This window comes from Dama dama, chromosome 11 (genome assembly GCF_033118175.1).
Source record: "Dama dama isolate Ldn47 chromosome 11, ASM3311817v1, whole genome shotgun sequence".
In the NCBI taxonomy this organism is placed as follows: domain Eukaryota; kingdom Metazoa; phylum Chordata; class Mammalia; order Artiodactyla; family Cervidae; genus Dama; species Dama dama.
The window spans coordinates 2,879,502-3,121,231 of record NC_083691.1 but is presented as its reverse complement, the minus strand read 5'-3'; the positions used below and the strand labels follow the sequence as shown (position 1 = coordinate 3,121,231).

Sequence of the window (241,730 nt, the reverse complement as noted above, 5' to 3'; positions counted from 1 at the left end):
CTGTGGAGAACACTTACCTGGGGCCAAGCATGGGTACAGACGCAAACATGGGACGGGGCCAGGTGAGGCTGAGCTGCCCCTGAGCTCACAGTGACAGCCTGTGCTCGCAAGAGCCTTGCAAGAACAGGTGTGCAAGACTGGTCTTTCTAGGACCCAATCTTTGGCCAGAAAGAGCTTAAGATTCAATATATGCATTTATTTAAAAATATAAATATGGAAAAATAAATAATTTAAAAGACTAGATTGAATGCCCCTAGATTTTCCCACATTCAAAGCCTACGCTTTTTTTTTTGTTTGTTTTTATGAGATGGGGTGTAAGCCACAAGGCAGTAACGGGCTCTAAATCATTTAAGAAAAAAAGACGGGGCGGCCTCGGCCAGCAAAGTGGCAACACCCCACACTACCAGCGGCTGCTCTGGGCCAGAAGTGGTCCCTCACGCTCCTGCTGCTCTGGGCTGCCGTGACCTCAGCAGATGGACCCAACGGCTAGGGGGGAAAGCGAGGCAGTTCATGGGCCTGAGCAGCGCCCCCTGCCCACCACTGGGCATCAGAAGGGCAGCTCTGGGTCTGGGTTGGCGGGCGGGGAGGCTGCTTCCAATGATGAACCTGGATGTGCACACGTGATGACCTAACGGGAGGTTAGGGCGCCTGCCCGCAGGGCGCGTGACCTGCGCTTGGCTAGCCTGATGCGGTCCTTCTGCCGCTGGCGACCCCCACGGTGCAGGGAGGTCAGGGTCGGCCCCGCGCAGCCCAGCCTGAGCGGGGGCTCTGCGGGACTTGCTGGTTCCATCCTGGGCATGGCTTGTACCTGGGCCTTCCTCAGATGCCCTCAGGAGACGGTGCAGATGGCGCTGGCGTGCTGGCTCTTGAGTGCCTGCTGCCTCTGGATCTCTCTGGAGATGCGTCTCTTGATTCCCAGCAGGTACAGCTCCCGGTCGAACTTCCCAGCAGCTAGCGGGATACTGGGGAGCAAGGGCCATCAGGAGGGCAGTGTCCTCCCGGCCCCGACTCCTGGGTGTCGGCCACGGGCGGGCGGCACGTGGAGGGGCTGGGCACAGCTGAGGCCTGGGTCCCCGGGGCTGCGCCCGGCCCTACCAGCCGCGCGCCAACCCGCTGCCGTGTGCCGGGAGCCGGGGGACGCTGCCTCCCACCTGTGCCAGGCCGGCCCCATGGTAGGTAGCCCCCGCCGCCCACCAGCTGTTTTGGGGGCTGTGTATCTGGGAGGCCTGGCTGGCTCGGGGTGTGGGCGAGGTCCCCACCCTCTGGTGCATTGCTCGCCTGACGCTGGCTTCTGACCCCCTAGGCAGCCATGTCCCCTTGGGGCGCCCAGAACCCCACTCCCCTCAGGGCATCGGGACATGCCGAGGCCAGGCTGTGTGCTCAGGCTGCCCCCCGCCCGGGGCCCGGGAGCGGGGGCATCCGGGGGGTACTGACTTGTCTCTCCCCGGCCTCACTTTGACCCGGAACAGGCCGTACACGGGGCGGTGGTCAGATGTCCTGATGCCGGGGCAGGAGGAGTACTTGACGGGGCAGATGTCGTCCTTGTGGCGGCTCCTGAACAGGACGCGGTCCTGCAGGTGGGCCCCGGGGCCGGTTGGTGGCGGGCGGAGCCGGCCCGTGCTTCCCTCGGCTGCCCTCCAGCAGAGTCCCCTCGCACGGAAGCCCCCGGGGGCTCGGCCCCCGCTCCCCAGCCCCGCAGGCAGGCGGCTCACCGTGTAGGACGGGGTCCTCTGCTTGGAGGTGGTGTCATACGAGTCCTTCCCGACGTCGAACTTGTACGACGGCAGGAAGTGGATGTCCGGCTCCTGGAAGCCCTTGAAGATGGACCCTGGGAAGGGGCGTGGCCCCGACTCGGTGGCGGCTCAGGGCCAGCGCCACCGCGCCCCTTGAGCCCACCCAGCCGCAGCAGCGCCCAGCCTGCTCACCTCTCTGCATCTCACGGGTGAGCTGGTCATGCTGCAGCAGGGCCTGCACGCTGGAGCCAAGGTCCTGCCTCAGGATGGCCTCCACGGTCGCCCGCCCCCCGCTCAGGCGGAAGTTGAAGTCTCCGAACCAGAAGACCTCGTCGAAGCGGGTAGTGACGTCCGCTGGGGCATGAGAGGCAGGAAAGTGTGTGAGACCCGCCCCCCTCTCCCCGTGTGTCTGCACCCCGACTCCGGGTCAGGATACTCCCGCACACCCCCGGAAGCAGGCGGCAGCCCAGGACCCCCTTGGGGCTCAGGGCCAGGGAGGCGCAGGGGTGGGGGGGGTGCCCGCATCTTTCTGGGTTCATGGGGTCACAACTCGGGGAGCCTGGCGCCAGACCTTGCTTCAGGTTGGTGAGCAACTGCAGACGTTTCTGGCCTTGGTTCTCAAAGCTCTAACCATTCCTCTCCATTGAACCACCCAGAGAATGAGGGAAGTCGCCGTGTCTGGGGGAGGGTACAGCTGCTCACCAGCGTCGGAGCGGTAGGGGCTGGTGTCCGGCACGTTCTTGGGCAGGGCCAGGCCCTGGACGGTCTTGCTGTAGTCCACCAGCCGCTCACCTACCTTCCCGTCTCCAGCTGCAAGGACAGCAGGGTGGGGCCTCTCCACAGGCAGATTTCCGAGCCCAAGGTTGGTGCCTGGGGGTCGGTCCGAGACAGACCCCCCACCCAGCAAGGTCTATCACCCAGCATCTGCACCGTGACCCTCCCCTCTAGAGGTCTGGGGCCTACAGTTGAAGGGGGGCCTCCACGTGAAGGACAGGTGAAGGGGGGCCACAGGTGAAGGACTTACAGGTGAAGTGGGACGTGATGAAGAGCAGGGAGGTGCCGAAGAAGGTGAAGCTGACGCCCAGGGCCCCCTTGGTCTTGATCTGGGACACGATGCGGGTGGTCACCGTGGAGCTCTCCACCTCTGCGCGGGAGAAGCAGGGCTGACCCAGGCTGTCCCCGGGGGCCGGCCAGGCTGCCCGCCCCCAGCCTGCACATCCGCCCGGGGCACCCACCTGAGCAGAACCAGATGAGGTCCCTGCGGATGAGCACGGACATATAGAGCGCGCCGTGGGCTGCCGAGTACAGCATGACGTAGTGCGGGCCCAGCGTCTCCTGCAGCCGCGTCTCCCACTCCCGCCTGCGGGGCAGCGGGGGCGGTCAGAGCCGCACAGCTCGAGGGCAAGCCTGGACCGCCTCCTGCGTCTCTGTCACGGCCATGGGTCCTCCGCTGCCTCCCAGAGGCCAAGAGCAGGAGCCCAGGGAGGCGGGAGGGGGGCCACCCTCCCTGGAGCCCAGACCCCGCCCCCCAGGGTCCGGAGCAGGCCGGGCACCTCCACTCCGGCCAGGCTGGTGCTGCCGCTGGTCTCTGCCGTGACCCTGCCCATCACCAGGTGAGCTGAGCACACGGCCGGGATGGGTGAGCGCTGATGCTCAGGGGCCGCGCGCGTGGGGCCCGGAGCAGCTGTCTATTTACAAGACACTCAGTCACGTTTCTTTTAAACTCTGTGCGTCCCCACTCAAGAAGAAAGCGATCCCGGTTGAGTCCGGGCTTGACCACAGCCCATGTCACCCCTCACATGGGGGTCTCGGCCGAAGGACCAAAACCGGTTCACAGGACCGCGCGGGAGCGGCCGGTCGGGGACGCGGAGCTGGTGGGGAAGCAGCAGGGGAGGCCCCGGCCCTACCTGTCGGAGCAGCCCTCCTGGACGCCCACGACATACAGGTCCTGGGCCAGGTCAGCCTCGGCCGGCAGCAGGAGCTCGTCCAGGTTCGGGGGCAGCTCCTGCGGAAAGGCAGCTGCTGGCAGGGCCTGCAGGGGCCCCACAGCGGGGGCTCCGCTCCCGGGCATCCTTGACCACACACGGTGAGCCGCTGGCCCGGGCAGGCGGCCCACCCCTCCCTCAGCCTGTCCTCCATCCCTTGCTGGGGCCCACACACAGCAACTGTGCTGCCTCTGGCCCCCAGGCCTGGCTGCCCACAAGGGGACCCCCCCCCATACACACTGCCCTCACAGCAGCCCCGGGGAGGGAAGTGGGCACCTGGCCGGCGGTCTCCACGCCCCCACCAGTGGCGGCCCAGGCGCCCCGGGCCCCAGGTGCAGGCCAGGCCATGGACGGCCCGGGGCTCCCCGTGGACAGCAGAGCCAGAAGCCCGGGCCTGCACTTCTGCTCGGGGGGTGGTTTTGTGGGGGGCCTGTCCTGAAGCAGCCCCACCCGCCACCCTGACCGATGGCAGCCCGGGAAGCGGCCACGTCCGTTCTTCGGATGAGACATGCTGAGACACGCTTCAGCGCGCACAGGTAACAGGAGGCACTCCAGATGGGGCTAGGGGTCCCGCTGAGCGTTAGGTCGCCCGCCGTCTAGAGGAAGCCCGTGGCCAGCCCCAGAGTTGGAGCCTCCTGCACGCAGGGGCAGACACCCCTAGCTGTGGGAAGGGACCCCCCCAGGAGACATGGGGTGGCTGGAGAGAAAGCCCCCGCTAGGCTCCCCCAGAAATCAGCGTGTGAACCACACGCCCCCTGGCTGCAGTCTCTCAGGACCGCCAGCTCACAGGCGGGATGGAGGACATGAGCCCCAACCACGGCGACACACGGCGGGAGACAGACCTGGACCACGGCGTGGACGCCCGCCCGCAGTGTGCATCGGGGCACCGTGTCCCCACACGCTTGTTTGCACTCGCACGAGTGGCCCAGGGCAACTAGAACAGCAGGGCCGCGTGGTGGGGGAAGGGTACGGCCACCTGGAGGCCAGGTGGCTGTCAGGAAATGTCTGCTCCTTCCTTCCAAATCTGCTGTTAGCCTACAACAGCTCTAGAACGTACAGCGTCCCTGCAAACCGAAGCACTCGTGCCGCGTGAAGCAGTGGAGAGGTGGGCGAGAGACACTGCCGGCCAGGAGGCTCCTCTGCGCGCCCCGGGGAAGAATCCGGAAGGAGCCCCGCCCCGTCCCACGTGGGGCCGGCGCCTGCTCACCTTCTGGCCCTGCATGTTCCATGTGGCCACGAACAGAGCCACGGTCCGGTCCGGGAAGTAACGGGCCAGCTCGTCCGCCCCCATCAGGGCCCCGCTCGCCAGGAGGCTCCCCTCCAGGTAGCTCCTGCGGAGACGGGCCAGATTGAGCTGGGGGTCGCAGCAGACGGACCCAGAGAGGGGCTAGGAGCAGGACACATCTCTGGGCCGGGAGCCCCTCCCAGAGCTGGAGTGGCCTCAGGACCCTGGCGAGGGTTGGGGGGAGCACAGTGCGGAGAGCCCCTGCAGTCCAGGGAAACCTGCCATGTCCATGGCTCTACAGACACCCGCAGGCTCCTGGCCTCCAGAGAGGAAGGGACAGGCAGGTGACGTTTGGGGCTTTTGGGGGGACCCTCTAAGGGCAAGGCCCTGGAAGGGCTGAGGAGGTCAAGGTGGGCTTCTGGACTGTAAGCAGACTTGGGGGGCACGCCCTTCTCCGGGGCTCGGGCCTCTGCCTCGCCATCCGGCCCTGGGAGCTTGTAAAGGCTGCCCGGGATGCCTCTGTCTTCGCAGGTTCAATCCACCGTAGGCTCTCACAGAGTAACTCATGCAAACGGTGCAAAGAGTCAAACACCGCCGCAGAGTCCTTGCAGGGCCTCTGTCCTCACAGGGCTGTCTGCCTGTCTCCACTTAACCCAAAAGCAGCCTCACACGGGCCCAGGTGCCAGGGAGACTTCATTTAGGGACAAACCTGAGACTCATGTAATTTCCACACATCCACGAAAGCCTGTTAGTACTGCCTCGGGTTTTTTTTTTTCCTTCCCAACTGTGTGAAAACTGTTTCCCTTGGACCCGTGACAAGGACTGTGCCTGCCTGATCAGGCTCCCAAAGACAGAGAGGAACGCACAGGCTCAAACGTCCAGGCTCAACCAGTCCATCCCAAAGGAGATCAGTCCCGAATATTCATTGGAAGGACTGATGTTGAAGCTGAAACTCCAATACTTTGGCCACCTGATGTGAAGAGCTGACAAGTTGAAACGTCTCACTTGCTCTTGTCATTCCCACTTGCTTAGAAGACCCTAGACCCTGGCTTGCAGAGATAGGCACCAATCCTTTGGAAGGAGATGAAGTTAGAGTCCAGTCCTTACAAGCTCTGCAGGACAAGAGCTCGAGGATGTCAGGAGGCAGGCGCCTCCCTGAGGCTGCCCCGTATTGAGGACCCCGTCGGGCTGCCTGCAGGGGCTGCCTTCTCCAAACCAGCCCCGTCCGCAGCGGGGAGCAGAAGGCAGCCCCTCAAGGGCACAGTCCACGGCCCTTTCCTCAGTCCCTGGCCTCGACCGTGGCCAGGCCCGGGCTGTGTGCCGCCCACAGGCTGAGACTTGAGCCTGCACTTTGAGTGTTACTATCACTCCCTTTTAATCAACGACATGGTTTGTTTATTTGGCTGTCATGGGCCTGGTGAAGCACGGAGATCCAACCCGTCCATCCCAAAGGAGATCAGTCCTGGGTGTTCATTGGAAGGACTGATGCTGAAGCTGAAACTCCAATACTTTGGCCACCTGATGTGAAGAGCTGACTCATTGGAACAGACCCTGATGCTGGGAGGGATTGGGGGCAGGAGGAGAAGGGGACGACAGAGGATGAGATGGTTGGATGGCATCACCGCCTCAATGGACATGAGTCTGGGTAAACTCCGGGAGTTGGTGATGGACAGGGAGGCCTGGCGTGCTGCAGTCCATGGGGTCGCAGAGGACATGACTGAGCGACTGAACTGAACTGGGTCTTAGTTGTGGCACGCAGGAGCTTCCATCTTCGCTATGCGGGATCTTTAGTTGCAGCACACCAATTCTTCACTGTGGCACGTGGGAGTTGGTTCCCTGACCGGGGATTGAACCCAGTCCCCCGGGACTCGGAGTGCAGTCTTAGCCACTGGACCACCAGGGAAATCACCTACACTTTTCAGTGGCTGGGGAAAACAAGTATTTTTGTGCCAAGGGAAAATGACCTGAAACTCACATTTCAGCCTCCTCGAACAAAGTGTTCCTTTGTCCACAACACTACACGGTTGGTGTATGTGGCCTGGAGCTGCTTTTTCATCCCCACAGCAGAGGTTAACACTTGCCAGAGACCGCGTGGCTCACAGACTCGAAACAGTCACTGGGCTGGATTGGAGGGGCGCGCCGGGGGGGCAGCCGAGGCAGAGCTCCCCCGACACGCCCCCCGGGGGGCCTTGGCATCACATCAGGGGGTGGGTGGCGTGGGGCCCCCGGAGTCAGGGCAGTGGCCAGAGGCGCACCTCAAACAACCCGCCCAGCCCTCGCCGACAAGTCAGGAGGCCCGAGAGGCAGGTTCAGCAGCCGGGCCCAGCGTGGACGGGGCAGTGGGGGCAGGCAGGGAGGGCACAGCATGACTTCTGAGTCACAGCCTGGGCAGCACAGCATGGCCCCGAGCCCAAGCTCCTGGAAAAAACAGGCCAGCAGACAGCCGGTGGCTGTGGGCGGATTGGGCTAGAAGGCCCTGGGGACCGGGTCTGGTGTGCCCTGAGGCTCTGGGTCAGGGCCAGGGGTTCAGAGGTGGAGATGGGGGCAGCACCTGCCTCCCCTTCAAGATATAAATTAGGCGATAATTAGGACTAACCACTCAAGCCCAGTGAAGCTGGACACCCAGCATCCTCCTTGCCCACAGGGTCGGGGGCGAGCCCTGCACATTAGGAAACCCTGGGGCGCTTCTGAGCATCAAGGACAGAGGTCGGGCTTCTGCCTGCGCCCCTCCCTGCTGGAGGTGGGCCACAGGGACCCTCCCCTGGGGGCAGCCTGGCCACGCCCCTGGGGCCCCCCAGCCCCATCCAGCTCTCCATTCTGGAAGAGTGCCAGCAGGTGCTTGGGGCACGGCTGCCTCACAGTGGTCCTCAGCAAAAGGACTGTGTGGACACGGGTCCCGGGACACACCTGAGTCCTGGGCCCACCTCCACACGCACACGAAGGGCAGCTCCTGACAAGAGCAAGAAGCAGGAAGGAAAACAGGCCAGCCCCGCATGCAGAGGGGTCTACTCGCTTGACCAGCTACGTTTCACAGGAGCCCAGGGGCTGAGACACAGGAGGAGAAGCTGGGGGGTGCGGCTGGGAGAAGGGGGGTGGGAGGAGACGGCCCACACACGCTCTCAGGAGAGCCTGCCCACGGCTCTCACGGGGCCTCTGAGGGCTCCCTGAGGCTCGAGGCTGCTTCTCCCGGGGCCCTACCTGCTCCGGACGTCCTTGGCACGGATGGGCGCCAGGAGGCTGAAGGTGGACCTGGACGAGTGGAGGGAGCAGTCGTCGCAGGCCAGGGGACTCGGGGGCCGGCCGGGGCCCAGGCTGCTGTGCGCGCGGAACAGCCTGGCCTGCAGCCGGAGCTTGTAGTCGGCGTGATCCGGGTCCACCTTGTTCGCTGTCCGCAGGCCTTCGGAGGCCACATTGCGGCCCATGGCGGGCAGCGGGCGCGGGGAAAGCAGGCTGGCCAGCCGGGGGGCACTCCCGGCCGAGGCCCCTTCCCGGTGCAGCAGGTCCAGGGACGTGCTGATCATCCCGGAAAGACAGTTTCCCCATGAGGAGGGCCCCCCGCTGCCCGGGGCCCTGCGAGCCGTGGGGATCTCCTGCAGGGAGGCGCTCAGGCAAGGTGGGGAGCCGCTGCGGGCGGGGATCCTGGGGGTCTCGTCCTGCAGGGAACCCCCCAAGGGGCTGGCCCCATTCCGCACAGTCAGGTCCTCACGGCTGGTTCGAAAACGCCTCTTTCTCCAGCCCTTCTCATCCAGGGATAGCGCCCGCTCCAGCCTGGGCCTCGGGGGTGGCGGCTTCGGGGTGAAGGGTCTCGCTTGGGCCTGTGGGTCCTCGTTGCTGACTTGCTCTGGGGTGTCCAGGGGGAGCTCTGGGCTCCTCTCGGGTCCCCGACGGTCGCCAGCAGCCGGGGACCCCAGGCAGGGGACAGGCTCTTCATCACTGTTCGGAAGCAGTCCCTTGAGCATGCTGCCTTCAGGACGCAGACACCCCTGGGGAGTGGGCTGCTGGGAGGCGGCCTCTGAGTGCCCCAAGCTCGCCAACTTGGATGGCATAGTCCGGGGGGCCAGCCCTCAGGGCTGGGGGCAGCCTGGCTGACCCGGGAAACGGCTCCTCTGGGTGCTGCTGCCTACGCCCAGGGTCAGGGCCGTGTGCTCAGCCATGGCTGGCGGGGTCGCGGAGCAGAGGCATGGCAGCAGCTCCCCCTCAGGCCTGGGGTGGTCCGGCTCGCACAGGACCTGCTGCTGCATAGCTGGGAGCCCCGAAGGTCCAGAGTCCCAAGAAAGTACCTAAGGGAACACCCTGCAATTAGCCTTCATCACTGGGGTGGTGATGCCATTTAATGATCCTGAAGGACAGCACGGGTCAGCATGACAGAGCGGACAGGTCATTAGTGGCGGAGCAAGAACAAGCATTTAGGCATCCTGGTCTGCTGGCTCCTCCCAGGAGACGGGTGAAAAGTCCAGCATCTTAGGATGGAGGGAAGCCCCCCTTGCCGGGGGTGGGGGGATGGGCGGGGGCACGGCTCCTCACTTGGGGAGCCAGGGGCCCAAGGAGCGAGAATTCCCGCCCCAAAGGAGTAGGCGCAGCCTAGGAGCGAGACCCGGATCAAGCCCAATCCTCACCCCCCACCCCCACCCCGCGGGGTCAGACGGCCCTAACTCGCTCACCTGCGCGCCCACCACCATCGCTCGGCCCGCAGATCCCGCCCCGAGAGCAGGCGACCCTGAGCGGGTCTGCAGCCCGGCGGCGAAGGCCCCTGACTCAGGATTAGCGAGTCTGGCCCGGCCGGTTGCACGCTCCCCAAGGTAACAACCGCCCGGAGCCGCGGGGCTGGAGACTGGGGGGGCGGGACCCCCGCCCTCCGCTCCGCGCCGCGGAGTCCGGCGACCCGATCCCGCGCCAAGGACCCGTGCGCCCGGACTCCAACCCCGGGGTCGCCCCGCCCCGTCCTCGAGCCCAGCTTAGGGGTCGTCCGGCCTAAGGCCTCCGCGCTCCCGCCCAGGGGTCACTCGGCGCCTAGGTCTGCTGGACTTTCTCCAGGACTGCCGCCCCCGCCCGGGGTCATCGCGCCCCGTGCCCCCACCTCTTGATGCCGCCAGCTCCCCAGCTCCGCGGGCTTCGGCGGCCGCTCCCCGGCAACCGGCGGGCAGGGCGGCCTGGATCCCGGTGCCCGCAGCGGCCACTGGCGGCCGGAGGACCTAGGCGCGTGGAGCGAGGGCCGAGGGCGGAGGGCGCCCTCGGGTGGGCGCCGGGAGCGCCGGCGGCTTCCTCCCAACTAGCGTAGCTCGCGCCCCGCCCCCACCCCGCCCCCCGGGCCCGCCCCCAGCCCCCAGCCCTGCCCCGCCCCTCGTCTCCGCATTTGACCAGTGAGGGCCCTGGGGCGGACTGGAGCCTAGAAAGCAGAGCGCTACCCCGGTCCCTCTTCACTGCCCTCAGGATGGGTTTTCCCATCAGGCCCGCCCACCGCCCATCGGAGAGGAACCCCTTTCTCCGGGGGGCCCCTAGCGGACGGGTCTGGCAGAGGGACAGAAAGTAGTGGCCCAGGGAGCCAATCAAATTGCAGACGAGGCCCAGATCCCCAAAGGCTTCAATAAACAAAAGGAGGCAGGGTGAAAGGGCTTGAGAGCGCAAAATATTTTATTTAACAATTTGCATTTAGGAAAAATAGCAGCTCCCGCCTCAGAGGAAGCTTCTTGAATCAAAACTCGCTGGCGGTGGACACAGACAACAGGCAGGGCGGCGCCCAGCAGGTCTCAGCCTGGGGGTCGCACTAGCGCTGCCCCTGGACATGAGACCGCCCGCCGGTGAGGCCGGCCCCTCCCAAAGGGACACATCTGTGACGCGTCCTGGAAACTGTTCTGCGGGTCCCTCTGAGACGACCCAGTGGACCCGAGGGCCCTGTGCTCACCCCACCCGACCCGAGCCCGGACACTTGGATTAAAACCCAACAAACCACGTCCCCCAGCGTTCTACAGCAATTATTTCCTAATGATTTTTATAAATATTTAAATCTTTTCTTTAGTCCCTTTAGACTGAACAAGAATGAACAGTTTTGAGAACAGTCGATGAAGCCTTAAAGCTGAGGCTGCCAGGAGGTCATCGTCCTGTGCCAGTTCACAGGCTGAGTCAGCAGCTGAGCCACTGACAAGTCCGGGGCCAGAAAGGTCGGCCTCTGCAGCCTCAGACAAGAAACAGCTGCAAGCCACTTTCTTCAGGATGTTACCAGCTCCCCAAGCGACGCAGCGGTGGGAGGCAGCAGTCAGCTGGCACCACCGCCGGGACCGGCCGCAGGAAGCAGGGCCCGGAGGGTCCACAGAAAAACCCAAACCAACCACAGGAGTCCCAGCTGCGACGCTGGACCCGTCACTCAGAACAGCTCCGTCCCAGCTGGTCCCTCTGACTGCTGGAAGCCTGGTCCTGGTGAGGTCACAGGACACCACGCAGAGCAGGGCACGTCTTGGCTCCAGGAGATAAAACACATGTCAGGAGCGAGGGCTGCTCTCAAAACCTAATGAAACTGCTGCTAAAGGAAGCCCAGTTTCCTCTGAGATGAAGCACCCTTCCAGGCTCAACAACATGGAGCGGGGGCTGACCTGGCCGCCTCCGGGTACAGGGCAGGCAGGCGAGCTCCTCTCTGAGTCAAAGGTGCACGATCTCCTCCTGGCGTCTGAAAGGACCTCTGGGCTTTATTTGGCAATGATTCACCATGAGGTTTTGAGAGATGCCTTAGCAAAATCCTCCTGCAGCCAAGATTGCTCCAGCTTCACTAAGTGTCACGTCCTCAAGTGACTGCAAACGGTGGATCCTTAAATCATTCCTTTGGGTCAAAGAGTCACTGTTCATCCAGCATCTTGAAGGTGTCGAATTAATGTTGGAACGCTCCGTAAGTCACTTCTGAGTCGCTGCGTTCACATCCATCTGGGGACAGACTGGAGTCGCAGGCCATCGGCCTCAGCCCTTGGCAAACAGCTACCTCCCGTCCTGGTGCCGCTCCAGGACACGGCCTTTCTAGCTTAATGACGGGTACTTCCTCTGGCCAATCCTCCCCGTCCTTGAGCTTCCTGAGGTGGCAGGGGCCTGAAACAACAGGGACAGGACTGAGGTCCGCACGCTGGCCCCAGGGGTGCTGCGGAACAAGCAGAACAGACAACTGGTCTCAACGAACAGGTGTGTGCCATCTCATGCGCAGCCCAGGTCCCTGACTGAGGCCGGGTGGTGGGGTGAGGCCGCGCCCACAGCCGGGTCTGAGGAGCCCCAACCGGTGAAGGGGGAGGCAGGGAGTGCCCGGGGAGGCGGCACGGGGCACAGGCGTTTACTCTGGATCCCAGGAAAACCCTAACCCAAGTGCAAGTCAAGGAAGTTTTGTGAAGGCATCCGCAAGGTGAAGACCCAGCAGAGAAGACCCCCTCAGCTGTGGACTGCAGACGCGGATGGTGGCTGGGAGCAGGGAGGGCGCAGTCACGGGGGCCCACTCCGAGGGAGCCAGAGGTTGGGAACCCCAGGTGACGAGGGCAGGGTCTGCCTTGGGTCAGGGGAGGTAAAGCCAAGACCTCCCGGCAGACCCCCTCCTCTACTGCGTCCCGAGACTGCCCCCACCTCCTGTCCACTCTCTCCAGGCCAGAGCCTGGGAAGGAGACAAATGAAAGGAAGCATTTCCCGCCTGAAGGCTACCAGCCACCAGGTGAAGAGGAGCCAAGGTCAGCACGGGAAGGGCCAGCCCCACCCCAGGGCGGCGGCAGCAGGAAACTGCTGGGGCGCCCAGCCCCCTCCCCCGGGCAGCACCGCCACCCCAGGGCAGCGGCCGGGCCGGGCAGACAGCGAGGGCACTTACTTGTGCAAGCTGAGCCGGGTTGTAGAAGGGCACCGCGGCCCCAGGAGGGGCCCCCGCGGGCGCCGGAGCGCCGGGAGCCTGGGGAGCACAGAGGGAGGGCGTCTCACCCCCAGACCGAGCACAGCCGCTCGGCACGCTTGCAAATACAGACACGGTTTCTGAGGAAGGGTTTGTCACGCTTTCGAAGACGCCACAGAAGCAGGTCAAAGGCGCTTATTGCAGAACTACATTTAATTACTTAACGGGGCTCAGAGAAACAGTCACACCAGGGCATGCACACGCAGCAGTGGGGGAGGGGAGCAGGTACTAGGGACCGCCCCAGACCGCAGGCGTCCAGCTACAACACCCAGCGCTCTAGTCACAAACCAACAAGTCCCAGGGAGTCTTTCTGCTGAGCCACGGGAAAAGCCTAGTTCCACAACGCGTGGAAAAGCTGAAGTATTTATTCCTTTATTTCCCATACAGCCTGACCACAGGACAGCAGTCACCACCTCACCCTGCCTGGCCTGAAACACTTTCCCCTGCTGATCAGAAAACAGAACCTCTGCTTTTGAAATAAGGGTGTCCTGATCCCAGCTGGCTTCTGATGTGCACGCACACACACACCCCGTGAGGCTACGCCTGTGACTAGTCCTTTAAAAAACTCAATTCAGAAAGAGCACAACCACAGAGCTAGTCCCTTCACTGTGGGCATCCTGGAGCCAGCCTGACCGTGGATGTGCCTGGATATCCGACACCACCCTCCGAGAACCCCGAAAGAAAGGGACGCCGCGCGCTCAGGCGTGTGAGGGCCGAGCGGCGACAGGTGACGTCAGCAGCCGGGGCACAGTGGGCAGCAGAGCGACCTTGGGGGAAAGACCAGCCCCGTGCACACGGCCAGCCACAGGTACCTGGTCAAAATGCTGGCTCACTTCCCGTGATAACGAGCTCAGCGAGCTACAGCGCGAAAGCTACAAAACAGCAAGAACACAGACACAAACACCGAAGTCAGCGTGCGCGCCGCTGCTCCGCGTCGGCAGCTCAATCCCGAGGAATACGCTGCTGCTGGAATCAGCACGGCTCCATGGGGAGAAAGCCTGAAACTCCTGTTTCATGGGCAGTTTTTACAGGAAAGGACCCGTGCGAGACGGAGGTTTGCCTAGCCCTGGGCCTCGGGCGGCCTGACCTCACGCTGCCCGAGGGACAGAGGGGACCCCCGCGGACGAGCGCTCGCAGCCCTCACTCTGGCCCAAGCTCCCAAAGGACTCTGCGGACACACGTGTGACTTTTTTAAGAAACACGACACTACTCCGATTCCTTAGTTTCTAAACTGCCCTTTCGCCGTCCGTTAACACCGTCTCAGAGAATCCATTCGGACAACGTGGCCCCCGAGGCCCAGATTCTCCGCAGATGCGCCCCCCGGTGCTCTTTACCTCTCCTCCCTGGGGGCCATCCAATCCAGACGCTGGGAGTTCAGGTCCAGGGAGCGACGCCACTGCAGGCCCGAACACCTGCCAGGACAGGGGGAGGCTGCTACCAGCAAAGCCGGGTGAGCCCGGGGCTCCCACACGAGGCAGGGCCACCCGCGACGAGCGCATGAGCTCCCGGGGGCGCCTTCTGAGAAGCCCTGCAGGTTCCGCACGGACCTGCTCCTCCAACCCGCATCGCACCCTTACTTACCGGGCACCTGCTGTGCGCCCCATGGTGGCCCTGCAACCGGCACTGGGACCCCGTCCACGGGGCGGCACCCCGAGGCTCAGAGGACCTGAATGGCCCCATTCCCTGCCCCCACCTTTTCCTTTCAGCCTCGCCACACCACTTGGGGGATCTCAGCTCCCCAACCAGGGACTGAACCCTTGCCCTACAGGGGGACGTACAGGGTCCTAACCGCTGGATCACCAGCCCCCCACCCCCAAACTTTAAATAGCTAAGTAATGGAGAACCCGGGCTGAAATCAAGCTCCATCCAACCTTAGATATCAAACTCTAAATGACTGTATTTTACACACACGAAGAAACCCTTTACGCTATTAAAACGTCAGTAGGACAGTGTTCCCAGAGAACACGTGCGTGGCCACCTCTCGGGGGAGCAGGAGGCTGACTTCCACCGCCCCCCACGCCCCCGCCCTGTGCAGGGCTCACCTTGGGATCCGAGGCGGGCTCCGGCCTGGCTGGCCCCTCCCTGCCGGCCCCCTTGGCGGATGGCACCTCCTCTGCATCTACGGGGAGACGGGGGGTGGGGGGGAGGCCCTCACTCATCCACACGGCCCTGGGGCCGGGGCACTCAGCCCCAGGGGATGCGCTCCACCTGCCCCCCGCCCCCGCCCCCCTCGCACACACACGCCTGCAGACAGCATGGCGGGCCTCGCGTTCTGCGTCCGCAGCGCTCTTCTTGAAAGTGGACCAAGACCAGGGGCCCAGAAGGAGACCCAAGGTCAGCAGGCGGGGGCGAACACCCCTGCTGAGTGGGCTATGTACCTGCGTTTGGGCCCAACAGGTGAGCTGGAATCGGAAGCGGGGCCAGGGGTGCAAAGAGGTCAGTGGGAGCCAGGGCTGACTCGCTCCGCTGGGGTCCCCCCGGGTTCAAGATGTCCACGTAACGTGCCCTGGTCCCAGCTATGACGCAGAGAGGGGGCAAGGTCACCCCATGCCGTGGTCCCTGCTCCACCCTCCATGTGTCCAGGGAGCATGGGGACCCCACTTCCAGCCCCAGGGAGGCCGGGCTCTGATAGGGAGCCTCTCCCGGGGCCTGCTGCTCAGGTGAGGGTCTCACTTCATGCCATGATGCCGCCAGGATGCCTTTCCAATTGATCGGATCCACCCTTCCAGGACCACTCACTGCTCAGGAACACGCGCACCCCCACCCCAGACTCATCCTCAGAGAACCAGCCCTCTTCTCGCGGGAGACAAACCACGCCTGACAGACACGTGGTCCCTGCTGGGCTCTGGAGTGCGTAGAGGACAAAGAGACGACCCAGACGACCTAGCTTTGGGCTGGGCTTTGTTACCTGCTTTTCTAGAATACATGTTCACAGTGGGCCTGGGGGGCCCTCCGGGACCAGGGTGGGCAGCGTGTGGAGCCTTGAGAAGGGCAGCTGGAGGCGGGGGCGGAGCCTTCTTCTGCAGAAGGAAAGCCCACTTGGAGATCCACCGCCCCACAGCTCCTGCCCTGGGGAGGGCCTCTCCGCCCGGGGTCCCAGCGAATGCCTGGGTCCCAGCTCACCTCCTCCTCCGGCTCGTTGACATCCACCCATCGGTTCTTCTTCTCATCCCAGACGATCTGCCGGGGTCGTGAAAAGTGAAAAGAGAACTCAGCACCACGAGGCGAGCAGAGTCAGACCCTGAGCACGCAAGAGGCACTGGCTCGGGTTCGCCGAGGGCTGGGACGCTTCATGCAGACAGCTGGACGCCCTGCTGCTGCAGACCCCCCGGCTCTTCAGGCCCACCTGGCAGGACTCACCGATTTGTTCTTGTCGTCTGGCAGATAAGCTTCTGTCCTTTTCTTCACAGGCAGCCAGCGGGAGAACCAGGATTCGCTGCTCTGAACAGAGAAACCACCAGAACGAGCCTGAGGACGTGGCGCTGAGAGAACGAGCCCATCACAGCAGGGCCGGCCCGCGTGAGCCCCCGAGTCAGGGCCCGCGTGAGCCCCCGAGTCAGGGCCCGCAGGCACCACGGCCACAGAGAAAGGAGGCAGATGCCCGGCTGGAGGCGGGAGCGGCCTCCAGGGCTCAGGGCTTCGGTGTGGAAGACAACAGAGTCCTGGGGACGGTGGTGGTGGCCACACGACAGAACCGCGCACTTAAAAACAGCAAAGTGGCCAGTGTGATGTGTATTTTACTACAATTATAAAAATCGGAACAGTAATTTGCCTCCTGGAGTGTCTCACATCCAAACGCCAATGACGAGCAGCCTCAGACCGTCTCCCCCAGCAGCAGTGATGGCCAGCAAGTCCCTGCGGGCTCCTCACAACAGGCCCTTGCGCCCCCAGGCTGAGACAGGGCAGGTGTCAGGGAGGTTGGCCTTGTCCCACACACACTGCCTGTCATGTCCACTGCAAAGCGCAGCAGCTCCACAGCCCCAACCCGCTCTGAACCTGTGGCCGACTGTGCACTGGGGGCAGGGGCGGGAATCCAGTCACCCGCACGACTCACGAACATTTTGAATTAAACTTGTGTTTACTTGTGATACCAGCCATGGGGGATTCCCTGGTGGCACAGTGGATAGGAATCTGCCTGCCAACGTGGGGGACGTGGGTTCCATCTCTCATCCAAGAAGATGCCCTGTGCTGCAGAGCAACTAAACCCGGAGCCCCGACTGTGGAGCCTGCTTCCCGGAGCCCAGGAGCCCCAACTGCGGAGCCCGAGCACCCTGGAGCCCATACGCCACAAGGGAAGCTGCTGCAGCGAGAAGCCTACACATTGCCACAAAGCAGCCTCCGCTGCTGCAACTAGAGAAAGCCTGTGTGCAGCAACCCAGACCCACAGCGACCAAAAACAAATAATTAAAAAAAAGATACCAGCCATTAAGGCAGTCTGCTGAGTGCTAGACTAAGAACCATGTTGTTCCCAAGCCACCATCAAAGGATAAGAGGCCACCAAAGGCTGGAAAAAACGTTCACAACACACATCTGACAGAACCTGCATCCAGGTGAGAAGGACCACTGCCAGCCTGCTGACCCCGGAAAGGACGGGAGAAGACCTGAGCGGCTCCCCGCAGACAAGGCGGGGTGGGGACAAGCGCCTGTAAAGGCGCCGTGTAGTGACTCATCAGCAGAAGCACCAACCCCCGCACAACGGCCACCGTCAGGAGGGCGGACAGCGCAGCCCCGGGGATGACGGGGCTGGGGTCTGACCTGCGGGTGCCGGAAGGACCACCTAGTGAATGTGCGAGGAGGCCTGTCCAGAGGACGTTCTAAAGCTGGACACGTGGCCGTCCCGTGACGCTGGGATACACTCTCGGGAAAGAAGTGCATTTACCACCACAAAAGAGACGAGAAGACTCACGTGGCTATACCCCTAATAAACGCAAACTAAAATGAAGCAATTAACGTCCGTTACTGGGAGCAAGGACGACAGAAGCGTGGTGCGCGCCACGATGACGTGAGGCTCAGCAAGGGCCCAACCTGACCAGTGGTCAGTGCGGACACCACCCTCCGGGCGGGTGGACAGGCCCTGGACCTGCAGGCCTCAGGGCGGGCAGCGGCCCCCGCTCTGAGCTGGTGGTTCACACGTGGACACAGACACAGACACACACACCGCACCGCACACAGGCGGCCCTTCCAAAACACGCTGGGCTCCATCGTCACACACACGCTGTGTCGTCGCCTCGGCACGACGAGGGTCTGTGCGACCCCACCCCTGCCCGGCTGGGGCTGAGAGTCACCTTCTTCGGCTCCTTGCTCTCCTTCTTGGCGGCCTGGACAGGTCTCTGCACTTCGGGTGCGGGCATCAGCGGCGCGGGTGGCTGCAAGGCCTGCGGCGGCGCCTCGGGGCCCGGTGAGGTCCTGAAGGAGCCCTGGGGGGGCAGGGCGCAGCTCAGCGGGGGCGCCTCTCGGCCCGCGCGAGGGGCTGGAGAGGCCCCGCTTCCAGGGTCCCCGGCCTTGAGAACAAGGTCTTCCAGGGGCCCGAGGCGCTCCCAGTGTGGGTCCTGGAATCCACTGGGCCAGCGGGAAGGAGGAAGCGGGACACACACGAGCACGGAGGACAGGGGTGGTTTAAGAGACAGAATTGTTTAGAAAGACGTTCATCCCCGAGCTGAGACAATTTTTTCAATACAGTTAAACGGTCACTTTTACTTTCTCAGGGACACAATATTTTAATGGTAAAATACACAAGGAGAGTGTCCCAGGACACCAAAGAGAACTGGCAATCTATAAGGAGCTTCCAGACCACGTATATAAAAGCGTTTATCCACCTGCCCTCCCATCCCTGCCACTGGGATCACAGCACACAGAAGGGGTGTTTGTTTATGTCAAACACGTCTGATACAATGAATCTCAACTTCAAGGAAAGCACTAAAAGTCTTATGGATCCTGAAAAAGATGCAGAAATCAGAGTTCTCCATCTTAGAAAGCTTAAAACTGACAAGACAATGTCATCACAGACACAGGTTTCTCTTCCTTAGAAGCCTTCTTTCACACTACTACTATTCCCCCTAGTAACGCTTTCATTAGCTCTTCATATTTTAAGGACTCAAGGTTTCTCTTTATGAAGTAATTCAAAAGACCACCTCATAAATTCAAGTGCTATTGATCTACTTACAATTTAAGAAAGAAGAACTGGAGTACTTATTCGGTGGAGTTTACATGAAACAAATAGCTTAGAAACAAAAATGAAGTGAGCAAGTACCATATTAGCAAAGTTCCCACCAAACTCCTCCTCTCCCGGCTCTGAGTGCGAGCTTCTGCCCGGCATCTCCTGCGGCGCCGCCCCTGCCAAGGGAAGCGCGGCTCCGGTGAGCTCGGCACCGGCGCCCGGGGCGGGGAGCACCGCAGCCACGCCCGCCGCCGGGGATGCACGGCTCCCCCACCCGCCAGGCCTCCCGGAACCTTCAGAAACCCAGACTGCAGTGTTCTAAACATGTAAAGATGAAGCTTCAGTTTAAGAGCCAGGTTGTCCAGGTGGACAGACGGCCAGGGACAGCCCTGTAGGAGGGTCAGCGCGTCCCCTGGGTCACAGGGTTGCCCCCCTCTGCCCCGGGACACCCACTCCACCTCCTCCCAGTCGGGATGACTTAGGTTCCTCCTACAGGCACCTCCATGAAGAGCAAACCCACTCTGCTCTGCCCTCAGGACGGCCCCTTGGCAGACCCACCTGCGTCCTGGCTCCTGGCCTCTGGAAGCAGGCGGTCCGTGTCCTGGAGGGTTGGCACCCCAGGTCCGGGGTACAGGGCCACAGGGTCAGGCCCAGAGGGCTCTGCAAAGCCAGGTACAGGCCCCGGGGGCCCATGTACAGGCCCCAGCTCAGCAGGGCCCGGCAGTGGCACAGGTAACATGGGCACGCGGGTGGGGGTGGCTGGTGGGCCATCGGGGAGCGTCAGAGGAGCTGCGGGAGGTGGTGGAGAAGGACCGTCTGAGGCCACGTGCTCGCCCCAGTGCCTCTGCAAGCACACCTCGTTCACTGGGAGACGGAACCCCCTGTCTGAGCACAAAGGCTGAGGCTGCCGGGGCGTCACGGGGCCTTACTCTGCACAGCGCAGGGCGTGGGCTCGAGGCCGCGGGACGCCCCGACAGCCCGGCAGGCAGCCGTCTGGCCCCGCGCAGGCCCTCTGCCTTCACGGCCCTCCCACCCCGCTACCTCTGGGCACACAGGCGGCCCGCCCACTCCACCAGACCGTCAGAGCCATGGGACCCGGCGGGCTCGTCGAGGGAGGCGGCCACGGGCGGAGGAGCCGCGGGACCACGCACACGGGCTCACCTGAGGGCAGCAGCCGCACGTCCTGGCTGAAGAGCTCGGCGCTGGGCGCCGGCGGGGCCAGCAGCGGGTTGTCAGCGCCCAGGCTCAACAGCTGGGTGGGTCCCGGGCCGTCACGGGGCCCCACCTCAGGGCTTGGCGAGCTGGAGCAGCGCGGGGGGCAGGCTCCATCCTGACTCCAGGCCACGGCGCCCTCCTGAGGGAGAAGGGCCTCAGATGTCTCCCCGCCAGACGCCGCCCCCCGCCCGACAGAGGTGCCCGGAGCACAGACGCCGACGTGCGCGGTGCACACACAAGGGCCCCGTCACCCCCAGCGCACCTCGATCTGTCTCTCCACGAGCTGCAGCTGGGCCAGCCAGGCGGGCTCCGCAGACGCCTCCTCCTCCGGCTTCTCCTTCAGCTGAGGGTCAGAGAGGCGCAACTGGGAGGCGACCTGGAAGCACATGGAGATGCAGGCTCTGCTCCCACAAGAGACGCCTGCCACACCCGCCACGGCCTGGGGACAAGCCAGACGGGGCACGCAGTTCCTCCCCCATGGGAGCCCTGAGCTGCACTCGCGGGACCGTCCATGACCGTGTACACGGGAAGAGAGGGGTCTGGGAACATCCACGACCATGTACACGTGAAGAGAGGGCCTGGAAACACCTGTGACCGTGTACACGTGAGGAGAGGGCCTGGGAACACCCATGACTGTGTACACGTGAGCAGAGGGCCTGGGAACACCCATGACTGTGTACACGTGAGCAGAGGGCCTGGGAACATCCGTGACTGTGTAGGCGTGAGCAGAGGGCCTGGGACGTCAGCACCCCCTGCACTGGCCGCGGAGGCCACAGCACTGGACAGACCCTGGGGAGCTGAGCCCGCCTCCACTGGATTCTACTCGCCGAGGTGTCCCCCGACCTAGAGGCGCTCACACTCTGGGGGCCGCGGGGGGCACAGACACACCAAGTCTGGCCTCACGGTAACGGCTGGAGCTGTGGCACAGAAACGTGGGCTCAGCAGCCTGTCTGTGCGGCTCCGGTGACTCTGAGAGCGTCCGTGGCAAAGCTCTTCAGTGTCACGAGAGCGCGGGGTCACTGCCACCTCCAGGGAGAGGGACACACGGATGCTGGGCGCTGGCAGGAGGTCGTCACGTGCTTTCTGTCTCACGGAGCGAGAAGCTGGGGCCGTGGGGCCACAGCCAGGACCCACCCCAGCAAGGCTGGGGTGCCCGGGTACGTGGGCCTCCTGAGAGCAGGCCCTTCTCATGCCAAAGCTCCCAAGGGCCCTCTGCTGCGGTGCGAACACCTGCCCCCACCCAGGAACGTGCAGGACCCACCCCAGTCGGGAGGTCTGAGCGCCGCGTTGCCGTGGCCCCGGGGCCCCTGGGCTGCAGGAGGCATCACCTGCGCCAGCTGGCGGAGCAGCACCGGCGAGTGTCTGTGGGGCTCTGCCAGGACGCTCTTGGCGATCGCCTCGCAGTAGTGGAAGGCCTGCGTGGCCAGCCCCATCTCGGCCAGGCGGCAGCAGTAGATGAACTTGAACACCTGGGACAGACAGACGAACTCAGTGGGCTTGAGCCGCCCGGGGCCAGCCCCCCGCACCCGGCCGGCCCTGCCCTGGTCCTTCTGTCCTTCCTCTGTGTTCTCCACGCCCCCTGCCCCGCCTGTCCACAGCAGAGCCAGTCTCCTTCCCTCAGCAGGTTTAGATCAGAGTACACAACTAAGCTTCTGAGAAACGCAGTCGCCCTGAACACAGCCCTCAGCATTCTCAACCACGGAGCGAGCATGAGGCGCCACCGCACGTGTGCCTGACGGCGGCCCTCGGGAGCCACCCGTGCGCCCACCCTGCTCGGCTGGCAGCCACACACACAGGCCCGTCAGGCACACCCTCCCCGAAACACTGTCCACAGCTGACAGGAGAGAAACTGGCCACCAAACAGTGTAAGTTCTTAGTACTTAGAGTGCTGAGAACCAAACCACAGCCAGAACTCTCAATTCGACGGGCTTTCGTTCTCGAGCATCACAGATTAAGACCTCCTCAAGTTTCCAAACAGATTTCATCGCTTTTGTTTCTTTGAATAGAACCCCTAAGAGCTGCAACCCTGTGAGCACTGACCATGCCCAAAGCCAGGTCAGAGCTGGAACCTAGGCCCCACCTGGAAGCTGGGTAAGGAGCAGGTCTGTGCCCCCAAGGACTGCGCGAACTCGTAGGCTTCTGTCCTCTGGATCGCTTCGTTGGTCGCGAACTTTAAAAACGGCAAACTGTGGAGGACAGGCGTCGTGTCACGCTGGAGTGGGCCCCGGAAGCAGAAGTGCCGGCACACCAGGCCCCACGTGTGCGGCCCCGGTCGGCCACGTGGGGCCCTGTCCCTTCTAAGGGGCGCGGGCGCCACGATGCGGATGTGTCCCTTACCTGTGGTTTGACCCGATTAAGACAAGCTTTGTGGTCTTCTTGGTATACACCCCAAATCCGACCTGGGCCATGAGGTAGCAGAAGTGCGCGGCATCGAGGAGCCCTTTGGAGGCTGAGGGGATGGAAAGCAGGGGGGCTCGGGCTCCGGGACGGCACCGCACTCCCAGGGACACACGGACACCCCGGACAGAGGGACAGTCTCGGGCTGGAGCACCGAGGCCCAGCCCCCCTTCCGCATCCAGCCTGACCTACCCAGGGTGTCGCCCATCGTGGCCATGGCCCGAGACTCCACGTCCACGTTGCTGCTCAGGTTGGACAAGATCATGGCCAAGTGCGGCCGCCAGTCTCCCCACTTCTCATCCCCACAGCACTGAAACCAGAAGCAAGCACAAAGCACTCAGCCTCAGAACACACTCAGCTCCGCAGGGCCCCAGTGCGCGGGTGTGGGGAGGAAGCAGGCGCGGGACGTCCGCGTGGGAGCAGGCTCCACGCAGACGCTGAACTGAGGCGCCGTCAGGACCCACTGACCGTGGACGCGGCCGGCATCCGCCCTGACATCAGCTGGTAGACGGTCTGCAGGGGGTCGTTGATTGGAAGGCTGTTGGCAAACCTAAGCAGATGTAAAAAGAGGACGTTCAGCCAGAAAACGAGACACAAAACAAGCCTGGCCTCACCTCCGCCCGTCTGGTGACTGGCCTGATGCTTAACCTGGGCCAAACGCACACACCAGTGTTTTTATAAGGCTGGAGTAGAGGGAGAGTACAGAATTCATTGAAATTTTACAGAAGTAAATGCTGCAGTCGACAAAAAAAGTTAAATCCCTTACCCACACCACCCGAGGCAGAGGGCCCAGCCAGCCCACAGCCAGGCGTGGCAGACGGGCCTCCCCAGCCTCCTCCGCCAACAGCTCAGGGGCCCGTGGGCTCCCCACTCCACAGGAGGCCGGGCCCCGCCCACGGGCACGCCCACAGCCCGCGCCATGGAAGGACTCCTCACCTGGTCATGACTCTGGCGTGAGTCCGGCTGTCCATTTTACTGGCAAGTAACAGGGCGTGACCCCACAAGCCGTTCTTCATCGCAGACTCTAAGGCGTCCTGCAAAGGCAGCGAGAGTGTGTTGGGGCCCTGAGAACAACAGGGGCCCTGGAGCGTGTGCTGCCGGGAAGGGGCAGAGGGTGCAACTGCAGGTGAAAAGTCAAACGGACTGAAGGCCCTGAGGCGCGTGCCCCACGCAGAGACGCAGAGGAGGTGGGCTCCAAGCTTCCCCCTGGTCGGAGCCCCTGCGGGACGCTGTGGAAGCACCCTGCCTTCGGCACCGTCGGCCCAGGGGACACATGCTGTCGGGACCAGGGCCAGCGGGGCAGCAGCACCGCCATCCCCTCCACGACAACCACGGGCTCCAGGACGCTGACTCCCCAGGCCCAGAACGACCCCTGGGCCCCCCTGGGCATCTGCTCGGCACCAACAGGGCCTTTGGCACCGCAGCCCCTCTTACCCAAATAACCTGGGCCGCAATTCAGAAAACTTCTGACCAAGAGGCAAAAATGTTGTAATAGAGACAAACGCTAATTAAACTGAAGAGATTGTGGGATTTCCCTCAGCTGTAAAAGGTCCTTGTTAAGACCACCCACTCATCACACTGAGTTTGGCTGGCCCCGTCCCACAGGGCCAGGTGCCCGCACGGAGCCCGTGCAGGGCGTGTCACCACGGCGCTGCCCGCCTGGGCCCCAGCTGGGTCCCGGGCCGGTCCTCTCTAGCACAGGCCCCGCCCGCTCACGGCAGCAACGGCGCGCTCCCCCCGGCTGCGTGAGAACACACGGAGCTGTCCTGAGCACGCGCTCACCCCGAGACACACCACACACAGCAGGGCCCAGCCCCGAGCCCGCTGACCTGCCGAGGGATGCAGCACGGAGCCAGCAGCCCCGACACCAGCGATGCTCAGGCCGGGCCACCGTTCGCGCCTTCAGAGCCGACACGTGCGCACCGGTCTCGGCAGAACGGGACCCCCGGCAGGGCACTCTGCCCCAAGCGTGGGGCCCGCACCCGTGTCCCGCCAGCGCGGGTCACTCACCTTCTTGCGGCCATAGAGCAGCAGCTCCCGGAACCGCTCCGTGTCTTTCTCGAGGGTGCTGGCGGCCTGACTGTCTGTAAGGAACGAGAGCTGGGCCTCGCCGGACTCCTCCTCCTCCACCTGCTCCACAGCCTCATTGGTGAAATCGATCAGGTTGGCCTCATTTGGCGACTTCCCAGGAAGCCACACGGTTCGGTGGTCTCGTAACAAGAGCTCCGCAATGTCTGTGCCCACCACGGTCTGCAAGGGCCAGGAGGGAAAGCAGGCTCAACCACAAACCTTCCTGCAGGGGGCAAGACCATCCTAGCTTTGGTCGGGGAGGGCCCGTCAGACCCCCTCAGGTGCAGAGCTGCTCCCCCCTTGCTGGGAGCGACACGGGCAAACCGCACATGCCCGGCAGGCCAACGATGGGGAGGCCCCCGGACAGGAATGCCTGGCCCAGAAATCCTGCCTGATCCTCCTGGGGGCCGAGGACCCTGGGACTAGAGCTGACGAGAAGGGACGCTCTAGGAGGGGAGATACGTACCCCGTTCTGCCTGCACAGCAGGACAATAAAGCTCCAAAGGAGACTCGCAGACTCTTTGTCTATTAGGTTTTCATTCTGCAAACACTTTGTAGCCTTGTTCTGTGCAAAATTAATAACATCCACTTTATGGGTGTCATCTCTGCAAAAAGAACACACGCTCGGTGAACAGCGGCTACTGCACCTGCCAGGCCATGCTCGGCACGGCCAGTGGACGGGCACCGAGGATGCTTCTGTGGGCACGTACTTGCCGAGAGGTCCTGGGAAGGCCCGCATCTCCTCCTGCTCCGGCGTGTGCTGCAGCAAGGTCTAGGCAGGGACAGGGAGAGTGGTTCAGGGGGACGGTGCAGTACCGCCCAGCCCAGCCCACATCTGCTGGCCACACTAGCAGACAGAGCTGTGGACAGTGTCCTGGGGACAGCCTGTCCCCCCGCGGGGGGCAGCGAAGCCTCCATCATGGAGCGTGGGCAAGCCAGCTCTACAACAGTGACTTACTTCCAAACTTTACTTAAGCAGTGAGACCCCTTCCTCCTGCCCAAACTCTGACACAAGGCCTGGATATACGTGATGGCAGAGGCCTGCCAGGCACAGGCCTGGGGCGCCCCACACCAGCCCCCCATGGTCATGAGGCACCTCTGCCCATTCTCCAGATCACCGGTAAAATGAGCATCCATGGAGCCCTCCCTCCAAAACCAGAAAATCAAACAACAAACAATAAACACAGGATAAAAGCAAAATCCAGAAAAAATTCTTACTAAAAAAATACTGACTTCTGGGAGGAAAAATAGATGGTAGAACAGAACTAAAACAACCTACATATCAAAGACTCACAGAAGTTAACTTTTCTTAAGATTGCGCTTTCATGCAAGGACACGTAAGTTGAAGATGACAGGCTGTAGAGCACGTTTTCGGGGTGGGGGGGCTGAACGACGACACGGAACTGCTCCCCACGGAATTACCTCCATGCTGTGAATTTCAACCAGTGCAGGCTGTCCTTCTGAAGGCAGGTTTGGAATCACTTTGATGAGCTGGCCCCCAGGACCAAACCTGGCACAGACATGGGGCACCGAGAACTTCTCGGGAGAAGAGGGTCTCGATGGAGCTACACATGAATCAAGTGAAAAAGAAACCACCAGCTTGTCAGTTTTTAATGCTTCTGAACTAGATCAATACCTCAGATTTTCAAGACACCCAAACAGCCAGAATCACAGATTATCCAGATCAACTGAGTTTCAACTATTAAACATCCTATTGAAAAATACAATTCACACGTGTCACACAAACAAATCATTAAAAACGAGGAAAGTCTCCTCTAAAATGGAAAGGTTCCTTTAAAAGCCATCAGGCCGCACTGTTTCTACAGAAACCTGCTCAGGGGCCCCTGCGCGCTCCTCAGGCTGCGACCGCAGAGCAGCCCCGGCGCGGCGAGGCAGTGACCGAGAGAGACAGCGCAGGTAAGCAGGGAGGGAGGCCTCCAACCACAGACCCTCAGGGAAGCCGCCAGAGCTGCCTGTTCCCCAGCTTCACACACTGGCACAGTTTTCCCAGAAACAGCATGCGATCAAGCATCTCCAAAGTGTGCTGAGATGCAGCACGTGCGGTAAGTAAATGACCAGAGCTTCTCAAGGAGAACCAGGCTTCCTCTAAGAGCCCCGCACCGGTGCAGTCAGCCTGGTGGCGGGGGGCTGTCCCTCCACGTGGGGAGCTGAACTGGGCAGGAAGCCTGAAGGCAGTGCTGCGCTGAAGTGGGTATGATGGACGGGCTGGGGAACCAAACTGCAGCCCCAGGACACAAGCGGCCCAGCGTGGTAAGCACCGCCCCTCAGGACGGGCACGCTGGGCATGGCACCCTTGCATGGCAGGGAAGCCCAGGCCCTGCCATCACCAGTTCCCACCCGGGTTGTAACTCAGGCCCTAACTCCAACCCCAGGAGCTCCTGGGCCCCCCTCTGTGCCGTGCACACCCAGGGCCTTGCTGCACACACCTTGCTCCACGGAGGGCCAGCTGGCCTCGGTGGGGTAGCCGTACTCTGGGAAGCCTGGCACGCCGTGGAAGTCACTCCCGTAGGGGCCGTAGGCATAATCGCCGTGGAAGGAGCCCGGTGCAGGGGGCACCTCGTAGGACCCAGCAGGCGTGTTGTGACTCCGGTACACCTGACTCTTCAGGAGCACAAAGCCAAAAGGTGACGCCCCTTGGCTGCCCGCCGTGGGCCCGGGTGGCCCCGGAGCCCGCCCCGCCTACCTGGTGGGAGTGGGCGCTGAAGCTGCTGCGGCGGCTCTGCAGGCTGGGCGCACTGCGCAGGCTACGCGCCGAGTGCTGGCTGTGCTCGCTGTGCCGGTCCGCCTCCTCCCCGTACGGGTCCCGAGGCGGCTCGGGCTCGTCGTCAAAGCTCCCGGTAAAGCGCGGGTCGTACCTGTAGCGGTCATCGTATTTCTCGGGCCTGGAGGAGGCGGCAGGCAGAAGCAAGGCTCCTAAGTTGCACAGGGCTGAGCCCCCCAGGGTCCTGACCCCAGGAATGACACTCGCCAGGGCCCACACTGTGGCGGGGTCACCGCACCCACGGCCAAGTTCAGGCGCTGCCTGAGACCAAGAGACACAGGCCGGGGGTCCATTCCGAGGCAGTCGCACCTCTCAAGGACCCGCGAAGAGGAGGCTGAACTGACTCCCGGCACTTGTTCTAAGGTCAGTTCCCCTCCAAAAGCCCAAAGAAAGGACCTCTGGTTCACCCCCCTCCACTGACAGTGGCGGGTCCCCGGGAGCCAGACGTGACCGCAGCTCTCGAGCAGACATGAGGACCCGAGGGCGAAGGCCTGGCTGACTCGCGACCTGCCCTCCGTATCGGAGCTGGTTCTACCCACCTGTCCCCATAGGCATAGTTCTCCTTCCTGCAGGAGTCGTACTCAGCATCATACCAGTACCTCCGGTCGTAGGCGCGGGGGTCTCTGAACCGAGAACCATAGTAGAACCGATCCCAGCGACCTGGGTCTACAGCAAGAGGTCAACAGGTCGGTACAACGTGAAAAAGACACTCCTCTGGCTGGCACTGGAGAAACTAGGCCATCCCAGGACTGAAGGATGCTCCGAGCCTCTGAGAGGAACGAAACTCTCCCCCCGAAAAGCAGCACGACCCTGGGGAACGTTAACTGTGAGGCACGAGAGCACCCAGAGCGTCTTCCTCCACTGTGACCCTAAAGGCCACTGGCTACCCTTCTCTCAACACGTGATTAAAAAATAATTTCATTCATCTCTCTTCTCTAATGTAGTCCAGAGAGCTTTAGGAAATACTCTCAATGGACCCACAAGGTGCTACTGCATAGTACATGAAGCTATATCCGATCCCCTGGAGCAAACAATAACGGAAGAGGATATTTAACAAGGACCAACACGTGTGTGACCGGAGCTGCTTTGTGTACAGGAGACATCAGGCGCAACACTAAAGCAACCACGCCTCAGGGAAAAGTAAGCAAAACCTAAGAAGTGCTCTCAAACTGAAAGACTGCTTTTCCAAAGCATGTTAACTAACACGATAAACAATCCGGACGTATCGCTCTGGGCAAACACGTACAGAACTATGTGTAAAGCAGCACAAACACAAAGTGGAGGAGGAACCCCCGAAGACGGGGAAGCAGGTGGCTGTCGCGGACAAACAGCTGCAGGTCGGGACCCTGCTTCTGACCACGCCCGGGCAGGGGGCCCCGGGGGGCTGCTCAGGGCACACGCGCCAAGACGCACAGCCCGCCTGACAGCGGCAGCGCCTGAGGGGAGGGGCACGGCCACCGCAGTCTGCTCTGTCCAACCCGAGGGCCCCTGTCGCATCACACGTGACTGGTGCAGGGGGCCGCCGGCCCCTCGCTTCATTTTAATCAATTGTAACAACTGATTGTTTATCAATTGTACCTACCAAGAATTATGCTTTGCTAGAAAGTCAAAGAAAACAAAGACACACTACTAAGACTAAGCTAATACTTACCAGTGAATGGTAGCAATATAATTATTTCTAGATGCAAATTACTTTCAGCTACTTTGGCCACTGGATAAAATCATATGACTAATAAAAGGGAAAACTTTCCTAAGAAAAATCATCGTGCCGCCGCCTTGCACCTGGCTGCACCAAGGTCTGAATGCGTGTCTGCTGCGGTTAGCCTGGGACAGTTTCTGAACTCACCTCCGTAATCGTACTGGCTGGAATAGTAACTTGCATAGTAATCACTCTGACTGCTCCATCCACTTTTGGAATTATAGTAACCTTCCGGATACGCTTGCCTGAAAAACACACACAGTGCTGTTAAAAAACAAGATGAGATGCTTCTTAACATGCGACAAGATTCCAGCCAACACACCCAGAGCCACAGGCGTTTGTGACAACGCCTCGGTTGGGGGAAAATTCCATCAGGAGATACGAACCAGTGACGACAGTAAGGTTACGGGACTCCCTACTATAAAGCAAAAAGTCTAGCTGTTGAGGCAACTCTGGAAGTGCCGTTCAGCAGAAGAGGACTGGCCCTTCTCGGGGTGCTCAGGAGTAGAAGCAAAAGGCACTGAGCTACGGAAAGCAAGCTAGCCCCGACTGTAACACCCTCCCCCCAACCATGACCGTGTGCCCCCCGAGAGGGGAGGAGGCCCCGAGTCCGTTCCAGCTGACTGCCCAGCACCACTGGCTCTTACTGCAAGACGGGCGGGACCAGGCCCGCTGGGTCAGGAAGATCCTGGGAAGGACTTAATAGCACTTCTGATTTTTAAACTGTGACTGCAAACCCCTGGGAATGGCTCACTCCGGGATGCAGCTGCCCTTAAAGAGTGGCCTCCCCACCACTGCCGGAACAGCACCCGCTGACTGGGGACCCTGGGTTAGCACTTGGGAGCCGCCAGCCCCACCACGGGGGTCCAGAGACACGCCCTGAGCGGAAGCAGGGTGGGGCACAGCCACCTTGCTGCTCGCCCAGCTGGTCACCCGCAGCAAGGACTCCACTTGGACACCCAGGGCACTTTCTTCCCTCCCGCAGCTCCCCTAGACCGTGACCACCTGAGCACAGCACACAGATGCTCCACACACGCACACAGGCCTGCATGCGTGTGTGCGCGCACACACACAGGCCTGAACGCGCGCGCGTGCACACACACACACACAGAGGCCTGCATGCGTGTGTGCGCACACACACAGGCCTGGACGCGTGTGCGCGCGCGCACACACACAAAGGAGACAGCAGACTGTTCCTCTCCGCAAGGGCGTAGTGAGGACGCAGAGGGGCCTGGACACTACAGGCTGGGCGACAGACCCCTGCCAGGTAACCAGGCCCGCCTCCGCTCGGTCACCTACAACAGCCACAGCTCTTCTGGGCCCCTCGGGTTAGCCTGCAGGCTGGAAGAGGAGACAGGAACGGCGAGGTGTGCCCTGGCCCCGCCCTCCCTCGCCTCTCAGGGCTTCCAGGATACACCTGCCTGCTGCTCTCCCAGATCAGAGTGCCCAGTGTGACGCCAGCCTCGCCTCCCAGGGGACAGATGGGCACGGCCTCCCACCGAGCACCCAGAGCGCAGGGGTCTGAAGCGCAGCGCATCCCTCCGCAAGGACAGGGGTCCGGCCGGACAGACCCGGCTCGTTCTCCAGATGAGCTTGGGACCAAGGACTTAAAATAGCAGGAGCAGCCGTAAATCTGCAATGCAGTGGGGACACGGTCTTCCCCTGCACCATTCTCTTGTCTATCACGAGCTGAAGGAGCCTCACAGTCTTGTAGAAACCCGGCCCTGCAAGACGAGGTGCCTGGGTACACGAGGCCACTATGGCAGGTGGCGAGGCTGGACCCTAACCCACTGACACCTCTGAGTGGGAGGACTGCGATCGGCTTAAATTTTTACTCAGCTGAAGGCGTGATGCCAAGGATCTTTCGAAATGCCTTGCCTGTAACTGCAAAGCCAAGATGCGCTCAGTTGGGTAGAGAGGCGAGACCGCGCTCGCTGGGAGCCTCCTGACCGAGGCGGTGCCAGGCGGACAGCCCAGGCTCGCGGCTGCTGCTGCCAACAGGCCACTCCAAGCTGCAGCCTGAGCCTGCCTGGCCTGGGCACCCCTGGAACCAGCGTGGGAAAGAACCTCCGCAGGTCAGAAGCTGCCATGTGGGCCCTCGGCAACAGGACCACTGCCCAGGCCGGGAGGAGCCCTGCTTGAGGGCAGGGGGCCTTCCCGTGGCCCCGCCCAGGGTCTGGCCTGCCCAAGACCACCTGACGACATGTCTGTGACCATGCTGCGGCAGCAGGCTCCGTTCGACTCAAAGATGCAGCCTACAGTCTGTCTACATCCATGAAACACACACACACATTCAAGAGGTTTCTATGATGCTTCGCAAACACAATCTCTTCCAAATCACTAAGCTACCGCCACAGCCAGGAACACAGATGTCCATCACCTGGCGGCTGGCCGGTCGGAGCAGTGGCTGGCCCGGGAGCTGGGCCGCTCGGGCTCGGGGTAGCGGTAGGGGTCCACGTAGGCAGCGCTGTCGCAGGGCCTGTACCTGGGGTCGTAGAGGCTATACATGTCCTGCCGAAAGAAGGACACCGTCATTAGACGCCAAGCACCTCGCACGGCTCTCACAGCACAGGTGAGGCTCTGCAGATGGCCCTGTTTCGAAGACAGACAGCCTGGCCTGGCTCAGGAGACGGCCGTATGGCAGCGGGCCATGCCAAGGTGACCCTCAAGGGCTCTCTTCTGCTTCCTGAGGTCTCACCTGTGGAGGCGCTGAGACCCCACAATCTGGGGGTCCCACTTCAGGTACAAATTCAAGTAAGCAAAAGAATCTGGGTCCCCTGGGAATGGGTCCTGCGGGCACAGGCAGCCCCAGAAAGAGGATCGAGCTCTAGCCTGATGAGGCTTTCAGCCCCTTCCAGATGCAGCAGCCCCATGGCCCTACGGCAGTACTGGAACCTAAGGCAGAGATGGGTGATCCAGGCATGAGCCAGACCTGTCTTTCCTGTCTCAAGGCCTGATTTTCTATCAAGAGCTGGCAGAAGACGAGACAGCATGGAACGTGGACTTACTCCTGGCCCCCGCTGGAGGCTGGGCTCCCACACAGCAGCGCCGGGTGCCGGCTGGGACTCGGGCCTCCACACTCCGCCCGCCCACCCTGGGCTCCTACAGAGCGTCACTTCCTTCCATGGAAATAAGTCTCTGGGGCTCCTCCTGGCTCTCAGACTCCCAGGTCTCGGGGTTAGGCATGTAACTCGTTCCCATGCACACACAGACGCCCGAAGCCCCTCAGGCTGCCCCACCCCCAGGCGGCCCCCAGCCCACCACAGCTCTGCTCCCTCAGCTGCTTCTGACTGTGGGGCCCCCAGTGTGGGCTCCAAACTCCAGGGTCCACAAGCCTTCTACCTCCGCGGACTGTGGCAATGCTGGGCCAGGACATGAGATGCTGACAAGCAATCAAAGGTGTGTCCACGTGGATCGCCCTAAAGCAGGATTAAACAGAACCTAACCAGCACTCGTGGGCCTGGATCCTGGTGGAGAGAGGTGAGAAGCACAGCGGCACCCCTGCCGTGGCCAGGTGCCTGAATGTGTATACAATGCCACTGCTCTTCACTGTCTCATCTGCACTACACCCCAAATTTCTTACCCTAAATGATTTTATCCTAAAGAAGGGCTTTAAAAGACTAGAGCTTTCCTGTTTCTTCTCAAATACGTTTTTTATGTTAAAACCAGAAAGAACCTTCAAGAGGCTATTGCAGTTTCCCAAAATGTGCCACCCAGAACCCTGGCTCTGCGGCGAGCCGGTGGGCGGGACAGGAAGCGAGGGTCCTTTCTCACATGAGCTGGGGCACGCTGTGCTACGCAAGAATGAGGCAGTCATCCTCCCCACTAAGGCGTGCTCACGTGCAGCGTGGCCGCCAGAAGGGCTATGCTCCCCAGAGCGAGCTGTGTCGGGGAGCACTCTGCTCACGAAGCTCATGAAGAGGCGTGTGCCAGCAGGAGGACCACGGGTCCCCTCAGGACTGAACGCAGAACCCTGCCACAGAGCAGGACACGAGAAAGAGACCACTGGTCAGAGCGCTCAACCGTGCGCGAGCGTGCCCCTACCTGGTAATAGTGGGGGGCTGGGCCAGGATCCGGCGGGTACGGGGAGGGGTACGGAGGCTGCCAGCCGTCATACAGGGACCTGTAGTAGTAGTAGGATGCCAAGTCAGGAGGCGGGGGCTGCAGCCACTGCTGGTCGGGCCGCGGGGCTGCCTGGCTTGAGCTGGTGGACACGACAGAGGCGCTGGAGGACTGAGGCGGCCGGGACAGCAGCTGCTGACCCACGTCAGCAAGAGCTGGGCTCGAGGGCCGGGCTGGGTCTGGAGGCTGTGCCTGCACTGGGGGACTCCCTGGGTTTGAAGGCTCCGGAAGCGCTGCTCTGGGCCCCTGCGGAGCAGGCAGTGGCGGTGCCAGCTCCTGCTGGGCTCTCTCTGCATGGGGCTGATCCTGAGCCTCTTTCATCACCTGCTGATAGAAACGGTCTGGGGTGTTCGCCCCAGGCCCAGGTGGTCGATGACTGGCAGTGGTCTGCTGACCAGAGGCCAGGCCATCCGCATGGGCCGGGCTGTACATTCCTGCAGGATTTTCCAAAGTCCTACCGAACGTGAAGTCCAGAGCTCCTGAAGCTACATCCCGACCGCCACAGACACCTGGCTTGCTGCTGTCAGGCACGGAGGTGCTGCTTGCAGGTGGCACCAACATCAGGCCTGCACCCCCCGCAGGACTGGGCAGCCCCTCAGGAGGCACACTGTCCGCGCTGTAGACCTTCTGACCTTCCGGAAGCGAGGCCTTTGGATGAGAGTGCGGCTGAACCAGCAAATTAGCAGCTTGATTGGAAACCATGTCATAGATACCAGAAACTTGTGGAAAAGGACTCTGGGCCAGATGGTTAGGCAGAGGCGAGCAGAGGAGAGAGCCTGCTGGCATCCCAGACAAAGGTACATTCTCTCCAGGATCACCCCCGGCAGCCCAGCTGCTGACTGCGGGCTTATCTCCCACCGAAGAGTCTCTCCAGGACGGAGTCTTCTCGTTAGGATTTGGTAAGGACACAGAAACGTTAACAGGCTGAGCCAGATTATAGCTTTGATCGGGCTGGGCGATCAAGACGGGCTGATTCTGCAAAGACTCAGTGGGCGGGGAGGACAGCAGGCTGGCATAGCCGGGGCCAGCCTGCGGTGGGAGGGCCTCCTCTTCACCCAGCTGGGGAGGATTCTCCAGGTTCTCAGAAGCACCAAGGCCATCCCCACTCTGAACGCCCAGGCCCACCTGCCTTGCCATCCCCTCGTCTGGGGGCTGGATCACTTCAGACAGCTGAGGTTTTGCTGGCACGTGAAGCGCGGGAGCCGCCGGGGCCAGAAGGACGTTGCCCCCAAAATCCGGGAGCTCGTTCTGCGCCCACAAGGTTGTTGCAGGGCTCTCACACTTCACAGGCCCCTGCAGCCTGGTCGAGGACCTCTTCTCGGGTGTTGGCAGCGCCGTTTCCAAGGGCGGCCCTGCGGCCTGCAGAAGCCCCTGCCCGGCCTCCGTGGGTGTGGCGAGAGGCAGCGCGCAGAGCTGCGGTGGGGAGAGGGTCTCCATGTTGTCGGGGGGCTGCTCCAGGTTGCCGGGGGCGGCATCAGGCATGGCAGCGGCCACTCTGTGCTGCTTCTGGGGGGCACTAGGCCCCCTCACCTCTCCTACCACGTTGGCACGATCTGCCTCAACGGGTTTTACTCCAACCAAGTGCGACTTCACAGGTTCAAAAGAACTGTTTGCACTCGTCTGAAATATCCCCGTAGGTTTTGGGGGGCTTGGGGTCGAGGGCTGGGACAAGCTGCCGTGGTAGTTCTGGCTGGTGATCTCGTCCGTTTCGCCGCCGACAGGAGAAGAATCGATCTGCTTAAAAAACCTTCCTGGAGACTCCTCCTCGGGTTTCCCCACTTCCTGCTGAATAAAGGTGCCCGAGTCGTGGGGCCTGGCTGCACCTGGAAGGCCCCGCTGGCTCTTGCTGCTGTAACTGGAGGACGCGCTGTCAGACCGTGCAGAGTGCGCCGTCACATCCAGGGCCTCGAGATTCGGGCCCCCGCCAGCCGCAGGGCCCACCGCACCAAGCCTGGGGCCAGCCGGGCCGGGAAGGGGCCCACACTTGAGCGGATCGCCTGGGGAGGAAGGATCCATGCTGAGGGGCTCGCTCGGCAGAACTTCCTGGTTCTGAACGAACTCCAGGTTCTCAACGTTCTCATACTGAGACCCTGCACGGGCCGTGTCTGCCCACAGGTGCATGGCGGCCGCCTTAGAGGCTGCTTTCTCGTGGGGGCTGCCTGCAGACCGAGGAAAGCAACGCTGCGGCTCTCCCCCCAGCTGCGCGGACTCGCTGCTGGAGCCTCTGGGAAAGGCCTGGTAAGCGCCTCCCACGCCCACGTGTGCGGGAAGCTGGCCGAGGCAGAAACCATCCACGACGGCCTGCCCGGCAGAGCCTGCTGTTTCCGACGAGAGGTTCTCTTCGTTCTCTGTCTCTCCTCCTTTGAAAAACATGGCGAGTGCGCCCGAGCCCACCTCCGGCGGGGCCCAGCCACCCCCGGCCCCCAGCGGGTGGCGCGAGTGGCTTTCCGGGCTGTTTTCCTGAGTGAGCGGGTTAACAGGAGCCAGGCCTGACAGCTGCTCTCTGTTCACTCCAGGACTCGACCTGAGCTCCTGGTTTGCCCGACGGTTCCCAGCTCTGGAATTCTGCCTGAATGCGCTCTCTGGATCAAAGCTGTTTACTGAGTGGTCTTCACTGGGCAGGTAGACAGCCTCGTTTCTTCCGTCACTGGCCGAGGGTCCTGGTAAGGATGCCGGGGGGCCGAGCTGCTCGTGGCCAGGACGCTGATGCAGGCTGGATGGAGGGGGAAAGTGGGTGACGCTGGAGGCGTGGGGCCCTGGGATCTGCGGGGCTCCCTCTGGGCCGGGCCAGTAATGCTGGCCTGGGGGCCGCGGGCCTCCCTGCCCTGGCCCCCACTGCCCAGGCACTTGCTGATGGGGCTGAGGGGGGAGAGGGATCGCTGCTGGGGGCACGGTGCTGTCGGGGGGGCTCGGCCGGCTCAGGGGTATGTCAGGCCGAGGCACATGCCCCTGCAGAAGGCCCCCGCGAGAGCCGCTGGACCCCACTCCTGGAATGTACTGTGGAGGGAACGGCGCGTTCAGGAGCTCAGGCTCTGGGCCAGGAGTCTCGGCACTCCTGTTCATCTCGGGCCCGTGTGGGGCCGAGGGGGCCGGCACCCCGGGAAACGGGCTGGTGTCTGCCCTGGGCTGCAATGGAGGCCCCGGCAGAGGTTCGCAGGGCCCTTGGGAGCTATCCCCAGCGCTTGTGTGAGGCACGGGCAGACCCGCACGTGGCAGGGACGGCGGCGGGGCTGGGCCTTGCAAAATGGGTGGGCTGCTTTTAGAGGAGCCGCCCAGCGATGTATTCTGGAGAGCCTGTCGGCTGAAAGCAAAAGGATCTGTCACTGGCTGCAGTGGGCAGGTAATCGGGGCCATCGGAGTGTGACTGCCGGCCTGCCTCCTGTACGGGCTGTTAGACCAGAACATGGTCTGAGGACTCCCGGATGGAGGCGGCCCGACCACGCCAGACGGGACGGCCTGGGGCGGCGGCTGCATGACTGAACTCTTGCACAATGAGACGCTGCTTGCAGAAAGAAGCAGGAGGGAGGTTTTCCTTAATTTGAACTGAAAAAGAAAAAAAGGAAAAAAAAGTTAGCATAAAATTCATTTATTCAAAGTCCTGGCTACAATCAGGAAAATTGAGAAAGAAGAAAAAAAAACAGGAAAACAGTTTGCATCTTGTAAGTCCTGAGGGATACACCCACCCCTCACCCATCCCTGGGAGGACTGCTATCCGGGGAGCGACAACACCGGCCTGGACGCCAAGGCTGGCCGCGCTGGAGCCGGCCGAGCGACTTCAGACAAGTCACTGCCCTTCTGTGAAACTGAGTTATGTAACCGAGCTCCATACCCACATGGAATGCCCACCACCTCCACGATGCCCTCAGCAAGCTGGCAGGGACCAAGCAGAATCCAACACCAAGCACCAGGGACACAGTACCTCCACATTTTCCAATAAATTATCACTAGGTCCGGAAAGAGCCACCTCCTCAATTAAGACCACATACCGTACTTTTCACACAAGTTAATCTTACATTTGGAAAGGGAAACAAAAGTTAAAAACCTGCTCCTCCATTTTAACTAAAGAGCGTTATAAAGCAAAGAGTAATGCAAGCTGCAAAATAACAACTATCTGAATTATATGCACCTAAAACTCCTTTTGGAGAAGGCAGTGGCACCCCACTCCAGTGTTCTTGCCTGGAAAATCCCATGGACGGAGGAGCCTGGTGGGCTGCAGTCCATGGGGTCGCTAAGAGTCAGACACGACTGAGCGACTTCACTTTCACTTTTCTGCATTGGAGAAGGAAATGGCAACCCACTCCAGTGTTCTTGCCTGGAGAATCCCAGGGACGGGGGAGCCTGGTGGGCTGCCGTCTATGGGGTCACACAGAGTCGGACACCACTGAAGGACTCAGCAGCAGCAAAACCCCTTTTCTCCCCGCCTGTAAAGTGTCCGCTTTTCCACTCCGTGACTGGCTGCACACCACCAGCAAAACAAGCTGCGCCTGATGACTGGAGCTGTAACAGCTACGCCTGGAATGAAAATCCCAAGTAACCATAAAGCAGTGCTAAAACTGACCAACTATGTTCATTCGAAACTTGTCAGTGACAAGCAGAGGGCCCACAAACCCTTTGTGGAAAACAAAGGAGCAGAAATCCTCTTTACGGCGTTTTTTGTGGTTGTCTGTTTTTTTAGTAAAACATACTAAGTATAATCTTGGACAGTTAACCTGCACTTTTGAGAGAAAAATCCAAGTACCGTCTCTTTACAAATTCCTCTTCTGTGTAATCTACATGTTTCTGCAAGTGTACAATGTTTCTGTCCTTGGACAAAAGAAATTCAGACAAAAGAAAAAGTGAATGAGTGCACATTAAATAAAGTCATTTCCTAACGAAAGTTACCCTATGAATCCGCTACAATTACTGCTCGCACATGGTCTTATCCCCGGCCAACAGGGAATCCTTTCCAACAGACAAGCACTCTGACACTTAGATTTCATGGAATTAAATGTATGAAGAATTGCATCAGGGACTTCCTTTGGTTCTAAGCTGTCATTTTAAAACTAAGAACACTTACAGCTCAGCTTTACAAGGACCCAGGGGAGGAGAGCAGAGCCTCTCCCTCTTAGATGTAAAAGGAAGGCACCCAGGACCTCTTACAAAGACATGGCATCCTCCTTGGAAGGCTTCAGCAGGAAACCCTCAATCACACTAAACAGCATATATTAAAAAACAAAATACCTAGGATGGGCCCACAGGATTAATTCCTCAAGTGTCCCCGTGAGGGAGAGACCGGGTGCCAGCTGAATGGCTCGGCCGCACCACTGCTCCGTGGGCGACCAGACTTCTCATCTATAAAGTGGGAGAGCTGAAATGATGGTTTCAAAGTCCCTTCTGGGTTTAATCTTATGAAATTCTATTCACAGTGGATTCTGGGAGGCCCTAATCCCTACAGCTGTTTACAAGTGAAATCTCATCTGAGTCTAAATTTCACAAAACATTTATACTCAATTATTTTCCTTGCAGAAACTTTCTTAGCATTATCTTCTCAATTCCTAAGGATCGCTTCATAAGCAGACGTTATCACTTCCCTACAAAGTAGCTTCCCCTTCTCTCCCCCTGACAACTAAGAGCTTTTCAACAATAAATTGTTTCATTTGGAACCATCTTCTGCCCGTGAACATTCTTCTTTTGATCTTTTATTCATCAGCAGAAAAACAATGCAAGCCATATCATTTATCTCAACTATAGGGAGTTTCATTCTGTCCAGTAAGTCATTCTGTAGCCTCAGGTCATCTAACTTTAAAAATGGCAGACTGCTTCAAAGAAACCAGCTGATCTTCCTAAAGATACATTATTCATAACTGTAGCACTTCAATTAAGCTGCCTTGGATCTACCTGAAATAAGCACAACCTGTTTCAATACAAATTTCCTGGCTACTGAACTGAGATAATGAAAGCACACGTCTCTCCCACGAGGGCAGCCGCCTCAAGCACGAGCGTGTAAACCATCCGGAGCTCCAAGAAGCACCTGGGAGTCCAGGCTCTGCCCTTGAGGCAACTGCTACGCGACATAGCTATCAAGACTATGGGACACCGGGCACATAGACAGCACAGACCCCGACTCTTCTGAGTACAGAATCAAACATCCAGATGTTAGGGAAAAGGAAGGGGGTTTCTAAGCACTGCCGAAAGCAACGAAGAGCCAAAAGGACACCCTGATGTTAAGTTAAGATGCTTACAGAGGCAGGAGGGAACCATATTAAAATTTACACGCTACCCTAAATAAAACTTTTGAGACTTAAACTGCAGTAATTTGCTGTTAAGGTATATGAGTCACAAAAAACAAGAAAGGACTTTTTGCCTCTTGCCGGATCTCTGTAAGACAAGAGCACCTGGAACACTAAGAAAGAGCATTGCTGGGGGCAGGGGGGGGGGGGGGGGGCGGTGTGCAGTGCAGACACATGAACAGGTATCACCCTAGGAACAACTGTCTGTGACTCAAGTTTGCTTCTTAACCATTTCCGGGGATGGGTAGCACTTTTCCAGTTAACCTCTACATCGAATGTATTTAAAACAAAATCTTAATAAGCAACCCAACCTCCAAGCCATTTTAAACTTTACAGGTAAAACAGCAAAACTGATTTTAGGTGGCTGTCTCAAGTCCAAGACGCTCTACAATAATACTTTCATCACAGAAAGCGCAGGTTAGTGGACACACTCCTCTGCCCCTTGATATAAAACACAGAGCCTGACCTCGGTTGCAACATCTAGGTGACCTCCCCACGAGATTACCAATAGACGCAACAAGGCTGTAGTTCCTCGGTTCAAATATCAATGTACCTCATCGCCGGCAGGGCTCAGCAGAAACCAAACTGCGAACCCTTCGAAGCAAAGGGCACGCTAAACTGTGAAAAGATTTCCCGAGATGTTTCTACTCTCTAAAGAGTTGCAGGTCTGGCTTTTCCTCCAGCCTTTCCAGCATAACCCCACACCGAGATCACAACGGCCAGGATCCACACAACTGATCCGACAGCCTGTGCAGATGTGGGGCCACGTCAGCACTCATGGTGGTCTCCTGGCCTGCTCGGCCCGCAGGCCCCCGCCCGAGCCCCCCGGCGGCTCCCCGGAGACGCTCCCGTTCGCTTCGGGCTGGGCCCGGTCCGGTCGCCTCCCTCCGCCCCAACCCCGAGCCTCACCGGCGCGTTGCAGGGAGGCCGAGGCCCCGCCGGCTCCTGCCCGGCCCCTCCGCGACCCCCGACACCGGCTCCTCAAGAGCCGCGCGCAGAAGACAGCTCGGCGGTTGCTACAAGAGCCGACTCGACAGCCGCGGCAGCCATCTTGGCACATCCGGCTCCGGGGGCCGCAGCCTCCGCGCCGCCGACGTGTCCGACAGCGACGTCAGTCCGCGCCACGCCCCTCGCAGGGGCCCTCGGGACGCCCCGCCCCTGCCCCATTCAGTCTCGCCCCATTCTCATGGCCCCGCCCCTGAACCCCGCCCCGTCTCACCGTCCACCCCTGAGGCCCCGCCCCTTCCCCTGCCGCATCCAGTCCCGCCCCATTCTCATGACCCCGCCCTCAGCCCCGCCCCCGTTCTCCACCGCCCATCCCTGGAGCCCCGCCCATTCGTGGGCCCCGCCCCTTCCCCCTGCCGCATCCAGCCCCGCCCCATTCTCATGCCCCCGCCCCTCAGCCCCGCCCCCGTTTTCCACCGCCCATCCCTGGGGCCCCGCCCCTCGCCCACCTGCCCGGTCCGGCGCGCGAGGACCGCTTTGGGACGTCGCACAGGTTATGCTGGCTCTTTCTCCCGGCCTCTCTGGCCTGAGGATGTGAGAAGAGTCGGGAGCCTTCCAGCAAACCCAAGGAAAGGCTCAGTCTTGAACGACCGACGCCAGCAGGTACCCCGGTCGAGAGCGGCTACCGGGCTGCTCCGAGAACCCGAGGGGCGCCTCGGCGCAGGCGCGTTCCTCGCGTCCTGCCGTTGGACTTCCGAAGCCTGGGAGACGGGCGGAAGGCCACCGCGCATGTGCCGGCCGCCCCCGTGGGCTGCGCGTGCGCGGCTCGCGGCGGCGCGCTGGTTGCGTAGTTACCGACCCGGGCTGCGGGGGGCTTCCAGATCTCACCCGCAACCTCGTCCGGGTGCACCGGTAGCTCTCTGGAAGCCCTCCCGCTGCGTACCGATGGAGCAGGAAGAGACACGCCCTGGCCCCCAGTCCACAGCCACCCAGGCTCCGGCTTGGGGGGGGGGGGGTCGTCCTGTGCACCTGCGGCCCCCAGCCGCCCCACCCCGGCTCGGCCGTCGCCTTCCCCGGACACGTGCTCTGTCCGGTCGTTTCCTTCCCCTGCGCTCCCCGGCGCTGGCCGCGCAGCCTCCGAACCCCCTTTTGTCTGCCCTAAGCCCCATCAAGGCCCCTAACTCTCCCAGTGAGCGGCATTAGCCCAGTGATGCCCTGTGGATGGAAGCTAGGGTCTCTGTGTGGTTTCCCCTAACCGTTGTCGAGTGGATATTTGTGTTGAATGAGGGCGACCCCGAGGTACCAAGTGGCAGAATGGGCCGCTGCGCCTCGCTCTCCTGTGCCTCATGTGGTCGCTCCCCCTTCCCGGTGCCCACCCGGAGACACCATCCGATCGCACTCATAGAGGATCTTAGGGAGGAGAGGTTTCTGTCATTGGTACCATCATTCTCCCAGTGAGAAAAGGCAGGTGAAGAAGCCGCCAGCTTGACCCAGGGCACTCACCTGCAGCCTGCCTGGCACAGGGAAGGGCAGCAGCCTGTCCAGCTGGCCCCAAGGCCTTACGGAGGGCAGAAGGGGTGGCACGTGGGGCTTGTCCACTTGTTCCCCACCCAGCCACTGAGCTCCCAGCAGCTCTGCCTGCTGTGCTGTGGCCTGGCTGAGGTGGGAGGGCACCCTGGGTGCTGGTGGGACCCAAAAGCTTGGGAAGAAGGAAGGAGTGTGGTTCTATTTGTTGGCAAGGGAGCAGCCACGCTGTCAGCACCCTGGGCGGGTGCGGGGAGACTTTCAGCCCCTCTGACGTGGCCACTGTGCTAAGCTAACATTTGCCTTGCAGAAATCAAGCTCCCAGCCTGTTCAAACACAGCTAGGAAACACGTGGTAGAACCCAGCCCTGGGCCTCGCCACTCAGTCCCCTTCTTCCTGGTGGTCACTGAGTTCTGCAGTCACTGAAAGTGAAAGTTTAGTCGCTCCATGGTGTCTGACTCTTTGTGACCCCATGGACTGTAACCTACCAGGCTCCTCTGTCCACAGGATTTTCCAGGCGAGAGTACAGGAGTGGGTTGCCATTTCCTTCTTCAGAGGATCTTCCCAACCCAGGGATCGAGCCCCGGTCTCCCACATTGTAGGCAGATGCTTTACCGTCTGAGCCACCAGTCTGCAGTCATTAGTCCCAACAAATCACCTTGCAGGGAGATGTTACTGTTACCACCCACCCCCACCCTCTCCCAGAAGGGAGAGCAGTGACTCTCCTAGGGTCAGCACTCCTCAAGTTGAGTTCAAAGCGCTCAACGGCTCGAGCCCAGACTTCCGCTTTGGTGACCCGGAGCCCTGTGGTCAGCCCCACTGAGCTCTAACCTGAAGACATCGGAAGCAGCAGAAAGCAACCTGCCCAGGGCAAACTGGAGACCTCAGGGCCCTGGGCAGGATGTTAAAGAGACCTTATGGTATAGACTCCTACCAGATGACTCTAAGGAAAGCCGTGATCAGGGCTTAGGGCTTTTTTCCCTCGCTTCCTCTCTCCCTCTTAAGCCTCTCTGGAATCCCTCTCAGGTTCTGTCTGTAGCCTGGTGTGCAGGAGAGGGTTTCTGGGCCCACTGCTGAGCCATCAAACCTCTGGGCCATGGAGGCAGGGCTCTGAGTCAAAGACCATCTGCTTTAAGACCCACGCTACTGCCTAGATGCTGTGTGCTGTTTGTCGCCTTCCTTGACCTCCTCAAACTGGGGTTTAAGCAAGGTGAGCACCTGGGCAGTTCGGGGACTGAAAGAGGGTACTGTTGACACGTGTGAACGGGTTGGGGTGGGGGGTACGCCACCGTGACAGCCATCACTGTTGGTGATTCTGCAGGCGCCCTTCCTTTCGCCTGCATTGTCCACTCCTCTCTCCTTTCTCCCAGCCCCGCCCGTTGCTCATACTTGGAGGCTGGATACAAATGTCACCACCTCCAGAAGTAGGCTAGAATCAGCCAGTCTTCCCTGGGGGCACAGTAGGGATCCGAGCTGTAGTCACCTTGCCCAGAGCACGGGGGGCACAGAACTGCTGTGGACAGAGGCGGAGCCAGAGAACCGGGGTGTCTTGTCACATTGTATACAGTATTGCGACGGTGGCCTCTGCCACCAGCCTGCGCCCTCCAGGGTGGCTGGTACAAACCAAGGTGGGCTCCAAGTGCACAGTCCACACCTCGGTGCCAAGAATGTGACCTAGCCCAGCGACAGCCTTACCTGTTGAAAATATGTTGGACATATTGGGTTAAATAAAATACACTATTCAAATTTATTTCATGTTTCCTTTTAATGTAGCTGCCAGGAAATTTAAAATCCCACCTATGGCTAGCATTACATTTCCATTGGACAGTGCTGATCTAGCTGTGAGCACATTGTCGGGGGGTCAGGGGCCCCCCTCAGCATCCCCTGATGACCAACCTACTGGGCAGACCTCACAGGGGCCCTGGGGCAGCTGTCTCAGGTGGTCCGTGGCCAGGAGCCTGTGCTCCTCTCTCTGCTTGGGGCATCAGGTGTGACCTGTGGGTGTTTGTAGGGCAGGTCAGTTGCTCTGCCCACCCCTGACCACACCCTCCGTCCTGGATGCTGAGGCTGAGGGCATGGGAGGGGGCCTGCCCGGGTCGGCCTGGGAGAAGGGGCAGCCTCTGTGAGATGGGGCTGGCTGGGTGGTTCAGGCAGAAAGCGTGTCAGGGCCTCAGAAGGTGGGAAGAGCTGCAGGGAGGACTTCCAGAGAGAGATGGGGCTGAGGCGGACTGAACGATGGGAGAGGAAAGGGTGACAGTCAGCTCCTTTGGGAGAAGGCGGGTCCAGAGGCGCGGATGGCTGGGCCTCAGTTTGTTCTGTGGCACCTGGGTGTCGGGCTGCTGTGTGTAGGGGCACCTGTCGGGGTGCGTGCAGGTTGGTTACTGGTGTGTGGCCAGGCTGAAGGTGAGACATGGGAGCCACCATGAGGCATAAGGCCAGCTCCGTTAGAACCCTGCCAGACCCCTGGGGGGCCTCGCAGGAGAACGTTCCACACCCAGGCCGAGCCCTGGCCCGGCCAGACTTGGTAAATGTCAACATGAGTATCACTGTGTGGCTGTCTCTCACCTCCAGCATCTGGTCTCAGAGAACTTCTCTCATAATTGCCAAGTACTAAGCTATAATGTTGTTTTCCAGTTGCTCAGTCCTGTCTGAGATTTTGAGACTCCGTGGACTGTAGCCCATCAGACTCCTCTGTCCATGGGATTTTCTGGCAAGAATCCTGGAGTGGACTGCCATTTCCTCCTCCAGGGGATCTTCCTGACCCAGGGATCGAACCCGAGTCTCCCGTATCTGCATTGGAGGCGGATTCTTTCCTGCTGAACCACCAGGGAAGCAGTAAGGGTGAAGTAGAGAACACAGGAAAATGCTGATTCCATGGGAGCCATGAGGAAAGTCTGTGTTGTGCTCTTAGCTGCAGTGGGGCCCCGGAAACCCTGGGAGCCCTCTGTCTCAGAGCTGAACACAGATGTTTGCTGGGCTCCGACCGAGCCCCCGGCACCTGGAGGGGCGGGGCTGAGGCTGTGTCCGTGCGGCAGACCAGCATGGCTTCTGCCCCTGGGGAGCTGGACATGGGGCAGCTGTGAATGTGCCCAGTGCAGGCGGGGGCACCTGGCGAGGCCTGGGTCCCACCTGCTGGGGAGTGGGGAGAGGCAGGGGTGGGAAAGGAGAAGTATTTGTGGCAGAGGCAAAGAGAAGCTTCTGGAGGGGCAAGGGGCAGACCCAGAAGGTGGACAACAGCTTGGGAACCGGTGGGTGTGCATCGCATGGGGCTTTGCAGGCCCCATGAGGGGATTCACGTTTGTTTTCTGAAAGCAAGGGAAGCCTTCAGGGACTTTCCAGCCAGGAGTGACATCATCTCTTTAACCTCCCTTGGGCTGTCTAGCAGAGCCAGGAGCCCAGGGTCCCCTAGGGGCATGGCAAGGCTGCGGGGACCAGACTGGTGGGGAGAGTCGAACCTCAGATGACCTCCCAGGGCGGGATGTGGCTCTCTGGCTCCCAGCTGCATCCACACCCCCTCGGCACAGCACACGCTTTACACACATCAGCCAAGGGATCAGATAGGATGGGAGGACAAGACCCCTGAGCATCAGTATCGCGGTGACCTAAGTCACAGGTGTGGCCCTGGAGGCCGGGGGGGCTGGGGATCTGGATTGGAGTGGGCCTGGGGTGGAGCCTGGAGGAAATCCTCCACCTGCAGGTTGCCAAGTGCCAGGCTGGCTGTGGCCTCAACTCTGGCAAGATGAGCTTGGCACGCCCCTGCCTAAGCACGGGCTTCTCTGTTCGGACAGTGGTGAATGAGCAAGGGAGGCTCTCCAGGCCTCCAAAGGGAGGTGGCCCCTTGAGGAGCTGAGAGGACACCGCCTGGGGAGTCACACGGCTCTAGCCTGAGTGGGCGAACTCAGGGAAGTGATCTTCCTCTTCGAACCTCAACTTCCTCATCTGTAAAATGGGACAACAACACCATCGCAGGCGATGGCCCTGAGCATCAGATGAGGTGCAGATGTTCACAGTAAACAGCCAAGACTCACCCGGCCTCAACGGGCCCTCCGGAGGTGCACCTGGGGATCATCCGCTCTGGAAAGGGGACCCTGGCGGAGCATTGCCAGCAGGGGGAGGCAGAGCACCGCCTCTGAGTGGGCCGGCTGGGCCCCGCAAAGCCACCGCCCTGCTGGATTTGGGCTCTGGGTGCTGGCATCAGGGACGGCCCAGGCTCATTCAGGATCGCACTTCAGGGCAGCCAGAGGAAAGAGTTTGCGGCGGGCCCAGACTGCAGCTGTCTCCAGAGGGTATTCATCGCTGGACACCGCGAGAGTGGTGGGGTCTGCAGAGCCCAGTACCTGCCCCATCAAGCCTCCCGGGGTTGAGCTAAATGGACAGCAGAGAACGTGGCTTTTTCGAGCTCAGTGCTCAGTGATTGAATCCTCACAGCCACGGCGGCTGGATCTAGGTTCGGCACCCCCGGGCACCCACTAGGTCACTGGTTGCTTGGCAGGTCCTGAGCCCAGTGTGACGGGAAGGACGTCGCTTGGGGCAGTGAGCTTCTCTTTCTTTCCTTTTGGTGGGGAACCTACTTAAGGTCACACACTCTTCTCAGGCTTGTTTTGTTGTTGTTTGGTTTTGGCACGACTTGTGGGACCTTTTCAGACTGTTCGTGGGGTTCTCAAGGCAAGAATACTGAAGTGGTTTGCCATTCCCTTCTCCGGAGGACCACATTTGGTCAGAACTCTCCACCATGACCCGTCCATGTTGGGTGGCCTACACAGCATGGGTCATAGTTTCATTCATCTCACATGTGAGCAAAGTAATGCTCAAAATTCTCCGAGCCAGGCTTCAACAGTACGTGAGTCAAGAGCTTCCAGATATTCAAGCTGGATTTAGAAAAGGCAGAGGAACCAGAGATCAAATTGCCAACATTCGCTGCATCATAGAAAAAGCAAGAGAGTTCCAGAAAACATCTACTTCTGCTTTATTGACCATGCCAAAGCCTTTGACTATGTGGATCACAGAAAACTGTGGAAAATTCTTAAAGAGATGGGACTACCAGACCACCTTACCTGCTTCTGAGAAATCTGTATGCAGGTCAAGAAGCAACAGTTAGAACTGGACATGGAACATGGACATGTTACATCCATGAATCAAGGTAAATTGGAAGTGGTCCAACAGGAGATGGTAAGACTAAACATCAACATTTTAGAAATCAGTGAACTAAAATGGACTGGAATGGGTGAATTTAACTCAGATGACCATTATATCTACTACTGTGGGCAAGAATCCCTTAGAAGAAATGAAGTAGCCCTCATAGTCAACAAAGGGGTTGAAATTTAGTACTTGGGTGCAATCTCAAAAATGACAGAATTATTTCTGTTTGTTTCCAAGGCAAACCATTCAATATCACAGTAATGCAAGTCTGTGCCCCGACCACTAATACTGAAGAAGCTGAAGTCAAATGGTTCTATGAAGACCTACAAGACCTTCTAGAACTAACACCCAAAAAAGATGTCCTTTTCATCATAGGGGACTGGAATGCAAAAGTAGGAAGTCAAAAAATACCTGGAGTAACAGGCAAATTTGGCCTTGGAGTACAGAATGAAGCAGGGCAAAGGCTAATAGAGTTTTGCTAAGAGAACACACTGGTCATAGCAAACATCTTCTTCCAACAACACAAGACTCTACACATGGACATCACCAGATGGTCAACACCGAAATCAGATTGATTATATTCTTAACAGCCAAAGATGGAGAGGCTCTATATAGTCAGCAAAAACAAGACCGGGAGCTGACTGTGGCTCAGATCACGAACTCCTTATTGCCAAATTCAGACTTAAATTGAAGAAAGTAGGGAAAACCACCAGACCATTCAGGAATGACCTAAATCAAATCTCTTATGATTATACAGTGGAAGTGAGAAATAGATTCAAGGGATTAGATCTGATAGACGGAGTGCCTGAAGAACTATGGACGGAGGTTCATGACATTGTACAGGATGCATGATTAAGACCATCCCCACAAAAAAGAAATGCAAAGAGGCAAAATGGTTGTCTGAGGAGGCCTTACAAATAACTGAGAAAAGAGAAGTGAAAGACGAAGGAGAAAAGGAAACATTTACCCATTTGAATGCAGAGTTCCAAAGAATAGCAAGGAAAGATAAGAAAGCCTTCCTCAGTGAGCAATGCAAAGAAATTCAGGAAAACAACAGAATGGGAAAGACTAGAGATCTCTTCAAGAAAATTAGAGATACCAAGGGAAAAATTTCATGCAAAGGTGGGCACAATAAAGGACAGAAATGCTATGAACCTAGCAGAAGCAGAAAATATTAAGAAGAGGTGGCAAGAATACACAGAAGAACTATACAAAAAAGATCTTCATGACCCAGATAATCATGATGGTGTGATCACTCATCTAGAGCTAGACATCCTGGAATGCGAAGTCAAGTGGGCCTTAGGAAGCATCACTATGAACAAAGCTAGTGGAGGTGATGGAATTCCAGTTGAGCTATTTCAAATCCTAAAAGATGATGCTGTGAAAGTGCTGCATTCAATATGCCAGCAAATTTGGAAAACTCGGCAGTGGTCACAGGACTGGAAAAGGTCAGTTTTCATTCCAATCGCAAAGAAAGACAGTGTCAAAGAATGCTCAAACTACCGCACAATTGCACTCATCTCACAGGCTAGCAAAGTAATGCTCAAAATTCTCCGAGCCAGGCTTCAACAGTACGTGAGTCAAGAACTTCCAGATGTCCAAGCTGGATTTAGAAAAGGCAGAAGAACCAGAGATCAAATTGCCAACATTCGCTGCATCATAGAGAAAGCAAGAGAATTCCAGAAAAACATCTACTTCTGCTTTATTGACTATGCCAAAGCCTTTGACTGTGTGGATCACAACAAACTGTGGAAAATTCTTAAAGAGATGGGAATGCTAGACCACCTGACCTGTCTCCTGAGAAATCTGTATGCAGGTCAAGAAGAAGCAGTTAGAACTAGACATGGAACAACAGACTAGTTCCAAATTGGGAAAGGAGTACATCAAGGCTGTATATTGTCACCCTGCTTATTTAACTTATATGCAGAGTACATCATGAGAAATGCTGGGCTGGAGGAAGCACAAGCTGGAATCAAGATTGCTGGGAGAAATATCGATAACCTCAGATATGCAGATGACACCACCCTTATGGCAGAAAGTGAAGAAGAACTAAAGAGATTCTTGATGAAAGTGAAAGAGGAGGGTGAAAAAGCTGACTTAAAACTCAACATTCAGAAAACTAAGATCATGGCATTCGGTCCCATCACTTCATGGCAAATAGATGGTGAAACAATGGAAACCATGACAGACTTTATTTTCTTGGGCTCCAAAATCACTGCAGATGGTGACTGCAGCCATGAAATTAAAGGACACTTACTCCTTGGAAGAAAAGTTATGACCAACCTAGACAGCATATTAAAAAGCAGAGACATTACTTTGTCAACAAAGGTCCATCTAGTCAAGACTGTGGTTTTTCCAGTGGTCATGTATGGATGTGAGAGTTGGACCAAAAAGAAAGCTGAGTGCCAGAGAATTGATGCTTTTGAACTGTGGTGTTAGAGAAGACTCTTGAGAGTCGCTTGGACTGCAAGGAGATCCAACCAGTCCATCCTAAAGGAGATCAGCCCTGGGTGTTCATTGGAAGGACTGATGCTGAAGTTGAAGCTCTAATACTTTGGTCACCTGATGTGAAGAACTGACTCCTTAGAAAAAACCCTGATGCTGGGAAAGATTGAAGGCAGGAGGAGAAGGGGACAACAGAGGATGAGATGGTTGGATGGCATCACCGATTCAATAGACATGAGTTTGAGTAAACTCTGGGAGTTGGTGATGGACAGGGAAGCCTGGTGTGCTGCAGTCCGTGGGGTCGCAAAGAGTCTGAGCGACTGAACTGAATTGAACTGTGGGACCTTAGTTGAATCTGTGCCCTCAGCAGTGAAAACTCGTAACTGCTGGACCACTCGGGAGTTCCCAAGGCTTTTTTTTGAAAATGCAGAGATCAGAAACAGGGTGACAAAAGCTCTGGTATAAGGCCGACTCACTCTATGACACTTCACAGATATTGCATTTTTTTTGTTTTCTTTTTTTAATCAAATTGAAGGTTTGTGGCAAATTTGTGTCAAACGTCTGTCAGAGTCATTTTCCAACAGCATTTGCTCACTTCCTGTCTCTGTGTCACATTTTGGTAATTCTTAAAATATTTCAAACTTTTCATTATTATTATATTTGTTACAATATCTGTGGACAGTGATCTTTGATGTTATTGGTGGTGGTGGTGCAGGTTCAGTCGCTAAGTCTTGTCTGACTCTTGCGACCCCATGGACTGGAGCCCTCCAGGCTCCTCTGTCCATGGGACTTCCCAGGCAGGAATACTGGAGGGGGTTGCCTAGTTCCTTCTCCATTGAATTTATTACTATTATACAACTCACTGAAGGCTCAGAGGATGGTTAGCATTTTTTAGCAATAAAGTATTTTTTCATTAAGATGTATACATTGGTATTTTTTTTTTCCCCAGAGATAATGCTATTGCCCACCTTATAGACTACAGTCTAACGGAAACATAACTTTTACATACACTGGGAAACCGAAATACTCGTGTGACTTCTGTTCACACTTCATTCACACTGATTTACTGTGACATTCATTTGATTGCAGCCAAATGCATTGGAACCAAATGGATCGTATCTCTGAAGTGCACCTGCATATAGATTTGCAGTAAATACGGTGAATCTACACACAACTACGAATTCAACTACGGATGTGATTGATAAAACGTCACATGCCGTGTGGTTCAAGGGCGTGAGAAGACAGTAAACAGTGTGGCCCTGAGGCCATTCACACGTGGTGTCTGTCTGGTTACCTAGAAATAACGCTTCTGGAGCTCAGAGCATCACTGTGTGCAGCCTGGGTTTCTCGGTCCTGATCGGGATGGTGACATGTCAACAGAGAGCGGCTGCTGCCTGGCCCACACGAGCACACGGGTCCCCGGAGGCAGCGCTGAGAACGCAGTTGTAGAACTCGCTGCCATTTCTGGGTCCTGACCTCGTGCCACGAGCTTTGTGCCAGGAACCTGATAGTTCCCGCCCCATCACCAGCCCAGGAGGCTGGGTTGGAACAGTTTCCGCTTTACCCCAAGGCCCTGAGTCTCCAAGAAGGCACATCACCTCCCTGCAGTCTTCCAACTGTGACCGGGAAGGTGGAAACACAAGCGACACACGTCAGGAAGCTCAGCAGCAGCCGGCGTGGCCCCTTTGATCAGCCTTAAGATGGAGACACATGGAGCAGCGCCTCCCGGCCCAGCTCTGGCCCACGCTGCACTGTCTTCTGCGACAACGGTGAGTTGTTTGGGAGCCAGTGCAGACGTTCCCTCCCGGAGACACACGGTGCACACGGGCATTTCAGAGCCCCAGAGGCCCCGCAGGAAAGGATCCCCTGACCCAGGGGGCTGCTTCCCAAACCCATCCAACACCCTCTGGGACACAGTGCTTCTGGGTCTCCGTTCGCCCCGGGGTCAAGCTGGACCACACCGTGTAGGTTCCCGATTGAAGTACTTTGACGGAATAATCCTTTGCTGTTATGCCTGGGACCCCATCATGACAGCGAGTGTACGAAAGTCTCCACCCCCTGTCTGCTGACAGCTCTGCCTCTCCAGCAGCTCTCCTGGGTGCAGTTCCCGAGTCTGGGCTGGCCCGCAAAGGATTCGTCATCGGCCGTGATGGGATATGAAGCCACCGCAGAGTGGTCCTCCGCTCCGAGGCTAAGCACAGCCTCTGGAAGCGAGCCTTTCTCAGCGAAGAGAATGGCAGCTGCGGGCAGCCCCCCAAGTAGCACCGAGGCCTGAGATGCTCTGTTTACTTCTCGATGCGTGTAGCCCCACGGGTCTGTTTATCTGTGGGCCCTGATGCTGTCCTTCCTGGCTCACAGATCCCGTCTCTGCTCTGGCCAGAGGGGTACAGAGCCACCTCTGGGGCTCGCTCTGGGACAGGGTGGAGCAGACCCCACGCCGGTGATGAGCCTCGGGTTTTCCCGCAGGGCTGAGAGGTGCCGACAGCCATCCTCACCGCCTAATCCACACCGCCCGACGTGGTGGCCGTGCGCACGTGTGGCGGTCAAGCACCTGGGCTGTGGCCGGTCCAAACTGAGGTGCGCCGTAAGCCTGGAACACACACGAGCTTTTAAAGACAGTCCCCCTCCTACCCCCAAAGAAGGAGGTAAAAGATCCCATTAACTTTGTGTCGGTTACATGCTAAGGTGATAGTATTTTGGGTCTGTTGGATTAACTAAGATGTATTAGTAAATAAACTTCACCCGTTTCTTTTCACATTTAACATGGCTGCTAAAATATCTGAAATTGCACAAGTGGCTTGCATGGCCTTTCTGGTGGACAGAGCTGCTCTAAATCACCCCGGAGGCCTCAGGGAAGGTGCCCTCCACCCCTGCCCCTGACAACGAGCAGTCAGGAGAGGAGGGCACAGCAGGAGGGTGGACTGGCCGCTCCGTGTTGACCTCACGTGTTTTGCGTGTTGAAAAGCACAAGTCTCCAGACCCCTGGGGTGGGACACCATGAGGAGGGAAGGGGACCAGGGCAGACGCCTGGGCCAGCTGGCCGTGGCCACGGGAGCTGTGCGCATGCACGTGGCACTGGAATGCCCGGGGATGTCTATCTGCTAGGGCTGCCAGAACAAGTGCCACACAGCGTTCCCTGGTGCTCCAGGGGTCGGGGCCCGGGTTCGATCCCTGGTGAGGGAACCAACATCCCACGGCTAAAAAAAGATAAGTGCCACAGGCTAGTGGCTTAACAGAAATTCACTTCTCACAGTTCTGGGTGCCAGAAGACTGAGACCAGGCTGTTGGCAAGGTGGATTTCCCGAGGCCTCTCTCCTGGGCTGGGAGGTGACCGCCTTCTCCCGGGTCTCCACGCTGCCCTCTGTGCGAGTCTGTGTCCCGATCGCCTCTTTTTTGAGGACCCCCGTCACGTTGGCTTGGGGCCCCCCCCAGCGACCTCACTTTCCCTAAATTACCCCTTTAAAGACCCCGTCTCCAGAGACAGCTACATTCTGAGATCCTGGGAGCTGGGGCTTCCACATACGAATTTGGGAGAGCCAGAGCCCCCAAGTCAGAACAAGCCAGACCCCAAGCCAGAGCTGTCTTGGCTGAGTACAGCCCCAAGGGAGGGGCTGTGTCCTCTCCCTTGTGGGAGGTGCATTGTGGCCTGGGAGGGGTCCTTCCAACGCAGGGCTGGTGGAGCAGGCCGGCTCAGACTGTGTCCAGGATGAGAACGTGAACTGCAGAAAGGCTGGCGGGCAGTGGAACTGAGGCTGTGGGAGTAGGTTCAGGCCCCAGTGGGTGGGTCTCGGGCTGTCTTTCAGCCTGCAGTGGGCACCCTGGGGCCTGGGGAATCCCTGCCAATGCTTCTGAGCCCGAGCACAGCTGGGGGTTGCGTCCCTGGGCATCAGGGGAGGTTCAGGCAGGGGAGGGCAGAGCCTTCAGCCTGTGGCCGTGGTTGGTCTGCCCCCAGGAACTCGCCCGCCCGGCGACAGGCAGGGCTGGGTTCTGGGCACGCCCAGTTTAAACCTGACATGGCATTGTTCTCCTTGTTGCTGGGAGCCCAAGGGTTTGGGGGAGCAATGAGGTGCTCCTTAAGGCCCACAGGTCCCCTGAGGCCCATCCTGCTGCCTCTGTGGGAATCCCACAACCACCAGGAACTTCTTGGGAGTACAAACACTGCTAGGAGTTCTTTCTTTAAAAAAATAATTGAGGTAAAATTCATAGAGCATGAAATTAACCATTTTACAGCAAATTTAATGGCATTTAACATATTAAAAATGCACAACTACCACCTCTGTCAAGTTCCAAGACATTTCATCACCTGAAGTAATGCCCCAGACCCACCGAGCATTCACTGCCCATTGCCCACTGCTCCCAGCCCTGGGAACCACTCATCTGCTTTCTGCCTCTCTGGGTTTATCTACTCTGAAAGTTTCATACAAATTAAATCACACAGCCTTTGGTGTCTGGCTTCTTTCACTCAGCGTGATCTTTCTGCATTTTGACTGAGCCGTAGCTGGTGTTGGTAACTTCATTCCTTTTTATGGCTGAATAATAGTTCACCCTGAAGGAGGAAATGGGAAACCACTCCAGTATCCTTGCCTGGAGAATTCTATGGATAGAGCAGTCTGGTGGGCTACAGTCCATGCGGTCACAGAGTCAGACACGACTGAGCAGCTAACACAGGCACAACAGTCCATTGTGTGTGCGTTTAGTCTGGTTCTCCAGAGAAACAGAGCCAACAGGATGCTGCTGCTCTTGTTCAATCGCCCAGTCGTGTCCAACTCTTTGCAACCCTATGGACTGCAGCACGCCAGGCTTCCCTGTCCCTCACTATCTCCAAGAGTTTGCACAAGTTTGTGTCCATTGAGTCGGTGATACTATCCAACCATTCCATCCTCTGTCGTCCCCTTCTCCTTCTGTCTTCAATCTTTCCCAGCATTGGTGTCTTTTCCCAGTGAGTCAACTATTCGCATCAGGTGGCCAAAGTATTGGAGCTTCAGCTTCAGCATTAGTCCTTTCAATGAGTATTCAGGGTTGATTTCCTTTAGGATGGACTGGCTTGATCTCCTTGCTGTCCAAGGGACTCTGGAGAATGTTCTCCAGCACCACAACTTGAAAGCATCAATTCTTGGGTGCTCAGCCTTGTTTATGGTCCAACTCTCAACAGGATGTATCAATACGTAAAGAAATTTATTACAAGGAACTGGCTCATATGATTATGGAGACTCCAGAGGCAGGAAGAGACAGATACCCCAGCTCCAGTAGTCAGGCGGCACGACGTCCCTCTTCCTCAGCCTTTCTGTTCTATTCATATCTTCTTCGCCTGATTGGGTGAGACCCACCTGCATGGGGGCAGGGGAGGGGGCATCTGCTTTACTCAGCCCAGACTGCAACGCTAATCTCGTCCCTCACGTGTGGCCAAATCTGCGCCACCCCCATCCTCCCACTGCCAGCCATGCTGACACATAAAATTAGCCATCACAGTGTGGACCTACCCCACTTGGATCACCAGTTGTCAGCTGATGGGCATTTCAGTTGTTCCCACCTCTTGGCTGCTGTGAGCACACGTGTAGATGGACTGATATAGAGCCTGTTTTTACTTCTCTTGGGTGTACACCTAGGAGTGTAATTTAGGGGTGCTGGGAGTTCTTTGGGCAGAATTCAGGCTGAATGCCCCCTCCAAGATGAAAGTTCAGCCATTTGCCATATTCCATTTCCCAGTACCTCTTATCCCAGAAACAAAGCATCTGCACTCAGTGAGGAAATCTTGGGTTCACCCTTGTGCCCTGATGGGCCACGCCAGGGACAGGTGGCACTCTGCAGTGGAAGGTGGTCAGTTCAGTCCAGTTCAGTTGCTCAGTCATGTCCGACTCTTTGTGACCCCATGAACCGCAGCACACCAGGCCTCCCTGTCCATCACCAACTCCCGGAGTTTACTCAGACTCATGTCCATCGAGTCGGTGATGCCATCCAACTATCTCGTCCTCTGTCGTCCCCTTCTCCGCCCACCTTCAGTCTTTCCCAGCATCAGGGTCTTTTTCCAATGAGTCGGCTCTTTGCATCAGGTGACCAAAGTACTGGAGCTTCAGCTTCAGCATCAGTCCTTCCAATGAACACCCAGGACTGATCTCCTTTAGGATGGACTGGTTGGCTCTCCTTGTTGTCCAAGGGACTCTCAAGAGTCTTCTCCAACACCACAGTTCAAAAGGTCAGCGGAGTGTTAACCTGTTTTGAAGCCACTGGGGTGGGGGCGGGACCAGGTAGAGAAAGGGAGGAGCCAGGTAGAGGAGAAGTGGAGCCAAGTAGAGAAGGGGTAAGGTTCAGTGGAGAAGGGGCGGAGTCAGATAGACACGGGGGTAGGGGCGGGGCCAGGCGGAGAAGGGGCGGGGGCAGGCGGAGTCAGATAGAGCTGGGGCAGGGGCGGGGCCAAGCAGAGAAGGGGCGGGGTCATGCAGAGAAGGGGCGGGGGCAGGTAGAGAAGGCTTGGGGAAGAGGGCCTAGGGAGGAGGGAGGAAGGAGGTCCGAACCCTGTGCCTGATGGCCCAGTTCGGGATTCCTGAGACAGTGGTTCTGCCCAGCCTGCACCGTTTGGGGCTCACAGAACTTACCCCACTCACTATGTCACCACCCCCGCCAACCAAGGTGCCCTTGCTCAGATGTTCCTGCGGCTCTCTCTGCCCCACGCCAGGGTCTGGACTCCTCCCTGTGCCCCTCCTGCCTGCAGTGGTGGTCCCCAGGCTAGTAAGTGGGGCCTCGCTCTCCATGACCCAGACAGTCGAGAGACAGCCCAGAGCCTGGTTTTGGGGTTGCATGTGCCCTGCTCCCTATGGGGTCTCTGCCCCGCTTCACAGGGCCTGGCAGGGTAGATGGGACACTGGATACCTGACCCGACAAAGTGACCCTGGCACCCAGGGTTAGGGCTGGCGTTCTCTCTCTATTGCTCTCCCTCCCTCTCAGAAAGCAAGCCAGGACCACAGTCGAGTTTAGCAAAATCTGGACGACCATCGGAATCATTTTTATTGCAAATCTGTTAACAAAAAAGATGAAAAAAAATACATCATTTTCATCACCTACAGTTTTGTAGGTAGATAACTTTTTAAAAAAGTTTTCTTTTTATGTAAACTACACTCTATCTTATAAAACACAAAAAGCCATGTCTTAGGAAGAGTCTGATCGTGCCCACTAGGGGTGGCCCCACAGCACACCCGGCGAGGCCGGGGCAGCAGACTCAGTGCGGTGGGCAGCAGGACCCCCCGGCTTTGCTCTCAGGAGCTACTGTTCGGCAGCTGCGGGTCGTGGGGCCTGGGTTCTGACATCCCTTATCAGCACGACCCTGACAGATTTGTTCAAACAGATTTCTTAAACAAAATCACCCTTTAAAAATGTATTTACAGATATGTATCTGCCACAGGCTTATACTTGATAATGTAAAACTCTGCTCTACCCCGGGGCGCACACCCACCCCCTGAACTGGAAGGGGTGGCCCGCGAGCAGGCTCCTGGTGACCCGAGCACCCCAGGGCGCGCCAGGCCCTGGAACCAGGGTCTCTGAGCACTGAGGCTGGACGCACCCACGTTTTTCCAAGTCTCCTATAAAAACCGGGCCCGTCAGCACTGGGCCCCAGGGGCGCCAGTTCATCTTCCGCTGAACCTGGGAGATGCAGTTCAAGTTGAGATGCCTCCAACAGGGCAGCCCAGCGGTGTCTTTCCCCAGGAAGGGGGAGGCCTCCCCAACGTGGGGTCCAAGGTGGGTACCACATGGCCACACCTCCAACTTCTTACATGATGCTTAAACATCAGCGGGGGCGAGGGGCAGGGGAGCCTCCAGAAAGAACAAGAACTCACAATACCAAAGAACAACTACGTAATACTGAAACTGCAACAAAGATTCATGATTGGTACCATGAAATGTACCCTTGGCATACCCCAAGAACACGTTTTGAGAGACATATCTTTAAAAAGTTTAAAAGTACACCGAAATGCATGAACCACATCATTTTACACTTTACTTTCCTACTTCAGGTACAAAGTAACCCACGTGCCAAAGGAGTAAAGGGCTTGCTTTTCTTTCTCTAGACGCATCTTTTCATAAGATGCAGGCGGTCCTGGGAGGAGGGAGGTCCAGGTTTGGAGGTGGGGGTGAGGGGATGTCTGGGGAAATCAAAGCAGGCCCCCGGGCACCCCTGGAGCTTTCTAAACAATGCTGGCTCAAACCGCCCTTGTCTGACATCATTTCTTTCAGGATTCAAAAAAGAGGAAATCAATAAATAAATGGCATTTGCACATCATGAATCTTTGTTTATATTTTACAAATACCTAAGAGTCTTTATCCTAAGTAGGAAAATCATGACTGAGAACTAGTTTATTTTCTTGGAGCAGATAAAAGTTTCTACCTGATGCCATACAAAACAGTACATATAAATAAAAAGGCAGTGTTTCCATGTAAAATAAAAGTACATAAATAAATACTAGAAAAAAAAATTAAAAATCCTTGTCCTCTTATTTTGTATAAAAACACATTTGTTGAAAAAAAGCTCCTTTGGTCAGCCCCAGCATCCATGGAGCGCACGCACACGCCCCAGCAGGGCTTGGGAAAGGAAGCGCAGGGTCCTGGGGGCAGCCGGCTGTTTACTTGAACGCCTCTGGGACGTGGGCGATTTGGGACGGCACGCTGGTGGGCGGGCTGGAGATGCCCTCGGACCAATCGGAGATGTTGGAATGTGGCGAGGAGCTGGACCACTGGTCGGGGGACTCGGGGGACGGGGTGAGGAAGGGGTGCTCGGGCACCTGCAGCTGGTGGCTGGGGGTGTTGTCCACGGGGGAGGAGGAGTAGCTGTGCTGGGAGGGGGGCGTCAGGAACTGGGCGGTGGTCATGGGCGGGGCCAGCGCGGACGGCAGCGACGTGGGCAGGGCCTGGCCTTCCTGCGGCAGCACGGTGTGCGCGGCCAGGTTGCCGGGCCCCAGCGGCTGCACGTCCGCCTGGCTCAGCTCCCCTCCCAGGAAGCTCCGGCCCAGGTGGCCGCTGGCGGCTGAGCCCACGCCGAGGTGCGGCGGCGGCGGCTGCAGGTTTGGCTGCGGTGGCATGCTCGGCGGCTGCATCTGTAAGTTCTGCTGCGGCTGCAGCTGCTGCGTCGGCACCAGGTGAGGCTGGGAGGCCAGCCGCGTGCTGGGCAGGGCCTGGTAGCTCATCACCTGGGACAGGGCGGGGGCGTGCAGCGGGCCCACCGTGCCATGCTGCAGGCCGGCAGCCTGCGTGCTCAGGGTGCCCGGCGTCACGCCCCCTCGCAGCGGGTTGTACTGGTTGGGCACTAGGCCGTTCTGCAGCCGGGACAGCCACTCGCACTGGCCATTCAAGCCCGCGGCTCCACCCACGGTGAAATTCACAGCCCCACCGCCCCCACTGCCAGCGGCACCCAGGATGGTGCTGGTGCTGGAGGCCACAGGCAGGTGGGAGAGGCGCGGTGGCCCTGCCTCGAAGGCCAGCCGTCCGCCCCCACTGAGCGCCGCCATCTCGGGCTTGGCTGCCACGCTCAGGTGGCTGACGCCCAGGTGGGCCTCGGGCATCCCGGGCAGGTGGTTGAGGGGCACGGAGGGAGATGGCTGGAAAGGGGAGGGCAGGAGGGGCGGGGAGGCCACGTCTGACAGGTAGCCGTGGGGGGACTCGAGGGAGTCCACGGGCGAGAGCACGCTCCCGCTGTCCAGCAGGCAGCCCTTGCCGTCTTGGGACTTCTTCCTCCGAGCCTTAAGGTCCTTGGGCTCCTTGCCGCCGCAGGCCAGGCCCTTGGTGCTGGGCTTGCGGGCCTTCTTGCCCTGCATGGGGGGCTTGAGGTTGCCCAGGTAGCCGTTGGGCGAGCAGAGCGGGGGCGACAGGGTGGGCGCGCCGCCCAGGGGGGCGCCGTGCAGCGGGGGGCTGCGCACCAGGCTGTATTCGTCCAGCAGCCGCACGATGTCGTGGTGCATGCGCTCCTGCGCGATGTCGCGAGGCAGGCGGTCCATGTGGTCCGTGATGTCCCGGTTGGCAAAATGGTCCAGCAGCACCTTGGCCGTCTCGTAGCTGCCCTCCCGGGCGGCCAGGAACAAGGGCGTCTCCTCCTGGGGGGAGCAGATGGGGGCAGGTGCAGGGGTCACCGGTCATCAGAGGGACCAGCGGTCAGCCCTGCCTCTGCCCCACTCATCTCAACCCTCCCCCTAGGGTCCTACCATCACTATGACGTCTTACAGACAAATATGCCTTAAATGCATCTTCTAAGACCCACCCGGAAGACCTGTGGGGTTCTATATTCTAAACCAGCGGGGCTCCACCTTCAAGGGGTCAGAGACCCCACAGGATATCTAACAGACTGTGCCTCCCTCCTTCAAAACCACACAGATGGAGACCCTGCCGCGATTTCAGGGGTTTCAGGGTCACTAAAGTGTGTCTGTGGGCACCAGTTGGTCCCCAAGAAACCCTGACATCTTAGCTCTGTCCCCAGGGCGTGGTTTTCTTATCAGTACAGTGGACATGCAGCGTATGCCCCCTGAGGCTGCTGTGTAGGGTGAGGCCAGACGGTGTCTGCCTGGCACACGTATGGCCTTGGCCTCAGCTGCCGCTCCGCCACGGCGGTCCCTGCCGCCTGACTCCCCAGCAGGAGGCAGGATGATGCCTCTGCCCCATGGCAGCCTCAGGAGTGACCAGGCCCAACAGCACCCCCCATACCCCTCCCCCAGGACAGGAGATCCCTTCAGGGGTCAGTGAAGGAAGGGGCAGGTCCGGGGACACAGGAGGCCAAAGACAAGCTCAAGAGATGCAGGGCCAGGCTGGGGTTGGGCAGGAAGGAATGAGCATACTTAGACTGCGGGGACAGACCGTGGCGAGGCTGAGAGACCAGAGGCAGTCCACATGTGGAAGGTGGCCACTCACTGTTCCATCTGGGGGCCTTGTCATGCAGAACCCCCCACCCCGCCCACCAGCCTCTTGGCCCAGCGTGCACCATCTGGGTCAACCTGCCCTGGCCAGTGACAGCCAAGAACAGAGGTGACGTCGCAGATCACAGTGACATGGGGGGGACAGCTGCAGCTGCCCGTGCCCTGGGCCCGGGAGGGGACTGGTAATGTGGCCAGAGGGAGGTAGGGAGCGCCGACCACACAGGCACCCACTACGGGGTCCACGTCTCGTTCCCCCGGGGCTTCTCCTGGGACTTCACGGGTTAGGGAGCCAAGGCCCAGAAGCTGAAGTCATGGCTCGGGGGTCCCCCAGTCGGAAAGGAGCGGGAGAAGGGAAGTGTCTCGCCAGCCACCCCACCTTGTTGTTCTGCATGTCCTTGTTGGCCCCGTTCTTCAGCAGCACGACAGCGGCCTCCACGTTGTTCACCGCGGCCGCCCAGTGCAGGGCGGACTTGCCTGTGAGGGGAGCAGAGGGAGGGTCAGGGGTCGGCAGGCAGGTCAGAGGTCGGCAGGCAGGTCAGGGGTCGGCAGGCGGCCGTGGCATGCCCCCTCCCTCGGACCGGCCCAGCCGGGCTCACCCAGGTCGTCCACAGCATTGACGTCGGCATGGGAGTTGATGAGGTCCTCCAGCATGCCCTCCACAGCCAGGCGGGCAGCCAGGATTAGCGGGGTCGTGCCGTCGTGCATGCGGGCGTCCAGGTCGGTGGCTCGGTTCCGGATCAGGATCTGGAACACAGGGAAGGTCTCGGGCTCAGCAAGTGTGAGCGCGAGGCCCCTGCCCGCTCCGGGACGCGTGCTTGGGACCCAAACCCTGACGCGGATGCAGCCCTTCTGGGGTCAGATGGCCCCAGGGAGCCCGGACACACGTGGCGTGAGAGCCCGGGGAGTGGGCAGAACTCCACCAGGCGCTGCTGGAGCGGTGGGGCCAGAGCACGAGAGAGAAGGACAGTCACTGTTTCGGGGGTGGGAGGGGGGACGAAAGGAGCTGGGGAAGAGCCGTGTGCGGACCGGCCTCACCCTGAGAAGCGCCCAAGGGAATGTCTCTACGTGCCACAGAGACCGCCCGGGCAAACGCGGCCAGGGCCTGCCTCCAGGGGCTTGTTTAAATTGTCCCCAATCTCTCATTTCCATAAAAGACAACATGTCGGAAATCATTAGACTTTTGTGACACCCCCCATCTGTGCCCCATTTACCTGCCTGCCTGTGCAGAGCAGCATGGCCTGGGGCCTGGGGGTTTGTGGCCGGCGGAAGGGTTGGCAGCTTTCAAAAGCTGCTTCTGCCAGGGATGCTCCCCAGAGACCGAGGCACCCACATCCCTAATCCATCCCCATCCTAGAAGCCCAGCAAGGCCAGAGGCCCCCTCCCCCCACTGCCGCTTGCAGGCAGCAAGCAGCAGCCTCTAGCCCTTCTCCCCACCGCCAGAGGCAATCGATGCCTCCAGCCAAAGCGGGGAGGGCGTGGGGGCCAGGAGGGGCAGGCGCAGGGGAGGGGCCTGTCTTGGGTGAGGGTGAGGAGGCCCGGCCCCTGCAGGCCCCTGCGGCCTCTCCTGCTGTGGCGTCACCGGCCTGGCTGCCCCAAGGGGACGACACAGGGGATTTGGCACCCTCCCTGGCCTCACGCCCCCTCCAGGGTGCAAAGGTTCGGGGTGGAGGGGGAACCCCAACTGCCCCTGCTCTGGCCAGGCTTGGAATCAGGGCTCTGGGGCCAGACCAGGAAGGAGGGAAGACAGGCGAGGGTGCGCAGAAGGGCACGTGAGTGGCTGCCCACCTGGAAGACGCCCTGCGCGTCGGCAGACACGGCCGCGTGCAGCGGGGTGCGGCCCATGTTGTCCTGTATGTTGGCGTCCGCACTGGCCTCCAGCAGGCGCTTGGCCGCGTCGGAGCGCGAGTAGCGGGCGGCCAGGTGCAGGGCAGTCTCGCCGGTGCGGTCTGTCTGGTTGTGCAGGCTGGCGCCCTGGTAGATGAAGTCCGAGATGACCGCAGGCGCATCCTCCTCCTCCTCGCTGTTGCCTGTCTCTAGGCCCCCTCCGCTGCAGGAGGCGATCATGAGGGGCGTGAAGCCGTCTGCAGGGGCGGGCAGGACAGGGACGGGGCCAGGTCAGGAAGGCTGGCCCCTGGCAGCTGCTCCGGGGGATAACAGGCCTCAGCGGGGGCGCAACCCTGTGGACGCGCGGCCCACGGAGGCCCAGTGCACACGGCCACACTGCCCAGCGCCAACGCAATCTGTCCAAGCTCCCTGAGGGTAGAACCAAGTCCAGCTGCCAGGTAGCAGGTGGGCTCCGGTTCCTGACCTGCCTGAGACCTTCACCCATGGTCCCGTCCAGGAGACAGAGGAGGTAAGCTAACAGGCACTCTGGGTGTCTCAAAAGATGCATTTTGAAAGAAGTCAACTCTGAGGGCAGAGCGCGCTTTGAGGCTGGCTCTCCGAGAGGGGAGGCAGCCAGAAGGCAGAGCAACTCCTGGGGGTCCTCACCCATTCTGAGGCCCGGGCGTTTTCAGGTACCATCCCTGAGGCTTGGGACAGGGAGGCGGGCGGATCACGAGGTCAGGGAGGCTGCCCTGCGCCACCAGCTGCCTGCGGGTGGAGCCCCGGGTGGGGGGCAGCCGCGTCTGGCCAGCCGCACCTACCCGGCCCACGGACGTTCACGTCCAGGCAGTCGGCATCGGCCTCGCCCTGGGGAGGCGTGGGGGCCATGGCAGACACGCGCAGGTCGGCGGCGTCCAGATGCTGCTGAGTCCACTGTCTGTGGTCTGTCTGGTCGTCCAGGTCAGGGAGGACCACGGGCTCCTCGAACTACGGGAAGAGGGTGGAGCAGAGGGTCACACCCTGCGGGGCGGGGCGGGGCGGGTCGTGGCGGGGCGGGGGCCTGGAGCCCCGACTCACCCGGAACTTCTTGGCCTCCAGGCCCTCGTCGCCCCACTCGTTCTGGTTGTCGTCCATGAGGGCGCCGTCCGAGGAGTTCTTCAGGGGCCTGGGGGTGACGGAGTCGGGGGTAGGTGGGACTAAGCGGGGCGCCGGGGCGGGGGGGGGGGGGTCCAGGGAGATTCCCCGCCCCTTCCAGGCCCCGCGCATGCCCAGGGCCCAAGGCGGGGACGGCGGAGGAGGGGAGGGGGCAGCCCCGCCTCCCGCAAGCCCGCCACCCCCACCCAGACGGCCAGCCGCGTCCACTGACTTGAGGCCCACGGAGTCCTCGCCGAGGGGCTCGCGCCGCTTCTTCTTGCTGGCCTCCGACACCTTGAAGCCCTCGGGGAACCAGAGCTGGCCATGCTGCCGCCGGCGCTTCCGCGATAGCAGCACCCCGCAGCCCACGAAGAACAGCAGCACGAAGGCCACCACGGCCACGTACATGAAGTGCAGCGGCGGGGGCGGGGGCGGCTCCACCGTCTCACCTGCGGGCACAGCGGCCGCGGGCGGGCGCCCGGACATCAGGCCGCGCAGCCAGGAAGGCCGGCGGCCGGGGGCAGCGCGCTGGCTCCACGGCCCGGCGCCTCCTCGCCCGCTCGCCTCCATCCCGCCCCCCAAAATAAGGTCATTTTCTACGCGATTAATCAGAATTGCAAACTATCGCTAAATTCTCTCCTGCACCAGCCGGCTATCTGGAGACAGCTTTCACTTTTTTCTCCTTTAAGGGAGAAGGATTAGGCAACTTCAAATCGCTGCACTCGCATCGAGCTGTTAAGACAAAGGATTTAGGGGGATTTTCCAGATACAAACTTCAACACTTCACATGACATCGATCAATTCTTTGCTTTCTCTCTCTTTTTTTTTTTTCTAAAAAAAAAAAAAAAAGCCGTAATGATTTTGAAATAATACCCAACAAAGAAAAATCGGGAGGAATGGGTGGGGCGAGAAAAGTCTCCCCCCACCTTGCTGGCGGATGTGCGGACTCCCCTGGGTCAGCCTCACTGACAGCTGTTGCTTCCGGAGGGAGAGCATGCCCGGTGGGAAACCCCAGAAAAGCGCTCCCCAAACTCTGGATGGCGTGACACCCCGTGGGTGGCAACTGGCTTGAAGAACAAGAGCATCCCCGGGGTGGGGGCGGGGAGCTGGTAGACCGCCTCCCACGCACACCCCCTCCCAGGACAATCCAGAGCTCCCGCAGGAACGCAGCTTGGCCGCAGCTTGGGGAGCAGGACCAGCCACTCACTCTGCACGGCCTCGATCTTGTAGGGGATGTTGAGGCTGCCCAGCGAGGCCAGCGCACCCAGGAAGGCGGCCACGTCCGTGGCGCTCTGGAAGCACTGGGATGATGACTGGACGCACTGCCGGTTGTCAATCTCCAGGTAGACGATGGACCTGGGGTGGGGGCGAGCCTAGGTCAGGGGGCTTGGGCCCCGGCCCCTCCCAGCGCCCACCTGGCCAGCCCGCCCCCAGGGACTGGCTCTGGCTCCTATGGTGTCACCCTGATGGATGGGTGGGGAGAGAGGGTGCTCCCAGAACCCCAGGGGCCAGCCTGGGGAGGCAGAGAGCTGGGTCCGGACAGGAACAAGCCTGGAGGTGCACAGTGGCCCTGAGGGCCTGCCATGTCCAGCACCAGCAGGGCACGTGTGGTGCTCACACGGACACTCCTCGGAGTGCTCCCCTGCAGGCCGTGGGGCTCCTGCAGAGCCACGGGTAGCCTTGGTCCCCATCTCGGGAGGACGGAGGTGTCCAGAGCCCAGTCCCTCCCCTCCCTGAGAGCTGAGGCTGAGCAGGAATGCTGTCTCTGCCGCTCGCCCGTCACGGGAGCTGAAATCACAGGGTCTCTTTCCCCATCTCGGGAGGACAGCGCTGCCCTCTCTGGGAGGCGCAACCCTGAGGGTCAGGGCGTGGAGGCCGCCGGCAGAGGCTCGCTTACCCGCGGATGTCCATGGGGTCCAGCTCCCTGCGCCGGCGTCCGCCGCCGCCGCCCGGGAGCAGCGGGGCCCCGCCGTCCACGGAGCGCCTGATGGGGTGCTTGTGCAGCTCCTCCTCGCGGCCGTAGTAGGGGAAGATCATCTGCTGGCCGCTGGCGTCGCGCTTGAAGACCACGTTGGTGTGCAGCAGGCGGCTGAGCTCCCGCAGGAAGTGCAGGGAGCGGTTGCGCAGCTGCTCGGGCGGCATGAGCACCACCAGCACCAGCGTGCCGGCCGCCAGCCGCTCGGGCACGTGCTCCGCGCAGTCCAGCCCGTCCCACTCGCACTCCGCGCTGTTGCAGCCCTGGTCACAGTGCCCGTCCCTGAAGTGGTCCTTGCAGTACTGGTCGTACAGGGGGCTGCGGGCACACGGCACCAGCTCGGGGCTCCCTCCGCGCCCGGGTCCCCTGGGGCCACGCCCGCCCCCGTCCACCCGGAGACCCTCGGCCAGCACCCGGCTGTGCGCTGTCCTGCCCGCGAAGCCCGGGGTCCTTCTCCCACCTGCTCCGCTCCTGCTGGTGAGCGGACGGCCCCCCTCGCCCGCCCCCCACCAGCCCCGCGGGACGTCACGGACGCCGAGCGGCGTCCCCGAGGGCCTTACTTGCACTGGCCTTCTGCGCGCTGGCAGTCGAAGCCGTCGAAGAGGCAGCCGGCCGAGTTGCACTGGCTGTCGCAGCGGCCGTTGCTGAAGTACTTCCAGCACTGCAGGGACTGCGTGCAGTTCTGCCAGGGGTCGTCAAAGTTGAGGGAGCAGTCGCCGCCGTCCCAGCCGCACGCGTGGTTGTTGCACTGCAGGCTGCAGACCTTGTTGCCGGCCTCCTCGCGGCAGCCGGGGAGCTCGCACGTCTCCTCGATCTGCGGCGGGGGGATGTCGAGGCCCACGCCGCCCCCAAAGCTGTAGTCCAGGATGTGGCACAGGAGCCCGTTGAACTTGGCGGGGCAGCGGCAGCGGTAGAAGGGGCTCTCGGCGGTGGGCTCGCAGACGCCCTGGTTGTAGCAGGGGTTGCCGCCCACGCAGGGGCTGCTGGCTGGAAACTGGCACTCGGGGCCGGTGAAGGGGCCCAGGCACAGGCAGGTGGGGCTGCGCGGGCCCGCGATGCACGTGCCGCCGTTCAGGCACCGCAGGCTCCCACAGCTGCGGGCGTCGTTCTCACACGTGGCGCCCTCGAAGCCCTGCCCGGAGGGGCCGCGCAGATGTGAGGGGGGTGACCCGCCCAGCCGCGCCCCCGCGCCCCCCACCCACCCACCCACCCACAAGGGCTGGCAGCCTTTCCTTTTAAAGAAAGTCAACACAAAACGCTCGGGGGTTGGGGGGGTTCCCAGGAGTTGGGAGGGAAGGAGGGAGGGATGGGCGCAACAGGAGCCTGGGGCACTTTTAGGGCAAACGGACGATCCCCTGGGATCCTGCAACAGGGGTCTCATGGCAATGCGTGTGTGTCAGACCCGAGGAACACACGACATGGAGTGGGCTGGACTTAACGTGTAAGTGTATAGATCACGTAGCAACATACTAATGTTGGTCTTTGATGGTAACAGTGTTCCCCACACGCAAAAGAAAGTGAAAATGAAGTCGCTCAGTCGGGTCCGACTCTTTGCGACCCCCATGGACTGTAGCCCACCAGGCTCCCCTGTCCATGGGATTTTCCAGGCAAGAGTACTGGAGTGGGTAGCCATTCCCTTCTCCAGGGGATCTTCCCGACCTAGGGACCGAACCCTGGTCTTGCGCACCGTAGGCAGACTCTTTACTGTCTGGCCACTAGGGAAGCCTAGAGGTGAGCTAGATGTTGATACAGGAAACTGGGTGTATGGGGGAGGGGGCACACACCTGCACCAATTCTCTACTAAACGGCTCTAAACAGAAAGACACAAGAAACACTATCTCAAGGGAAACGAGGAGGGTGGGGTCCAGACACACAAGCCACCTTGTGCCCTCCAGCTCACGCGCAGGCTGGGGGCGGAGGGGCGAGACGGGGGGGGGGGGGCAGTTCTGGCCACCCCAGGGCACTAGGCCTGCTGAGCGGGGGTGTCCTCCTGCCCCCTTCAGACCAGGAGCCCTCCCCACCACCACCTGCTGCCCATGGCACCTACCGCTGGGCATTTGCAGATGAACCCGCGGGCCGTGTTGGAGGCCACCGCACAGCTGCCCCCGTTCTTGCAGGGCCTGTCCTTGCAGCCGTTGATGACCGACTCGCAGCGGCGTCCTGGGGACGAGAGTGGCGTGAGGCGCTGACCCCCCGCCTCCGCACCGCCCACCCCCCACCAGGGCGGCACCCACCGGTGTGGCCGGCGCGGCACTCGCAGTGGAAGGCGTTGACGCGCTGCACGCAGTTCTGGGTGCCGCGGGCGTCGCAGGGGTTGGACAGGCACTCGTTGACGTCGCCCTCGCAGCGCTCACCCACGAAGCCGGGCGGGCAGGTGCAGCTGTAGCCGCCCACCTGGTCCACGCAGGTGCCGTTGTTAAAGCACTTGGGGCCCCGGGACACAGGGTCGATGGGGGGGTTGCAGTCGTCCACGTTGATCTCGCAGTGCACGCCTGCAGGCCGGGCGCCATCAGACCCCACGTGGCCGCTCTCGAGCCCCATGCCTCCCGCAGGTGTGCCCCGCCCCCGCCCTGGCCGGGCCCAGGAGGTGGACGCTGGCGACCAGCTCCCCCGGGCCCCCTCCCCAGGTGTGGCCGAGCCTACCCTGCGTGCCGCGGGGGCAGGAACACTTGTAGGTGTTGGTGAGGTCGATGCAGGTGCCCCCATTCCGGCAGGGCTGGGACAAGCACTCGTTCACCTCCTCGGAGCAGTTCACCCCATGGTAGCCGGCCACACACTGCAGGGGGACAGCGAGGCATGGGCTGAGGCTCAGCGGGCAGCCGGGGTGAGGGCCAACAGGGCCCCGTGAGCTGCCCTCTTGCCTTGCAAAGCCCTCCTACCGGAAGGACCCAGATGGAGACCCTGGTAAGAGCCCTGGTAAGCTGCGGTTCGCTGCCCAAGGTGGGAGTTGGTGTAGAGGTGGGTGAATCTGGGGGAGGGGAGACCCTGCCCTACTTCTCAGGGTCTTCCTCTTCCAGGTACCCCCAGAAGACAGCTCCTCCAGGCAGGCTTTCCTGATTACCCAGCCCTCCCCTGATGGGACTGAACGCCTTGCGCGTCTGTGGGTCTAGTCTTCCCTGCCGCACCGGCTCCCAGCCCAGGGCCTGGCCCTCGGTGGCACTCGGGCCAGACACACACCCCGCCGCCCCAGGGACGGGCGCCCACCTCGCAGGAGTAGCCGCCGGGGTAGTCGGTGCAGGTGGCCCCGTTCTGGCAGGGGCTGGGTGAGCACTCATCCACCTGCTCCTCACAGTAGCTGCCCGTGTAGCCAGCCTGGCAGTGGCAGTGGTGTGTGTTGCCCGCGTTCATGCAGAGGCCCCCGTTCCGGCACAAGTGGGTCACGTTGACGCCTGCGGGGCACGCGGCGGGCGGAGCGTGAGGCCCCGGCTCCCTTCCCCAGGGGCTGCCTCTGGCAGCACACCCCCTGACCTCCGAGCTCGGACACCCGGTGGTCACAGAGAAGCCTGGGCAGTTACCTTGCTGCCGCGCGGCCACCTCACAGGAGACGCTGGGCACGTCGCAGTAGAGGCCAGTCCAGCCGCTGTGGCACTCGCAGCGGTACATCGCGTTGGTCTGCCAGCACCGGCCGTCGTTCTTGCAGGGGGAGGAGTCGCACCAGCGCACGAGGGTCTGGGGACAAAGGGGCGGCCTTGCTCACGCCCCACCCGCCGGCTCCCACGGGCCCAGCCCACCCGGCGGGGGACACACACGGGCGCCAGAGACCCTCATGCCCAAGGTGGCCCGTGACCCCCACCCTCCCAATCCACAGAAACGGACACCGAGGCCCACGGGGCGCCCCCTGCTCGGGAGCAGCCGGGAGCTGTGGGGGCCCCTCTCTTGCTCTGGGCCCCTGGTGGTGAATCCAGACAACAGGCTGCCTTTCCTTGAAGGAAGATTTTCCTTAAGAAGGAAACAGCTCTGTTCTAACTGGTGTTTTGTGTGTGAACATCTTTAAAGAAGATAAACCTTTGATACTTTGACATATGCTTAATGAAAACACTGGCGTTCAGCCGCCTTCCCCTGCATCAGCTGGTCCTTCTTCTCGTTCCGTAAGCCTCTGCTGCCTGAGCTGGAAACGGCCCTGCTCACCACCCCTGCCTGCTTAGCTGCCCCCTCCTCGGCTCCTCAGGGTGGCAGAGCCAGCGGGAGCCCAGGCGAGGGGGCCCGCCCTCACCTGGCAGTTGAGGCCCGTGTAGCCCTGCGGGCAGGTGCACTTGTAGGTGCCGTAGCTGTCGTGGCAGGTGCCGCCGTGCAGGCAGGGCCGAGAGTCACACTCGTTGACGTCGTGCTGGCAGTAGCTGCCCGTGAAGCCGGGTGGACACAGGCAGGTGAAGGCGTTGATGCCGTCCACGCAGGTACCGCCGTTGAAGCAGGAGCTGGAGGTGGGCAGGCAGCAAGGGGGTGGTGAGTTGGGGGCAGGATCCTGCCCAAGTAGGTACGTCCATGCCGGCACCCTCACTGCCCATCAGGGTGGCGACAGGGGTCTGGGCACCAGGATGGGCCGGCAACTGCCTGGCTGACCTTGGGGAGGCCAATAGGAGTCCCAGGGGACCCCAGACCCTCACACCACACCACACTCCTTCCTCTGCCTTCTTTAGAACTCGTGCTGAGAGGAGCTTCATATCGCACACAGGTCTATCGCGATCAAGACAAAAATGAGCAGAAACCAGACCGCATGGGAGATACATGCTAGAAACCAGGGACAAGTGTGACATTCCATGCTGAGCTTCCTGGCAGCCATGGCAAATAAAGACACAAGCCAGTGACGAGGTCCCCGGCTGATAGAAGGAGGAACAGCAGTTCCTCAGGATAAACCACAGGGTTCCTGCTTCTAAGCCATGAGGGTGGATGGACAACGGCCCTTTCAGGAGGAACGGTGTCTCACACTGGCCCCGAGTGCCCACCCCAGGCGGACCCCTGCCGGGGACACAGGTCTGCCGGCGCCATGCGTGGCCCCGGAGCCGGCCTGCCGCCCCGCACCCGCGGCCCCCTCGCACCTCTCCGTGCAGTCGGGCGTGTTATTCTCGCAGTGGATGCCGCTGAAGCCCGTGGGGCAGGTGCAGGTATAGCTGTCCACGCAGTCGGTGCAGTTGGCGCCGTTGCGGCAGGGGTTGCTGGCACACTCGTTGATGTCCTCTTCGCAGAAGGCACCCTGGAAGCCGGGCAGGCAGTCGCAGAAGGCCGTGTTGATGCCGTCTGTGCAGGAGCCCCCGTTGTGGCACGGGTCTGCAAGGGGACCGGAGGGCAGGCCTGAGAGCTGGGCACCACCCCTCTGCCAGGGCAACCACAGCTGGGGGCTCCTGGCACTGCCCCCGGGGTGTTCCGCAGGGAGCCCCCAATCCAGCAGGCCACATCAGGAGCTTGGGGTCTACAGTGCCCCACGAGCTCCCGGTCCCCAGGCCATAAGGGCGGGCAGGCTTAACAGTGAGACCCGCACGGGCTGTGGCCACAGCCTTCCCTGCCTGCTGGCAGTGCCAGACGGGGTGCTCGGCCTCTCTTGGACCCCAGGCTGTGTGAGCTCCATTCCTCAGGGGTCAGGACAAGAACTAGGTTAAGAGCTACGCTGGACGGGGCAGCTGCGGCCCCAGGGAGAGAAGCCTGGGAGTCTGGCTGGGAGATGCTAGGATGGACGAGTTGGGGGCCCATCAGCCTGGCACCAGAGGCCCTGGAACCGCCTGCGACCACCTTGCTGGTTGACAACAGCCACCCAGCCCCGCTCCAGCACTTCCTCCAGCCCCCAACCGGGTGCCCTTCTGAAAGGTCCAGCTGGATCGAGAGGGCTGCCAGCGCCAAGCCTGCACCCAGGTACTGCCCTGCCCACCCTCCCACATGACCCTGGCACGCTCCCTGCCCCGCGCCCGCCTGGGGACACAGGTCTGGACGTCTCAGAGGCGGGCAGGGCCGGCCAGCCACTCACTGGGCCGGCAGTCGTCGATGTCTGTCTCGCAGTTGCGCCCCGTGTAGCCCGCCTGGCAGTGGCAGCGGTAGCCGCCGTTGGTGTTCTGGCAGGAGGCGCCCGCGCGGCACGGGCTCTTCACGCACTCGTTGATGTCAATCTCACAGGTCTGCCCTGGTGGGGGGGAGGGGGGAGCCGCTGGCTCAGCCAGTGCCCACGGGCCCCCTCCTGCCCGCCCCCCAGAGCAGGCCCTCTGCCGCCACAGGACGACCCTCTGGGGGCGTCCGGGGAAGAAGGGGCTCTCCAAAGGGCTGCCCCCCCCAACCTTGGGGCCAAGTGGGAGACAGACCTTCAAGCCTGGGAGGGCCTTGCAGCCCACTGGCTCATCCCCCAGAGACGAGGGCGCACTAGCAAGAGATGCCTGAAGTCCCCAAGCCTCCCCCACCCCCTGGAGTCACCCTGCCAGCCTGTGGCCCCCGAGCCTCTCCGAGCCTCCCCATGTCCCCCCACCCCCTGGGCTCACCCTGCCAGCCCGTGGCCCCTGAGCCTCTCCGAGCCTCCCCACCCAGTCCCCCTGGGCTCACCCTGCCAGCCTGTGGCCCCCGAGCCTCTCCAAGCCTCCCCTGCCCCCGGCCCCCTGCCCCCTGGACTCACCCTGCCAGCCTGCGGGGCAGGCGCAGGAGAAGCTCTCGTAATCCTCTGACTCCCGACACTCGCCGCCGTTTCTGCAGGGCCCGGGGGCACACGGGGCCAGCACCACCTCACACGTGGCCCCTGGGAGGGAGAGGCAGGACGGTGAGCGCCGCGGGAGCCCCGGCCGGAGGTCAACGCCCCGGGCACGTCCTGACAGAGGCCACGGCGGCCACCGTCAACGGGTGGATCTAACGTTAAAGCACATTGGTTGCCCTGCGTGGGGGGCGGGGGGGGTGCATACTGCGCGGCACTGGGACCTTGGCTGTGTGAACGCCTGGCTGAGTCAGCACCCGAACGTGAACCAGGGGAACCCTTGGGCCCCCACAGGCTGGGGGAACGGCCTGGGTCTCACCCCCCGATAGCGCCAGGAGCAAGGGCTGGGCTGGGCCTGACACCCCCCCACCCACACAACGTCACAGGGGCCCTGGACCCGCTCCCAGCCTCATGCCCTGCTGGTGGCAAAGGGCCCTGCACTGAGCCGGCTCCTGGGAGCTGATTCCAGGGGTTCGGTGCCTCGGGTGGCGAGTGCCATCTTGGGAGGCCCCTGAACAAAGGCTGTGACTGCAGGGCACGTGCCAGCCTCAGCCCTCAGCATGGCTGCTTATCAGGGGAGCACTAGACATGGCGTGAGGACCCCGGGTGGGAGCGGGAGTCTGCCTGGACCCCGGCACACCGGGTGACTTCTCCTCCCTGAGAGCCCAACGCGGGGTTTCCTGTTTACGGCCCACGGGGCCGTGTTCCGAGCCCGCGAGGAAGCGTTATCTTCCCGGCCGCCCATTATCTCCCTGGCCCGCGGGGGTGACCGTCCAGGGCCTTTCATTCTATCGGTTTCCACAGTGACTCCAGCCGGCAGGAAATTCGCCAGGGTTTCCGACAATTGTGCAGCGGGAAGCAGGAAGCAGGCGGACGGGAAGCGGGTCAGCACAGGCCGGCTCCTCCCCACTAGCCGCCAGCCCCGATGGCAGGGCGTCCGAAAGGGACCCGGGTGCGCCCTGGGCGGCCACCAGGGCTGGGGGCGTTTCCTAACCGGTGGAGGAGAGAAAGTCCAGGTCCCCATCTTCGGTCAAAGAAAACACTGCTCAGGCCACAGGCCGCCGATGTCGTGAGAACCACAGTCAGGGGCCCTGCCCCTGCCGATGGGGGCCTCTCAGGACCGTCCCTAAGGGCAGCACCCCCTGCCCCATCCCCGGGGGGCCTGGTGGCCTGAGCGGTCGTGACTTCCATTTTTTAACACTTGGAAATCTCTCCTTAGGAGGGGACCCACATCCCGCCTCCCGTGGCCGGGCCAATGGCGGCAGCTGAGACTCCAGGGACCAGTCTCCCGCCACTCTCAGCGGGAACACAGGGTTCCTTGTTTACCCACACAAAGAGGGCCCGCCATCAAAGGACTCCCTCAGGCCTGGCCAGCGATGGGGAGGGCAGTCTGAACGGCAGGCGGGGAGGCTGACAGCCCAGGCCCAGCTCTGCCGCCAAGGGGGCCACCTCCTGGGCAGGTCCCCCAAGTAGGGACTTAGCTGTGCTCAAACCTTCTCCCAGGCACCTGGTTACTTTGTGAGCAAAGACACCTGCAGGGTGAGGCCCTAACACTGCCAGGCCTAAGGCTGGGAGTACAGAGCAGGGCCTCTGGGATGCCTGCAGAGGGATGCAGACGAGGCCAGCCCAGGAAGGCCGCCTCGCACCTCAGCCACCTGCACCACCTGCCGAGGCCCCGCCCCTGCCCTCAGGCCCCGCCCCACCAAGGCCCCGCCCCTGCCCACAGGCCCCGCCCACACCCAGGCCCCGCCCGTACCTGTGTAGGGCAAGAGGCAGTTGCATTTGTACCCTGCCACGTCATCGATACACGTGCCCTGGTTGAGACATGGGTTGGATGCGCACTCGTTGATGTTGGTCTGGCAGTTGGGGCCTGGAGAGAGAGGAAACGCGGTCAGTGTGGCCGTCACCCCGGGTGCTGTGGCCAAGTTCTGACTGGTGTGGAGGAAAAGCCCTGCTCTGAGCCTGGGGCCTTGGAGCCCACACCAGCGGGTCCAGGAGCCACCGGCAGTCTCAACCGCTGCGCTGCCCCCAGGGCCTGCTCTGGGACCAGGAGCCCCCCGTCCCACTCACCACTGAAGCCCTCCCGGCAGGCGCACACGTAGCCGCTGGTCATGTCCTTGCAGGTGCCCCCGTTGACGCAGGGGTTCGACTCACACTCGTCATTGTTGACGTCACAGTTGGCCCCGCTCCACCCGGGGTCACAGTCACACTTGTACCTGCAGAGGCGACCACACGGCGGCTCAGGTGTGGCCAGAGAGGGCGGGGCCTAGGCTGGGAGCACCCCAGACTCTGACACTGTCCTACGACCTGATTAGATGGAGACACTGGTCCACTCTGACCCTTGGAGTCCTTTAAACGACTTTAAATAGCCCGCCTTGACTAAGACAGTGGTAAGGGTTTGGGACAGTGCCCAGTTCAGAGCAGTGGTCAGGAGACCATCCACTGTTCACTCACTGCGTGACCCTCAGCAGGCTGCTTACATTCTCTCTGCAAAATGAGGGCATGTGGTCCCTGCCATGTCCATCACCCCATCCATGTCCATCACTCCATTTAGACAGAGCCAATGCCAGGTACGTAGTGGGTGTCAGAAACTAAAAGTCAGCCTCTCTACATTCTAATATTCTGGCACCCCATATATGGGCGGGGTTCCCACACCAGCGGGGTGTCCTGCAACCCAGTCCTGGCACTGTCTGGAGTCAGCGCAGACTGGGTTAGACTGGCCCCAGGTCAGACACTAACCCCAAGCCCCAAGTTGTCACCTCTACTTCTGACCAAACAGCCAGGAACCAGACCTCTTCCTTTGAAATTTGCAGAAACGGCTCAAGAAACTCAGAAAAATTGTTTGACTTACTAGATAAATGGTTTACTATAAGCAGGGAAACTTGGAACAGCCTGATGGAAGAGACGTACGGGGCCAGGGATGGGAAAGGTTCAGAGCTGGTCCCCGCCCCATCCCAGCACCTGTTCTCCAACCCGGAAGCTCTCTGAACTCCCGCACTTGGCCTTTTTATGGAGGTTTCCTCACACAGGCGTGACTGAATAAATCACTGGCCGTTGGTGATTAACTTGCCCTGCAGCCCCTCTCCCGACCTCGGCGGTCAGGGTGGGACTGAAGGCCCCGGCCCCCAGCCTCAGCCTCGGATGACCTTAGCAGCCGCCTTACGGAAGCTCAGTGGTGGTTCAGTTGCTAAGTCGTGTCCAACTCTCGCAGCCCCATGGACTGTGGTCCGCCAGGCTCCTCTGTCCGTGGGATTTCCCAGGCAAGAATCCTGGAGTGGATTGCCATTTCCTTCTCCAGGGGATCTTCCTGACCCAGGAATCAAACCTGGGTCTCCTGCATTGCAGGCAGATTCTTTACCGACTGAGCTGTGGCCCAAAGGGGCTCGGACACGACCCAAGACTGCCCTTCCACTCTCACAGATCTCAGAGATTTCACCTCTGGTCTGCTGCCTCGGCACAGACGCGTTCCCCAGGCGCACTCAGAGCCGAGGGCAGCACTGGGCTCAGACCAGGAGCTGAGCGAGCGCCCGCGCACGGCACCCTTCAGGGCCCCCACGGCAGACCCGTCCTGGGGGAGCACCCACCCGCTCTGCCCAGGACCCGCTGGCTCCCCCGTCCCCCCGCCCCCACCCGGGGCTCCGAGGACGCACCCGTTGAGGCTGTCGCGGCAGGCCCCGTGGATGCAGGGATTGCTGCTGCACTCGTTGACCTCGGACAGGCAGGTGGGGTCGTGGTAGCCCTCGGGGCAGCGGCAGGTGAAGCCGTTGATGCCGTCCTCGCAGGTGCCCCCGTTGTGGCAGGGTCTGTCTGCGCACTCGTCAATGTTGATGTTACACATGCTCCCTACGGGCGGCCCGGCAGCTCAGACACCAGGAGTGGGAGAGGGGTCGGGGTCCCAGCCCTCGAGCCTCAGTCTCCCTCTCCGTGAGCGCCCCCCCCGCCCCTGCTCCATCCCAGGCCCTCCCGAGGTGCAGACTCTCACCAACACGAGCTCTGCTCCCGGGACCCGGCCCAGGGCCCAAGCTGAACACGCTCAGGGCAGAGGGCAGCACGTGCAGCGGGAGCCTGGCTCCAGCCTGGCACGCCAGGCTCAAGGACGTCCATCCCAGCATCAGCCAGACACCCGCCTCCCCAGCCCTTCCAGAGCTTCTGCCGCCAGCGGCCAAGGCTGCTGGCCCGATAGCTGGGCCCTCACAGTCCCGAGAAGCTGACCTGCGAGCGCAGCTTCAGCCCCTGAATCAAGGCCCTGACGCGGGCAGGAGGGCAGAGCCCTGCGGGCCCCGGCATCCTGGGCAGCTCACCTGTGTAGCCCGGCTCACACGCACACTCGTAGCCGTCAATCTTGTCCAGACACGTGCCGGAGTCGCAGGGGTTGCTCGCGCAGTCGTCCAGGTTGATCTCGCAGTTGGGTCCTGGGGGTGGGAGACCAGAGGCGTTCACGCGCTCCTGCTGCCTCATCTGCAGCTCCACCGCCCCCCACCACATCAGGGGGGCCAGGCACCTGTGGTCCCCTTGAGGCAGAAGCAGAGGTAGGAGTTGTCGCGGTCCTGGCAGGTGCCCCCGTGGCGGCAGGGCTGGCTGTGGCACTCGTTGATGTTGGTCTCGCAGTGGTGGCCCGTGTAGCCCGGCTGGCACAGGCAGGTGAAGGTGGCCACGCCGTCCTTGCAGGACCCGTAGTGGCAAGGGTCGGGGTCACACTCGTCGATGTCCACCTCGCAGTGGGGCCCCGTGTAGCCTGCAGGAACGAGGGGCCCCTCCCTGGGTTTCCAGCTGTCCAGGACGCCACCAACCAGACCCAGGGTCCTCTTGTTCCCGCCGGGGAAGCCTGGGGATGTCTGGAGCAGCCCCCACCCAACTGCCTGGGGTCCGAGACTCACCCTGCTCTTGGCCCCTGGCTCCACACTGAGGGGTCACCTTCCCAGCCTCAGCCTCCGACCACCCCCGCTTCGCTGGACCCCACCCGCCCGCTTCTGCCCCTCCACTCTGCCTGGGCTCGCGGCCCCGCACCTTCCGTGCACACGCAGGTGTAGGTGTTGGGCCCGTCCAGGCACTTAGCGCCATTCTTGCAGGGCGTGCTCGCACACTCGTCCACGTCATACTGACATAAGTGCCCGGTGAAGCCTGCGGCCGGGGAGGGGACGGCGGTCAGATGCCAGGGGCACAACAGCACCACAGCCAAGCCCGGGCTGGCCAAGGTCGGGGGGCGGGGGCCACCTGGGAGGGCCCCCCAAGAGTGCTTCGGCCAGGGCTGGGCAAACGCCCGTATCCTTTCCTCGCCCTCTTTCAGCGCCCACCCCTGGGGTCCTCGCCCTCCTGCCCTGCCCCCTCAGAGGGGGCTCAGCCCAAGATGGACGGTTGCCATGGCTACAGCCGGGCTAGGCTGAGAATGCGGTTCCCGGCTCGGCGTCTGGGACAGTTGATTTGCATCTCAGGAGGTCCAGGGCTCTGACCCCCAACACCTCCCCTGGCCTGGTGTCCCCCAGCCCTTCCCTGCAATAGACTCGGGGCCCCCACAGGCTCCAGAGGCCCTCCCGGCCATCACGTCCACTGCCGCTGGCAGAGGCAGGAGGGCACGGCAGGCTGGCCCTCCTCCTGCTGGGATACGACAGCAGGAAGGAGGGTCTCCGGGCCCTGGGGTCCTCAGCGAGGTGGGGGCCAGGACCCTGCCCAGCCCAGCCTTGTCCACTGGGGGCTGAAAACCAACCCACCCCGCCTCCCCACACTCGGGAGGTGAGGCTCTCACGCCCCCTTCCCCCCCCGCGGGGGGGCCTGAGCCAGCCTCGACGCAGGAGCGGGGCGCAGTCTCACCCGTGGGGCACTCGCACACGAACTCATTGATCTTGTCCAGGCAGCGGCCGTTCTGCAGGCAGGGGCTGCTGGCGCACTCGTCCGTGTTCACCTCGCAGTGCACGCCCTCGTAGCCTGGCAGGAGCGGGGTGGTCAGCAATGCCCCGTCCCCTCCACACCTGCTCCCAGCTGCCCAGCGCTGGCCTGCTCTCCGCCGCACCCCAGAGACCTAGCTCAAATCTCCCCAGATAACTGTTGGGGGGCTGTGGCCTGGGCGGGCGACGCGGCTTCCCCACCCCCAGGGTCGGGCGGGCGGCTGGCCGCCTACCGGGCATGCAGATACACTGGAACTCCCCGATCTGGTCCAGGCAGGTGGCATCGTTCTGACACGGGTTCGACACACACTCGTTGACGTCGATCTCGCAGCGCGGGCCGGTGTAGCCCTGCAGACACTGGCACTCGAACGAGCCCAGCGTGTTGATGCACTTGCCCGCGTGCTCACAGGGGTTGGCGCCTGGCGGTGGGGGGTGGGGGTAGACGTGGCACGGGTAAGGGGCTGCTCTGGGAACGCTGGCTTCTGGAACAGTCGGGGGTGTGCCCGCCTCCCCCATCAGACCCGCCTCCCCGCGTCGGACTATTTCCAGCAGGTTCCCCAGCACCCTGGCTGCCCGTACCCAGCGAGCACTCGTCCACATCCTGGCTGCAGGCCGGCCCCGTGTACCCCGAGGGGCAGGTGCAGATGGCCTTGCCGTTGACGGGGTTGGTGTCGCAGTTGGAGCCCTCGTTGCAGGGGTTGCTGATGCAGGCGTCATTCAGGTGGCACAGCAGACCTGGGCACGGCCGTGGAGTCAGCGGAAGCACTGTCCCCACTCTCCCCCGGCTGGGAACACAGACTGCCCACAGCTGGTGTCCACCCCCACCTGGCTCCCCAGGCCCGCCCCCCCACCATGACACAGCCAGGGACCCTGAGGAGGGCCCTACGATGCCGGAGCTACTCCAGGAGGCTCACAACTGCCCGCTTCACTCCAGGAGGCCCCTTCTGGGGTTCCCCCCTTACAAAGCTGTGGTGCGAGGCCCCCCACCCAGGCCTGACCCCCAAGGGCCCTCCGCCTGGCGGCGGGCTGGGCGCTCACCCGTGCGGCCGTGGGGACACTCGCAGTAGAAGGAGGCCACACGGTCGTGGCAGGTGGCACCCTGGAAGCAGGAGGCGCTGGCGCAGTCGTCGATGTTCTCGCTACAGTCCTCACCCGTCCAGCCGTTGACGCACACGCAGTTGTAGTCGCCGTGGGTGTTGTGGCAGGTCCCGCCGTTCTGGCAGGCGTTGGGCATGAGCTGGCACTCGTCCACGTCCTCCGTGCAGTACTGACCTGCGGGGGGCCGGGACGGTCGGGCTGGGCGGTGCCTCCAGCCCCCTCCGCCAAGCCTAGACCCTCACCTCCACCAGAAGTCTTCCTGACTTCCTCCACCCCCGCCAGCCAGAGTCAGCCTCTCCCCTGCGCCCCTGGCGCCGGGGGGCTCTTGCCTGGCTACTCTGCAGGCACAGGTGTGCCGGGGTCCATGCTCACCTGTGGGCAGAGCCCGCATCCTACTGGCCAGCACCCCTGTGTCCTGGCCAGCAAGCTGGGCTCACACTGGGGACCTGATTGTGGCAGGCCAGCCCGGGGCCAGGCTCCAAATGGCCCACACAGACCTGCTGGTGCCACCCGCGTCTGTGCTGCTCCAGGGGGTGGGGGTGGGGGGGCCTCAGACCCTGGCGGGGGGCGGGTCAGCCACAGGTCACAGCATCCTTCCCGTCTCAGATCTCAGCTCCCTCCTGCCTGCCCCCCACAGGGGCAGACTCCAGCAGCAGAGGTGCCCACCCGGGCTGCCCGGTGTATGCACCTGTCCACTCTGGGGGGCAGCGGCAGTTGTAGGTGTTCACGCCGTCCACACAGGCGCCTCCGTTCTTGCAATTGTTCCCCGGGCAGTCGTCAATGTTTTCCTCGCAGTTCTGGCCAGTGAAGCCTGCAGCAGGGGCCAGCAGCCTGGTCAGGCCTCCTCGCGGGGCTGGGCCCTCACCCGTCCGGCCACGCTTGCACTGGGCGCCGGCACCTTCCTGGCTCGACCCAGGACACCCTGCTCTGGGCGGAGAGCTGCTCTCCACGGCCTGCCCTGTGATGCCCACCGCCTTGGAGCCCTCGGGGTCCCTGCCCCACACCCTGCTCTCCTTACTCCTGTGACTGGGTTCCACACTCCAGAGCCCACGGTCAGCACAGTCCTAAGCAATCATTTTGTAAAGGGCCAGCTGAACAGATGGAGACCCACGATCATAGGCTCCCCGGGGTTCTGTCGGAGAAGACGTCTGTGCCGTGGCCTCTGTGCCTGGGCAACACCTGCGGGCCCAGCCCTGTGCTCGGCGTTCTCTGCACACCCCCACGTGTGGCCGTGGGTGCCCTATCTGACAGGGGCAGTGCTGGGCCAGTTCCCACTCAGGGAACTGGAGCAGGGAGACAGCGGGACCCTGGCAGGCAGTCGGGGGTGTGGGGGTGTGTGTGGGTGCGGCACCCCCCCACTTCCCAGCAGCAGAGGTGCGGGCAGGGTGGGGGCCCCCCAGCCCCTCCCAGCCCCCTCCCAGCCGGGCCAACCTCCGCGGTACCACCTCCACATCCAGTTAGCTATTAATCCGTTCGACTCCCGCTGGTTCAATAATCAACCCAGAAAGGTGCGTCTGGCAATAGCCAAATCTGCAGCCGGTTACTAATTAATGCCCCTCCCAGGGTGTCTTTGGACCCCCTCCTGCCCCTCCCTTGGAGGCCCCCCCCAACTGGAGCCTGGTGCCCACACTCCAGTCCCTCCTGCGTGCGGCGGGCCTAAAGCGCCGCCTCTCCCCGGCCTCAGCCCACCTGCTCCACGTCTGCGGCCCCCTCTGCCAGGCCCCCGCACCGCCCACCGCCCCCCCAGCCCGCACCACAGCCCCTCCTGGCCCATGGGGCCAGATGCAAGGTCGCAGGCTAGGGGTCCCACATGGGCTCCCCCCCGGAAGGCATCTGAACCCAGACTCCGAAACAGCCACGCAGCCCAGCTGGGCAGCGGGTAGTGCCGGGGCGGGCAGGTGGCGAGGGGAGCACCAGGGACCGGAAATGCACAGGCCTGGCGTCTGCACGCAGAGGCGACAGGCCCGGGGCTCGCGGGCGGGAAGAGCACTTCCTCTTTGCGAGGGCCGGGTTGGGCCAAGGGCCGTGTGGGGGCCGGGGCGACCTTTGGGTCAGTCCTGGGTCAGCCGGACCCTGGGCCCTCCCCTCTCCAGCACCCAAACCCCACCAACCCTACCTCCTCAGTGCCCCACCCCAGAACACCCTCCCCTTCCCAGTTCCTGCCTAACTCCGCCCTGTGCAAGTGACAGACTGCAGGTTTTCGAACCTCTTCGTCATTATTAGTATTTTTAGATCAGCAGCAGCAAAACCGACTCATATGAAGACTACAGTGGAAAGTCTGGGACACGCAACAGGAACGGTGGAGCTGCTGGGGGGATGGGGAGGGCGGGGCCCACCTGTCACTCCTGCCCCGGCAGTGGGCGACGGAAGAGGCCAGGAGAAAGGGCCACCACTGGGGGAAGGGGCATGCGTGAGGACCGGCCCCGCCCCGGCCCCACCTCCAGGAACCAGGGGAAGCCCCGCAGGCGGCACCAGCAGGGGTGCTCCCTGCAGCGGGGGAGAGTTCTGCAGCGTGCACGTGGTCCCGGGGACCTCGGGATAAGGGGCCTCCCGAGAGGCCTGAAGGAGGCTGGCGTCCACGGCCCGGGACACTCAGAGCAGTGGGCAAGGAGAGCAGAGTGACCTCGGAGCGGACGGAATGCTCAGGCCCTCCCTGGGGGCGGCAGGGTCCCCGGCACAGGGGAGGAGCACTCGGGGGTCACAGCAGACCCGTCCCGGGCCGGCACTTGGTGGGTGGGTGCCCCCATCCCAGAGCCAGCCCTGCACCACCCCCAGGGCTGCACTCCAACCACCCGGGCTCAGGGGACGCCCCCCAGACCTAGCCTGCCCGGCTCCCCGCCCCCTGCACGCTTCCGGCGGGCAGTACCTGGCAGGCAGGCGCACTCGTGGGTGGTGTCCCCCGTGGGGCGGCAGGTGCCCCCGTTCTGGCAGGGGGAGGGGCTGCAAGGCACGTAGGGCAGCTCGCAGTGGGGGCCGGTGTGGGTGGGGCGGCAGACGCAGCGGTAGGAGCCGACCTCGTTGAGGCAGGTGCCGCCGTGGTGGCAGAGCCCGGGGCTCTGGCTGCACTCATTGACGTCCTGCCTGCACGTGGGGCCGTGGAAGCCGGCTGGGCAGTGGCAGATATACGACGCCTCGAAGGGCAGGCACTGGCCTCCGTTGGCACACGGGTTTGAGGCGCAGGGGTCAGCCTGCTGGCATGTCTTCCCTGGTGGGGGAGGCGGGGGTGGTGGTCAGCCGGCTTCCCTGGTTCCTGCGAGCCGGGGGCAGTGTCCACACCCAGACAAGGGGTGAGCCGGGCATGGGCCCAGCGGCATCAGCTCCTCACTGCCCGGGGACCCCGACCGCTTAGGGGCTGAGTGACCATCACGGCAGGCACAGAAGGCCGGGGCCCCTCGGGAGCTGACCCAGAGTGCGTCCCTCCTGAGCCAGCAGTGACACCACGGCTCCTGTGGGGGCCGGGGGAGCCTCACCTTTTCTCACAGAGGCTGCGGAGGGGGGTGCCCTCGAGCCGGAAACTGACACCTCCAGAGCTGGAAAGCGGCATGGGGATCCCTGGGTGGGAACTCTGGGCAGTTTCTGGATCGCTGACCCCCACAGCCGAGCCCAGTCCAGGAGCCTCCACGCCACACGGAAAGGGGCCCGGCACCAGTCACCCCATCCCCGCCCCTCGCCGGGGTCCTCACCTGACCAGCCTGGGGGGCAGAGGCACTTGTACTCGGCCAGCGTGAGCAGGTCACAGGTGCCGCCGTTGAGGCAGGGGCTGGCGAGGCAGGCGTGGTCTCGGGGCGTCAGGCAGAGCGGCCCCGAGAAGCCCAGGCGGCAGCTGCAGGTGTAGTCCACCAGGCCGTCTCGTTCCACCGTGTGGCATGTCCCGCCGTTCTTGCAGGGGGCGCTGAGGCAGGGGTTGGGGGCCTGGCATTGCTGGCCCGCGAAGGCCCCGCTGCAGCTGTGGCAGACACCAGGGTGGTGAGCGCCCGCTCCCCAGCCAGCCCGCCACCAGCCCTGCCATCAATGGGGGTCCCCTCCTGGGCAGTGGCCCCCTCAAAGGGCTCAGGGAGGTTCTGGGACCAGAGTGAGAGTCGTTGCCCAGTATCACCAGGGTGCCAAGTGCCTCTGAGCTCTCCGCTTTAAAGTGGTTACTTTTACATCAAGGGAATTTCATGTCCATAAAAACAGTGATTATGTTAATTGGAGCAGAAAGTTTGGCGGGCCCCAGCATCAGCTTCAGAAGCCATGGAGGCGTCTGTCTGCACCCACGAGCCACCGAGAAGGGGCCACACGGGCCAGACCCAGCCGTTCTCCGTGGAAGGGAATGGTGTTCTGTGAAACCTTTCGTTTCGGGTACCTGCCTACTCTTTCTCGCCAGCTTTTCTGTAACGAATGTGCGTTATTTGGGTAATAAAAGAGTTCACAGATTCTTCTTCTTTCAGTATGAATACGACAGCAAACAGGGAAAGGAGTGCAGACGCCACGTGGCCGGGCTCCCCGTGTTGTCTCCGATGTGGAATTCTTTGTCGGGAGTCTGATGCAACAAGACTGCGCTGCTCAGCGCTCCACCCTCACCCACACACGGTGCCCGGACATGGAGTCTCCCTTTTTGGGGGTGAAGGCTTCACAAAAGAAGCCCAGCCCACTGCACAGCTGGAGAAAGCAGGGGCCAGAAGGACCGCCGCTCCGGCAGGCCCTGCCCCGGGCTGAGACGGCGGCAGGTGAGTCAGGAGTGGGGGGCGCCCTGCCTCCCCCGCCCCCAGGCCCGATCCTGGGCGCTGCCCGCCGCCAGGAAGGGCTCAGCGCCTGCTACCCCTGCCCTGGGGCCGCCCATGGCCACCTGTTGCCTCAGCTTCTCGAGGCGGGGCGGTACACTGCCCCCAGGATCACCTCATGGCCTTGCACTCGAGGGAAAGCCCAGGAGAGGCTCTGGGACCAGCCAGGCCTCCCTCTTCCCAGCAGCAGAGCCTCTGGGGTGGAACGCGGCAGGCAGCAGCCTGGGAAGGCGGCCCTGAAGCTGGGCCCGCAGCCACTCCCCGCCTCCCCTGGCCCTGGTGGGCGGGGCCTCCTCCCCCTGCTGGACAGCCAGAAGCCTTGGGGACCCTGGGGGAAGACAGGGCCCTCCTGGGCTCCAACCACCCCACCTTCCCAAGACCTCCCAGGAGGGGCTGCTGCGTGGGGTTCAGGCCTTCACTCTGGGACCCCTTGCCCCTGACAAATGCCAGCCCGCCGGGGCCCCTCCCTCCCCGCCTGCCCAAAGCTGCAAGGGGAGAGGGGGGCGGGGGCAGCCTCCACCCTGGGGTTGGGTGGGGGGGGGGGCGCGTCTGTGAGAAGCCGGGGCTTTCATCTGAGGCTGTGGCTTGGGCAGGGCGGGCGGGGAGGACGCAAAATGGCCACTCCGGACCACCATCTGTCGCCTGAAGCCAAAAGTCCCAAACCAACTGGCTTAAAGAAAACCAGCTGCCTTTCTGGGAGGGGTGCAGGGGAGGTAACTCAGGCCTGGGCCGCGGCTCCTGCCCAGCCCACTCAGGGAAGGGGAGGAGGACGGGTGTGGCTGGCTCCTCTCTGGGGGCACAGACCCCAGGACACCCCCACTGTGCGCCTGGCACTCTGGCATCTTGGGCTCCGGCAGGGCCATACCCTGGAGCGCGGGGAACGTGGTGTGGCCCCCACTGAGTGTGGATCCAGTTACAGGCCGCCTGTCCCGGCCCGAGTGGCACTGGGAACCCAGAGCCCTGGAGGGGAGGGGAGACCCGGGAGGTAGCACCTCCCCCACCTCTCAATGCCTTCCATTGTTGGGCAGGAGCTGGCCACCGCTCCCTGTTGGAGAAAAGGCTCTTTTTCTTTCCCAGCTACTGAAGAGCAGGCAGAAAGTGGGAGTTGGACAGAGGACGCTTGGTCATCAAAGCGGGGTGGGGGTTGGGAGCCCGCCCGCCCTGTCCACGCCCAGCTCCAAGGCGTGGGAAGCCCACCCAGGTGGGTGAGACCAGGCAGGCCTGCCCCATGGCCTGGGGGAGATGCACGCAAGGCTGCCCAGCGCGTCCTCCGTGTGGGCTCCGCCTCCATCACTGGTCCGGTTCAGCAGCGTTCCCAAGTGGACCAGAAAGGGCGCACCGGGGTGCACAAGGCTACACCCTCCAGCCATGGGGCAGTGTGTCCCTGAACCCCCACCCCCCAAGCCCGTCCTGAATGGGGAGCCTAACGCAGAGGACTGTGGGGGAATCCACCTGGACCGAAAGCATCCCGGCCAGGGAGGCTGCATGAATCACGCTGGGCCAGCGAGAGGGAAAGCGCGCCCAGTAAATCAGGCGGCAGGGACAAAGGGCGGCGGCGGAGCAGGTGCGCCGGTGGCCGGGGACGCGGCCGGCAGCTGCTTCGGCGCAGCGGCGGCCGCCAGCCCCAGCGGGCGGGAGGCGGGGCAGGAGCCAGGGAGGCTCCTCCGTGGGGGGAAGCAGCGGCTGAGGGGCCCATTGTCCTCCCTGCTCCCGCCCAGGCCTGGCGGACGCTGCTGTGAAGGCACGCTGCCCATGCGGGCCGGCTCCAGCCACAGTCCACCATGAGCACCCCAGCGGGGGAGGGGCAGGGCAGCGGGGGAGGGGCAGCCTCCGGGGGGTGGGGGGGGTGCCGCTGAGGCAGGTGCTCCGCGGATGGGGGTGGTGCTCGGTACAGCCAGGGCCTGGCTCAGCTCCGTGGAGGACGCCCCGGGCCAGGCCGGCAGGGTCTCGGCTTGGGGGGGCAGGGAGGCAGGGTGGAGGAGCCTTACAGCCCGTCACAGAGGCCTGTCCCTGCTCTGGGCGGCCTCCGGCCATGCCCCCCTCGCCTAGACATGTCCCCACCTGCACCCCACCCTGGCTGCAGTGCTGGGGGTTCCTGGGGAGGTGCCCATGGCACCCGCACTTCCCTGAGAAGGTGGAGGGCCCGTGAGGCTGGTAGCCATTCGGTCCTGGACACCCGTCCTGGCAGGTCGGCCTAAGTGCCTGGCGGGGACAGGGGCCCGTGCTTGGAGGGGAAAGTCGCAACCGACACCTGCCTCGGGATTCCAGGCCAGGGGCCGTCGGGGGCCCTGAGGCTGGACGAGAACCACCCCGTGCACCCTGCCACTCAGCTCCCGGCACCCGGGGGCCCGTGGCGGCTTCCGCTTCCTTGCTCCCCTCTGGAAGGCAGTCCCCCGGTGTCTCCTCCTCCACTCGCCTCCCCTCCGGCCCACACATAGCCTGGCGGGGTGACCTGTCCTCGCCCACCACGGCCAGCACCAGCTGAGGGTCAGGTGGGGCTGGGGGCTCCAGAATCAGAGCAGCAGAGAGGTGGCACCCGGGGTGGGGGGCAGCAGCGCCAAACAGCTGCTGGGCCTGCAGCCCGCCCGCCCGCCAGGCTCGGAGCTCGTTGGGGCCTCCCTCGGTGTTTCCTCCGTGCTGGCTCCTCCCCCCACCCCCCAGCGCCGCTCCATAGAAATGCAGCCCCAGAAGCGTCCGGAGGCAGATGCTGCCTCGACCTTTCACCCTCTTCACCCGGGACTAATGCTAAATGGTGCTGTTTTCCTTTCTGAGTTAAGTGGGCCATCTGCCACCCCCAAGGGAGAGATGACAGCTCCCTCCTCCCCGCAGCTCCAAGGCGGGACTCAGCGCAGAGGAAGGACTCACTCGGTTCTGCCCTCAAGGCGTCTGCGGCTGAGCGGGGCAGAGCTGGGTGAGCGCAGGGCCCTGGCTGGGTGGGGGTGTGGACGGGGGTCATCGGGGGGTTTGCCGCCCCCCTCCTTCTGCAGGCCGGACAGAAGCGCCCCAGGGGAGAGGCGTGCTGGGGGCACCACCGACGGATGGGCGAGACGGTCCATCAGAAGAACTGGGGGCTCTGCAGCGCAGACAGGCACTGCCTGCCGGGCCTGTGTTTCACGCGCGTCGAGAGATCAGGGCACAGGAGGCCCGGTGCAGACACAGCCTGGTCCTCTGGGGCACAGTGGGCTCTCGCTCTAGCCGGCACTGCTGGATTTGATCCGCACGCAGTTCACCGATGCGTCCCCAGGGACACGGTGGTGCCACCAGGGCCCATGCACCTTCTTAAGGAAAACCGTGGGGGGCGCAGGGCTCCCCGGCACGAGGGCCCCACCCGACCCTGCTGCCTGGGGCCTGGGATAGCAGCGCAAGAGCCGGTAACCTGTGGCTGGAGGCCACGTCTGCAGGCCTGGGGCCTGTGCCCCAAAGGTGGGCAGGGACCGTGCCATCCAATGCAGACAGGGACGGCTCTGCAGCCTGTACCGCCAGGGGGGCTGAGTCAGGGCCTGGGGTCCTACCCGCCACAGCCGAAGGCCCCTCCCACCCCACACGGCCAGCCCCAGCTCTGCCTGCAGCAGGGTGCCTGCTAGAAGACCCTCCCCACACCAGCACTGCCTCCGCTCATAGGCTTTCTGCCCAGGACCCTCCAACAAACAGTGTCACTGGAGCCGCGAAGAGGGGGGCCAGGGAACACGGATGGCTCGTCAGGGTACCCCCCTCCTCCCCAGAGGTGGTCCAGGATGCTAAACAAAGATCACTAAGGCCCAGCGCCAGGCAGGCAGGCCCGTCCACCTCGGGGCAGCTTGACCGGGAGGTTCTCAGACCCCTAGCCCAGCCCAAGCGACTGGGGCCACCTGCGGAGGAGGCTCCTGCCCCCTCATGGAACAGGAAGATGAGGCCAGGAGGGGGGTGCACCGGACAGACTCTGAGCCCCCAGCTCCGCCCTCAGGGGAGCGGGTTCAAGGACTCCACCTGTGCTCCTGGACAAGGCTTGGCAGGGGTCCTGAGCCCCTCTGGGCAGAGGCTGGTCCAAGGGCCCCAAATCCCAGTGGGGAATCACACCTGCCAGGATGCTGTGTTCACACAGGTGTGGGGTGCGTAGTGACTGGGGTGGTGCTCAGTGGCCTCTGCTGCCCCCCCCACCGTGTCCCCCCCCACCATGCCCATCCATCCTGGGGCCCTTCCTCACTGGGCACCACCAGGACAGCTCAGCTGTGAGGAACGGAGCCCCTGGGAGACACAAAAGCCAGGGGTGCCTGGGGACTCCTACGGCTCCCAGGGTGAAGAGCTGCAGTGGGCAGGAGCTCCAGGTTTCTCTCAAACCCTCAGCATCCTTGGTCCAGACCGCTGCCTGAGCCATGATTCTGCCGTGCCCAAGGGCACCTGGACGATGACCCTCTGCCCTCTCTCCTGTCTCGGCCCCTTTCTGCCTCAGGCAGGGTGTGCCCAGGGCAGCCCGGAGCCTGGCCAGCCCTGCACAGGTTTGGAGGCCACAGTGTGAGCCAGCACCCCATCACCTGCAGCCCCAACTGCCCCAGGGAGTGACTGCAGGGACCCGGCCGGCGCCTGGGGCCTGGCTGAGCTGCGGTCTGCTTCCAGCCCGCATAGCCGCTGGGCTGGGGCGGCTCAGAGCTGCATGGGGAGCATGCTGCCCTGGCTCCCAAGATTTCAGGGAGGAGGCGAGCAGCAGCCAGGGCTGCAGAGGGGTGGGGGGCCCCGGAAAAGGACCAGCCAGGTCTGAGGCAGACAGACCCTAACCCCCAACAGCAGCTGACCCTCAGTGGAGAACAGGCAGCGGCCGCAGAGGAGGAAGGGGGTCCAGGCGGGGCGGGCTGTGGAGCCGCTGGGCCCAGCAGCTGCTCCCCACGTTCCGGGCTCTTTGTCTGCCTTTTTTCCCCCAAGTTGCACCTCTGGATGGTTTAGAATAGGCTGGAAAGAGGAAGTGCAGGAGCGCGGGGAAGCCCTTTGTGTTGTATGTGGACGGAAGTGGTCCTCCGGGAAGCCACCTTTCCCACTGCGGGGAAAACAATGCTTTCGGCTCGCCACCTCCCCTCCTCCCCGCGGCGCTCAGAGCTGCCCCACCCTCGACGTGGGAAGTGGCTGCCCGTCTGAAGGGACGGAAAGGCAGAGGTCAAGAGGCTTCCCGGAGATGGCCCAGCTGCAGTGGGCAGAGAACGACCTAGGCCCACCCACGGGAGGGCACAATGCTGCTTGGCCGGCCCCTCAGGACACTGCAAGAGGCACAGCCAACGCGCTGTCCCGAGAGCCCGGGGGAAAAAAGCCTGCCGCCCCCCACCCCCGTGGCCCTGCTCTGCTGGCTTAATTCCCCAACCATCACCCCCAGAGATGGAGCCAGGAGCTGGACAAAGGTGGGAACGGGTGTCCTTACCCAGGGCTCACCCCAACAGCCCCGAGACCCACGTAGTCGAGCCTGCAGCCCCACTTCTGGGAGGCCGGGGAGCCCCCCCACAGCTGCCGGGGGGCTCTGTTCCCCACAAGACAGAGCTGGACCCGTGCCCCCAGACACTAGATACAATGAAGGGATCGATGCGCGTGCGGCCCGCGCCATGGGGGGGAGGCCCGCTTAATCCAAAACTCGATTAATTAAGTCAGCAACCGCAGACTGAGATCCGAGCCAAAGCCAGAAACGATCCTGCAAGTGCCCGCCTCTGCTCGGCCGTGCGGTGGTGCGGGGAGAGGGAGGCCTGCCCGGGGGCACTCCGTCCTCTCCTGCCGACTGGAGTGGGCGCTCGGGGCAGCCCCGCTTGTTCCCATTCTCTGGCTGAGAATGCAGCACGGGAGGACACTGAGGACCCCCGCCCCCCGACACAGGCCCCAGAAGGAAGACACTGCGGACGCCCCGCCCCGCTCCCAGACCTGTACTCAGGCCCCGCCAGCTTTATCACACCTCTTTCTCAAAAGGGCCCGGCAGGGACACTGGCCCATTGTACAGATGAGAAAACCAGGGCTCTGGCAGGTTGTGCCCACAGCACCACCTGGGTTTGAGTGCAGCTCTTAACCTCTGCTGTCCCCAGTGGTGGCCAGACGCCAGGCACTCGGGGTCAGGGGTGGGGGGCACTCAGAGCACAGTGGCCCCCTGGAGGCAGCTGGAGGGCCAGAGGGAGCTCCCTGGGTGGAGGAGGGGGTGTGGGCCCTCCGCACCCCGTTCCACTTCTCCCCTCTCCCCCACCCCGGCGGCCTGGGTTTCTTGCCTGACCGCCTGATCTCCTAGACCGGGAGGGCTGGAGCAGACAATGCGTTCTTACAATGCCACAAGATCAGCTGAAACTCAAAACCCTGGGCTGGAGGTGGGGACAGTGTCTGGGTGAGAAGCCTGGGAATCGGGGAGCTCCCAGCCAGCGGGGTGGGGCTGCCCTGGGCCCCGGCTTCCTCGCACCCCTTCTGTGTGGCAGGAGGGGTCCCAACCAGCGCCGGACACCTGTCACCACCCTCAGCCACAAGGGCTCACGTGGCCTTCCTTCCTGTCTGTCTGGCCCTAGGGACAGAGAGGAAGGACGGAGCCCACAGCCGCCGGCCGCTGGGCGGACCAGCGGAGAGCCGGGCCCTGGTGAGGCTCCTGTGAGACCCCCTCCCTGGACGCCTCTCCCAGCTCGGCTCACCACCTGCCCAGTTCCAACCCCTGCCCGAGGCGGACCACCGGGCCCCGTGTCCCCAGGCTTGCCCACAAGCCCGTAGCCGCCCTGGCCCCCAGGCTGGGCCCAGCACAGTCACTGAGGCACGGGACCATGGCAGACACCAGGAGACACAATCCTGGCAGCCGCACCCAGGCCGGCGTGGACCTGCTGAGACAGACCCGCGCTGTCACAGCCTGGGGACACCCGGGCAGACCAGGCCCGCTGGTGTGAGCCTAGGTCCGTCTGGGCTGGGGGGAGACTCTTCCCCGCGGGTAAAGCGGGTTCTTGGGCTGGCCACGACTTTGCGCCCTTCCATGGAAGTGAAAGTGAAGTCGCTCAGTCGTGTCCCCCACTTTTCGACCCCATGGACTGTAGCTTACCACACTCCTCCGTCCATGGGATTTTTCAGGCAAGAGCACTGGAGTGGGTTGCCATTTCCTTCTCCAGGGGATCTTCCCAGCCCAGGGATCGAACCCGGGTCTCCCGCACTGTAGGCAGATGCTTTACCGTCTGAGCCACCAGCGCCCTTCCATGATGTCACCCAAATCCTGGGCTGGGCTGGTCTCTGGAGAGCCTTCTGGACGAGGCCTGGGAGCACTGCGAACAGGCCCGCGTGCGGAGTGAAGCCACGCTATGTCCCATCGGGACCCACGTGTGTTAGTGTTTACGGGGGAGCTCAGAGGGGTGGATGAGCAGCCGCAGTCACACAGCCCACCATGGTCTGTGCCGTGGAGGACAGCGCTCTCCCAGCCTGGCAGGGGCAGCGGGCTGGAACAGGGCCGGGCAGCCGACGTGGACCGTGCCTGCCTGTGACCTGGAGGCCAGGCCTTCCAGAAACCTGGATGGGCTCCGCTGGGTCCAGCCCCTACCCAGGCTAGGTGCCAGATTCCTGCCAGAGCGCCGAGCTGCGCCGGGCCTGGGCCCTGGACGCCCTGGGTGGAAGTTGTCACAGCCTGAGGCCCCTGCCGCCGCGGACACCGGGACACACAGCCCTGCCTGGCCTCCCCCGTCTGGCTCTCAATCAGGCCCGAGGCCACCCTCATCCTGAGCCCCAAAGGGGGAAGTGAGGGGAGCCCCACCCTGTGGGGCCATCCCTGGGAGCCGGAACCAGCCTGGCGAGCGCAGTGGAGACCCTCAGGCTGACCCGGAAGGCCCAGAGGTAGTCACCTCCCCTCCCTCCCGCGGTTGGAGGGGAGGGGGAGGCGGAGGCCCCAGGGGCGGAAGTATGGCCAGCAGCCCCCACCCCCGGCCCCGCCTCAGCCCGGCCTTAGCTCAGCATCTCTCATACTGAAGCGCTTTCAGGGAAAAACACACACACTCAAAACTCTGGCTTCTCCCCCAGACCTGTCATTTCCAGTAACCGTGTAGTTTCCGCTTACCAACAACCGAAACCGAGAGGAAACGGTGGGAGGCAGGTCCCCGAAGCCTGGGTCCCTGCGGGAGGGGCACCGACAGAGCTTTCCAGGGGCAGCCGCCCACCTCCTCTCACACACATCCCCCGGTGGACCCGCGGCGAGCTGCCGAGACCCAGCTGCCCGTCCAGCAGGCCTCCTGGGCTCGGGGAGTAGGCCGGCGGCTCGGCTGACCCACAGTCAAGGGTGAAGGAAGCAGGAGGCCGGCAGGGTCCCCGGAGGAGGGCCAGCCTGGTGCCCACGTCTCACCCCGAGTGCCTGCCCAGTCTCCAGCAGCCTGTCCCTTGTGCGGTGTGGCTCAGACCCCAGCCCCTCTCCCGGCCCGCTGCCCTGACCCTAAGGCCGACATGACGACGTGGGGCCTGCCTGCCCCAGGCCTCGGCCGGGCTGGGTGAGGCTGGCCTTTCGTGCCGCCTGCAGGGCAAAGAGTTTGCTCAGCACATCAGCAGTGTCCACAGAGGGACGAGGGACCGTTTACCCAGCGGAGAAGAGCAACCGATTCAAGCACTTCAGAGACACACGAAGGACACCCAAGCCCGGTGACCCACTTGTCCCAGGAGGGCTCAGGTCGAGGCTGGCAGGGCCTGGCAGGCTGGCTGAGTGCCTCTCGCGTTTGGGAACTGCCACGTGGGCGTTGGAAGCGCGGCCTCCCCAGGGCACCCCCCGCCCCCACCAAGGCTTGCTGGGAACCAGGACCCCGGGCGCACCTTCCAGGAAACGGAGCAGCTCAGGTGCAGAAGGCTCAGGTCAGACCTCCAGAGGCCGTCCCCAGCCCCCACCCAGGAGAGCCCGAGACAGCGCAGCAAGGCGCTGGGCGTCCTGGGGGGGCCTGAGCCACAGAGGGGGCGGGCGCTGCGTGGAAGGGGAGGCCGGGCCCTTGGAGGCGGCCACACGCCACCCGACGGGCGCCCACGCAGAGCAGCAGCCCGGTGTCAGAAAGGGAACAGGCAACGATTAACCTAATTCACTTGAACATGTGGATGCCGGGATGATGATGACCCCTGCCCCCAGCCTCGGGGGGGAGTGGATGGCGAGGTCAAGGCCCCCTTTCCCAGAATGCTTCCATCCCAGGGGCAGCGGGGGTGCAGGTGGGGAGGAGAGTCCCAGCCAGAAGGGACCACTCAGCGGTGAAACCCTGGGGAGGGCATTCTGTTCCCAGAGTTCCACGTGTCTCAGGGATGCGCAGAGAGCTGCCCCCCACCTGTGATGGGGGGACCCTCTCGTGCCGCCCCACCAGGGCCGAGCAGGCGTCCAGATGCTGGCACTGCAGGAGCCCTGGTACCCTGCAGGAGACATGGAGCCGCCCTGAGCCCAGGGGCCACTTGGAGGCGATCGGCTTGTGGCTAAGAGCGAGGGGCCAGGCCCCCGACCCCTGCCCTCTCACACCAGGCAGGGTGCCTCCCACCAAGGGTACCCCCGCCAACTCCGAGATGAGCCCCGAGGGTTCAGGAGAGATGTGGTCCCAGGCCAGGGAAAGGCCGAGAAGCAGGCAGACGGCGGGGGTAGGGGCTCAGGTCTCAGACTTGCCCCCCAGCTGCCCCTCTTCCTGCTGACCTGTCCCCAGCCCATCTGCCCGAGTCTCCACAGTGGACTCCCTCCAGGAGGCCGTGGCGGGCCCTGGGGCACCCGGGCGGGGTATTCCCACAGCACCAGCCTCACGCTGCAGGAGGCGAAGGCGTCTGCCCTCGAGTGTGGTTCTCAAACAAGGAGCCAGGCGTGCGTCTGCCCTGCCCGCCCCGCCCCAGCACCTACTGAGCGCTCAGTAAATGCCTGCGGCCCCTCGCGTTCCTGACGCCCCGAGCAGGCAGGTGGGGTGCCGGGCATGGAGCTCGGTGCGCTCGCCCCCTGAACCTGAAGTTACGCCACCCTGCCTTAACAAGTATCCCTGGACGCGCCAGGTCCCACTCAAGGGGGCCCCATGGCTGGCCACGCAGACCCAGGAGTGAGCGCCGCCTCTTCCAGGGAGCCTTCCGGACATCCCCCACCCCTGACACCCACCTCCTCTGGGCTTCCATCCAAGGCCGTACCGGGATGACGATGCTGGTGCCACCAGCAACCACTCCCTGACATTCTCAGGCAGGTCGAGTCCAGCGAGCGCCCAGAGGAGGGACGCACGGACACGCACCCCGAGCGAAAGAAGCCGGGCGGGCGAGGCGAGCGGTGCGAGTCCGCACGTGTAGACAGAGAGCAGATGAGAGCACGCGGGGCTGGGGGAGGGGAGGGGGCACCTGTTTAATGCCTACGGGGGTTCTGTTCGGGGTGGTGAGAACCTGGAACTAGACAGACATGCTGGTTCCACAATCTTGTGAGTGTACTGAACGCCACTGAAATGCATACTTTATTCATTTATTTATTTTGCCGTGTTGCACAGTTCCCAGGTGGCGCTAATGGTAAAGAACCCGCCTGCCAATGCAGGAGACCTGAGACGCAAGTTTGACCCCTGTGTCGGGAAGATCCCCTGGAGGAGGACATGGCAACCCACTCCAGTATTCTTGCCTGGAGAATCCCCATGGACAGAGGAGCCTGGAGGGCTACAGTCCACGGAGTCACAAAGAGTCAGACACGACTGAAGCAACCAAGCTCCCCGACCAGGGATGGAACCTGTCCCTTCTGCAGCGGAACCTGAATCTTAACCGCTGGGCTACCAGGCAAGTCTCCCGAAACGTACATTTTAAATGTCTAACATCATAAAGCTTATGATACATGCAACTGATCACCAAAATGCAAATATCAATTCTCCCTTCCCCCCGCCCCGCATCTAGTCATCAGCAACCTGTGACCTCAGCAGAGCGAGGTGGGCGGGGCCTTGAGGAAGGAGATGCCCGGAAAGAAGCCAACAGAGGCCACTTTGGCAAAAGGCTCTTCTCTGCCCGCCAGCCCTTCCTCCGCAGCAGCACCTGTCAATCACGGCCCCCCTGGAGGGTGTGCCCACAGCCCACCAGCAGGCCAGGGGTGGGGATGAGGACACCGAAGCCCAGAGCTGGCCCCAGACGGCCAGAAGCTGCCCTGCTGCACGGCCAGGCCTGACTCCTGGGCCCTCCTCCCCCAACCACGCCACAGTCCACTCCTGCCACCCAGGCGTCTGCAGGCCCATCCCAGGGTCCTGCCACGATGCCGCGGGAAGGTAGCTCTGGGAGCCACCTAACCCTGCACTCTCAGGCACAGAAGAGGAGCCAGTCGCTCTGTACCTGCTACGGCCCACAGGACTACGGGGTGGGGCTGCCAGAGACAGCCCGGCCGGGAACTTCAGGACCCATCAAACACATCCTGACCCACAAGTCATGATACCCCGAGGCCAGCCGCTCGTTAACGCCTCTGGGAAGAGTCTGCAAGCCTCCAGATGTGCCCGGACACGAAGGCAGAAGCCGAGGCAAGCTGGCCCCAGGTCCCCTACTCCCGTTCCCAGCCTCTTCATCTCTCAGCTTCAGCCGTTCCCACCTGTAAAGTGGGGACTGAGGATGAGATGCAGAGCCGGCTGCCACCCCGAGGGGGTGTGAGGCCGCCGAAGAAAACGTCTGCCACGCTTTTACGAGGCCGGATGAAAGGGGCTGTCTGTGCGTGGAGTCATCATCGGCGCTTTATTGAGGAAAGCAATCAGGATACCCAATCGACTCGGCAAAGCCACATCCTTTCACTATTTATAGGCGAGACATGAAACAGGAAAGGTGCCCTCCTTGAGCCCAGCCCGGCCCAGCCAGGCCAGGCCCAGCCCGGCAGGGGCCCCATCTGCCCGCGACGGCCACAGCCACCCATCAGTGTCACGGTCAGCGAGGGACAGAGCCAGCGCCGGCTTCCGCGGGACCTCTAGGCTGCCTCCCAGCCCCGGGGGAGTGGAGCCGTGCCACCCCCTGGACCTGCCCCCACCCCCCGACACCTCGGGGGGGGGTCCCCGCATCCGCCCTCTCACTCGTGGCCCCGGCTGCCCTGACCCAGCTCAGCTGTCCTGACGAAAAGCATTCTCCTCTCTCAGCTGTCTGCCCAGCCCCACCCTCTTCCAGCTAAGGGCACGGCTTTCTTTTTTTTTTCTCTCTTTTTAAAAAAAAAATCCCTATTATTTTTTTTTTTTTCCAGTGGAAAAAACACTGGCCGCCGTAGAGGCAGGGCCAGGCCCGAGGAGGGCACCTTCCTGTGGGGCCCCTGACGTCTGCTCCCCGTGGTCAGAGGCAGCAGGTGAGGGTTTGGGGCTGATGCTGTGCATTCGCTGTGTTTTTCTAACCCTGCGTCCTTGGCGCCCAGGCGCTGACGAACAGAGGAAGTCCTGTACAGACCTGGTTCGTTCTCAGCCTGGGGTGGGGGGGGCGGGGGTGAGGATGAGAATTAACCTGTTCCTCCCCCAGCCTCGCCTGAGACACTCAGGTGACTCAGTGGAAACAGACGGGCCAGGTGACACGGACACAGACGTTCCGTGCGTCTGCAGCCGGGTGGCCGAGTCACTTCCACTCGGCCCCTGACCCGCTTCTTCTAAAGGGAAGTCGTTGTCCCCGCCCCGCTTCCTCACAGGACGGCCGGCCAGGGCCCCGGGGGGCAGTGCAGGCAGGATGCGGCCGCGGTTAGGAACACACGTCCCCGGACAGAGCGAGGCGGGGCTGGGCGCTACGCCGGGCTGTGTGACGCTGGGCCCAGCGCCGACGTCTCTGGGCCCTGCTACACGCCCGATGCCTGCGGTTCTGGGGTTCCTGCCAGCCACGTGGGGCCGGGCCGCCCTGCCCACTGCACTCCCCTCCCTCTGACGTGTCACGTGTTCAGGCTGCCTCTCCTAACCCCCACACTGGAAAGCAGAGAGACCATGGGGGCAGGGGCTGCGTCGGACCTGGGCCCACATGCCCACGACCAGAGCAGAACCCAGCATGCAACAGGTGCTCAGAATTGGGAAGGAAGCAAGGAGGGCGTTCACGGATGCCACCGCGGGTGAGAAGTCCTCGGAGTCGCTGGCCGGCCCCTCCCAGGCGGTGCCCCGGCTCGGGCCCACCAGGCCGTACCTTTCGAGTGCTCTGAACTCACTCATTAGATAACTAAACCCTCTCGAATGAGGATCCCGAAACCAGCGCTGTCAGCTCAAAAGGAGAAGGCAGCAAGGGAACGGACACTCGCCCCGCGCCGGCTGCGTGCCTCTCACGTAACCTTTACGCGCCACCAAGAGATCAATCACAGATCAAGCCCGAATTACAGACTGGGGAAATCTGGGTTCAGGCGTCCCGATGACCTGAGGTCACAAGGACCCTGGGCACGGGAGAGCCAGGCCTCAAATACAGGATCGTCCGAAGCTGAGGTCCACCACCTGCCCAACTTCCCTCTGGCGTACTCTGGGCGCCGAGGCGGCAGAGGGTCGCAAAGACCAGCCTGAGCCCACCCCTGGGTCACCAGCCTCCCCAGGCAGCCCCCAGGGCCACCACACACAGCTGCCCTCCTCCGGGCAGAGCACTCCGCCCCCAGAGACACACGGCCACTGGGTGGCCCGGCCCGGATCTCTGGGACTTCCTGAAGGGCCTTCGCAACAACACGAACCTCTTTTTCCGACCCCGAGCCCCGCAGACACCTGACGGGTGGCTTCTGGGGAAGGTTCTCTCTCTCTGGGTGGAAACAGATGAGTCACCTGGCATGAATGCGCCTGGCACATGACGGCACTGATTCCCACGCCCTGGCCACAGGGGAAGCAGCAGAAAAGTCACAGAACTTTCTGCGGGTCCGGGCTGGAGGCTGCAGAGCCCAAGTTCACAGCCAGGTTGGCCTGAGACCCAGACACCTTGGAGGGAAGAAAGCGGCTCTCCCCTTCAGCCCAGAGAGCCGGGCTGCCCCCACCAGCGGAACCTCTGCAGACCAGCGGGTGGTGGGTGACAGCGAGACTGGGGGTGGTCGCAGAGCTCCCACCCTGCCCCGCGAGCCTGGACTGGGGCCTCCCCACGGCTGGGCCTGGCCAGCCGTCATGGCTGATCCCTCGTCTCCAACCCAAGGCGCCCAGAGGTGGGGCCTGCAAGGACGGCGCTTCCGTTCAACTTCCCAGTGGATCTGCAGGGTGCGCACAATGGGGTCTCTGTGGGCCAAGCTAGGCGGGGTGCCAGGCCAGACAGGCAGGCTTCCCGCCAAGGTGGTGGTGGGGGGGATCACCAGGCCAAAGGGAGGAAAAAGGCCGGCACCCTAGCCCTGAGCTGGGGCCTGGCTTGGGGAGGCAGGAACTCCCAAAGTTGTCCAGGTTTGGGGGTGGGAGAGCCTCCCCCAACCCCGTGCCTTCGAAGCACCTCACCCAGAGGCCAGTGGGTGAGAGCTGCAGCAGCCAGGGCAGCTTGTGGCTGGAGCGCTGGCCCGGGGGGCCCCAGGCTGCCCCGTCCCAATTCCCCGGTGATGGCACAAGAAGAGATGGCCCCTACTTTCCCCAGCCCAGCACTGCCGCTGCCCTCCCCAGACCCCTCTGCAGAAATTCGGAGACTGCCCCCAGCCCCACACGCACACACAGCCCAGTGAGCGGAGAGGCAGGGAAGGGAGTAGGCATTCTGGGAAGCCACGCATACTTAATCACCCAGCATTAATCCGCCTCCCCAACAATAGCCCCTGCACTTCCACTGAATCCCAGCTGTCGGTCTCTCAATGAAAGGAAACAAGATTTAGGGCATCAAGCGTCGGTGAGGCTTCTGCAGGAGGAGAAAAAGGCCCCAAAAAAGCAAAAAAAAAAAAAAAAGTAGTGCGCATTCATTAGCGTCTGAGAAGGACACAATGCGCTTTGTCCATGAAACTGCTCACAGACCTGCTTAATTGGCTTCAGTCTGGGGCGGGGTGGGGGGGAGGGGGCTGCGTGCCCACTGGCGGGGCCGGCAGTGAGCCCGGGCAGGGGGTTGTCAAGGGAATGGGCCCCCAGCAGTTGGAATGAGGGCGCGCCAGCCCGGCTGGGGACCCACTTCTGCAGCCTGGGGAGGGGGCGTTCCTCCAGCCGCCAGGAACCTGCTCGGTATTCCCATCAGGGACGAACTCAAGTTGAAGGGCATCGGCCACAGCAGAAAAACTCCAAGAGGCTGACTGGTACTCGCAGGCGGGCAGGCAGACGATAGATCCTAACCAGGTTCCCGGACTGCGGACGCCCCCGCCCCGGTTCACAGCTGAGGACCCAGGGCTGGGAAGGCGAAGGGCCACCGGGTCAGGAGGTCAGAGCTGGGGATAGAGACAGAGCTCCTGGCAGGAACTCCCACCCACACCCCCACGGAGACTGGCACGGCCACCACGATGAGTTCCAACCTCCTTTCCCCAACCTCGCTCGAGGCCAGGGAAGGCAGAGGGCAGCAAAGGGTGGGTTTGCCTTTGAACTAGTCAGTTTCTCGCTGAGAGGCACCGCCTGCCCGGGAGGCGCTCACCTGCCCCCAGCAGAGGCACTCCCCCCGGCTGGCGGGGTGGGGACGGCCGGGCCTCCCTCCAGATGCTCTGGAGCCTCCCTGCAGGTCTCAGGGACTTTGGGAAGAAATGGGGTAGCGGGGATGCCCACCTAGCACCCCAGGAGCCCGAGGTGGTCCTCAAAGGAGCCCTCGAACCCCCAGCGGCCAGGCCGGCTCCACACGCAGCATAATTGCTGGTGATTAAGTAATTGCCAGACTTTGTCCAATAAAACTAGCACGTGACCGCGCCCAGCCTTCTGGGCCATCTCCAGAAGACAATGGCCTAGTGTTCTGTCCCCGCTGGCCCGCTGCAGAAGGCAGGGGCTCCGCTCCCGACAAAGCAACAGGTCCCCGCAGGGGCGCGGGGGCCCATACTCACATGCAGGCCTCGGTGCCGTTGGGGAACACTTCACACTTCCCGCCGTTCAAGCAGGTCTCACCAGGCTGGGAGCAGCGCAGGCCTGGGGAGGGGCAAGAGGAGAGGTCAGCCCGGCCAGCACCCCCAGGGGCACTGCCCACCCCTCACCTCCTGTCATGGGGTTACTGGGTGCAGGCGGCCCCCAGGAAGCCCTGTATGAGCCCTAAGGGAACTCAACATTCTGCCCAGAGTTCTGGGGTCAGAGAGGAGGCGGGGAGGGATAGACTGGTTGGGTGGCAGGTGGACAGGTCACGCTCAAAGTGTGTAGGGGCAGGTGGTGGGAAGAAGCGGCCTGAAATGCAGTGTAGACAGCAGGGAAGAAATGCTGGGATGACCCTGGGCCAGTCTCCCAAACTTCTCACCCCTCACCCCAGCTTCACTCGGGACCTTGGCTGGGCTGGGGCCCCTATCCAACCACCAGGACTGTCTTGCTGTTCAAACAAGTTCTTCCAGGGGGTGGCGCTGGGGGGGGGGGGGCGGTGCTGGCCACACTCAGCTCCCCCGCTCGTGGGAAAATGCGACAGCTGCAAGGGCCGCTGCCCCGCCCGCCAACAAAGCGCCGGGCGGAGGAATCAGAGCAGCCCATTGTCGCGCCAGGGCCGCCTCCTGGGGCACCAGGACTGCACCCCAGGGACCTGGCCACGCCTCCACCGACACCCAACACCGGCTCCCCAGGGTGGGCATCTTCAGTGGCAGCCTCCCCCCCACACACAGCCAGGGGCTGGGGGGAATGAAGATGCTCCATTTGGAAGGAATTTGACCTCATTCCCAGGAAGGGACCAATTAATCCACACCCCCCCTCCTTCTTACCAGGGCTGTGTAAATTAAGCCCCCTCTCGGGGTGGGGATGGGGTGTGACATGGAACCCCATCTTCAGGAAGCAGGGAACTAGTTCTCCCTCTCATTTTTAGGGGAAGAGAAGCATTAATCACCATCCGATTCCTCGGAGCTCCTCTGCGTGGGAGAGGAATGACCGCCCCCCCAACCCCTGCAAGGTCTCCAAACTTGAACTCCACAAAGTGAAAGTCCATCAGTAGCAGCTGATTCTTCCCCACTTACGACCCCCACCCCACCCCAAATTGTGAGCCAGGATGGGGGTAGCAACCCGGTGTGGGGAGGGGACACCGCGGGCGGGGAGGCTAGGAGCCCGGGGACACCTGGGTCTGGGACCCTCGCCCGGGTCCTGTACGAACTCTCCTACTCCGAAAGGAGGCCTGGCCGCCTGGCCCACCCCGCTCCCCTCTGCCCACCACGCTGGGCAGCCAGGTCCCGCAGTGCGGTTCTGTAAAGACGATCGCGGCGCCCTGGACCCCAAGCTCCGCGCCCCAACATCCGCCCCCGGGGCGGGCAAGAGGCGAAGAAAAAAGATAAATGGCCCCAAAGCAACAGGAAACCAAAACCGACTCGATTCAAATCGAAAAGTAGTAGGCAGCTCGTCCGCCCGCCCCAGGAGCGAGCCCCACGCGCGGCTGGTGAAGGGCGAGTCCAGAGCTAGGTCTTCCATGCCCCCAGATGCCCACGCCCGGCTTCAAACCCGACTTCAAACCCGGCGCCAAACTCGGTTCCAGGCGCGAGCGGCGCCAAGTCCGTCCGGATCGGGCAGGCGGAGCGGGGGAGGGTCAGTCCTTCTCCCCGAGCCCGGGACTCTGGCTCCTACCCCGCCCCGGGTCGCCCGGTCCCCCTCCCCACCCTGGCCACCCGCTCCCAGGCACTCGGGTACGCGCGCCTAGGGCGCCGCCAAAACTTTCCGAAGGCGCGGAAAGTTGCGGGCTCGCGGCGGGCCGTCGCCTACCTCGTGCGGCGAGCGCGGGCAGCAGCGCCAGGCAGAGCAGGGGCGCCAGGAGCGGCGGCATGCCTGCCCACCGGCTGCCCGCTGCGCCCGGGGGCGGCCTCCTGCGCCCGGCCGGCGGGGGCTCGGGCACACCCGCGCGCAGGGGGACTGTCCCAAGGGCGGTGACAGCCCGCTACTGCCCTCTCCTTCCGGCTGGAGGGCGTCCCTGGGCTCTCGCGGCCTCTCCGGCCCGGTTCCGCGCCCGCGATCGTTCCTACGCTGCGCCCGCGGCCCGCGCCCCGATCCCCGCGCCCGTGCGCTCCCTCCCGCGGCCGAGGCACTAGTGAGGCGCCCGGCCGCCGCGCGCTCCGCCCCCGCCCCGCCGGCCCCGGCCCCGGCCCCGCCCCCGCCCCCAGGGCCCGCCCCCGCCGATCCCTCCGCACCCCGCGCCCCCTCGCTGGCCGCGCCCCTCCGCTCTCCTCGACCAGCCCTGCGCCTCCTCGGGATGGGGCGCGGGGTCCCGAGCCCGGGTCCTTCGGGAATGAGGGCCGCGGCCGTGCGGAGCGGGGTCGGGGCCCATGCCCTAAGGGACTACTTCTCGTTCGAAAGTTTTCGGAGACCCAAAGTTTGCTCCGGGGTTGCGGAAGGATCCGGCTGTGGGCTCTCGCTGCGCTCTGCGACAATTGGCAACGATTTGCATCTCAATAGCGGAGGAGGCGCAGGCCGAGCGAGGAAAGGGGCGCCTGGGACAGGCCTGTCCCCGAGAGGGGCTGGGCCGGGCACGCGAGTGTGGGGGTCTCTGGGACACAGGCTGTGGGAGAAGTCGCGCAATCGGCAGCCCTGCGTATACCCCTGGCCCGGGGCTCCAATCCTAGGAGCCCCCGTGGTCGCAACTTAAAACTTCTGAAAGATCCAGCGCAGACACGCCCCCACCTCCGTGGCTGTGAGGACTGGGGCATTTGACCCTGAGGGATGGTGGTACCGCGGCTGCAGCTTCTGCCAAAGGGACCCTGGGTACCCCCAAGGAAATAGCCTGGGGCCAGCGCCTGGCCAGAAAGATTGCGCTCCAGTTCCCCCAGGAGGGACCGCCTCCAGACGCGCCTTGGTCAGCGTCCTACCCCTTCTCCCGCACCTCCAGCCTAAGGTGGCCCGCGAAGCACGCTGTGGGTTGGGCAGCCCTGGACCCCTCCCCCGTGCTCCTTCCGGGTGACTTATTTCTGCACTACAACGCCAGATTTGGGCATCCTGGGCCAGCCCGGGTTAAGTGCTGGGCGTCCAAAATGCCTGCCGTCGTCCTTACTAAGCCGGTTTACCGCCTCGCACCCCCCTCAACACAGGGTAGTGAGCCGGCCTGCGGTGCCTTGGCAGGAGAACCCTCAGGACTGCAGAAATCCCGGAGGCTGGCCGAGAAGCCGCCCTTGCCAGGGAGGCTCAGAGAGGTGGGCAGAGTGGGGTTTGCCTGCTGCTGGGCAGGTTGCACCACCCCACCCTCCTTGGTGCACCTGTTGCAGGGACCTGGGGGCAGCTGGGAAGCAGTTGTGAGCACCAGGAGGGACAGCTTGTCCAGCTGCTGCTGCAGCCTCCCTGGCCTGCCTCCTCCAGGAAGCTGGCGGCATGGCACTTCTCAGAGCCTGGGGTGACTTCTCTCGGGGTCAGTGCCCGGGAGAGGAGTCGCCTGGAGGCAGCAGAGATGTTTATGTGACAGCAGCCAGGCGGCCTGGAGGGGCAGATTTTCCATAGCAGGAAAGAGGGGAGCTGCGAAGTCCCTCCCCTGTCCCCCCAACCAGCTCACAGTCTCAGGGCTCTGCACACCACAGCCCCTCCTCTCCCAGGGATGGACGGAGGAGGGCTTCAGGGCGGGCGCTCCTCTGGGGCCACTGCCCGTGTGCCCTCCCATCGGGGCCAGCGTCTCTGCCCACAGGCCCCGGACCAAAAGAAAAGGCCCATCCAGCCCTGGCTTGGGAGCAAGTCCTCAGCCTTGCACCAAGGAAGCAGTCTTGGAGGAGGGACTCGGGACTCGGGACCGGGGAGTCTCACCTGAGTCTGCTGGCCTTGCCAGGCCTACACTGGGCCTCTGCCCAGGGGCCAGTTACTCTCATTAGCCAGTGGTACAGATAAAGGGGCCTCCCAAGTTTCTAACCCCCATGCCAGCCACCGGCTTCGTGGGGTATCTTGTGGGCAACTGGGGCCCCCCGGGAGACCCTGGCAAAACCAGAAGTGCCTGGGACTGGGGAGAGGCTTGTGTGAGGCCAAGGTCAGGGGCTGGGCCGGGCCTCCCTCCCCTCCAGGCCTGGGAAGGGGCTCGGCCAAGCCTTGGCAAGTGGGTACCAAGCTTTTCCAATCACAAATTAGGCCTCTTCTTATCTCTCTTTAACAACCTTCCCAGGCCAAGGGGTTTGAGGCAGCCAGGACTGGGGGTCCTGACGGCCCAGACCCTGGAGACCTCCTCTTACGGGATAAGCAGTCTAGGGGCAGCCCTGGTTGGGGGTGTTGGGGAGAGGTAGGGAATTCGGGGTGCAGGCCCTGTCCAAAGCCCAGTGGGAGAGTGGGGCCTGGGGTGGCCAGCACTGAATCTGGTGGGGTACAGCAATGGAACATCATCTGGGGCTTCCTGCCTGCTTATGGTGGGCATTGTGGCCAGGTTCGCTGGGCGGTCCCTGCACAGGCCCCCAGGCCACCTGGGGAACCTGGGACCGGTGGGGGTGAGGCTGCAGGCCCGCCTCACAGACGGGTCAGTGTCTTGTGACCACTCTCTTCTCCGAGGTCCAGCTTGCTGGGCCCAAAGGGGAGAAGGCCCTCAGCACCCGCACCCCAGGCTGAGCTGGTCTGTTCCCCCTCTTCTGCCCTCAGAGATGCAGGGGTACCATCGCCAGGATGGGCTGGGGAGGTCTGCTGGGGAGCCCATTCCTGCCCCCCAAAGAAACTCACCCCAGCCTCCTCCTCCAGGGAGTCCGGCATGATTTGGCTTGCTGGGTGGGGCCTGTTTAAAGCTCCCGCCAGCCCCGATTCTAAGGTACCACCAGACCAAGACTCCTGGTCCTGGGGCCCCAGCCCCTCTCCCTCCTGCAGAGGTTAGTCTTGGCGCTTCGGATGCGCCCAGAGGGCGTGGGGCGCTCCTGATTTTCCTGGACGTCCTGAGAAGACTGGTTCTGGGTCGGCCAGGTCCCTGCCTTGCTCCTCAGCAGGCAGATGGGTTCCGGAAGCCTGGGGTGGGCTGTCTATGACCACAAAGCGGCTGCTGCCCGCCCTGGCCTCATGAGTTGCTCACAGTGTGGGGGCAGCTGGGCAGCTTGGTGTGGGTGACGGTGGCCCTGCGGCAGAGGGGACGGGATGTGGGGAGGAGGGGTGAGAGTGGGGGGCAGGGGCCATGCCCGCCAGGGCAGCCGGGGGTCGCTTCCAGAACCCCAGGGGCAGCGCTCGTCCAGCTTTTGAACTTAATCGTAAAATGTGTCTGACCCGCTTGGGAAGAGAGGGTCTGGGCGCCTGAGACGTGCCCAGCCTCCTGCCCCACCACAGCCAGGCCTTGATCAGCAGGCCCACCGAGGGCCTGTGCCTGCCGCCCTGGGCTTGGTCACCTCTACCGACAGATTCCTGGAGCCCTGTCCACCTTTTCCTCTTGAAACCAACCCAAAACATTTCCAGAGGTTCGAGCGTTTCTCTGGACATGGTTTCGGTGGCAACGTGTCATGCCTCCACCACGACGGGCTGCATCCAGGCCGGCAGCCCCGTGTGTGTGCGCCCGGGGCTCCGCCTGCTCCCCGCTACTCTTCCCCAAGTGGGACTCCGGCCAGCGCCCAGAAGGGAAGGGGTAGGCTGGGTCTCCAGTTGGCTTGTCTGCCTGTGCTCACTCCCCACGCAGGGATCCACGGTCACCCAGGCCTGTCTGTGCTGGGAGTGGGCTGGCCGGGGGCCCCTGGGGACGCCCCCTCGTGCCCTGCGTCCCAGGCCGTCTGCAGTGGGTCAGTTCCCTGCTCTGCTGAAATGACCCCTCCCTCACTGGCCTCACCCGCTCCAAGAAGCTGTCCCAGGACCTCCCCGGTGGCTCAGTGGTAAAGAACCCACTTGACCCTGTAGGAGACATGGGAAGATCCTACATGTCGCAGGGCAACCAAGTCCATGCATGCGTGCTGAGTCACTTCAGTCGTGTCCGATTTTTGCAACCCTCTGGACCGTAGCCCACCAGGCTCCTCTGTCCATGGGGTTCTCCAGGCGAGAGTACTGGAGTGGGCTGCCATTTCCTTCTCCAGGGGATCTTCCCCACCCAGGGGTGGAAGCTGTGTCTCCTGTACCTCCTGCTCTGGCAGGCGGATTCTGTACCACTGAGCCACCCCGAAGGCCCATACGCCACAACTACTGAGCCCATGAGCTGCAACTACCGAACCTGTGTGCGGCAACCACTGACCCCGGGTGCCCTAGAGCCTGTGCGCCCCGAGAGGAGCCCCCACGAAGAGAAGCCCGTGCCCCGCAGCTGGAGAGCAGCCCCCACTCAGTCGCAACTGGAGAAAAGCCCGAGCAGCAACAAAGACCCACCATGGCCAAAAATAAATAAATAAAATGATTTTTAAAAAGAAGCTGTCCCAGAACCCTTGGGCCTCCCAACTCTTGCACCTCCGTACGGTGTTCCTCAGGGAGTGGGGTGGATGCAGGGACCGGTCACTGTGGGTCCTGCCCCCCCCAACAGATGCATACTGACCAGTGGCCACCAAACGGTGCCATGCGGCCGGAGCCTGCCCCAGACCCTGCCCTTCTGAGGGGCCTGTCCACCTGTCACACACAGCGGGCACAGCCTGAGGGTCCAAGGCCTCCAGACAGCTCAGGGCCAGGAAACGGGGGTGACTGTCAGCCCCTCGGCCCGCCCGGCTGCTGCCCAGGAACCCGGGAAGGAGGGTCAGCATCTCAGAGGCAGGCACAGAGCCTAGGGAGTGTTGCCCGGGCAAATCCCCTGACAGGTAGCTGCCGCCAGGAGCAGGGGAGCCAACGAGGCCTGGCTGGTGTGGGCTTCGAGGCGGCGGGACTGGCCCTGGTGCTTGTCGTGTGAGTCTGGGCTGTGCGGCACGCACGGGCCCTAACAGACCACCTGCTCTCTGCAGGACCTCCCCAAATGCTCAGAGCTTGACCCAGCAGGAGAGGACTCTGGGCCTGGTCTCCTGAGCTCTGAGAAGACGGCCTGGCCTGGACCTCTCCAGGCCCCTGACCCCTCAGCTGCCCAGAGGCCTGGGGCAGAGCTAGACCTGGGGTTGGGTCACCCAGGGCTCAGTGGCCCATCTCTGGGTGTCCCTGGAGACAGCCAGCCTCAGAGGGGGAAGGGCCTGCCTAGTCCTGGGGGCATGGAGTAAAGCAGGCTGGGCCTGCTAAAATCAGGGAAGAGGGACACAGGGCCGAGGCGGGGGGCGAGGTTGGGGCAGGAGGTCGGGGGTCCTTAGAGGTGACACCTCCCTGCAGGGCTGGCTGAAGGGAGGGTTGCCCACCTTATGGACAGGACACCGAGGCTCTGAGGAGGTCATGGAACCCAGCCTGGGTCTCCCCATCCCAGCCCCCACCCGTGGGTCCTGGGACCCCTGCAGATCCTGCTGGGAGGTGGGGGCAGGCTGGCTCTCGGGAGCTTCCACCCAGCCCGGCCCTGCTGGCTGCAGCTCAGAACTTTCTCCAAAAAAAAAAAAGAAAAAGGAAAAAAGGGCCCTGGGGGATGAAACTGCCTGGCCCCACCCCCAGCTTTGGTAGGAGCCTCGGCAGGCAGGCAGGCCTGAGTCACTCACGAGGGAACGAACAACCGGCTGGGCCTCTCCTCCCCCAGCCCCAACCTCTCCCCTTCCTTCTCTCTTCCCTTCCTTCCTCCCTCCGTCCCGCCTTCCTTCCCTTTCTTCCTTTCTGAAGTTAAAAATAGCTGGAAATTGCCTTCTTAAAAAAGTCCATCTTTATTTTCACAGGGAAGACATAGGCTTCCCACAACAAAATCTTTCTGCCCCAGGGGGATTTGCTGAAGAGGAGCCTCTGCAGACATTTTACCCCCGACCCACCCTGCGAACCTACCCCCCCCACGCCCACCGCCCCCGCCCCGTCCGACCCCCAGGTGGGCCTTCACGGGGAATCTCAGCCCCTCCGCTGCTTTCTCAGGGCTGCCTGGGTTTCTTCCCATTTGCTCCAGACACGTTGAAACATGTCTAGGACTTCCGCCCTCCCTCGCACTCACCCCCCCCCCCCACCACCGCCGCCACGGCCCCCTGTTAAAAAGAAAATGGGCCTGGACATCGGGGTTTGGGTTACACGGAGCCCAGGGAATTCTCTTCCCGGACTAAACGGAGTGCAGACATTAGCAGGTACTGCACATCTGTGAGTTATTTTCATGTCTCCAGGGGCAGGGGAAAAAAAAAAAAAAAACCCCAACAATCCTTAAGTAAGACCAGAATTCTTCTATATTTCTGCCTTGACAGCTAAGGAAAAAATTTGCCAAAAACCAGAGGCGCTGCTGAGTGTTGGCGTGGGAATGTTAGTTTAGTCAGAGACTTGCTCTGGGCCATTTAAATAAAAACAGGCTCTTTGGTGGCAAATGCCAGGGGTCTGTGCCTGCGATGGGAGTTCCTGCGATCTGAAGGGGGTTCTGCAACCTCCCGCTCTCTCGTCCCTTTTTCCTTGGCTTCTCCAGCCTTCTTCTTATCATCACAATCAGCATCTCTTAGGCAAACATTTGGCGCAACAATTCTCAAAAACCGGCAAGGAAAGCCGTGTTTCATGTGGCGGTGACTGAGTGGTCCCCGCTGGAGAGGGGACCGCTCAGCACCGTCCAGCCCGCCAGAGGGGCCTGCAGCCACCTAGGGTCTTTGCACAACATAAATCAGACTGGCTATCACCCGGGCAGAGGGAGGATAAAAATACTTGAGCGCTGTGGGAGCCAGCAGGCCGTGATGGGATTAGCGCGCCTGTTCCCAGGGGCGCGGCCGTGGGGCAGTGTGCGGGCAGCGGATCTGGGACCCCGGGCAGTGGCCCCTCCTGGTCTTTGCCGCATGCAGGAAAGGCCAGGGTGACCACTGAGCCCTGAGTGCCCCACCTGGGCACCCATGAAGCTTGGGGGGGATGGGCCTCATTGCGTTTTCTGCCCCTGGTTCCCTCTTGTCTCACGGAAGGAATGCTGGTTCCCACGCCTGTGGGCAGGACCGGGAAGGGGCCCCCAGCCCAGGGCTCTGCTGGCGCCAGGGTCAAGTGCCCCCTGGGCATGGTGCTGGGGGAGGTGGGCTGTGGTGGTGAATGTGACAGGGGCCCCTCACCCCTCCTGGGGGCCTTACTCCTGGGGGTGGGAATCCACCCACACTTCCCCAAAGCTGGGGGTCCTGAGCGTGCTTCTACTAACGTCCGCTCCTCACTTAGAACAGCAGGGCTCGGCTGTTAACACGAGGGAAGAGCCGTGAAGCAAAGCAGATGCCACCTCTGCATGGAGACCTCTGCCTACCATGGCCCTGCAAATCTGGGGGCGGGGACAGCCCTGCACCACCCCGCTCTGGCTGCTGCAGGGGGCCCGGCTAGTCCCAGAGGACGTGAGGCAGTATGCTCAGCAACCAGCTGCAGTGGCCTGCGATCCATCCATCCATCCATCCATCTGTCCGTGTGCCTGCGCCCCTTGCCAGGCCGGGGCCGCAGCCCCCGGGCAGCAGTGACCTATCCAGCCTCTGTGTTAGGAGGCCACCTGACCCCCAAGCTCTTCCATCAGCTGAGTCTGCTCTGAGCCCACCAGACCCCCAGCTGAGAAATGGACTGGTGCCCAGAGCGCAGGGAGGCAGTGGTAAGGCAACAGTAAGGTTGAATAGGAGTTGGAGACCTCAGGCTTCGCTTTGAGCAGGACGAGGGTCCTGTCTGGGGCTGGTGAGAGAGCCTTTAGTGGACTCAGAGGATATCGCTCCTTCTGTGCTGCGTGCTAGGGCGGGCGGGAGGCAGGACTGTTGGGCGAGGTCAGCTCGGGAGGCTTCTCTGGGGAGGTGTCGGGGGGCAGAGACCCCAGGAAGTGAAGGGAGATATTGTGCACAGACTGGCCCCAGCACACCCACTCTGCTCCCAGGGGAACCAGCCCCGGGTGCCAAGGGCTCTCCTGAGCCTCAAGCCTGGCGGCCCACCGCGTTGAATGAAATCGGGCACATTCAACAGTATCTGGGGGCCCCGTGTCCCTCACTGTGCCGGGCCCTGCTGGCCAAGAGCAGGTCCTGGTTTATCACTTGCCACCACTCCTGGGTATTACGAGCTGAATTGTGTCCCCGTAGATGTAGCGGATGGTTTCCTCCTGGAACCCGTGAATGTGGCCTTCTTTGGAAATAGGGTTTTTGCATATGTGATCAAGTTAAAGTGAGGCCAGACTGGAGGACGTGGGCTTCCCATTCCATGACCGGTGTCCTGAGACGAGGGGATTTGGGACCTGGGAGCCAGCCCCATGACGACGGACCCAGAGATCGGGGGCATGTGGCTGCAAGCCGGGAACACCCCCCGAGAACTGCCCGCCACCGGTGGGAGTCGCGGAGGCAGAGTGAGTGAGGAGTCCCTCTTCAGAGCCTCCGACACCTTGATCTCGGACTTCTGGCCAGGAGACCAACGCAAGGGGTTTTAAGGCAGATAAAGCTGGTTTTTGAGTTTCACAAGCTTTGCACAAGGCTGTGGGTATTGGCAAGGGGGCGGGACGAGGGTAGGTGGGGGTCTCTAGGGGTCCAGCTCACCCAGGGAGGAGCAGCAGAGGTTTGCCTACACCTGCCTCCATGCCTGCCGGCTGGCACGTAGTAATAACAGGGCCTCATCTAAAGATGAGACGACGTCACGAGATGCCCTGGTGACTGTCCACTTGTAAAGTGGGACTCGGCTCATCACAGTCCGCAGGGAGAAAGCCTGCCCTGGTTTCCACGCTTGGCGGCTGAAGGACTCTGTGTCCGCTGGTCCTCAGTGTTGGACCCTTCCCTCCTTGGCCAGGAGACAACCCGCCACTCCACAGGGCAAGGACACTCTGCTAAAAGGTGATGACAATGCTGAAACTTGAACTTGCCCTGTCTGCTAAATGCAGACCCCAGCTGGCAAAACACGCTGTGTTTGCGCCCCTGGGTACGTGCATTGTGGGGTACGTCTGGCATGCGGGGACCAGTGCCATCTCCCAGAGGCCCTGTCAGCCCCCACACCACTGATTTATAGCCCCCCCCACACACGCATATGATGCTCAGTCCCAAGCTGGGCCCTGGGAGCCACAGCGGCTGGGGCCAGGGACCCAGAGGGGACGTGAAGGTGGGGAGGGTCCCTAGAAGGGTCAGGCCTCCTGACTGCAGCTGACCTTACAGGCTCTGAGCTTCCCGAGAGGGGAGACCAAGGCAGAGAGGCTCGGCCTGGGACCACACTTTGGGTGAGCCCCGGAGGCCTGGGCCTCTCTCCCTCCGTGGGAAGCAACTTTTTTATTTTTTCACTTCAAGGCCAATTGAGGAAAAAGAAACATGTTTGTGTTTACCGGTTCCACTTTTTTCACACGAATGAAAACATTCCCACCCACCCCCGTTACAAAAATTCAGACAAAACCAACAAGCGTAGAGAAGGGAGTTACACCGTGGCCAACCCCAGCCAAGGTCATGGGTTTTGTTTGTTTAATTTTTATGGGAGTAGAGTTGACTTACAGCGTTGGGAGCCGTGTTTAAAATGCATCTGGGTGCTTCTTCCCGCCTTTGTTAGAATCCACAGGGTGGTCAGTCTCAGGGCTGGAGGCTCCTTCTCTCTTGGGGTCCCCTCCTGGGAGCCTCCCCAGCCCCGCACCCCAACCTCTGGGCCGTCTTTATAGTTACATGTCATGTGACTTTCTTGAGTTTTCACTCATCGGGTCAGGACTCGCTCCGTTGAGGACAGGACTTGTGTGGGACAGTTTGCCTGAGATCAGCAGAGCCTGAGGCTCGCAGTATAGACGCTCAACCCAGCGGACGGATGAGAAAGTACAAACTGGGGACTTTCTGAGCCGGCTCACGGCAGCCTCCCGTCTCCCATCCCGTGCCTGCTCTCCGGTACCTCGCCTGGGGTCACCCCACAGCCCAGGGTCTCTGCAGCTCAGGTCTGCCTCTCAAGGTCAGGAAAGCTCTGGGGTCTGTCCTGACTAGGAGCCCACTATGGCTGTCCGCTTGCATGAATGCACATGTTCACATTTAAACATGAGTTTGCATTTGTTTTAGAATTCAGGTGCATCTCATTTTATTGCACTTCTTGGGCACTGCGATCTTTGCAAATCGCAGGTTTGCGGTGACCCTGCGTCAAGCAGGTCAGTCGGAGCCGTTTTTGCAGCACCATTTGCTCAATGCCTGTCTGTCTGTCACATTTTGGTAATCCTCTCAGTGTTTAGAACGTTTTCATCGTTACTACACTTGCTATGGTGACTGTGGTCAGTGATCTTTCGTGTTCCTACTACAGCTCTTGCATTTTTTAGCAATGAAGTATTTTTAAATTAAGTTCTGTACTTTTTTTTTTTTTCAGGCATAACACTATTAACTGGTTAACTTAAAACGCTCAGTTGTGTCCAACTCTTTGTGACCTCATGGACAGCCTGCCAGGCTCCTCTGTCCATAGAATTCTCTAGGGAAGAATACTGTAGGGGGTTGCCATTTCCTGCTCCAGGGGAATCTTCCCGACCCAAGGATTAAACCCAAGTCTCCTGCACCTCCTGTGTTGACAGGCAGATTCTTTACCACTGTACCTCCTGGGGGCAATAACACTCTTACACACACATGGTAATGTAGTATAGCGCTATTGCACAATCAATAGACTCTATTATTGTGTAAACATGACTTTTAGAGACCCTGGGACCAACACATCTGTGTGACTCGCTCGCTGTGACGTTACTGTGATGTTTGCTTTATGGAAAGGTCTGGAGCTGGATCCACACCATTCCTAACATCCACCACCTGCCCCTGAGTAAGACCCAGCTCAGAATAAACAGGCTGTGTTTTGTCCCATGGATTTCAGCTCTTCTTGGGCCCAACAGGTACCCAGTTTGAGAGGCTTCACTTCAAGTGCCAACCCCAAATAAAAGGTGCCCCGAGCAGACAGGCCGTGGTAGGGGGTGACAACACAGAAGTCAGACGACGGACTTCTGTGCTGCCGAGGGCTTCCAGAACCGTTCCTGACGCCCCAGGGAGGGCTTGGGGGTTGCATCATAGACTCTGGGGTCAGGACACCCTGATCCACATTTCTTGGCCACAGTCTAGCAAGCTGGGTGGCCTTAAGCAGGTGGCTTTTCTGCTCTGAGCCTCAGGCTCCTCATCTGCAGAATGGACTCGCCTCTGGGACTTGTGAGGGGATTGAATGGGCTGAGTGGATGCTCAGGGCTCTGGGTCTGGCTCGCAGTCAGCCCTCTGAGTGGACAGCTGTGGGTTGGAAACCAGCTGCGGCTCCCGTAATCATCTACCCGGGTGTTTGGACTTCTGGGTCCATTGATGAGCATGTGGCCCGAGTTGCCCGTGGCAGGGGTTCAGGCTTTGTGCAGAGTCCATCTTCCACAGGAGTTGCTGAGTGATGGGGACATGAGCCTTCTTTGCCGCACTGTGGGGAGTGGAGCCCGAGGGGCCCAGAATCAGACAGAGACAAAACTTAAACGGATGGCCTCGCTGGAGTCCCTGGATTCAGCCACACCCGAAGCTGTACTGAATAAAACCATTTGTCCTTCCAGGGCTTTACTACTTACAAAGCAACTAAATATTCATCTTTCCCTTTTACTGATAGCAGCCCTGCTGAAGGCTGGGCCAGGCTATCCTGACTGCAGGACCACTGGGTCGCTGAGGTCTCAGAGGCAAAGGTAGCAGAACAGAGCCCAGATGAGAGTCCAGGCCTGTGTCCCAGAAGCCCCGTGGCTGGGCGAGCTGTGCCTGCCTGTTGGGCTGCCGTGAGAATGACCACTCAGGGCTTCCTGAGCTGCCCCGGTGCCTGGCCAGAGCCAGGGAGGCCTGGCTGCCAAACAGCAGCCAGAAGCCCTCCGAGGCCTGCCCCCCCACCCCGCTCCACCCCAGGCCTCGGTTTCCATGTGTTTACCAAGCCAGCCTGAGAAGCCCCTGTGGCCAGTGACCTCAGGGCTTGGCGCAGACCTCCTGGCGCGCTGCCTGTCCGCAGCAGACCCTGAATCCACCCACTTCCTTCCCAGGTCGCCCGGCCCGGCCGGGGCTGCACCACGACCACCCGTCAGAGCCCCCTCCCTCCCGGGCCCGGGGTGGGCACCCTTCCTCCAGCCGCCCCTGTGCCCACTTCCTTCCTCCGCCCAGGCCGGACGGCTGGGCGAGATGGGGATGCCGGCTCCACTCAGGAAGCGCCTGAGTCCTGCGTTTTCCCGCACGCGGAGCCATGCCCGCTGCCTCCATCCCGGGGCGAGCAGGTGTTTCCGCACCTAGGCGCTCAGGGGAGCCTCACAGCGGGAATCGGAGGCCACCGGAGGCCCCACAGCAAGGCCCCAGTTTGTGCTGACTCTTAGGAGACGTTCCCGTCACCGCGGCAGGTGCTGGGCTTCGGTGTGTCCCCCCAGAAACCAGTCAGGCCGGCCTGGCCCTCACTGGGCGAGTCTCATGCCGTCCTGAGACTGTGAGGGCCTGGTGTCCGGGAGGGAGCCCCGGAGCTGGGCTGCCCCCAGGCTCCGCGGGTCCTCATTCTTCCTCAGGTGGGTCCAGCTCTCCTGCATCGACCTTCCCGTCTGTAAAACGGGGCCGACAACCCCCCCCAGAGAGAGGTGCAGTGAGACATGCGGGGGACAGGGGCAAGGGGTGGCCAGAGGTCAGGCGTGATGCTAAAGCGGAGCAGACGCAGGTCACAGTAGGAGGTGACACGGCTGATGCCAGACCATGCAGGTGGGGCCCCCTCTGGGCCTGGCCTGGGAGGGAGCCCGGCTCCAGGGCAGGAACCTCGTCTGGCACCTGGGTCTTCAGCCCGCTGTCCAGAGGGACGGTGCCATGCACTGGGGTCTGCAGCCCACTGTCCGCAGGGAGGGTGCCTGGCACTGGGGTCTTCCACCCGCTGTCCACAGGGGCTCTTTTGGACCCTGGCCTGGCCGCACTCCAGGGTCCATCCCCTCCCCAGCCTGAGAAGAGAAGGCCTGGCTTCAAGGCCTCATCCTGGCTGTTCTCACCAGCTTTGTGACCCCAGTGAGTCGCCTCACCTCTCTCCTCTGGAAAACAGGACTATTTCTTCCTACGCTATTCACCCCGTGGGATGGGCCAAGGATTAGAAAGCTGACACAGGGTGAAAAATGCCCCCTTCCTGCCCAGCGCTGCAGGGTGCGCCTTGGGAGGCTCAGCCCACAGGCCTGCTAGCATGTGACCCACACGAAGGAAGGCTGACACGTCATGGTGTGTCTGCGCTCTGGCACGGAACGCTTCCCCACGGCACGGTGGTCTCTGCAAGACCACTGCCACCCAGCATTATCCCTCAGGCTGGGCTCTTCCTGGAGTAGAAAGATGGGGGGTCACCGCGCTGAGGCTCTGAGCTCCTAGGTTGGAGTCACACTGGGCTGGGCTACCCTAACCCTCCCTGTGTGCACCGAGTTGAGCGCTGAGTGACCCCAGAGCTTGGTTTTGGCTTCCCAGGGTCATAGCCTCGGAGGCCATGGGTAGCCAGACAGCCCGCCCCAGCTCCGGGGCCCCAAGCCCACAGCAAGGCCCTGCTCAGCTGCACGGGCCGGGGACAGCGCGGCCTGGCGTCCGTCCCAGCTGTGGGGTGTCAACCCTCGGGCCAGCCCATCTGCCCGGACCTGCCAGCCTGGGCCGAAAATGGAATTGGACGGTCCTTTCGGGAAGCAGCCCCAGAGGAGAGGAGCCAGGTCAAGGCCAGACTCTGGGGTGCAGTAAACAGGAAAATCCAGGGGGCTGGAGGCCCAGCGGGAAGGGAAAGGGCTGGGTCATAGGGCTTCACAGAATGTTTGAAATGGGCAGGAAGTGATGACTTCTTGGTGTCTACACCCCCGTCCCCGTCTCCAGCTGCCGAGTCAGCTTGGAGGCCACCAGGGTCCCTCGTGGGAATTATAGGGAGTCCGCAGCGTGGGCCGAGGTTGGTGCCCGCCCGACGCCCCAGATGAAGCCCAGGCCCCCCTCTCGGCCCCTGGGGACGTGCTGGGGAGTGGCCGGTTCCCGGGCAGCCTGGCCCCAGGGGTCAGCTCAGCACGGGGTCCCGTCTCCTTGCCAGACAGAGTCCCAGATTTATTCTGACGTCTGTGTGTAGCAACAGGAATAAAGTGTTCATATTTTTGACCCAGTGATTCTGCTTCTGGGAATTTAACCTGAAGAATAATGTGAAACCCAGAAAACCGGCCGCCCGGAGACTCCGCTGGCTGTGTTATTTATAAGCGGGAGAACCCGGAAGCCGCCCAGATGTGCGTGGAGGTCGGCTGAGAAACCCTCCGCGTCTGTCTAATTGAATGATGTGCAGTTGTTAGAAGTCAGGCCTGTGGAAAGTTCCAACAACGTGGGAACGTTCCTATGCGATGGGAGGAGGAGGTGGCGGCAGACGGCGTCTCTGGGCTGCGGGGATGAAGCCTTGAGCGCCCGGCGTTTCGGGTGCCCCGGCATCCGCCCTGGTTCCAGGTGGTAGGAAACAGTGGTTTGGGCTCCTGCCATGTTCTGCTCTGCTTTGTGGGCCGTGCAGGGGGCGGCGGGGACCTTCTCACAAAACCCCGGACTTGGAGAGCCCCCCCACCCCGGGGCCCCCAGGGGCTGGGACTCCAGGCTCTGTCTCCAGCTCGGCAGCTGCAGGGGTGGGAGGCTCTCTGGAGGGGAGTCCGGAGGAAGGGCGCCCATGCTGTGGGCTGGGGTGAGGCCTGTTCTCACAGCTGGGACCTGGCCTTGAACACTGGAGGTGGGGGGGTCTCTGACACCTAGGCCACGAGGATGTGTGGAGTGAGGGGTCCTCTCCCAGGGAGACTGGCTGGGGGTCGACACCGTCGAACCCTCTACCAGCCGCCCCTACCCCCGCTCCTGGAGCCTGCTGGGGTCTTAAAGAGAACGTGGACTGCGGTCGGTGTCCCTGCCCCGCGAAGGGCCTGGGATCGGGGTGTGGGGAAGGGCCTGGGCCCCTCAGATGTCTGGGAGAGCGTGAGCTCCAGACCCGGGTGTTGGTCCAAACACTCTGACCCAGGGCACAGAGTGTGCAAACGAATGGAGGAGGTGGGTGAGTGGTCAGGTGTCCGACCGGGGAAGGGTGCCATCCCACCCAGGCCACACGCTGACCCTGGGGTGAGACGCAGGCCTCCTTAAAGGACGGCGGGGAAAACAAGGACCTGACCCTTGAGGGCTAGTGGGTCCCAGGGAGCAGAGGAACCTGTGGCCCACATGCCAGGCAGCAGGCCCGAGAGGGCAGCCACCTGCGCCCACCTGCGGCTGCTCTCCTCCTAACCTGCTGTCCAGGTTTCTGCAGCCGTAGTAGTCTCCGCGGCAGGGCCTGGGGCAACCAGGGTTAGGTTGGGACTCTGGCCAGGGAGCCCATGGACGGCAGTAGCCCGCGTTCATCCCAGTGGACACCACTGTTTCTTTCTCTAATGGGTTATCTGACCATCCGGTGAGGAAGGCCGTGCAAAAGTGGGGAACCTGAGTCACGTGGGGGGAGAGAGGCAAGGCAGGATGGGATCTGATGACCCCGGCAGCGGCTACAACATTTCTCCACGGTTCCCAGAACACCCTGGAGTCTGATGCAGGATTTTGAGCTTTCGGTTTTCCTGGGGAGAGGGCCTGAGCCTTCACCAGGCTCCCCAGGACCCCAGGGGCCACGCAGAGAGGTAGAGGGAAGCCTCCCACCATCTGCCGCCATCGGGCTGGCACTGGGCCACGCACATTTCCCCAGAGCACTCCCTACTCTTTCTGCTTAAGACCTAATTTCAGAGGTGACCCAGGAGCCCAACAGGGAGGTGAGTGGGCTGGGAAAGGCCACGCGCGGACAGTGAGCGGCGCCCCGCTGCCCCGCACGGCAGCCTTCTCACCGTCAAGCATCTCAAGGCTCACACAAGATGCGGATCGCTTCCAGGCTGAGTGGGAGCGCTGCTCTTCTCTGCCAGGAGCCGGGCCGGGCCGGGCCCAGGCTGGCTTCCCGTGGGTGCCTGCTGCTCCTTCCTCCCCTCCACGCCCCAGATGGGGAGCCAGCCCAGGGCTGAGCGGGGAAGCCCCGGTCTGACTTCAGACCCTCCACCCAACCCCTCCTGGCCTTTGCCCTCAGCCCTCCTGCCGAGCTCCCCCACCCCGACTTCGTGCCCCTCCCTAAAAGCGCAGCCCAGGGCCTGGTCTTTGGGAGCGATGTCAGCCCGCCTAACCTCCCCCAGGCCTCATCTTCTCACCGGGAAATCGGGGCAGCGCTGCCTTCTTCACGGGCTTCAAGGTGACAGGGGCGGCTGCCACGTGGCCTCCTAGGGACCTCGCGGGGACAGGCTGAGTGCTGCCCTTGGCACGAATGAATGAAGGAAAGAGGGAAGGAAGGGACTGGAGTCCTGACACGTGCTCGGGGCCCTGTGCTCAGTGAAGAAGGGGAGACAGGGAGGCAGGTGCCACAGGCTCCCGTTGATACAAAGAGCCTGCAGGCAGTAAATCCTGCAGGTAGACCGACTCGGCCCGGACGGGGCGGGCGCGGGGTACGAGTGATGCCCGTCGGGCGGGGTCTCCTCCAGGGGCGACAAGGAGGTTCTGGGACTAGATCCTGGTGTCGCTTGCTCACAGCAGAGAATGCGTGAAATGCCACTGAATGGTTCAGTTTAAAGTGGCTCCTTGTATGTTGGGAACCTCCCTGTGGCTCAGACGGTAAAGAAATCTGCCTGCAATGCGGAAGACCCAGGTTCTATCCTTGGGTCAAGAAGATGCCCTGGAGAAGCGAATGGCTACCCACTCCGGTATTCTTGCCTGGAGAATCCCATGGACAGAGGAGCTGGTGGGCTATAGTCAATGGGGTCGCAAGGAGGGGGACAGGACTGAGTGACTAAGACACACACTTCTGTTATGTTATGTGAGTTTCAGCTCCACTGCAGAAGCCTGAAGCGTGGACAGGTAGGGGTGCTCCCTCCAGGTAGCTGACTCCTACTGGCACGACGCCAGTCCCAAGGGTAAGGGCTGGCACTGTGCCCCCAGGCGAGGAAGGCCCTGTCCTTCCCAGCCGTTCCCCCCTCACCCCAAGCCAGGCCTCCCCTTCAGCCAGAACCAGGGCCCTGCGCCAGGGACCAGAGCTGAGCTGGACCCGCTGGCTGGCAGGCCCGTCTGGCACTTGGACCCTGAGATGCGGGGACAGGCCCCCAGCACCACTTCCCAGGGTGGGGGGCGGTGAGATGCCCTCTCTCTGCCCTGAAGCCGGGCGCCCCAGTCCCTCACTGGAGACCCCGGAAGACCTGAGGCTGGGAGCCAGCTCAGCTCCTTGCAACGCCTTGAGGCTCTTCCGATGCCACTTCTCTGGTTTGCAGGTGGACAAGATCCTTGTTTCCAGCCGTCAGCCCAGCCTTCCGGCCCCGACCCCTAGGTTTGACCCACACCATGAGATGTCCTGAGAATGCCCAGACCTGGCCTGGCGGTTGGGGCCCCCGTCTCCATTCCTGGCTTCGTGGTGCCCCTCTTCTCTGTCTGCTGTCCTCCCCCAGAGGCTCCTGAGCCCACCCTGCCCAGCACTCCCTCCCCACCCGCCTCTGTGTCCCTGGCAAGCCCCTGCCACTCCCAGAGCCTGTTCTTCATCTTCACATTGGGAATGTGGCCCTCCCAGCACTGGGGACCTCGGCCCACCTGCCTCTGGTCACGTTCCCACTCCCAGTGCTGCCTCCACCAGGGAGCTCTCCTGGCTTGTCCCAATGCCGACAGGAATCCCCTCGGCCAGCTCCGTGGAGCCAGTCGGAATTCTCACTCAGCCCTGGCTGGTGACGTCAGCGGCCATCCCCATTTGACAGATGGGCTGCTGAGGCTACGAACAGGGAGCCACTGGCCATAAACCACACAGCTGACATGGAGCAGGGTAGGGTCGAGTCCCCTCGGAGCAGGTGAGAGTATCTGACCCACGCTGTCTAGTTCCCAGGGGCTCCAGGGGGCAGCAGGGGACGGAGGGGGCCACCCTCCTGCAAGCTCGGGCCTCCCAGGGAGCCTGGCCCCAACTGGCCTTCTGTCTGTCAGTGTCCCCTTGCAGGGCTGTGGATGCCAGCTCAGGGCTGGTTAGGGCCCTGCCACCCCCAGGCTGTCCATGGCTTCCACTGACCACCTGCTCCCAGGATGGCACGTCCCTGGGCCGGGGCAGACAGGGGACAGACCACCGCACCCTACGCCTCCTGGCTGCCCCTTGGCCTCATTTGCCCCCATCCCCAGTGACCCACCTGCTCCGTGCCAACCTCCCCAATCCCCAACGTCACGGACAGCCCTCCCTGCGCCTGGCCACACCCCAGGCCTGTTCCCACCTCTTAACCTCTGCCCTCTGCTCTCTCCCCCAGGTACACCCCCCAGAAAGCACACCCCCGGACCTGTCTCTGGGAACAGTGCCAATAAGACTGGCCGCACGTTCTGGGGTGCTGACTCCGGCGTCCTCGCTGATGTAGTAACCCACTCACCTCCCGCTCCCTGGGAGGCAGGCCCCATCCCTAACCACCTCCCCTACTTCACAGACAGTGGGCAGGGGCCACTTCCGAACTTCCGGCTGTCACTCCAGATCTGCAGGGGGGACCCCACCAAGGCATCCATGACCCCACACGGCTCACAGAAGCCCCTCACGCTCCTGCGTGGCCCACAGCCTGTCAGACAGGGGCCTCTCCCATCTCACAGACTTAGCAGATTTCCTTTCTTCCGCCTGCCCCTGCTTCTGCCACATCTCTCCTTCCCACCTTGGGCTGAGAGCAGATGCCCTCTCAGGGCAGGGATGTCCTGTCCCCTTTTACTGCTGAGATCACTGAGGTTAACAAGGAGACTGCAGGGTTGCTGGTGGTTGTGGCCGCCCAGGTGAATGGGGTTCCCTGGTGATGTGCAGTGCACAACCTGAACCACTGTGCTTGGTAAGCCCGTGGTCACTCCCACCTGGTGCCCATACCTGGCCAGTCTCATCCTTGTCCACCCTGTGCCTGCCACGTGTGAGTGACAGAAGGACTCAGAAGCTGGGTGAGGATGTGGCTGGCTGGCCAAGAGCTGGAGACTGTGGGCTCTCGGCGCTCAAGCAGCATTCCTGGGATGCCTGTGCCCCATTCAGCAGCCAAGGCACTTGCTATGCAAACACTCAGGGCCCCACACACAATGGTTCCCACCAGCCTGGCTGCCCAGCCAGACCCCGCCTCCACCTCCTCTCCACCCCATTGTCCTGCCCTCTGGAGAGGGGCAGTGTGGGGGGCACTGGCGGGGGGGACCCAGGCCTGGTCCCTTTCTCCAGGGCAGGAAGGGGCTTCTGGGGTGGCTGGGAATGCCCCGGAGGATGAATGCCCATGCAAATGAGATGCTGATGAACCTGGACCGGGCCTCCCCAGAAAGCAGTCCTGGGAGCTGCCCCCTCAGCAGCCCGCAGGGAGGGGGTCCCCCACCCCGGCCCTCCCCCTTCTGTGGGCCGAGCCTCCAGCCCCTCCACAGAGACTTTCTTGGGTGGAGAGGGCAGCTCACTGGGCCTCCCGCCTGGGCCTTACGCATTCTCTTTCCTCTGTTTGGAATCCCAGCCTGGTAGGTGCCCCTCCTCAGGGCCTGACTGTCCACAGCGCGACCCTGGCCCCGAGGGATCGTCAGTGCCCCCCCTCCCCGCTCCCCGCCGCAATGGCGCTGTGTCACCGCTGTTGAGGTCTGAGTCCAGAGGGAAGAGCCTGCCTGGTCAGGACTGAGTTCTGCACACAGCAGCCTGTTTGATGAATGAATAAGTGACCTCTCCAGCCTCCCACACCTCGCGCCACACCCCCAGAGTCCCGACCCAGATCCTCTGGCAGCACCCCAGCCGCTCCTTCACTCGCATTCGCCTGGTCCTGAAACCAGCAAGGATCCGAAGAGTGTGCCGAGGAAAGCTTTCCGCACACACCCCGGCTCTCACGCGGGCTGTCCTGAGAGCCGGCGGGTGCCGGGTCCTGTGGGTCCTTCCCAGACCAGGCTCCGCAGTCACGTCTAGTGCACACGTCTCTGCCAGCCCCCCTGTTCCCCGACACAATCAGAAACCCATCCCACAGTCCGCTGGGCTCCTTTCTATCTCATACGGCCTGCAGACACGGCCCTGTATCAAAACTGGAAGGCCTTCTTGCCTACTCTTTGCCTTCCCATGTGGCCTATATTATACATCCCACTAATGGGCATTGATGGAGAAGGAAATGGCAACCCACTCCAGTGCTCTTGCCTGGAGAATCCCAGGGATGGGGGAGCCTGGTGGGCTGCCGTCTATGGGGTCGCACAGAGTCGGACACGACTGAAGTGACTTAGCAGCGGCAGCAGCAGCAATGGGCATTGAAGGTGTTTTCTGGCTGCCTCAGAACCGTGCTGCCGTGACCTGGTACCCAAGGTGACTCTGGGCAGGATGCCTTCCCAGAGGTGGGACCACTGCGTCGCAGGATGTGAGTTTGTAATTCTGAGGCATTTTGCCAAACGCCTGCCAGGTGAGTCTGTAACCATTTCTAATAATTTACAGTAATATGTGCGAGTCCCTGTATTCTCTCAGCAGTGCCAACAGTGTGTAATCGGAGTCTCTGCCAGTCCGATAGGTGTATATGCCATCAGTGCAGCCGTCATCTGCATTTCTCTCACCAGGAGTGAGGCTGAGTGTCTTTCATCTCTTCAGGAGCCATTTGCTTTTTCCTTTCATGAAAAAGGAAGGGTATTGAGACTCCTGTCCATACCCTTTGCCTTTTCATTTTTTTCCCCTACTATATTGTGACCCTGTTATTGATTTGCTGGAGTTCTTTACATATGCTAGAAACGAGCTCTTTGTTTGATATAATTTGCAAATATTTTCCCCAAGTTGCTTTGTGTGGCTTTTGCTATGCAGAAATTTTGTTTCATGTGTTTGAAATGATCAAAATACTTCTTTGTGTGTATTTGGGTGTTTTTGTATTTTGTATCCTGCTTAGAAAGTTCTCATCTCAAGTTTATAAAGAAATTTCTACTATTTCTCTTTAAGACTTTTGTGATTTCAGTTTTCACCTTTGAAATCTCTGACCCATTTGGAATTTATTTTAGTATGAGGTGTGAGATATACCTCCAACCTTACTCTCTTTATTCTTTCCAGATGGCTTCCCAGGTATGGGTGGGTCTCGAATGAGCCATCTTTTCTCACTGATTTGAAATTTTGTGTTTGTCACATGCTGGATTCTCTTACATGTTTGCAACCGTTTGAGGTTCTATTGTGTCCCTTTAATCTACCTGTTTATTCTTGCACTAGCATCCCGCTGTTTTAACTCTTCTCGCTTTTAACGGTTTTGATGCTTGTGGGGGCCAGTTTCCTCGTCTTACACCGGCAGAGAATGCAGGCACCGTAACCTTCACCTTTCCTCCTTTGTGACCTGGTTTTATTTGAGGCAGCAAAGCGCTGAGAACCTGCATCTCCCAGCTGCAACGCAGAGAAGTGTGGCTACAGGACTCGGTTCTAGACAGGGGGCTAACGGGGGTTCTAGAGGGGGAAGTAGAACTGAGGTTTGGTGCTTCCAAGGACTTTCTCTGGAAAGGAAATCTTCTCCTTCCTTCCTCTTCCCAGATGCCTGGAATATGACGTGATGACCAGAATCCAGCAGCCATCTCGCACCACTAGACACACTTGGAAAGGAAATCACACAACAGAAGAGTGAGGTAGAGAGATGGAAGGATCCTGTGTCTTGAATACCATGGAGCCACCACAGCTAGGCAGCCCTGTGCTGCCTGCCTCACTAGCGGCTCCTCTCATAGTAGAGAGAAATATACACTCATCAGAATAAGCCTCTGAGTATGGGTTTCTGTTATAGCAACCAAACCTAATTCTTACGGAAATATGCTTCTTCTTCAGAATTTTCTTGGCTGTTTTTGCTTGTTTAGTTTTCTACATGAAACTTAGAATAAGGTTGTTTAATTGAAAAACGTGTCTTATTTAGCTTTTCAGAAAGTGAAACATCAATATATTTATGGATTTGTTAAGAAGAATTGATTTCTTTATGGTATTATCCTTATATTTTAAGTTAGATCTTTACATATGTTTAAATATTGCTTTATGTCCTTCAGTAGCATTTTAAATCTTTCTTAATGTGAATTTGGAATATCATATTGATCTCCAAATATTTTATAATTTTATAGCAATCCTATACATGCAGAGTACATCATGAGAAACGCTGGGCTGGATGAAGCACAAGCTGGAATCAAGATTGCCGGGAGAAATATCAATAACCTCAGATATGCAGATGACACCATCATTATGGCAGAAAGTGAAAAAGAACTAAAGAGCCTCTTGATCAAAGTGAAAGAGGAGAGTGAAAAAGTTGACTTAAAGCTCAACATTCAGAAAACTAAGGTCATGGCATCTGGTCCCGTCACTTCATGGCAAATAGATGGGAAAACAGTGGAAACAGTGGCTGACTTTATTTTGGGGGGCTCCAGAATCACTGCAGATGGTGCTTGCAGCCATGAAATTAAAAGACACTTACTCCTTGGAAGGAAAGTTATGACCAACCTAGACAGCATATTAAAAAGCAGAGACATTGCTTTGCCAACAAAGGTCCACCTCGCCAAGGCTATGGTTTTCCCAGTGGTCATGTATGGATGTGAGAGTTGGACTATAAAGAAAGCTGAGCACCAAAGAATTGATGCTTTTGAACTGTGGTGTTGGAGAAGACTCTTGAGAGTCCCTTGGACTGCAAGGAGATCCACCCAGTCCATCCTAAAGGAGATCAATCCTGGGTGTTCATTGGAAGGACTGATGTCGAAGCTGGAACTCCGATACTTTGGCCACCTGATGTGAAGAGCTGACTTATTTGAAAAGACCCTGATGCTGGGAAAGATTGAAGGCAGGAGGAGAAGGGGACGACAGAGGATGAGATGGTTGGATGGCATCACTGACTCAATGGACATGGGTTTGAGTAAGCTCTGGGAATTGGTGATTGACTGGGAGGCCTGGCGTGCTGCAGTCCGTGGGGTTGCAAAGAGTTGGACACGACTGAGTGACTGAACTGAACTGATAGTCTTTCATATATCGCCCAATGGGTTAATATTTGTACATGAAAGATATTGAGATTCCTGTATTTATTTTGCTCCCAGACACCATAAGGAATTCTTTAATTGTTTGGAAGACTTCAGTTTTTCAGATACTCAATAGAGTTGTCTGCAAATGGTGATACATTTATCTCTTTTTCCTATAGTCATAACTTTCTTTCTTTCTCTTGTCTAATTTCACTAGCCAGTACCTCTAGAACAATGTTAGATATTGGTGGATCACATTGTCCAATTTTGACTTTTTATACATGTGTTTTTAAAGTTTTCACATTAAGCAAGGTGTTGACAAATATTTTATCAAGTTAAGAAAATATTTACCCAGTCCTATTTTACTGAAAGTGTTAGTTGTTTAGTCGCATCCAACTCTCTGCGACCCTAAAGGCTGTAACCCACCATGCTCCTCTGTCCATGGAATTCTCCAGGCAAGAATACCAGAGTGGGCTGCCATTCCCTTCTCCAGGGGATCTTCCTGACCCAGGGATCAAACCTGGGTCTCCTGCATTGCAGGTGGATTCTTTACCATCTGAGCCACCAGGGAAGCTTGTTTTATTATGATTTTTTTAAAATCCAGAATATTGTTGCCTTTCGTCAAAGGCCTTTTTGGATCTCAGTGTAGATGAATAGCTCTTTTCTTTCAAGCTATTAAAAGGTGAGGTGTAATCATATAATTCAGAGCGCAAAAAGTACACAGATGGTGTACTCAGATGAGGTAATTTGAAGAGACTTTGTAAAAGGACTATTTATAGAGGTGGGGGCAGGGATTGGGGAAATAGCAAGGGGTCCCACAGCCCGAGGGCCATGTGCACTCCAGTCCTTAGGGCTGGGACAGGTGAGCACAGGGACGTGGAGAGAGACGCTCAGCTGAGGAATGAGGCCCGGCAAAAAAGGGAGGCAGCGAGGTGGAGACTCCTCCCACTGCCGTCCCTGCCCAGCCTCACCTGCGGTCTCAGAGGGCAAGTCCATGGAGGGTGAAGATGAGGGGGCAGAGGTGCGGGCCGGAATCCTGGCTCCCAGGGTCCAGTTAGGGGTGGAGAAGGGGGCTTCATCTTTTCAGGACTGCTAGGTTCTGCCAGTTGATGCTTGCCTAGGAGTTTTGCACTGATTTTCAAAAGTGAAATTTGTCTACAGTTTTAATGTATTTAGCTGGGAGGGATTGGGGGCAGGAGGAGAAGGAGACGACAGAGGATGAGATGGCTGGATGGCATCACCGACTTGATGGACATGAGTTTGAGTAAACTCCGGGAGTTGGTGATGGACGGGGAGGCCTAGCATGCTGCGATTCATGGTGTCGCAAAGAGTCGGACACAACTGAGTGAACTGAACTGAACTGAAGTGCAATTTAACAGTTGCATTTGATATTCATATTATACTGTTCCCATAAAATAAAATTAGAAGCTTTTCTTTTCCTTCCTTTTTTCCCCTTCCTTTATGGGCTGAAGCAGTTGAAACCACACTAGAGCAATCTCCTTCCTGACGCTTTGGCAGAATCCCGCTGGTGACCTGTGCTTTGGTGGGAAGAGGGTGGGTCATACGATTGCTTTTCTTCTCTGATCACTGGTATGTTTACATTTTCAATATTTTCTAGTGCAAGTTTTGGTTAAAATTGCCCATTTCATCCCAGATTTTAAAACCCATTTGCATATAGTTGAGCAATGAGGACACTGAGGATCCCTGGGCATTGGTCCCCACATCTCGCTCTTTATTTGGGGTGTTTCCGCCTTCACCCTTTCAGAAAAACCTGGGTAACAAACGTGCTTTGCAGGAGGATGTCAAGATTAGGCTGCTACGCCTCAGCATCTTGCACAAAATCTCGCACCTCGGGCTTCCCTGGCGGCTCAGTGGTAAAGAATCCTGCCTGCCAATGCAGGAGACGCGGGTTCAACCCCGATCCAGGAAGATCCCACGGGCTCCAGGGCAGCCAGGCCTGTGTGCTACAAGTACTGAGTCTGTGCTCCGGAGCCCGGGAGCCACAAGTACTGAGCGCACGCGTCGCGACTACGGAGACCCACGTGCCTGGAGCCCTTGCTCACAATGAGAGAAGGCCCCGCAGTGAGAAGCCCCCTCAGTGAGAAGCCCCGCAGCGCAGCGAAGAGTAGCCCCTGCCCACCACGACCAGGGAAAAGTCCATGCAGCGACCCCCTGCTCCCAGAGGCACTTCACGGATGTTTGCGGGAGACGGACACGCAGAAGGGCGAGACTAAAGCAGAGAAGCTGGGCGAGTCCACCCGAGCGGAGGCCCAGTGACCCTGGGGCCGCGAGGCTGTGGGAAGCCGGGGACTCTGGCGGCATTGGCGATGGGGCCGTGAGGCTCCAAGACCCATAAAACTGTCCCTGGCATTCAGAGACAGCTGGGCCCCGTCAGCACGCACCTAGAGAAATGGTCCCAGACCCCGAGGGGAACCCGCGTGGGAACAGACGGCCTCCGCGAGGGGCTGAGGGGGTCGCAAGGTCGTGATGCGGCGCGGGCAGAGGGGACCCGGTGACCGCGGGGGGGTTCTTCTTCCCTCCGAGTGACCGTGTAGGTGTGTGGTTAGTACCGCGGACCCCGGTGCCAAGCCGGACACCAGGCTTCCGCTGGGCCCCCCACTGACCCAGGGCCACTGAGCCTCAGGGGGCGGCCCGGGGGGCCACAGGGCGCTGCGTCAGGCTCCCGGCCCTTGGGCAGCCCCACCCCCAGGCCGGCAGGCTCTGTCCTTAGTGATGTGGTGAGGATGTTCTCTGAAAAACCACAAGCACCCCCAAGCCCACCGCCCCCGGGGGGCTGAGCCCGCGCTCCCCCAGCTGCAAAGGCCCCGCCCTGTGGGAACCGTTATTTCCCGGAGTTGGGGGGTGGGGGGAGTGGCTAGGTTTTGTACGAAGACCGTTTTCCCAACCAATAAAATAAAGATTCTAAATGACTTGGCAAATGGTCTTAACGACAGAAGTCATGTTCCCTGGTAAAAAACCGACAGCATCCAGGTATACAATGTCACAGGCTGCCCCCACCCCCGGCCCAGAGACTCCCGGTGTCAGCTCCACGTTTACACCCCCGAACACCGCTTACTCATAAACAAACCCAGTCTGGGTGTTCTGTTGGTGAAATTCTCTAAAAACAGCTGCGGACGGCCCAGTGTTCAGAGGGCCCCCCCAGCCCCGTCCTGGGCCGGGCTTGTGTGCGAGAGACCCCCTCAGCATGGGGGCTCAGAAGGAGGCGGCCAGGGACTGTCGTTCCCAATGAAGTTATTTTTATGCGCAGAGATGTTTGTGGGAAAGTCAAGGGGAGTGGGAGGAAAGGAAACAGAGAGACCCGGCTCACAGGCGGGAAGGGGACCGTCCACTTCAGTGACTGCCTTCTGACCCTGGGATAGGGAGGGACGTGGGAGGGGAAGGACCCGGGGTGGTGGTGGGGGGAGCGGGGAAGGAGGGGATGGGGCTGGACTTCGCTTGGCCTGGCCAAGCTCCAGGGGCTCGGGCCGGGGGCTGCAGGGGGGCTCTGTACGGCAAAGCCCTGGTCCTCCTGGGGCCCAGCTCCAACGCAGGCCTAATTATAGCTGGGAGGGGACGGCCCCTGCTCCCCACAGAGCCTACGGAGATAAGCCTGTTTAGACAGGGCCTGCTGGTGGTCTTGCCGGTTCCCAGTCCTTCTCAGCCACCACGACAATTTTTGGTGGCCAGGCAGCTCCCAGGGGGTCAGGGAGGGTGTGGGCAGGGAGTCTGCCCAGACCCGCCTTCACTGAGCCAGAAAATTGCCCCCTACCTCCCAACCCCCGCCAATCCCTACCCCGTTACCCCCGTCCCCTCAGTCCTGCGCACCTCCACGCCCCCACCCACCCCCACTCCCACCTCCAACCTGCTGTCAGAAAGGAAGTCTTCCTGCCGGGATCCCTCTCCCCCCAACCCGCCGCCATCCTGCAGCCCTTGGAGGGGAGGGCGGGCACCCAGCCCCAGCGCCCTCACCCCTCGGTCTTCCCGAAAAGCCTTGCATCTTCTGGGCCTGATGAGAGAACTTCCTGCTGGAGACACCCGGCGTTCCTGGGCTGCTGGGCCTGCCTGTTTCCTCCTATTTTCTGACTCTCATCCACTCGTTCACGCATTCGTTTGTTCAATACACACAGGGGCGAGAAGAGAGGGGGCCGAATGCCCACGTCTGAGTCCGGCACCCTGCAGGCCGCGTGGGCGCCAGGCCGCCGAGACACCTGTCGGGGGTGGGGGGGAGGTGGGCAGCGGGCTGTGCCGCTGACCGACCCCACCCGTTTCCCATCTCTGTCCTCCACCGCCGTCTCTCCTGGGGGCCCCACCCATCAAGGCAGCCTGAGGTGGGTGCTCAGGGCGGCTGAATCTCCCTGGAGTCCCGGGGGTCCTTGCACAGGTGGGGAAACGGAGGCCAGGGCAACAGCAGGGCCCCAGCTGGCCACACGCCTGAGGCCCACCGAGCTGTCCTGACCTGACCCGTCCCTGCCACACTCTGGCTGGCGTCCCGCCCTGCCCTCACCGCCTGGGTGGGCCTCTGAGCTCCCTGGGACCCTGGGGGGGGCTGGTTCGGCCAGGTGCAGGGACCCCTGAAGGACACACTTCCTGGCCCTGCCCTTGAGGTGCCCAGAGTCGGGGGCTTTGTCTTCAGAGGGACCCAGGCATGGGCCAGGGGGCAGCCCCGGACCACTGGGCCCCTGCCACGGAGGGGGCGCCCCACCCTCATCCCAGGCCAGCCTGTATCCACTTGTGCGTCTGCCCGTGACACTGGGTGTGTCTGTGCCCCCCCGTGACACCTGGGTGTGTCTGCCTGCTGTGCCCACCTCTCTACTTGGGCCTTATCTGATGGGCCTGCTCCGTCCCTTGTGAGCCCACATGGGCCCCGAAGAGAAGGAGGCAGCCCACCCCTTACCCCTCAGCCCCTTCCAGCCACCCTGCCCTGCCCCTTCTTGGCGGAGGTGGGGGGGCCCTGTCCAGGCTGGCCGGCTGGCTCCCGCCTGGCTCGACGGAGTCCCATCTCACTGCACCTGAGATAAGGCCCCGGCTCAAAGCTGCTTTGTTCGGCCAACAAAGGGACATTTCTGCGGCGCCCTGGGAGCCGGGCCCTGGGCTGGCCCGGGCTGGGGACGCCCCAGCCCAGCCTCGGCACCGGCTCAGGAAACATTAGCCCGGCCCAGGCCGGGCCCTGGTGGCTGGGGACATACCTGTCGCAGGCTTCCCAGGCCCTCGGGCCCACAGCAGGTGTCTCCTTTCTGCTCCCCGGCCCAGCCTGCCCATGGCCCAGGCTGTCCGCTGCTCAGCTCCCAGCTACGGGGCCCACAGCCTCCACCTCCAGGGCCAGGATAGCAGCCACCTGCGGGCAGGGGGGGCCGGGTTCACTGCCAGGAAGCCGAGGCAGCTGGCCATCCACAGAGAGCAGGGAGACCCCCCCGCCTGGGCCTGGGCCCTAGTGCCCTAGTCCAGCCTCCTGGCCTTTGTTCCCTCTGCAAGGGTCATTCCCGCCCCCCACCAGCTAACTCTGACTCAAGGGCGCAGAGACTGAAGACAGCACCTGGGCAGGGTCCTCCGGATGTCCGGAGCTGGGCCGAGGGTCCACGGTGTTTGTGGCAAGTCGGATCGCAGCCCCCCAAGGGTAGGTCCACGTGGACCTTCCGAAGGAGGATTTCTCTGGACTCGGGGTCGGTGCAGATGTATTCAGGCAGGATCTGGAGATGACACCGTCCCAGGTTAGGGTGGCCCCACATACAATGACAGGCGTCCACGGCCCCACGGACATGCAGAGCAGAAGGCCGTGTGACAACAGGCTGGGATAACAGCGATGCGGCTGTCAGCCCGGGAGCCGAGAGTGTCGCCGGCCAGCTGCCAGGGGCTGGGAAGGGCAGGGAGCGGACCGTCCCTCGGAGCTTCCGAAGGATAGCGGCCTGCAGGCAGACTGGCCTCCAGAGCTGGGAGGCAGTTCCCTTCTGTTGCTCTAAGCTTCCCGGCTTGTGGTCCTCTGTGACGGCTGTCCCAGACACTAATAGCATCGCAGATGCCCCCACCCCCCTGCAGGGCCACCTGGAGCCTTCTGGACCCCCGCATCCCAGGGCGCCCCGCCTCCCAGGTTTGCAGGGTTCCCAGCAGGGCGTCTCCTGGAGCGCGGCGGGTGTGTCCCTTTCTAGCTGACCGCGGTGTCTGCCTCCCGCCAGGCACGCAGCAAGCACGCAGCGACCGCCCCGTCCCCAGGGAAGCGGCCAGGCGGTGCTGGTCTCCAGGGGCGGCCTGGGTGGCCGGGGAGCCCAACCTCGGCCTGGCAGTTCCCGCCCACCCCTCTGCCCCCCTGCTTGGGGTCTGCAGCGCCCCCAGCTTCCTCCCTCCTTCCCCTGCAGCCCTGGTCACAATGAGCGGCCCCGGGGCGTCCCTGCAGCCACCCTCCCCCAGGCTGGCTGGAGCCGGCCTTCCTTCCCCCTCACCCTCTGCTTCCCACGGGCAGGCGGGCAGGCCAGCTGCTCACCCGGGCCCAGCCTGCACGCCTCGGGTCACGGGGTCATGAGCAAGTGTGGCCGGGGAGCCAGGGCTCCTCATCCTGCTCCCAGCCTGGGGGCTGCCCCTCGGGTGGTTACGGGAGGGGACACTGAGGGCCAGCAACACGCTGAAGGGCACACAGCCAGCGAGGGTCAGCCTGGACGCGGGGGCCTGACTCACTTCCCTGTCACCCGGCCCCTGCCCCTCTGCCCGCAGTCCCTTCTGGAACCAGCCAACGGGGATGCTGCCCCCACCCCAGGAGTCGAAGGTTTGGACCTGAGCGACGAGGGGTGAATACCTCTAGTTCTCCGAGCCTCGGTCTTGGCACCTGCAGGATGGGACCCCGGGACAGGGTGGTGAGAAGGAGGAGGGCTGGGTGGGGCTCCTCCTGGGCCCCTAGCAGCCTTCATGCTTCCTCTTGCTCGTCCCAGCCAAGCAGAGGCTCATGCGTTCATTCATTCATTCACCCTCCACGTGTCTGCAGAGCGCTCACTGCGAGTCGGGCCCGTGGGCCCCTGGGAACCCGCCCTCAGGAGGGGCAGCCCTGCGAGGGGTCTGCAGAGACACCTGAGGCGGGGGCTGAGGCCAGCAGGGTGAGCGAGGGGGGGAGTCCCATAAACCAAGACAGCAGGCAATGTTCCAGGGGTCAACTCGGGCATAGACCCAGAGGCAAGGCCTGGGCACTGCGGGAAGGCGCAGACCCAGGAGCAGCGGAGCCAGACGCTGGGACGACCACAGGGCCAGACCCCACGGCCAGGGGGCAGCCAGGGCCAGCCTCCAACCCAGCCCCCCGCCCCGCAGACAGGAAGGGGGCCAGCACAGGGCAGCGCTCCCTCCAGGGCCGAGGGGCCGGCTCCCCGCACAGGTGCACGTTCGCGTCGCCACACTTTCCCACACACCCGGCCTGCACACTCACCCCCTCCCTCGGCCCCCGCGCTGATGGTGGAGACAGGCACTCAGGACTGGGGCTGGGCAGGAAATATCCAATAAATGTTTATCCGGTGACACATGGGCTGAGTCAAGAGCCCGGGGTGGGCCAAGAGCGGGACCCCAGACAGCGGGAGGTCCCGGGACAGGGGGTCTGGCCACCCCGAGCAGGGAACCATCCCGGCTCTGCCCACGCAGGGACCCTCTGGGCAGGTGCCCCGTCCTCCTGGAGGCATCTCCCTGCCTCCCCGCAGGGCATTACACAGCTGCAGGTTCCCTCTAGCCGCAACCCTGCCAGCTCCTTGCCTGGGGCCCAGGGCCTTGCAGACTTGGGTTTGGGTGAGGCCTGGTGGCTGAGAGAGGAGCCGGCTGTACCCCACGCCTGTGTGCATGTGTTAGGTCTCCGTCCGTGTGTGAGGGTGTCACCACGTGCACAAGAACATGAGCATGGGCTGCGTGGGTGCTCCTGTGTGTGCACGTTTGTGTGCACGTGTGAGCATGTGCTTGTCCTCAGGTGTGTGTGCTGGGCGGATGCCTGCGAGTGTACATGTGCACTCATGTGTGAGGACAAGTGTGTGCACATGCATGTGGATGACCATGTGCACACGTGTGAGGACGCGCATGCATGCACACACGTGTTGCTGAGCACGTGCACACATTGCCGTGTGTGAACATGTGCACACATGAGTATGTGCACACACATGTGTGGGCAAGCATGTGCACACATTACAGCGTGTGAACATGTGCACACACGTGTGTGTCGATGAGTGTGTGCGCACGTGTGTGGACGAGAGTGTGTACACATTGCACAGTGTGTGGGGGCCAGAGTGGGGCTTTCACCTGGCTCCGTGGCCCAGGAAGCACGCCAGTGGGCAGGGCCTCTGAAGGCGCTGGGGAGGTGGGCTCCAGGGTGGCACTGGGCTGGGGCTGGCCCAGGGCAGAGGCGGGCACCCACGAGCCCCCTCAGTGCCCCCCAGGGAGGCCCAGGGCTGCTGAGGCACAGCGAGGCAGAGACCCCAATGGAGGCCTGTGTCCCCTGGCCTGGGCGGGTCAGCAGTGGGCCTCCCGGTCCTCGTCTCCCTGTCTGATCAATGGGGGTGGCGTGGGCCCTTTCTCTCGGACATGCCCAAGCCCCGCCAGGCCCTGCTTACTCTCCAGGTGGACACCCCCCAGCCACTTCCTCCCACCACCCCCCACAGGCCACTGTCCCAACATCTGGTCGGCGTTTCCAGTGAGCCGCGGGGCGGGGGCTGGGAGCCAGGGGAGGCAACTGCGGAACAGTGTGGGAGTGGCCCTGGGACTGTGAGAACCAGCGTGCTGGGGGCGGGGTCTAGCCTGGCTAGTTGGGGGTAGGGGACCGGAGTGGGCGGGCCATTGGGCCCCAGCCTGACAGGGGCCAGAGGCAGGTGGGCGGGAGACCACCTCTCCGGGCTCTGCCAAGGAGGGGTCCTGGGCTGCAGAAGCCCAGCCTCCAGGCCATGGGAGGTGAGGGGCTCATCCACCCCAGGCCTTCCCCAGCGGGCTGCCCCCACCCCGGCCCTTCCCACAGCAGCATCAGAGTCCTCTTTGGTTGGGTGCAGCCTCCAGGCTGTAGGGAGGCCTGGGAGGTCAGAGCCCCTGCCGGGCCCAGAGTGACCTTCCTCGCGGTGGGGCCACCTGCCTCCTGTTGCTTGAACCCTGCCGGCCAGCTCTGGGTCCGCCCTTTGGCCTTGATGAGTTTCTGCATCCGAGCCTGCAGGGCGCACTGCGCAGAGCCGAGCCAGGATGCGGGTCTGAGCCCCTGCAGGGTCTGCCCCCCAGGCAAGCCTGCTGCCTGGAAGGGGGGTGCCAGGGCAGTAGGGTCAGGGCCCCTTGGCACACTGGGTCTGCATCTACCCTGGGCTTACCGCAGCCCTGGCGATAGAGGACGCAAGGACACCGGTCCGGAGCTCTGGGCTGATAGTGGCTCCAGGGGGGCGGCTCAGTCTGCTCCGGCTCAGCCCTTCCGGGTGAGGTAATGGGAAAAAGTTGCCGCAGACGAGCCCCCCACCCCAGGATCCCTGAAGCTACCCGCAGGCTTAGTGAGGCTCCTCCCGGTCAGATGCCCCAGGTCCCGGGGCCCCACACCCCTGGAGCCGGGGGCCGACGCGGGGGCGTTTCCGGGTTCTCAGACTCCACAGGCTGGGGGCTTATTTATCGCTGAGGCTTTGATTTGTGTGTGTGTTTCAGTCCTTCCCCTCCCCCTTGGAGTACAGGAAAGCAGTTCCCCAGGCTCTGGGAGCCTCAGAGGAGCGCCAGCCGGAAGGAGGGACAATTAAATCCAGAGGAGAAAGAGTTAACTCCGGTTCGGCTCCCCCCAGCCGGCTGGCCTGGGCACAATTCACCAGGAAATAAACAAGAAGCGGTTTGTTTCCATTTGTCCTCAAAAATACAAGGATTTCCTCTCTGGCTGGTCTGGCCTGCCCCCCAAGGCCCCTCTGTACCCCAGGGGGCAGGGCAAGAAGAGGGGTCCTAGGATAGGCAACCCCTCACTGGGCCCCTGCCACCCCATCACCTTCAGGCCCTGCAGCCGGCGGGGGTGTCCTGGGACCCCTGGGTGAATGGAAGGCCCTCTCTGAGTCTTGGCAGGTGAGCCAGCGCCTCCCCAAGTAGGGGACGGTGGATCGTGCCCCTCCCCCCTGCCTTGCTCACTCGCTCCCCGAGGATCTACTGTGTGTGGGCACAGCTCTGCTCCCAGGAGCTCACCACACAGACTGGAGAGCGGCTGCGTGCACCCACCCGGATGCCCAGACAGTCAGTGAGGGCGCAGTGGCTGGCCAGGTAGCAGATTGTGCAAAGGTCCTGTGGTGGGCCAGTACTTGGCGCCTCCAAGAAACAGGGAGGAGGGGGTGAGGCCCAGGGAGCCGAGAGAGAAAGGCATCAGGGCAGTGACAGCCTCCCCCGACACACCACCCACCACCCAGGCCCCAGGGAGCTCTGATCCCGCTGCAGAGGGGAGCCCTGCAGGGGTTAAGCCTCGGACGCTGTTTCATGATCCCTCCTTAGAAGCTCACGCCGGTGGAGGGGGACCTGGGGCAGAAGAGGGGCCCACAGAGCCTGCAGATTCTGTGGCACCACTGCTGGGAAGCGGCAGATGTGGGGGTCCAGGGTGAGGGGCCTGCCTTCTCCCAGGCAGGAAGGCGGGGAGGGAGCAGGTGGAAGTGTAGCTCTGGGACTTGGGGTGCAGCTGTCCTTCCAAACTGGAGACCCGGCATGGCCTCCCCGGGAGCTCAAAGCTGGAGGAGGCTTCGGTCTGAGCACGGGGCCCTGTGGCCAGGCCTCCGGGGGAGGGGCCCCTGAGGACGCGAGGAAGTCGGAGGAGGGGAAGGAGGAGGCTGTTCGTGGCCCCTGTGGCGTCCCGTTGCCACCCTGGCTAGATTTCCACGCCCAGAGAGTAGGGCCCCATGGGGTTGTGCCCTTGAAAGAGGTTAAGAACAGGCTCATTTAGTGGGAGCTGGGCCTCAAAGGGCCATGCTGTCTTTAATAGAGGAGCCTCCCAGGTGAAGCTTGGCCACACCACCACCTGAAAGTCCTCCTAGATTGCCTCACTGCCCTGAATCCCCACCAGTCCCCCATGCTGACTGTTCGCTCCGCCTGACGCTCCCTCCTCCCACCTCAAACCACTGGTGCTCTGCCTCCGTCGCCTCTCTTCCAGCAGCTGGCGCCTATATTCTTATCCACTTTGCCCAGGAGTGACAGCATTTGGGGGCTGGAGACGTCAATACACGGCCCCCGCTCCCAGGGAGTCCTGGGGTGTGTTTCGTGTGGTTCCCCGGCTCCTCCAAGGATTGAGCTGGCCTGGACTTCAGGTCTGCTCCTGAGAAAGCCGCAGCAGGTCCACTGGCCCCAGGGTGGCTCCACGGAGGGGATGCTCAGGGTGGGGTTCTGGAACCCAAGTGCTGTCCGGCCAGGCGGCTGAAGAGCCCCGGCCTAGTGCCACAGGTGTGTGCCCTTCCTGCCAGGGTGATCTGGGAGGGGAGGCCGGCCGTGGTCCTCCCAGACCCCAGGGGCTGGGGGACGATCACGTCACGGCTGGGTCTGGCCTGGTTTTTCAGCCTGAGCTCCCCTCTGCCCATGGGAGCGGAGGCTCACCCAGACCCCTGGCTTTACCTTGCGGCCAGAGCTGGGGCAGGTGACGCTGGGCGCCAGGACCTCGGTGGACCCACAGGACTGCAGCGGAGGCAGGCACGCCCCCCGGGAGGGGTCAGGGCTCTGACCTGGCGGGAGGGCACTCTGGGCCCTGGGTGAGGGAGGCCAAGGAGAGGACACCCCCAGAAGTGGCCACTCCTTCCTCTAGGGGTCTGCAGCCCTCTGTCCCGGGCGCCTCGCAGTTGCCCCATGGGACCTTCCCCTTCCCCCTCCCTCCCGGACCCCTCCCAAGGCCAGGCTGCTGTGACCAGCGGGGCAGGGGCGGGGGCACTAGTGAGGAAGGGCCCACAGGACCCTGGGGGTCTGAAGGATGCAGGTCAGGGCGGGGGCCGTGGCCATGCAGCGTGGGGAGAGTCCTGATGGTGGTTCTGGGCTGTGGGTCGGGATTTGACCCTGGAGCTGGTTTTGGGGTTCAGCCCACATTAGCCGAGGGGTGGGGGCAGCACATGTGAGCATCGGAAGGACGCAGAGAACCCTCTGCCCACCTCTGCCTTCCCAGAGGGCCCAGAGGCCAGCCCGGCCTACGCGGGAGGAAGCACAGGGCAGCGGAGGCTCCGTGGTGGCCGAGCCGTGGAGGCCGGCTGGACGGGAGAGGGTGCTTCCAGGAACCACCTCCCAGCTCCCGAAGCCTCCATGATGGGGAGTGTCAGAGGGCAGAGGCCAGGGGTGCAGAATCGCCCCAGGGCAGCTGAGCCAGGACAGCGGCCGGCGTGTCTAGCCCCCACGGACCCGCGGCAACGGTGGCAGGGCGCGCTGGTCTCTGTCAGCCATGGGGCGAGGCCGATGGGAACGTGGGGGTCAGCTGGCCCGGGGGTTGTCCCACAGTGTGGGCACAGGTGAGCTGGAACGGCGCCAGCTGCTTCAGGAGAAGCATTTTCACCCAGGTCCAGGGCCCGAGCCTGCTTTCAGACCCGGAGCCCATCGCTTGAATCGGAGCCGGTTCCCTTAAGGAAGGACCCTGTGATGACAAAGCAAGGTTTGCAGAGGCAGTTCTGCCAGTGCCTCCTGGAAGGGCCTGGCTGTTTCCCAGAGCAGCTATGCACCCGAGGGAGCTCACCGGGAGACCACTGTGACCCGTGGCCGGACCATCCAGCGGAACGTGGAGGTGAGGTCAGGAGTGGTGCCTCTCTGCGGAGCATCCTACAAGCTCGCTGTGTTGACGATATTGAGAGAATCTGACTGGTCCCAAGAGGTGCCACGTGGTTGATAAGCCGGGCAGAGACTCAGGGGCTTCTCCCCCAGTGGGTGGTACCGATTGCAGAGACCGATGCCGCCCTCCAAGACTGCAAGGGGCCGCTGGTCTCCGAGGGTAGTGGTACAATGGCGCCTTTGCACCTGCCCCGGCTGCCTCGGTGGTCCAACAGGCAGCTCCAGAGACCCCCCTGGGCACTGCTCCACCCCATTTGTTGGGCGGCTCAGAACACAGTCAGTTTTGAGTGGGACCCAGAGCAAGGGAGCATCCGCAGCGAATTGGAGCTGTAAGGCCGCCGTACCCCATCGGTCCAGGACCAGGAGACTCCAGGAAGCCAGAGTCATCGTATATAAAAGAACTGGGTAAGCCCAGCCAGGGGAAAGAACCCGCCTGCCAATGCAGGAGACATGGTTTCGATCCCTGGGTGGGGAAGATCCCCTGGAGAAGGAAATGGCTATCCACTCCAGTATTCTTGCCTGGAGAATCCCATGGACAGAGGAGCCTGGCGGGCTGTGGTCCGTGGGGTTGCGAAAGCGTCAGACACGACTGAGCGATGAAGCAACCACAAGCCCAGCCAGAGGGCTCCGGCCACAGATCTGATCGCTGGGCCTCACCGCTGCGGGACAAGCTAAGCCCAATGTGCCGGGCGGGCGGTACCAAGGGCCCGCGGGGGCTGGGCAGGGGCCCCAGTTCATGTGGATCAGGAGCTTCAGAAAGGGATCTTATTTGGACACATGGTCTTCACAGGTGTAATTAGTTAAGGGTCTTGAGATGAGACCACCCTGGGTTGAGGAGGGCGCTGAACCCACTGTCAGGTGCCCTTCAAAGAGAAGAGGGAACAGACTCAGTCACAAACGAGAAGCCCGGTGAAGACAGAGCAGAGACTGGAGAGACACGACCATAAGCCAAGGGACCCCGGAGCCCCCAGCAGCTAGGTGAGGCAGGAAGGACCCTCCCCTGGAACCTTCGGAGGCAGCGTGGCACTGGGACACCTTGATTGCAGGCCTGCGCCCTCCAGAACTGTTGCTGCCCAGTCACGTCCAACTCTCTGCGACCCCATCAACTGCAGCACGCCAGGCCTCCCTGTCTGTCACCAACTCCAGGAGTTTACTCAAACTCATGTCCATTGAGTCAGTGATGCCATCCAACCATCTCATCCTCTGTCGTCCGCCTCTCCTCCCGCCCTCAATCTTTCCCAGCATCAGGGTCTTTTCCAATGAGTCAGCTCTTCCCATAAGTGGCCAAAGCATTGGAGCTTCAGCTTCAGCATCAATCTTTCCAATGAATATTCAGACTTGATTTCCTTTAGGATGGACTGGTTTGATCTCCTTGCTGTCCAAGGGACTCTCAAGAGTCTTCTCCTGAACCTCAGAAAGCATCAATTCTTCGGCACTCAGCCTTCTTTACGGTCCAGATTTCACATCCATACATGACCACTGGAAAAACCATAGCTTTGCCTATATGGACCTTTGTCACCAAAGTGATGTCTCTGCTTTTTAATACACTGTCTAGGTTTGTCATAGCTTTTCTTCCAAGGAGTAAACATCTTTTAATTTTATGGCTGCAGTCACTGTCTGCCATGATTTTGCAGCCCAAGAGTACAAAGACTGTCACTGTTTCCACATTTGCCCCTTCCATTTGCATAAAGTGATGGAACCAGATGCTAGAATGCGGAGAATCTATTTCTGTTGTTGGCAGCCCCTGGCCTGTGACCCTTTATAATGGCGGCTCCAGGAGAATCAAACAGTGCTGAGAACAGGACAAGGAGTGATGTGACGAGGGCTGCCCATCCTGGCCCCCAAGCCCCAAGTTTGAGCAGCAATGTGCCAGGTTATCAGTGGCCCTGGGGCAGCCCTTGGCCAGTGACTGACTGGAAGCCAGCCTCCCTCCTGCATTGGATCCACGTCTGTAATGAGAGGTCTTGGGAGGAAGCGTGTGCCCGGGCCCCTGAGAGTGGGCACCTGTCAGAAGGACATGTGATGTCTGGTGCCTCGCCTGCCTCCAGGGCAGGTGACGCCCCTGTCCTAGGGTGGGGCTGGATTCACGGTGCACCCCCGGCGGCCACTCATCACCTCTCCCCAGGGACCAGCACTGTCTCCTGGGGGAGCTCAGAGCAGCTTTCCCGGCTACGTGGTCCCAGGTGTGCCCCAAGGAGAACCTCAGGGAAGGACCACTCGCCCCGGGATCTCCCCGGAGAGTGCTGTTTCCAGTCGCCGATGGGTAAAGAAGCTGCACAGGAGACTTGGATGCCTCAGAATGAAATGTCTGTGCTTTGAACGACACTATCAAGGCGGTGGAGAGGCAGCCCAGAATCATATACATGACGAGGAGTAATATCCAGGATTCACTAAAAATTCCTACAGGGACTTCCCTGGCGGTCCAGTGGCTAAGACTCTGCAATCCCAATGCAGGGGGTCCGGGTTTGATCCCTGCTAAGGGGATTAAATCCCACGTGCTGCGAGTAAAGATCCCACTGCTGCAATGAAAATCGAAGATCCCGCGTGCTGCAACGAAGACCCTGGGCAGTCAAATAAATTAAAAAAATGTTTTTCTTTTTAAAAAAAGAACTCCTACCACTCAAAAACAACAAAAACAAACAGTCCGACTCCAAATGGGCAAGAACACAAACAGACATCTCTCCAAAGGAAATCTACATTTTACCAGCAAGCACGTGAAAAGATGCTAAACACCACTGATCATCAGGGAAAATGATCGTTACCACAGTGAGGTACCATCTCATGTCCATTTTATCATGATACTATAAATATAAAACAGAACCACCAGAAAACAAGTTTTGATGAGGATGTGGGGAAACTGGAAACTGTGTGCACTGCTGGTGGGATGTAAAATAGTGCAGCTGCTTTGAAAACAGTGTGATGGTTCCTCAAAACATTAAACATAGAATTATTAACACCACAGAGGGATGTCCCAGGTGGTCCAGTGGCTAGGCCTCCGTGCTTTCATTACCGGGGCCGGGTTTGATCTCAAGCTGAGGAATTGAGATCCTGCAAGCCTCTGCAACACGACCAGAAATAAATAAATTAATTAATTAAAATGTAAAAAAAGGATTACCAGACGATTCAGCAATCCCACTTCTGTATGTTTACCCAAAAGAACTGAAAACAGACTTGAGTAGGAATTTGCTCGCCCATGTTCAGAGCGGCATTATTCACAACAGCTGAAATGTGGAAGCAACCTGAGTTTGCCCTGATGGGTGAACAGCGGAAGTGAGTGTGGGCAGCACTAGCCTTGGAATACGATTCAGCCCCGAAAAGGAACTGAATCTTGATGCAGCTGGCAGCGTGGATGAACCACAAGGACATTATGCTGAGTGAAATCGGCCAGCCACAGAGGAACGATTATACTCTGTGACTCTAGCTCGGTGGGGTCCCAAGTGGTCACGTTCACGGAAACAGTCCAAAGACGGCTTCACTTTATCTGTGGGGAGATCCGGGCTGTGGAAACAGGAGGGGCCAGTTCATCCCAGTGCTTCTTTTAGGGGAGCCAGGACCCCCCCGACCCAGCCCGGCCCTCCTGGGCTGGGCTTTCCTCCTCTGTCTGATGGTTGATGGCTTGGCGAGCTGTCATGGGTGTGGGAGGCTCCTGAGACGATGCCTGGTACCAGAGTCCCACTGCCACAGCCCCTGGCTAGGCCCTCAGAGCCTGACGGGAAAGAGGTGTCCCAGACAAGGCTGACTCTGACGAGGGTCAGAGGAGTGCCCCACGGGACGCCGGGAGGGGACGTCACCTGCCAAGTCAGACAGCCCCCGTGCTGTCCCTGCTGGGCTCGGCCGGGCACCTCTCTGACCCTCGGTCTCTTCATCTGCTCAGCAGCATTTGTAATAGTACCTCAAAAATCGTGCTCAGCAAGCACCTGGAACACAAGCAGCAGCTTTACAACCAAGCTGCCCTGAAAGCACGTTTGATAAACCGGGGAACAGTGCCTTCCGTGAGACCAGTGCCACAACTAGCAAGGGCACTGCAGAAACATGTCCAATGGTCCGGGTGAGTGCTCACCATCCAGCGTCAGATGAGAGCGTGATTGGATGACAAACCGGTGAGTTTACCCCGTGGCTGTCTCACCCTCTGGAGGGGAAGCCCGGGCCCCAGGGCGGCTTGTTTGCAACAGCCCCTCTGGTCTAGGGGCAGCTCTGAGCCCTGAGCTGCTTGGGGGTCACTCGTGGAATGAATGAATGAACAGATAAATGAGTGAACGGTGCCTCCAACTTTGTGAGGCAAGATGCGTCACTATGAGTGTGCAGAGCCAACCTAGGACATGCCCCAGATACTAAGAAACTGCCCCTGCCAGGAGGAATTACTGCTGATTTTTATCTCCTTTTTTTGTGTGATCCTCCCCTTATTTTTTGCATTTCCAAAGAGCTGCAGTGAATGTGTGGGAGAAAAGGTCAGAGCTGATGGGTGGTTGTGCAGGGTGGGGGTGGGGGGTGGGAGTCGCAGCTCTGTGCCCTCTGGCCCTTCTGCCAGGCAGGATGGATGGATGGATGGATGGATCGTAAGGAGGAATGGTCCTAACCCCACGGACTGGGCAGTGGGTGCTGGAGGCCCATGGGCTTCAAGCCCTGAGGAATGTGTTCATTTCACCCCCTCCCCACCCCGGGGAAGGGAAAGGGCACGCTGCAGCTCCCCACTCTGCTCCCCGGCTTCCAGGCCCCTTGCACAGGGCATTTTGCAAGAGATGAGAAGGAAAAACCAGGCCCTCCCCGCTGCCATGCTCTGGCCCTCGGCAACAAAAGTGATTCTGTACTTGAGAAAAGGAGAGGGTTATGAGAAAAACTTCCCGTTACAGGGCTTTACATTTGGAGGGAAAATGCCCGGCCTTGCCGGGTCGTACCAAGGGGGGCTGTCACAAAAGCCCCTTTGTTCCCCCCACCAGTGCCCGACAATGGTACAGAAAGAAATTATCTTTTCAGCAAAAGATTAAGTGGGCGTCCCAGCCAGGCTGGCGTGTTTCCTTGTGGCTGGGAGTGGGGGGTGGGGTGGGGGGGTGGACTCCTCTTCAGCCCCAGGTCCTGGTGGGCCTCTTGGAGGAGGCAGCAGCGGCGTTCCCAGGAGCTGACGGCACAGCTGGGAGCAGGGGCGGGGAGACCCCACGGCAGGATGAGACAGCTGTTGCCCCTAGTTACAGATAGGGAAGCCGCCGCTGCCCCACCCCCGCGGCAGCAGGCTCTCCCAGGGTCTCCCAGGGTCCCTGGCCGGCCCTCCCTGCCCTGGGAAAGGGATGATGTCAGAGCAAGGGGGCTTGGGCCACCCAGGCGGGCATCAGGGGCTGAGCCTCCAGGGGGAATTAGGAGACCAGTCTGCGGCGCTCACCTGCCCGCCTGGCTCACCTACCCGCCTGGCCTTCGCCCAGCCTCGCACCTGAAACTCCCAGTTTCAGTCTCCACTGCGTCCAAGACTGCGCCCCACCCAGCATCAGCCTGCCCGCCCCCCACCCCCCCAGCACTCCTGAGAAAGCCCCTCCTGAGAAAGCTCCCAGGACAGGGGCTGCCGGAGGCTGGGCTCCTGGGTTTGCACGGCTCTGGGGGACACGTGTGCTTTCAGGAATGGAGATGAATCTGGATGGGCTGGGACCACCCTCAGCCCAAAGCCCTCAGTCCAGACTGGGTGCCAGGGGGCAGGGGGCATCTGCGGAGAGGGACCACCTCCAGCCTGTCTCCAGCGGCACCAGTGAAGGCGAGGAGCAGGTCAAAGTGTGGAGGAGACCCCCATCCTCAGCCCCTCTCTGCCAGAGGGGCCTTGGAACAGGCTGGAACCCAGGGCGTCTGTGGGTCTCTGTGGGGGCAGGGAGGCCCTGAGTTGGGAGGGTGGGCTCAGAAGGTCCTGCTCCCACCCTGCGCCGCCCCCCAGCAGGCTCTCCTCACTGTCCCTCTTGCCCTCGGAAGGGACGGGGTGGAGGTTCAGCTGGCAGGAGATTGGGGGTCATAAAGGCTCCCGGTTATGGGGGTGGGCTCAGAGAGGAAGGGTGGGCTAGAGGGAGAGTGTGAGCCCTCCCCCGGGCCTGGGGCTGCCCACCTGAACCTTCTTGAGTCATCCGTCTCCTCCTGCCCTCCCCTGTCTCTCCTGCCTCACTTCTAGGCCCAGAAACTTCCAAGCAGACTCTCGGGGGTGGGGGGAAGCAGCCTGGCTACTGGGCCCCCACTGCCTCATGATGGACGGGAAGCCAAGGCCCAGAGAGGAGCTGACCAAGTGAGGTGGGCAGCGGGTGGCGGGGGCGTATGATGACCACGGCTTCCCACGGCTGACCCCCAGTGTGGCCATGGTGGCCAGCGAGGGGAGGAGCAGCCCCAAGCTGCCCAACATCTTCCTGTTCATAACTCGTAACTCGAACGGGGCCTGTCTCCAGGTGATTTTGCAGCTTTGCTGAGCTATTGCTCAGCTTGGGTCCTGGCTATGCAGCCCTGTCTGTGGCCCTGAGAGCCCAGGACAGGGCCCCTGGGTGCCCACAGCCGCTGCTCACATCCCAACATGGATGGACCCCTCCAGAGTCCCGAGTGCTCAGAGGAGACACAGCCTGTGATGTGAGGTGTCCACGTGCACGGCGGGGGTGGGCGTGTGGGAGGGACGGTGCACCTAGGTGGGGTGGGTCCCCCAGACGCCCAGCCGTCTTGTGAGTCACATCCTGGGGATGCAAGGCGCTCAGCTTGGCCCTGACCCTGCAGTGGGCCTTGTTTTACAGCTGGATTCACAGAGCTTGGGGGCCCTGCCGTGGCTGCAAACTGGTGGGCTGGAGCCCAGCTCGGCCTCAGGGGATCTCTGTGGCCGCTGGCCTCCGGGGTCTGCCGGTGTCCCTGCTGTGCCATCACTCAGGGGTCCCCACACCCTGCTCTGGGCTGAGCACCAGGGCGGCTGAGTCTCCCTACTCACCACCGAAGGCTATGCCTGAGCCTTCATGACCCCGGCTCCCTGTGAGGCCCCAGGGCTGTGTGTGGGGGGGTGGGGAGCCCGCCCCGAGGGCCTCTGTGAAGTCTCCGGGGGCAGCCCGAGCCCCGGCGTCTCAGCTCGGGGGGCTGCCACCCACACGCCCTGAGCGCTGCGCCCCCCAGGCCGAGTGGAAACGGGGCAGAGGAGCCAGAGGGCAGCTCCGTGCCCTCCCTGCAGGCCCTCACCTGCGGCCCCGTCCCGCCCGGCCTGCTGCGCTCAGCTCTACCCCCCGAACCCCGTCAGTGTCTGCACCCGGGGACTGGCCGAGAACGAGTAAGAGGTGGGGCCCCGGGTCCAGCCCCCGCTGCCCCTCCCCGCGAGCACCCATGCCGGAGGCGCCTGAGGGTGGCGGGCAGGGACTCGGTGTGTGTCCGGGGGAGTGTGTGCATGTCGGGAATGTGCCGCAGGCTCCATGCGGAGGCGCATCTGTCCCCGGGTCCCGCCCCGTCCACCGCGTGCTCCTCCCGTCCCGGCATCACCGCGCCGGGTAGAGAGCTGCCCGGGCAGATTCCCTCGTCTCCCAGCCTGGGTCTCGAGCGCCTTGGGGTGCCCCAGTCAGTAGGGAACTCTCTGATCGCTTGGCCCCGTGTTGTGGGGGGCGTCCGTGCTCGCTGCTCCCAGGCATTGCTGAGAATCCCAGGTGGCTCCCCCAAGCTGGGGACCAGGAGACGTGGCAGGAGAGGCCGCCCTTGCCAGATGTCCTGGACTCCACGCCAGGCAGGGGCTTCAGGGCATCCTACAGCACCTTGGGCTCGCCTCCAGGGTGGGCACCAGGGCAGCGGGGACACAGCCCCTCCCAGAAGCAGTTCCCTTGCAGGGGGAGGCCCCGGGAGCTCCTGTCAGCCCTCCCAGGTGGACGCAGGGGCCGGGTGACCCGGGCCAGGCGCCCTGCACGGCCCTCGCTTCCTCCGTCCACTCTGCGTGCTGGCAGGAGGCGGGGTGGGGGTCGGGGGTGCAGAGCGCCAGCGCCGGGGCCTGCCATGTCTGGGGTCTCCAGGCGGTGATTTTGGGACTGTGGGTGGGATGCGGGAGGAGAGAGGTCCCTAGGGCCCTAGTGTGTGGGGGAGGCAGGTGGAGAGGGGCGGGCCAGGTGGACAGGGACACCTGCCGCTGCAGCCTGGGAACGTGGGAACTGAGCTAGCCTTCGGCGCCGGCGGACGGCCTGGTCCCGCAGGGGGAGGTGGGGGCGGGGCGGCCGGCCTGGGGCGGGCCGGGGTCCCTCAGGTGGGCTCCCGAGCTGGTGCTGACCCTCCCCTCGAGCGAGCACCGCTGCTATTCAAGCTCCAGTCTGCGGCGGGCTCCGCTGAGCCCCGGGCCCCGACCCGAATCTGTCCTGGGGAAAGGGTGGTGGCCACAGAGCCTGGAGGACCACAGAGAGGGGTCCAGCCCCCCAAGGCTGTGCATGCCCCTGCACCCCCACTGCAGCAAAGCCTCTCTGCCTGCGTCCACCCACCAGGGGCCTGGCACACCTCCACTGCCCCCCTCCGCCCAGTTCCTGGCAGTCAGAGTGCCTACATCACGCATCTGTGGCCCCTTCCCACTGGTGACCCCACACCCAGCAAGCCCTTGGGCCCCGGGCTGCGGGCATAGGCCACAGAGGGCGTGGGAAAGGGACTCTGGTGGGAGGCGCAGTCCCTGCAGCCCTCGCAATCTAGAAAGGCCTGCACTGCGCCCACTTTACAGACGGGGACACTGAGGCTTGGGTGGGCCCCCCGGTTCCTTCGGGCAGCACCTGGTGAGAGGCGGGGTGTGGGGCCTGCATGGCGGGCCTGCAGGGCTCCCCCGTTCCTGCCTGGGGCTGTCATGCACTGTCTCCACAGGCGTCTGGACCAGGGCTCCGCCAGTCGTTGGGGGAAGCTGAGGCCTGACACCGAGCACGACCCCCGTCTCCCCTGACCACTGGGGGTTGAGCTGGAGTTTGAGTCCGGGAGCCAGGCTCTTGCCCAGGCTGGCCACCCTGGAGGGCAGTGGGTGGGTGGGAAGGATGGAGCCCTGGCTGGGTGGGCTCTGGCAGGCCCGCTGGCTGGAGGCGGCCCTCTGGTTAGGTGTCTTAGGGCCCAGGGCAGTGGTTGTGTGAGTTCAGGCTCTCAGCAGCCTGGGGACCCCCATGGCTGGAGTGGGGCCATCTGCGGGGAGCCACTGTGCTTCTAGCCCCTGCTGAGGGCTCCCCGGCTGCTGGCCACGGCCCAGCCAGACCAGCTCTGCACACCCAAATGTCCGTCGAATCTCCAGACCCTCACCCCGGGCTCAGTTTCCCCACCTGTCAGCTGGGGGGGACACCTCCTCCCCTGATGAGGACTCAGCCTGAGACCCACGGACTCCCCAGTCTGAGCTCGAGCCTCCTGGGGTCTCTTCCTCTGACTCTGAAAACTGGGTGTGCCGTTCTGTGCTAAGGTTCATGCTCTCCGGGGAGGTGAGGATCAGATTGTGGGGTGTCTGGAGCCCCCAATGTGAAGGGGCAGTGGGGGAGGGCAAGGCTGTAGTTCCCCAGACTTGGCTCAGAAGTGCGGGCAGGGGGTGTGGCTTGGGGGGTCCCGTGGAAGGGTGCTCAGGGCGGGGGTCACTCCAGGGCGGGAAGGGGGGCCCATGCTGCAGATAACAGGGGCCTGAAGCGGGAAGGCAGGATCAGGAGAGCCGTGGGCAGATGGGGGCATGCGGGGAGGGGGGCCATGCAGGGGCACCGGGGCCTGCTGGACAACGGACCATTGGACGTTTCCCCAAAGGCTCACCCGCCAGGGCTCCGGCCTCCCTGAGCTGGAGGCCGCCCCGGAGCCAGGATTTCCTGAGGGAGTGTGTGTCAGAGCCGGTGGCTGGCTGGGGCCCTGGACAGGGTGGCTCCTGGACAGGAAGTATGTGTCCCTGATCCCACCACTTAGGACTCTCCTGAGCCCCAGACCAGCAGCTGGGTGGGTCCTGGGAAGGGAGAGTGCAAGCTGTGCCCACAGGACCCGACCAGCCTCACGCCCCAGGCCCTCCCCAGCTCAGGAGCCCCCCAGGGCTGCCCTTGGCTCATGAGATTCAGGCACCCTTGTCCCAAAGTCAGCATCTCCCCCAGCTCCACACCTAGGACCATGTCCTCTAGCATCCTAAAGGGCCAGGGAAACATCTCCTCCTGCAGGAAGGTGGCGGGGAAAGACCTTCCACCAGTGGGCATGGCCAGGCCCTTCTTCCCAGGGTAGGGTTCTGAGGGTTTCCCAGCAAGTCAGACCCCAGGCTGAGTTCCTGGACTGAGCCTGGGCTGCTCTGCTGCCCCAGACAGGCTGAGAGAGGCCCCTGGAGCTGGAAGGAACAGGGGGTCCAGCACTGTTGGGAAGCCTGGCCTGGCCTGCCCTTCCTGGGCCCCCCGCCAGGCTCCATCTCTGGGTTCTGGCTGCCCTGACCCCGGGCCACACTTACCAGCTCCTTCCCCTGTCTGCTGCCTGCTGGGGGCTCCCCAGTTCCAGGGACCTGTCCCTTCAGGCACAGCTCCCCACATGGATTACGTGCCTCAGGCTGGAGGTCTGGGCAGGGCCCATGAGTCCCAGGGACACACGGCACTTTGCTGCTCCTGCTGACCCAAGGCATGGGGTGGAGGGCTGGCTGGAGCACCCACAGGCAAGGTGCTGGGCCCCCAGGGTGAAGTGGGCTCAGGACGCCCTGCCTCCAGGCTGTGCTGAGACCCCCAGGACCCATCTCAGTTAATGGTGTCTGTGGGCCTGGCTTTGAGTTCATTTGGCTGCATTCATTCACTTAATGAGTATTTATTAAGCTCCACTGTTTGCAGGTGCTGGCCCCTGCCAGCATCGGCCCCTCCTTGGGGTGCCCCCGGCAGGAGGGATCTCGGGGATTGGAGTCGGGGGGTGGGAGTGTCTGCCCAGAGACAGTGTGGCTGCAGTCATGGGATCGGGCCAGTGGGGGAGCTGAGGTCAGAGAGGGGGTCATGTTCCACACCCCTCACCTTCACATCTGTTCTTGGAACTCAGGGCCGGACCCCTGGCAGGACAACTGTCTGCTGACGGCTGTCCAGAGGCACAGAGGGGCCTTGGTGGGCAGCTGCATGGGTGGCTGACGCAGGTGCTTCAGGGGTCAGCATGGGGTCCGTGTGCTGCTCCGACCTCCAGGGACACGGCTCTCCCAGCTGCCCGTACGGGACCTCTGTCCCCCCAACCCGGGGTGGGTCCTCCCGCTGAGCTGCGCGTCCGCCTCCTCCCTTCACCCCGCCTGGCTCCCCTGACAAATTTCTGTCCCTCTTTAGACCTTAGCCAGGACAGGCCCCACCAAGGCCTTCCAGACACGTTCTCCACCCTCTTCCCAGGGAGGCCATGCCCCGTGCTGTGCACCCCTCTGTCCGGCCCTTCTCTCCTGGCCCAGGCTGGACCCTGAGCCTGGAGGTCATCACTGCCGTCCAGCGAGGCCCCCGCCCCGTCCTGTGAGAAGCAGCAGTCTGATTCCAGGGCGGCCGAGGAAGTGAGGAGGGGTGGAAGCAGCCCGCCCCCAGGACAATGCCCTAGTGCGGGGCCGCAGGAGCTGTACCCGTGCTGGCTGGGCCCCTCGCCCCCCACCTGCCCCCGGGGGCCTGAGGCTGGATGGACTGCGGGCCACGTGTTTCTGGATGCCCAACGTGCCCTTGCTCTGGGGGGTAGTGCCCGCTCTTCTTGGCAGCTCTTCTGGGGCAGGCCTGAAGGGCCAGGAAGGAGGGTGCTGTCAGAGGAAGGGGACCCACAGCCATGGGGCCCTCAAGGGCACGGGACGCCCAACCCCGGCCCTCACCCTGCCCCCACCCTGACCCAAAGGCCACTGTCACCAGCCGCATGGTTGGACTCCTCCCCGAAGCTCTGGACACTCACTGGAGTGAGCTCTGGACACTTCCCACCCTGGAGTCTGGGAAGGAGGAGGAACAAGAAATTAGGGGTGTGTGTGCGTGCATGCGTGTGCGTGTGGGTGTGTAGGCGTGCTTCCCCTCCCACGCCCATAGTTGGGTCATTCCCTGAAATGATGTACTGCAGGTGACCTCACACTCTGCTGGCAGGCACTGGGGTCCCTGGAACAATGGCCCGGGACCGGCATCCCAGAGCGGGCTGCAGGGACAGGCGGGAACCTCTCCCCTGCCCTTTCTCCAGCCCCTGCAAAGACCTGGCTCAGATGGCCTTTTTGGGAACGGCTGCCGCACGGCCCCTGAGAAAGTCCCGCCCACAGTGCTGTCTCTGTTCTCTCTTCTGTATCCTCTCCCCAGAGCCCAACCCGGCCTAGAGTAGATGCCCCGTGAACCTGCGCTGAGTGAGTGGAAGAGGGGAGGAGTGGATGGATGGTGGGTGGATGGATGGATGGATAAGTGGATGGATGGATGGATAAGTGGGTGGATGGATGGATAAGTGGATGGGTGGGTGGATGGATAAGTGGGTAGATGGATGGATAAATGGATGGATGGATAAGTGGATGGATGGATGGATAGTGGATAGATGGATGGATAAGTGGATGGATGGATGGATAAGTGGATGGATGGGTGGATGGATAAGTGGATAGATGAATGGATAAATGGATGGATGGATAAGTGGATGGGTGGGTGGATGGATAAGTGGGTAGATGGATGGATAAATGGATGGATGGATAAGTGGATGGATGGATGGATAGTGGATAGATGGATGGATAAGTGGATGGGTGGATGGATAAGTGGATGGATGGATGGATAAATGGGTGAGTGGATAAGTGGATGGGTGGATGTATAAGTGGATAGATGGATGGTGGGTGGATGGATAAGTGGATAGATGGATGGATAAGTGGATGGGTGGATGGAAAAATGGATGAATGGATAAGTGGATGAATGGATGGATGGATGGATAAGCAGATAGATGGATGGATAAGTGGATGGGTGGATGGATAAATGGGTGGGTGGATAAGTGGATGGGTGGATGCATAAGTAGATAGATGGATGGTGGGTGGGTGGCTGGATGGATAGATAGATGGAAGGAAGGAAGAATGGGAGGACAAATAAATTCACACCAGGCTCTGTTGTGTCCTCGGATTACATACACCAGTAGGAGAGGGAGTTAGACATTAGGATTTATGCTCAGTGTAGTCAGCACTGAGATAAGGATGCATGGATCACGCAAGAATACAGGTGAGGGACCTTCGCTTCAGGGGGATTCAGGGAGGCCTGATTGGAGATCCAGGTTGAGACCTGAAAGACAGATAAGAGGCAAAGTCATGTTCCAGGCAGGGCACAGCGTGGCCAAAGGCCAGAGTTTAGGTGGAGAAGGTGAGGCAGGAGTGGCCAGACCCATGGGCCAACAGTCCAACCTTTCTCCCCATTCTCCTTGTCTACCCAGGACGCCTGAGGGCAGGGTCTGGGTCCTCCTCCTGGCACAGGCCCAGCCACAGCAGCAGAAAGGATGGGGAGAGAGTACCAGGAGAGAGAATGGGGTGAGGGTACAGAGGGAGTACCAGCAGAGAGGCTATGGAGAGAGTACGGCACGGTGGGGCTTGGGCGCCATGAGGCGGCCCTGGCCCCACACCAGGGTCTGGATGGGAGGCTGGGGGCCAGGCCCTCACCGCTCCAGGTGCAGCCCAGGGCGGGCAGTGGCAGCTGTGCCCTGGCCAGGATGAGGTGGCCGGCACACCCCTGGTGCCCTGGTCTCCTCCAAGTGTCCTGCTCTCTGGGGATGACACTCAGCAGGGTTTGACCATGATTCCTGCCTGAAGTCCCAGGGGTTCCCGTCACTTTGTTCTAGAAACAGGATCTGGGCCCCAGGTGGTAAGATGCTGAGAGATGGAGGCAGCACCCCCTCAGCGGACCCCAGCAGCAGGGAGGGGAGCGCTGCCAGGAGCCCCTCCCCCCTCTGCCCAGTCCCCTTCTCCATCATGAGACAGGTAGGTGGTCCTCAGGGAGCAGGTCCCACCACCTGCCCTCTCCACGATGGAAGCCAGGGCGGCTGTGGAGCCCGGAGACCCTGCCCAGGGTCCTGTCTGAGGAGCAAGGCTCCGTCCTGGGAATCAGCGGCTGCTTTTCCCGCGAGTGTGAGAGAGTGAAACCTCCGTCTCTAATTATACCCTGGCCCTTCTCCTCCTGCTGCCAAACCTTCCCACTTCAAAGGCCGTTGGCCTCTGGGCAGGGAGGGAAAGTTTCTGGGTGTCCTCATGTCTTCCCTCCTCCTGGGGGTGGGGTCCCTTGGGAGCATCCGTCCCGGCTGGGGGAGGGGGTGCAGCCCAGGGTGCTTCATCCTTCTGTGAGCCCTGGGGGCTCCGGGCTGTAACCTAGCTCACCAGACTGCCAGCCTGTGCAAATGGGTAGGCACTCAGCCCAGGACCCCAGCCCAGTCGCATCCCCAGCTCCTCTGGCCCTAGCTGGGTGGGACGCTGCGGCCCAGAGAGGTGGGGGTGGGAGCCTGGCCTGCTCCCCACACCCGCGCCCAGCGCTTCTCCAGCTCCAGCCCCTCTCTGGCCCTCCGTGCCCACTGGCAAGCAACCGCACCTGCTACACGCCCTGTGGAAGCTCCGCTCTCTGGAGTCTGGCCCCAGCCCCAGGCAGCGGGCCCCCCACCGCTGGGGCTCTTCTGAGCCCTGGCTCAGCCCAAGTTTGCTGCCCTGGGCTGCCCCTTCCCCAGGCTCTGCTCAGACCCTCTTGCCAGAGACACACAGGATGGCACCTCTAAGACCACGTGGCCACCTTGAGCTGGTGGTGCTGGGGAGTGCTGTCCCAGGCCAGAGCCGCACCAGAGAGGGAGGCAGGGGTCAAGGGGCAGGGGCAGGCCTGGCCCAGGCTCAGGGCACGGTGCCCAGAGATGCCTGGAGGTGTGGGGGAGGCAGAGCCCGGGTTCCCAGGCTGGGGATCAAAGCAGCTGGAACGGGCGGCTGATGAGACAGGGAGGCCGTGTGTACCTGGGGAGGCCCTGTGGGCAAGGCCGGGACGTTAAAGACCCTACCCCGGGGGTGGGGTGCGGGCCAGGCCCCCACCAGCCATGCAGCTGGATGGTTCCCACAGGGCTGCAAGGGAGTAGATGTCAGTGCTGGGCCTGGTGTGGCACGCCGGGGTGGGGGAAGTACCAGGGGGTGAAGGCCCACTCGGTGGTATTAATAGAGGCTGAGTGTTCAGAATGAGGGAGGTGATTTCCTCTCTGTCTACACTGATCAGGTCTCCCAGGCCGAACTCCCAGGCTCTGTCCCAGGAGCCCTCCCCAAACCCTGAGCCATCACCCCACCTGCAGTTTCCAAGTCCCGTTGCTCCCAACATTGCCCATCCTAGAGCTGCCTGCTGGCCTGGCCCTGTGTGTGGAGGTGCCAGCTGCCTCCAGCCTAGAGGCCCCCAGGGTCAGGATTGGGGTGCCCACGGAGGTGGTCAGTCAGCGGTGGCTCAGTTAAGATGAAATACTCTTCCCTTGAGGACTCCTATGCAGGAAAGAGGGAAACAGAGGGGAGCAGGGAAGAGGAAAGAAGGAGGGAGGGAGGGAGGAGGAAGGAAGGAGGGAGGAGGGAGGGAGGGAGGAGGGATGGAAGGGAGGAGGGAGGGATGGAAGGGAGGAGGGAAGGGAGGAGGGAGGAGGGGAGGGAAGGGAGGAAATGGGGAAGGAAGAAAGGGGGAGGGAGGAAGCTCCCAGAACCCCTCAGGCCTCTGAAGCGCGCCTCCCGCCTCACCTGCCCCCCCCCACCCATTATACCATGAGAGGCCCCAAAACTCACTGCCTCTTCCCAGACCATTTGATCTCGATTTCAAAGGGGTCTTTGTGCCGTGCCTGCTGGCATGTGGGCCTGGCCGCTCCTGACTCACCTGTCCCTCCCTCCCCCGGGCCGGGCAGCTGAGCCAGGGAGCAGGTGTGGCCTGGCCCTGCCCCTCCCCGCGGCTGGCCAGCCTCCTGGGGGCTGGGGGTGCAGCCCGCTGGCCCCCTCCTGGCCTGCCCCAGTCTCTCCCCAGCCCCTCTCTCGTTCTCTGTCCCCGCTCCCTGGGAAAACAAGCCGCCGGTCTCCTTGGTCAGGGGGACAAATGCCAAATGGGCCGAGGCGGTTCCCGGGGGGTGGGCAGGGGGGTGAGGCCTCGCAGCTGGGCAGCAGCCTCAGCAAATGGTGTGTGTGGTCAGGCCTCTCCGCCCACCCCCCTGGGGCTCCCAGCCCCTCACAGGCTCCTCCTGGGGGGGGCCATAAAGATTCATTGACCGGCTTCCCCTTGGGCAGCCGTGGGCAGCAGGCACAGAGACGGAGTCAGGTCTGGTGCTGGGCAGGCCTGACGGTGCCCACACCCTGAAGAGGGGTCCTGAGGAGGGGCAGGGTCTCCTTGCCTGCACGGATCCCAACCCCGGCACTACTGTGGAGCCCCAAGTCCTGGGGGGCAGGGCCACCCTCTCCCCCTGCAGACTGGCCTGGTCCCAGCCCCCAGCCCCCAGTTCTCTGCCCTCTGCAGGCAGTGGCCCCAAACACCCGCGCCCACCCCTTCTTGGGCCCTTCTCCCCTCTATGGGGCTTTCTCTGCAGGGACTCCTGCCAGCAAACACCCAGGGGCCCCTGAGCCACGTGCTGGCCCCGGGGCTTGGAGGTGACGACGCAGGGACCACCCAGCTCCGCTGCAGGGAAGCTACCTTGGGGACACAGTGGGGTGGGGGCCTAGCCCTGGACACTGGACGTCTCGGCCCTTCACGCGGCAACGCTCTTCTGCACGTCCGCTCTGTCGGGCGTCGCGTGAGGTTCAGGGGAGCCGAGTGGCCCGGGCATCCTGTCCCCACAGAGTTCTGAGTTGGGGTGATTTTGGCCTTGTCGACAAGCCTGGAAGCACAGGGGTGCTGGGGCGGGGCGAGCAGCGGTCTGCACCCCCAGGGGTCTGCTGTCTCCTCACACAGGAGCCCGGGGGCTCTAGTCTCGCCTTGGGAGGAACTGATGACATTTGGGGTTTGCAACTCCCCCGCGCCACCCGCCCCGAGGTGTACCCCCACGCCAGATGCCTCCTCCCGAAGCCTTGCCCGAGGAGCTGTTGAAACCTAACCTGAGGGGCAGCTGAGGGCGAGGGTGACATTCCACCCCGAGCCTGCCAGAAGGCTCGGCTGGTGCTCGGTGACTCCACACAACCTCGGGCACCTTCTGGGGACCCAGTAGGTCAGGGTGCCTGGCGTGTCCGTCTGGCTGTTTGCCACCTCTCTGGGGATCCCCGGGGAAGGGACAGTGGTTTCTAGGAAGCAAGTGGGCAGACAGCGCTGCCCAAATGGTCACAGGCATTTCCTATGGGGGTGGGGCTGCAGCTGAGTCAAGCCAGGCAGGGCCGCTCCGTGTGAACCCCGCGTGGGGCCTGGGCACCATCATCCCGGTGCTCCCGACACCCGCCGGCATCACCCAGGGGCAGCAAGTGGGCAAGACATGGGCCACCAGGGGCTGGGGCAGGAAGGGGGCTCCCACAGGGCGGGGGAAGATGGCAGGGGAGCGGGGCCCGCAGCCCGTGTGTGTCCACAGGTGCCTGGGCGGGAAGAGGTGAGCTGGGGTGGCGGGCCAGGCTGGGCACCGCTCATGTTCTGGCCACGGTGCCCAGGGAGCTCTGGGGGCCAGCAGGGGCCCCCAGGATCTCACGCCTGGATGTTCTTTGTTCCAGGCTCTCTGGCTGCAGACCCATCGGCCAGCTCCAGGTCCTGGGCAGGAGAAGCGTGTGGCTGGGGGACAGAGAGCAGACCTGTGCTCCCCGCATTCCTGCCTCGGCCAGAAGCCTGGAGGACACCGCCCAGGGAGGGGGTGGGCCAGGCAGCCTGTGCCCCCACAGGAGGGTCCCTACTTGAGGCGGGCTGCCTCTCCCAGCCACACTCTTGAAAACGGGGACTCAGCCTTCCTGCCTCCAGGGCTGAGTCCCCCTTGGACCAGCCCCTGGGCGCTGAGTGAACACCGGTGCGCCTGCATCTTGGGCCCTCCTCACACTCACACCTGCCGCGAGCTCAGCTGTCCACATCCGGAGAGGAGCCCAGATGATCCGGGGAAGGGTGGCGAGCGGGCGGAGAAATCAGAACCTTAGACGCTGGGAACGTGAAATGGGGCAGCTGCTCGGAAATCAGGCGGCAGCTCCTCGAGGGATTAAACTCAGAGTTGCCAGATGGCCTGGCCGAGCCACTCCTAGGGGACATGTACCCGGGAGCAAGGACTGCATGTCCACACGATGCCTGGACACACAGGCTCACGGCAGCCAAGAGCCGAGTGTCCATCAACAGGTGAAGGATAAGCTACACGTGGTCCATCCGGTCCGTGGACCATCTCTCAGCCATGAAGAGGACCGAGGACAGATGCGGCTCAATCTGCGTGAACCTGGGAGGTCACGCCCAGCGAGAGGCCAGCCCCAGAGACCACATCGCTTATGATTTCCCCGTACGGGAAACGTCCAGAACGGAGGAGTCCATGGAGGGCAGAAAGAGGCCGAGTGGCTCCTTAAGGTGGAGGGCCACGTGGCGGGTGGGGGACCCCGACTTGATGAGGGGTTTCTCCTGGAGGAGATGAAGAAGTCCTAAACTTGACCAGGGTGATGGCTGCCCGCGTTTGTGAATACGCTGAAGACCCTGAATGCTGCACTTGAAACGCGCAGACTGGATGCCACGTGAATTCCACACCAATCACGCTGCTGAGACACAGACATGCGCAGGGTCCCCAGCCAGGTGAGGCGCCTGGCTCCACACAAAGGCGCACGGCTGCGTCCCCTGCCGCGGACAAGGGTGGGTGGCCACTGGAGCCAAATGGGCTTGGGAGGGGGGCCCAGGCCCCGCTCCAGTTGCCGTGGGTCAAGAGAGCTGTTTGTTCAGGAGGTCTGGGCCCTGCTCCCGGCCTGCCCAGAGCCCTCCTTGCCTGCCCCCCACACCCTGCTTCTGCCGGCCCCTCTCGAGCCCTCCCAGAAGGATGTTTTTCCAGGGACCTGCTGAGCAAATGGCATTTAGACCGTGGCCTGGAAGCCTGGTGGGGACCAGCCTCTCGCCCCACCCTGTTTAGCAGCCGCCTGTTTCCTCCGGATGGTCCAGGCCTGCCCAGAGCCTGCCCAGCTGTGTTACAGCCTCTCTGAGACGCAGGACCTGGGAGGGCTGGCCCCACGGGCGGTCCTGGGCATGGAAAGGCTGAGGGCAGGGCCTGGGGTCCCCCAACCCCCAGTGTGAGTGATCCTCAGGGTAAAAACAGCTGGGGAGGCCCAGGCAGCTCAGCCGCAGCCTGGCAGCTCGGGGAGCCCAGCCCAGTGGCCGAGGAAGGGGAGGCGTCTCAGCAGGCATCTCGGGGGCCCCCACTTCCCTCCCCCAGACCCCGGCCGCTAATCACAACCACATTCCCCACAGCTGGCCCCCATGCAGCCGGGCCATGCCCTGGGATCTGGTCAGGGTGGAAGGGGGTGGGAGTCTTTCCAGAAACGGGACCGTGAGTCACCAGCCAGCCCAGGAAGTGGCTGCCTCCGGTCCAGCCCTCCAGCTGACCACTGGGCCTCGGTTTGGACCACAGAGCAAGCCATTCCCGCAAGACCTCAATGTCGACCGAGTGCCTTCTGCATCCTGACCTGAGGGGCTCCAAGCTCAAGGGGGCAGGATCCCCGTCGGCAGCCAGCACCCCCACTGAACTGGAGGGGTGACAGGCGCTCTGGGGAGGACGGGGTCGGTGGGCCTGGAACATGTGTGGGAGGAAGGGCCTTCCCAGAGGGAGTGGCTCGTGGGGGGCACGGAGGTCCCAGCGGACAAAGCGGGGGTGGCGGGGGGATCTATCGGGAGGGGACGGGCCAGGGCCTCGGAGGTGGAGAGCAGGGGGTCCCTGCTGCCAAGGGTGTATCCCCGGAGACCGAGAGGAGGCAGCTTAAATCCCCCGACCGACCCGCCTGGGCCCAGACTACAGCCTTGGACCCAAGTGCAGAAAGAACCAGAGAGGAAGAGCCAGTGACTTGAGGTCACACAGCCGTCTAGGACCAGGCCCTGTGACCCTGAACCCCGTTCCACGCGCTTCCAGGCCCCTCTCCTGCCAGGGTGCTGGAATCTGCAGGGAGCAGAAGGGGGCATTTGAGGGGTCTTTTCAGGACAGGTCCCTTCTGGGTCCTCAAAAAATGAGCCTTCTCGCCTTCTGGGGGCTGGCCCCAGGCTGTGAGCAGGGCCCGGGCTCTGCACCCGCCCTGCTGGTCCCTGAAAAGGGTAGAGGCCTGGGGCTCGGGCCCTGGGAACAGGGCAGGGCCAGCCGGCTCCGTCCGAGCGGGTGATGTGTACCCGGCTTCAGGTCCTGCCCCCACAGTCAGGGCAGGCGGCAGAGGTCCACGCGTGGCTCCACGTCATATGCGAGTGAGGGTCTGGCGGCTTCGTCCCCAGATCGGGGAGCCAGAGGACACAGCGCTCACGTCTCCCCTCCCCGCGGACCTGGCCCAGCTGCGGCAAGGGGAGCCCCCGACGCCCCACAGAGGCCCCCAGCCCACAGGGAGCCCTGTGTGCCCAAGCACTTGTCCCAGCGTACCCACCTTCTAGACTCTAGACCCATCCTGCCCACCTCACCAGCCCAGGCACGGATGTGTCCTGCATCCTGGCCGATGGTGGGGGGCCAGGGGAGGGCTGTGGGCATCTGCCCCTGAGCACTCCACCCCCTCCGCTTTCCAGAGCCCCAGCCCCGGGGAGCGAGGCTGGAGGGGTGCAGCCCAGGAGCCCCCCATCCTCCCAGCCCCCCAGGCCAGGAGCAGGAAATGCTGGGTCACAGCTGTTCACATGTGTCTGCCCCGCTCTCCCGCCAGCGGGGACGGTGGTGGGGAGGATGTGGGGGGGTGGTGACATGTTCTTTCTTGGGTCACAGAAGCTCCACCTCCCCCTATCTTCGGGAAGCTTGGAGGAGGGAGTTCTGGATCCCAGCCGGCTGGACAGCAGATTCCAGAGCCTTCTCCCGAGCCCCTCCTCCCTGCTCCCACCCCCTCCGCCCGGTCATGGCCCCCCGGGGGTGGGGGGGTGCTCCCCCACCTCCAGCTGAGTTATCCTTCCCGATGGAGGTGATTTCCTCTGCTCGGCCTCCTCCCCATGTTCGCCTCCAGAAAGACTAATTAAAAATGAACCGGGGCCAGGTCAGGGGCCGGCCCAGGCCCTCCCAGCTGTCAAAACACGCTGTGCCTGTGGGGTGACCTGGGCAGGGGTGGGGCCTGCCTGGCCCAGCTCGCAGGCCGGGGGGCTCCGGGACCCCTCTCTGCTGCAGTAGCTTCGACTCCATCCTGCTTGCCAACCCCCTCCGCCAGCCCTGTGGTATCAGGTATGCGTCACCATCGTTGCCCCTTTAAGAGGCAGCCATAGAGTGTGGTCTGGGGAGACCCTCGGGGCTGTGGGGGGTGGGGGTGCTGAGAGACATCAGGGGTGCAGGGGGAGGGTGTGGGGGCTTGGGGTGCATCTCGGCCTTAGGGTCCAATGGGCCTGGAGGGTGGGGGGGCCCAGACAGGTCAGGAGATATGAAGGCCCGAGTGGGCAGGCCAGAAATGGTGCGGGTGTGGCTCTGAGCTAAGGATGGGCCCTGAGGTGGAGAGTGGACACGTCGGTCCACGGCTGTGGGTTGGAACTGGTCGGGATGGAGTCCTCCTCAAGGGCAGTTGGTACAGAAGGACCCTCAACAGATGCTGGGGCCAGAGGGCTTGTCTGGGCTGGGAGGGGCAGGTTTGGGGCGAGGAGTGGTGAGCCCAAGGTGCCAGGATGGGGGGTGGCCAAGCCAGAGCCCAGGGAGGGGACAGGGGCGTTCCAGGGTGGGATGGCTAGGAGAGGCAGCTGGGCCCGCTGGGCTCCCAGCCCACAGGATCAGGCCCTGCTGCAGGTCTGCTGCGTGACGGCCCCGTACCCGACAGCCCAGCTGCAGGGGTGAGCCCATGGTCATGATCCTGGCCGGTGGTCAAGGTGATTTTTGGGGAGGTCGGGACAGACTGTCAGGCTTTGCTGGGAGCCTTGCTGCGGAGGCAGGGAGTGGGGAAGGGCCCCGAGAGGAGGCAGCCCCACCCAGTGAGGGGACCTCAGGTGAATCTCTGACTCTCTGGCTCTGAGAGTCTTGCCCGTGGGCTGGGAACAGAGCGTGGAGCTGCTGCAGGGTGAAGGAGACTGTGGATGAGAAGAGGCACGTTTTGGAGCAGCTGCGAGGGAGCTGCTGGATTGGGGGCGATCGGGAGCCTGGGCGCCAGCAGTCAGCCGCTCCGGGGGTGCCCTGGGTGGGGAGGGTGAGCAGGAGGCCTCCCGGACAGGTGTAGGGAGGGGCAGGCCTGGGCTGGAACCTGTGTTTCAGGGCAATAAACTCCCCACCAGCCGAAACCAAGAGAAAGGGATGAGAGAAAGGAGCTACAAGGCCCGGGCCTGCTCGGGCCCAAGGGGAGGCTCTTGTGGGGCAGCCCGCCTGTCCCCGGAGCCCACGGCAGCTGGGGAGGAGCTGGGGGCAGGGCGGGGGTCGGCTGGGCCCCTGGCGGCCGCCTGGCTAATTACTCTGCAGAAGCCCGGAGCAGGGCCTGGCCTGAACGAGGCTTCAGTCTTTTAAAGGACAAGGTAACGTGAGCTCAGCTTTACTGTCCGGCACTACACGTAGGCCAACTCAGCGGACGTAATTCTGAGCAAACTCTGGGAGATGGTGATGGACAGGGAAACCTGGCAAGCTGCAGTCCATGGGGTTGCAAAGAATTGGACATATAACTCAGTGACTGAACAACAGTACTTATAAAGGGGCTTCCTGGTGGCTCAGACGGTAAAGAATCTGCCTGCAATGCAGGAGACCCAGGTTCGATCCCTGGATTGGGAAGATCCCCCGGAGAAGGGAATGGTTACCCGCTCCAGTATTCTTGCCTAGAGAACCCATGGACAGAGGAGCCTGGTGGACTAATGCCCATGGGGTTGCAGAGTCGGACACGACTGATTGACTGACACGCGATGAAAATGTGTTGGACCCGCCGTAGAACGGGGAGAGGCCACAGGCTGTGAAGCGTCCAGCCCGGGCGGCTCTGCCTCTGTGAGATCCACACCGGGGGGCAGAGCCGGGGGACTGGGCAGCCGCCAGCACAGGGCTCCAGGCCGCCCACCCGCCGGTGTTTTTTCCTTTCTTCCCTCCCCTGCATATGCCGGTTTGTCTGTGCCGAGCCGCACAGCCTGTTTTGTCAACGAGAGCCCTTTGGCTGAGGTCAGGCCCATCCCCACACGTGATACCTGCTCTGCCTCAGCTGCAGGCCAGCCTGCCCACCCCGAGGGCTCGGAGCCCAGGGTTTGGGGGCCACGGTGCCTGGGCCCCCCCGGGCCGGAGGCGCTCACGGCTCACAAATGAGCCATCTCCCCATCCTCACCCCTCGAGGGAAGCCGTCACTCTTCCTGCAGGTGAAGAAAAGGAGGCGACCAGCGAACATTCAGAGACACTGCATCAGTGCCGCGGAGAAAGAGGACGCGGTGTCCCCGAGCAGCCCAGAAAGGGCCCCTGCTGGACGGGGAGGGCGTGGGGCAGCTGAGTGTGGGGGGCGTAGCAACAGGTAGGCAGGACGCCCCGTCGCCTAAGGAGGCTGAGGGCCCGTCGAGGCAGTGTAGCCTGGGAGGACATTTTGGAAGAGGAAGAGGAATTTCAGGGGCGCTTGGAGGCTAGACACTTCTCTTGACCCCAGTTTTCCCCCTATGAGGAGGGGAGAAGATGCTTGTGCTATTGGCTGATCGGGTTCATTTTGCTTCGATTTTTAGAAAAGGGCAGATGAGCTCATGGACAAGAAGTTTCTAGGGCTTCTGCTCCCTCCATATGGGTCTGTTTCCCGTTTGCACAGTGGGTCCAAGAGGCTTCACGTCCCAGGATTCACCAGCGAGCCCCGGAGACCTGCAGGCTGAGCCCTGGGAGAACCAAGGCTGGTCCCGGCTCAGCACACTCCCCACCCATTTCAGGAGCCCAGGAGGCAGCTTCTGGGACTTGTCAAGGGCTCAGAGGTCCACACCCTCCCAGCCCAGAGAGCCACTCATGAGGTCGTCAACAGAGCAAAGAGGAAGCTGGGCTGGGAACTCGGTGGTGCAACCGGGTCCTCGGTGCCGACGACCTCAGGAGCTTGTGCAATGAAGCTGGGGTCCGGAAAGCCGGCCGCCTGTGGCCGCACGCAATGGGCAGGCCAAGGGTCACGCAGGAGGCAGCCCGCTGGTCCTGGTGGCCCCGGGTGAGCCACGACGACAGGTCACCCCCACCTGAGCCGGCTCACGGGATCCCAGCCTCCGTTCCGGCCGTGGAGGCCCAGGCTTGCCACCCCCCAGCTCCAGGGCCTCCTCCCGGGGGGTCCCCAGGGTACAGGCCGTCCTCCCCCCAGGCTTAAGTGGCCACTGTCCTCCGTCCCAGGGGACCTGTCCCAGCCTAGTCCCTGTCGTGCCGCCCTTCCGGCCCTCGATCCCCCGGGACAGAGCAGGAGGCCTGGCCCTCGGTCAGAGCCGGGCTCTGCTCTTAAAAACGGACCTGGGTTTGAATCCTGGCCGACCCTCCTCCGAGCGCACCCTGCGGCAAACCCCTTTCTGTGCACAGGGGTCATGACGGGGCCATGAAGGGGTCCACTCGGGGGTCATGGTGGGGTCCACTCAGGGGTCATGACGGGGCCATGAAGGGGTCCACTCAGGGGTCATGACGGGCCCATGAAGGGGTCCACTCGGGGGTCATGGTGGGGTCCACTCAGGGGTCATGACGGGGCCATGAAGGGGTCCACTCGGGAGTCATGGTGGGGTCCACTCAGGGGTCATGACGGGGCCATGAAGGGGTCCACTCGGGAGTCATGGTGGGGTCCACTCAGAGGTCATGACGGGGGCCGTGAAGGGGTCCACTAGTGAGTCATGAAGAGGTCATTAAGAGGTCATCACTCAGGGGTGATGACGGGGGCCATGAGGGGTCCACTCGGGGGTCATGGTGGGGGCTACTTGCTGGCTGGGAGCCCCCCGAGAGGAAGCCCGAGCCCTCAGTCTGGGAGGGCCCTCGGGGCTCCTTGCTGAGAGGAGAGCCCGAGGTGGGCTGGGAGGCTCTGGGGGAACCGTGCAGGGGAGAAGCTGAGAGAGGTCCCTGCAAGCCACGGGGGCCCAGGCCAGGGCAGCAGGAGACGGGCCCAGGCCTGGCCCGGCCCAGCGTGTGCCAGGAAGCTGGCCCAGCAGGGCACAGGAGCGACAATGTGGTGACCTCATGCCGGCTCCTCCCACAGCTCCTGGCTGGCGGGACTTCCCCCCAGCTTTGCCCAGCACAGGGCTGGGAGGAGGAGGTGGGGGTTACGATGTCCCCGGTGCCCCCCAGCAGCGACAGCCCCCCAGAGGACAGCCTTAGAGTGTAGGGGGATGGGGCCTGCAGGCCCTCCCCCAGGATTCCTAGACCCAGGGCAGGTCAGATCTGGGCTTGGGAGGGGCTGGCTGGACCCTGGTTATCTCGGCTCCCCCGACAGGATGCTAGATACAGAGCCCAGAGCCCCCGGCCAGGCAGGTTATCAGGGGCCACGGAGATCCTGACCTCACCAGACCCAGGCTAGGCACGGGGGCGGGGTGCCCGAAGCATTTCCAGCCCGCCCAGTACCCGCTATCTGGGACAGCCTCGCCCAGCCCAAGATAATTGCCCAGAGCAGAGATAGACGCTGGGAATAAGGCCAGGGGGCCAGCTCCCAGCTGGGGAGGGAAGATCCGCCAGGCCAGGCCAGGCCACAGCAAAGGGAGGTGGGCCCTTGGGAAGGCGGCCCGGCCTCGGTGGAGTAGCTCAGCCCAGCGCTCACTGCGGGGGGATGAGTTGAGTGTCCCGCTACAGAGAAGGCCCAGGGCTGGGCTGCCTGGGGCCCAGGTATGTTGAGCAAGAACCCAGACTGGGGCTCATGTTCCCAACTTCCTGCCCCAAGGACCCTCTTCCCGGGACAGGCCACACCGTCTGCGGGCCTGGCTGGGTGCTCTCCCCTGGGGAGGGAGCTTCAGGATGGAAGGGGTGTACCTGCCCCAACCCGGGGCTCCCAGAGCAGCCCAGCTCTGCCAGGGACCTGTTGGCTGGAGCCCAGCACCCCAGGCAGGGCCTCCCCCGTGCCAGGCCCAGCGCGTGACTCCTGGCCCGGGCAGGGGAAGGAGACACCTGCCCCGCCCTCCCGGGGCGCCAGGGGCTCGTGAGAGCGGAGAGCGCCTGGAAGAACGGGATACACAAAGCCCCTCTTCCCACGCGAAGGTCCTTCCAGGGCCCCCAGCCCGGACCCACCCGGCGCCCGGGGCCCGTCTTCCTGCCCACTCTTGCGACACGCGGTGAGGGCTGCACAGAAACCCAATCCCAGGCTCAGGCCCCGACGTGCCCCCGCCGCCTGTGTCGTTCGGCTCCTCTCCGTGGCGGGCAGCCAGTCTGAGGCCCCGTGGAGAAGCTGTGGTCCTGCCCGCAGGTTCTCCAAGGGCCAGCGGTGGGCACTGCCTCCCAGCCAAAGGGGCTCTGAGACGGGACCTCCACAAAGGCCTCCATCCTGCCAGCCGGCCAGGATGGTGGACGAAGCCAGCCCCTGACCCTCTGGCAGCCTGGGGCGAGTCCACCCAGAGCCAGCCCCTCAGCGTGCCCACCTGGGCATGGGCCTCTGCCCGGGACCCTCGTCAGATCCTGGGGCTGGGCCATGCTTGCTGCTCCCCTGCGAGAGGGGCGGGGAGCCCCTCCCCTAGGCCAGGGGCTGCCCCAGGAAGCCCCCTTCTGTTTCCTGGGAGAAGGGGTTCCGTGCGGCCTGTGGGAAAGGGACACCGAACGCCTTGGAGAGGTGCTGGGTGCTGGGCAGGCATGTCCGGTCTCGGGGAGCTTCTCCAGGACCTGAGCGATCAGAGCTGCTGAGAAGCAGCAGGTCTGACTGGTGAGGGGGCACTGGACACCCCAGGACCCTCCAACCTCAAGCCCAGCCTCCATCCCCCCACCCCCCTGCTCCTCTTGGGTGCTGGGGGTGGGGCCGGCCAGGGCAGGTGGGTAGGTGGGCAGGTGACCTGATACCCTGGCTTCCTGTTCCCAGCAGTGGCCCCCACAGGTGTGGCTGGTGACAGGGGCCTTCCTTCCTCCGCCGCAGATGGCAAAGGCGCCGCGGTGACAAGGGATAAACAAGCCGTGGGCCTCCTCTCCATGGTGGCGCTGCTGGAGCGGGGTCCTCACAGTGGGTTCAGTGGAGGACGGGGGTTGGCCCGGCAGCCAGAAGCCTCCTGGAGGCAGGCAATCCCTTCTCTGCATGAGGCCCAGGCCCCTCCAGCTGCTCTCCACACGGAAGCTGGCAGGGTCGCCCTGCATGGGTGTGCAGGTTGGGCACTGTGCAAGCGACCGGAAGCCATCAGGGCAGTGGCCCTGCCTACACCAGGCATCTTTCTAAACCTTCTCAAGAGCTGGCTTAAACCTGGAGCAACGCGCCCCCCACTCCCCACCCCAAGGGATGAAGCTTGACTTCTCTGCCCCTGCCCCGCCTCCCGTGGCTCTCAGCCTGAGTCTCGGCTCTGCCCTGAGCTCCGAGCTCCTGCTGCCTCCGCTGTCCCTGTCGGCACCTCGTCGGGCACCCCGTGCCGCCACCTCCTGGTCCCTGAGACATCTTTCCCTCCCCGTGTCCTGGCCTCCTGGTCTGCAGGCTCTGTCACTGTGCATCCCACAGATGTTTGGAGGAGGCAGCAGGGCGGGAGGGGCCTGGGCGCCAGGTTTTGCTGGGGAGGGGACCAAGGCCTGGGGCTGAGAGGGGAGCTGGGAGGTAGGGAGCAGAGGGCCCGGGGAGCCTCTGGTCAGGGGCACAGTCCAGGGCCAGGGCCAGCGAGCTCAGTGTCCCTCCCTCCTGCATGTCTGCTCCTGTGGCTGCCCACCGCCCACCGCCCACCATGCACCGCCCACCGCCCACCGCCCGCCATGCACCATGCACCATGCACCGCCCACCGCCCACCGCCCACCGCCTACTCCGAATAGCACTGGCATTCAAGGGCCACCCCCAGGGATCCTGAGAAGAGCCTGTATCTCCCCCAGCCTTGAGGGGGCCGTGATGGGCCTTTGTGGGGCCTGGCTGGGCCCTCGGGACATCTGAAACCCAGGAGACTCTGGAGGCTCACTGGGGGTCCCAGGCCCACTGATGGCACTGGGCGGTCCATTCTCCTCCAGCCCATTCCCACCAAGGCAGCTCCGGGAGCCGAGGGTGGCACATGCCCGGGCAAGGCCCACTGCAGCTGGCGGCTCCGAGGACAGCAGCGCTGCCCCCCTGCTGGCTCACGCCCCCTTGGGAGTCAGGGTTCAGGGAGGCACCCACCCACACCCTCATGGCTCTGGGCCCCAACTGTCTTCCTCCCTGCTTCTTTCCGGTGAAGCAGGGACCCAGAAACCAGACTTCCATGAGCCAGAGGGCTCAAGGGCCCTCTGGGGTTGGGGGCTCCCCAGTCTTCCTCCACGTTGGGGAGCAGCAGCCTCTCAGGCCTCCGCAGCCATCCCCAAGGGCCAGCACAGCTTGGGTTTCAGCAACCCCGCTGGGAGGGACGCGCTCTGACAACCCGCCTCTGCAGACCCCCGCCGGCCACATGGCCCGACTGCGTGAACCTCCTGCAGGAGACAACCGTGGCCTCCAGCTGCATGCAGCTGCGCCCTGCTTGGGGGGGGGGGGGGCGGAGTCGATGGTGGAGGGAGCTGCGGCAGGGGGTCCGCGCTGGAGGGGCCGGAGCTGGGCGTGGCCTCCAGGCCAGTCCTGGAAGGGCCAGGGAAGCAGCCCCGGCTGGCCTGGCCTGGCCTCCTCTCGGGCGCCAGCAGGGTGGACACCAGCTGGCACCCACACCCCCACCTGCCACACCTTCCTCCTCGGCTCAGCGTTTTCTCACGCTCGGAGCTGGCACAGCAGACCCTGCCATGCTGGGACTTGTCACCCCGATCCCAGGAAGGTGGGCGAGGCCTTCCTCGGGGCCTGGAGGCAGGGGCCGCTGCAAGTCAAGACACGGCCTGGAGAGGGGGACGCCGGGTTGCAACACCGGCTGAGCAGCTGCAGGAGGCCCAGCCCACGCCTGGCACGTGTCCCAGCCCGTCTTCCCACCTTGGCACCCACCCCCCCGCCGGGGAGGGCGGAGAGCATGGGTGAGTAGGGGGAAGCAGGCTCCCACCCTTCTTTGAGTGGGACCCAGGGCCGGGGGCCAAGGCCCTGCCCCTCTCTGGTCCCGTTTCCCCCGCTTTGAGGTGGGGTATCCAGCTCACCCAAAAAAGTGAGCCGGGACACCTGCATGCACGCACGGCGCTCAGCACCTTGTCGGAGCCCGGGGTGAGGTCAGCGTGTGACCTCACTTTTCCCCCTCGGCAGAGTGGGGTGACGGCACAGCTACCCCAGGGCCCCCGGGAGGCTCCAATAGGAAGTCCACACTGTGGGATTTCGGGCCCTGCAGCGCCGAGGCTGTGCCTTCAAGGCAGCAGGTCAGAAGTTCCTAAGGGCCCCTGAGGCCAGTGGGCTGGGGGACAGAGGCCAGTGGCCCCGATTCCCAGACCTCGCTCAACCCCAGGACAAGATCTCGGGTCTCTCCGGCCAGAAGTGGAGGGGCTCACTCTCGGGCTGAGAGCAGGGAGGAGGGTTTCCCTCCAATCCCTCAGGAGCTAATCCTCAGGTGCCAAGCCCTGACCCCGGAGCAAATCCATCTCACTTGAGCTCGGACTGGCCCCCGGGTCTCCTCAACCCACGAGGTCCCAGAACGGGCCTGTGGCTTGAAAGACAACAGGCTTCTCTGGGCACCTGCTGTGCGGGCTAGCGGGGGCCCCAAGGAGGGTGGCGCCCAGGACTGCACGCGTCCCTGGCCTTTCAGGTCCTCCGTAGCAGGATGGGGATGGGGAGCAGAGTGGGACACAGGACAGGCTGGAGGGGGCGACCTGGACAGACCCCTCCTCTGTTCTGTTGTCAAGTAGGGAACCCGAAGCCAGGGCGGGTGCAGGCCCCTGGTTCACGAGCCACACTGGGCCCTGGGAGGCACCGGGCCTGCCTGGCCTTAGCCTGCAGGCCTCTGGCTGGGCAGAAAGGAGGGCATGGGGCACCTGGCTCTCAGGAAGGGGCCCCCAGTGGACAAGCTCCTCCTGTGATCACAGGCTGCTATCGGAGGCTGGGGAGGGTGATAGGCCGGTCCCCCGGGAGGCAGCCCCTCGACACCCGGCCGCTCTCTGGCAACCCCCCAGGCAGGCGTGGGAATGTGACTGGCGGGAACAGGGCCTCTTCCCCCGGGAATCAGCGGCTGGGTGCCGGCCAAGGCCGGTCTGATCCAAAGAGGAAGCAGAGTTCAGCTGCTGGGGAGCAGACGAGCCCCTGGGGGCAGACGCGGCTGTGGAGATGGAGCCGTGGCCCCGGCCGGCTGAGCCCTGGGTGCAGTCACACCCCGAGCCCCAAACCCAGCCGCAGACGCCCCCGATGGTGGCCACGGACCAGCTTCTGATCCCATTATCAGGTCTCATCCCTCAGACCTTGCCCTGACCCCAAACCAAACTCAGTCCTGACCCAGGTCATAGACTGATCTCTACTGCCGGGTATAGACTGGAGCCCTGACCCAGGCGCAGACTGACCCCTGATCCCAGGCAGACGGGCTTCTGATGCAGGCGTGGGCTGACCTGCTCCAGACAGACCAGTCTCACGTCTGCTGATCTCAAATCCCAGCTCTGCCCACCCCTTTGCATCCTCAGCTTCACACCGGGACCTTCCTGGGTTGCATTAGCAGAGGCCAACCACCAGGATGAGGAAGGGGATGGTCCATTCTGCTGAATATCGTGTCCCCTCCTGTCCTGCCTCCAAAGGGATGCACAGCAGCGAGAGCAGAGGCGGGAGGGAGAGCTGAGTGCCAGCCTGGGGGCACCCGGGGGGCAAAGGCGGGCTGGTGTGGAGGCGGAAGGCCTGGTCAGCCTGGTGGGACCCATGTCACCTCCAGCGTGTTTACCAGAAGGTCACCTCCACCACCTGGAAGGAGGAACACGCCCACCCCGCTTTGTGAACGAGGAACCCGGCAACACAGGGTCAGCGATTCCCAAGCGGGGAATCCGAGTCAGTCTGACCCAAAGCTCAGTCCGGCCACTTGCTGGAGCCTGACCTCAGCCTGACTCCAACAACAACTCCCTCCTGTGGGCTGGGGGTGCCTTCGAGGGGGTGGGGCAGCTTTGGGGTGGGAGGTGGTGTGGGAGGAGAGACCGGGGCCTCGGAGCTGGGGAGCCAGAGCCCGACCTGGGCCCCGGGGGCAGGGGAGGAGGGCCTGGTCTCTCGGGCCCCTGCAGCCACCGACTCGGCCTCTGCGAGCCTCCCAGGGTCCGAGGCTGGGACTCTGAGCTCGGAGGGAGGGAAGCTGCGTGTATTCCGAGCTCTAATCTCAGCGCCTTATCGCCACCTGTTTGCCCATCGAGAGTTCAAACACGGGCTGGAGGTCGCAGGGCCGTGGGGAGGGACTGCAGTATTTGCCCTGCTTCTCCCGGGGGTTATAAATAGCACAGAGCTTCCCAGCGCGGAAGGGTCTCCCGCGGGCACCACAAGCCAGGTGCTGTGCCTGTGGTGTTGACATTCCCCGGCTCTGAGTTTGGCTTACGATAGCGACACACGAGGGTGTGGCCGGAGGGGACTTTTCTCACAGGAAAGCCCGAGAAGCAGCTGGGCAACCCCCAACCCCCACCTCCCCGCACCCAGGGACTCGGCCGCCCCCCACGCTATCCCAGCCCACACCTGGGATGTGGGAAAGTCCTCTTGGAGTGGGACTGGGAGCAGCACAGCCCCAAGTCAGGGACTCCCGGGGTGCCCAGGCTCTGCCCGAAGCAGGCGGTGCAGCCTGGTGGTGAAGAAACGTGAAAGTTCCATGCGCCTGGGCGGTGGGCGCCCTGGGAGCCCCAGTTTCCAGCTACTAAATGCGGTGCTCGTGGGTCCCACACCCAGTCTCCAGACTGGGCCCCGTCAGGCCATCACCCCACCTCACCCAAAGGCTGGCACCCCCCCCCCCCAACCCAGGCCTAAAGGGCTGCTGACTGGCCGGCGGGCTCAGCAGGCTGGCACCCCTTCCCTCCCTGGCTGCTTCAAGGAGGGCCCTTTTCCTTTCTGGTTTATTGGGGTTTAGTCATCCTCATCACCCAGTTTACGGGGCCTCCGGTGGCTTCCAAGCCCTGGAGGGGGTCATGGCAACCCACTCCAGTACCCTTGCCTGGAGAATCCCATGGACAGAGGAACCTGGCGGGCTCCAGTCCATGGGGTCACAAAGAGTCAGACACAACTGAGCACTTAGCATGCATGCACGCAGAGACAGATATATTGATACATGAAAGCATTTTCTTAAAAATTCAGTGTTTTTCTCCTGATTTTAAAAGACATTAAAATACTTCCCTGAGCCCCCGAAGGCGTCCTGGGTCCTGGTGTCTGGGCCTGAAGGGGGAGTCTGCCTCTGAATTCAGGAGCCCAGAGGAGGGACCTGACTTGGGCTGTGGGGGTCAGGCACGCGGCTCAGATGTGACACCAGAGCCCAGAACTGGGCACAGGAGGTACCAGCCCGGAGCGGAGGGGCTGGGGGAAGAGGCGGAAAGAGTCCAGGCTCCTGGAGGTGGATGGAGCCAGGGCAGGGCCCAGCAGCCTCCAAGCCGGAGGCCAGGGAGGCAGTGCCTCCAGGGAGGCCCCCACCTCAGTGGGGCTGGGGCTGGTTCAGGGCGCCAGGAGGGACTCCAGGAGGTTTAAGCAGGTGTGGGCAAGATTCAGTCTGTATTTCAGAGGCTGCTGGACTGGTGGGGTGGGGTGAGAGTGGGGGGGATGGGAGGCTGCTGGACTGGTGGGCTGGGGTGAGGGTGGGGCATGGGGGTGCTGAAGCTGCAGTCTCGAAAGGGGGGAGATGCTGCTGCCGGTGTGGGGGTGAGGCAGGGGTCCCCGCTGGTAAAGGGCTGGCTGGCTGCTGGTGAGGGAGAGACCTGGAGGCTTCCACCCAGATCAGATGGTCTCCAGGGAGGTTCCTGAAGGCCATGTGAAGGACCTGTGGGGAAGGGGTGTCATCCTGATGGAGGGGCTTCGCCCTCCAGGAGGGAATAGAGTGGGGTAGGGTGGGGTGGAGTGGGGTGGGGTCTCCCTCTGCCCCTCTCCACGGCGGCCTCCCAGCTCCAGGGCCTGGGACCACCTGCCCGGGGTCCCCCCCTGCCCGCCAGCACCTCCCCGCCCTCTCCCCACCCCTCGTGATCAGTCGGGCCACGAGACCTACTGCTCTCTCTTCCCTCCTCCTTTCGCTGGCCCAGACAGTGCCTGCCACCCTCCTGGGGGCTTGGGGGGCCCAGCACCCAGCGGCCCCTCAAGGACCCTGAGACAGGACAGCCCAGGCCTAGAGGCTGCAGCCCCCTGACCTGTGAGCCCCAGGAGAGCCCCTGACCAGCATAGCTGCCAGGGGAAAGAGGCCCTGAGCCGCCCTCTCACCATCCGCAGGCGAGAAACCAGGGCAGCCTCCCCCTAGCCTGGCATCTGAGGGGGGAGAGGGGCACAGGCGGGGAGGGGAGCGGGGACCCACCGCCCCGTCTCTCAGCGGGCGCGTGTCTACGACCCTCCGTGGTCCACGCCGTGGGTAGAGACGGACGGATGGGGGCTGGCTCCGTGCCCACCCGGATGTGCTCCAGAGACCTGGGAGGCGTGGGGGCTGTGCCTGGTTCAAGGCTGTCTGTTTTGGGATTGCCCGTGTCCTGCGGGGGGGACCCTGGAGACTGGGCTGGGCCAGGACAGGCCCTGGGATGGGACCTCCACAGCCTCCCAGCCCTCTCTCGGCAAACAGAGGCCCTGCTGACCATATGCCGCCGCTTTGATTTGTGCGGGCGGGGGGAACCAGTCTCACCCTGGCACACCCCACCCCGCCCACCTTGGCACTGCAGAAAGGCCACAGCTGGGGAGAGGACAGGCGGGGGTGTGCGTTGCTGAGACAGACCAGAGGCCTGAGGGGATTCCAGTCCGAGGGTCCAGCCCAGCAGAGGAGGAGAAGGGTCAGCTGCCTCAGGCGCAGCCCCCACCCCAGGCCCTCCTGCAGGGCCAAAGCTCCAGCCCATCCTGCGGCCCAAAGGGGCTGGCCGGCTGAGTGGGGATCACCCTCTCTCCTGAGCGGCAGCCCCCAGACCCCTCCCAGCTGCCCTCCCCCACTGCCCCCTGCTGGGCAGGGATTCCCACCGCTGCCCTCTGCCCACCGGGACCCCAGGGAAGGCCAGGTCCTCTGCCCAAACCTGCAGAACCACCACAGCTTACGAGCTCACCCCGTCACCTCCGGCTCCAGGCCCTGCCCCCACCCCGACCTCCTCTAGGACCCCCACCTCAGTGAGGCTTGGAAGCGCCCCCCTGCATTGCGGGCGATGGCCCGGGGCTCGCGCAGGCAGTCTCTCCAGCCCTGCCGGCCAGACTCTGGCCTCCCCAGCCCTGCCGGCCAGTCTCCGGCCCCCCCCAGAGGCGCCTCCTCCCCGTCTCCCACCGCGCTCCTGCCCCGGGGCTGGTCCTCACGCTCCTGGCGCCACCTGCCGGCCCACGCGGAGGCTGGCGGGGCTCTATGTGCTGAGCCCGACGGAGGGGACTCGGGAGGGGAGCGGGCTTAGATGCGGGGGCTCGGGGAAGTCCCGTGAGACCTCGGGTTCGTGTTGGCGCGCCGCCGCCCCCCCCCGCCCCCAGCACACACACACTCACACACGCTCACTCACACTCACGCACGCACACTGGCCGTTCCTGAGGGCACACCGCCCTCTTGTGGCAGCGGGAGGCACCGCGTGGAGCCCGTTCATTCACCGACTCTGAGTCCGGCGGGACGCTCGGCCGCTGAAGGGGACGGGGACCATGCGGCCTGGGTGAGGGCAGGACCTGTCGACCCGCGGAACCCTTGCTCTGCCCCCAAAACCCCCAGGGGTAGTCTGGGTCTGGTCCTCGGAGCCCTGGGCTTGCAGGCCTGACGGTCCCCCGGCCCCTCCCAAGTGCAGCAGGAAGGGCCTCCAAGAGCCCTCTCCTGAGAAGTGAGTGAAGCCAAAGTCGCTCACTCGTGTCCGACTCTTTGTGACCCCATGGACTACACAGAACATGGAATTCTCCACCCCAGAATACTGGAGTGGGTAGCCTTTCCCTTCTCCAGGGGAGCTTCCCAACCCAGGGATCAAGCCCAGGCCTCCCCATTGCCGGCGGATTCTTTACCAGCTGAGCCAACAGGGGAGTCCTTTTTCTCCCAAGAAAGCCAGGTGCAAAGTCAGGACACGTGCCCCAGCACAGACCTGCCCTTCCTGGCATCTGGGCAGAGTTGCCAGGCCCTGCCAAGGACTGTGGAAAAGGAAATTAACCAAAGAAATGGGAGAAATAATAAAGATAAGAGCAGATGTGGATGAAATAGAAAACGTACAAACAAGGGAGAAAAATCAGTGAAACCCAAAACTGGTTATTTGAAAAGATCAATAAAATAGATAAATTTCCAGTTGATCTGATCAAGAAAAATAAAAGGGGGACTTCCCTGGTGGTCCAGGGATTAAGACTCCATGCTTCCACTACAGGGAGCACAGGGAACTAAGATCCTGAATGCCTCGTGGGGCAAGCAAAACAAAAACAAAAGGGAAGGAAAGGAAGAGACAAATGACCGTTATTGAAACGGAGCAGGACCGTGTGGTCCTTGCCCCCACCACCCAGCATGTCCCCTGCCCGCCTTTGGCCTGTGGAAAACTTTAGTCCAAGAATAAGTTTGACCAGATAAGTGAGAAATGCTAAAACAAAGGAAAACAGTCAAAAGAGATGAAATAATAAATAATGTAGTCATTAGGCATAGTCAAGGACTTTTAGTTCTCTCTCAAGGGCTATAGATAATATTCTGAGCCATATCCTGTGAGCTGTCTTATAGATACCAAAATCCCAGGTGCAGAAGTTAACTACATAATGACCAGACTCTACCCACGATAAGAGCTGCCACAATTCTGAGAACTGACCACAAAGAAATGGGAACAAGTGCACCCCAGAACTGAAGATTAACTGTACCTAAAACAACCAAGATGATGCTAGCCAGACCACTGATGACCACTCTGAAGATCACTGTCAGAGATGGTTGTGCTGTTTCTGCATGTAACCTCCCCCCACCAACAATCTGTCTGTAAAAGCTCTCACCCACTGCTTGTCAGGGGCAGGGTCAGCCTCTGGACAAATGTCGGCCACCCTACTCCCCCAGTTGCCAGCATCTGAAATAAAACAAACTTTCCTTTCCACCAACCTGGACCGCTTATTGGTTTTTGAGTGCCGAGCAGCCAGACCCCCCAACACATACCTTTCGGCAACAATATCAAGAGTGAAAGAGGAGGTATCACATCATACCTTTAAGACATTGCAAGAACAATATTTCAACATTATCAATTGATGAGCAAAAGCCGAACAATTTAGATGAAATGGTAAAATTCCTTGAAAGACACAAGTGATCAAAACAGGCACAAGAAATATATTATCAGAATAGCTTTGGATGAAACACAAGCTGGAATCAAGATTGTCAGGAAGAATATTAACCTCAGATATGCAGATGATATCACTCTAATGACAGAAAGTGAAGAAGAACTAAATAGCCTCTTGATAAGGGTGAAAGAAGAGAGTGAAAAAGCTGGCTTAAAACTCAATATTCAAAAAACTAAGATCATGGCATCTGGTCCCATCACTTCATGGCAAATAGATGGGAAAAAGTGGAAGCAGTGAGAGATTTTATTTTCTTGGGCTCCAAAATCACTGTTGACTGCAGTCATGAAATTAAAAGATGCTTGCTCCTTGAAAGGAAAGCTACAACAAACCTAGACAGCGTGTTAAAAAGCAGAAACATCACTTTGCAGACAAAGGTCTGTGTAGTCAAAGTTATGGTTTTTCCAGTAGTCACGTACGGATGTGAGAGTTGGACCATAAAGAAGGCTGAGCACTGAAGAATTGATGCTTTTGAATTGTGGTGCTGGAGAAGACCCCTAAGAGTCTCTTGGACTGCAGATCAAACCAGTCAATCCTAAAGGAAATCAACCCTGAATATTCATTGAAATGACTGATGTTGAAGCCGAAGCTCCAAGACTTGGGCCACTTGATTTGAAGAGTCGACTCACTGGAAAAGACCCTGATAGTAGGAAAGACTGAAGGCCAAAGGAGAAGGGGGTGGCAGAGGATGAAATGCTTAGACAGCATCACCAACTCAGTGGACATGAGTCTGAACAAATTCCGGAAGACAGTGGAGGACAGGAGAGCCTGGTGTCCTGCAGTCCATGGGGTCCCAGAGTCGGACATGATTTAGTGACTGCATAACAACAGCCCTGTATCTACTCAAGAAATTCCATTTGTAATTTAAATTTTGCCACAAAGAAAGTTCCTGGCCCACATGGTTTCATTGGCAAATGCAACCAAGCATTTGGGGAAAACATTTTTCTACACAGACTGTTCCAGAAAATAAGATTTTATGAGTGAAGTGAAGTGAAGTCGCTCAGTTGTGTCCGACTCTTTGCGACCCTGTGGACTGTAGCCTACGAGGCTCCTTCCTCCATGAGATTCTCCAGGCAAGAATACTGGAGTGGGTTGCCATTTCCTTCTCCAAGATTTTATTAGGCCACCTCATAAAATTGACTTTATGAAATCAAAATCAGACAAAATATCACAAGAAAAAAAATCATGGACCAATATCCCTCATAAGAACATAAAAATCTTTTAACAAAATATTAGTAAATCCAATCAAGCAAAATGTAAAGAGGAGAACACACGGTAACCAGAGGGAGTTTATCCCAGGAAGGCAAGGCTGGCTCAACACCCTAAAATCAATCAGCATAATGCAGTGTTTTAGCAGAATAACCAAGGAAATCCACGTGATCACCTCAATAGATGCAGCCAAAGCACTTGACAAAATCAGCGCCATTCATGGTAAGGATTCTCAGCAACCCTGGAGGAGGAAGTGGCAACCCAGTTCAGTATTCTTGCCTGGAAAATTCCATGGACAGAGGAGGCTGGCAGGCTACAATCCATGAGGTCACAAAGAGCTGGATGTGACTGAGCAACTGAGCATACATGCACGCAATGTATAATATATAATTTTTACTGTTGTGTAAAGCAAATAAAGATCTTTCTCAAAATATTAATGAGTAAGTGTTAGTCACTCAGTCATGCCCGACTCTTTGCGACCCCATGGACTGCAGCCCACCAGGATCCGGCGTCCATGGGATTTTCCAGGCAAGGATACTGGAGTGGGTTTCCATTTCCTTCTCCAGGGGATCTTCCCGACCCAGGGCTCGAACCTGGGTCTCCTGCACTGCAGGCGGGTTCTTTACCGACTGAGTTGGTAATAAAAAGGAACACTTAGCAAAGTGGGAATGGAACTTAAGCAAACTGATGTGAATGTCTGTATAAAACCGAAAGCTAAAGTCATGAATAATGGTGAAAAGCTGAACGCTGCCCCCAAGGGCAGGAATAAAGTCAGAATGCCCACTGTTACTGTCTCCATTTAACCTTGTCCTGGAGGTCCTAGCCACGGCAGGAAGTCAAGAAAAACAAATAAAAGGCATACAGGGGCAAAAGGACACCATGAGCCTAGAGGTAGAAAATCCTTTTAAAATGTCAAAAGTAGCTTCTAGAACTACTAAGTAAATTCAGCAGAGTCGAGGGATAAAGGGTCCATTCAGAAAAATCAACCATATTTCTATATGCTAGTACTGGAGCATTGAGGAAAAAAAAAAAAATTTTTTTTTTTTTTTTTGGCCGCTCTGCATGGCTAGAGGGGTCTTAGTTCCCCAGTTAGGGACTGAACCCAGGCCATGCCAGAGTTCTGACCACTGGACTGCCAGAGAATTCCTGGGAAACAAATTTTTTTTAAATGTCATTGAAAACATCAAATAATCAACTAATAAATCAAGTGGTAAGGAATCAAAATAATTAAAAACACAGAAGATTTTTCAGAAAGAAGACTGAAAAATTTTGCTGAGAGAGACTAGGGAAGGCCTAAACCGTGGGAGAGAGACACTGTGCTTGTAGACTAGGAAATTCAGCATTTCTAAGGTACTCGTTCTCTCCAAAATAACGTAGAATCACTGAAAATTCTGTCAAAATTTCAAGAGACTTTTTGAGCTTTTGACACGATGTTCTCATCTGAAGGAGCTCCCTGGTGGTGCAGTGGTGGGACTCTGCTTCCGCGGCAGAGGGCACGGGTTTGACCCCTGTCAGGGAGCCGAGGTCCCACACGCCACACAGCAAGGCCGAAAAAGAGAAAAGGTGATTCTACTTTGAAATGGAATTGCAAAGAATCTAGAATAGCCAAGAGAAATCTGAAGAAACGGACGCAGCCGCAGGCTCCCACTCTAACGGCTTACTGTGAAGGGGTCGTAATTAAGACAGCGAGGTGCTAACACAGGCAGACAAACGGGTTAACGGGAAACACAGCCAGGAATCCAGGAACGGACTCCCAAACATATGGCTAACTGGTTTTTCAACTGAGATGCCACGTCAATTCAACAGGGAGAGAAAATATTTTTAAAAGATGGCGCTGGGACAACTGGATATGACATAGAAAAAAAATTGAACCTCAACGTTTAGTTCTTCACAAAAATAAAACCTGGATGGGGCAGGGACATAAACATAAACCCCAGAACCTTCTGGAAGAAAATATAGGAGAAAACCTTCCTGACCTCAGGGTAGGAGAAGATTTCTTTCAAGCCACGAAAGCACCATACAGGAGAAAAACTGATAAACTGGTTTTCATCAGAATCAAAATTTCCTTCTCACCAAAAGACACTGTTAACATAACTGAATCACTTTGCTGTACAATTGAAACTAACATGATACTGTAAATCAACTATGCTTCAATTTTTTTTTAAGTCACCAATAAGAAAATGCATAGACAATTCACACGCTGGAGGAAAGAAATTCACAATTACAATTTCTGATGAAGGGTTTGTGTTCAAAATATGTAAAGAGCACCAACCAACCAACAATAAAAATACAACCAAGTTTTTATTATTTTTACTTTTTACAACCAAGTTTTTAGAACAGGCAAAATATTTGGGTAGGCATTTCACTAAAGCAGATGGACAAATGACCGGTAACCCTGGAGAGGTGCCCAGTATCAGCAGACAGCAGGGAAATGCAGGTGAAAATCACAAGGAGATATCCATACACACCCATTAGAGTTGATAAGGCTTCCCCAGTGACTCAGCAGTAAAGGATCTTCCTGTAATGCAGGAAGTGTGGGTTCAATCCCTGGGTTGGGAAGGTCCCCTGGATGAGGAAACGGCAACCCACTCCAGTATTCTTGCCTGGAAAAACCCCGTGGACAGAGGAGCCTGGCGGGTTACAGTCCACGGGGTCACAAAGAGTCAGACACCACTTAGCAACTAACCAGCAACCACCCATTAGAATGGCTACTGTTCAAAGACCGATGACAGGGACGTCCCTGGAGGCCCAGTGGTTGAGACTCTGTGCTTCCAACACAGGGAGCGTTGGTTCAGCCCCTGGTTGAGAAACCAAGTTCCCACATGCAGTGCAGTGCGGCAAATAAATAAATAAACAAGAAGAGCGGCGCAAAGACCGATGACATCAGGTGTTATTAAGGACATCAAAGGACCGAAATGCTCTTATTTTGCCAGCAGGGACATAAAGCTATATGACCATCCAGGGAACTCTCGGGGAGTTTCTTATTAAGTTAAATATCCCTCTGCTCTAAACTACAGGGCCTTCTCTTCCCTGGTGGCTCAGATGGTAAAGCGTCTGCCCGCAATGCGGGAGACCCGGGCTCAATCCCTGGGTCGGGAAGATCTCCTGGAGAAGGAAATGGCAACCCACTCCAGTACTCTTGCCTGGAAAATCCCATGGATGGAGGAGCCTGGTGGGCTACAGTCCACGGGATTGCAAAGAGTCAGACACAACTCACGGGCTTCACTTTCTTTTCTTTCTAAACTCCAGCAATCCGACTCTCAGGTATTTGTCCCTGAGAGAAATGAAAACACCTCACTGTATCAGTTACCCATGGCCGCATAACAAATCCCCACAAACTTGGTGGCTTAAGAGAACACCCACCGATTAGCCACGGGGATATAGATCAGAGATCTCTTGTGGCGCGTGTCTGGTGATGCTGAGATCACAGGTCAGCCTGACTGGGCTTATCTGGAGGCTCAGGGCCAAATCCAGTTCCTGGCGTTGTCGGATCCAGTCCCCGGTTCCTGCTGGCTCTCCTTCCGCCCCTGCAGCCCACCCCCATGCCTTGGCACAGGCTCCCTCCATCTGTAAGACAACAGCGCAGCGTTCTCCTCCAACCCTCTCCCCACCTCCACTGGGGGAGACTCTGCTTTAAGGGGCCATGTGACTGAGCCCCTCTCACCGCATGGTCACCTGTAGCCACACAACATGATTTGATCAAGGAGTAACAGTGGGTCATACCACAGGTCCCACCTGCTCAAAATGAAGGGGTGCGTTCGTCAAGGGCCAGTCTTAGAATCTGCGTGCCTCAGTCACCAAGGCTGAATGTTCCAGCCTTGGTACGGGAACGTTCCATCCTTGGTACGGGAATGTTCCAGCAAGCCTCATTCGTAAGAGCAGAAGGGCAGAAGCCAATCAGATGTCTATGAGCAGCTGAGGGGCCCAGCCGCTAAGGCTGTGGCTGAGTGGACACACTCAGCCCTGAAAAGGAACCGCAGGCACACGGACGTGGATGGCATCAAAACGTCACACCGGTAAGGCCGTTTCCCCCAGGAACGTGGGGCAGCAGTTCTGAACCACAGTATGTGCCTTTTGGAATGACACAGTTAAGCAGAAGGAGCCGGGGGTCACTGTTGGAGTGGGCCTCCCAGGGAGGTGCTAGAACCGTCCTTGTGAGGGGTTAGAGTGGGAGTCATCAATCACAAGAGTAGGAACTTGTGATTAGCTTCACACAGAAATAGATGTAACACAGAGAAATATTTACCGATGGTGTACATCCTTGGGTTCCGATATGCACTTATGTTTCCTTGCTCTGTGGATGCGCCTAGCAGCTATGACACGCCAACGGCCACGAGCACCGAAGCACCCAGACCTTGATTTCTAACACCTTCCATCGGAGGAACCAGAGCGTCTTAGAGAAATGGCTGATCCCGGGGCTGTGGCGGGAGATACAGGTGATGAGTCCGGAGCAGTTTTTGGTGCCAGAAAGTAAGGAAGTGCTCAGCCACCCCCCACACCACGGAAAAAAACGAACCCGCAGTGGGGGCACGCATATCAGTATACACAGACGCCACCCCAAAGAGCCCCTGCTGGGAAAATCTGAGAAACAGCATAATTTCTTTTTTTTTTTAATTTTTAAAAATTATCGTATTCATTTATTTTACTTTCGGCTGCTCTGGGTCTTCACTGCTGCAAGGGCTTTTCTCTAGCTACGGCGGTGGGGGCCATGCTCTAGCTGCGGTTCGTGGGCTTCTCCTTGCGGGGGCTTCTCTTGCTGTGGGGCTCGGGCTTCAGCAGTTGCAGCATGTGGGCTCAGCTCCTTGTGGCCCTTGGGCTCTAGAGCACAGGCTCAAGAGTTGTGGCACACGGGCTTGGTGGCATTCGGGATCTTCCCGGACCAGGGATCGAAGCTGCATCCCTTGCATCGGCAGACAGATTCTTCACCGCTGAGTCATCAGGGAAGCCTCGGAGTGTAAGTACTCCCGGTGTTGGGGAGGCACTGTCCCATCTCCCTAGAGGAGCACACAGACCCCCCTCCAGGGGACAGCAGGGAAGGTGGGCAACGTAGCTTTAATGAGGACGCCTGGAGGCACATGTCAGCCAGGTGGTCAAGGTCTGCATCCTCAGCCTTCCGTCATGCCGACAGCAAACACCTCTGATGCAGCGTGCTGAGAAGGGCACCCTGCCTCAAGTACTTTCCCTGAAACTTATCACTCCAGTCCTGAGGAGGACATCAGACAAATCCCCAGAGAGGGACATTCTGTGAAATCTGGCCAGTCCTCCTCGAAACCATCAAAGGTGATCAAAACCCAGGGATGTCTGAGAAACTCACAGCCCAGAGGAGCCGAGGAGGCGTGGCAACCCACTGTCTGGTACATCTTGGGGCGGGGAGCGGGGGTGGGGGGTGGTCCTGGGACAGGAAAGGGACTTAGGGAAAAAGCTAAGGAAATGTGAATTAGGTTCGGACTTTTAGTTGATGATAAATATTGCGTCGATGTTGTGACTCTAAGGATGTAAGATGTTTGTAGAGGGGAAATAGGTGCGGCGCGTATGACAACCCTCTGAACTATCTTTGATGTTTTGTGTAAGTCTGAATCTGTCCTAACATCAAAAGTTTACTTTAAAAGTTTAGCTTAAAATGTGGGCCACAGGCACGTGGCAGGCTGGTAAAATCCAAACTCCATGCTTATAACTCAAAGCATATGCTACAGATGGAAACATCGAAAGGAAACACTGTGGGTGCCAAGGCGTGGTCTCACTTTCTAAAAACGCTCAGGACAGGATTCCCATCCAGTTTTAGAAACCGTCCTCGTCCCTTTGATCCCTGCTGGGGCCCGAGGAGCTGTTGAGCGGGTGGACGAGGTCATCTACCTCCTCCCTCGAACTCGCCCTGCCATCTGTCCTGGGACGCTCTGTCCTGGGACTTTCCTTCCCTCCACTAATTCATCTGTTTATCAGCTTCTTCTTTACCGAGTTTGTGTGCAGGCGTGCGTGCGCGCAGTTGGGTCTGACTCTTTGTGACCCCGTGGACTGAATCCCCTGTCCATGGGATGCTCCAGGCAAGAATGCTGGAGTGGGTTGCCACTTCCTGCTCCAGGGGATCTTCCCGACCCAGGGATGGAAGCCACATCCCCTGCTTCTCCTGCATTGGCAGCCGCGTTCTTTACCAGCTGAGCCACCAGGGAAAACTTCAGCAAGTGTAACTGCCTCTTAATTGTACAACACCCCTTCTTCAGAATTTGGGATGACCCTGGATCCTATTATGCAGAGTGAAGTAAGTCAGAAAGAAAAACACCAATACAGGATACTAACGCATATATATGGAACTCAGAAAGATGGTAACAATGACCCTATATGCGAGACAGCAAAAGAGACACAGAGATAAAGAACAGTCTTTTGGACTCTGTGGGAGAAGGTGAGGGTGGGATGATTTGAGAGAACAGCATTGAAACATGTATATTGTCATATGTGAAACAGATGGCCAGTCCAGGTTCGATGCCTGAGACAGGGCGCCCAGGGCCGGGGCACCGGGACGACCCAGAGGGATGGGAAGGGGAGGGAGGCGGGCGGGGGTTCAGGATGGCGGACGCGTGTACACCCGTGGCTGACTCATGTCAGTGTATGGTGCAGGCCACTACAATATCGCAATTAGCCTCCAATTAAGATAAATAAACTAAATTTTAAAAAACGAATTTAAAAAAGACAACAACCCTTCTTCAGAATTTGTAATGGAACCCCTGAGAGAATTCCAGACTTCCAGCTATATTAAACGGGCTGTGATAGCAAAATTCAATGTGTGATCCACAATGTTAAAAGAGGCTGCGGAGCCCCAGAAGCCGCCGACGCAGACGAGAACGGGCCGTCGGACTCCGTCTACAGGGCGTCCACGTGCCGTCACAGCGCTTCGTGGGGACAGGAATCCGGAAGTGGTCTTGGGGCCGGGCTGGGGAGAGGGGGGGCCCCAGGGAACTTTCTGAGGTAATGCCTTTCTTGCCTCTGCTTTAAAAAACAATTTTTTTAAAAAACTGTGGTAAAATCCACATAAAACGTTTACAGCCCTAACCATTTCTAAGTGCACCGCTCTGTGGCAAAAGTACATTCGCAACGTTGTACAACCGTCACTGTTGTTCTTTCCGGAACTTTCTCCTCTCCCCAGACTCACGCTCTCTCCCCTTAAACATGAGCTCCCAGCCCACCCCCAGCCCCTGGCCTGCACCGTCCTGCTTTCTGTCTCTACGGACTGTTTGTCTTTGTCTTTTCCTCGCTCTCTTTTTTTCAATTGAAGCAAAAAAAAAAAAAAAAAAAAATCCACGCGACATCACACTCACCACCTGAACCACTTTTAAGAGTAAATTTCAGGGGCCTGACGTGCCTTTCCATTGCTGGGCAGCCATCGCCATCATCCACACCCAGAACTTCTCATCTGCAAGGAGAAAACTCTGCACCCGCGGAACCCTGACTCCCCTTTCCTGTTTCTGGGGGTTTGACTACTCCGGGCCCCTGTGTAAATGGAATCAATCAATGTCTGTCCTTTTGTGACTGGCTTATTTCACTCGGCACGGTGCGCTCAGCGACCCTCATGAGGGCAGCTGTTAGGATTTCCTTCCTCTTTGAGGATGTATAATATTCCACTGTGTAGATAAACAACATTTTCTTTATCCATTCATCCTTCGGTGGATATCTGAGTTGCTTCTACATCTTGGCATCTCTGAAAGATGTTGCAATAAATATGGACGTGCAAATCTCTCCTCTAGACCCTGCTTCCAGTCCTTTGGGGTACATACCTAACAGTGAGACTGCTGGGTCATAGAGTAACTCTATTTTTGTTTGAGGAAACTTCATATTATTTTCCACAGTTGTTGGTCGTTGTTTAGTCGCTAAGTCATGTCTGACTCTTTCATGACCCCATGGACTGTAACCCGCCAGGCTCCTCTGTCCATTGGATTTTCCCAGCAAGAATAGTTACCGTTTCCTTCTCCAAGGGATCATCCCAAGCCAGGGATCGAGCCTGTGTCTCCTGCATTTGGCAGGCAGATTCTTTCCCACTGACCCACCTGGAAGCCCTTTTCCACAGTGGCTTCACCATCTTGCACTCCCACGAACAATGCACAAGGGTTCCACCTTCTGCACATCTTCACTGACACTTATTTTCTGTTTTTTTGATACTGGTATCTCATTGTGGTTTTACTTAACTTTTGCACATACAGAACACAGTTATAATAACTCTCTTAATGTCCTTCTCTGCTGGTTCATGATAACATCTCTGTGAACCCTGGGGAGGCCTGGAGGACTGGTTGCTCTCCTCATGGGTCGAGCTCCCTGCTTCCTGGCGTGTCTGGTCATTTCTGCTTGCGTGCCTGTCATTGTAAGCTTTGCCTCGTCGAGTGCTGGACGTTTTGTGTTCCTGCAGATCTTCCAGAGCTTTGTTCTAGGACGCAGTGACATCACTTGGGAACAGTGTGATCCTTTTGAACTTTGCTTTTATGACTTGTTAAGTGGCTCCAGAGCAGGACTCAAGTTTTGTTGCTGGTTGCTTACCCGTGTCTGACTCTCTGCAACCCTGCGGACTGCAGCACGCCAGGCTTCCTTGTCCTTCACCATCTCCTGGAGTTTGTCCATCGAGTCAGTGCTGCCATGCAGCTCAGTCTGGGGCTCACTGTTCTCTGTCACAGAGGCGAGCTTGTCCACAGGTCTGGCTGATGGGAGCCCGCGGTGCGATGGTGAACCGCAGCATCTCACCTTTCCAGACGGCTCTTCACACGCCCCTTCCAAGGCGGGCACGGGCCAGTCTCCCACCGGCTGCTCCAGGGGACCATCTCAGCTGGTCAGTGTTCTCTGGGCAGCTCTCCCCTCTCTGACACTGTAGCACGGCAGCTAGCCACCTGACCTCCCCAGACTCTCACCCCGAGGATCCACCAGGACCACCGCGTCCCTCTTCTCACGCCACAACCTGGAAACTCCCTCAAGACCGTGAGCTGCCGCTGGTGTGGGGCCCACCCCACCTGCCCCTTCTCTCAGGGATCTTTGTCCCACGTTACCTGGTGGCCAGTGCCTTCAGAGCCAGCCTTTCATTCATTGTCTGGTTGTTCATTGTTTTTTTGGTTGTTCAAGTGGGACGGTAAATCCTCCATCACAGCCGGAAGGGAAAGTTTTTCCTAATGGAAATGCCCTAAATCTGGTTTTTCATGATGGCCGCGTGGGCGTATGCAATGGACAAAACTCACTGAATTAACTTGATCCAGCAGGTCCTCACCTGACTGTGGTTGTTCAGTCGCTCAGGTGTGTCTGAGTTTGCGACCCCACGAACTGCAGCACGCCAGGCTTCCCTGTCCTTCACCGTCTCCTGGAGTTTGCTCAAACTCATGTCCATTGAGTCGGTGATGCCATCCAACCATCATCTCATTCTCTGTCGTCCCCTTCTCCTCCCGCCTTAAATCTTTCGCAGCATCAGGGTCTTTTCTAATGAGTCAGCTCTCCGCATCAGGCAGTCAAAGTATTGGAGCTTTGGTTTCAGCATCAGTCCTTCCAATGACTATTCAGGACTGATCTCCTTTAGGATGGACTGGTTGGATCTCCTTGCAGCCCAAGGGGCTCTCAAGAGTCTTTTCCAACACCACAGTTCAAAAGCATCAATTCTTCGGTGCTCAGCCTTCTTTATGGTCCAACTCTCACATCTAAACACTACTACCGGAGAAACCACAGCTTTGACTATACACACTTTTGTTGGCAAAGTAATGTCTCTGCTTTTTAATGTGCTGTTTAGGTTGGTCATGGCTATTCTTTCAAGGAGCAAGCATCTTTTAATTTCATGGCTGCAGTCACCCTCTGCAGTGATCGCCAAGCCCAAGAAAATAAAGTCTGTCATGGTTTCCATTGTTTCCCCATCTATTTGCCATGAAATGATGGCACTGGATGCCATGGCCTTTGTTTTTTGAATGTTGAGTTTTAAGTCAGCTTTTTCACTTTCCTCTTTCACTTTTATCAAGAGGAACTTTAGCTCCTTTTCGCTTTCTGCCATAAGGGTGGTGTCTCTGCATGTCTGAGGTTATTGATATTTCTCCCGGCAATCTTGATTCCAGCTTGTGCTTCACCTAGTCCAGCATTTCGCTTGATGTACTCTGCATTTAAGTTAAATAAACAGGGTGACAAAATACAGCCTTGACATATTCCTTTCCCAACTTGGAGCCAGTCTGTTGTTCCATGTCCCGTTCTAACTGTTGCTTTTTGACCTGCATACAGGTTTCTCAGCAGACAGGTAAGTTGTTCTGGTATTCCCATCTTTTTCAGTATTTTCCCCAGTTGGGATCCACACAGTCAAAGACTTTAGCGTAGTCAATAAAGCAGAAGTAGGTGTTTTTCTGGAATTCTCTTGCTTTTTCTATGATCCAACAGATGTTTGCAATTTGATCTCTGGTTCCTCTGCCTTTTCTAAACGCAGCTTGAACATCTGGAAGTTCTCGGTTCACATACTGTTGAAGCCTAACTTGGAGAATTTTGAACATTACTTTGCTAGCATGTGAAATGAGTGCAATTGTGCGGTAGTTTGAAGGGGCTTCCCTGGTAGCTCAGCTGATAAAGAATCCACCTGCAATGCAGGAAATCTGGGTTCAATCCCTAGGTTGGGAAGATCCCCTGGGGAAGGGAAAGGCTACCCACTCCAGTATTCTGGCCTGGAGAATTCCATGGACTGTATAGTCCATGGGGTCGCAAAGAGTCGGACACGACTGAGAGACTTTCACTTTCACTTGAACATTCTTTGGCATTGTCTTTCTTTGGAATTGGAATGAAAATTGACCTTTTCCAGACCTGTGGTCACTGCTGAGTTTTCCAAATTTGCTGGCATATTGAATGCAGCACTTTCATCTGAGTGTACACTCCAGAAAACTGGACATAGGGACACAAAGAGAGGTCTGCACACTCGTGTTCACCGTTGCATTATTTACAGTAGCCAAAGGTGGAAGCGACCCAAGTGTCCACTGACGGAGGAAGGGCAAACAAGATGTGCTGTGTCCAAACCACACAGCGCCGTGCAACCTCAAAAAGGAAGGAGATGACGACACAGGCTGCAAGGGTGAACCTTAGGACGTCATGCGAAGTGAGATATGCCAGGTGAAAGGACAAAACCTGTAGGATTCCACTGATACGAGTGTGATGGTTAATTTTATGTGTCTGCTTGACCGGCATGCGTGCCTGATATTTGGTCAAAGGTTATTCCGGGTTTTCCCGTGAAGAGTTCTTTTTCCTTTGTCTCAGATTAGCCTTTAAATCAGTAGACTGAGTAATGCGGGTTGCCCTCCCTAACGCAGACAGGCGTCTTCCAATAGTGGATGGTCTGAATAGAACAAAAGGCTGACCCTCTGGACATGGGTTTGAGCAAACTCCGGGGGATGGTGAAGGACCGGGAAGCCTGGGGTGCTGCCTTTGCTGTGTCGCAAAGAGTCAGACACAACTGAGTGACTGACCAACCCAGAATAAGAGGGAATTCTTCCTGCCTGAGGGCCTTCAAACCGGGATATTGATCTTTTCTTACCTTCAGAGTCCAGATGAAACCTTGGTTCCCCTGAGTCTCACTCATCCTGCCGACCTTGGGACTTACAGCTTCCATAAACACATGAGTCAATTCCTCATAATAAATCTCTTCGAAAATACACAGACACACCCCATTGATTCTGTTTGTCTGGAAAACCCTGACTCATACAACGAGGGCCCTAGAGAAGTCAAATCCACAGGGGCAGACAGTGGGTGGAGGGCTGAGAGAGGGGAGACGGCATGTGTAGAGTGGATCGTAGCCGTTCTAATGGAGTGTTGTTTGGTCATTCAGTTGTGTCCAACTCTTCATGACCCCATGGACTATATAGCCTGTTAGACTCCTCTGTCCATGGGACTCTCCAGGAGAAAGTACTGGAGAGGCTTGCCATTCCCTTCTCCAGGGGATCTCCCCGACCCAGGGATCAAACCTGGGTCTGCTGCATTGCAGGCAGATTCTTCACCAACTGAAGGGAAGTGTACATTAAGCACAACGTAAATGTGCTTAATGCCACGGAGCTGTGCGCTTAAACAAGGGTAGGATGGCAAATCTCACGTCCTCTATATTTTACGACAAACACAGATCCGAGCAGCTCAGCTCTGCGCAGGGAGGAACGTCACCCAGAGCCGCAGCCGCACACTGGGGACCCGGAAGTCTGCCACCAGAGTCACGGCGCCCGTTGACCCATCTGAAGCTGGCAGCCGAGATAAGAGTGCCTCCATGACCTTGCCTGCCAGCAGACACCGAGAGACGGCCCGGCCTCCAGAAGCCTGAACGAGATTCACGACCTGCATCCAACAGTCGCGGTCGACGTGGTCGTACACACAGGGTCTGCCCGAGCCCACCCCTTTGCCGAATGCCCGCCTGCTGGAGCCCTCTGTGACCCGGCCCCCTGCACCGGCCTCTCCTTAAGCCTGCAGCTCAGCTGTGATCCCGGTGCCTCTCTCTCCTGTCATCACAGGGATGCCCCGTGGGTCCCAGGGTTTTGGGAGCCAGGCCTCATCGCCCACAAGGCTGTATGCCTCTGTTGCTGGTGAGGAATCACCTCTCCAGGGGCAGAGATGGGAAGCCAGGAAACCAGCTGCCTCACCCAGGCGTTCAGCACACACGGGCGCCGGGCACCTCAGGGGGAGCCCAGAAAACAGACGCATCCTGCGCCCTGCTGTTCCTCTTCCTCCTATGCCGGGAGGCCAGGCCGGGCCAGGTCCCGCGGGACTCACCGCCCTGAGCCGTCACAACGGGACCAGAGGGACAGCTGCCGGGGGCTCTGAGGGGCCACGCCAAGGGGCCCGGGCGCCAGGTGGCGGTCCTGGCAACCCATGCACACTCCCCGCTGGGGACTGGCCCCGTGATCCTGGCTCGGCTGGGCCCTCGCAGGTGCTGAGACCCTGGGCAGAGACCCTAAGAGCCGGCAGGGGTCTGGCAGCAGACCCGGGGCGAAGCCTCCGGGGTGAAACCTGGGGGCCCAAGGGTTCTGGCGGACGGAAGGAATGGCTTCATCACAGCTTGGTCTGCTGACCCCGCTGCACCTGAAGCATCTTCGGGAGAAAACAAGGAGCCGGGGGACTCTAGACAGCCGCCAGGTGGTCACGGGAGGGTGCCTGCCCACGTGAGCCGACTCAGATCCGCCCAGAGCCCTGCCCAGGGTTTCCAGGACGACTGGTGGGGTCCATGCGGCCAACAGCGCCGCCTGGTGGCCAGTGGGTGAGCAGCACGGGGCCTGCCCCTGCTCACCTCCCAGCCGGATGGCTGCAGGGACGGAGGGCGGTGGGGCTGAGGACCCTAGGCCTCTGGGCCCAGCCATCTTGAGAGGCTCCCCCAGCATCCCCCGACTCCCTTTCCCCAGGCCTGGAAGGGACAGGGATGGGCAACAGCTGTGCCGACCTCTCACCACGTAGGCCTCGGTGCCCCCAGGACTGGGCCTTGTGTCTACGGAGTGGGGTCAAGAGATGACCCCTGCCCCCAGGGAGCCCCCAGGAGCATGGAGGCGGGAGCCACGTGTCCCAGGGATCAAGGCCTCAGGCCAGGCCTCGGCGGGGACAGGCGGCTGGGGTCTGGGGCCCCCAGTGCACCTGGTGTCCCTGGAGCAGCCCAGGGGGTGGGTCAGTGAGGAAGGCAAGGCACCAGGCCCCCGGGGACCCCTCCGTCCTGGCTGGTCGGCAGAGGCGGGGCCTCCGGCCAGGCTGGGCCAAGACCAACTGTGGACGTGCTCTGGACACGAGCGCTGGCCCTCCTGCGGCCCAGAGCACGTCCCGTCCTGCAGCTCAGCGGAACTGCCCACGGGGCTGGGGCAGACAGGCACGGCCTGGCCCAGCGTGACCACGGAGCCCAGTTCTGCGGCCTCGGCCTCTCATACCACGGGCCACAGGCCCCAGCCGGGACCCACAGGAGGGACTTTCACAGCCAGACCCCCCGAGGGGCCTGCCTGGCCGTCACCTGATCTCAGGCGCGGACACGGAGGTCACATCCTGCAGCAGACTCGGGACCTTGGCCCCGGAACTGGGCTCCGCGTGTCCCCCGAGACGCAGCCGGGAACACCCAGTGGCCTGTCCTCGTCCACCCGCCCAGCCACCCGCCAGGGATGCAGAGCGGGTGCGGCTGAAGCACCCGGGGCTCCCCCAAGCCCTCCTGCTCTCCGCAGGAAGGGCGCCCTGCTGGGGGCCCCGGGTGCTCTCCTACGCCCAGCACCCTCAGGACAGCCTGGCCACCAATGTAGGGGTGCAGTGGGGGGGGCGACGGTGGCTCCCAGGACCCTGCCGCCCGGCTGTTCCCGGCAGTTTGTCTCTCGGGGTGCCCCATCCCCAGGGCCTGTTCCACCCAAGACAGGGGCCCCCACCCCGGCCTCACCCTGGCCCCCCGGGGGAGTTCTCAAAGTCCCTGCTGCCCAGGCCCTGACCTAGGGGTCAGCAGGCGCCCCCCCAGGGGACTTGCAAGGGTTCCCTGGGTACCAGGGCTGAGAACTACTCCCTTCTCTGTGCCTCCTTCTCTTCAACTGAGACCCGGGAATGATCAAGCCAACCACGGTTCACGGAGGTGGAGGCCCTGAGCGTGATAGGCCTCAGCCCAGGGAAGCAGGGGGTAAGCGGGGGAGACCCCTGCCCGTTTTACAGAGAGGAAGCCTGTGGCTTCAGAGGGACCCGACCAAAGTCTGCAGGGCAGAGCCTCGGGCCTGGGGTCACCGAGGCCCCAGCTGGTGTGCTGGGGGGAGGGGCAGAGCGGTCCTCACCCCCGACCTTGGGCTCAGTAGCTGGGGTAAAGAGTCACCCTAACTTGGGGGTTAATATGGGGGGACAGTTTGCCCCCAGTGCTGACCACCCCAGAGAGCTGGCTGTGTTCCCCAGAGTCCCCGCTGCCCCATGTCCTCCCTGGGCTGGGAGAGCCAGTCCCGTGGGCTTGCCGGCGGTGGAACAAATGTCGGAGCCCTGCTGGGAGAGCTGCCTGGTCCGGTCACCGGCACAGGGCCCACCCTGAGCCCTGGCCGCCCCCTCCTCAGAGCGGGGCAGCCCCCAGGCGGAATCTCAGGCCACACGGATGGGCAGGGGGTGGGCACGAAGGGCCACCCACATGGCTGGTGTGGGGCCCCCACCCCCACCCGCCCAGGGTCCTGCGAGTCTGCGCTTGGAGCGGGGAGGTTGTGGGGGGGACTCCCTGCAGCCCAGCCTTGCCCAGCAGAGGGCAGCTGGGGCCTGGGCTCTGGGGGCAGGGGTGGACGGAGGGCACTCAGGCAGTGGGACCACTTCTATAAAACGGAGCACACGTGCTTGCCCCCCAGGGTTGGGAGAGGGGAGAGGACGCCCTCCCCCACAACTGTTTCCTGGTGGGAAACCCACAGAGCCCCACACTCCCTGCCCACAGCCATCGCCACGCTTGTACGTCACGATGCACTTCTGACACATGAGCTAAAACGAGCGGCTCCTAAGGGTCCGTGCGGGCTGTGACGGGCGTGCTCTGCCGGGTCCGTCCCACCCTGCCCGTGCGGTGCCCTCCTCACCGCGGGTGGCAAGTAGCCATGCAGGGCTCTGGGGTGCCTGGCCCCCCACCCCATCACTGCTGCTCTGGGTCTCAGGTCCCTCGTCTGACAGAGGGGGAGAACTCTAACTTTGACATTAAGTGAATAATGCCACTGTGGTACTCAAGTGGCAGTCCAGACCCCTGGCCGGGTGGCCCCCCAGGCCACCGCCCCCGCCCCTCCCTGAGCCTGCAGAGGGCCCGGCCACGGCAGGAAGGCGGACTCGGAGGAGCGTTTCCGCCCAGGCCGGGCCGGCGAGTGCGGACCCTGATAAGGGCGCACATGGCTGTCTGCACGTCCGCCTTTTGTCCCCAGCTCCGGTCAGCCCTTCCTGCCAGGGTGAGAAGCCTGGGCGCCTGGCGATGGCCTCCCTCCCCTCCACCTCCTCTCGGTCCCTGGCTCCGTGGTCCAGGGTCTGGGGGAATTTGAGGCCCCCGGGGGGCAGGGGCCCCAGGACCAGCCGGGAATCTGAACTGAGCTGACCAGGCTTCCTTCCTGCTGGGTCCCCTCCAGGCCCCGCGCTCTGCTGGCTCAGCTCTGGGCGGTGGGGAAGCGGGGAGCGGTCCGGCTGCGGGGGCCTGGGGGGGCTCAGGCCCCCTGGGGGGCAGACACCGCCCCCTCCTGTGCCTGAGGCCCCAGGGAAGCCTGGGCCTGGCTCAGCCTGGCTCCAAACCAGCCCTGTCCTGAAGCGACCCAACGGCAGGCAGAGAGGGGGCCATCACCCCACCCCCAGGGGCCCGCACGCTCAGGGATCTCCATCCCACAGAGAGCTGGTGAGCTGAGCTGAGGAGGGCTGCACGGGCCCCCGCAGGGGCCTCTCCCACCCCCAGGACCCCAGAGGCTGCCCTTGGCTGAGGACCACGCGCCCCAGTGTAAGGGGGCGGTGGGTGACCGGGAAGGCTGGGCCGCGTGTCTGTTTCCGGAACTGAGAGTCGGACCCCTCGGGGCTGCCTCCCCAGCAGCCCCCGGCGTCCCCCTAAGACGCGACCCCCTGCCTTGCAGGGTTGGTAGCAGGGCCTGGTGGGCAGAACTCGGCTACCTGCTCAGTAAACACTCAGATCTGGGGCATCTCTGCTTCTCTTAAAAGGGCTTTCTTGAGATATGGTTGACATACCATTCAGCATACCCACTCCACATGTACAATTCAGTGAGTTTGGATATATTTTATTAATTCTATTACGGCTTCCCGGGTGGCTCAGTGGTAAAGAATCCGCCTGCCAATGCAGGAGACATGAGAGATTCAGTTCCGATCCCCGGGTCAGGAAGATCCCCTGGAGGAGGGCATGGCAGCCCACTCCAGTAGCCTTGCCCGGAAGATCCCATAGACAGGAGAGCCTGGTGGGCTACAGTCCGTGGGGTCGCCAAGAGTCGGCCACGACCGAGCCCCTGAGCACAATGACAGCAACGTGTATAGAACAGAGCTTCTGCCATCTTCACCGTTTTCAAGTGTACAACGCGGTGGCATGAATCACGTTCACAGTTTGTGTAGCCTGTCTGTCCCCAGAGACTTTTCACCCTCCCAATCTGAAATTCTGCATCTGTTAACCAATCATCCCCATCCACTATCCCCACCGCTGGGTTTCCATCTGAACAGATGTGCCCGTGCGGGGCATTTCCTACAAATGGAATCACACCGCTCTTATCCTAGGCCTTCGCTCAGCATCATGTTTCCAAGGCCTGTCCGTGCGGTCATGGCATCTGCTTCATCCCTCGTTGGCTGAACACTGTTCCGCTGAGCGGCCGGATGGCGGGTGTCACCCACCCGCCATTCATCAGTGCTGGACGCCCGGGTTGTTCCCCGCTTTCCGTTATCGTGAAGGACAATGATGATGATGGCCTGTTCTCAGCTTCTTGGTGTACACGCCTCGGAGGGGGATGGCTGGAGGGAATTCTATGCTTACTTTCTGAGCCGCAACGGGCTCCTTCTTCAAAAATGTACTTGCTCTGGACTGTGGTCTACTCAGCCCCAGGCAGGGACGCTGTGCACCCACTCACAGCTCATGCCATCTCTGAAGCCTCGAGCTGAGCTCTGGGCACTGCTGTGTGCTTCCAGGGTGGCAGGGGCCAGCCGAGGGCATGGTGACCACAGTGACCACGAAGGGGGAGATGTGTCAAGGGATGGCCCATTGCGATGGAGATTACAGCCACCAAAATCGTGAACGCGCCCACATAAAATATGTGCATCTCAGAGGGCACTTAGGGCCGTTGAGGCTGCCCACGTGAGTCCACGTGATGGACACACATCTTGCCACCCCTGTGCAAACCCAGGGAACACACCACACCAAGATGTGTGTGTTCCTGGCGGGCCACAGAGTGGACTCCGGGCGGAGGTCCGTGTCAGCTCGCCCCTGTAACGAGCACATTGTCGAGGGGTGTGGACGGCGGGGGTGGCTGCACTCGAGGGTCGGGTTGGGGTCTGTGAGAATTCTCCAGACCTTCCTCCCAGCGTTGCCGTGAACCCAAAGCTGTGCTAAAAACAATCCATCTTTACCAGTGTGCCTTTTCCTGGGGGTCGTGAAGTCACTGAGGGCGCACAGACCCGGGGCGCCCTCCGCCTTAAGGGGCAGGGGCTGTGGCAGGCCCACCCCGACCCCAGGTGGTGAGATGAGATGGAGGTGCGGCAGTTTCTCTTTCATGCTTTTGGGAATCTGATCCAACCAGTTCTTTCCAAACGAGCACTTATTACTTCATGGGCTGGACGACACACACACACAGATTGATTTTCATTTTAGAATCATAAAATACAGTATAAATAAGCAATGCTGGGCCCAGAGGGCCCTTCCCGTCCTGCCCCAGCCACGGGCCTCTGGAGAAGTCACATCCTCTCTGGCTACGGAGCGTGGGGGTGGGGCAGGAGACTGGGGGGGTGTCTCCTCGCCCCCCCTGAGCCGTGCCCCTCTGTCCCTCCGCAGCTCAGCCCACAGGCTCCGGGGCTCAGCCCAGAGAGGGGAGGTGTCTCTTTTGCTTTTGGATGTCGTTCCTTTAAACCGTGGGGCGGCTGAATGGGAAGAGGGTTGGGGCGCCCATGCCTCCTGAGTCAGACCCAATAAGCCATCGGAGGCAGCATTCTGGAATGTCCGGGGGCAATCTGGAGCCCTCTGCGCTTTGCCCCATGAACCCAGCAGGGCCTGGAGCTGGGACTCGTGTGTGGAGGGTGGAGGCGAGCATAAGTCCCCGAAGCCTGGGTGGGGGTGGGCCCTGGGTGCAACGGCCACCTGCCCCCGCCTCCTGAGTCCTCGACAGCCCAGCCCCATGGGCAGCTGTACATGGCCACCCCCCCGAGACAGCAGGCCCCAGGGAGGGGGCCTCAGGCTTGTGCGGAGCCGCCTCCAGCCTCTCCCAGGACTCCAGTGGCTGGCCTGGCCCGCCGCCTGAGCCCGGCGTTTCCGGCCATTGTCCAGAGCCGGGTTGGCTCCGGAAGCTGCGATCCCCAGGCGGGCCTGGTGGTGCTGGGGAGGGGGCCGGGGGCTCGGGGACACACATCCTGGCTGAGAGTCTGGCTGGCGTCATCTGGGCCGGGCCGGTGGCCGGGGCAGAGGAGCCAGGACTCTAGCAGGGTGACTCTCGCGCCTGGGTGCCTGCTGGGCCTGGGGAGGGGCCTGCCCCACGCCCCCTCCCTCCCCAAGAAAGGGCGCAAGGCCCCCTTCACAGGTCACACTCGGTGCCAGTGGGAAGGGCATTGCCCCAGTGCAGGGCCTTGGTGGGGACTCATAGGGTCAGGATACCCAGAGCATGGCTCACCTGGGGCCCCTGGGATCCTGGACCTGGGGAGGGGGCGGGAGCGGCAGGGGAGGGGCAGAAGCTTGGGTGCCTGTATCCTAACCCCAGCTCTACCAGTCACCAGGCGGCCTCTGGGGGCCTCAGCTCGCTCTAGGGGGCAGTGGGGCCAAGCAGGAAACGTGCTTTAGCTGAGGAGTCCTGAGTGATCATTGCCATGGAGGACACTGGGGCCTGGAGAAGACCCCGGACCCCGGAGGTGGGTCCTGAACACGTGGCCCAGGTCAGATCCCAGCACTGCTTCGCTCCCCAAGCTGCTGGGAGCCCTGCCTTCCTGATTCTGGTCCCGTGTCCCCTAACTGGGGCCAGGGCAGAGAGAATGGGGCCAGGCTGGGCCTGCAGGAGCTTCCCAGGCACCGAGGTGACTGCTGGGGACCCCCTGTGACTCCCAGGGGGTCCTGGGGCCGAGTCCAGCCCACCCAGCAGAGCACAAGCTCCTGTGGAGTCTGACGCAACTCCCGGCCAGCGGTCGGCAAGGAGGGAAGGGCCCGCAGGCCGCGAGCCGCAAGGGGCCTTGGTTCGGCTCCAAGCTCAGCCCAGAAGACGCCACAGAGTCTGGGTGCCACGAGTGCGTTTCCCACTCCGCCCCAGGGCCCACTGGGGAGCAGCCCTTCCAGTCGTCCCGGGGTGAGCGGGGCATGTGGCCAGGCACCACCAGCTCCTCAAAGGACCACACGGGGTGACCACATGGCCCAGAAGTCCCACTCCCAGGAACATCCCTGAGAGAAGTTCAAGTCCACACAAAAACCTGCACACGCGTGCTCACAGACGCCCACAGGCCCATCGGCTGAGGAGCAGGTAACACATGTCCATCCACACAATGGAACGTCACGCAGCCATAGAAAGGCACGAAGCGCCAACTCCGGGGGCAACATGCGTGAACCTCAAACACTGCTGAGTGCAAGAAGCCACGCACACAAGCCCCCGCGTCCTAGGACCGCAGCTGTAGGAAGCGTCCAGAACAGGCAAATCCAGAGGGACGGGAAGCAGGTGGGCGGTTGTGTGGGGCTTGGGGGCGGGGAGCATGTGGTCAGGGAATAGGCGGCAGAAGGAGGCAGGCTTCCCTTGGGGTGCTGAAAACATTCTAAAATCGAAGCTGGTGATGGTCACTCGGCTCGGCGTCTGTACTAGAAGCTATAGAATTGCAGACTTGAAGAGGCTGGCTTATGGAACATGTGAATTACATCTCACTACAGCTGTTCTATCACAGAAAGAAACCACTGGCTGGCCCTCGGTTCTCACTGAGCCCTGGCCTGGCCTGGAGCTCCGGCTAAGGCCATACGGCTCTCAGGACAGAGCCTGCTTGTTTGGAGCCGAGTCACCTGCCAGGGGGTTGGGCAGGCAGGGGCCAGGGGAGCCACTCTTGCCCCCTGGCCTGGTGAGGCTCCCTGCCCACGCACCCGTGGGCCTCTCCAGCTACCTGCAGCCCCAGCGGGACAGCTGAGCTGCCCCACCCCCACGTCCCACGGTCCCGGGCCAGACCCTGCTCCTCTCCGGGCCTTAGGTTACCCAGATGGTCCCTAAGACCCCGGGAGCCCTGCACCCAGAGACCGAGGCGGGCTGTGCACCCCCTCCCCCTAGCACGGGGCATCTTCTCACCAGGAAAAGAACCGAGACTAAATTTACGCCTGGGCCGAGCACTGCAGGGGAGAGGTCAGGCGGCCCCCACCCGGCCCCTTGACGCAGTTCCCCTTCCCCTCCGGAGGGGGGTTCTATTGTTCTCGGAGCCTGGCCCCCAATCTCCCCTGCACACTCACTTCCTGTTTCCTGGCCGAGAGGAAACAGAGATTTCTGGCCTGGCCGGGCAGCAGAGCTGGCCTCCCCCCACACCCTTCTCTGTGAAGCTAGTGGTAAAGAATCTGCCCGCTAATTGCAGGAGATGTGCATTTTTAAGGATATTAAAATCCAGTGCTCACAGGCAGCCTGGGACTGAACAGCCTGGACCGTGGAGGCTGGAGGGACCTCAGAGCTGCACATGGGGGGCTGCATGTGGGGGGCACAGGCCCCTTTGAGGACCTGGTGGATGCTGTGGGCAGCTCTGCCCCTCCCCCGGAAAGGGCTCAGGCACAACTGTCCACCGTGACCGTGTTTCGGGATCCCCAGATTCCCCCCGCAGGGCTCCCCAGGCCCTGCTCTGACAAGCAGGGAAACTGAGGCAAGGCAACTTCCAGCCTCTAACCTTCCTGACCTTCCCAGAGCCTGCGGCTGCCCCGTGGAGATGGCAGACTCTCCTGGCGACATGGTCTCCCTGGGGAGGGGAGTCCCGCCGCTCCCAGCCCCTCTCCCCCGGACGGCTGGGAGGACGGGTGGTCTGGACACTGCGCCCGAGGCCCGCCCTGCGTGGAGGCCTGGGGAGGGCTGCAGCTCCCAGTTCAAGGTCAATCTTGCCGGGGACGGTCTTCACCATCCTGAAGGGCCCTTCCTCCTGCACAGACGGGGTCGGGCGGCGGTGGCAGCCCCGCAGGGTGGGCGAGACAGCCCACCCGAGCCACGTGCCCTCAACACGGCCCCAACAGGCCCCGGGGTCCGGCTCACCGCTCTGCTTCCTGAAGGCCTCGGCGAGCCTGGCGCCCTGTGCTCCCAGAGTGGGCCGGGCGGGGAGGGGACAGCATGGCCCAGACGTGGGTGCTGAGCTGTAACCCACCTCCACTGACCTGCCCCCCGCCCCCCCAGCACACACATCGTTTCTCTGGAACTTCCCTTTCCGTCGTCCCAGGAGATAAAGTGTTTTCTGACCCCAGGTTAACGGCCAGCCTATCCATCAGGCTTGGCAAACTGCAGCCTGATCGTTAGTGGGGCTTCTGTGCGGGGCTCCAGGCAGGGTGCTCAACCCCCTTTCCTCAACCCCTCACGATGGGGGCAGGGAGCCCTGTGGGGCTGGGGCAGCCTGGGCTCCAGGCAAAGCCGGGCCCCGGGACGCGTCTGGGCCGTGGGCTGAGGGCCGAGGACCTGCGGGTTAGGGCCCAAACGCAGCGCCAGGTGGGGGTCAGGCTCTCTCCCGGGGTCCCCCTGCTCAGTAAGCCTCCTGCAGGGGTCAGCTGTGACCCCCACTGCCCACCTGCCAGCTTCCGGGCGGGACCCAGAGCCCACCCCCTGGCCACAGTCAGCACCGTGACCCCCACCTGGCCAACAGCTCTAGAGACAAGCGTTTCCTGGCGGCCCTGGGAGCTTGGAACGTGCCGCACACCCACCCTAGGGGACCCCCACGCTCACTGCCCAGGTGGACTCTCCTCTCTCCACTGCCCAGAGCACTGGTGGCTGCACCTCACAGACCGCTCAGAGAAGCAGAGGCCCGCAGCCCAGCTCCCTCGGAGCTGCCCGGCCTGCTACCCAGGCGCCCCCTGGCCAGCTCTCACCCCACTCTGGGGGGTCTCCCCTATGATATGAGTCCTTCCCCAGGGAGGAGACCTGTTGTTCAAAAAATGAGACTGCCTTCATCTTCCTATATTAAAGAAATAACAGCACAGCGATACTCCCGCACCTTCATCAGACTGGCTGAGACGGAACAGCGGACAGCCGCAAGTGCTGACACAGCTGCGGGGAGTCTGGAGCGCTCCCGCACGGCGGGCGGGGGTGGCCTGGAGACACGTCGGGCGGGGGTGGCCTTCATGCCTGTCCTGCCACCAGGGACTCTCCAAGGGAGCATGGTGACCAGGACGGGGCGCAGCCCCCGCGGACCCGCCAGGAATGGTGACCAGGACGGGGCAGTGGCAGAGCCCCTGGGGACCCACCGGGACCTGAGGTCGGGGTCGGGGGGCAGGACATGAGCAGCAGAAAGGCCGTGATGGCTGTGTGAGGCCTCCCCGGCGAGGAAGACCATGGAGCAGCAAGGAGAAGGGACCAAGCGTGCCCCGAGGGTCTCCCGCTGCCCAGGCAGCCCTGGGCTCCGCCTTCAAAGCTTCTGTTTCCCGCCGGCCGAGCCTAGGGGATCATCTCTCCTTGGCAAGCCTCAGCTGCAGCAGCTCAAGGGTTAGACATGAGCACTGCACACAGCGCTCGCTAAGAGGTGTGAAGCAGGAGTCAGGGGGGCCTGGGTAGAGCTGAAGACCCCCAGCTGCCAGACAGACCCCCGTTCTCCCCATGCGACCTCCCGTTCCCTTTGGGACCCGATCCAAGTCTGTACACAGCACACTAGGCCTAGGGGAACACGAGCTCCCTTCCAGTCCTGCCGGGGACGGGTCACTGGACCAGGCGCACGCCTGGATGAAGGGTCAGCTGCGTCTGGCGGGAATCTGGCTGACAGAGCCATCCTGTCCCCGAGGCCAGGGGCCACCGCGGGGGATAAACAGGAAGCCCTGCTGTCCCCTGCCCCATGTACCGTTCCTCCCCTCCTGCAGCCTGGCTCACACGCTGCGCCCAGCGCCCCTCGAGCCGCCCCAGATGCCCGTGCGGGCCTCTGCCAGGGGCTCAGTCCGTCTGCTCCTGAGCCTGCCGAGGCCAGAAGCCTGGCATCGAGGGCTCCCGGGAGGGTGCCAGCAGGACCGGGAGGCCCTGGCCGCCCCCGCCACGCCCCCGGCCTGACCAGTGCGCTCTGGGAAGGTAAGGAGGCCCGACTCAGTTCTCATCACCCCCAGAATGCCTGCAGGCGAGCTGGGAGGCTGCTGGACCATTGCGCCTACAGACCGGGGAGAGGATGGGGAAACTGAGGCCAGCCTGGGCCGAGGCTCCGGCCACGGAAGCTGGGAACGCGCCAGCTTTCTGACCCCACTGGGGCTCTGCCCTGGGCCCAGGCCTCTGCGCCGCCCGGCAGTGAGGGGCCGATCCCACCAGATGATCACCTCTGTGCTGGGCCTTGAGGCAGGTAGGGGCCATGGGCCAGACCCTCAGGGTGGTACCAACTCCTTTCCCAGCTGATCCCGCTGTGGTGGTGTGCTCGCTGACCCTGCAGACACCATGGGGGGGGCAGGCAAGGGGCCTCCTTGAGGATGGGGGTGGGCCTGGCCTGGAGTCGCCTAGACTAGAACACAGAGTGAGCTTCCCCCGTCCCAGCCCCCGGGAGCGGACACCCATGGGGCAGGAGGCACCCCGACCCCCCTGCAGGTCCCCAGGACCCTCCTGGAGTCCGACGGGGTGTCAGCCAACGCCATCCTCGCCCTCTGCCGGTACCCAGCCCACCCTCCATGCAGCCCCTGCCTGTCCCCAACCTGCCCGGGGCAGCGCAGGACCTCAGCCCATCTCCAGCATCTGCCTCTGAGGCTCCAGGACCTGAGACTCGGGTGCGGGGGGGTTTGAGGCCACGGGCCGGGCCAGGCTGGCTGCCAGGCGGGGCCCTGTCAGAGCTGCAGCAGGGCAGAGCTGGTCGGGAGGGGGCCCCGGGGCAGTGGGGGTCCCAGAACCAGTGGGCCGGGCAGACTGCGGCACAGAGGACCCCCACCCCCCGCCTATAATTCCATCTTTCTTTTTTTTTTTAATTCCATCTTTCAACCCACCATTGAGTCTGTGTGCTCTGGGCGCCCTTCCAGAAAATTCCCTAATCTTTCCACGTTTCAGAGGGAAGGGTCCCATTAACTGTTTCACAAGTTGGCTAATTAGCTGCTTGCAACCTCAGCCCATTCCCTGGCAGGACTAGGTCTGCCCCCTGGGGTGGGTGCACAGGAGGAAATGGGCCCTGCTCACCTGGGGCGAGTCTCTTTTCCCCCTTGGGCCTCAGTCTTCCCATCCTTATGCAGATGGGGCCGAGCCCACCCGGCCCTGACGTCCACTGTTTCCCCCACCCAGGGGCACGAGCTGACCCCTGGGCCTCGGGCTGGGTCGGCGTTAGGGTCTGGGCCACCTTCTGGGTGCGGGCAAAGCCCGACTTGGCCCCTAGTACACTCAGCAGGACACAGTGCTTCTGGGCAGCTGGGCCCTTGGGTGAGAGAGCCAGGGGCGAGAGCAGGCCACGGGGGGCTGGCAGGGAAGAGATGGGGGTGAGCCCCCCAGACCTGGTCCGGCAGTGCTTAAGGGCCAGCCACCTCCTCTTTAGTCACAGCCACCCCACTGGCTGGCATCTCACCTGACCCCCTGGAACAGATGGGGAAACTGAGGCCAGGAGACGCAAAGGTCCTGTGCTGACCACAGCCTGGCCCACAGGACACCCTCCCGGGGGAGCGGGGAGAGAGTAGTCCGGGCTGACCGCCAAGGCCCCCGCCCCCTGCCCCAATAAGGGGCACTCCGGGGGAACTTCCCGAGCTGTCCCAGCTCCCTTCTTGACCAGGATGTCGAGCTGGGTGGGGTGGAGGGAGGGAGGGCTGAGCAGAGGGGCTCAAGGCCAGGGCAATGAGGGTGTCCTAGACTGTGGGTGGGTGAAGGCTGAGCGCCAGGCAGCCCTGAGACCTGAGGATGGCGGGCTGGGGGGGGGGCCCTGCTCACCCAGGGTCCTCGGTCGCTGCTCGGGTCCCCCGAGGCACCCACCCAGCCAGCATCACGGCCACTGGTGCACTGCCGGAAGGAGGGACCTGAGGGTCTGACCTGGGGGCTGGAGCACCTGGAGCGCCCGAGGGAGCACCCTCTGTGGCCACCTAGAGGCTCCTGCACTCCCCCCACAGCGCCCTCCCCGGCCTCAGGAGGCCGAGGGGGCCAGGGAACACCTCTGGCCCTGCCTTAGTGAAGGCCACAGAAGGGGACTTTCGCCCCTGGAGCAAGGAGCTGACTGCCCCATTCCTAGAGAAGGCCCTGGGCTGATGTCTGCCCTCCCTGCCTCCCCCCACCACGGCCACTCAGGGCACCAGGAACCCAGGGAACAGGCTGTTCTCAGACCCCCCAGCTCCCTCACCCACCCCCAGCCCACCCTGGCTGCTCCCAGCCCCGGGCCCCGGCACACACATCCAAGGGCCCAGGAGTCACAGGACAGATGAGCCATCTGCAGAGCCGCACTCCCATGGCCCCGCCAGCCTGGTGAGACCCGGGCCTCGGGAGGGCGCTGGGTGCCAGGCACGTCCATCACACGTGGGGCCCATCGGGCCCCAGGGTCACCAGGTGGGCCCCAGCAAAGTCTGCGGCTGCTTCAGGATTAGACCCTGAAGTCCCCGGGGAGCAGCTCCCCCAGCCCTGCCCCAGCCGCCCAGCCGGCAACCCCACCCCCCACAGCCCCCCGCCCGCCCTCAGCCTCCTGTTTGTTCGCTGACAGATCCCGTTATCAGCGGGCAGCACACACAGGAAGTCCGGCCGGGAAGGGCCCATCCCAATCCCGATTTACACGGGACGGAGCATAAAAAGCCGCCCTTCCTCAGCCCGGGAGGAGCCTCCCTGCCCCGAGGCGGCCGTCCCCATGGCCCAGGAGCAGGCTCCCGCAGACCGGACAGGAGGGCGGCCTCCAGAGGCACCCCGAGGCAGCGGGCGAGGGGCGGCAGGGCCCGCCCCCGGCCCGGGGAGGCGGCAGAGGTGGCCATGGCTGAGCCGGGGCGCGGGCAGCAGCAGGTACGTCAGGGACGGGGCGCAGGCTGGACGGGGCGAGTGCCCTCGGCAGAGGCTCCCCTGACAGCGGGCACCTGTGGGCTGAGCGCCGGGGGCTCTCCGCTCCGGGGCCACCTCATCATCACCCCTACTGGTGCCATCCTCACCCTGGCCAAGGGCACCCGCTGGGGCGGCCCGATCTGGACGCCAGCCTGGCCTGCTCCACCCCCGTCCTCGGCGCTGGGCGGCCCAGCGGCTCCGTGACCTGTGGCAGGGGAGCCGGTGCGGTGGTGACCCTGCCGCCGGACCCCCTCCTGGGCCGCCCTGCTCTCCCGGGGAAGCCCCTGGGGTCGGCAGCAGCACCCCCCCCGGCCCTGCCCCACTGACCCCTCTTCTCTGGGACCTGCGTGTCCCAAGGGCATCCCCCACGGGTGGGCAAACACCCCAAGGGTGTCGGGGACAGGCGCCAGAGGGGAGACAGGAACCTCAAAGCCAAGTCTGCAGCCAGGATGGGCCGTGTGGGGCTGGCTGGGGGTCGGGGAGAGGGACAACTTGGTAGGGCACAGTGTGGGCATTCGGGGGTCCCCCTGGCACCCTACAGGAGCCTCCTACCCAGAGCAGCATAGGTCCCCAAGGGGACACAGGGACCTTCCCGGCCCCTCCCTGTCCTCCCCAGCCGTCTGTATGACGAGCACCCACGTTCCAGCAGAGAACGCAGAGGCTAACCCACCACCCGAGCGGGGACCAGCCCATCCAGTGCTCCAGGCCTCCCCTTTTTGGCTCAGGCCGGAGGTCAAAGGGTCAAGTGACCAGATTCAGGGGTTGGATGGGGGCAGGGGACAGAGCAGGGCAGCTTTCCCCTCAGTCCCCCCTAGGCCTGGCCCGAAACTCTTTACTGCCTGGGACCGCCTGCTGGGGTTGGAGGGAAGAGACCCCTCCAGTGGCAGGGCGCCCCCCCCTTTAACCATCCTAGCATTCCAGCAGCGGCTTCCCCAGCCGCCTTCAGAGCACCTTCCAGGGGCTTCCGGGCCCCTTGGTCCAGGAAGGGGCTCCCGTCCAGCCACCTCGGGCCCCTTCCTTCTCCTCCTGGGCACAAAGGGAGGCCTGAACCGGATGCCCTGGAGCTGCTGGCTCTGCCCGAAGGCCCCCTCCCCGTGTACCTGCAGGACGCCCACCCAGCACCCTGGGCTGTGCAGAGAAGCTTTCCGTCTGGGGGTCTCAGGACCCCCCGGCAACGAACACACCCAGGCCAAGGGTGTGGGCAGAGCTGAGTGGCCATCCGAGGGTGGGGGTCTGCAGGCCAAGTGCAGGCTGAGGGCCCTCAGTGGCATGGAGGCTGGCCCGTCTTGCCCTGGCATGTCAGGATGATCAAGGCTGTGTGTCTGACCCACAGGCACCAGGGAGGCACAGGCAGCCCCCACCACCCAGAAGAGCAGCTGCCACCAGCGTCCGGGGCATGAGGGAGCCCCCTTCCCCAGGTGAGTGCCCCGGGCAGCAGCAGGGGGCCTGGCCCCGCCTGGGCACCTTTTACCTGCACACACATGCACTCAGGTAAACAGGGCCAGGGCTCGGGTTCGAGGGAGACACTGCTGACACGGGCAGGTCCAGGGAGGGCTGTGATAATCCCGGTGTACAAACGACAGAGTTCCCAGGAGGGCCGGCCGCCCCACACCTGGTCCCCGCTGTGCCGGCCGCTCGGTGGGCCCTGCTGCCCACCCCACCACCTGGGGCTGCTTCAGCCCACGTTGCAAACGTGCAAAGGGGCCTGGACAGGAGAGAGGACGGGTCTGGGAGACCCCCGCGGTGACCATGCAGTCGGGGGACTCCTCGGGGGCCTGAGGCGCACTCGAGGGTGGTCCCAACTGTCCTGAATAAAGGCGGAGACGGTGGAAGCCGCGCAGGGCCCCTAACCTGGCACAGTGGCCAGAAGCCAGGCTCAGCACACACCTAGGAACCAGCAGGGCGCTGCTGAGGCCGCCACCCCCATCTCCCCACCCCCCATCTCCCCACCCCCATCTCTAGAAGTCTATGCGCCCTGGGGGTCACTGCCCTTCACCCCACGTGTGGCTGCAGAGCAGCCGTCGCCTTTAGCCAGCCCCTGGTGCCCGGTGACCTGGTCCCCCGGTTGCGATGGCCATCCCCGGGAGTAGTTGCTCAGCCTGAGCGGGTGGAGAGCTAGCTACCCGCGGCCCGCGTGGGCTCTAGCCTCAGGGCACCTGGCCGCAGCCTCAGCCCTGCGTCCCGGGGAGCGGGCTGGGAGGGGCGGCCGCGATCGGGGGCGGGCTGTGCGTCAGGAGTCCCGGTTCTAGCTGACTCACTGCCCGGCCCCGGGGGCGCCGTTTGCCGCGGAGCCTCAGTTTCCCAACCTGCGCAATGGGGGCGGTCGGGGAGTTCCGCGCCCACCCGGGGCTCGGGGCGGGCCGGGGGCGGGCCGGGCGGGGCGGGGCCGGGGCCGGCGGGCGGGCGGGGCCCGGGCCCCTTGGCGCGGTGGCGGCAGCGGCGCGTGCGCGCCCCGGATTGGGCGGTGAGTGCGGAGGGAGCGGGGTGCCCGGCTGGGGGCGCGGGGAGCGCCGCGGGCTGGGGGTCTGCTCACAGTTCGGGCTGGGGTCCGGGTGTGGGGGCTGGGGCCGGGAAGGCGGGGGCCCTGGCCTCTCGCGGAGCTGGGGGTGCGGGGGGGGGGGGCGGGGGGGGGCGACGCGGAGCGACCGCAGGGAGCCCGGAGGTGAGCGGGCCCGGAGCGCCGGGCTCTGCCCCTCGGGCACCGACCCCCAGCCCGGCCCCCGGGTCTGGAGAATGGGCCCAGCGTCCTTGGCAAAGGGCGCCCCCTGCTGGTGACGGGTGACCCGGGCCCGGCCACGGGGTGGGGGGGTTCCCTGGGCGGGGTGGGGGACGCCGCGGCCCCTTCTCCCCCTATCCGGACCCTGCGGCTCCCCCAGGGCTTGGCCCGGAGCCTCGCGGGCCCGGGACCCCGCAACCCAGGCCAGCTGTACCCTTCGGTGGCCGGAGGGGGTCACTTCACCCTCGCTCCCGCTCCCCACGGTGCAGGGGGGAAGGGGAGGCGTGGGGTGGGCGGTGGAGAGGGCGCACCCCCAGGGAGGCATCTCACCCCGCGTCTCCGCATCCACCACCCCGGTCCTGACTTCCAGAGCACCCCTCGCGGTGGAAGGGGGGACCCAGGGTTACCGCCCTGCAGTCGAGTCAGGCCCCTTGCTCTAAGGACTGTCTCGGGGGTGGCGGCTGCGCGGTGCAGCGCGCCCCCCGCCCCCGCGCCTCGGGGCAGGTTGGGGGCAGGCTCCTGCAGACCCGCAGAGGGGATGGAGCAGTATTGCTTGTCATCCTGAAGGCAGCGCGGGGCCCCCTGCCCTGCCGGCCTGCCTGCCCTGGCTCCCGCCCTCGTGGGGCTGTAACTGCAAAGGGAAACGAGACTGCTGGCCCCCAGCGCGGGAGGCCAGGGCCAGCCGCTTCCTCTGGGCTAGGAGAAAAGCATGACTTTCAAAAATCCAGTCTCTCCTTTGAGAAAACACGACTTCCTTCCTAACCAGCTTTCCATAGGTAGCGGAGGTGCTGGGTGGGTGTTTGTGGAGGACAATTACATGTGCACGAGGTGTGGGTGACCTCAGGGTCTGCCAAAGCTGGGAGGCCCCTTGCCTGGTGCTGCCAGCCCACCGGCCCGCCTCTGCCTTCCCGGGGCCCACTCCCAGGGCCACCTGTCCCCCCTCATTTCAATTGTTGCCGGGAGTGCCAGGCCCCCTAGTGTGTCCCTAACAGGGTGCCCCCCTGCAGAGTTCATCCCCTGAGCCGCCTGACTGCAGGATATACCCCCAGCCTGGAAACTGCCAGGAAGCAGCCATCCCCTGCCGTCCCCAATCCAGCACCTCAGCAGCCTCTGCCTGCTCGGCCAGCCAGCCCTCCCCTCTCGGGCCCCCCACAGAGAATGGGGGGGGGGGGCTCACAGGAAGGACCCTCATGCAGCTCTAGGGCCGGGTGAAGGCCTGGACTGAGCGCCCAGCTGAATCCCAGTGTGGATACAGGTCTCGGCGATGCTCGTGGTGGTCCCTGTCTATGGGACTGACCGTCAGAGCCAGAGGAAACTGGGTCCCAGGGAGGGAGGCGACTGTACCCGGAGTCTGCTGCCCGCCTCCAGCACACGCACAGGCTCAGCTTCTTCCCATGCCCTGTCCTTCAGGGGACCCTGGGGGGACCTCAGATGGGGCTCCCGGAGCAGGGGAGCAGAGCGCTCCCTAGACCCTTGGCTGCACACAGCGACGGCAGCCCCGCTCCAGTCCCCTTGGCTTGTCACGCGTGGACCTTTAATTCTGGGCCAGGCTTTCTCTCATTCCCAGAAATTGCTCTGTAGCCCCCCTGGCTCCCACCCACCGCCAGGACAGGGATGTGATCGGCTCCACCGGCAGGTGGGTGCTGCTCCAACCCCCCACCATCCGGGGCCCGATGGAGCCGCTGTCCTGGGAGCTCTGGAGGCGGTTCAGGCCCCAGCATAGGCGTGACCCTCCCAAGGGCAGGCCCCGGCCCCACCCCAAGGAGGACCTCCTGCCTGCCGGGCACCTACGCCCCCAGGCTCCCAGGCCTGGGGCTCCAGGGACATGGGGCTTCAGGGACATGAGGTCCCCGAAGGCTGCCAGGGCCAAGCCAGCTGGGGTCGGTTTCAGGCCTGCCATGGACGCCCCATGTACAGACCAGGGTTTGGGCTACAAGCCCTGCCTGCTGTGGAAGGACCCCAAGCCCAGCCAGGGGAGGGAGGGGTGGTCCCCCCTCGGCTCCCCCTTCCCCGGTGAACTTGACCGAGCCCAGCAGGGTCCAGGTGCGTCTCTCCCCAGGCGAGGGCATCAGCTTCCATTTCCAGACCCCAGATGTCCTGGCCCTTCTGTGGTCCGAGGGTGGGCTGTATGTGGCTGGTGAGGGCCGGCCTCCTTGCTCAGGAGGGCTGGGGGGGAGGGGAGCTAGCACTGGCCTGGGGGCTCCCCTGCTGCAGTGAGCGGTCCCAACACAGCGGCTGAGCCGGGCAGGCGTCGCGAGCCGAGGGGACCGTCTCCCCCGTGGTGCCGGCTCGAGGCGGGCCCTGCAGAGGGACCTCACAGGGCTGCGCTCTGTGCTCCAGGCCACCTCGAGGAGAAGGCCATTCCACCCAGAAACTCGGGCCATGTGGGGCTCCCAGGAGCTGCTTCCGCTCTGGTTCCTGGTGCTGGCAGCAGGCGGCACGGAGCACGTCTACCGGCCTGGGTGAGCCGGGGCTCGGGGCCACGGGGTGTGCAGCCGGGAGCCCTCAGCCCTCCCCGGGGGCAGCCCCCAGTGTCCTGGGATCTGGCGTTTCCCTGCGGCCCCTGCTGAGGAATCCCCTGCCCGAGTCCCCGGCTCCCCTGGGCTCCCCTGGGGAGGGTCCCAGCCCCGGGAGCCCCCTGCTGACGCCCTGGCCCCGTCCGTCCCCACCCCCGCAGACGCAGGGTGTGTGTCGTCGGGGCTCCCCAGGGCCCTGTGTCCGAGTCCTTTGTGCAGCGTGTATACCAGCCCTTCCTCACCACCTGCGACGGGTACCGAGCCTGCAGCACCTACCGGTGAGCCCCCTGCACCCCCCGCCCGCCACATGCGAGCCCTGGGGCCGGGAGGGCCCCCGGAGGGAGACCGAGGCCCCAGCAGTGAAGGGCCTTGCGGAGGCCAGGTCCCAGTGTGTGCCGGAGACGGAGTCGTGTGTAACCTGGGCGGCCCCAGACTCAGGAAGTGACTGCCGTGGCTGTGAGAACCAGCTGCGTCGGCACCCCCGCCCTCATTTTAGAGGGGTCCGCCACCTTGTCTGCTCCCCTCCACTTTGGGGACACTCCCACGCACCCCAGCATCGTTGGCTGCAAGACTTTTTCCCACTTGGCTCCCTGAAACCTGCCTCTTCCTGGTCCTGCCCTCTGGGCCCCAGGGGGCACCCCCTCCCCTTGGCAGCCCCCCAACAGTTACAGATGGAGATCCTTCCCCTCCTGCAAGACCCAGCACGTCCCAGTCTAAACCAGCATGGGCTGGCGGGTGGGAGGCAGAATGTCTCGTTCTTTGCTGTGGGGATGTGATGTGGTTGGGAAAGATTCTGTTTCCCGCGAGGTTCTTAAGGACCTCTGGTGGGGAACTGGGACAGGGTGGGAAGCCCCTTTCCCTCAGGGCCTAGGCACCCCCCCTCAGAATAGGAGACTCTCCCCGAGGCACCACCTCTATCTGCTCTACCCCAGGTTTCGCTGGGTTTCTGCCAAGCCTGGGCGTCCTGCTCCACACAGCAGCTGGGGGCAGGGAGGCGGCTCCGGCGGTGACCCTGAGGTGCCCTCCCCAGGGGAGAGGCCCTCTGGGGACACATCCGCTGACCTCGTCCATGCTGGGGGAGACGGCTCATGCAGCTCCCGAACCACACGGGGCCGGAGCCAGCCCAGAAGGCAGGCGGATGGGGTGACGGGGTGGGGAAGCCAGGCCCCGGGGGTGGGGGGACCTGGTGTCAGCACGGAGCCCCTGTCCCCCCGCCGCCGCCCCGTGAGGGCCACAGGCCCTTCTGAGCCTCCACCCCCCACCCCACAGGACCCTCTACAGGACCGCCTACCGCCGCCGCCCCGGGCCGGCCCCCGCCCGGCCTCGCTATGCCTGCTGCCCCGGCTGGAAGCGGACCGGCGGGCTGCCGGGGACCTGTGGGGCAGGTGAGCACCCGGAGCGCCCGGTGTCAGGGAAGCGGAGCCCAGCAGGGCAAGAGCGGGTCCTGTATGGCACCCACCCCCTGGCTGCACCCCGCCCCTGCGGCGGGGCCCCGGGCACCCTCCTGGGTCGCTGACAGGCCTGCCCACCCCCACAGCAGTATGCCAGCCACCATGCCAGAACGGAGGGAGCTGTGTCCAGCCTGGCCGCTGCCACTGCCCCGCAGGATGGCAGGGCGACGCCTGCCAGACCGGTGAGGCTGGCACCCGGCCACCCCCAGGGTCCTGGCAGCCCCGAGGGGTGGGTCTTGAGGGGGCTCGGGGTGGGCCCTCGGGCCTGACACCCCCTTTCCCGCAGATGTGGACGAGTGCCGCACCGGAGGGGGCGGCTGTCCCCAGCGCTGTGTCAACACGGCGGGCAGTTACTGGTGCCGGTGTCGGGAGGGCCACCGGCCATCTGTGGACGGGGCAGCGTGCCTGCCTGAGAGAGGGGCCCCCAGGGTGACCCCAGGCCCCGCGACAGGTAAGGTGCCGCTGTTCCTGGGGGTGGGGGGGGGTGGGGGGGGGTGGGGGGGGGGTGGGGAGGGTGGGCCCAGGGGGCGGTGGTGATGGAGGGGTCCTGGAGGTGATGGGGGGGTCCTGGAGGGGATGGAGAGGTCCTGGAGGTGATGGGGGGTCCTGGAGGTGATGGAGAGGTCCTGGAGGTGATGGGGAGTCCTGGAGGTGATTGGGGGGTGGTGGTGATGGGGGGGTCCTGGAGGCAGCCTGCACGGTCGCTTCCCATGGGGACAGGGGTGGGGGGGCCTTAGCTCAGCCGCCGCTGCCCAGGGTCCCTTCACTGAGCAGCCAGAGACACAGCATCCCTGCTGGTGACGGGACATTATTACTTTTGGTACGCGCTGTGACACTTCAAACTCGTACCGTGAGTAATAATGCGCCGTCAGCAGCCCGGCACGGAGCACGCGTGGACGTCGGCCCAGACCACCCCGAGCACAGCGGCGGCATCAGGGACCCCGGCCCCCAGGCGGGCGGGCATGAGTCCCAGGGCCACCTCACAGCCCTGAAGGAAGGCGGGGCCCAGAGCGGGGTGGGGGCAGGACTCAGCAGGGCAGCAGCTGGGGCTGGAACGTGGTCCCGAGGGCCGGGCCCCACGCCGGGAGGCCCCACCCCCCCACATGGGGCTGTGAGGCTGGCCCAGGGCGGGGGTCGCGGGGCGGGGAGCCGGGCCCCCCTGACTCCGCAGCTGCCCTCCCCAGGAGCAGACAGTGAGGTCAAGGAGGAAGTACAGAGGCTCCAGTCGAGGGTGGACGTGCTGGAGCAGGTGAGGCCCGGGCTGGGTTCCCCGGGGTGGGGAGTGGGCCTCAGCCTGGGAGTGGGGCTCCGAGGGGGGGTCCTGGTGGGGCGTCTTCTTGGATGCCCACAGCCTAGGGTTTCCTTGGTCTGGGCACCATGCCCAGCGGATGATGTCTGGGACCCCACCAAGAGCCAGAACCTCGGTCCAGTCCCTCCCTTGCCTTTGTCCCTACAGGGACAGAGTGCCCTGAGGCCTTCCCACAGGGTTCTTGACCTGAGACCCTCTCAGAAGCCCCTGTCTCCCCTCCCCCAGCCCTTCTGACTGGGGGTCCCAGGCCTCGGGGATCCTTGGCTGGGCGGGCCTGCGTGAGTCACCTGTGCTCCCAGCGGAGCAGCCCCCTCTGGTGGACACTGCGGGGCCCTGCAGCTGGACCTGGGTCTGAGGGTCGGCGGTGCCTTGCAGGCCACCCTGTTGTCCCTAAATCCTTACAGAACGGACAGGGCGAGGGGCTGGCCCGGGGTCACACAGGTCTCCCCCCGACTCCCCGGGGCCTTGCCAACCCCGCAGAAGCTGCAGCTCGTGCTGGCCCCGCTGCACAGCCTGGCCTCGCGCGCCCTGGAGCACGGGCTCCCTGACCCGGGCAGCCTCCTGGCCCACTCCCTCCGGCAGCTGGACCGCATCGACTCTCTGAGCGAGCAGATCTCCTTCCTGGAGGAGCAGCTGGGCTCCTGTGAGTGCTGTGGGCCCCGTGACCTCCCCCAACACACACATACACAGCCTAGGACCCCTGCTCCCACCCAGAGGTCAGAGGTGTAGGGCAGGGCCACCATGGGCTGAGTGGGCAGGTCTGGCTGGGCCGGAAGGTGCTGAGAAACGGTGACCTCTGACCCCACCCACACCCCCCCCATCCACCCACAGGTTCTTGCAAGAAGGAGGTGTGACAGGCCCACCAGCCCAGTCCTGGCTACCCGGAGAAACTCTCCTCACCCCTGCCCCGCCCTGCCCCACCTCTGCTGACCACGGTGGCCCCAGGGCCCACCGCCCCCCTCCCCCGGGGCGGGGCGGGGTGAGGGTCATCCTGTATGAATCCAGCTCCAGCCAGCCAGCCCCCTGCACCGCGGCTGACTCTCGGGGCCTGTGGGCCCACGGCTGGGGACGGTACGAGGCACCCTGCCCAGGGTCTGGGGCCTGCGCCCCTCGCTGGGCAACCCTGTCCTTTGTGAGAATAAAATTTGAGACTTGAGCCGCTGTGTCTATGAAGGCATCTCGGGAGCGTCCTGAAGCTGACGGGCCTCCCCCAGGCCGACAGCCACGAGCTGGGAGAGAGGCAGGCAGCCCCCCCACCCCCGGCCCCCCAAGACAGGGTCTTGGCGCCATCTCTCCAGTTTGTGGCTCAGCTGGTAAAGAGTCCGCCTGCAGTGCGGGAGACCTGGGTTCGATCCCTGAGCTGGGAAGATCCCCTGGAGACGGGAACGGCTACCCCGCTCCAGTATCCTGGACTGGAGAACTCCGTGGTCTGTATAGTCCATGGGGTTGCAAAGAGTCAGACACGACTGAGCGACTTTCACTTTCACTCCAATAGGGGCTGGAGAAGGTGGTTTCAGTGAAGGTGACACTGGCCTCCCCCAGTGACCAGCTGGCCCCACCCCCAGCCAGCAGCCAAAGAGCAAATCTTTAGCTTCCTTTCCAAGTGCCTGCCCAACCCCTGGGCGTGCCTGCCACCCCCAGTGGAAGAAAACATTCCAGGATGACCGTGGCCCCAACCCCGGCAGGAACACTGCCCAGGGTGATGGCTGGGGAGGTTCCCACAGTCATCCGGGGGCGGGGGAGGCGAGGGCAGCTTGAGGATAGGAACCCGAGGCAGCCCTGCCCACCCTCTGAGTGAGCACGATTCGGCAGGCACTTCCAAGAGTTCGTTTATAAAAAACAGTGACGAGCACAGTCCTAATTCAGCAGACTCGCTCCCCAGAGTCGGCGGGAGCCCCAGACCCTGCTCTCTGGCCCCCTGAGGCCCGGCTGGAGTGAGCCCAGCTGGTGGCCTGAGCCCCGCCTCTCCCTGAGGGCCTGATGCAGGCCGGCCTCTGTGCCCCGCTGGGCGGGAGGGTGGGGGCCGGGCAGCTCGGCCCTGCCCTGTCAGCCCATGGGGGTCCAGACCCACTCCCACGCCAGACCCCAGAGGCACGGGGGTGGGCGAGGCCCTGCCCTCAGAGCTTGGGGGGCTGACTCCCCCTTGCAGGGACATCGGGGGGGGGGGGGCCTGGACCCAAGGCAGTGACAGGAAGAGACACCCTGCTTCTGGCGGGGGACGGCTAGAAGAGACACAGTGGTGTCTGGTGGGCGGGGGGGTGTCCCTCTGTCCATCGTCCAGCCAGATCCTGCCCAGCCCCGAGCCTTGATTACTGGGCCTCCTGGGCGTCAGGCCCCGAGGGGGCCCCGTTCTCCTGGGTGGCGGGCCCCGAGGGGGCCCCGTTCTCCTGGGCGGCAGGCCCCGAGGGGGCCCCGTTCTTCGGGGGGATCTTGGATATGTGGAAAAAGCGCGTCCTCATGGCCTGGTGGCAGGTGTCCAGAAGCTTGGGGACATCGGCGACAGTGAGACCACGGGTGGGGATGGCGTCCAGCACCTCCACCTGGATGGTTCCTGTGGGGGCGGGGTGGGGGCATCAGCCACCTGGGGGCTCCCACGGGGGGCCTCTTGCCCCCCGTCTTGGCCGTCTGCCAGCCTCCCGAGGGCCTGGGCTGGGCCGGGCTCTTCCCAACACCCCGGTCTCCGGCGGTTGGCTCTTAATTGCGAATCACTGATGTGGGCACACACGTGCTCTCAGGCACGTTCACAGCGGGCGTGGACGAGTGCGCGCCCCCTCGTGAGGACCGGTCAGGCTCCAGGACGTTCCCTCCCCCGGGATGCTCCAGGGCAGCCCCCTCCTGTGATCCACAGGGGTGCAGGCGGCCTCGGGGTCCCGGGTGTGGGGCAGGCAGCTTCTCCCTTGGACCCCACTTCCCACCTGGGCGCGAGGCACCCTCGTGTGGGGGTATGGAGGGAAGGACGGAGGGAGGTCCTGAGCTCCGTGGTGGGGGGCGTGGGGGGCGTCCCCGGGTGGCTGCTGCCTGAGAGTCGGGGCTGGATGCACTGGTTTGGAGCCCACCCTGGGCACGGGAAGCACGCCCCTCAAGGGCCCCCGAGCTGTGGGCACGGCCCGGCCCGTGTGTGTGGAGCTGGGCCTCCGCCCACCCCCAGGAGCCACGGCCTCGGGGCTCAAGGCGGGGCCTCCTTCCTTCTGCCCCCAGTCGCTGAGGGGCACGGCCTGGAGTGGCCCCCCGAGAAGCGGGGTCCGGGTGTCACGGGAGATCAGGTGGGCGGGCCTGCGTGTGCACAAGGGTGTGCGTATGGGGGCGGGGGGCTACCTGAAGTGAAGAGCTTCGTCTTACAGCTGTAGAAGGAGGAAAAGCTGGAGTAAACCACGGGGATGATGGGTACCTGGGGACAGCAGACGCGGCAGCCTGAGGACAGAGCCCAGCCCGGCCTCGGAGCTGATCCCCAGGGACGAGCTCAAGGGCAGAGCCCTGCCTGCCCCCACGGCCCCTGTGGCCACCCTGCCTCAGGGTGCTTCCACACACTGTCCCCGAGACACCCTTCATGCCCTGGGTGGCCCCGAGTCCATAAACTCATCCTGCACATCTTCATTCAAGTATCCCCTCCTCCAGGAAGACTTCCTGGGTTGGCACACATCCATTTGATTCACATTCCACATCCCCCAAGGGTCTCAAGATGACCCAGGGCCCTGTCCAGTTTAGCCGGAGGAGGTAACTGAGGTCTTTCTGCCCATCTCTTCCTTCCCAGCCTCTTCCCCCACCCCAGGGAGGAGCTGGGGGCAAATCCAGCCAGGGGAGGGGGCAGGGCCTGCCAGTTTTCCTGGAAGACACCAGGGTCAAGTCCAATGATGACTTCAACGCTGGTTCCAGTGTCAGAAATAGCACCTGGGAGTAATCATTAACCCCAGGGTGAGGAACTGACAGGAAATATGCTGCCCGGCGTCCTGGCTGAGACTACCCTGACCCCACCAGCCCCCAAAGCTCCGCTCTTCTCTCCCATGACCCCGGTGACCCCTTCTCCACCACAGAGGGAAGAGATGCCAGCCCCCAGCCTGTGGCGGGGGTCTCCTCCGCCAAGTGCTCGGGCAGGGCGGGGATCAGAGCCCAGGCGCCTGTCCCCACCATGGGCAGCCCGTCCACCCCTCCCTCCAGCTCCCCCACCCTCCACGCCGGCACTGGCTGGGAGCTTCTGGAAGAAAGGCTCTCCCAGCCTTGCTCAGGGCCACCAGGGGGTGCTGGAGGCCACCTGTCCCAGGTGAAGGCCAGGAGAAAGCAGAGCCCTGCCCAGCTGCCAGCCTGACCCTGCCCAGGCAGGAAGAAAGGCCCCCCTTGCCCCGCTGATGACTTTCCCTTCGCACAGCCCCCAGCACAGGACAAGAGGCTGAGACAGGGCACCCGAACCCCCGGGAGCCCCGCCCCATGGAGGGACACGCCCCCAGCCTCTCCCGCCATCGCCCCCAGATCTCCGGGACACCTGGGACAAACCGTACCCCTAGAAATCAAGGACCAGAGCAACACGAAGCCCCGTGCAGGGCTCTCCGCTCACTCTGTCCTGGCCCATGTGAGCCCTGGTGCACACCCCCCCACTCCCCGCAGCCACTCCCAAGTCCCAAACCACGCCCCGGCGAGGGGTGCGGGGGCGCTGAACGTGACCCTGGCAGAGCCCCGCCGAGACCCCAGGCAGCGGGCCTTCTTTACGCCCGGCCAGTGGGAGCCTGGAGCTCCGTGGGCAGGTACGGAGGTGATGCGCGTCATTCCAGCTGGCCCCAGCCTTCACGCCCACAGTGGCTAAGGGGCCCCAGGGACCGCCCTCCACAGCAGCTCACAGACAGGTGCTGCCTGTCCAGAGGCAGGGGGTCGCCGAGCGCCGGTGGCCCCAGCCGGCCGGGAGGTCACCGTCAGCCGTAGGCCAGCCTGGATGCGCTTCCCGCCCCGGTCGCCCCGGGAGGCCGCAGCCCCGACGCACCTGGGCCTGGATCGCCAGGTAGAAGGCGCCTTTCTTGAAAGGCAGGAGGTCCCCATTGTCGTTCCGCGTGCCCTCCGGGTAGATCCACACTTTGAGCTGTCGGGGAGACAGGAGGCTGCACCCAAAAGCCGGTGGCCACCCAGGGAGGCACCCACCCCCGGGGAGCCCCACTTCTCAGCAGAGACCACCACCGCTGACAGCCGAGGCCCCGCGCCTGGCTCTTCTGTATGCGATTCTCAGCCACGCACCGATGAGGCGGGTTCTTCTGCCGCAGGGACTCACCTTCGGGGCCGACCTGACACCACGATCAGGTGTGAGTGTCCACAGCGCTGGGCGCCCCGGCCCCGGGCACTCACCTTCTCCCTGACCATGCGCTCGCCCACGTCAGTGATCACGCTCATGGCCGTCTGAGAGCGCTGCCGGTTGATGAAGAGGACGCCCCCCAGGTACATGATCAGGCCCACGGGCCCCAGGAAGAGCAGCTCCCGCTTGGCGATCTGCACGCAGCGGTCGGGGAGGACCTCCATGAGGCCTGCGGGCGCCGGACGTCAGGCAGGGACAAGAGGAGACAGAGCGAAGCTCAGGGGCCACTCCCCAAGGAGAAGCGGGCCAGCCCTGGGCCTTGGACATCACTGGCCCTGGGCGCCGTCTGGCCTCTGAGCCTCAGCTTCCCAGCAGGGGAGGCACTGAAACAGGGCTCCCGCAGCAGAGCCCGGGGCCCCTGCACAGGCTGCCTGGTCCCCTGTTACCTGCCGCAGAGAGGCACAGGTCCCCGCCCCGTCCAGTGTCAAACGCCCGCCTGCCAGCCCAGCTGGGTCCAGCCCCCAGCAAGTAGGACAGCAGCCTCCCCCTACCCCCAGGCAACTGGGGAGGGTCAGCCCTCCCCCAGACCCCCACCCCGCCGCGGCCCGGCCTTACCCATCATGTCCAGGATGCTCTGGTGGTTGGAGATGATGACGCAGGGCCGGTCCTCGTCCAGTGTCTCACGGCCTTTGACCTCGAAGCGCAGGCCGTATGCGTACTTGAAGGACCGGACAAACCAACTGATGATGCTGCGGGGGAGACGGGCCCCGTGAGAGAAGGCCGCTGCCCTGGCGTGACTCGGGCTCTGCGTCCACAGCCTGGAGACCCCCAGCCCACCCTGGCAGGCTGGCCGCTGACCCTGAGCCTGCCTTCCCCTCCGAGAGCCTGCAGGTCTTGTCCCTTAGCAGGATGGCTCCCCCTGCCCTCCTGCCCCCCACCTCCCAGCCAGTGACATGAAGATCACACAGAAGCAAGGCCTTGGGGACCCCAACGCCGGGCCATGGGAAGGACGCCTCCTTCCACGTCCGCATACCCGGATCTGCCCCTGTCATCCAGCCTCCACCCCTCAAGTCCTGCTTTTCACGCCAGGCGGGGGGCCCGGCTGAACGGGGGTGCAGACTGAGAACCCCCGGGCTGGCTAACTCTGTGCTCAGTCACATCAGAGCCCGAAGGACCCAACGTGGAGAGGCCACCCGGAGAGGCGGCCGGGGCAGGGGGCCCCCCATGGGACATGGGACGTGACCATCCCTCAAGGCAGAGCCACACCCAAGGGAGGGAAGCATGGGTACCAAGCAGAGACCTCGGCGAGGAGCTGAGGGCTGCTTCCTGGTTCGGAAGAGCCGCTGCTGGGGAGACTGGCCCAGCAGGCACCATCAAGGTGACATGGCCTTCAAGCCTCCTTGCCCTACAAACCAGCAGCCTGCCCGTTTCACACACACACACACACACACACATACACTCAAGGTCACACAAGGATGCCAGGGGAGCTAGGATGTGCGTGGGCCCTGCTCCCAGCAGGATGCTGCCCTGGGCACGCATGACCCGGAGGGGCCTATCCCCGCAGGAGGTGACGGGCGATCCCTGGGGACGGCGTCTCCGGGTAGCTGGCTGGCAGGGAGAAGGTTGACGCCACATACACTTGGCAAGGGATCGGTGGCAGTGAGGGCTCAGAGCACATGGGGGATGGAGCCCGAGGCTTGCGGTCATTCCTCTGCAGCTCCGGCAGGGCCCCTGGGTCCTTCCCACCCGTGGGTGGCGGGGGGGCTGAGGGCGGGCTGCCAGTGACCCAAGAGCTTTCCACGTCCCGCCCAAGATTCCTGCACACACCCCCACCCCCACCCCCTGCCGCCAGGGAGCTCCTCACAGTCCTGACCGGGAGGCAGGCCTTTTCCACTCCAGCCAGAAGGGCCTGGGCCCAGAGCTGGTTCTCAATAGAGCAGAGGCTCAGAGCTGGGCCCTGGGCCTGAAGGCAGCCTCAAGTCTTTAAAAGTGTGGTTAAAACACACACGGCACAACGTTTACCCTCTGAACGGGTCTGAAACACACAGTTCAAGTGCAGTCACGTTGTTGCGCAACTGCCCCCACCCTCCGTCCCCAGGACTCTTTCATCTTCTCAAATTGACGGACACACTGTTCCCATTATACACACACTGCCCGCCCCGGGCCCCAGCATCTACTTTCGGTCTCTGTGGCTAAGACTCCTCTGAGCCTCACACGAGTGGATCCTATCAGCTCTGCCTCTCTGTCTGAAAGTCAGGCTCGCATCTGGCCCACACAGCCTCTCTCCCCTCCTCCTCTTCCCTCGGCGCAGGTGGGAGAGAGGGGCTCTGCGAGGGAGGCAGCTGAGCCCCGGCTGCTCTCACAGTCGGGCCAGCCGGCCTTGCTGAACCCGGAAGCCAGGCCGTCCTCCTTAGCGCTGAGCCTCTGCCAGCTCGAGCCAGACCTGTCCCTCTGTCCCCACCCGGCTCAGAGGTGCCCCTGGCTTGGACCCTCTCGGGAGACCTCGCCTGGCCATCTCAGCTGGGGAGCCTCGGGCTTCCCAACTGCCAAGAGACAGCTTCTCGGGTCATTGTGAGGCTTGACTGACCCAAGGAGAAGGCGCAAGCAGGCCATTCACAAACGGGAAAAACGTGCGTCGTCCAACACCACAGAAGCACGCAGTCCCACTGGCCATCAAAGGAAATGCGGATTGAAACGAGAAGCCCTGTCCTCATCCTTCAGATCAGCAGAGGACAGCCGGGTAACGGGAGGTGCCGGCAGGTGTTGGGAAACGGCCCAAGGCTACCGGCAGAGGTGGGAGCCCGCAGAGGTTTCCGGAGGAGGGCAGGCTGGCCACACCTAGCAGAGCCCTTAAGAAGCCTAGTCCCTGAGATTTGCAATCCTCTTCTGGCAACTGATCCTAAACCTGCCCAGGCGAGGTCAGGATTAGGGAAAGAACACCTAGCGTCCCTGTGGGGACAGCCGAGATAGACAGGGCTGCGGCAGAGGAAAGAGCAAAGATCCCTATTTATTTGCTGCCAGGACGGTTCCCGGGACTTCTAATGCAAACCTGTCGCTTGCATTTCCCTGCCAAGCTCACAGAGTCCCAGGCCACATCGGGAAAGGACAGTGGGTCTCTCTGGTACTGGTATCTACTGGCTCCGTTCTTCTTAAACAGTTGTGATGAAGGACTTCCTTGGTGGTCCAGTGGTTAAGAGTCCACCCTTCCAATGCAGGGAGGCCCAGGTTCGATCCCTGCTTTATTCCCTGATTGGGGAACTAAGATCCCGCATGCTACCTGACTCAGCCAAAAGGAAACAAATTGTGGTGAAATATACATAACATAAAATCTATCATTTTAAACCATTTACAAGTGTATAATACAGTCCTCCCAAACATCCCTCTCCAGAACTTCTCTATATTTTCTTTTTGTATCTAATTGACAGGATCAATATTTGGGGGTGGGGGAGGATGAAAGATACTGTATATACTGTGATCTCAGTATCCTGTGATACTCAGCCTAGCAGGGGCCTCTCCCATCCCAGTTGAGGCAGACCTCCCAAGGACCAAAGGGTTCCAGAAGGGACAGACAGGCCCCGGGGGCAACTCGCTACATTTTACAAATAACGGCACTCAAACCGAAAGGACACAGCCACTGACATAAGCACAGGAAGACAAGTACAGGAAGCCGAGAAAGAAAGGGGCCTCTCGGGAGCAGACAGAAGCGGGGGGTGCTCCTCAGAGGGAGGGGTCCGTCAGTCACTCCCTGCAGGGGGGTGGGCGCCGGGGGTCTCGCTCTTCCTCCTCCTACTGTCCCGTCTTGTCAAGGTTTTCTGAAAAAGGGGTGGGGACACCCTACCATTCTCACAGTGCTTCCTCCAGGAGGAGGGAGGCTGCCCAAGCCGTGCAGAGGCTCCAGGGCCCCGGCAGGGAGAGCCGGTCTGTCCTGGCCTGGAGTGCAGCACGCTTGTAACCACAGGGACGGACGCCCCACACCCACGCCCGGGAGCAGCAGCGCCATGCTACCTGCAAAGCCTGCCCGGGGACAGACGCCAACTGTCCAGTTTCGCTCAGACAGTAACCCCACAAGGTCATATAGGGAAGTGGAGGCTCAGCAAAGCTGAGCGACTGGCCCAGAGTCACACAGCGGGGAAGCCGGGATGGGCTGGAGCCCGCCCCTAAACCTGACTTTGGAAAAATGCATGGAAAATGCCAGGCACAGGCCCACCTGGAGGCGGGGCAATGGCTCCAGGGCTGCCAGGTGGAGCGTTTGAGCTCCACTGCAGACCTTCCCTCACGCCCTGAGGGCACTCTCTGGCCCCCACCCCAGCCCCAGCAGGAGGGCCTCTGCGCTTCTCTCCCAGCAGGAAGCTCTGAGCAGCCTCCCTCCCCAGGCAGCCAGGCCCGCCCAGCCCAGGCCTCTTCGGAGCCCAGCTGACCCCAGTGCCCCTCCCCACAGGAAGCAGGGCCCCAGCTTCACAGCTGGAGTCACAGGTGTGGCCAGGGATGTTGGCACCCACGCCCTGCAGCCCCAGCTTCAGTCCTGCCTTTCCCGGGAGGCGGAGCCAAGGCTGCCTGAAGCTGGGTGGCCCAGCCTTCCAGAAGGACTTGCAGGCAGCTGTGGGTGACCGGTGCCAGCTCTCCCCGCAAGGCAGGGGGGCCTGCCCCCCCTTCCAAGAGCCCACAGGGGCAGTGATCTCCATAAGCAGAGGCGCTATCCTCACCCCTCGTGGGTCTTTCTCAGGAGCCCTCCACTTAACCCTGATCTGGGCCGCTGGCCTCAAAGGAAGCGCCATAAATGTGCGGATTCTCGAGGGCCTGGGGCCGAAGCCCTGGCAGCCAGCCTCCATGGACCAGCTGCGCTCATCTGGGGACACCCAGACCCCACCCCAGCTCTGGGTCCGACAGGCCCTGACGCTCCTCTCATAGCTGTGACCTTGGGCAATGGACTTGACCTCCCTACATTTCTTGCTTCCACTTGTGAGACTGGAAGGTCGTGGAAGGGTCGAGTTAGATGAAGCTGGAACGCCCGAGACACCTGCCGGGCTGGGGAGCCCTCCACAGACAGCGGCTCTGTTGGCGACAACACAGGCAGAAAAGAATCCAAAGTAAACGGAAGAAGCCCGTCCCCCAGCCAGTACCTGCTCCTGGCCGCTGGGAGGTGGTTCAAGGTCAGGTCTCGGCTACCTGCTGACCTTTGCCCTCAGCCCCGACTCAGGCTAGACAGCCCTGGGGAGACCCGGTCGCTATTTCGGCCAAACGGCGTCAAGTCCTCAGCCGGATCCCGTGGGCTTTGCCCTACAACGTGGCAGGGGTGGAGGGGGGTGGTTGGTGGCACTCACTCGGGAAGGCCCTGCCAGGAGGGCAGGCATACAGAGCCATCAGTCTGCTCAGGGGACCAGAGGCCCCAGCGAGGCCGCCTGGCAGGCAGCGGCCTTTCCCAAGCGTCAGACAAGCCGGAACACAGGGTGGGCAGGAGCTGGGGGCGCGAGCCTCTGCAGGTGCCCAGAGGCGCTAAGGGGGCTCAGGAGTGGCCTGGAAGGAGGTGGGGCCACGAGCAGTGTCCAGATCTCGGGAGCGCTGCTTCCAGGCCTGCAGTCCACCCAGGGGGAGGGCTGCCCCTACCATCCCACCCCAAGACCAGGACCCCAGGCCCTGGCTGCAGCCATGCCCATCCTCAACGGGTGGGGGCTCTACCGACCTGGCACCTCACTCTCCTGCCCCCTACTCTGCAGCCTAGCTGTGGTCCCAGCTGCTCGTCCTAGTCACCTGGAATGTGTGAGAAAGGAAACTCTCTGTGTTAAAGTGCTATTATCTGGTTTCCTGGTCCTACAGACAAAGCCAGCTCTAATTCGGCTAATCCCGGGCCTCGCTCTCTTCTCTGCCCAGCGGGTGTGATAAGGGCACCTGCCCCCAGGGTGAGGACCCAGCCTCTCCTGGCACGCAGGCCCTCGCCAGTCTGGGAGAGGGTCCCTGGCCTCGGCCCCAACATGCTCGCAACAGAGCCTGCCTCTGGTCCTCCGCGCCCAGCGCTGCCCGGCACGCTGAAAATTCACAACTCAACGGCAAAGGCCTCCTTGGCTGCCCCATCACAGAGAAGGGCTGCTGCTTACAGGGAAGACGGGAAAGCGAGGGGGTGGGTGGAGCTGGGCTGTCCCTCCTGGAACTGAGGACTTCCCCTGAGCCTGGTCTCCAGCCCCAAAGTGGCCACGGTGCTGCCCCCAGTCCCGATGCTGGGTGAGACAGATGAAAGATGAAAAGACCCACCTTGAAGTCACCCTCAGGGTCTGCAGCCCAGGTCTGCCGCATCCTAGCTCTGAGGCCTGCCAGTTGCCTCCCCACCCACTCCCCCATCCCCCAGAAACATGAGTTTCAAGCTACTTCTCTGCGGACTCATCTGTAAAGTGGGACTAGGAACAACCCCTCTCCCTAAGGATGAAGCATCCGCCAGTGCATGGGGGGTGCAAGGCAAAACTGATGGGCAGGGTCCTTTCCGGAAGTCAGGGTTAAACTGGAGCGGTGGAGGGGGTGGGCAGCCAGGCGCCCACACAGTCCCAGCCCGGAGGGGCCTGAAATGAGGGAGCCTGTCCACATGGCCCCCAAACCTCACTGTCCTCGCGGGCCTGTCCCTGGAGGGACACAGCGCCTCCACGACCTCTGCATTTCTCAGCCCTCCACGGCCGCGTCCCTTGGAGAACTCGTGTTCACAAGGGACCCTCCTCTCTGCCGTCACTGGGGAGCCGTGGGTGTCCTCACAATGACCCACCCTGTGGAACCTGGGGCTGCAGGGGAAGGGGGCTGTGGGTTCCCAGACCCCCAGGCCTGCCTCTCTCTAGGGAGGACTCAGCACCTCGGTTATATCCTGGGTTGGCCTCTGCAGAGCCTGAGTCGGGCTGTCCTGGGGAGGGAAGCTCCCTCCTGAGCACCTCAGGAGGACGCCCCGGCGGGCCCGAATCTCCTGCGAGGCTGGGGGCCAAGCTGGGCTCCTGGGCTTGGGGAACAAGCCGGAGACAGCAGAGGCCACGGGGCCGGCTAGGCCTGGGGTGCCACGTGCCGGTCAGGCCAGCCTGCCAGATCCACCACCTGGTCAGAAAGGGTGGCTGTGACTTCCAGTCTGACCCCGGGGAAGCAGCTTTCAAGCTCAGGCCTGGAAGAGCGAGTTGGACCTTTTAAAGACAAGGCCACCTGGCAACACAGAGCCAGGGAGAGAAAGGGTGACCGCTGGGAACGCCTGCTGAAAACCTGCTCCAGGACTCGCGTCCCACCCGCCCGCAACACAAGCCAGGCTCAGGGCCCCTCCTGCCTCAGAAACAGACGCGCCACCCTCGGTCCTGGCTGTGGGGGGGCAGCTGCCCCTCCGAGGAGCCCACCAGCCCTTGCTGCCGGAAACCACGCCCTGCCCTGCTCCTGGCTGGCCCCCAGCAGGTGCGGAACGGACACAGGCTGTGAGCCCACTGTCTGCAGGGGGGTCCCAGGGCCTCAAACTTAGGCCAGCATCCCTGCCGGCAGGGCCCAGCTCTGAGGAACCCCCTATTTCTGGACACAGGCCCTCCCCATCCCAGAGAGCTGACTGCTTGGGAAGACAGCTGGAAATGCAACAAGTGGGCCACCCCTGTGATCTCTGCTCCCTGGGTCGCTGCCCTGGGCCACGTGGGGAGGGGACACTAGAGACTCACGGCCCACCCACCAGGCTTCCCCATTCTTAGTCCTCACGCCCACTTCTGGGGGCGGCGGGAGCCACATATCCCTGAAAACAGCCGGGAAGAACTGTACAGAGGAGGTCAGTCCTGGCAGCGTCAGCCCGCCCGGATGGACAAGGCGAGGAAGGGCAGAAAGCCAGGACCCCTCACCCCCTGCCCTGTGAGCGCTGGGGTGGTGGGGGCCTTAGGGACCACAGTATTCCCAGCCGAGGCCACAGCCAAAAGGCCATCATTGCCAAAGCCACACGGTGGCATGTTAGCAGCGGCCCCTCCTCATCGGAATCTGGGGGAAAGGGCCACGGAGCCCCTCTCGGGCCACCATGCACCGCCGCCCCCAGCCCCCGCCTCTGCCTGGAAGAGGTCTCTAACTCTTCCTGTCAGCCCAGCCTGACCCCCACCACAGCAAGCTCCCCAACCCCATGGATGGGGGGGACACCCGAGCCACCACCTCGTTCTTTCCCCTGGCTTAAAGCTGGACCCCAAGGGCCAGCAGTCCCCGCCCCACCTCCCCGGGCTGGAGCCACCACACCTTCCTGAGCGGAAGGAAGGGGCTGAGCACAGGTGTGCTCATCGCCCGACAGGTGGGCGGGCGGGGTGGCGGGGAGGGGACTGAGACCCTGGCGCGGCGGTGCATGGCGGCTAGCCCCCACCCCCGCCACGGGGAAGCGGCACCGAGCCTCTGCCCGCCCGGCCCGGCCGCATTCCTCTCAGAGCCGCCGGCACCCTGCGCGGCGCCGAGGGCCAGACCTCTGTAAAGCCCTCCGTGCCGGCCCCTGGCCGGGGCCCCGGGGCAAGGGCGCGGGGACACGATGACACCGGCTCCGGAGGCCGCAGCCCACCCACCACCACCCCCCCCCGGCGCGCTCCCCGACCCGCTCTCCCCTCGGGCGTCCGAGAGCTCCCCCCACCACTCCCGGAGCCCAGGAGAGGCAGGCGCAGCAGGAAGGAGGGAAAGGACACGGGAAAGTTAGGGAAGCGGAAGCGGTGCCCCCGCGCCCGCCCGGCCCCCCTTGCCTCATGTTCTCCACCGTCCGGCCCCCGTGGCGCAGCAGGCAGACGACCGCGGCCAGCGCCGCGGTCGTGAAGCAGAAGGCGCAGTACAGGCCGATCTTGGCGTAGAACCGGGCCGAGCGGCTCAGCTGCGCGAGCAGCAGCAGCAGCAGCAGCGCCGCGGTCAGCCACGGCCACAGCTCCATCGCCGCGCCCCGAGCCCCGACGGCGCGGGCCGCAGGCTGCCTGCCTGGGCTGCGGCCGCGGGCCCTCCTCCCGCTCGCCCCGCCCGGCCCGCGCCCCTTATTGCGAGGGCGGAGGGGCGGGGCGCCCGGGCGGGTGAGCGCGGCGCGCGAGGGAGCGGCGAGGTGCGCCCCGCCCAACCCCGGCCGGCCCCGCCTCCGGACGGTGCCCCGGCCCCGGCGCCGTCCCCCTCCCCCCCCCCCCCGCCCCCCGACCCAGCCGCTGGCGCTGCGCCCGCCCCCAGCCCCCTCATCTTCGCAGCGGGTGACCTGGGCCGTGGCGCCCCGCAGACCCCCACCTCCGGTCCGGACCCCCCCTCCGCCCCCGCCCGCAACCGCCGGCACCGCCCCTGAGCCCAGACCACGACGGCGCGTGCCAGCCCGGTCACGGCACAAAGGGGCCCTTGAGCCGCGCACGGTGACCGGACGGGTAGCCTGCCCCTTCGGGTCCCCTCCGGCGACTGTGAGGAGACCCAGGCCTGGGGGGAGGGGTGGTCGGAGGACGGGCTGGGTAGGCAGGAGGCCAGTTTCTGGGCGGGGTCGGTGCCCAGGTGCCAGGGCCAGTAGGTTATCTCCTGCTCCAGGTGCCAGGCCTGCCCAGGGATCAGGCGACTGTGTTCAACTCAAGCGCATGGGCCAGCCTGGCAGGGCAATGGTGTGGCCAGCCTCTGGCTTGCCAGGAGGAGCTCCAGGTCACCCCTGGGGGCGCCCGTCAACAGATCTCAGAGCAGACCCAGGTTGTAACACCGAGTTTCCGTCACGCACAAGTGCCCTCCACTGTGGCCCCGGGCCTGGGTTTGCGACCATTGACCAGTGGCCTCACATGTGGTGCCTGGAGGCCTTCAAAAGCTTGTTGTCGGCCTCTGCCCTGTTTCAGATGCTGGGGCGTCTATGGCTGAAATGCTTTGCTGAAGCCCCCAAACTGCTGTTTTGGGTGACAAGTACAAAATCTCCCATCACGGGGTGACTGGGGGGCGTCAGGCCCATAGGGACGAGGGCTTCCCTGCAGAGAATGGAGGATCCTGGGTACAGGTGTTCTCACTTTTCACGAGACGGGAGCATCCCTTCCCCTGGGCTACACCCGTGTGTGTTTCACAGTAAAGCCTGTGGCCCAAGCCCCTCTGGACAGGGAAGCCTCGCTGGCTGAAGGCCGTGGGGCTGCAAGAGCCGGACGCGACTGAGCAGCCGAGCAGCTGAACAGAAGCAAACACCTCCGGCCATCTGCATCAAGTCCACGAGCGGCTCTCTTTCCGCCCTTGGAGGAGGCCTGAGAGTGCTGCCCCGACCCCCGGGGAGGTGCCCGCGCTGGCCATGGGGCTGACAGACCACAGCGAGACTCGGAAGAGAAGCTTTTGGGGGGTCAGGTGGGCCCAGGACCGCCAGCGGAGCCTCGGGGTCCCCAGTTCCTCAGCTGGAGGCCCCAGGGGGCTCTTGCTGAGGCACGAATCCTGTCCTCAGACCCCCCACCGCAGACAGCGCTGCTTTGCCCGAGGTCCTGTAGCTGCCAGCCGCCAGCACTGCCAAGGCGGCACCGCCCGCCCCTCGGATGCCTCACCCGCCTCACTCTTCCCAGCGATTCCCATGACTCAGTCACGCGTTTTTGGGTTCCTGTGTTCCCCGCCCTTCTCCCCCACCTCCCCGGGTGCTCCGCTGACGCCCGAGAGAACGGGCCTGGCCAAGAGGAGCCGCCCCACGAGCAGCCTCCAGGACCAGCGCTCCCCCACTTGACAGAGGCGACTGGGCGAGGCCGGCTGAGCCCCGTAACCCCACCCACTGCCCCTGGCCCGCTGCCCTGGCCTGCTCCCAGGCATGGTGGTTCCGGACGCCACTGTTTGTCTCCAGACAGATGGAGGGGCTGTGGCTCAATTTTTACCTTCTTCCCCAGTTCCTTGCTCCTCTGGGGAAATGTGGAAAGAAAGTGTCCACTTTTGCCTCTGATCTGGAACGGGGCGGCCGGGGTGGGGGGGCGGACAGGGGAGGCCTCAGACTCCGCTGGGTCTGAGACACATATTCAGTATTCTCCTGTGAAAGGAACTCTTTTTGTTTCTAGAAGGTGAGTTGCCAGAGGATCCTCTGGGTCGGTGGAGACCCTGAGATAAGGGGTTTTCCTCTAAAATTAGCGTGCCCTCCTCAGGGAGCACTAGTTTGAGGGGCAGGGGTGTGCCAGTGTCCTTTGTGACCCTCTCGGGGTGCCCCATGTCCCCGCAAGCACCCAGAAAGGTGCCCAGTTCATAATAAGTCAGCAGCCCCAGCCCTGGCCGGGTGACAGCTGAGAGGCCTCCTGGGCGTCTGCCGGGGGCCCAGCCGAGCAGCATGTGACACCAGGTGACCATCTGGCCTAAACCGGCCCTGCCGTGGGGGTCGGCGGGGGGCGGCGCTGGGCCTGACGACCCACCTGCTCGTCCAGTCCCGGCCTCAGGGGTGGGGCCCTGAGGTCTCTGGGTTGGCCTTGGCTGGGGTGGGGCCTCCAGAGGGGAGGGCCGGGCCTCTGCATGTCTTGAAGGCCGATATCACCCCTCCCGGGCGAGCGACATCTTTGAGCTCCGGACAGATGGCTAAGCTCCAAGCTCCCCGAGCCTCCGTCTCCTCCTCGGGGCCCTTCTCCAGGCCTCTCCCAACTCTGCCTCTGGCACCAGGAGATGGATTCCTCTCCCTTCAAACCTGCCCGGAAAAAAATAAAGCCAGGATGCAGGAGCCAGGAGGGGACAAAAGCTCCGAGTCACAGGAGATCAGGGACAGCGTGGAGCGGGGTGCAGTGCACCCGGTCGGGGGCACCGGGAGGAGCCCCCCCCACCCTCTGGGGGAGCGTCTCTGGGGGGCTGGCCCTCCTAGGGAGAAGCTCTTTGGGAGGAAGGCAGGCGGGGAGAGCCCAGCCCGGCCTGCGGAAGGAGGTGCCCGCCGGAGGGGAGGGTGCTCGGGCAAGCTTGCCGGAGCCTGTGTGTGGGGCCCTCTCAGCGGGTGTTGCCACCTGCCCCCCCCCCCCCCCACTGGTAAATAAAGCAGCCTGTGAATCTTTCATGGGCTCGCGCTTAAAAATAGATGAGACGAGGCCTCTGGGCCCGATTCCCAGGTCTCTGCCGTGCTGGGCGGTGCTGGGCCCACAGGCTCCCCAGGGAGGGGGTGAGGGCGGTACCTCGGGCTGGGGCTCCAACGGGGTGCTGGCCAGGGCCCGGGGAGCCAGGCACGTGCGGCCCGTGCCCGGGGGCCGGCAGGGAGCGTCCGCCTGCCCGTGGTGTCCGATCTGCTGTGTCACAGGCCTGGGGGCCGCGGCTGGGAGGGGGAGCCGCAGCCTCTCCCAGAGGGACTCTGGGCTGGGGGGACAGCGTCCGAGGAGCTGTCCGGGGCAGTGACCGGGGAGTCCAGGAGATGCCGCTGAACAGAGGAGGGGAGGCAAGAACCCCGAGGGGAGCCGGGGCTGGAAGCCCCCAGGGGGCGAGGCCCTTTCTGCAGCGGCCCCTCCCACTGCTGGAGAGCCAAGGGCCACGACCCCCGCCCCGCCCCCGGCCAGCTCTCCACGAAGGTGGCGGCCCCCACGCTCGGCCTGTCGCGGCCACGACACTCACATCCGAGTTCCAGGCTCGGGTAGAGCGGGGACCTTGGCACAAGAGGGACTGAAGGCAGAAAGCATCAAGGAGGGGCTGCCCCAAGGGTCGAGGCGGCCTCCCTGCCCCTGACATCAGCCGGTACCCCGGTCTCTGCTGGGTACCCCGCCTGGAGATGGCCTCCCCCCGCTGTCCACGGGACAGACAGGGGCCCAGAAGGGCAAGAGATCAGCTGGGGGCCCCTGGCCAGCAAAATGGAGCAGGAGACAGGCTCTGGTGCCCGGGGTCAGCCCCCAGGGATAACTGCAAACCAGCCATGCCTCTGGGCTTCACTGTGCTCAGCCGGGCGTGGGGCCCAGTGCATGCCTGGGGCACTGGCCACAAAGGGAGATAGGTGGAGTGAGGTGCCAGGCCCACTCTTGGGCAGCCGCCCTCGGTTACCTCACCCCTGACCCAGCTGGCGTCCAGACTCTGTCAGCTGCCCCGGCGCTGCCCAGGCCAGCCCGGAGGACTGGACAGGGCCGGAGGCCTCGGCCATGGACCAGGGGGCTGCCTCTCGGCCATCGGGCCTCGGTGGTGCCTGGGGACTCTTGTCCCGCCTCCACGAACCCCAAGAGAAGTCCTCCCCATCACGGGGTGGGGGATGTCCCCTCCACTGTGGAGGCTGGGGCTGGGGAGAGAGGGAGGGACCAGGCCTCCTCCACCCTCCCCTGCGCGTGTTGGACTGAAATCCTAAATTGGCCTGCTCCCCTCACCCCTAGCCACCCTGACCTGACGTGAGCCAGGTCAAGCAATCCCTTCTGCTGCATTTCCTCTCCGACCCAGAGCCAAGCTGCGTGACCCAGGGCTGCTCACACGGGGCCTGCAGGGAAGCTGCCTCCCTCCCCCAGCCAGGTCTGGCCCGGATTGGGCCATGGGTACTGTCCTGGCCATGTCCCGGGGCCCTGCCAGGCCCTGGGACCCCAAGGGCAGGGCAGAGGCTGGCCTTCCTGCCGCCACCCCCCACCTCCTGTCATCCAACCCCTGAGACCTGTCCCGGCAGCTCCCTACTCTGTGGCTGGGGCCTGCACAATTCACTGGTGAATGAATGAATGAAGGACTACTCCCTCTTAACAGAGAGGAGCACGCCTGCTACCTGGCGCCCGCCAGCTCACGGACTGCCTGGGGACACTCCAGGGCCTGACCTGCTGAGCCTGGGCCACCACCCGCAGAAAGGGACTGACGACTGGGTCGTCAGAGAAGAGTCACTGGCAGAAACCGCTGGCTTGCTTCTGCACGAGGGGTGGCCTCCAGATAACTGGGCCCAAGAGGGTGCTGTCACTGAAAGGAGCTGCACGCGGGCCCAGGTAGCAGTCCCATTCTGTCTGTCCAGCCTGCTCTGCGTTCCCCTGTGGAGACCCCGTCCCAGGGAGCGGGCTTTCTGAGCTTCTGCCTTCGCCCCTCTGCGAACTCAGATGCAAGCACTCGAGCCAGCCGTGGAGGTTGGCCACGGGGCACGGGGGCAGAGCAGACCGGGGGGAGCGTGAGTCTCTCCACTCACTTGTTGGTCTGTCGCTCAGTTGTGTCCGACTTTTTGTGACCCCACGGACTGCAGCACACCAGGCTTCTTGTGTCCTTGGGATTTCCCAGGCAAAATCATTGGAGTGGATTGCCATTTCCTTCTCCAGGGTATCTTTCCGACCCAGGGACCGAGCCTGCACCTCTTGCAGATTCTTTACCACTAGCACCACCGGGGATTTCACCATTCGGAGACCTGGATAAATGAATCCCTAATCACAGTCACTGGGTCCTGCTGCCTCTGGGTGGGAGGTTAGAGGCAAGCTTCCGGAGCTCATTCTAACACACCCGGCCCCACCCTGCCTGGATGCCAGCCAGCACCAGGACCAACAACCCCCTGCGTTACTGTGCAGTGTGGGTGTGGTTTCCTGGTGACCCAGCCAGACATCCGTCCCTGAGCTGGTGAAGCTGGAGCCGGGGCTACAGCCCCGCCTGGATGCCTTCCCCGCCCTTGCCTGTGCTGCCCCAGGACCAGGCAGCAGACCTGGCAAATAGAATGATACAGGGCCCTGGGGAGATGTGAACCGCAGGTCAACAAAGAGCAAGCACTTTTTCAGGACAAGTATGTCCCAGGAGAAGACTCTTGAGAGTCCCTTGGACTTCAAGGAGATCAAACCAGTCCATCCTAAAGGAAATCAATCCTGAATATTCACTAGGAGGATTGAAGCTGAAGCTCCAATCCTTTGGCCACCTGATGCAAAGAGCCAACTCGTTTGAAAAGACCCTGATGCTGGGAAAGACGGAGGGCAGGAGGAGAAGGTGGCGACAGAAGATGAGATGGTTGGAGGGCATCGCCGACTCGATGGACATGAGTTTGAACAAGCTCCGGGACTTGGTGATGGACAGGGAGGCCTGGCGTGCTGCAGTCTGTGGGGTCCCAAAGAGTGGGACACAGCCGAGCGACTGAACAACGTCCCAGGTAATATTTAGAACAAACGTGTGCTAAAAAAATGTCATTCGGTGTTTATCTGGGATGGAAATCTCACCGGGTGTCCTGCTTGTTATCCTCGAAGCAGGGATAAAATACATCCAGCACCCCAGGCCCACTCTGGTTCTCAACGACACTTGCCAACCGACTCTGCTGACGGCCGGGCAGCACTGCCCCCTAGTGGACGCAGCCCTGGCCGCAGGGTGGAGGACCGGGGGAGGGGCTCGGGGTGGCCTGGCCTCTCTGCTCCCCAGGGGGGCACACCCAGCCTCTGCCCCCCGAGAGTTGACCCGCCCCGGGTTGCTGTCCCAGTGAAGGGCACAGTGGTTGGCTCTGGATAGCCAGCAGGCTGGAGGTCTTGGTGCCCACCCTATGGCCAAAATGGTGTCGGGGGGTTGTACAGGGTTTGGGGGCTTCCCTTCCTCCCGCCCCCTGCCCACTCTGAGTTCTGTCCCCTTCCTCTAAACTCCCCGCCCACCCACCTCTCCACCCGGCTCGGGGTCGGGCACAGGCTAGGAGCAGCAGCCCCGGGACACTCACCCCAACGTCGGAGGCTGGGGCGACAGAGCGCCTGCCCGCCCTAACCCTAACCCTAACCCTAACCCTAACCCTAACCCTAACCCTAAGCCTAACCCAAGGCTGTGGGCTCCAAACTCTCCCTCTCCCGTCCTCCCCCTCCCCTCATTCCCTGCTCCCTCCTGTCTCTGCCTCCCTCCCTTCAGCTATAAAAACAAGGAAAGTTATATTCTGACCTTAGTGGTATAAAAAGGGTAAAAAGGAACTCTGAAAGTTCATTATTTTCCCTTCCAATTTCTTTCTGATTTGGAGGGGAAAAAAAATTGAAAACACTCCCGTGGGCCGCTAGAAGCCTGTGGACCCCGGGTCCTGGGCTCTGGGCCTGGCAGACGGTGGGCCCTGCTCGGGACCAGAGGCTAGGGGCAGGGGTATGCCGTGGGGTCCTAGCAGCCACGAGCTGTGTGTGTGACCCCAGGGGCCCAGCGGGCCGTCCTAGCCGGCAGGGGGTCCTGACAGGGGTGTGAGCCCCCGCGCCTGGTCACTGTGTTCTGTAAGCCCAGCTCTGCCTCCAGCCGGACGTCGCTGGACACTGCGTGCACAGTGAGAGGCCGAGGACTTCTGGGCAGGTCTGGTCGCCTTGGCCTGGCCCTGAGCCCCCACGGAGGGGGAGCCCCCCACCACCACCTGCCTCAGCCCCGGAAACCCCTCTGAGACCAGCGTCCTGGGGAGGCCCTCGATCTGTTGGGCTGATGGCACTGCCGTCTGAATGGCGTCCCTGCCGAGGGTGGCCACGGCCGCAATGGAGCGCCGGCCGGCTTGCTCCTGGCTCTGCTGGCCTCTCAGCACGCAGGCCGCCCGGGGTCAGCGGAGCACTGTCGCCCCGGGCGGGAGGGGTGTGTGCAGGGCCCCCGCGGGTCAGGGCCTCCAGAGGCCGCGCGTGGAGTCTCACCCGCACTTGGCGTTGCCCGGCCGGTGCAGGCAGAGCCTGGGCCCCAGGGGCACCTCAGGAGCACTCTGCCTCTGCCCTGCAGCCCCCGCAGTGCTGACGGTGGGCCTGTTTTCCCACCACCTCCTTAAGGCCCCGGGCAGGAGCGCAGGCTGGCCCGGGGAAAAATGGTCTGGCTGGCCAGACGGAGCGTAAGGGGCCTGGCAGACACCCAGCATCTGGCCACGGGGACGGCAGCCCGCCAGAACACAGTCCACACGCCACACCCTCCTGGGAGAACCTGTCCTCAGAGAACCCCCAGGGCGGGTTTGTGGGTTCCAATCGGCCTGTGGCCGCGCCCCTTACCGCTCCCCCCACCCCCGCCAGAGCTGCCTCTAGGCGAACCCTCCCCTTCCTGTGCCCGCCGGGCCCGGCCCTCGGAGACCGGGAAAGCTGGGCAAACTCTGCTCCGAGTTTATCCTGGAGGAACAACTGCACAGTGAGGCCCAGCCACCCTCATGGGGAGTCCGCCGCAGCCCTCTTTGCCCTTTGGGGACCGGAGCGAGCTGGCGTCCCTCGGCGGGGCTGGTTGACGCCTCCTGCAGACCTCCAGGTGCGTGGACACTCCCCGTATGTCTGCACGCGCACCTGCATACTGCACGCTCCCCTTTCCTAGGACCACGATGTCTGTCCTCCCGTGACTGGCGTGGCGCTGCTGGGAATCTTCAAGTGTCAAGGATCTGAAAGAGCCCAGAGTGGAACACGAGCCATTCTCATGACCTGTGTTGATAACAGTCCTAACCTTACCTCCTCCAGATCCTCACTGTTGAGCAGGTTGAAGCCTGGAAGCAGGGAGGGGTGGAGAAGTGAACAAGGATGGGACAGGGAGGACTTGGGAGAGAAGGTGGGGCAAGGCCCTGCATCTGACTCATCCTCCGCACAGAGGGTCTTAGATACAGGTGGGGCTTCCCTGGCAATCCAGTAACTAAGACTCTGCCTTCCAATGCAGGGCGTGTGGGCTCAATCCACAGTCGGGAAGCTAAGATCTCACACACTGTGTGACGTGGCTAAAATAAAAAAGTACAGATAAATGTCCACCAATTGATAAATAGACATTTCTGTTCGTGAATGGAATAATTATAATACATGGACCATCCATACAATGGGGTGCTAGTCGGCCACAAGAAGGGATGAAGCCCTGGCCACGTTACCACACACATGAGCACCGGGAACTAAGGGAAAGAAGCGAGACAAAAGGCATATATGGAATGCCTGTGTGCATGCGTGCCAAGTCGAGGCAGTCGTGTCTGACTCTCTGTGACCCTGTGGGCTGTAGCCCGCCAGGCTCCTCTGTCCATGGGGATTCTCCAGGCAAGAGTACTGGAGTGGGTTGCTGTGCCATCCCCCGGGGATATATACTGTGATTCCACTTGTATGAAATATCCAGAGGAGAAGGGTTTTGAGAGACAGAAATCAGATTGGTGGGTGACAGGGGCCGGGGTGGGGGAAATCAGGAGTGACTCTTGAGGGGTACTTGGGTTTCCTTTTGGGGGGGATGAAAATGTTTTGGAATCAGATAGACCCGTTGATTGCCCAAGACTGTGAATGTACTAAATGTCACTCAACTGTGCAATTTAAAACAGTTAAATTTACAGCATGTGAATTTCACCTTAGTAAGAAAAGATACAGGTGAGTAAGAATGAATAAAAGTCACCTGTAACCTCAACATCCAGCTGATGTTATCACTGCAGCATCTAAGTGCGTGGCTTTCCAGATTTTAGGACTTTTTTTTAATTATTGCATATACACCCATCAATGTATACCTGCATACCTGTCTGTAATTCACACAACTGGGACCACACTCCCCCTACACTTTGTCACTGGTTTTCTCAGGAGATCTGGAGTCCTCAGCCGTATTCTCGGAGATCCACAAGTCCTAAGTGAAGTTTTACTAAATGTTGTGTTTTCATTTGGATGATAGGTAAATGAACTTGTCTAAACATCTGTAGGCTTCCCAGGTGGTGCTAGTGGTAAAGAACCTGCCTGCCAATACAGGAGACATAAGAGATGCAAGTTCAGTCCCTGGGTTGGGAAGATCCCCTGGAGGAGGGCATGGCAACCCACTCCAGTATTCTTGCCTGGAGAATCCCATGGACAGAGGAGCCTGGAAGGCTATTGCATTGCAAAGAGTCAGACACACACACACACAAGCATCAATAAAGGTAAGCCTCCTTTTGGCATCGGAAAGACTTGTTTCCCCCCAAATCTTGTCCGTCTTGAGGGTGTGGATGCAGGCTATGGCCTCTCTGTGGGGGTCGGGCAGACCCCCGGGCCCTGGAGAATGTGTCTCTCTTCAGAAGCGTCCAGAGTTCGGGGCCTGGGGCTGTAGCCCTCTCTTAAGGTCTGCACAGGACTGTTGCCCAAATGGACCTTCATTTGTTTATGTGACCAGTCACCTCTCGGCGGGCATGTGGGGTGTTCTGGACTCTCTCTTAACAAGGCTGGGTGAGTGACCAGCTAAGTCTTCACCCCCTTCCTTAATGATTAACTCAGGACAGGTTCCCGCAGGTGACATTTCTGGGTCAACGGTTTTTAACCATCTGCTTTCCATGGTAACTCAGCATGGAGCCCCCACTCGGGGTAGCTGGGGAAGAGACCTACCATTCCCCCCTCCTCCAGGGGGCCTCTGATGGCGAAAGGCGCAGGCCCTGGGCAGCACGAACTGTGAGAATGTGGGAGCCGCAGTCCCAGGGCGGTTTAGCCCCCTGTCTGTTTCCCTCCCCGCCTCCTGGGCGGCAGACTGTCCTCAGCTGACGCTCACCCCTCTCCATTCTGCTTTCAGCACCCCGAACACATTTCCTGGATTGCCATTTGTTGCAGGAAGGGGGACCCATTCCAGGACCCGAGAGTGAGCTCTTGTCTAACACTGGGAAATGAATTGCCCGAGGAGACAGACGTGCTCACGGAGCAAGAGACTTTATTGGGAAGGGGCACCCAGACAGAGAGCAGGAGGGTGAGGGGACCCAGGAGGACTGCTCTGCCCTGTGGCTCGAAAGCTCAGGTTTACTGATGATGGGATTAGTTTCCGGGTTGTCTCTAACCAATTGTTCTGACTCAGGGTCCTTCCTAGCGGTGCACGCATTGCTCAGCCACGATGGATTCCAGCGAGAAGGATTCTGGGAGGTGGTGGGACACGTGGCATCTCCTTTCGACCTTTTCCTGAGCTCTTCTAGCTGGTGGTGGCTAGTTAGTTTAGGGTTCCTAATCGTGAAATAACTCACACAGATAGTCACTATGGTGCTCGGCCCGGCCCCATCACGGCAGCATGTGGCTTTGAGAGGGTGCTCATCTTCATGACCCAGGCTGGCTGGCTCTACAGCGTGGAGGAACAGTCCTTGTCTTGGGGCTCCTGTGAGAACCTGCTGGGAAATGCACCGCATCGGTTGGGGTCACACTAAGAAAAGTTCTGCGCTGGGTTTCACCTCAGCATGTCCTGCTGTGGTTTAATCCCCTCATAGCCTCCCTGTGTAGATCTGACTCACCCTCGGGGATAAATGATGCAGGCTCCCAGGGGGCCCCCGGACCCTCACTCCCGGCACAGGGGGAATGCTGGTGTGTGACTTCCAGGGACCTCTGCCCCGACCTGGCACTCGGATCGCAGGCCGCCATGCTGTGAGCACACTCAGGCAGCCCCACGGAGAGGTCGGCCTGGCCGGGAACTGAGCTCCAGCCAGCACCAATCCGCCAGCATATGGGTCCTCCGTTCCCGCTTAAGCCTTCAAAGGACCGAGAGCCTGGCTTCGTAGAGATCCTGAACCAGAAACGCATGGCTGAGCGGCTCCAAGATTCCGGACCCACCGAAGTGTTCACCACTCTGAGCTGCTGGGCGTGGGGGGCTTTGTTATGCGGCAGTGGATCACGGATACAAGATGCTTTTGTAACTGGATGCATGGAAAAGAATTATAAAAATGTTAAAAAAAAAAAAAAAGAATTCATAGAGAGAATATTCTGGGAAGAAGAGCAAGAAGGCCTCCAAAAGGCATTCTGAATAGAGTCCCTCAGGGATGTCCCTGGTGGCCCAGTGGCTGAGCCTCTGAGCTCCTGACGCAGGGGGCCTGGGTTCAATCCCTGGTTGGGGAACTAGATCCCAGGTGCCACAAGTGAAGATTCTGCACGCCACATCCAAGTCCCGGTGCAGCCAAACACAAATAAAAACAAATACTTTTAAAAGAGTATGACATGCAATTAATAAACCACAAAGGAGAAATGGCCAATGAACATTAAAAGAAAAAAAAAGCCTCTCCCAGCATCTGAAAAATAAGATCCCTCCAAACTATAGGGCAGGAGCCAGAAGATGCCTGGGACCACCCCAGCCAGTGCCCCCCAAGGTACCCCATCCCCACCAGCTGCACCTCTCCAAGGCCCCTGCTGCAAGCCACATTCCAGGTACAGAACTTTCTCATTCTTGAAAGCACCCCCTGTAACAAATAACCACAAAGGGTGACTTAAAAATGACAGAAACTTAGTCTGCATGTTCTGCAGTCCAGAAGTCCAAAATCCTGGTGTAGAGGGCCACTCCCCACAGGCTCCAGGGTAGGGTCGTCCCCGCCCCCAGCTCCCTTGGCGTGGACAGCATGGTCCCATCTCTGCCCCATCTCCTCCCCCGTTTCCATCTGTCCTCTCTGTAAGTCTCCCATGAGGACACTATCACTGGATTTGTCCCCCCTCCACCCCAAGAAAACCCAGGCTGATCTCCTCTTCCCAAGATCTTAATTACATTGCAAGGATTGTTTTTCTGAATAAGATCCCATTCACAGGGTCCAGGGGTGAGGATGTGAGCACATCTCTTTTGGGGCCACTATTTGGCTCATTGCAGGCAGTGCACTAGACACCCAAGGGACCCTTCCCCTAACAAGAAAAAAAAAAAAACTGGGTCCTGGGACTCAAGAAGCAGAAGTCTCCAAGACCTCCAACCGCTGCGGAGCAGCTAAGCAGTGTGAGCGGGGGAGGCGGGGGGTGCAGCTCCGGCCCCAAGAGCAGACGCCCTGAGCCCTGTGTCTCCAGCTCTGTGGGGTCCCTGCCTGCACAGGCACAGTCCCGCCCAGCAGCCTAGAGTGAGACCCGCAGGATTCCCATAGGTTCAGTTCAGTTCAGTCGCTCAGTCTTGTCGGGCTCTTTGCGACCCCATGGACCACAGCACGCTAGGCCTCCCTGTCCATCACCAACTCCCAGAGCTTACTCAAGCGCATGTCCATTGAGTCGGTGATGCCACCTAATCATCTCATCCTCTGCCGTCCCCTTCTCTTTCCTCTATCAATCTTTCCCAGCATCGGGGTCTTTTCAAATGAGTCAGTTCTTCGCACCAGGTGGCCAAATTATTGGAGTTTCAGCTTCAGCATCAGTTCTTCCAATGGATATTCAGGACTGATTTCCTTTAAGATAGATTGGTTGGATCTCCTTGCAGTCCAAGTTACTCTCAAGAATCTTCTCCAATACCACAGTTCAAAAGCATTAGTTCTTTGGCGCTCAGCTTTCTTTATAGTCCAACTCTCACATCCATACATGACTAGTGGAAAAACCACAGTTTTGACTAGATAGACCTCTGTTGGCAAAGTAATCTGCTTTTTAATATGCTGTCTAGGTTGGTCATAACTTTTCTTCCAAGAAACAAGTGTGTTTTAATTTCATGGCTGCAGTCACCATCTGCAGTGATTTTGGAGCCCCCCAAAATAAAGTCTGCCACTGTTTCCACTGTTTCCCCATCTATTTGCCATGAAGTGATGGGACCAAATGCCATGATCTTAGTTTTCTGAATGTTGAGTTTTAAGCCAGCCTTTTCACTCTCCTCTTTCACTTTCATCAAGAGGCTCCTTAGTTCCTCTTCACTTCTTCCATAAGGGTGGTGTCATCTGCATATCTGAGGTTACTGACATTTCTCCCGGCAATCTTGATTCCAGCGTGTGCTTCATCCAGCCCAGCGTTAAGGTCAAGCAAACGTGAAATCGAGGTCAGATGACAAGCACGTGGCGGAGATGCAGTGAGTGAGAGAAGAGCCACAGGCACTGAACTGAGGCCCCCGGGGCGGACCCCACAGCGCCCGACTCATCAGGACGGCGAGGAGCAAGTGCAGAGAGGGGGCGAGCGGCTCACAGCCCTGCTGCCGCGTCACCTGAATGCGGCAACAGTCACCATGCAAAAGCAGGCTCCACGTCCGCCCACAGCCCGCTGCCTCTGGGCCTCTGCGGGTTCCGTCCTTCTGCCTGGAGCCATCCTCTCCATCCCCCATCTCTCCCCCATCCACGGGGGCAGCCATCACCTTCCCCAGGCCTGGCCTGGGCCTGAAGGCATCCACACCTCTCAGAATACCCGCCTGGAGAGAAATGAGTGACCCCTGGCCTCAGTCCTAGGTCATCAGGACCTGGGGAAGTGGGATGATCTATGTCTGGAAGGACCCCAAGCCTCCATTTCTCCATTTTCCCCATGACATACTTGTGCCCAAGACTGAGGGGTTCCAGAAAAACACAAAGGTTAGCGGAATATGCGGCAGCTACCATGAAAAACTGATGGAGGTTTGTGACATTGTACAGGAGACAGGGATCAAGACCATCCCTAAGGAAAAGAAATGCAAAAAAGCAAAATGGTTGTCTGAGGAGGCATTACAAACAGCTGTGAAAAGAAGAGAAGCAAAAAGCAAAGGAGAAAAGGAAGTAATGCTCAAAATTCTCCAAGCCAGGCTTCAGCAATACGTGAACCGTGAACTTCCAGATGTTCAAGCTGGTTTTAGAAAAGGCCAAGGAACCAGAGATCAAATTGCCAATATCCGCTGGATCATCGAAAAAGCAAGACAGTTCCAGAAAAACATCTATTTCTGCTTTATTGACTATGCCAAAGCCTTCGACTGTGTGGATCACAATAAACTGTGGAAAATTCTGAAAGAGATGGGAACACCAGACCACCTGACCTGCCTCTTGAGAAACCTATATGCAGGTCAGGAAGCAACAGTTAGAACTGGACATGGAACAACAGACTGGTTCCAAATAGGAAAAGGAGTACATCAAGGCTGTATATTGTCACCCTGCTTATTTAACTTATATGCAGAGTACATCATGAGAAATGCTGGGCTGGAAGAAGCACTAGCTGGAATCAATTGCCGGGAGAAATATCAATAACCTCAGATATGCAGATGACACCATCCTTATGGCAGAGAGTGAAGAGGAACTAAAAAGCCTCTTGATAAAAGTGAAAGAGAAGAGTGAAAAAGTTGGCTTAAAGCTTAACATTCAGAAAACTAAGATCATGGCATCTGGTCCCATCACCTCATGGGAAATAGATGGGGGAGACAGTGGAAACAGTGTCAGACTTCATTTTTTGGGGCTCCAAAATCACTGCAGATGGTGATTGCAACCATGAAATTAAAAGATGCTTACTCCTTGGAAGGAAAGTTATGACCAACCTAGACAGCATATTAAAAAGCAGAGACATTACTTTGCCAACAAAGGTCCGTCTGGTCAAGGCTGTGGTTTTTCCAGTGGTCATGTATGGATGTGAGAGTTGGACTGTGAAGAAAGCTGAGCACTGAAAAATTGATGCTTTTGAACTGTGGTGTTGGAGGAGACTTTGAGAGTCCCTTGGACTGCAAGGAGATCCAACCAGTCCATCCTGAAGGAGATCAGTCCTGGGTGTTCATTGGAAAGACTGATGCTGAAGCTGAAACTCCACTACTTTGGCCACCTCATGCGAAGAGTTGACTCATTGGAAAAGACCCTGATGCTGGGAGGGATTGGAGGCAGGAGGAGAAGGGGAGGACAGAGGATGAGATGGCTGGATGGCATCACCGACTCGATGGGCATGAGTTTGAGTAAACTCCGGGAGTTGGTGATGGACAGGGAGGCCTGGCATGCTGCGGTTCATGGGGTCACAAAGAGTCTGACACGACTGAGCGACTGAACTGAACTAACTGACTGACCATGAAAAACTGCATTTCCCAACATTCTTTGCAGCAAGAAAGGTCATGTGACTAACCTTTGGCCAATGGGATGTGAGCAGAAAGTGAGAGTCGCTCAGTTGCCTCTGACCCTTTGTGACCCCATGGACTATACAGTCCATGGACTTCTCCAGGCCAGAATACTGGAGTGGGTAGCCTTTCCCTTCTCCAGGGGATTCTTCCCAACCCAGGGATCAAACCCAGGCCTCCTGCATTGCAAGCAGATTCTTTACCAGCTGAGCTACCAGGGAAGCCCGCTATGAGCAGAAGAGGTATGCTTTTCTAGATCCCACCTTTAAAGGCAAGGCTATGCTCTTCATGGGCTTCCCTGGTGGCTTAGATGGTAAAGGATCCACCTTCAGTGAGGGAGACCTGGGTTCGATCCCTGGGTTGGGAAGATCCCCTGGAGAAGGGCATGGCAACCCACTCCAGTATTCTGGCCTGGAGAATCCCCATGGACAGAGGAGCCTGGTGGGCTGCAGTCCACGGGGTCGCAGTCATACACAGTGAGTTACTAAGCACATGCTCTTCATGTCCCTTTTGCTCTTCCTCCTTGCTGGAGTGTGCAGGTGACGCTTGGAGCCGGAGCAGCCATTCTGGGCTGCAAGACAGAAACCAGGTCTTGTGCAAATCCCCGAGAAGGTGGGGTCTCCTACGCAGCCCTCGGAAGCTTGGCTGAGTGCTACATGAAAGAAAAATACACTTCTCTCTTGATTAAGCCATTTCTATTTTGGGGTCCCTTGATAAAATGTGTTCTATTGTCACTGCCTCTGGCTGTTTACAATGATGTTGCTGTTTCTGTGTATTGGGGTGGATGGTGTACCCCCCAGATTCATGGTCATCCAGAACTTCAGAATGTGGTCTCTTTGGAACTAGGGTCTCTGAAGGCCACGTGAGGACTCTCAGAGGAGCTGCCACGGTGGCTCCTGGCTCTGAGCAGTGTTGTGGCCGCCGTTCCGTTTGTGGCCTGATGTGGTACTTCTGGGGCTCCCCTGTTGGTTGGGCAGTAAAGAGTCCGCCTGCAGTGCAGGAGACCTGAGTCCAGTCCCTGGGTTGGGAGGATCCCCTGGAGGAGGGCATGGCGACCCACCCCAGTGTTCTTGCCCAGAGGATCCCCATGGACAGAGGAGCCTGGCTGGCTACAGTCCACGGGGTCACAGACTCGGACGAGCACATCATGGTGCTTCTTAACCACAAAAGCTGCCCCAGAGAGGGCTGGCGGTCAAGGAGCCAGAGGCCCTTCCCCGCTTCCCGGCACCCACAGCCCCTGGCATCACAAAGCACTGGAATGGCCTTCTCAAAAGTTCACTTAGAAGACTTCCGACTCTACCTCCGCCGCCCCCTCCTGGCCCCTCTTGGCCCCACACCTTGGTCAGGCAGCTCCGCGCCAACCAGGACTGTCCCCAAAGGGGGACACCTGTCATTGGTCACCACAGCAATGACCAGAAGGAAAGGTGGGTGGGGCTCTAAAGCTTCTTTGGGGATAACCAGGATCTGACCCCGATCCTAACCCTAAACAGGCCCTCCTGAGCAGAGGCCCCTCCCTTCTTCTCAGAGGACCCTTTGGCCCGCCCGGATGGTCCACAAGGGGATCAAGGTGATGAAAACTTAATTCTGTTCCAGCCATCTGGATGCTCCTAGGAGCCCATCCCAGTCTTCAATCCAAGTATCACTACTATTTGGTTGAAGACATCGGGTATCTGAGGGTAGGCCACATGGTCCAAATTGTGGGGCACAGTGAGCCTCCATAAGTTTTGTAGAAGTGCCCATGTTGGGAGCGGGGATTGGGATGGGGAAGACGTGTAAATCCATGGCTGATTCATATCAATGTATGACAAAACCCACTGAAATGTTGTGAAGTAATTAGCCTCCAACTAATAAAAAAATTTAAAAAAAAAAAGCAAAGGAAAAAAAAAAAAAAAGAAGTGCCCATGTTGGGAATTCCCCAGTGGTCCAGTGGTTAGGACTCAGCACTTTCACTGCCGAAGGCCTGGGTTCAATCCCTGGGTTGGGCAACTGAGATCCTGCAAGCTGCATGAGGCGGCCAACAGAATAAATAAAAATGCCCATGTCTCTTTTGCACTCTTGAGGGTCCCTTGGACAGAAAGGAGATCAAACCAGTCAACACTAAAGGAAATCAAGCCTGACTATTCATTGGAAGGACTGATGCTGAAGCTGAAGCTCCAATACTTTGGCCACTTGATGTGAAGAACTGACTCACTGGAAAAGACCCTGATGCTGAGAAAGATTGAGGGCAGGAGGAGAAAGACAGCAAAGGATGAGATGGTTGGACAGACTCACCGACTCGATGGATGTAAATGTGAGCAAACTCCAGGAAGACAGTGGAGGACAGAGGAGCCTGGCGTGCTACAGTCCATGGGGTCGCAGAGTGGGACATGACTTAGCAACTGAACAATGAACAACAACTTTTGCACCAGACCTGTGTCAATTGGGTCCCTATTAGCAGACAAAAGCCACATGGCAATCTGAACTGGGAAAGTTCTGCTTCAAGAATTACTAACTCCAAAGGCGGATGGAAGTGAAGGACACACAGAAGTGACCTGTAGGGAATTCCCTGGTGGTCCAGTGGTTAGCACCCCATGCTTTTACTGCCAAAGGCCCAGATTTGATTCCTGGTTGGGGAACTAAGATCCTGCAAGCCACGCAGCACAGCCTGAAGAGAAAGAGAGGAAAGCACCACGCTGGGCTGA

General features: G+C 61.6%; 6 protein-coding genes and 1 long non-coding RNA gene across 25 annotated transcripts; 2 read left to right on the top strand and 5 right to left on the bottom strand.

Moving 5' to 3' along the window:
* Positions 1-242: 242 nt before the first annotated feature.
* INPP5E (inositol polyphosphate-5-phosphatase E) lies at positions 243-10,154 on the bottom strand. 3 transcript variants are annotated; one of them, XM_061154275.1, is made up of 11 exons: positions 10,021-10,154; positions 8,142-9,223; positions 4,926-5,049; positions 3,641-3,738; positions 2,969-3,093; positions 2,758-2,877; positions 2,436-2,543; positions 1,926-2,087; positions 1,713-1,828; positions 1,455-1,571; positions 243-962 (listed from the first exon to the last, which is right to left on the bottom strand). In XM_061154275.1, exons 2-11 carry the CDS (start codon positions 8,987-8,989, stop codon positions 435-437), a joined length of 2,346 nt encoding a protein of 781 aa, XP_061010258.1. In that variant the 5' UTR covers positions 8,990-9,223; positions 10,021-10,154; the 3' UTR covers positions 243-434. The 3 variants fall into 3 exon arrangements, with proteins under 3 accessions (XP_061010258.1, XP_061010259.1, XP_061010261.1); XM_061154276.1 differs by having other exon boundaries at positions 684-962; positions 1,435-1,571; XM_061154278.1 differs by having other exon boundaries at positions 684-962; positions 1,477-1,571.
* Positions 10,155-10,556: 402 nt separating this feature from the next.
* On the bottom strand, positions 10,557-41,246 carry SEC16A (SEC16 homolog A, endoplasmic reticulum export factor). Of its 8 annotated transcripts, XM_061154270.1 has the most exons (32): positions 40,467-40,653; positions 33,747-36,831; positions 33,211-33,629; positions 31,547-31,677; positions 29,314-29,411; positions 28,007-28,133; positions 27,390-27,588; positions 27,133-27,307; positions 26,108-26,250; positions 25,396-25,457; positions 25,152-25,290; positions 24,626-24,865; positions 23,552-23,649; positions 23,084-23,165; positions 22,808-22,925; positions 22,556-22,667; positions 22,299-22,404; positions 21,547-21,687; positions 20,481-20,594; positions 20,165-20,357; positions 19,562-19,792; positions 19,097-19,179; positions 18,132-18,263; positions 16,207-16,287; positions 15,970-16,026; positions 15,755-15,866; positions 15,225-15,362; positions 14,889-14,965; positions 14,181-14,258; positions 13,659-13,718; positions 12,769-12,846; positions 10,557-12,063 (listed from the first exon to the last, which is right to left on the bottom strand). In XM_061154270.1, the coding sequence occupies exons 2-32, from the start codon at positions 36,760-36,762 to the stop codon at positions 11,803-11,805; spliced, it is 7,101 nt and encodes a 2,366-aa protein (XP_061010253.1). In that variant the 5' UTR covers positions 36,763-36,831; positions 40,467-40,653; the 3' UTR covers positions 10,557-11,802. The 8 variants fall into 8 exon arrangements, with proteins under 8 accessions (XP_061010253.1, XP_061010251.1, XP_061010250.1 ...); XM_061154268.1 differs by lacking the exon at positions 40,467-40,653 and adding an exon at positions 41,012-41,246 and having other exon boundaries at positions 33,211-36,831; XM_061154267.1 differs by having other exon boundaries at positions 33,211-36,831.
* A 15,328-nt stretch (positions 41,247-56,574) lies between these two features.
* On the bottom strand, positions 56,575-101,541 carry NOTCH1 (notch receptor 1). Of its 2 annotated transcripts, XM_061154265.1 has the most exons (34): positions 101,446-101,541; positions 99,615-99,696; positions 82,757-83,019; positions 81,940-82,278; positions 79,762-79,884; positions 79,014-79,247; positions 78,555-78,710; positions 78,209-78,394; positions 77,902-78,015; positions 77,101-77,214; positions 76,595-76,828; positions 76,395-76,505; positions 75,744-75,936; positions 74,164-74,309; positions 73,850-73,963; positions 72,022-72,141; positions 71,389-71,541; positions 70,469-70,697; positions 69,646-69,847; positions 68,948-69,101; positions 68,637-68,821; positions 68,076-68,208; positions 67,667-67,924; positions 67,480-67,592; positions 65,993-66,564; positions 65,355-65,750; positions 64,665-64,813; positions 63,690-63,906; positions 63,401-63,488; positions 63,145-63,310; positions 62,285-62,580; positions 61,096-61,243; positions 60,876-60,973; positions 56,575-59,686 (listed from the first exon to the last, which is right to left on the bottom strand). In XM_061154265.1, the coding sequence occupies exons 1-34, from the start codon at positions 101,504-101,506 to the stop codon at positions 58,223-58,225; spliced, it is 7,611 nt and encodes a 2,536-aa protein (XP_061010248.1). In that variant the 5' UTR covers positions 101,507-101,541; the 3' UTR covers positions 56,575-58,222. The 2 variants fall into 2 exon arrangements, with proteins under 2 accessions (XP_061010248.1, XP_061010247.1); XM_061154264.1 differs by lacking the exons at positions 99,615-99,696; positions 101,446-101,541 and adding an exon at positions 90,973-91,523.
* A 16,207-nt stretch (positions 101,542-117,748) lies between these two features.
* Positions 117,749-125,863, top strand: LOC133064336 (uncharacterized). Its single transcript, XR_009694614.1, has 4 exons — positions 117,749-118,468; positions 118,820-119,358; positions 119,825-123,125; positions 123,603-125,863. It is a non-coding gene; the product is annotated as an uncharacterized LOC133064336 (long non-coding RNA).
* Positions 125,864-127,634: 1,771 nt separating this feature from the next.
* Positions 127,635-130,489, bottom strand: LOC133065241 (uncharacterized). Its single transcript, XM_061156066.1, has 4 exons — positions 130,015-130,489; positions 129,668-129,816; positions 128,451-128,689; positions 127,635-128,077 (listed from the first exon to the last, which is right to left on the bottom strand). Exons 1-4 carry the CDS (start codon positions 130,487-130,489, stop codon positions 128,035-128,037), a joined length of 906 nt encoding a protein of 301 aa, XP_061012049.1. The 3' UTR covers positions 127,635-128,034.
* Positions 130,490-202,722: 72,233 nt separating this feature from the next.
* On the top strand, positions 202,723-210,540 carry EGFL7 (EGF like domain multiple 7). Of its 9 annotated transcripts, none has more exons than XM_061154261.1 (10): positions 202,723-202,810; positions 206,449-206,570; positions 206,786-206,902; positions 207,557-207,754; positions 207,894-208,009; positions 208,162-208,257; positions 208,362-208,526; positions 209,260-209,324; positions 209,865-210,027; positions 210,216-210,540. In XM_061154261.1, exons 2-10 carry the CDS (start codon positions 206,491-206,493, stop codon positions 210,236-210,238), a joined length of 1,023 nt encoding a protein of 340 aa, XP_061010244.1. In that variant the 5' UTR covers positions 202,723-202,810; positions 206,449-206,490; the 3' UTR covers positions 210,239-210,540. The 9 variants fall into 9 exon arrangements, 8 of the variants coding, with proteins under 8 accessions (XP_061010244.1, XP_061010245.1, XP_061010246.1 ...); XM_061154262.1 differs by having other exon boundaries at positions 202,751-202,883; XM_061154263.1 differs by lacking the exon at positions 202,723-202,810 and adding an exon at positions 203,835-203,856.
* A 657-nt stretch (positions 210,541-211,197) lies between these two features.
* Positions 211,198-223,576, bottom strand: AGPAT2 (1-acylglycerol-3-phosphate O-acyltransferase 2). Its single transcript, XM_061154254.1, has 6 exons — positions 223,350-223,576; positions 215,272-215,405; positions 214,710-214,885; positions 214,354-214,449; positions 212,700-212,772; positions 211,198-211,935 (listed from the first exon to the last, which is right to left on the bottom strand). Exons 1-6 carry the CDS (start codon positions 223,529-223,531, stop codon positions 211,694-211,696), a joined length of 903 nt encoding a protein of 300 aa, XP_061010237.1. The 5' UTR covers positions 223,532-223,576; the 3' UTR covers positions 211,198-211,693.
* Between the last annotated feature and the right edge of the window lie 18,154 nt (positions 223,577-241,730).

Bases quoted from the DNA above. Each gene is read 5' to 3' on its own strand.
- EGFL7 (XM_061154255.1), top strand. From the start codon at position 205,373: ATGCTCGTGGTGGTCCCTGTCTATGGGACTGACCGTCAGAGCCAGAGG. The intron at 205,745-206,448 runs GTGGGTGCTGCT...TCTGTGCTCCAG, and splicing joins GTGATCGGCTCCACCGGCAG to GCCACCTCGAGGAGAAGGCC. The intron at 208,258-208,361 runs GTGAGGCTGGCA...CCTTTCCCGCAG, and splicing joins GGGCGACGCCTGCCAGACCG to ATGTGGACGAGTGCCGCACC.
- SEC16A (XM_061154268.1), bottom strand. From the start codon at position 36,762: ATGCAGCCGCCGCCCCAGGCCGTCCCGTCTGGCGTGGTCGGGCCGCCT. The intron at 20,595-21,546 runs GTGATGCCTCCT...ATGTGCTTCCAG, and splicing joins TGCTCCGCCAGCTGGCGCAG to GTCGCCTCCCAGTTGCGCCT. The intron at 19,180-19,561 runs GTGGGTCTGCCA...TTCCCTTGGCAG, and splicing joins GGCCAGGAGCCAGGACGCAG to GGGCGGCGCCGCAGGAGATG.
- AGPAT2 (XM_061154254.1), bottom strand. From the start codon at position 223,531: ATGGAGCTGTGGCCGTGGCTGACCGCGGCGCTGCTGCTGCTGCTGCTG. The intron at 212,773-214,353 runs GTGCGTCGGGGC...TGCTGTCCCCAG, and splicing joins ACCTGGCGATCCAGGCCCAG to GTACCCATCATCCCCGTGGT. The intron at 211,936-212,699 runs GTAGCCCCCCGC...CCGCCCCCACAG, and splicing joins GACGAAGCTCTTCACTTCAG to GAACCATCCAGGTGGAGGTG.
- NOTCH1 (XM_061154264.1), bottom strand. From the start codon at position 91,508: ATGAGGGTGGCCTCGGGCCTGATTGAGAGCCAGACGGGGGAGGCCAGG. The intron at 70,698-71,388 runs GTGAGTGGCTGG...GTCCCCTTGCAG, and splicing joins CATCGACGACTGCCGGCCCA to ACCCGTGCCACAACGGGGGC. The intron at 60,974-61,095 runs GTGAGCCCGGCT...CTCCCCTCACAG, and splicing joins CAATGCTGTGGACGACCTGG to GCAAGTCCGCCCTGCACTGG.
- LOC133065241 (XM_061156066.1), bottom strand. From the start codon at position 130,489: ATGCTATTAGTGTCTGGGACAGCCGTCACAGAGGACCACAAGCCGGGA. The intron at 129,817-130,014 runs GTGCTGTCTTCA...CCCTGCCCGCAG, and splicing joins ATCCGGAGGACCCTGCCCAG to GTGGCTGCTATCCTGGCCCT. The intron at 128,690-129,667 runs GTATGTCCCCAG...CACCCCCGACAG, and splicing joins GCCTGGGAAGCCTGCGACAG to GTGTCTCGGCGGCCTGGCGC.
- INPP5E (XM_061154275.1), bottom strand. From the start codon at position 8,989: ATGCCATCCAAGTTGGCGAGCTTGGGGCACTCAGAGGCCGCCTCCCAG. The intron at 2,878-2,968 runs GTGGGTGCCCCG...TCTCCCGCGCAG, and splicing joins CCTCATCTGGTTCTGCTCAG to AGGTGGAGAGCTCCACGGTG. The intron at 1,572-1,712 runs GTGAGCCGCCTG...GCCCACCTGCAG, and splicing joins AGAGGACCCCGTCCTACACG to GACCGCGTCCTGTTCAGGAG.